Source organism: Calonectris borealis, chromosome 4 (genome assembly GCF_964195595.1).
Source record: "Calonectris borealis chromosome 4, bCalBor7.hap1.2, whole genome shotgun sequence".
Lineage (NCBI taxonomy): Eukaryota > Metazoa > Chordata > Aves > Procellariiformes > Procellariidae > Calonectris > Calonectris borealis.
The window spans coordinates 9397188-9685545 of record NC_134315.1 but is presented as its reverse complement, the minus strand read 5'-3'; the positions used below and the strand labels follow the sequence as shown (position 1 = coordinate 9685545).

General features: G+C 41.3%; 6 protein-coding genes and 2 long non-coding RNA genes across 22 annotated transcripts; 4 read left to right on the top strand and 4 right to left on the bottom strand.

Moving 5' to 3' along the window:
• Positions 1-18990: 18990 nt before the first annotated feature.
• NICOL1 (NELL2 interacting cell ontogeny regulator 1) lies at positions 18991-32398 on the bottom strand. 2 transcript variants are annotated; one of them, XM_075148566.1, is made up of 4 exons: positions 32382-32398; positions 32047-32204; positions 25303-25391; positions 18991-21405 (listed from the first exon to the last, which is right to left on the bottom strand). In XM_075148566.1, the coding sequence occupies exons 2-4, from the start codon at positions 32177-32179 to the stop codon at positions 21340-21342; spliced, it is 288 nt and encodes a 95-aa protein (XP_075004667.1). In that variant the 5' UTR covers positions 32180-32204; positions 32382-32398; the 3' UTR covers positions 18991-21339. The 2 variants fall into 2 exon arrangements, with proteins under 2 accessions (XP_075004667.1, XP_075004665.1); XM_075148564.1 differs by having other exon boundaries at positions 32314-32390.
• A 10438-nt stretch (positions 32399-42836) lies between these two features.
• On the bottom strand, positions 42837-57153 carry LOC142081678 (NELL2-interacting cell ontogeny regulator 1-like). Its single transcript, XM_075148563.1, has 4 exons — positions 57063-57153; positions 54762-54904; positions 52869-52957; positions 42837-47930 (listed from the first exon to the last, which is right to left on the bottom strand). Exons 2-4 carry the CDS (start codon positions 54883-54885, stop codon positions 47859-47861), a joined length of 285 nt encoding a protein of 94 aa, XP_075004664.1. The 5' UTR covers positions 54886-54904; positions 57063-57153; the 3' UTR covers positions 42837-47858.
• Positions 57154-84356: 27203 nt separating this feature from the next.
• Positions 84357-111955, top strand: NELFA (negative elongation factor complex member A). Of its 2 annotated transcripts, XM_075148561.1 has the most exons (12): positions 84500-84807; positions 84922-85186; positions 92704-92875; positions 94066-94227; positions 95167-95256; positions 97220-97350; positions 97536-97605; positions 98490-98578; positions 100930-101041; positions 103379-103635; positions 104715-104814; positions 106371-111955. In XM_075148561.1, exons 2-12 carry the CDS (start codon positions 84935-84937, stop codon positions 106553-106555), a joined length of 1620 nt encoding a protein of 539 aa, XP_075004662.1. In that variant the 5' UTR covers positions 84500-84807; positions 84922-84934; the 3' UTR covers positions 106556-111955. The 2 variants fall into 2 exon arrangements, with proteins under 2 accessions (XP_075004663.1, XP_075004662.1); XM_075148562.1 differs by having other exon boundaries at positions 84357-85186.
• Positions 111956-117484: 5529 nt separating this feature from the next.
• On the top strand, positions 117485-136182 carry LOC142081676 (uncharacterized). Its single transcript, XM_075148560.1, has 10 exons — positions 117485-118186; positions 121942-122379; positions 123632-123767; positions 126057-126145; positions 127920-127983; positions 128994-129082; positions 129885-129997; positions 130460-130616; positions 132778-135407; positions 136093-136182. The coding sequence occupies exons 1-9, from the start codon at positions 118132-118134 to the stop codon at positions 132927-132929; spliced, it is 1293 nt and encodes a 430-aa protein (XP_075004661.1). The 5' UTR covers positions 117485-118131; the 3' UTR covers positions 132930-135407; positions 136093-136182.
• A 1860-nt stretch (positions 136183-138042) lies between these two features.
• On the bottom strand, positions 138043-214177 carry NSD2 (nuclear receptor binding SET domain protein 2). 8 transcript variants are annotated; one of them, XM_075148553.1, is made up of 26 exons: positions 213981-214140; positions 205437-206488; positions 204341-204464; positions 203946-204134; positions 199057-199682; positions 182931-183096; positions 177517-177683; positions 176656-177147; positions 171691-171835; positions 170598-170675; positions 168978-169096; positions 165786-165867; positions 164642-164766; positions 151659-151790; positions 150475-150598; positions 149262-149462; positions 148412-148591; positions 147221-147377; positions 146297-146502; positions 145743-145846; positions 145216-145485; positions 145004-145120; positions 142911-143052; positions 142071-142177; positions 140223-140427; positions 138043-139312 (listed from the first exon to the last, which is right to left on the bottom strand). In XM_075148553.1, the coding sequence occupies exons 5-26, from the start codon at positions 199651-199653 to the stop codon at positions 139044-139046; spliced, it is 4185 nt and encodes a 1394-aa protein (XP_075004654.1). In that variant the 5' UTR covers positions 199654-199682; positions 203946-204134; positions 204341-204464; positions 205437-206488; positions 213981-214140; the 3' UTR covers positions 138043-139043. The 8 variants fall into 8 exon arrangements, with proteins under 8 accessions (XP_075004654.1, XP_075004656.1, XP_075004655.1 ...); XM_075148555.1 differs by having other exon boundaries at positions 199057-199679; XM_075148554.1 differs by having other exon boundaries at positions 205492-206488.
• Positions 214178-214639: 462 nt separating this feature from the next.
• LOC142081673 (uncharacterized) lies at positions 214640-219030 on the top strand. Its single transcript, XR_012673432.1, has 3 exons — positions 214640-215024; positions 217968-218099; positions 218900-219030. It is a non-coding gene; the product is annotated as an uncharacterized LOC142081673 (long non-coding RNA).
• Positions 219031-222238: 3208 nt separating this feature from the next.
• LOC142081672 (uncharacterized) lies at positions 222239-239584 on the bottom strand. Of its 4 annotated transcripts, none has more exons than XR_012673430.1 (3): positions 238552-239584; positions 227875-228039; positions 222239-227767 (listed from the first exon to the last, which is right to left on the bottom strand). It is a non-coding gene; the product is annotated as an uncharacterized LOC142081672 (long non-coding RNA). The 4 variants fall into 4 exon arrangements; XR_012673429.1 differs by lacking the exon at positions 238552-239584 and adding an exon at positions 228608-229131; XR_012673431.1 differs by lacking the exon at positions 238552-239584 and adding an exon at positions 228608-229131 and having other exon boundaries at positions 227875-228024.
• A 122-nt stretch (positions 239585-239706) lies between these two features.
• On the top strand, positions 239707-275879 carry LETM1 (leucine zipper and EF-hand containing transmembrane protein 1). Of its 3 annotated transcripts, none has more exons than XM_075148548.1 (14): positions 239707-239897; positions 244337-244394; positions 247037-247493; positions 252849-252992; positions 254004-254141; positions 257192-257395; positions 257888-258007; positions 258634-258765; positions 259378-259557; positions 260176-260331; positions 266870-267004; positions 268548-268738; positions 270748-270904; positions 271883-275879. In XM_075148548.1, exons 1-14 carry the CDS (start codon positions 239819-239821, stop codon positions 272030-272032), a joined length of 2301 nt encoding a protein of 766 aa, XP_075004649.1. In that variant the 5' UTR covers positions 239707-239818; the 3' UTR covers positions 272033-275879. The 3 variants fall into 3 exon arrangements, with proteins under 3 accessions (XP_075004649.1, XP_075004651.1, XP_075004650.1); XM_075148549.1 differs by having other exon boundaries at positions 239708-239897; positions 270766-270904; XM_075148550.1 differs by lacking the exon at positions 252849-252992.
• The last annotated feature ends 12479 nt before the right edge of the window (positions 275880-288358 follow it).

Genomic DNA, 288358 nt, shown 5'->3' with positions numbered 1-288358 from the left:
GGGCCAGTTGCAACTGGACTGATGATTCTGGTGCCTCATTTATTTTGTAGCTGCCTGTCAGTGCCCTGATAAAGCTCGTGCTGCCACACATGCACCAGACTTCTGTGCTGGACCTGTATATTTGGCCTCAGACCTGAGCAAAGCTGATGCATATAGCCCATCCTTGTGCTCCTACTTGTACTCTCCATAGTGAATGTGTATCCTCTGTCTCTGTTACCTTGGGCCCTGAGATTACAGCCAGCTTGTCCAGCTCCCGCAAGTGCTTACAAGCTCCCCTGTTGGCATTCTGGTTAAGATTTTATGCTTTCAAGTCAGATGGCATGTAAAAACACGTAACATTCAGACTGCTCAAAGATCACTCATTATTGTACGAAGAACAAGGAGCCAAAGGGGCAGACCTAAATATCCTTCCTTGCGATGCTTCCCTGACAGACTGAATTACTCCTTAGGCTGGGGTTGGGTGATTCCAGGTCTTCTCTCTTCCTGCACCTCCACTGCTCCTTTGTCAGCAAACCCACTACAGGCCCATGAGCCAACAAGAACTTAGGACCAGGTGATAATCTGTTTAGTTACGAACCTGCCTGCACTGACTACATTGCTTGGTCTGGCCTCTTTTCTGACCAAAGGGTACTGCCATACAAACAGAAGTTTGCCAAGGTTCGGTGACTATCAAATTCTGGCACTATGTCATCCTCTCTGGACATTATTTGTCCCAAAATAGATGTAAAGAGACAAAGAGTAAGATCAGCCCTACATTCAAAAGAGGGCTTGTAATTCAAGCAAGATACACATACAGCAAGTCCTCGATATCAAACAGAATTTGTAAGTTGTAGAGACAGATTTCCCGGATCACTACCAAGTTGTTTTATTCATGTACCACAGCTGTCAATAATGATTTGCAGTTGCTGCTAAACAGCACATGCAGTGTAGGATAAGTTCCAGAATTGTGGGGCAGGAGGTTGCAAAGTCAACGCTCTGGGTCTTTTGCCCTGGCTTGGACAGTGTGTACAGTGCTGAGGAGAACCTGGCGTAAATGGACTCAGTTTTTCATCTCTTCCTGCCCTTACTTGGGCATGTATCTCCAAACATGACCTCCAGGGGCTCCTTATCTTTGCGGAGGAGCAGCATGCTTTGCCTCTTACAGGGACTCCTGCCTGCTTCTGTGCTTGTACCCTATCATAGCTGGTCACATGGACTCCTAATACCCAGGAGCTTGCCCTAGTCTTGCTTAGGCGTATCTCTGCTGCTGCATACATGTTGGAAAGCATTGCATAGCTTTCAGGTCCTGATCCCAAACTCAACATAAATCCGCCCTCCATCCAGAATCCTGAGACATGCTCCAGACCTACAGCCTGTGGTCACGTTCTCTTAAACATGCTCTCAGTGCTCCTTTAGACACCAGAGTGAACAGCCACATTTCCAGGAGCTCAGACAAAATGTTGCTACAAGAGTTGTCATATCAGGAGCCACAAGATTTCAAGCACTCTGGAAAACCCAGACCTTTTTTGGGGTCTTCCTGATCCAAAGTTGTTTTGAAAAGCTGGGCCTCTCTGGCTGCAGTATCATTCAAGATTATATATTTCAAGCAAATATCTGTTTTGCATTCCAGAATTCAAAAAGGAATGCTAGTGACCCTGAACTCAGGCTCTATAACACTGTGAGCTGGGATGTTTTTCAGAGCTCTCTTTGCAAGTGAGGATCATTTTAAGGCTCACCTGAACATAAAGGCTTGGCAGACATATATGGAAGTGGGCACTGCTTCTAGGTCATCTCATGCGAAATAGCAGGGTGAAGTTTACTGGAACAAATACATCATTGTATGCTGATGATTTGTTTTTTTAAATGTTTGCTTTTATATTACATTATTATTAAGTAACTGCCTCTGCCAATTTTATCTAACTATGATCCCTTATATCACTAAGGCAAATTGATTTTCAGGAATGCATTGATAGGACAAGGGGTAATGGTTTTAAACTAAAAGAAGGTAGATTTAGACTAGATATAAGGAAGAAATTTTTTACGATGAGGGTGGTGAAACCCTGGCACAGGTTGCCCAGAGAGGTGGTAGATGCCCCATCCCTGGAAACATTCAAGGTCAGGTTGGACAGGGCTCTGAGCAACCTGATCTAGTGGAAGATGTCCCTGCCCATTGCAGGGAGGGTTGGACTAGATGACCTTTAAAGGTCCCTTCCAACCCAAACTATTCTATGATTCTGTGAATACATGAAGGAAAGGGAAAAGGTTTTATACAATGTTGTTTGTTTCTTTTTTTCTTTCTTAGTTTTGGGGAATTTCTCCCCATCAAAAGTATAGTGATATTTTGTCTGCTTTCTTGCTTGAAATTATACAGTGTTTAAGCACTGTATGTTCTCTGAAGTTTTAATTTTCAACTTAACGTTTTTTTAAAATGACATGGTTTTATATGTAACTTTGTCCTTACTGTACATCCGATGTTCCAGTCTTGAAAGGATTTTGAATTAATAGGCTCAGCTTCTTATATAATGAAAGCTAGCATAGAAGAAAATAAACACATGTGAAGATGTTTAGCATCTGATATTCTGAATTTCTAAAGCTCTGAGTTTTCTAAACTCCCAGTGAATTCAATAGAAATCAAAAGTGTAAAAAATCAGACCATGAATGGCTAGGGATTAGTTTGTGGCTAATAAATACATTTGCTTGTGGCTGATGATAAAATTAACGTTGTTTGGATGTATTAATGAAGATCTGAAAAATTTACTTGAAAAGATGTGTTTCTCTAACATTTCTAATGTTTTGACATTCCATTTACATCTCCTTCCTAACATGTCTTTGCACCATGAGCACTACAGACAAGTAAATATGGTATAGTTATATTTACATTCCAGATGAATTTTAAAGGCCTACAAGGATGGAATTCATGATGAAGACAGAAAGCTGGGACTGTGATCACTTTTCAGTTCTGCTGGCAACCACCTTTGATGAATATACTCACATAAGTACCAGCACTTCCACCACTGTCCATGTTTTACGAGGAAAAACAGCAGGCGGCTCTGAAACCCAGCACAGCTCAACCGAATCCCAGTTTCACCAGGGTGCTTCATGGCAGCCACGGGAAAAGCCTCCAAATCCAGGTGAGTGCCGCAAGAGTTAAGATACATCCGTGGCATTGGCACACTGGCTGGTTTAGGAGTCATAGTAAATCCCAGCCTTGGCACTCAGCTCTTCCGTGGTCTTGTACATCTGAGTCATCCCACATATCTCTCACCTGGAGCTGGAAGTCACAGTGCACTTCACATACCGTCCCTCAATTCTCTGAGCCAGGCAACACCTATATGATGGCATAGCTGCTCTCCCCTGTCACTCTGGGGTGCTGCAAGTTTTATGCTCAGAGAGCTGCTTAATGGTGGGGATGACAAAGGCCATGTTGGTACTTAGATAAATAGTGAGAATCATCAACTGATCAACTTAATCTTCCTCTGAGAAGTTACTTTGTCCAAGTGGCATGTGAGGGTGGAGGGGGTCACATTTGCTGCTTCTCAGGGAAGCAATGCTGCCCTTCCTTGTCCTGGCTGCCATCTCTTCACCTCTCAAATGCATAAGGACAGTCACTCATTCTGATGACAGTGCAGAGGTGGGACAACCCAGTTCACCCTTGCAAGCTGTACTAGTCCTGCAGGCTGCTGGTTGCATGGGAAAGCTGCTTGACTAGACTCCAATTTGCTTCAGGTAGTTTCACAGCTCCTCTGATCCTTTGCACTTCTCCTGGGGGGCTGAGATGCTGGTCTGAGGAGCCATGCAGAGAGCAGTAATGAATCAATTTGGATGATAATGAACCACTGAGCATATCTGACACTGTTAGGTAGCGAGCAGTTAAAGCCCTGAGGTAGTACTTGGCTCCCCAGATCAGCAGATCTGACATGAGCAGGGAGCAAAGCCACTGAATAAGAAAATGCCATCTTGACAGCCCTTTTTCAGGGTAAAACTGCCCTTTACCTCACCCAAACAACAGCGTGTGTAATGTTTTTCACAGTCCCAGAACGAGCATAATAGTTGCTGGCAGCAGATCTACTTTCATCATTATCAAGGGCCTTGTGATTTGATGTGTGTTATTGGTTCCTGTTGAGATTGTTACAGTGAAAACCATTTGTGGAAAATTAAAATGAATAAAAGCTTAAAAACACGGTATCATGTTTCACTGTTGTCTCTTAAGGAGTGAAATTAAACTATCTATGTAGGGGAGAAAGCTAAGAGCTCTTGTAAACAGGAGCATTTATTTGCATGGAATCTTTACATCTAACGAATGTGCTTTATCCTTGATAATTGGCCCTGTTTGGGTCCAGGAGAGCTCAGTCAGTGTGCAACAAGGTACAAACACTTCTAGCAAAGAAACCCATGCTGGATTGAAGTGTGTCCACATGCCTGTAGAGTTTACTGATCCTTTGGCAGGCTTTGGCACAGATTAGAAAAGCACCAACTGAACTAGAAAAAAAGAATCATGGAAGCATCATTAGATGTGGATCATCTGGACCAACTTTCCTGAATTTGGCCTTAACTGATCAAAGGTAGTGTGAGTTTGTATGGAGATAAATGAAATGAAGGACCAGCCTTGATCAGAGCAGGTCTTCTCCAGGAGAAGATCTAGCAGATTTATCCTGTATCATGGAGCATATGTTCTCAGAAGGTGCAATGCCACCAAAATTCATGTCAGTGATAAAAATCCACAAGGGAGCACTGACATCAAGATCTTTCCATTTACTTCTTGTTCAGGATCAATCAGCAAATGGCCTATAAGATGAAAGGAAATTTTAAGAGGGACTTTCTCCTTCCAAGTTTCAAAGGGATAAAACTGGAGGAGGCCATGAAGTGACAGAGACATTATTTTTATTTCTTCTCATTTTTGTATCTCTGATCTCCCAGAGGATGATGCCAGTCACATGTTATTTTTCCTTAACCCCTTGCATTAGTGGTTCTAACAGTGTTAGAAGTTTCTCACCGTGCTAAGCACAGACCTGAGGCAAACTCATTTGTGAGGAGGCCTTTCTCACAGTGCTCCAACACACGGTTTTATCACTCCATTTTCTCTGGCCTCCCTGCCTTGGCTCATTGGGTTACTCAGGACCACAGAGCCTGATCAGTGAGGGCAAGGTGGCTGAGATGTGATGGTAAGACTGGAGTGATGCTGACTGGTTGGGGAAAGCATCTAGAAGAGGCATTTGGGATGATTTTGAACTCACCAGTTTGTTGATGGAGTTTGCCAACGGAAGGCACAGTTCAGCAGCCCAGATGATGCCAGCAGGAAGTCTGAGCCCCTGCTCTGAGTGAAGGACGTGCAATGGTGAGGGCTACCTAGTCTATGCCTAGCCTCTCCAGAAAGAGTTTAGCTGCCAGCTTGTTCAGTAACATTTGCCAACTTCAGTTATGCATCACAAGGTTTGCAATGCTCATCGTACCTTCTTTTGCTCTATAGCTTCTATTCCTCTCCCCCCATCCTGATACTGGGGAGAATTTCTGGTTTATCTGCATTGTTGGGCAGTTAGCAGTTTGGATATGTGGTGACTGACACATCTGTTTGTTTAGGCATGTGTTGATAAAAGATGCCATAGGCATAACTGTAGTGCAATACAAGGCCAGCAACATGAGACGAGCTGTTTTCTAGGAAATCCAGCCCTCATTTCTACCTATAGTTCACAGGGATCCTGCAGGGAAGTCTCAAGACAGAAGTTATCAGTAGATAAAAGGCTTCTCTACAGATTTCATTGCAGTTAAGCAAGTATGGGTAAATGAGTATTTTATTGTAACACAAAACCCAGTCGATACTAGGAGAGATACCTCCAGCAGGAAATGGCAGAACAATATGAAGAATGGTGCAACATCTGCTTTACTCTACCAGAAGAACTGCCAACAGCTGGCCAAAGGGAAGAAAAAGCAAGAAGAAAAGCAAAAAAAAAAGCATGGCCAAGTCATCAGGTTAAAAAGAGGAGACAACTCTACAGAACTACAAATCACAAGAAGGCAGTATAAATATGCACCATTAACATTCACTTTCTAGAGCAGGCAGAATGGTGCAGGGCTCTGCATGAAATACTGATAGTAGCTGCAAGAGCTGCTGTTAAGCCCTTGTACTCTGTTCCTGGCTGTGTGCTGAATGGTGCTGGAAGCATTTAGACAGGGGGCAACTGGTCTATACTGGGTTTTGCAGGGTGATTTTTGTATTATTATTGAAAAACATGAATCTCGACCACCAGCTGAAATCAGGTGTCCTCCTCCTGCAGACTGCTGCATATGATAGGACAGCTATTAACCCAAATTGATTCCAAGTAAAACAGAGCAGGTGCTAGAAAAAGGGAATGCGAGTTTCATTCAACTGGAAAGTGGGGCACAAAGAGATTACAGGGGTTCCCAAAACTGCTCTGGAAGCTGAGTTGGCTTCTGATGAGCCTTGAAGCTGTATTTATAAGCCTTACCTTAGTGAAGAACATCAGGTGGTATTCCGCAGGGAACTATGATGGTCATTTTAATGCAAAAAGAAAATTTTTGTTCCGTAACAATTGCTACAGAGAGAATGTTTTTTTGGCCTCTTTCTCTCTGTTACTCTTATGCAAGAACTTCACTTCAACTCTAATTTTTCCTCGAATAGATGTTGTGAGGCTGCAGGCTGACCCAAAAGCCCTCAGCAAGCAGAAGAAAAATGCTAGTGCCAACAGCTCTGTGATAGCCTGCGGCAGCTCAGCAGTGCACTGAGCAGCCAGCGTATCTGAGTGCCAGTCTGGGAGCCCATTGCTGCTCATCTCCACTGTCTAATTGGCAGAGAACTCCGTGATTGCTACAAGTCAACAACACCAAGAGTTCAACACAGAAATCAAACAGAGGGGCAAATTAAACGACTGTACATGGCAGGTACGCGCTTCTAGCAAGAGAGCCAAAGGCTATGCATCTCTCGGCAAGTGAATTATAAAGCAAGTTCCTAACACATGCGCATAACCTCCAGTATGCAAATATACTGAGCTCAGTGATGAGCAGGGAGTTCGGCATGTATTTAACTGGAATTAATGGCATGGAAAGGGAGCTTTACATAGTTAGGTCAGGAAGTGAGAAGCATTTGCCTTCTTGTGTGGGTCTTATGAGACCTAGGCCTGTGAGGCCAGGCATAGCTCCTCACTGCTCAAAAGAGGAAAACAGGTTTCCAGCTCTGCTGTATTCCCATTTGCAGGGACCAGAAGGTTTCTAACTAACCTCATCTAAACCTTGAGAAACACCTCTCAGTGAAGTGCACAAGGAACATTCAAGGTTTATTTCTTTTGATTCACGTAACCCACCTAAATAACTTCTGCCTAGGCCCTCACACATTCCTTCTGCTGCATCATCTTGTCTCCACTAATCTGCAGACTCACAGAAGACCAGCCAAAACATGAGAGCAGAGTGATTTCAAAGCAGTAATGCCAGCCTGCCCTATAAATAATGCATAGAGATCTTTTGTAGTGGTGAATTTTGCTTCTGAACCGTCAACGGTGTTATCTTCCCCATTCCTGCCTTCTGCTGCAGCCTTCCTGTAACCCTCCTAGAATTAGTTATATAAACAGCAGATTTGAAGTGCATTTTTTTCTACGGGTTCAGCAACCCACCGAATGGCTCCTGCTACTCACTGACTTCACAAATGAGAAATCTCCTTTTCCAGGGAACAGGCAGCTGTGGAGCTGGTGCTCAAAGACAGCAGTAGAGAACAGGCCTTGAATTATAACAGTGCTGCAGTGCTCAGTGAGAAAGGACATTAAATACAGGTTTTGTAAGTAAACAGGACTGCCTGACCTTGACCATCCATTTTTCCACTTTAGGGGGGAAAAAACCGAAAGGCTTCAAATACTGGCAAGTCAGAAGTAGAAATTCAAAGATCAAATCAGACATTTTCCTATAAGCCAAAATCTAATTACCTCTGATTGCTGACTTAGAGATAGCACGGTACACCAGTACAGTGGGGTGTGAATAATTGGCTGAGATAGATGTTTGTGCAGTTCTCTTCCTTAAAACAAACACAAAAGTGTAAGATTTGTAAATTTAAGAGCTATTGGCCCATTAATTTGTTTGCTTTGCTCATGGAGACAGAGAGCCTGCTGAAAGTGTCATTCCAGCTAGAAAAAAAAGTGATTACTTCAGAGGTTCAAATGTGGGGCTGAATATTGCACTTCCATGTCTGAAAGGTCCCCAGAGTGAAAGAAATAAACAGCTCATCATAAAGTCTGAATTGTGGCTCAGCGCATTTATAATTGTATCAAGTGTGCTAATGGCCCTGAAGCAGAGACTAAGTGCACGAGAAAGCACCCATGCCTTCTGCAGAAAAACATAAACAGATACTAAAAGCAAAGGAGATAATAGGTTTAAAAATAATGCCCTGCAAATCTCCACCAGCTGAGTGATATTTATATAAAGATGCTTGCCAGATCCAAAAGCACCCGGAGGAGTACTTACTGTCACCTCCTCCTATCCACCAGTTTGGTCTTGCTGGCTCTCCGAGGCTGAGCACAGAGGCAGTCCAATGCACTTGGCTTCTCAAAAGTCCACAGAGGTCACCTTGAGAGGCTGAGCCTGATTTTTGGCCACTCTTGCCTCAGAGGCACTGAGATGCCAAGATCTGAACTGAGCCCTGCAGTTGTGCCTTATGGGTCTGTAAGGCCCCATATTTCTGAATGCCAGTGTCATAAAAGTAGTTCAATTCTCAGACAGCAACAGATGAGGCAATTCTTGATTGATGTGCATTTTCTGCAATGGTAATAAACAGTAGGGAAGCACTCTAACAACCCAACCTTTCTGACTAAATAAGCATCGTATTTCCCAATAGCTGAGATGTACTACCACATAAGATGCAGTCCCTCCCCACCATCAGTAGGGACAACTCCCTCTCCTAGAACTGTAGAAGCTGGTCCCTTCTCTTTCTCAGGTACTTGCAAAGCAACAGCTTGGGGTAGAGATGCTCCGGATTGCTGAGCTCTTCCTTTTCCTTTCTTCTGCTTCTGTAGGGACGGTATTGGCCATGGAGGCAGCAGGATGGAGAATCCAAGGTAGCACTGGCTAGCTGCTGTACAGTGGTGGCAGCCCCTCGGCTCTTGGATTGGCCCTCTGCCTCCCCAACCTCCCAGTGCTGGGACCACTGGTAGCATGGGGACAGTGTGCTGGTGGTCTCCGTATCCTTCCTTTTCCACCTCCCTGCCCCTGGATTTTTATGTGCCCCAGGCTGGCACTGTCCCCTGTGCAGTGGGTATCCTACTTTAGCTGAGGCCTCTAAGATACCACAGTTACTTATATAAACGATGTGCTTGATAAATCATGCCTGTTTAATATCTTGAAGGATTGGGCTTCCCTAGCCTCATTGCTGCTGTTTTGTTCCCCAGCAACAGCACATGTTCTAGCGCTTTCACTACCTCCTGGTATTTTGTCCCCTGAACACTGGGTTCTCCCCATCTATCCCAGGAATAGATTGGCACCTGGGTCACTTGGATGTAATTGCTTGCAGCACATTCCTCCACTGACATTTCTATTCCCCCTCAACCACATTGGATCATTAATGAGTCTGTTACTTAGATCATTAATTATTATTTATGCAGAAACTCAATAGAACATTGTCAACTTGAAAAATCGTGTTCCTAGATGAAAACATAAATTGTTGCTAAAGCTGAAAACATTGACCAAGTTTTCTTTTTCAAGTTCTTGATGCACCTGCCAGTAAGCTGAGCAGACCCATGCCACTCCCTTGCTGCACTTCCATTTGTGCTCTCAAGCTCAGTCCTTACCACTACTGTTAGACTCTTCTTAGGAAGAAACGTAAAAACCTAATAAAACCTAATTATTAGAATTGTGGAAAAAACCTGTTTAAGATAAGCTTCCCTTTCTAATGACAAAAACCTTCATTGTCACATATAGCTGTGCGTTCCTCAGGCATTTTCTAGCAGTGACTCTTTCAGTCACAAAAGAATAAAGCTCCAAAGCACTGTGATTGAAAGTGTGCCAAGCTTTATTGACAAGGAAGCACCAAGGCTTTGGAGGACTATGAAACAGAAGCCTACGGAGAGAGAGATACATTATGTATAAGAACATATTCTAGAAAATACCCAACGGGAAAACCTAGCTAGCCTTGAACAACTGTGACAGAGGCTTCCAGCCTCAGTGCTTACATTTCTTTCGAAATCTGGTGTGGAGAACTGATCAAGAAGCTGAAATCAATGAAAGACAACAATTCACAGGTTTCACACAGCGATGAGCCTCTGTAAATCAGTTAGATGGATGGGAAAAGGAAAGACAGGTGAAAGATTTGGTTGCTTATTTTCTGTTAGAAATCAGTAAGAACTGGGTTTTCAAACGCCCTAAGAGAGAGGCTAATTCTAACTTTATTGTTGTAAAAAACTCAGAGGGAAATGTGGAACTGCATAAAGTTAACAGATGCATGGAAACAAAATAATTGTCTGCAAATGTGAAATTTCAGCCTGGATATCTGCACACGTGTGGTAGGCAAAGAGCCAGCAGGTACTGGAAGGACCTGGAGGTCCAAATGTACTCAAGACATTGACAAAACACATCATTGCACACCAAAAATAAACCAGTCTATGACTCACAACATAATTTATACATTCACAGCCTCAAGCCCTCTTCACATAGTTCAAATTCTTGAGTGATCTTACACGTGCTTTAGTTTGGGGCAGTGACATATATTTATGCTTTGGCTAGAAGCACCCAGTTCCACTAAGGAGCTTACTCCCTTACAATTATCTTAAAACTAAGGTGAAGGTATTGACTCACAGTACAATTTAATCCATCCCAGAAGATCACTCCCAGCATCCCAAAATAGAGCCTAAAATGGCCATAGCCTAGCTATGCTTTTCCAGACAATAAAGAAAATAAATTGTTTAAAGTCTAGCAAAGGTACAAATGCCACCATTTTAACTTGCAATAATACAAAGAGCACTTGTTTTCCAAGAAAATTCATCAACTTAACACAGCTTAAATCCCACTGTGATCTGCTTGGACCCTTTTTCCCCATTCACAATCTTTCCAGAGCCCTAGAAGTGGACCCTTTTAAGGAGATCCTAAGGAATGCCCCTTCTATCTATGAAATGTGCAGGCTAGACAGTTGTTGGCTTCCTCACCACAATTTTCCCTGCCTCAGTTTCCAGCACTGCATGCCAAGTTTAACGGGAGTCAGCCTGAAGCCCTTCACACTTCCTCAGACAGTCCTGATGGATAAATCTGGGCTGCTGAGTATAGTAGCATTTGCTTATCTCTCACTTATTAAAATTCATCTTTAAATGCTTCACCCCCAAATTTCTCCAAGTTAGAGCTCCAACCCTGCTTTTCTAAATATTTTTTGAAAGAATTGTCCCTAAGGAATGGGCTGGAGCCTTTCTGTTTCCTTCGAACTTTCCTAGACAAAGCATTACCTTTTTCAATGGGGGCCTGGAGCATAGCTACAGGGGCCTATCAACACAAATCCCTTCCTAAAACAGCCCTGCTGGGGTTCCCAGCTCACCGCACAGGAGGGCTGAGCTAGCCTTTAGGTTTTTCTAGTTCTTGTCCTGTGGGGCACCCCACGAAAGAGGACCTACTGGAGCTGTTCCGAGACTTCAGCTGGTCTAACTCTGCAGCCCAATGAAGTGTCCCATGACACTGTCTTTAAGTGGGAAAAAGCTGCTGGAAGCCACATTCAAATCACCTTTTCTGTTCTTGTTCGTGCCCATATTGTAAAGTCCCAACCAATTGTTCTTGAAATGCTGTTTGCAAAAATAGCATTTGGATAGTTTGCATGCTACATTTCCATCTGGAGCAGATCTTTTTTTCAGCGGTTCCAAACACATGGATCCATAATGGAAAAAACTGTCATGGCTTGAATAATGGCACCATCGAACAGAGAGCAAAACTCACTAAGCGATGAATCCCAAAGAGTACTAAGCCCTCGAGGTCCAATTTTGCAAAGCTGTTAAGCATGGATGTATGTTGTTTTAAGCAAGCTGCTATTGTAGCATCTCGCAAGATTTATTGTTCGTACTCCGAGGGCACATATCGATTCCTGGGATATGCAGAACTGAAACAGTTGTTACAGAAAGTATATCTAGAGTATTAGATCTGGAGCATTGTATCTTGGCTCACTGTTCCATTCAGTTCATCTATCCAGTCTCTCTACCTTTGTTCATCAGTATCCCACACACAGCTATCCTGTCTTGCTTTTCAAGCAAAACTTCTTAAAGCGTCTCAAAATTGAATTGATTCTAAGATCACACCTAGGTCCCTTGAGCTCCACAATCATTTTCTCAGGAAACATTTGAGAAGCCATCTGTGTGTGCAAACCGAATATCTGCTTTTGCTTTATGAGGCACAACAAAAGGCAATTCAACAAACGGCGTCCAAATCTACATCAAAATGTAATGAATGACGTGATGTGGAAGCAACCTTTGCCTGATTCACCAGACTAAATTCATCAGTAGCTCAACTCTGAGAAGGTCGATGGAGTTCTTTGACTACAGGCTGCAGGGGTCTTTGCAGTAGCATAGGACTCTTCATGCTCTATCTACTACAACAACCAAAGGCAACGCATTAAAAATCTCAACTCTCTGGAGTTACCAACTTTTCAGATTTAATACAATTTCTGCTCTATTTCCTGCTGTAATTTCCAGCTAGCATGACTTAAAGTTTGAAAACTGGCACAAAATTAGGAGAATTAAAATGGATGTATTAATTTCATCTTGTGCTTTTTATAAAAATCCCATGATTTCTCCTGCAGCGCTTGTGATTCTGGACTCCTGGATTTGGCAGCGCAAATAACCTGGCAGATTCTGTGACTGACAGTGAGGTTGTAACATGATGGTTCCCATGTAATTTAATCACTAAGTCATGCTATTGAGATAATATAGTAGCAAACTGCATTTTAGGTCTGCTCCTTCCTTGCAAACAAACAATACACCAGCATTACGCTGGAATCATCCCAAATTCTGCAATATGGCTGTCTCAAGATGAAGGGGCGGCTTTGAGCAACGACTGTCAAATGCTACAAGGCTGGGGTTTTATCAAAGGCTGCTGGAAGCCAGCTCAGGCCAGGGAAATGCCCTTCCTAAGGGGCCAAACCCAAGTGCCTCAGGCAAAAAGCAATTGGGGATCTCCATTCCCACAGAATATGAAGCCTGCGTATGCTTTCCTCCCGTTAACACACTGGTGTTGGCTCACAGAGCCAACAGAGATAGGCAGAGTTGTTGGTTTCTTTCTGTATCTTAAGGTATGTACAACTCTCTGCCCTTCTGCTGGGGCTTTGCATTCGCTTTACAAAGGACGGGCCTGAGGGCAGGTGTAGACCCCAGGGACAGCCTGCTGAACACCTGGGGAAGTGACATGTCCAGGAAAATGGCTGGTGACAAACATCCGCCATTTTGCCTCCCTACTCCCAGATGTCCCTCATGGGTCAGTGCTCTAGAGTGAGTGTTTTCATGCCTAGAGGAAGAAATAGGGGTTCTCACCGGTGCCAGCAACTTCATTCTCTGTGGTAAAAGGCCAGTTCCTCAGTGTGGTGACGGCAGGGCTGCCCTCTGCCCTGGGACTCTGCCTCCTGGTGGCCATTTTGTCCACCCCTCTCACAGGTGCCATTCTAAGGGCGTACAAAATGGCGCCTGGTTTAGGGCACGCAAAATGGCGCCGTAAGTTCTGGATGTCCAAATACAGCACCTTGGAAGGCTGGTTCTCTTCACCGGGTATCCCTTTTCATCTTGTGCTTTAGGAAACTTCTGGGGCGTGCCACATCTCGGGCATGTTTACGTCTATCAAAGATGTGCAGAATGCAGTCGGTATCAACCACAAAACTGAGATTTTGGTTTCTGAGTTTTTCTTAACCGATTCATGTATACCTTGACATGCTTCTGTGCACTATAGTGGCTGCAGCATGTCTGGCAGCGTACAGCATTCTGCTCTCCACGCTCAGTGCTCAGCCAAGCCATGCTAGTCAGCCTGCAGAACTTCTCCCTGGCAGGGGTGACAAGTGTCCATGCCATTGGGTTCCTCGAGCGAGGTGCTGGTGGCTCATCCTCCCCGGCTCTGTGTGCAAGAGCACGTCGTCAGTGGGGCTGTTCTCCACAGAGCCAGTCAGTCACTCAGGCAGAACTGGCTGGATGCTTTCTCCAGGTTGGCAGTGACTGGGAGGAGTATATGGGTGTCCAAACAGCCAGCTGTTTGTCCGTCTCAGCCAGAAAACCTCACACTTGCTAATCCCAGACTATGAATTTGATGATAAGGTTCCTGGCCTGATGTACATGAGGCATCTGGTGGCCTTCCATGAAAAAACTGCAGGTCTAAGTGGCAACAAATCTTCAGGAGGCCATACTTGCTCAAATGCCACGTACAATGAAAATTTTAAACGGACATGGTATAAATCAGACCTCATGTCAAACGGAAAGCTGCTAAATGCATTTTTCCCAAGTTTACCGTATTTGTCTTCCCGGCCTTTAGCTACTAGTTTGACTTTTTTTCTCAAATGTTGCATGTTTGCACTTGTTCTTAGAGAGCTGACCAAGGTCCAATACTCATTAAATCCATTGAGGGCCTTCATTTACTTCCCGGTCCAGATCCTCTCAACAAATGTTTGAATGAGACTCACTCAAAATCCATCACAATAAAATTGTTTGTTTCTGTTATATAATTGTATTTATGGGAAACAGCTAATTATTTGCAATGAAGGAGGTTTTAAAGTTTGCAACTTCTCTTTGGTTCTTTTTTTTTTTTCCCACAACAATGAAGCATTCTGGAGTCCCTACAAACCATTTCCAAGTAGGAAAATCAGTGATTTTGTAAAATGACTTAAATGTATAACACTCACCTCTTTATTTCCTGTATAAATTATCCAAATGCTAGCTAAACAGGCAATAGTAGACAGACACTAATTATTTGTATCTTTGACACTAGAAGTCATACAGAGTTATGATGTCTACAGATTTCACCTTAAAACAATTGTAACTCGAGGATTTTGTTATTTTTGTTATGTTTGCTTTTAATACATCCACAAGTGAGACACAGTGGTCTGCATTCTCCTTATGAAAAGAGTATTCCTCCATTGATCTGAAGGCCAGAGATGGCAAAGGAAACATGGCTGGTACTGCAAAGCACCTGAGTGGCCAAGCTTTATCACAGCTCAAGAATTCCTGGTTCCCAAATTCTTCTTTAGGCTTATACTATACTAAACTGCTACTGACGAGCTTTACATGCTTTACAGTCTGCTATACATTCAACTCCCACACACACCCGAGTAGTGAGATACAGACATAGTTTTTTAAACAATTAAAAAGAAAAAGAATTAAACATCAGAGAAGATAGACTTGCTATAATATCATTATTGTGTCTTTGCAAAAAAAAAAAATATAGATCCATAGTTTTACCTCACCTTTTTCATTTATTTATATGGAATGAAATCTGACGTAAAGAGAATCCGTCCTCTTGAGAAGTGTCATTCTGTCCCCATCTATAATGTACAGACCAGTAAAAGCAGGATGGTGTATCAACAGTTAGAAAAAACAGATATATTCGGTAATCGGTGCTGCAGACACCGTCTATCTTTAGTACCTTAATGCTTTTAAGATGGTGAAATACCTTCTGCACCCCTACAAAAAGATGAGGCTTCTGTTTGTTATTTCATATGGACAGTACTTAAACTATGGATAACATTTAATCTTGAAGCCAACTCGTGATCGGCTTGAGAAACACAATTTATAGGATCAAATTTATTTAGCCCTCAGTCTCCTGTTCTGTATTTCTAGGGATAGGGCACAGGGGTTCTCCCCAGGAAAATCTTGTACAATACAGTAAGGGAATGGTAGGAAATCCAAAAGGCCGTTACTTTAGACACACACAGAGTAAACAAAGCACTGTGTTAGTGTGAAACAGCCCTGAGTCACCTCCTGTGGTTTCCAGTGAGTTCATGAAGAATCTCATGTGGGCATATAAGGGTAGAATTTGGGCCACAGTGTTGAGAAAACAGCTCTGATGATAGTGATTTCGGCATGAACAGAAACATATGGAGTTCAAAGAACACATTCAAACAAGCCAGGCTGAACAAAAGGTCCATCATTTACTGGAGACTTTTCTGCAAAGAGCTATTGCATGGAAAACATAATGATGGATGTAGTGAACTGAAGCTTTAATAATGGACATTAATAACATCATCAGTGTTAATTCTTTTTTATCTGCTAGGGACAGGGCTGTGTTTACACACAGACAGAGCAAGCGGATACTTGGGGTTTCTTGCTGTATAAAGCTCCATCATGGATGGCTGCTCTGTGTTGCAACTGGTCCTTTTGTTTTTGCTTTTCCTCTCCATCACCTTTGAGCTCAACGGCCAACTGGAACCACATCTTTTAGGGATCCAGTTGTCTCCCCTTTGCCACCCAACTCAGGGATGGAGCAGGTGAGACAGGTTTGAGGCTCTAGTAAAGTTTACCATGTGCTTCAGTCTCCTCAAGAATGGTAAGAATGATGAATTGGTTTTCTAACAGCCTCCTTGTGTTTCTCATTCCTCCCCTCTGGAGTTCAGGGAAGGAAGTTAATAACTTCAGCTTCTTTTCTAGCCATATACATAGAGAACATAACATGAGCACATACGCTTGTCCACATTGGGTTAGACCAAAGGCCCTTCTAGTATAGGATCCTTCTGTAGCAGTCAACAAATTATCATGAGAGTATGGGGGGAAAATTCTTTCCTTCCTTTGCCCATGTAGAGATGCAGAGATGCTGAGTGCATGTTCTGAACAGAGCCTCCAGGCCTGTTCAAGGCAGAGCCAGAATCAGAAATTGGAAAATCACGGTGTCTTTTCAGAAGTTTAGCAGACAGACAGACCCATCCTGCTTCATCCATCACTGTCAGAAATTATTTATTCAAAATGTTTACTGGAGCAAAAATGAAGCTAAATATTTTATACGTATATACATATTATACATACATATATATATTTGCAATTGATATTAGTTTTCCACCTCTATTTAACTTTTGCTGCCAAGAAGACTCTTTAAGTGAGTGATGCCTTTCTCCTTGGCTAGTAAAAGCACCTGCAAATTAGTTTCCCCTTAATTTTCAAATCGGCAAGTACCAGTTTGCAAAAGATGCTTCCAGCTCTTCCATATTTTCTTTGGGAACAAGCACAGCACAAAGCCTCCCTGAGACTTTCCGTGTTCTGCACAGCTCCAGCAGAGCAACACAGCGATTATTCACAACCACCTCTTCCATCTGCATTTCATTGCACAGTTCTCAAAAGCAGGTTCTGGAAAGCTTGGAAAATTCACATGCCATGCTTGATGAGAGCGGAGAAAATAATCTCTTCTTTTGCATCAGTGCGCACAACATATCTGTGCTCCCCATTTCAAATCCTGTTCCTGATACCGCTGTGCTGGCTTTGTCTGCAGCACTGCCCTCATTCAAAATGCTTGCAGCCTCTGCTTATCATGCACAGCATATAAATCCTTAGGAGGCTGCAGCTCTGGTTTCTCAGTCAGGAGCACTGGTTTGCCAGGAACTCAGCCAGGCTGCCGAAGGCAGGTCTCTCTTTTGCCCTCCACACTTGCTCCCCTTTTCTCTCACTCACTGAGTCCCGGCCAGGGAAGGACTAAGCAGAACATTGGTTTAGGCCAGGGGGTCTTCTTTCCTGTCTGCCAAGAGAGGCAAAGGCAAACTTTCTGCCTTGTGCCAGTTCCAAAGAAAAAACATCCTTTGTGCTTCTCTTTGCCATGGGAAAGGCACAACAGCCTCAGAGCCTTTCTTCTTTTAAATTACCTTTGAACTAAACTGGAATTCCTGTTAGCCTCCTTCAGCACAGCAAGTGCTTTCTCTCAGCAGGGTGACATCTGTCTTCCGGTAGCCAACAAATGGCCAGCATCAGCCCCCTCCACAAGTCCCACCGCTACAGGAGGAGGTCTTGTCTCTGGGTACCAGCCTGGGGCAGGTGAAACAAGGGGTGCAGAAACCCCTTAAGGTTTCTTAAGGGAACCAACTTTATAACTCTAACTATAACACTTTATAACTATTGCTTAGAACTCAGATCACCCAGGAGTTACCTACAGACTAGTTCTGGGTACAAAGATATAACTGATTTCTAAATACAAGATTTTCATCTTGGAAAGGGTATTCCATGGGGCTTTCAGAGTATTCCACACAAAAATATGGGCAAGGAACACCAGCCCATACACTAGCCAAATTCAGCTAGCAATAATACTAGTTAGTTTTGATGTTACCTAACAGGAATCTTCATTACAAGCAAGATAAATTGTGTTCCCATTTTTTAGAATTAAATCCAGAGACATGTCTTCGGAGAGTTGTCCTGAGACCCAGCTGAAAATTACTAACTTAGAATATACACAGAATTGCACCCAAAAAAGGCATTAGGTCAGGTATGAGAAGTTCTGGAGATGTGGAGATGTGGAGATCATTACCAGGATTTATCCATCACCTTGGCTACCCAGAGATAGCACCACGCTAAGATGATTATACCATTTCTCTTATAGGGAGGACTTGGCTGTGCATCTTTACAGCCTACCACTTGCACTCCACCTTGTGTACAAATGCCATTAGGCAAATGTTCCCAGGGCTACCTGCAGCAGCACTGCACCAAAAGAAAAGAAGACACGGCTTGGTTTCAAAAGGTCGTGAAAACTGCCTTGGCTCTGCAAAACAGTGCTGGAAGTGTTGTGTAGGAAAACAGACTTTCTGCTTTAAGGTCTCCTGCAATTTAATCCTTTTGTAAAATATACATTTTCTTCTAGTAAGTGGAGACTCAAGGGGGTTCTGAATTTAAATTAACTTAATGAGCAATAATAAATTAAAACTATCTAGCTCAATTTTTTTTCTTCATGCCATCCAGCAATTATAAGGACCTTTATCACAACCACCAAGTACAGAGTATGGGTCCTTAAAAAAGCTCACAAAAATCATTGCAGTACTTTTAATTTCAAATAAGAGTGAGTTCGATTTTATAGTTCAGCAAATAAGAATACATTCATAAATTTAGCCCAAATACAAGATTTCTTTATTTTCGTATTCAAAGTAGCAGTTTTTCTCTGTGGATTTTCCAGCTAACTAAAGACCAGATATTTATTAATGCATAAGCATTATCATTTTTCAAATCACTAACAAAGCACACCAAATACTATAATGCATCTTGCCCTTTTATTGTGTTGTATTATAGACAAAGGGGAGTACATACAGAATAATCACTATCATCACAGCCGTAAAGTTGCAGTGTCACTCTCATCCCTTGGGGAGTCAGAGAACATCCACTTATCATTCATTCCACCTTTTCATCGTAACAAGCTGCGTATACCAAAACTCAGCTGTGAGCAACCATTGTTCTAAATGAAAACACAGCCAAAAAAACAGTGCTTGCTAACACGACTTTGCAAGATTCTTTAAGGTACCAGCAGAATAAGCATGCACAATAGCAATAAAAAACCATAGACATGTTGCCCCCTGAAAAAGTGAGCTGTGCTGGAAAATTCACAGGTTGAGCGCTGGAACTCCATCTCCTGCAAAAAGCCAACTCAAAATCTGTGCATTACTTTGGTTCAAATCTAAGTGGGAGTAAAGGAACCTAAGGTTGGTATTTTGCAAAGGAGTTGTGTCAAACCTATTCTTTTATCTGCAAAATAAAATATGGTCTATGATAAGAACTTCCCATTAGTCTGTTACCGGTGCTACAGTGGAGTGTAATGCTACTAGAAGCAATGTGTTGCTGTGTCATGCTGCTTCTCTTTTATACAAACTAGGTCCTGATGACCTATAAAGGGTTTTTCTAGAATACTACAAAGGACACAGCAAATTTCCTACTTGACATGCAGGTGCAAGGAAGCTTTTCATTGCTGAGAACCACACGTCTTTCAAACAGCTTTGGCAGAGTATATCGTAATACACTCCTTTGTGTTATTGAGTATGACTGCACACAAAATAATAAGTTGGCAGTGGGTCACAGTTCCCTGTTTCCCCATGCCTAATGTGGTAGATAAAATGGGAGAGAAGTGATTTGGAAACATACAGATAGCTACGATTGTAACTTACTGAGCAGCCTGACAGCAAAATATCAGCCACTTATGGGAAGACAGACATGTTAATAAGAATTGGTAAAATGACTTTGAAAACCACTGTTGTTGATACTGCTCCCATACTCTTGTTTGTATAAAAGTTTCTAGCCTGTACATAGATGCTCTAGCTGATATACAAATCTCTATTAACTATACTTTGGGGATGATATTTTAAGCCCTATGAAAAATCTATTATTATCTAGCAGAACTTTCCACTGGGGTCATTTTCTGCTCTCCTCCCCAAAACAAAGGAAAAGAGGAAAACAATGAGAAAGGATTTGTTATTCTTTTTCAAAGAGTAACAAGGCGCAATCTTGTCTACTACTACACTACTACACTGCCTAGGTTGTTTTGTTCTCTCTTGTCTCACACTGACTGCAGCAGGAATATTAATAGTATCAGCACTGTAACCCATGCAAGAGCTATGGACCATTTTGGTAGAACTTAGATTATTTCTCAAAATACAGTTTGCAAGAGACTCCTGGGCACGCAGGCGTTTCGTAGGCTGGCTGCCAAAACTCTCTGTAGAGGCCAGTTTGAGTGGTTCAATCCAGTATGTGATTTGCTTAATGAAAGACACTGCTCCAGAAGATTTTGGCAGACGCAATCAGTTCAATTGCCAGGCAGTATTCATGTGATTACAAATGTTACTGATCACATTAGATACTTAATAAATCTCTCCAAAAAGATCACAGCTACTGTGTGGCTCTGAAGGAATTAAAATTGTGATACAGATTACTGTGTGTGCTGTGCACTGGACTATTGATACAATCGGGAACAAATACCTTCCTTAGCCTGCCAAGCAGTGGTAACTATTAATTTCTATATAAAGCCATGACTGCTTGTTTGTAAATGTTTAGCTATGCATCACTGCAAAGTAGTTTCCTTTTCATGTTAGGGACACATTCTACCATAAATATATTCAAGAATTCGACTTTACTGACTTTCACAGATTTATGGCAATTCACATGTGCTGAGGGTTGGCCTGAGAGTCCGAGGACAATTTTTGGCTGGAAATACCAGAAAAGAAAGATGCTATCCTTACATAAAACCCATGAGCGAGACTTTGGCACTGTTTCTTCTGTTGACATTTCAGCAGATGCAATATCGCATACAGTAATGGTAAAACACATCAAAGCAAAAATGATCTAACTGAGCTGTACCTGTTCGGATAAAAATTGTTTTCCTTGCCGTGTGGTACAACTTGCACTCCGTATCTTCCTGTAATTTATTGAACAGCATTTTAAAAATTAATAAATGTCCATTGGCCAAATCCCGGTGCTCGTTTCAGTGTATTGCACGAAAGCAATCACACAGGCCTCTCTTTTCCGCTCTCAGGAGGAGGGTTTCTGTCTGCAAAAAAACCATGAAACCAAAGAACTGAATATATCACTTCAGAAGAACATATAATTGATTAGATCTAATCCCTCTGCACAGCTGTAGTCAAGGTGCTTTCCTGAGTGAAAAATCGTAGTTATTAGTGTTGGTTTTCATCCAGAAAAGGTGATGAAATAAGTATATTTGGAACTGAGATGCATGGAGAGTATTTTTATAGTTTAAATGTTTTCATTTTCACAGTTAACTTCTAGGGAGTAGGCTGTCAGAATTATTAAAGTGTCCTTTATAAATGCTGAGAAAAATTCCACTTTCAACTGCACTGCTCTTAATTCCTTCACAGTGATTGATGGCTTCCTGTTGACGATATCTTCAGTACTGTATAATTTAATTGCGCCAGATAGCATGTGCTGAGGAGCCAGTTTTGCTCTCAGTTACGCTGGTGTTCCTCTAGAATAACTCTGAGTTCAATCCAGCTGTCAGTCGAACCTTGTTGTCTGAAACTCACAATCTTTCAGGGCAGATCTAGACTTGAGTTTGTGGCTCTTGTTTTAACCTGAGTTAATTTACTGACAGTTGCCTTATTATCAACTCCATTTGCAGCCATGCCCCCAGAACTCCATGAAAAGCTTAAAACCCATTATCTATATACATAATTTAAAATTACGTGCTCTTGTTTTTGGAGCGTCTTAGTTGGAAAAGCATTTCCAAGCTTTTTTTCTCTGTATCCAGGGAAAAAATTAACTTCAGATCCTCAAAGATATTTAAGTATCATTTATTTAATTGTGATCAAATAACTTAAATCTTTTGTGGGTCCTGGTCTCACTCTTTGAGAAACAAAGGCTTAATTTCTCAAATGGCACCATCATTTCAAAAGCTGAGTCTCTTGCAAGACTCAAAATAGAATTGTTGGTGCAAGCAACTCACATTAGCACGTGCAATCATGACTGAAGAGAAACTTCTTCCTGAGCATATCTTGTGGTTTTCACCCTGTGGTCTGTGGCCCCTTAAGTAGTTTGTAGACTGACTTTGAAGAGTTTCTTGAGGGGAAAAAAAGTTACCAGGCTTAAATTCACCATGAATGGGTTTCCCATCTGCACTGGAAAAAAACATTAAAGGTTGAAAACCACTTGTTAACAAACTATCTAAAAGATCTGTGAAACAACATCTTCATCCTGCTGGTGTTCCTCTGACGTGATGCCTCCTGACAAATTAGAAAGAGCAAAGGGCTAATTAACAAAGACACACAGTTTCCAAAGGAGTAGCTGGGCACTTCTACCTGGGGACCTGCTCCACCAAGCTTTGCCTGGCTTGGCCAGCCGTACCTCTGTCCCCCAGCAGTTCCCAATCTCTGCTACTCATTTCTTCTTCTCAGACTGCAAGCTTTTGCAGGGAGAGGCTCTTTCAGAACTGCTTTTCCCTCCCCTCCGCAGCCCTCTATCCTTTCCAACTCAAAATTTTGACATCCACCTTTGCATTAAAGAGGGCTTGTTCACTTTCCTTGTCTGCTTTCACTTATCAGCTTAGTGCAACGGCAGGCATTATTAAACACTGCTCCTCACTTGTACAATGCAATCCTGGCTGAGTGAATGCTCTCATTGTTGGGAGCCCAGTAGAAATCATAGAATCATCTTAACATCAAACAGGCTTATTGGATTTCACTGTAATGCCAACATGCTGTCACTGTTACCACAAACCCTGCCTAGGCGTCACTCATTGCTATTTACAGGCAGGAAGAGCAGCTTTGGGAGCACTTAATTGTAAACTGAAAGACTATGAAAGAGAAGCAACAATTACAAAAATTAATTGCGGCCCTGTTGGCATTGGCTTAGGAAGTCCCTGATAAGAACAGTCCTGCATGGGGCTTGCACTTGTAACAACAACTTTCACGACGCAGGAGTTGTTGAATGAAGTTATTTGTATGTAAAACTTGAGAAATTATAGTTGGTCAGCATAAGCCAAGCACCAGCGGTTGAGTAAGGATATGGAGGCTGTTACCTTTCAGAGAACAGAAGGCCACAGCCATTTGTAGGGCCCTGGCCACTGCATTTCATTTTAGTATCTCTGCACATTCAATAATTTGCATTTAACTAAAGTATCTCCTCCAGAAAGGCCTTTGGAGTCTCAGTCCAAATGCTGGAAAAGATGGACAGCAATATAGCCTTTCTTTACTAGTAGTATTAAACTCTGACAGTTGTCAAAGGGTGGGTGATGTTCCAGATAACTCGTTACGTTTGTTTTGGTGATGCATTGTTCTGCAATACTGAGAGCTGTCTGAATCAGTGCCTTGGCATCTCAGGCCCGTCCAGGTCCTCGCAGGAACAGAAACTGATCTTGCGGCGCTCTGGGGCCAGCTTCCCCCTTTATGCTCTGCCGCACCTCTTACAAGACAGCATTGCTCTCTGATGGGTTTATTCTCACTCCACCCTCCAAATAGAATAGCCAACACAGATACGTCTGAATATCTCTGTAAGTGGGATTAAGGGATTGTGCTGCCTCTATTGCATTCAAAAACATCTTCCCAGTGCAATTGAGACAGAAATTTAGTACCTCCTTTAATTTCCCATGTTAAGCCTGGTGACAGTGTAAGAACCAGCACAGCTGCGATTGCACGTGGCCTTGCTGTCTCATGCGTAGGTACAAAACATTTCAGGGGAACCTAATCCACACACGTGACACCCCGCTATGCACCAGAACAGCCCTGCACAGTTGTTGGATGTAAAGCCCCTCTCTTCAGAGTCTACCACTTAACAGTTATTTAGTATTACACTAGTGCATGGGAAACTTTTGCAATGTAACCCGTACTGCACTCAGAGTTCTGCCCTAATCAGTTTGCTATTGATAGCTCAAGAAAGCTAAAGTCACTCCAACCTTATTGTGTGGGGCCCTACATGATTGCCCAAGGTCACAAGAAACCAAAGGCAAAGCAACGTAATTGCCCTTCTGTGTTATAGTTTGAGACACATAATTGATTTTCATCTCTCTGGTTGACTCTGCTGTGAATGACAATTTGAGCGGAGGGTGACTTTAAAGGAACAAGGAGCCCTTCTCACCTACCAACAGAGGTGGCACTGGCCAGAGGCACTGAGCGGGCACCCAAAGGAACTGGGAGATGTGGCTGCGATCTGGCTTCACTCCCCACAAGTTGCTTTACTGTCATGTTGCCAGTGTTAATGGAGTTCTTAGGGAAGGAGAGGTAGTACAAGACATACATGAGGGGGGCTTTATTAGAGGTGAGAGACCTCCTGCCCCTTGCAAACTTCAGAGAGCACGGGAACCACTATGGTAAGTCCTACCCCAGTCAGTGTTTGTGCATATTTATGAACCCACGTATGTATGCATTGCTAAAATCAGGACACTTAACACACCCTCATTTATTGTTCATTGGGATCTCTGCAGCACAACACCAGCATGTGAAGTTGCAAAATGCCCTGTGTGCTGTGATAACTACCCGAGGAAATGTGCTTCCCCCTTTTTCACAGAGTATTGATCCATGAGCAAAGAATATATGTGCTTCCCTTTCCTCTCTGCCAGCCCTGCCTGCCACCTTCTTGCTCTCCAGTTCACTTTCTGCTCCTGCCCAGTGAACAGTCAGTCCACAGCTCAGAACCAACGTTATGAGATAAAGAGTAAATCATCTTTCTTGTTCTTTTCGCCCTTCATACATCTTCTTTCCTTCTCTATTTGATGCAGGGACTGTCTGGGGGAATTCTTTAGCCTGTTATGCAAGAAGTCTGACTAGACAATCTCTAATGAACCCCTCCAGCCTGTGAAAAATAATCTGTACTTGGTACAATCCTATTTGCTGAAATGGAAGTGAGTCAGCAGAGATGTCATGTCTGCTGTACACAGACAGGCAGACCTGGCCACTTGGAGATAAAGGCTAAGTAAAAGCATTTCTATAGAAACACATACCCGTGCGTCTAGATTATACGCTGTCTTCTTTAAATCCTGCAACGCCCTCTGCATGAACTCAAACGCATGGCAGTCAACACAGGGACGACCTGGAAAAAGGTATAGAAGAAGACATCACTGTCACAGCATGAAATTTGGAGTGTGGCGGTACAGAGAGGGACTACTCACAGCCCTTGCAATGCCAGGAGAAAACTCATTTTACCAGCCACCCACACCTGCATGTGTACAAAGTTCGGGCTGCCTGTGGACAGGGCTGTATCTATCCTTGTGCAAATGTGTAAGGACCAGCAAAAACACACGAGTGTTTTGCTGCGTGTGCTTTTCTGAACATAGCCCAGGTTTGATTCTGCCCGGTGCTGCGTGCCTCTAGCTCCCAGCCTCTCCCCTTAAAATGGAAAACCTCAAAGCTTCTCAGACGTGGGTTAATTCTCAACTGATACAGTGAAAATAGCAGTTTGCAGTGGTTCAGAAATCACAGGCAGGTCTGTTTTTACAGGAGCTCTTACAGAGCGCCTTGGCAAGGGACAGTGCCAGATCTGTATTTGCTTCCTTTCACCTGCTGCTGTATTTTTTCTCTGCCAGGAACGCAAAGCATCCCACTGGCTCTGCAGCTGGTGCCAGTGTCTGTGCGCAGAGGGGCAGGGCAGGGGAAAGGCAGGGAAGAGGAGGAGGAAGGGACTTGACAACTAAAATGGCTCACTTCTGGACCTGGGCATTTCTGCTCTGCCAGGATTCACGCTGCTCTCATCTCAGGCCCTTTTGTTCAGTCACAGAGTTAATGAAGTGTGGGTTTTCAGAAGAAGAAATTGCAGATACCGAAGGAGATGCAGGAGGAATGGGGAGAGAGGGCGTTTTACATTGATGACAGAGCTCCCATGTTGGGGGGGGTGCTGAAATCCTTGTCCACTGGCAGCCACTTGTGCTGCTCTGACAAAGCAAAGAGGGTGCAAAGCTGCTGCTGAAAGAGCTGGGGAGCTGCCCGGCGCCAGAGAGCTGCCATGCAGCACTGCAGCACCCCACGCCTGGCACCCTGCTGCCATCACGCACTTCTGAGTTGGGACTGATGGAAGGGAGCAGCCGGCGTGCTTCTCGGTCCTCAGCAAGCCTCTTAGGAGCTTTGACCTGTTCAGGAGGTGTTTCTATCCCACCCATCCTCCTCCATCTCCCCTCCACGCAGCTGACATCTCAGGGAGACCCAGGGATTTAATTCCAGGGATGTGAGGAGATGCAAAGTCCCCACCTGTATAAGAACAGCATCACTCACAAAGATTCTCTCCAGGCCTGAGAGGAGTAGCAACAGGATGGTTTTGAGCACATTTTAAAGACGCTCAACCCCCTCCTGTTTTCAGTATTTCAGTAATTTAATTGTTTTCACTTCAGATCATGGATCAGAGCTCTTAGAAAGAACCTGCATCTTCAGTCTGCTGTCAGCAAATCCATCATTCCCTTGGTGCCATGGCCTGCTCCCTCCCCTTGCTGTGGTCTTCTCAGAAAGCACCCTGCCCTGGCTCCACCTTGGTGAAGTGCTGCATACCCTGCAGTGCTTGTCACTAAAATGTTCTCAAAATCAGAACTTGATGGAGAAAAAACAAACTTCAGGTCATAAATGAATGTCTCCTGCTCGGCAGTGTGGAGAAAGCATCTTTGAGGAGAGCCATGAATTCCATAGACAATCCACTGCCTGCCACCCAGGGAGTCTTCCCAGGCTCTCATGAAGGCCATGGCTGTCTGGGATCATTCACTGGTATTTATGGCAGCCAAGTGCTCCTATGTGGACAGGGAGGTACTAGTGGAACAGCACAACCATGCCAAGTGGTTATTTCAGTTCAGCCACCTCTGTGAAAGCAGCCGCCCTCCCATCAAAGCAGCTTCTGCAGGAAAATGGTGGTCGCACAGAGGACACCTGCCCATGAAGGATCAGCACATGCGAAGCTTCTAACACGGCACTGCTCTTCAAAGCCACAGTGCAGATGCAGCCAGTTCCACCACATAAAGGGATATTCACTCTCTAATATGGTTTCCTGGGCTGTCCTCCTTGGTGGAGGGTCCTTCTCCAGGCACAGCTGTCTCCGGGTCAGGTTAGCACCCCTGCCTGTTGGGAGCTAGCAGCCCTGCAGCGCTGGCAGCGGGAGAGCTCGTGTGATTCCTCCAACCAGCTATATCCCGGGACGGGATGCATCGTTTTGACCTGCAGCAGCGCAGAGAGGACTCACTGAAGCAGCACCACTGGCAGACGAGGGGACAGCTGTACCTGGGAGGAGGTGACGAGCAGCTGGGGAGGCGGCTGGCTATAAACTCTTCCACCCATGCAGCCCTGCAGAGCACGCATCTGTTCAGCGCTTTGGGGACTGAACCAGGGCAGTGCTGATCTCTCTATCAAGAATCTTGCACTAGCACAGAGCAACTTGAAGGCAGTTCCCCAAATAAAATAGGGGCGATATCCCACTACCTGGAAAGCCTATAGCTACAGTCAGATTTTTACCAGCAGAGCTGCCCAAGTCCTGACTCTAGCCGGGCTTTTAATCTATTATACTTGCCAGACTCTCACAGTAGCCAATAGCAGATACTTAAGGAAGATATAAGAATAAGCCTCTAGCAATGTTCTTCTAGCCTACCAAGAGGCTGGAGGATATCCTGAGTCTCACTGGTGTTTCTACATCTGATAAGCCCTCCATGAATTTTTCTCACATTAATTTGCCCCGTTGCTTCCTGAATCCATGTAAACTTTTGGCATCTACAGCATCCTGTGGCAACAAGTTCCATAGCTCAGCTATTCACTGTGTGAAGAAAATACCATTCTTGTCTGCTCTGAAGTTAACATCTGCTCGTTTCATTTCCTGCCTCTAATTTTTGCACTGGAAGAGACAGTTATTACATATTCACCACCTTTGTCCCACTTATGACTTTGCTGCTCTCCATCATTCCCTGATTCGGTGGCTCCTTTCCAGACTGAAGAGCTGGGCTGGTAAGCTGGCCATCTAGCTGGACTCATTCTCTCTCCCTGTTCACAATATTTTCAGTAGGATGGCCATGGACATTTCCCCAAAGTCATGATGTCTAAGGGGCTGTTTTCACAAAGGTTTGTCCTTGGCTACGTGTTCCCACACCTTCCCTCGCTCACAGCAGGAGAGATCATGCAGTTGCTTGGATTGCTGATTTTTTTCTCCAGATGAGATCCTGAATGCCCAAGTTCTGTGGCCAGAACAAGAAATAGGGCAAGGACAGGAGGCCAGGTTATGGGGAAGAGAAGGGCAGAGGCAGCATAGGCTTACATCAGCTTAAAGCAATCGTGAAACCAAACCTTAAGTCACATCATAGCAAAGCACAGCAGAGTGCTATTAATTCCTTGCTGACAGCTGGGAACAGACTATCATTCACAGGGAGACTTAACAGGTTTGTGGATTAACATAATGAGAATTATCAAGAGTCAGCTATAATTCTTTAAATGGGTCCTGTCAGCACGAAGACTGTATGTGTCTTTGTGTATTTGGGGAGAAGTGGGGGAAGGGAGCTTAAAATATGCTTCTTGGCTTCTTCTTGGTGAAAAACTGGAACTGAAAGCACTGTGGAAGTCTAATTTACTTTCCCTCGCATGCACATGGCGTTTACTCTTTGTATTTCATGCACCTTGGCTAATGAAAACAGACTGAAGAGCTTCTGTTCTTCGAATTCCACATTGCAGCTTTCACAGTGGGTGATCTGGACTATAAATGCAGTGAGAGGTTGGGGAAATTACTCAGGTTTTTTTAGTGCGTTGCACTGAACTTTAAAGAAAACAATCCGCAAACGTTAGTAACACCACTTCATACCTGAACAGTCTTTTGCATATGCAAAGTGCTGTGTATAAAGTATAGGGACATGATTAATCACTGCTAATTAGCATTATTCATAAAAAGCTGGGCCTGGCTTTCTGACTGGCAGACAGTATGCCAAGTGGAGAGCAGGTGATGATACCCCAAGCCAGATATCGGTGCCACACACAGGGCAGGATCTCTCTGCAACGCTAAGAACTTCGACTCGCTCTCATGCTTCTCTGCTGTGACTCCTGCACCTCCCACACTTGCACCAGAGCATTGCTGCCCCTCTCCTGCTCGTGGTGCTGCAGGAGGGACACATTTCTCCCACCAAGTGGGAGAGAGAGGCTGTAGTGTTGCGTGGTCCATAAGGGATTGTTCCTGCTAAAGGCATATTCCCAGTCCCAATGTCACACACCTGGGAACAGAGAAAAGCATCGAGCACCGCACTGCAGAAGGACACTTAGTATGGTCCATGTACATCATATGCCCCTGTCAAGAATGTGTACAGAGCCCCCTTTTTCTCCCCAGGTCATCCAGGATCACACAGCCACCGTTTTAGCTGGGCTGACAGTACAGACTTAAGTGCCAGCAATAGGGAAGGTGTGCGCACGTGCTGCAGTAGCACTGCCCCCAAAATGGGTCAGTGTCCAGGAGGATCAGCTCCTTGGTGAGAAATAGCCAGTGGAGCTGAGATCAAGCAGGAGAAGATCCAGGAATGTCTGTACGAGATCACATCAAAGGTCTGCTGGCCCAGTGTCCTGTCTGCCATGAGCTACATCTCTTGTAGCACATTAAATGTGTCTAGGAGCATTCCCAGGCTTTAAGAGCAGCTGGCATGGGACAGCTCATCTCTGGAAAAGTAAACTCTGTCTTCCAGATAGGCAAATGCCCTCCCGTCATGGACAAAAGTGTGCCAGGGACCATCCTAGTTATGTCCCCATGCCAGGGAACATCCATGGGCGCTAGTTATAGATGTGACCTTCACAGCCAACAACGGATGCCCCTGAATGAGCACAAGAACAGGGCAAGTGAGGAGGGATGTGTCCCCAAAGACCCCCCCAGGCCTCAGGAATACGCTGAGGCAGCTCCTGAGCCAGAAGAACTGCTGCTGTATCTGACAGCCCTTTCTAAGATTTTTTTCTTTGAATTTACCCAATCAGTTCTGCAATCCCATGCAAACTTTTAGCATCCACAGTGTCCTGGGAGGAGTTAACTATCAGGAAGAGCCCTGATGTGCAAAGGAAAGTACCTGGAGCACTTAGCAGCTATGCAGCACTCTCAACAAGTGCCGATTAGAAGCATCCCGAGTTCCTTGTCACTTTAAAACTCTGTCCCTACAGCAGCACAAAACAATTTACAATTCCTGATCAGCTGAGAGTCTTCCTCCTGGCCTGGCCTCAGACATCAATACCGTTATGCATTCGTAGCAATGCTACCAGCCTCCATTACTCAGGACAGAGCGGCATGCCTCTGCAGAAATACCGGCCGCAGAAACACTCTGACCTGCCCTTCATTCCTCACTCTCACATGCAGGAGTAAGACCAGACAAGGAATCTTTCTCAAGGGCTCTTCAGGGGACTTAGTAGCCTGGCCACAGGTTATCAAAACCATGAGATAACTCCTTGAGATTGGGGTCAGAGATCCTGGCCAAGAGTTTTGTTCTACAGATAAAATGGGAGTTTCCACTACACAAGCAGAACAAGGAATCACCATATACTTTTTCCCAAAAATGTGTTGACTTGCCTCTGCTAACATAGACACACAAAGGCTCATATAATTTATTTTTCAAACATGATTTTCTCCTTGAGGACACAAAATGGACTACTTGCCACAAAACTTATTACAGTTAATTAACGCCTAGAAAACAGACACACAAAATAGAGATGAGGTCTGTTTTAGAACAGACCAAAACTTAGCACTAATAAAAAAAGAAGAGAATGGAAAAAGAAAGGAATTCAGCATTTAAGCCCTGTAGAGACAAATACACATAGATGTATTTGAAAACTAGATATGGAATTATAGGAGAATAAAATGCAGTGACTAAATCAGGTCTTGTATTAAATCTTTTGGTAGTCATGTAAAAAGATAGCTGTGGTACAAAGTAAGCATAACTAAGAAATACAGATTGGTTTGTATGCAATTACCTTCCTTTTTGTTTTTTTCTCCTAGAGGATAATTTAAGTTTCTAATGAGTGGCTACTTCCCACTTGCTGTCACCAAAACACCCTGAGAGCATTGACCCCATCCCCTAATATCTTTGAACTATTGCCCCATTTTGGAGCTGAGAAAGTTTAACTAGGGAGTTGCTCAAAATGACAGAGGAAGCTAATATACAGCTGTGATCCAAATTCAAGAGTTCCCAGCTCCACAGTGTGCTCAAGCCAGTCTGTCATATTTATTTATTTTTTAGGTTTGCAGAATAGCAGCAGGATTTCAGAAATCTATATATGCTTTACAAATACACTGTTTGGGTCAACTTCCCCGGTGTCAATCTATAGTAGTTACAAGAAAGTTGAACTTGAGCTATTGTTCCAACCAAACACTAAAATAAGCAAAATGTAACGCCCTCGCAGAAATAAACACAAATTTCTTTCTAACAATATCCAGACTAGCAAGGACTTTATATGTATTGTGGCAAATCTGGAAACAAAACTCTCAAGCAGCAGATCTAAAAGACTACAACCAAAGAGCTTTAAAACAAGCTCCAATTAAAATTACAGTATTCAGATTTTTTTCCTAAATAACTACTAATCCTTTGCTTGCCTGCTGTTTTTATAAGCGCTGTTTTCATGTGCTTTGCTGACACGTTACAAATTCGTGGTTAGTCCCTCACTAATCAGGCAATGCAACGTTCCCCCTGCAGCCTAAGGGCTGGGTGGCTGCTGCGGGTTAAGTGGAGGAAAGCAAGCAGGACGCGGTGCCGCGGGAGGGCACGGCAGGTACGTACTTTCTGCAGGAATGACACTCCCAGAGTCCTGGCCGGCCCCCACAAGCCTCACGCTTAGCAGGCCAACCGCCGAGATGAACAGGATCGCCACACGCATCGCGCTCCAGACAGACGGCAACGCCATTACTCTCATCAATAATTCAAGCTTTCTTCCCTTCCTGAAACGAGGAGAAATAGTGAAAATCAGCAGTTTGCTCCCAGCGCGCTCCCCACAAAGGAGTGCACGAGACGTGATAAGCACAGACCCACGTGTACACGCAAACCCACACGCACACATCGCTGCGGTGACACGCCACCGGCTTGCGATGCACCCCAAGGACCAGTTTGCCAAGTACCTGATCTTTCTCTTCGCCTGTGCGCCAGACCCTTGGAGCAGCTGTAGCGAGCAGGCGAGGCTCCAGCAGCCCCTCTGAGCATGCGTCCCCCCTGCATCCCCCCTTCCTTGTCTAGGGTCATTGCCATGGAGATTTGCTATAGCAACACTGAAAAATTGGAGCTCCCAAGTGGAGAAGAAGATTTAAAGGGACCACAATGTGGTGGATTGTCGCTGCTGTACTCCTCTGCCTCCGCTCCTTGAAGGCCATGTCCTCTCCTTGGCGAACGCTGGCTGCTGCCACCCACATGAGAGGGTCTTAGGCAATTTTTGTGTTTGTTGCTTTTATTCCCAAAGGGACTGTGCCCAAATATGCAGCTCCCATCCCTTGCTTTAGCTGTAATTCAAAATCAGTGAGATTTTGTTCCAGGAGGCTCAAATGAGATGAAAACTCAAAAGTTTGCTTGGAAAAATAAAGATGCAGGGCCTGGTGATGGTGTCCTGGGCAGACTCCATTATGGGCTTTGTTTAACTACACTGAAAATGAAGCCTTGGGGACAACAGCAACATCGGCACATGAACCAAGCAGGAGCAGGGATCCTGCACAGCATCACACTTGCTAACCGTGATAACAGCCCAGCCAAAGCCTACGCACTGCAAAAGTTTAAGGACGCTCGCTTCAAGCTCAACTGTTGATCTGGGATTTTGCTAATAGGCTGTGTCCCGACAAAGCTCAAGCATGAGCCCTCCTGGACAGGAGATCTACGTAAGGACCTGGCTGAAATCAAGCGTTCAGAAAGTGGAGGTGATACCTGTTGGAAGAGAGAGAGAGAGGCTCTCAGAGTGTGGTTTGCCCCAGAGTGTGGTTAAAGACTCGTCTTGCAACATATCTGTTCAATTCATGGCTTCGTCCTTCTCTCAGGAGAGGATGCTCCTCCTCCTCTCACCGGGGAGCTGGATCCAGCCTTCCTGGTCTGTACAGAATAACTGACCTGCCAGGCTGGGGAGGCATCAGCCTTCCTGGGCTGAGACGCAATTTATCCCTGGCTTTCTTCAGCCCTAGGGACTGCCACCAGCAACATACTCTGCTTCTATTTTACTTGTTCCTGTGGCTTCCTCAGAATGACCTCTCACATCCCTCATTTCAATGCTTATGCTTTTGGACCAGGTTAGTTTAAAAGTCATCTCAAAGGACTCCAGCCTCTTGACCACTTTCTGGCAAAGTGGAATTGCCTTGTGCATGCAAGAGGGGACTTTGCAGGGGGGCAGCCCAGAGTAACGGAAGCAATTCCTACAAGAATGACACGCTGAGCAAATTTTTAGCCCAAAGTGCAACTGAAACTCAACTTCCCTTGTGTGGAAGGTCCAAATGAAGGTCTCAGTCAATGGGGTCTTCATAAGGTGAGTCAGGGCACACGTGTGCACCAAAATGGCTCCGCTGACTTTATGAGAAGCTGAGACTCCTAATCCAAGCTCTGAAGTTGGATGCCTGAGGTGAGGTTGTGTGAGTTTAACACTGTTTGTCTCTTCACAGGCCTCAGATGCCTGTTAAAGGAGCAGCTCCGTAAGAGCCGTAAGAGTGCTCCCTCAGTAAGTTTGCAGACGACACCAAGTTGGGCGGGAGTGTTGATCTGCTGGAGGGTAGGAAGGCTCTGCAGAGGGACCTGGACAGGCTGGATCGATGGGCCGAGGCCAACTGTATGAGATTCAACAAGGCCAAGTGCCGGGTCCTGCACTTCGGCCACAACAACCCCAGGCAACGCTACAGGCTTGGGGAAGAGTGGCTGGAAAGCTGCCCAGAGGAAAAGGACCTGGGGGTACTGGTTGACAGCCGGCTGAACATGAGCCGGCAGTGTGCTCAGGTGGCCAAGAAGGCCAACGGCATCCTGGCCTGTATCAGAAATAGTGTGGCCAGCAGGAATAGGGAGGTGATCGTGCCCCTGTACTCGGCACTGGTGAGGCCGCACCTCGAATACTGTGTTCAGTTTTGGGCCCCTCACTACAAGAAGGACATGGAGGTGCTGGAGCGCGTCCAGAGGAGGGCAACGAAGCTGGTGAAGGGCCTGGAGCACAAGTCTTATGAGGAGCGGCTGAGGGAACTGGGGTTGTTTAGCCTGGAGAAGAGGAGGCTGAGGGGAGACCTCATCGCACTCTACAACTACCTGAAAGGAGGGTGTAGCGAGGTGGGTGTTGGTCTCTTCTCCCAAGTAACTAGCGATAGGACAAGAGGAAATGGCCTCAAGTTGTGCCAAGGGAGGTTTAGATTGAACATTAGGAAAAATTTTTTTACTGAAAGAGTGGTCAGGCCTTGGAACAGGCTGCCCAGGGAAGTGGTGGAGTCACCATCCCTGGAGGTATTTAAAAGACGTTTAGATGAGGCCCTTAGGGACATGGTGTAGTGGGCATGGTGGTGTTGGGTTGACGGTTGGACACGATGATCTTAGAGGTCTTTTCCAACCTGTATGATTCTATGATTCTATGATTCTATATAATGGAACAACATTGTACAGTTTGACTATACACTCGTCTAGGGCTGGTCACATAGTCTAGCCCTGATCCACAGTTTTAAATAACACCAAATGGAAATTCTGGCACAAAATCCAAACCTTACACTTCCATTCACCCTGGCATATGCGTTTCTTGCACATACCCTCATTATGGTCCCATGGCCATATCATACTTTTCACACATCAGCTTCAAGAAAAGGATAGAAAGGAATTGCCTACAGATGCAATAACCTTTGATAAGGTGGAAAGCATGGTTTGTTTTAATATTTTTTCAAGGTATCAATATAGTCTTTTCTAAAATTGTAACTATTTTGTAAAACCATTTCCATAATTGCTTGGTCTTTTCAGTAGGTAGGTAGAACAAGCAGTACAACCCACAATGAGGTAAGGAAAGGAATTTGACATCTCAGGGAGGAAGGGCAACCACAGAAGTGAGCAGAGGTGTTATCCATCTTAAACAACTGCAGAAAGTATAAAAGGGGATCAGAACAGAAAACTTGGGAAAATTTGGAATAAAGAGAAGATGAATGTCCTAAAATATGTCATTCCCAGGATGCCAAGACTCCAAGGATGCCTACACATGGTTTGGTGATATCTTGTTATTAGGGTCTATATATCATAGAATCATAGAATATTAGAATAGTTTGGGTTGGAAGGGACCTTTAAAGGTCATCTGGTCCAACTCCCCTGCAATGAGCAGGGACATCTTCCACTAGATCAGGTTGCTCAGAGCCCCGTCCAACCTGACCTTGAATGTTTCCAGGGATGGGGCATCTACCATCTCTCTGGGTAATATGTTCCAGTGTTTCACCACCCTCATTGTAAAAATTTCTTCCTTATATCTAGTCTGAATCTACCCTCCTTCAGTTTAAAACCATCACCCCTTGTCCTGTCGCAACAGGCCCTACTAAAAAGTCTGTCCCCATCTTTCTTATAGGCCCCCTTTAAGTATTGAAAGATCGCAATAAGGTCTCCCTGAAGCCTCCCCTTCTCCAGGCTGAACAACCCCAACTCTCTCAGCCTGTCCTCATAGGAGAGGTGTCACAGCGAAGTTTTGCATAGTTGTATATGAATCCAACAAAGCTTCTCTGTGAGAGGATGGACTGTCTTTGTCTTCGTTTCTGACTGCTCAACCACCCACTATCCAAACTTAACACTGTGATAGCACCACAGCAGGAGTCCTTGCTGAACTGGACTGCTGCCATCCAGACAGTACAACACCATTGAACCTGCTCCCACTTGTGACAGTGAGGGGGATCTGCAGTAGGGCGTGGAAGGTGTTATTTCTGTGTTACAGCACGCTACTAAGCTTAAAACAATATGTCCTTTTTTTTTAATTGGTTGGTGCCAATGTAAAACAATCAGACATTGCACTTGCAGAGTCAGGCCAGTTTTTGCGTCAAATGCCATGGTCTTTAAGAAGCATGAAAAAAGTTCCCAACTCCTCTTGCTGACAGAACTGTGTGGTCCAAGATGCAGTTCTCAATTCACAGGGAACAGGAGCCAGTCTGCATGGAGAACTTCCAGAAATCTGTGTTGTTCTATCACCTCCAGCAAAGCTGAAGAAGAGAGAAGCATGAAAGCACTTGCATGACTTGCTTTGCTATTACATTCACTATTGCCTACCACTATGACTAAGGGATACCAGTACTAAATTTACTTTGAAGGATGAGAAAATTCCAAGAGATTCATAGGAGTCCATCTGCTGTCTGAAGGATGTCACAGTGAGTCCCAGAGGGCTGTCAGAAATATTTATACTTCGTTTTCTTTTTCTACAGAGAATCCATACCTAATTATCATTTGCTAACAAAAGAAGAGTTTCCTCCAAAATAATCAGAAACATCCAGACATTTATTAGGAAGATGATTAGTGAGCATAGACATCTGGTAGCTCCCTCAGAAAATCTCTTATTAATGCCTAAGTGCTACAGGTATTGAAAGTTACATCTTTGCAGTGGAGGAAGAAAATGTATATGCCTAGTTAGAATCACTTACATTAAAGGCCTGAGTTAAATATGTGTGCATAAAAGGAAGGTGCAGGCAAAGGTTCTAATTTTAGAACTCCATTATTATAGTCATGGGTACACATGGCAAATAGGGTGGTTAATCTCAGTCTAATATGAAGTGCTAAATCATTGCCTGCTAACATGGCCATAAGCCCTTTGTTGAACTGAAACAGAAGAAGAAAGCACAGAGACAGAAGAATCTGTGTCTGGTTACTATTACTTGAATAATAGAGTGGCAAGAGAATACAGGCACAACCCCAGAAAGGCCAAGAAGCAAAACCAGATGCAAATAGTGAGAAACATGAAGAATAGCAAGAAAGGATTCTTTAAACACATGGGGAGTAAGAAAGACAAAAACCAAGTGAAAAGTTTGTTCTCTGTTCAGCAGAAGGGGAAAAGTTAATCAAGTTGATGCCTAGAAAGTGATACAGGGCTTAGCATCTATTTTATCTACCAACCAAAATAAAGTGAACCAGTGAGCAGGAGGCTAACACAACTAATACCAGTGAACATGTTTTAGATAAGAACATTTAGCAGAAATTTGCTTTGGTTACATATGCTTGTAGGTTTGTGCCAGGTCACTTTTCTGGGTTTCAGTCTGCCTAGAGCTCTTTTTTTTACTCGGTGCTATCGCTAGACCTACCTCAGGATATTTAAAGAAGAAACTAAAGCAACCACCATCAGCAATTATTGCTGAGATCTCAGGGAAGACGTGAGTTATACCAGAGTATAACTGAGTATAAAGAGTAAATGCAGTGACTATCTCTAATAGGGGGAAGAGAAATTGGAAAATGACACACAAACCAATTTACTGTCAATCCCTGGGAATGTTTTAGAAGCAAAAATCCCACTGACAGTTTGTAAGCATTTGGAAAACAAGAAGTGGAGTTGCAAATAAGAGGTATTTGTCAAGAATCAAGTCAAACCAGTTTAGTTTCCTTCTGTGACATGGTAACAGGCCTGGCAGGTAGGGAAAAGCCAAATTTAATCAGCTTCAGGAAGATTTCTGATGCTGTGTCACACAGCATTGTCAGAAGCAAATGAAGGCTCTGAGGCCAGCAACGCTGGCTGGGTCACTGCTGAGAGTTAGCAATGAGTCACTGTCACCATGGAAAGACGTATCACATGGGGTCTGCAGAGACTCGCTTAGGTCAAGGGTTATTCAGCATTTCATTAGTCAGCTGGATAATGAATAAGCAAAGTGGTTATTTAAGATGTAACATCAGCCTGGGAGGTTATAAGCAATGCTGGGGGAGAGGACTAGAATTCTAAATCATACAGACAAGTTGAAAAAAAGGGTCTAAAACCAGAATAAATTTGATAAGGATGAGAACAAGGTGCTACACTTCATCAGGAATAATCAACGGCTCATATTTAGAATGGGGAACAGCAGGCTAAGTGGCACTTCTACGATGGAGCTAGGGAATCATGAACTGAAATCAGTCTACAATATTCTGTCATTGCCAAAAAAATGCAATTATACTGGGATATAAAAAAAAAAAGCTTAGACTGCCTTCAGCGGAAGGTCTGAGCTGTAGTACTGCATCTGGTTTGGTCACTGCAATACTAGGAACCAGCAGAGACACCAAGGGCAGTAGAAAAAAACAGAGGTTTAAATTGCATCAAGGAGGCACCACCAAAGCCCCTGGAAAACTTCTTAATAACAGGGATGGCACTGGGATGGATGGCCCGTGAAAGACAGGGGGATATTTAAGCCTGTAGGTATAAATTAGACATCATTTGGGAATAGCATTGGGATAGCTGGCCCTGCATAAGGACAAGGGATGGACTTGGTGATTTCTTATAGATACCCTTCCCTTCTTGTTTTTCGTGATTCTATGATTACGAGAATCATTTTGCTTCCCAGGCAGTCGCTTCCCAGCTCTCTGTGTTGTAATTCCAGCACAAACATAGACACCCCTGGGAGAAATGCATTGCCCTTGTGCAGCATATGAAATTCAGACTAACTATTCCTCCTTCCTCAGTTATCGGGGCAAAGGCAATGTTTTTCTGATCTAAGCAAGTGTGATGGCTAGAGAACGTTCCCATGTTGGGATAGGTCACTGATAAAGGAATTCAGAGACATTTGGCTGCAGGGCAGCTGCCAGGACCCATAGCCTCGTAATCCTCCTTTAAATAATTACTTCACAGTTTTGCAGATGAATTGAGAGGTGAGAGGCTGGTGCACTGTAGAGGTTTCAGCCCATAAACAGAATAAATTGTATTATCTTTTTTTCTGACAGCCATCTCAGGCCCTGAGAAGGACTGAAAATTAAAGCACCTTATACTTATCTTGTCCTTCATGCCATGAGATAATGATTCACCTTTGCTTGATGGCTCAGCATCTTCTTTAAACACGAAGCCAGAGGTTTGGTGGGGGAAAAAAGTCTCCCTCATGAAATGACAAATTTGTCCTTGGCATCATTGCCTGACAAGTTCCCCATCTTAGAGCTTCCTGGAAAACCCTTCAAGAATCCAACCACAAGCTGAACCTTGGTCAGACTATGAGGCTTCGAGACATTGCAGCTATCCCAACAAAGTCCACGCGACGCGGCCAAACAGGGATGTGGCTGCAAATAGGGAGTATGATAGAAACTTAGCACCAAGATCCTTTAATGAAGGAACTAGTCAACTCCAAGAGGCCTCTTCCACCGCAGTGTAAGAGGTGGGAAAGCATCCAGGCTTGATCAGTTCTCTAAAACTCAACCCAAGCCAAGTGCGACAAGCATCTTTAAACACTTTCTAAAGCCTAGAATGCTTTCTGCTAGACAGGAGGGGCTGCTGTCAAGCTATTGTGAAATGAAGGTCAGTTCAGACTTTTGGTTCCAAGGAGAAGTAAGAACCGCTGGCAAAATACCAGTTTTCCTAGTTTATATTTGAGGTTTGCCCAGTTTATATTTGGACTGCTGGAAATCCAGCAGCTGATCACTGTGCTGGACGTGCGGTAAATTTATAGCATAGGCAAGGGCTGCGTACTGTTTGTGGACACTCAGCCTGAACGCCACTGCCAGGGAAGCTGAGCTATTTGCCTGGCTACTGCCAGTCTTCTCCCTCTCTAGGAAGATATAAGCATGTCATTTTTTACTTGCTAGAGAATTGTGTGTAAAAATCCCTTCTGAATTCATGTGTTCTGAGAGCAGTTGATGTTCAGGAAGAACCTGTTGGTTGTTTTTTTAAGTGCTGGGGTTTGGGCACCTTATTCTGTGGCTACCAAAACCAGAGTAACAAAAGGCAGAGGCAGTTCTCCTCTGCCCAGCCTGTATGTGCATACAGAAAGGGGAGGTGGGGAGATCTCATTTTATTTTAGAAAAGTTATTGACTTTTAGGACATGGTTCAAACTTCCATGGGTAAAATACAGTTTGATTTTACATTGTATATAAAACAAACCATACTTTAAATGTGCAATATACCAGCTGTCAAAAGGCATTTAAACATTGTTCAGTTTCCACTTCAATGCAAGACTGAATTGTGCATTAGTTATATTCAGTGCTGTTGGCTGGAACCAGATACTTTTCACAAGCTGGATCCTTTATTACAGTGTAGATATAGTCCAGGAGGAATGCAAGAGCTGCTTAGCCAAGAAACCATGTGTATCAAATTTACTGCATGGATGAATTTCTGCCTTTTAATTGGGGAAGAGAAATAACCCACAATGCCCAGAGCTTTGAAAGTCAACTTACAGCACTAAAGATGGCCTCCCGTGAAAGCCGTGACTATAAGCATTCACAAATGCTGGTAACTTTGATTTTGGTCCAAAAGTTTGTGTCCCTCCCCAGCCCCTATATGAAACTGAAGAGTTTCAGAGTGAATCCGTGGTCATCTTTTTGGGTTGTGGTCGAGAGCTGAATAGATACCACCTCATTAAACCTCCTATCACTGGCAACTTGCTGGGATTTATGCAAAGGAAAATGCCAAGTTTCACCAAGCTCAGTGCAGAAGCCACACAATCTGATAAACTTTGTCAATATTGTTTGCCTAAATGAGCATTGGTTTGCTCCAAAGTTAGTCCAGATTTGACATAAAAATGTAGTTTACGTTAGCAGATCTTTCCATTAATTTGGACTAGACACAATTCTGTTTTACAGACAAGTTCCTACACTTTTTGCTCATTTTGTAGAAGAGCCCCTTAGATAAATAACCTTACGCACATCCAACTGGCATGCATTAAGCATTCTTTGCACTTAAAGCTAAAGAGAAGCCGTGTTTTGTCTCTCATTCTCTAACAATTAACACAAGGCCCCAACTGCTGTAATGCAACAACTGACACTTCACAAAGCAAAAAAACCTGCTGTGTTTACACTTTTTCAGTGATGTGATTCCTTCATTTCTCTGTCTCAGTGGTACCTACTGGCTTTTGCATAGCCAAATATTTTATGGCGTTTAGGAATAAAATAAAGGATTAGGATAAAAATAAAGTTCTAATCTTAAAAAAAAGAAAGAAAAGAGCATCAATGCTTAGAAAACATTTAACAATTATATGTAGCTCAGGGCTGAGGCTACCATTATGTTTGCCTGAGCATGAACATTAAGTGTTAGGTGCAGCTATTAATGCACACTCTCAGAAAATTCAGATCCCCCCCACCCCAAAACAAGGACTTGAATACTGGCCTCCCTTGAAACCTGTGTCCTGTTTTCCCCATGGAACGGTCTAACTTGCATCACCAGTCAGCAGTCTTTCCAGTTGATTTGGACTCCCAAAGAAAAGTGAAGCCATATAAGCTCTGCTTGACCAACCTGATCTCCTTCTATGACCAGGTGACCCACCTAGGGGATGAGGGAAAGGCTGTGGATGTGGTCTACCTGGACTTCAGTAAAGCCTTTGACACTGTCTCCACAGCATTCTCCTAGAGAAGCTGGCGGCTCGCGGCTCACGGCTCAGACAGGTGCACTCTTCGCTGGGTAAAAAACTGGCTGGTTGGCCGAGCCCAGAGAGTTGTGGTCAATGGAGTTAAATCCAGTTGGCGGCCGGTCACGAGCGGTGTTCCCCAGGGCTCAGTACTGGGGCCGGTCCTGTTCAATATCTTTATCAATCAACGATCTGGACGAGGGGATCGAGTGCTCCCTCAGTAAGTTTGCAGATGACACCAAGTTGGGCGGGAGTGTTGATCTGCTGGAGGGTAGGAAGGCTCTGCAGAGGGACCTGGACAGGCTGGATCGATGGGCCGAGGCCAACTGTATGAGGTTCAACAAGGCCAAGTGCCGGGTCCTGCACTTCGGCCACAACAACCCCAGGCAACGCTACAGGCTTGGGGAAGAGTGGCTGGAAAGCTGCCCGGAGGAAAAGGACCTGGGGGTGCTGGCTGACAGCCGGCTGAACATGAGCCGGCAGTGTGCCCAGGTGGCCAAGAAGGCCAATGGCATCCTGGCCTGTATCAGAAATAGTGTGGCCAGCAGGAGCAGGGAGGTGATCGTGCCCCTGTACTCGGCACTGGTGAGGCCGCACCTCGAATCCTGTGTTCAGTTTTGGGCCCCTCACTACAAGAAGGACATGGAGGTGCTGGAGCGTGTCCAGAGAAGGGCAACGAAGCTGGTGAAGGGCCTGGAGCACAAGTCTGATGAGGAGCGGCTGAGGGAACTGGGGTTGTTTAGCCTGGAGAAGAGGAGGCTGAGGGGAGACCTCATCGCGCTCTACAACTACCTGAAAGGAGGTTGTAGCGAGGTGGGGGTTGGTCTCTTCTGCCAAGTAACAAGCGATAGGACGAGAGAAAATGGCCTCAAGTTGCGCCAAGGGAGGTTTAGATTGGACATTAGGAGAAATTTCTTTACTGAAAGAGTGGTCAGGCCTTGGAACAGGCTGCCCAGGGAAGTGGTAGAGTCACCATCCCTGGAAGTATTTAAAAGTCATGTAGATGTGGCGCTTAGGGACATGATTTAGTGGATGGTTGGACTTGATGATCTTAGAGGTCTTTTCCAACCTTAATGATTCTATGATTCTATAAAGAATAATGAGAGAGTTGCCAGTCCGTTCCATTTTCAGACTCTATTGACAAAGAAAACAAGCTATAGTTTTGTCACTTAAATGACCAGAAAAGTGCAGTATCATTTACTTTGATTTAAACAGCAAAAGGTGCTCAAGGTAATGAAGACAACCTGGTATGTGAGTAGGTTCTCAGCAAGTGCATGGTTCAGAGCAGAAATCAAATGATGACAGTCTTGACTATCAGGAAAGAAAAGTATAGGCAAACCAATGTAAGAAATAGAATATATGCAGATATTTGCATTTCTTTTCTCATGACATCCGTGCCTGGAACTCTTTCTTATGTTTTAAGTCACATTTTAAAATTCAAGAGCTTAGAGGCCTTGAAAATACCATTTCTGCCACTCCCCATCTCTGCAAGTTACAGCCAGAACAGCAAGCTGGAATTAGAAGGTCAAGGAATATCTACACGGAGATTAAACCGCAAACTTATGCATAAAAACAAATACTATGCTTGAAACTAAAGCAACAGGCCAGCATATTTTACATTGTGATTTTTATTTAATAAGTTCTCAACACCTGAAGGTGTGATGGCCACCTTCTAGTGCTATTGACATGACAACTTCTTTGCCCCAGACAGCTTTCAGTGCAGCCACAAAGCAAGAGACAACCACATAATGCAGTACAGGGAGTAAAACAGGACAAGGTGTACTGTGAGAAGCACGCGTGCATGTTCTGATGGCCTTATTAAAAACGTATGAAACAACAGTTTGGATTTAACAGAGACCTTTGGATTTTGAGGAGAAAAAATGCACTTCTTGTAGGAGGCACAGTGGCAGTTTTAAGCAAGATGGGAAGAGAAAGCCTGTTTGTACTAACACTTTCCATTTTTCATGTTAAAAATGTCAGACTTTCAGAGGGCAGAGAAAATACCCTATGTGTAGATGAAGAGGGACAAGAGGCAAACCAGTGCCAGAGCCATCAAAGACACAGGACCATATTTCCCAGCTCAGCAGCATGACCACAGCAACATACAATCACTTTCAGACATTTTTCACATGCACAGGTGTTTGCTACTCACGGGCGCATTGCTGCAAGATTTCTTTATGGCACAGGAATGATGATCTGCATATCCAATGGTCAGCACAAAGGGCAGCTGGGACAGTGACTGGAGCAAAAAGCCAAGACAGAAGCAGAGGAAAGGCCATGGGGCAAGGAGTGAATGCTAGACAGGACTGGGCTTGTACACTATGTAGAAGACCCTAATATCTGAGTAATTATATAGCTTCTTCCTGGCAGTAGGCAAATGTTTTGCAGTACCATTTCTTTCCTTTCAAAAAGGAGCCTTTACTCCGCCCTTTGGAGTGGTCTCTGCAATGTACTGGGCTGCAGAAGCAGGGCCACTGGCCTACTCAATGGTGCCCTGTCCTCGGGCAATGGGGAAACCCAGAACTTCAAGCCTTTCTGAAAGTGTTTTTTTCTACGAGATAAAAAGGTGAGGCTCTCTGGAGCACAGGGAGGTTTGCTTTATGAATTTGGGAAGAGGTTCATTTCTACACTGAAGCGCAACTGCACCCGATCACACCAAAGATCCTTCTGAGGCCAGTATCTCGTCTTGGCACTGACCAATAAGAAATTTATAGGGAAAAATATAAAACCAGGTCAACTACAATGCCTTCCTACAACACTGTTAACCTGCAACAACTTGTGGTTCAGGGACCTCCTGAATCAAAGCTGGTGTTTCTATATTTAACAGTTTGCAATAGGATTTTCAGGCATGAGTCTGAACAGCTGCTTTTTAAACCCATGTGAATTTTTAGCATCAGTAACACCCTGCAATGAGGACTTCCACAACTGAAACACACAGTAGGGTCAAGAGTGTCATCCTCCTATTTGCTCTGACCCTGCCTCCAGCTGCTTTCATCCAGTGCACCCCACTTCTCGTTTGGGAAGGGACAGCAAACAGTCATTCTCTGGTCACTCATGGTTTTATAAGCTTCTCTCATCTCCTTCTTCAGTCATCTCTTGTCCAGACTGAAGACTCCTAGTCTGTACATTACTTCAGATTATCCTACCTGCTTTTGTCAGCAGTTTATCTGGCTCTGCTATATTCTTTTGCTCTATAAAAATGGTCTTGACTCTTGCCACTGTGTCATATTAAACCTGAGTTTACGTATTCAAATCCTTCAAAAGTTTCTGTTCGCTGCCCAGAACAGATATTCTGGTTGCTGGGTACAATTCCCAGACCTCCCTGACAATCCTTTTTTAGAACTGGTGGCATATTAGCTGTCTTCTGTTCTCCTGCTATTTTGGTGGTTTTGAACAAGACGTAATACAGAACAGTCACTCAATTAAAGGAAAATAGGTAAGGTGGGCTTAAAAGGATCATACAGTAATTTCCACTAGGAAATTCCTGGTTCTAATGGATCTTCTGCAGACTGAAAGGAATTCTTAATTTTTCAGATTCAGAGGAAGAGAATGAGAAAGTTATTCCCCTTTCCCCCCTCCTGGCTGCTTTCTCTTGGGGCAACAGCTATTATGTCCTGTGTCTCACTACCCTAGTTCTGGTGATGTGAATCAGAAGGTAGAGGTGTAGCAAAAATATTTCCACATGGTCAGATTTTCTTTTGTTCAAGCTGGTGTCTGTGCAGGCACCAAGGGAAAAATTCATCAAGATCTGCAGGTGTTTCCAGTTGTGCCAGAACATCTATTATTCAACACCTGGCAAAAACAGCAGCTGACCATGGCTGGGTTCCTGTCCACAGCTATAACAAGCTGGTGAGCTTACAGCATCCTGGTGGACAGTCCACAGATGATTAACTCAGCTTTGGGAGCAGTTTTCACCACCTGAACTGTTCTGGGACTTTCTCCAAGTTCTGCAACAGGAATGTTGGCTTCCCAGGTAAAAAAAGGCCCTTCCCCACAATGTCTTCACTGGACAGGGAATGAGGTATCAGTGTTGCTTGGCACCATGTTCACCCACTCCGTGGTAAATTGGATTGCCACCCGTTGCTCCTGCAGTGCTGCCAGTTGGATCTAAAGGGACCGCTGACCCACAGCAGCTCCACCACCCACACTGCAGTGACTACACACAGAGTCATCAGGATGGGGGGCCAGGGGTTCACCAAGAAACCCCTGGGCTGAAAGAGAGGGCAGTGCCAGACTGGAAGGGGGAATGGAGGTTGTACTGGAGAGGAGAGCCAGGCAGGTCCAGAGCAAAGCAGAGGAACAAAGCCAAGCTAGAACAAGATGGGGACGGCCCAAGTACAGCAAGAGCCAAGAAGCTCTGAGAAGCCATTCTGCTACAGCCAGGATCAGCTGAAGCCCTCCAAAGGAGGCTTTGCTCCAAGAAGTCCAGAAAATGCTCTGCCACGCATGAGTAAGGACTGCTGCCCCTTCCCACTGTCTGGGAGTGGAGCTGCAGGTGAGGCTTGCAGTTACTCTTATTTTGCCCAGCAGCCAGATATGAGCAGTGCCAGTGCTCCCATGCTGTGTGAACGGGCTTAGTGAAAAACACACAGCACAGGTGCTCCTTGAGGGAATTTGGAAAAATAACATCAGAATCCCCTCTCCACTTCACACTGAGCTGTGCTGGCCTATGTCCTGGTCCACGCGGAAGGGCATGCTGCACTTCTCAGTGTGCAGGAATTGGTTTCCCAAGCCCTGGACAGGTTTGGCAAGCCACTGAGGCCGTCTATTGTGTTCCCCTACTCCCCCAGCTGTTTGTTACCATTCCTACAGCTGCACTGGCAGAGCAGTAGTTGTGTTTCCTCTCTCATCCACCCTCAGCAAAGTCCCATCAGTTTAGTTAGAGAAGTAAGGACACAGGCAGGCACTTTCTTCCAAATTCAGCTGGAGATTTTGGCCTTTAGATGTCCGCCTCCCAACCACTCCCCAAGCCAGGTTAGCACCCCACAGCCCCACTGTTGGAGTGGTTTGGGGTGGCTCTACATCACGTCAAACAAACTCAGAGCATCTACTCAAACAGCTCAGCCTAATTCAGACTTGTGGGTGAACACGTATCTTAGAATAAAGTGGTAGAGTTGAGGATAAAAATCATCTCAGCTTTCAGGTACACAAGTCTCTCTTCATGCCTGAAACAAAAAGAGCACCTTTCAAAGGCAACTACAAGGAAAGACCACAACATTCAGAGTTTAGTCCATCACAAAATGGACCAAATATGCGTGATCTAACCACTGTGTTTCACCTGAAGTAAAATAAGGAGCACTCTCATGAAGCACTGCACGGGGCTCTCCTTCAATGTGATGTTGAGCAGTTGCTGGTGTAGCATTTGGTAGAGCTGGAACTGGCAAGGCTGCCTAGTCATACCCTTATTCTCCTTTTTCTACTCTATCCATTTGACCTGCTAAGATAAAGCTATTTAGAGATACAGTGGGTTAAGAATGGAGCGTCCAGGGAAAGAGGGGAAGAAATTAAAGGTTTTAATTAAAAGAAGACAATACTCTCACGCAGGATACCAGGAAACTCAGCATTAAGATATAAACTGTTTTGGTCCCAGTACAGCACACATATACCTCCTCAGGACACATACCTCATTTCAGCTGAGAGAACTGCAACATGCCTGAATGTGGTCACAGTGCAGACAACAAACAGAAAGGACTTCCATCATCTTTAATACACAGGCAAAGCCTACAGAGACCACAATTCCCTGTCTCAATATAACCGGGTAAGTTGCCACAGAGATATGTTCTTATTAGAGATGAAAAACAGCTGCAAGTGTCTGTAGAGCACCGCTGGCCATGTTCATCTTGTGGGTTACACTTGGCCAACTCTGATTTAAAAATCAAAGCAGGTACATTTTTCCCCCACTCTAATACCAAGTGGCAGATTTACTGAATTGAGCCCTTACTGGCAACCCAGTGGATGTGAAAAGAGGGCACTCTTTTAAAAAAAAACAGAACAGACAAATACATAAGATACAGCCCCCCAACTTCCTCAGTACATTGGGGCATACATGCTTGCAACATGAACTCCATAAAGCTGTATTTTATACAGCTGCATTTTAAAAACCGCTGAACAGGTGATACTCCTTAGTTGGCCTCCAGGATTCAGTTCAGCAGATTTGCAGTTACGCAGTCGCACAGATTTCTCTTTTCCACCTGAAGAAGCAGAGTTTCTGTCTATAAGAGGGGGGGGAAAAAGCAATATCAAAAAACAAGTGTCAGTGCTGTAAAACTAATTAGCTCCCAAAGAAAAGTCCATTTTACTTTTGTTCTAAGATTTGGAATTGGTTGTAAGAGATGAGGCTTGAGGTAAAAATCAGTTATTGCATACTGCTCTGCAAAATAATTTAGCTTTTGCATGATTAATTGACATACCAACATGGCAATACTTCCTGTGACATGGAGAAATTCAGTCCTGTACCCATTCATGTTTTTCACATTAGTACATTCAGTATGTGTCTGGGTGCTGTTATTTTTGTTTAAGTTATTTGTCTTTCTTACAATCTTACTTCAACTGCACAAACTGGAGCATAAGCTCTCAAGTTCATGAGAGGCTTTTAAAAAACCCCAAAACCTGTCAGAAATTTTCTTTTTACTTAAAAACAGACTCAAAAAATTAAATTTAGAGTATTACAGCCTGGACTCACTGTTGAAAGTTATACAGAGAAAGTAAGGCATAATTTAATCATAGAATCACAAAGTATCTTAAGTTGGAAGGGACCCATAAAGATCATCAAGTCCAACTCCCTGCTCCTCGCAGGACTACCTAAACCAAAACCCTACGACTAAGAGCATTGACCAGATGCGCCTTGAACTCTGCCAGGCTTGGTGCCGTGACCACTTCCCTGGGGAGCCTGTTCCAGTGACTGACCACCCTCTCAGTGAAGAAATTTACTTCTGTTTTAACTTCTGCTTCACTGTTGTTATTGTTAATACGCTGTTGGAGCCTAAAATAGACGATAGGTGCTGAGCTGGCATACAGCCATCACAGTTCAAACATGTGATGAGATTACTGGCTTCTTTAAGGAAAAGGGTCCCAAACCGGTGAAAGCAGAGGTCCCCCAGTTGAACTGGGGGGAATCAGTATCAGGAGATCATTGCTGCCCACAGGGATTTTCTGGAGCAATGAGGGTGGATTGGGAACTTCTCAGAGCTGGAGCTGGGTATGATCAGAAAGAGCTGCACCCTCTCAGCCTACCTGTGCAAGAAAGAGCTGAGGACCAGGGAAGGGACAGCAGGGCTGCATAAGGGAAATTTGGGAATCCTTCCTCTCTAGCACACACGCACTTTGGTTTTCCTGACTGTTTGGAGCACTTCTGGCTTCAGGAGATGCTAATGGAGCATAGAGCTGTTTGATAACAACGTCATATCTTCATTTCAGTTTGTCTATCATGAGCTGAAGCTGTATCTGAGAATCCGTCTGATCCAAGAGAGGACTTCCTCCTTATTGTCATGGACGTCGTCCTTATTGTCATGTGGAATTCCCACCACTAGTGGGTGGGAAGTCCACTCACTAAATTAATCCCCACTGGCGTAACCAGCTACACAAAAAAGGGGCATTATGAAGACTACCAGCTCTAAATGCCAGTGAATTCCAGCCTTAATCTGCCTGTCTTGTGATTTTTGTATGAGATGGAATTGCCATGTGATTAAAGGCTGTGTTTTAAAAGCTGTGATGTCCATTGACCCACACCAGCTAAAGGCACCTAGAGCAGAGCTGGGCTGAAGCATCCTGCTTACCACCTGCCTTCTTAGTACAGGAAAAGCGATTTATTGGTCAGGTTTTTTTCCCAGATGATAAATCACTAGACTCAGCCCTCTGGTTCTATATTAAATCAGGTGTCGCTTTTGATTGTTTCAGCTACCCTGCAGAACTGGAAAGATCTGATCAAACTTTGCTAATCACCTAAAAGACTCAATCACCACCTTCTAACCATCTCCTTGACATCATTTGCAATGGTTCGAATAAGGCAGGTTGACAGCATGCCAACAGCTTTGGAGCTACGCCCCAAGGCTGCTTACCACCTTATATATCTTTAATAACATTTTCAAGCCTTTGTTTTTACTTTCATGGGCACATCTAACTTAATGTGCTTTGAACATTCCAAATAACCATTGACAGTTTAGAAAGGAGTAAAGAACAAAATGAATGGCACTAAATACAGCTTTGCTGACTGTTTTGTGAGGATGATCACAAAACCATTTGCACAGAGATTTGTTATTATCTCCTAGTGGGTTAAAGCATCGTTTTTTTTTTTAAAAAAAGCCAACCCAAAAACCAAACAGGGCAGAGTCCAGATTCTGAATCTACAAAAAAGCAGATAAGTTCCAGCTAAAAATGCAGTTCCTGAGCTCTTTAAAGTTGTAATGCAATGTCCACTGGTTAATTCTGAAAAATGTGTTGGAATTTTGAAAATAAGTGTCTATAGTGCAGACTTACAGTGAACTATGTAGCCCAGGGACTGGATTTGTTTTACAGGATTTGTTTTACGGCCTGCTCCCTGCTGGCCTCTGTCTTGAGCAGATTTTAGATGCAGTAGGGAGCTGGCTGAATGGTATTGATGGTAGGAGCTCCCTCCCAGCAGCACAAGAACCCCCTCCCTAGTTCATGATCCCAGCTGCACCTGTCACGTACTGCACTTTGGCTGGGCTGTGAATCACAGATAGCCCCAGGAAAGATTGCCCCGAGTTGGTTACTGCTGTTAAAACAACTAATCCAACCTGCAGCCCGCTCCAAGGGGCCAGCAGCAACGAAAGGGTGGAAAATAGTAGCCAGGGGGGCAAACAGATCTGGTATGTACATGGGTAGTAGCCAGCCTCTCAGAGGTGGTCTGTGACCCTTCTCTTACTGCATGAGTAAAATGCAGCCAGCCTGTCATCATCGCATCAGTGTAGGTTACAAGCATGTCTAGTCTTGTAAAAGGAGGGAGATACAGCCTATGGCCCCCATAAAAGGTTATGTGACCCATGCTAGAGTCAGTTTGCTTTGTGAGACACCATGCAGATCAACACAGGGCCAAATTAAGTGTGAAAACTCTTGAGTTGTATAATAAAACTATATGGTTTCGCCTGTACAGAACTGCAGGGTGAGATTTGCAGGAGGAATTAAATGGGAATTTCCTCTCTAAGCTTTTGGGAATCCCTCCCCCTCCAACACAGTTAGGAGCTGCTTAGTCATCATCTAAAAATCTTGCCTGCAAACAACAGAGAGTTTTTCAAGGAAATGAGTGTCTCCAGTGGGAATATTAACAAAGGGAATTGTATTTTCGGAGACAGAAACATTTGCCCCACTAAGCAGCAAAACACACTAAAATAGTCAAATGTAAAATATATATGTGGCTGAAAGCAATTGTTTTAAAACTCCCAGTTTGCATCAAATTAGGCCACAGCTGAATAATAAAACTAAGAATTGAAACACTGTAGAAGGCAGTTCCAAGAAGTCCTCAACTATTAAATATTTCCATGTCTTTTCCATGTCTTGAAGATGTAGGCAGAATTCCTAGCTTAATGACTGGACTAGGCCTGTCCTAGCCCAGAGGCACGGAAGGATCTCAATATGGATTAAATTATTTAGATTTTAAAGTGATAAGGAAACAATAGGTTTGTTCTGGTGAGAATATATCATGGAGCCACATTTTCAGGCTTGCTGTTAAATCTACAACTGTGAAAGTCAATAACAGGACACTCCTCTCAACTGAACCTTTTTTGTATCCTCATTTCCTCTCCTTGGCTATCTTTTATTTTTATTTTTTTAAAAGTATTAAAATACAGTTGCTATCTTCAGGGCTCTTATTGCTACTCCTGCTTTGGATATCTATATTTCATAAAGCTTCTCTCTTAGTCTGCAAGCTATAGGTGTCATAAAGGTCACTGCCATAGCCGGACAACCAGAGAAGATTTTAGTAGTTGAGATATTTTTTAATCAAGATTTAGAAATTCTGATGAAAATTTCAAAGGTTTGTAAAAGAAGGAAAAGGTGTGCTAGAACTACTTTATAGCACGATCTGAACATTTTGTTTGGGCTGTATACAGTGCTCAGCAGATGTATTCATTAACGAGATTTCTTCATGAAGGAGCCCAAAATACATTTGACCCGTAATTATTGAACAGATTTTGTTTAACTGTAAATGTGCTACATACCAATCTGGTTCTGCAGGAATGTTTGTTTTGTTTTCGTAGTATGTCACAATACAAGGCATCTTCATTCTTTTACCTGCATTTTCACCTAAACTTCATGGACCCTGCTTGGAGTTACCTCAAACCATTCTTCAAAGATGCCAGTTCGCAGGCTTTGAACTGTGAACGACCTTGACCATAGATTAGAATAGCAAAAAAGTTTGAGTGCCTTCTGTTGAACAATCTGTGCGAGAGTGTAGATATAGCACTTCAGCTAAAGGGTACACAGGAGGTGGGGAAAAAGCTACCCTCCTGAGACACCGTTATCTGACAGCAGCTGGGATACAGCTAGTCACAGATTGCAGGTTGCAGCACAAGAGGCAGATTCAACTTACCTCACAGAAGGAAGATACCAACCTTGGCAAATTCTCCACACTGACTGCAAGCCAAACAAGTTTTGTTCCCTACGCTGTTCTACTTTGTGGCACTTTTCATCGTTACAGCATCAGAGTAATGTAAAAAGTATCTACTAGATGATGTTTCCTTCCTTAGTCTCTCCCCAGGGGTAAAGCATGTGCAGGGGAGTATTTTATTTTAGTAGGCTTTTTGTTTGAGCTGGCTCTCTCCTTTTGAGTAATAAATATAAATGATGCTCTCACCTTACTCCCCCTAGCATAAAAACAAAGGTGTGCACTCAGCATTTAGAATGAGAATAGCAGCGCTAATGGCTGTAACTCGGCAAGAGGAGGATAGAGGGCTGAGGACTATCGGTTCACTCTTTCCTAAGCTTCCTAGTGTCCCAGATACCCCAAGGCAGAAGAATTCCACAGATTATTGCATAGAGAGGTGAAATGTAATCACCCAGCCTCACCTTAGAAGACAGGACAGTACAGTTGACTGAGTGTCTTGTGCAAAGTTCACCCACCTTACTTAATTTTATGCACAGCATTTTCTTCCATATTAAAAAAAAAAAAGAAAAGAAATTGAATGTTTCCTTACCCGCGTGTCTAGATTATACGCTGTCTTCTTTAAATCCTGCAGAGCCCTCTGCATGAACTCAAATGCATGGCAATCAACACAGGGACGACCTAGGAGGGCATTTAGTAGAGCATTTAGTAGAGAATCATGACTATACGGCATGAAGTATTAAGTAGAAGGAATAAACAGTGATTTTGAGTATGAGGAAGAGCTACAGAAAAGAGTCCACAGAGTGAGTACTAATGTATGTACTCTTGAACAATCCAGGTTATTGTAAATGGTCCATCATGATGGTCCACCCAGTCTTTCAATGACAAAAGAATTACTTCAACAAATTTGCATTAAAAATTTTCTTCCTCCTTTATTGCTGTTCCCCTCATCCTCCTCTTGTCACAGTTCATAGTGTGGAAACAATAAGCACGTAACTTGAGTCTCTCATTTTGCTCCACCAACCCTGAGTACATTTTCAACATCATCTTCAGATTTTTCAGATTTTTCAGAAATTACCTCTGAAACCCTGCACCTGTTCCCTGGAAAATCTTGTATCCTAATCTCACAAACTTGAGCTCTAAATAGAAAGCTAATGGAATAAAACTGACTACATTATCACAAAGACAGATCACTTAGCCTCTAACTGAATATGATACAGCTTTGTCCAAAGCTGGTGAAGCAAGCAGCAGATAAACACAATGCCCTGTCATTAGTGGGCATTGCTGATAAGCAGAACTGCTGCATTCTGGACTAATTGCAGTGTTTAAGATAGTATTCCCATATCTAGATTTCCAGACTGAAGGTCACGAGGCTTGCTTTGCCTTGATCATCATGCAATACAAAGCTGTGCCCTAACAGATAGCAGTACTGAGACAGAACAAATATAGACACGATGAAATGTCTTCGCATCATCAGGCACTACATATGCTCTTATTTGCTTCTCAGTGCCTGTGCCTCTCTGACAACTTCATAGGAAATATTGGGCAAGTGAGAAATTCTGAGCGCAGGTTTAGTTTGCTCTTTGAGGCCTGGTAAGGAGGAAAGGATGAAATCTAGAGTGATGTTGGAAAATCCTGCAGTGTCTGTCAGCCTATTTTGCAAACATTTGATATTTGAGTGATTACTACATGCCTCTGATAAGCTGGAGTATGAGCTTCCAGCTCATGATCTGTGTGCTAACCAGCAGACAGGAATCCTGCTTGCTGGAGAAAAGGAATCTGTCAAATTTTAACTGGCTAGGAGGAAAAAAAAAAAAAAAAAGAGATAAAAAATAGACATTGAACAGTATTACAGACCTCCTCATTCATTGTTGTACCACCACCCAACCTTAGTGTTATTATATATGCACCAGACATAAGGAGAGGACAGCATTTTCCACATCAACAACTTGATGCAAGGACCTGCCATTATGTTTATGATGTAAATTAAACTCAACACAGATCAGCAAAGGAGAATTAGGAGGTTGAAGGCTGTAAGACTAAGTGTTAACAAAGTGTGCTTTCTTGGCATCTTCATTGTGAATTTTTTTAATAAAAACTACTGACTTCACAAAGAATGAAAGATGTAATGAACAGTCAATGTCAGTTGAAAAAAGCAAGTCTCAAGAATGTCGCTGAAAAGCAAACAGGCATAGAAAGGGCTAACGCAATGAAAGGGCTGTACAAAAGAAGAGGTACAGAACAGTGGCAGATTTCAGGTACAAGCAAGAGAGCAACAGGCAGGAGATAAGGGTAAGAGAGTGGAGAGCCTTGGATGCAGGAGAAAAACAGCACTGGTATGCTATCAAGTAGTGATTTTAAAATATCATAAGCAAGACATGTCCAAAATAGTTTGAATTATTTGGACAAGCTTCAGCGATATGAAGTCCTGCAACATTAAAACTACAGTACAAGCTGTATGAGAGGACTGTAGGGTGGTACGTACTTTCAGCTGGTATGGCTGTTCCCGCTTCTTGATCAGATCTAGCAGGCTCCGCGAGAAGCAGTGCAACCACAAAAACCAAAGGAAATGTAAGGACCACTCTTCTCAGAAGGCAGGGTGCCAGCATCTTGGGAATGGGTGCTTCTCTGTTTATCAAGAGACACAAACAAGTCAGTGAGAAACATTACAGAGACAAGGTTTTGTTACAAAGAACTTAATGTTCCTGACGGCTAAAGCATTCGCAGTCTTCCTTTGAAAGAAAAAAATATCAGAAGATCTAGAGCACGTACAGAAGTTCTCTGTACATTTCCAGCAGTGCACATAAAACCCAACCGGGAGAGAATGTCCCCAGACATGAAGGAGAAGATCAGAAGTCCCTAGACAGTTTTTGGGTTCATTTGCAAGCCAGGATGAAAGCAACTTTGCCTGCTCTGTGACTCCAATCTTTTTTCTAACTACACAGTCCCAAACCAGCACATGAATCTGGACAGCTGGTTCACCGTTAGACTTCGAGATCAAAACTGCAGGGATTATAGAGCTAGCTGAAACAGACCTGAACCTGGAAATGAAGTTTTTACCCTCTCGCTTGCTTTACTGATGCACCACCTTTTCACGAGTATAAAAACTAAAGCTAACCGTTATCATTAACTACGGACCACACTGATCATAAAAACTTACTCCTTTATGAAAGTAGCTGAAGGGACAGACTTTTGTTAAGCCTCTACAAATTCATAGGTAGAATTTCTAATGGTAAATGCATCAAAACTCTTTGACCTTCTGTTTCCCCTCCTTATCTGTGCTTCAGACCTCTATTTGCAGTCATCCATTTGTTCCCGAACATCACAGCCAGGCCACACCATGCCCTGAAGATAAGTACAGTCTGGTCCAGCAACACCTCCCCTTCACACACAGGTAAAATTTTTGATAACTACACAGTATTTTCTTGATCTAACAGGTAAATTGTTCAGATCAAGAGGGAACACGGGAAACTTGGACTGGCTCAAGCTGCAACTGTCTATTACAGATTTCAATCCAAGCCTCAAGGATCCTGGCAAACTGCTAGGGTGGTCCTTAGTTCAGCCAAGTTTACCTTCTGTTTCTGTATGTTCAAATGAAAGAAAGAAAGAATCAAGTAAGGTTAAGTGATAGCAACACAATAAAATCCACATGAAAATTCTCTTTAGCTGAACCCACGAAAGTAGGACAACATTCTGTCTCTTCCTGATTTTTAAGTCGGTGCATACTAAGCAAAAGATGTTGCATAAGAACATCAAATCTGCGTGTGCTGAACGCAAGAGTACAGAACTCCCCAAACCAGCTTGTATTTCACATTTGGAAGGGCAATAGAGGGAAGCAAGAAAGGAAAGGTTTTTCTCCATCTTGCCACAAAGACAGAATGGAACAAGCTTGCTCTTCGATATATGCAATCCACCATTTCAGACACAGCTAAACTGAAGCTGCAAATTCTGCACGAACCACTTGCAGCACGTGCAAACCAGCAATTCATCCAGGAAAGGAGCAGCATTATACACATCCCCTTCCTGTGCACCTCATCCTAAACATAAGAGTAGGGGATGGTTCAGAAGCAAGAGACACACACATACATGTAGAGTGACAGATATATTTGGGCCCACACCAAAAAATAGATCTTGTAATGTAATTCCTATAACTTCAGAACTAGGCTTCCTATCCATCCCACTATTTAGAAGTGATCTGATGTGATCCTTTTTCTTCTTTCTACAATCCTTAAAATAAAGGGATTAAAATCATAACAAGTATCTTGGGTTTTCTGTTTTAATTAATGGTGATCTGCAATGAAAGCAAGTACAGTCAAAGACACCAGGCTTTGCAACAGGATGCAGCAGTGTCCCCAAGTAACAGTAAATTAGGATAATACCAGCCTCCTTTGAAAGTACGGAATGCAGAAGCCTGCTGGTCAGTAGGAGCAGAGGCTATTCTCACAGTTGACTACAAGTGCTAGAAAGATTCAACAAAACAAAGCAGATATGCTGTTAAACTTTTTCAGGATATCCTACACATCACCCACCCCAGCATCAGCTCAGCTTCATATGTGAGCCCCGCTGCAAAATAATTGCTCCCCGCGTGCAGCAGTCATCTCAGGCCACATCTAACCACTGCCTCTTAGTTATTCTGTGGCGATTTGCTATCGGCGAGGAATAATCACGACAGGCTTCAAGGGTGGTCTCTCTCTGCAGTGCAACTGGGAACAGAGACAGATCTGTGCATGGACTTCTGTGAAAGAGAAAAGTAATCCCCTCTAACAAAGGAAAAAAATATCAGTACCTGATCTCTCTCTTGTCTTTGTGACGGTCTCTTTGAAATGGCCGCTGCAAACTGCTAAGAGAACAAGTGCAGCATTTCTGAGCATGTGCACTGTCTCTTTTTAACCTTCTCTGAAAGAGGTTATTACTATGGGGAGATTTCTGCCATGGCAACAATGCAGAGCACTGCAGCACACAGCACAGATTTAAAGAGGAACAGGCTGTGCCTCCCAGGTCTGGGGAAGGATTTTTCTGCTTTGACATGTGAGTCCCAGCAATGACTTACCTGCTGCGGGTAAGGTTTTTAAAGCCGTGCCATTTGATTCATCTCTCTTGAAGTCTGCTGAATGGTTTTCCCAAAGTCTGCTCAGCTGGATGTGGTGCCTGATTCAAGCAACTTGCTTCCCTTGTGCCTGAAAATAACCATGACAAATTACACCTGCTTTATGGGAAACCAGGAAGAACCATGGGCTTGCACTCAGAAACTGCAGGACACATCACAGGTGAGACTTCGGTGAAGGCCAGGAATCGTTCAGTGCACAATCTGCCATCTGAATGGTTCCAAGTTACAGGGGTCATAACCACCCATGCCTGCCTTTCTGGGCGTTTCTGTGATCCCAGTCCCAGGGCTGCCAGGAACGGCTGCAGGAGTGCAGGCACTTAAACTCTGAGTGGGAACTGGAGTCCAAACTCAGAGTAAACTTCATCTCCCTTTTCCAGCCCGCACCTCTGTTCCCTTTCAATGCCCCACAAGCTATACTCCAGAACAAGACTGACGGCGCTTGTGCTGAATGCAATACAATAATGGAGCGCAGATGATAGAAGTGCTTTTGTCAAAGCAAAGCTAAGTTCAGGGGTCACATCTCCCTCCCAAAACACATTTCCCATCACAAATTAGACACCAGCAGTTCTTGTTCCAGAGAGAATGAGCACAGCTGAGGGCAGGCACAGCACTGAGAAGCGTGCACAGAACTTCAAAGGGACCGTGCTCTGTGTTTGCTTTAGCCGGTTCAATAGGGACTAAATCTTAAAACGCTTTCACGGTGAAAGTTGGGGGCACTCAGTGTCCAGGAAGGTCAGGCACACAACCTTTTTTTTTTTTCATGAGCAGAAACTCCTTCTCAGAATGATGACTAAATTGCTGGCTAACATTTTTCTTTTCAACATGCTCTATAACCTGTCTCTCCTGTACAGCCCTAGGGGAATGGTTTGCTCCCATTAATTCAACTTTTTAAGTAAGATGCTAAGATTTCAGGTTGTTCAGTGTGTAACTATGATGCTATATAAAGTTACGAGCAGAGTCAAGAGGGGATTTATTATAGTACTGCCATCCTTATACATCACAAAAACAGAAAGAAGGAGAAAATAATTTTTAGAGACTGTTCCTTTAGGCAAACAAGATTTAGCATTGTTCTTGCAGAGATAACCATACAGGATTTGGTCTGATTAAGTATCTGCCTATACACAAATTACAAATGCAGAACTTTATTTATGATCATTCTCAGCCATCTAATCTCATACCTTAGCCTCTCTTCCTGATAAATAACATAGATATTCACAATATACACACACACATATTTATATATATGTGTTCTTAACCTTGATCATGTGCTCTTGATCATTCCCAGTAAATCTTACCCTGTTCTCCTGAATCCTGTCCTTTCTCTATCACAACAGCAACACCAAGCAGCCAGCCCTGGTAGCTTGGGTGTTATCACTGATTCATTCTTCTAGACCCACGCAATGGACTTCTGACTCCATTAAATACAGTTTTTAAAATCTGTTTCTGCCATTTTCAGCTGCCAAATTCCTTGCCCTAAGCATCTCATACCAGCTAACCTCCCTTCTTTAGCCTTGTCCTAAATCTACTTGTCCTGCAAGGAACAACTTCCTTTTTAGCGTTTTAACCACATTTCTTCTTTATTCACTTCTTCCCACTCTGTACTGTGTTAAGCACCAGCTTTTCTCTTCATTGAAGCTAGTATTTTCTCAACTGGAAAATATCAGTTCACCAAGGAGGAGATTTTCCAGAGAGGAGGTACAGACTCCATTTTAGGATATTTTTATTTGAAAAATGTTTTGAAAAAAATTATTTTGACAATTTTCAAATTGATAATTTCTAGCTTTCTGCTTCAAAATTATTTCCTTTTTAAACCTAAGCTCAACAGAGTAAAAATACATTTCGTGCGCAGTTCATGGAATTACAGAGCAGGTCTTACATTAAGGGTACTGGGGGACATCCCCACCAGAACACTACAACCCAAATAAAATCTTTCCTTCTCTTATTTCCCTCATGCACAGAGCATGGGTGGCACAGATGCTAGCCCAAGGACACCCCAAAACTGGAAGTACAGACCAGAACTGGGACTATACAGCACCTGCACAACAGCCCTCAGTGGCAATTTCACTGGTGTGCCCAAAGTTGCAGCGGTGGTCATACGGCACCTTGGGCTGGGCGTGACAAGTGACATTTAAGTGAAAGCTGGAACATCCTGACTCCCCAGCAGCCCCGGGGGATCATTCATGAGGTAAGCAGAGAGAATTTATAGTTTCTTTTTATAATGAAGTCGGACACAATGGATTTTTTTTCAAGATCCCCGCTAGCTAAAAAGCATCAAAGCACTGTTGCTGAGATTTCAATTTTTCATCTTGATAGCACATGTTTTGATACTATAAATAGTTCTGTGGGATTGGGAGAAAAGCTCAAGCCTTTACCTCTAAGCCTCTTCACTGCTTGGTCTCTCCTTGGCTCTTAAATCTAATACTCTGTCACAGCAGAAAACTTTCTTTCCTCACTAAAGATAACAGATTCTGTCACTTCTCCTGCAGACAATTTTATGCTTTCTCACAGCCTGCCCTCTAAATCATGGTAAAAATCTCCCCACAAGGTACCATCCTTCCATCAAATCCTCTTTGAAGCTTTACCTCTGCCACGAATCCTACAAAGCACAGCTGCCTGGCAGAGCCTGGGGAGGGAGCTGGCTGTGACTGCTGACGGTATGCAAATGTGCTCGTTATACCAGTATCTCGCTGCCTCACACCTCTCGCTGAGTCCCCCCCTTGTCATCCCCCCGTAATCCCGGGCTGCGAATGCTCGAGGGCAGGGTCTGCGTTTGCACTTGTTGGCACAGCACCACCAGGCTGGAGTGTTGATTGAGGCCTTCAAGCAGATGTGATGAATAATAACGTCAAACTACCTAAAGCTGATGGCATTGTCCCACGCTCTGATATACGAGTTATTCATAGAACAAGCCTCTTATTCTTTTCCTTCCAATTTAAAGCTCTTGGGAAGTGTCAGAGTGACCAGATTAAGAAATGAAGCCTTCCTTTGTTCCCTGAACAGGTCTCGCATATCTTGGTAGCAGCAAATAATTGAAATTGTTGCTCCTTCCATTTTCCCCACCAGTAATTTTAGGAATAATTTCCTTGTCAGTAATTCCGATTCCTGCAGTCCCTATCTGTCAGAGTATGGCTCATCTGAAATCATTCTAGGCTCCAAAAGTCTTGAGTTTCAGTGCAACGCTAAGGCTGGGCTCATGTCCAAGTCTGAATTTTCCACACAGCACTCAGGGACACCTGCACTGTCAGAACAACTTATTACTTTTTGGATGAGATGCTAAACTGAGGTCAAATCTTTCAGCATCTCTCTGGGAGTTGAGAAGCATTTAAAAATCCCACGGCAATATTCAGGAAGGGTTACCATTAGCTGAGCTATCCTTGGCTTGCACTGTCCCTATCCACCCTTCTGCACACACATCTTTGGGGAAACAAGCTGTGTTCCAAGCTGTGCTTGAGCTATTTCTAGGTACATAATAGTTGCAACTTTAACTAGTTTGCTAAGTCCACAGGGATGTCTTGAGCACTTTGCAGAAACTATACAAATATGCATGAATGGGCTTTGAACTGGAGGGGAACAAACTGCTACCCTTCCAAGCTTCCTATTCTAGAACCACACTACAGAGTCCAGGGGCCTCTTCTATCATGGGTAGCCTAGAAAGGTAAAGAGAAGACCTCTTAGCTGAGAAGCAGTCACCATTAGCCAGTTTCCTTGTAAAGGTTGCCTTGAAAAACAGCAACTGAGGAAACTAAAGGAAATGAGATTGCTAAAATTTGAAGCTTATCAATGACCCTTTTTTCCCCAAACGATGTTTATTACCCAAAGTCTGCATAAGGACTGTCCAACTTCAGAATCCAGAAGATCCACAGTGAGGAGGCTCCAGATCCGTTCCCTGCTCTAGGAATCAACTCCTTTGCAGCTGGTCACCCGAGATTGATCCAGCATGACTTTTATGACACCAATACTTGGATCTCATTGATAATCAGTAGTTCTGACATTAAGATCTCTGTGATTTAATGGCTTGAAGATGGATGTCCTTTCATACGTTTATGTTTGAAAACATCATCTTTAACCTGATTTCATGTTTACAAGATATTTGCAAGCTGACAGATATGGCTTCTCCTTTTTACAATTTTTTTCTCCTTTCTACAATCACAGTGCTACGAATTGCAAGCTGGCTAGTGCAGTACTATCCTGATGTTGCACTAATTGTGACTGCACAGCTTCCAGCTACGAGCTTACTCATGTCTGCCTTCAAAATGTCTTGTGAATGAATTCCTCATTTGTGATCCAGGGATGTTTTTAGACAGTGGCCAGTGACAAATAAACAATTAATATTCTTTAAGTATCAGTATAGTGGTCACAATCTTGGCTGAGATGCTGGAAAACAGACCAGAACCACCACTGCTAAAAGCATGGCTAGTTTCAGCATAAGCGACTGAGTCAAGAATCAGTGATCAGAGCTGGGACAGACTCCCATCCTCAGGAGGTCTAGAACTAGATCTAGGCAGGGATCAAGTTCTAACGCACACTCATTAACAGATTACATTCCCCAAGTCCTCAAGTTCACCTGGTTATCGTTCTAGAAGGGAGACACAGTGACCACCAGGGGCAGAATGGATTATTTGTTCCTTGGAGAACTCTAACTGTTGGCAAAAAAAGTGTAGTTCTACAATCCTCAAAACAACAGACTAGGTTCTTCTTCTGAAGGAAAAAGCAAAAAGAGTCCTACGTTAGTCTTCTCATTTACTAAGTTACAGTTAGTAGTAGCAACTACTGTCAACCTGTGTTAGCTCCCCCCATGCCAAATGCGCTGTCCAAATGCACTGCGGGGCACTTCCCACACTGTAGGCGACTGCCTTCCTACGCTCTGACATCCATTCTCGGTTTCTAAGCAATGCATTCTTTCATTTCTAGCATCCTGCGAAATATCTTTGCTTTCTTCCGCACTTGTCCTCCTGGTTACGTTACTGGCTTTCGCTGCACACTGTTGTAAATCACATGAACGTATGCAGAAAGACAGCATCGAGGCTCTAGCTAGTACAAGGTCCCCATCCAGTTTCAGGCAGACAAATGCATGGCAGCTCTGCTTTAAGACTGTTCATTCGCTGTCCACTTGCAACACTGTTAGAATACGCAAGGCAGTTAAGTATCTCATGCCCCAGCAATATCAAACTCACCTTACGAAACACAGTGGCAGTTCTGCAGCTCTAAGACTATGCGGAATGCGCTTTAAGAGAGCTGAGAACAAATCAATTTTGTTGAGGGCATTTGCCCGCACAAGTAGCTTCAGAAGAAATATGGTGAATCCAGAGCCTGACCAGAAATAAAAAATACTGCAAAATATTCCCCTCAATGAAAGCCTTTCAATAACCAGCAACCTCCCAGGAGGTTGAAACGCTGAAATGCTCCACTGAAATGGTTCTTCTTCTCCTGAACTCTTTCTAATCTTCACATCTACCCACTTAAAAAGCAACAAAAATCCCTACCATGGGCAAAAAGGTGTATTCTAAAGGGATGAGGATGTAGAAGGGAAACAAATGTGCCATGATGATAGGTATATTAAAAAACTCTAAAACAGATGGATATTTATTATTTTAAGGTCAGGCTGGATCGGGCTTTGAGCACTCTGATCTAGGGAGAGATGTCCCTGCCCATGGCAGGGGGGCTGGACTAGATGATCTTTAAAGGTCCCTTCCAACCCAAACCATCCTATGATTCTATGATTCATAGATGGTAGAAAATCTTAGAAAACTGAAAAGCCAGGAAAAGGAATATTTTCCTCTTACGCACAAAAAATAATAAGCTGCCCATCCATAAAAAGAACACTCTTTGTATTCCCATCCCTCTCCATAGAAGGGCAAACATTCATCTATAACTTATTTACTGATACGAGAAGGAGATAATGATAAATTTAATTTTTTCAAGTAGGCTGAAGGACATGTGGAGAGCAGCCTCACATACAGGTCAGATAGAAGGGAGATTTCCTTTTGTGGAGAAAAGAGCAAGCATGGTCATGCAGGATGCAGACAGAAGTGGGGAGCTGAAGTTAACATAGCCACAAACCAAAAGTGGTATGAGATGAGAAAGTAGGTTGGGTAGGGGAGAGAAAAAGAAGGGCTAGTTTAGCTGAAAAAGTGGAGGAAAGATCCATTTTCTTAAACCTTTCAGATGAGATGGGTATAATTGTGATGGACAAGAATGCTTTGTATTTGGAGGTGAACAACAAATAATTTTTTTCTAGACCCGCTCAAAAATGTCAATAGTGATACACAGCACTCTGAGGAAGAAACAGATATCCTGACTTTGAAGGTCTAGAACTGATCCATGAACTGCAAAGTGTTGCTCCAGCGATGTAGACATCAGGGTGACACATCATAAGGAATGGGATGCCATCATGCAACTTTGTTGTGTGGGGTACTCTCTAGGTATGTCCCAATACCATGACTTCTATGGATTACTGTTTTTAGAGATTTAAACCTCAGCAAATCAAGAAAAACAGGATTTTCACTGTTATGCTGGAACACAGAACTGTCAGAAAGCCGTAAGCGTGTCTGTCTGATAGATGAATCTGCCTGCCAAAACAGCTGAACACTTCTTCCAAAACCCAGCACTGCTTGAGTAGGAGTTGGACAGGTGCTTATACAATTTTAATAGCTTGAAACAGTGCTTATGTTTAAAAGCAGGAGCAGATTATTTACAGTGCAGCCAAATTTTCAAGGTGAGGAGGAAGAGAAATCACAGAAGATATTTTACTGGGTGCTTAGAGATGTGCATAGGACAGTATGGCAGCTGAGAGAAAAGGAAAGAGGCGTCTGTCAACTAAGCTCTTTCCTTTCTTACTTTGCCTCTGCGCCTTTCATATATTCCTCTTGTCTCTTATACAACTTCTGCTGTAATTTTTCATTCTCTCTATCTCTGTCTCTTAGTTCTTTGTCCCCCATTTGACATCCTTTGTTCTCTCAGCCCCTGATATTCTCCTGCAATCCAATGCTCAACTGCAGTGCGTGAACGCTGACTCCTGGTTTGGGCCCTCAGCTGTCTGAGTGCAGTTTAGGGACCCTCCAAAGAAACAGCTGACAGTGTACCTCTCCACCGTCTTATCCCTCTGCCAAAATGCTGTTGTTCTCTAGAAAGATGGCTGGAGCAAACACATTGGCTTCTCATCCTCTTCTAGTTGATAGTCCGGCACACTATGCCAGAACGGATCATAGAGTGCTTGTAAAGGGCAACGTGGAGTGTCACTGAATGACTACACGCTTGTCCCATCTGCCAGAATCAGCATCGGCTCAGCTGGCTTTCTGCTCCTAACAAGGCTGGCTCCAAGCAGTGCAGCCTGTAAACAAAGATGTAGATGAATGTAAAACAAAGGGAGACTCCTGGTTTTAAAAATCGTGTAACCACCTTGAGAACTTCAAACATGAGTGGAAGTCTCTTAAAATACTGCTGAGATAGTCAGTGGTATAGGTTCCCCGAGATCAGTCAATAAATCAATATGGGTACTGTGCTTAATCAGTGTATATTAGCTATTTGGGGACACTGAGACACAAACATACACTTTTTTAAAAAGGAATGTTATAGGCAGGGGAGAGCTGGGAGAAAAATCTACCCAACCCATTTCCCAAAAAATAACAGCTGGCTCCAAGTCAAACCCTCAGCCATTAGCAGGAGGCCCTAAGGTGCTGAAAAGGCCCTCGCTAGAGGTTCTCCACCTATTCCACGCTGAGGCCCATTTTGCCTTTTCTAGGACTTTCTACTTATTTTAGGGATATGGGAAAGGCAAGGCAGTAACCACCTGCTTACTCCTGTTCATCGCTTCTGGATAAGGAGTCTGCAACAGGGAGGACCACCCTGTCCCCAGGAATCTGGGTAGCCCACAGCACCATCCTGCATTATTTAAGTACTATGTTTGAAACTGTGATAATGCACAAACTACTTCTCATCTCCACATCCCAAAGAAGGAAGAAAAGAACAAGCTCTCAGTTGCATAAATACTTCTCTCTTGCCAAGGAATCTTCTCTGGGCAAGCATCCTGCATTTTTGTCCCAGAGAGAAGCATCCTCTTCTCAGAAAACAGGTATAAAGCTTTAACTTAGTTTCTCACTACATTCTGGAAATTGCATCAGGAGGGAGAAAAAAGAGATTGTGTGTGGGTTAAAAGATCCAATTTTTCAAAGCATAAATTCCTGCAATGTCTGTGCTAACGGTGCACTTGCGATACGCTAATTTTGCTAACATGAGCAGCCACCTCTCAAGAGTTACTGTCTAATCTAATATGACCCTGAATCACTATGGGGCAATGGGTTCACATGTAGGGCATGTAGTTGTCATATGGGGAGATTTTTAATAAGCAATTTGAAGTAAATATTTTTCAAGATTTAAAAAAAATACATTCTAGTGGATTTATGTCAACTTTACAATATAGTTGAGGCAAAGAAAGGTTTTCAAGTAACATTAGATGAAGCATCCTTTTGACAAAGAGGTACCAGGGCTCTCTACACTGTTTGAAAAAGCATGCACTATACATAGCAGATAAACGTGGCTACAGTGTACTGGGTCGTTAAAGCTGAATTACAACTTTTATTGTGATCCTCACTTAACCTCTCCAATTGCTATTTTTTTCATACACTATCCCGGAACAGAAGTTAATTTAGGGAAAGCACTTTAAACAGAATCGATGCACTGGTGTGAGAACAAAACAAGCCTACCATTCCTCATTGATTCCAGTGGGTTTTTTGAGCCTGAAACGCTCCCACTTGGCTCAGCTGTTTTTGTATTTAAACTTGAATGGTTTTGAGTCAAAAACAAAGAACATCTGTTTGGCAATTTTAAAGCTAGAAGTATTTAACATTTTTCCCTTGATGTGCACGATTTGATTCGCTGCCCTATTGTATTGATGTTACTGGAGGGGCTTTGCACACGATTTAGAAGACAATCAGCAATGCAGGACACCCAAGATGGCAAGTGGGCAGACAGCATGCTGTTGGGCTGCTGCAGGGCCAGGAGCCACAGCTTCTTTAGAAAGGCATTTGTGAGAGGCAGTAGCTGTCAGCTGCTGCCTTCCAGAGAGGCAAAGTACCTCCCATTAGCCAAGCAGCTGCAGGACCTTGTTTCCTTGAGAGGCAGGATCACCTGGTTCCAGCCAGGTTTCTGCAGGAATACATACCCTCGTTCTGAGGGGAGAAAAATGAAGCACCTCCGGGCCAGCAGTGCAGCCCTCTTTATCCTGAACCTCAGGAGGGCCTCTCCTCATTATTATCACTTAGACCTGCAAAGCTGCTTTTCTGCTCCAGGCTTGCTGAAAAAAAAAAAATAAAAGCATACACATATTCTGAAATTTAAAAACTCTTAAAGAGACGAAAATATTTGCCGGTTTACTATCAATTATTTTATTAGTTGGACTGTTTTTACTCTAGTCTACTATTTTATTTATTGGAGAAAGTGTCAGATACATTTTTTTATAAAAGGCTGTAATTAAGCACAGTCAGGAATCATTAGCTTATTCAACAAGCCTGCTGCTTCCTATTAACAAATAGCAACTACCAAAACAAGGGGGTTTTTTTATGGACTAGGCCTAGCTCTAAGTGTAAGAGTATCTTGGAGGGCAAAGGCGCACACTATACTTAGAGATCCCATCTTCATGCTATAGAATGACCCGGCAACGTGCGCTCACAGCCCAGAAGGCCAACCGTATCCTGGGCTGCATCACCAGCAGCGTGGCCAGCAGGTCAAGGGAGGTGATTCTGCCCCTCTGCTCTGCGCTGGTGAGACCCCACCTGCAGTGCTGCATCCAGCTCTGGAGCCCTCAGCACAGGAAAGACATGGACCTGTTGGAGCGGGTCCAGAGGAGGGCCACGAAGACGATCAGGGGGATGGAACGCCTCTCTTATGAGGAAAGGCTGAGAGAGTTGGGGTTGTTCAGCCTGGAGAAGAGAAGGCTGCAGGGAGACCTCATTGCGGCCTTTTGGTACTTAAAGGGGGCTTATAAGAAAGATAGGGACAGACTTTTTAGCAGGGCCTGTTGCGACAGGACAAGGGGGAATGGTTTTAAACTAAAAGAGGGTAGATTTAGACTAGGTATAAGGAAGAAATTTTTTACGATGAGGGTGATGAAACCCTGGCACAGGTTACCCAGAGAGGTGGTAGATGCCCCATCCCTGGAAACATTCAAGGGATGGACGGGGCTCTGAGCCACCTGATCTAGCTGAAGATGTCCCTGCTCATTGCAGGGGGGTTGGACTAGATGACCTTTAAAGGTCCTTTCCAACCCAAACTATTCTATGATTCTATGAATGCTGTACTTGGCAATTAGTTCCTTCCAAGCTGGAGTTGAAAATTGCCTCTTTCCAAACACCAAAATTAACAGAGGATTAAACTTTCACCTTTTGCATAAAAATCAGCTTTGAAGGTTGATTATGCCATGAGTCACCTTTTGTCTTGAGATCAGCCATTTAAATCTGATGCAGGTTGCACTTTTTTGCTAGCACTTTTTATCTAGGTGAAAAAGAGACTGGATATTGTGGTGTGGAATGTTTCCGAATCAGTGAATTCTAGCTTTTCTGTCTACCAGTGTTAAATTGCAAATGTCATTGGAGAAAAAGAGGAGGGTATAAAGGTCACAGAAATGGTAACTCTCCAGAATAAACAAAATATAGTCTTAAGACCCCATTTTCATCTGAGATGATAGACAAATGTTAAAAAATACCTTTGTTGCACCAGCAAAAAAAAGCCATAAGAAAATGTTTGGGCGCTGTTCATGTCACACCATATTATGTTGGCATTTCCATTTGACACGCAGACTTGTCAGTTTTGAGCGTAGCTGTGAACTACAGATGCTTTTAAAATAAGGGATAGAGGAAAATAGATTCCCATTCAAAATAGAACTTGTGCTGAATGTCTATTCCAGGTCTAAAAAGGTCTGAGATTTACTAGTCATACAGACAATTTTCCAGCTGCACTAACACTGAGGGAGGGAGAGAACATACTGAGGTGCTCTCTGTCCTTTATCTTTCAAGCTGGTTTTGAAATCTCCGAACAGAAATATTTCCTCTGTTTCTAGAGACCAGCTGTTCAACAAGAGGTGGGAAATGGAGGGAGCAACAGACAAGCAGCTTTGAAATCTGCTCATATTGGCATGGCTGAATTGTATTAACTCATCCCTTGGCTGACAGCATTAAAATATAAGACAATTCACAGAGGATTTTCCCATCTGGGCATTTGTAAGTACATAGAAGAAAATTATAGTCCCTTTTTGCTGTGTCTCTGTCCTGGTTTCGGCTGGGATAGAGTTAACGCTAGACATTAAACCAAGTGTGACTGGCAAGGGGCATCCTTCATTCTGAGCAACAGACTTGCAGTGGCTGGGGCTCACCATGTGTGCCCACCTTTTGTTGGTCATCATCTCCTTCAGGAGCCAACACTGACGTTGTAGAAAGGTGACTGAACTGAGGACAGACTAAACAGGAAGGCAAGTTGCAGGCACTGACAGGCCAGAAGCAGCCACTCACACAACAGAGAACCCCAGAAATACTGCACAGCAAACCACCTACCCAGTGCTGTGCTGCTGAGGAGCATCTTGATACAACCATCACATCAAAATCCTCCAGCCTCCCTCAAAGGCATCTCTATTTATGACAGACCCAGACTAAAGCATGGAAATCCTCCTCTATATGTGCTTTTACATGGCCTCATTGCTATATATATTTTAGTACTTTGCATTCATGTGCTGGGCTTAACATCATGTATAATTTTCATATAAGCATTGTTGTTCCTTTACTCTTATGAGGGAGAATGTGATGTGTGTGCTTCTGTGTAAGAGACAGCAGGCCAAAAACTTGCTCTTCCATTTGGAGGAATGAGTAGTAATTTAAGATTATCCTCAATATCTAGAAGAGTTGTGTCTTCAGTCTGTGAGATGCATCTACACTGGCAGTTATGACTAAGACAAAGGATCATATGCTCTCAGCTACCTAAGCAACCTTCCCTGCATCTGCATCTTGCTTGTCAGCACCAGCTTCCACATCTTTTTCCTTAATCCTCCAGCCAGGCTGTCTATGAATTGTCTTTCTCCATTAAGTCTTATCTCTTATTATGGACAGCAAAGACAGGAGGTATAGTGCCATGTGGGACTGCTGCTCACCACTACCCATACTTGCAAGCTGCAGCAGCCAGACGAACTAAGAATATCATATAACTTCAGAAGAGCTTCTGGACTCAGACTGGATGGCTGCTGAGGCTTGTACTTGGGGCATTTCTTTATAGGCACCTACCGAGTTGGGGCTTGAAAGTGACCCTGAAGTTTTCTGTAAGTGTCAGACATATTCTTATCCTTTCTGTGCATCTATTCTCCAGCTGGCAAATGGGGCTACTTAAAGTTCTCAACTCTCTCAAGTTGAGAGGCTTTATCTACCCTTGGGGTAAAAAGCTTCATAGTGTCTCAGGAACAGTACTGTTAACTCCGGCCAACATCCCAGAGCAGTGCCATTTACAGTTCCCAGGCCAGGCCACGGAGCAGCTGGGAAATTGTGACCGAGACCTTAAGTCTGAGTATAGGAAGCCAGTGTAGAGAGCAGGAATCAGTTTGATATGCATGTGGGTGTTTTGAGTTGTTAAGGACACACACTGCAGAGTTCTGTAGCAGTTGTGTTTCCTGAGGACTTGTGGTATCGTGCCAAGTATACAGTACCCCTGCAGATCTGAGAGCAGGTTATGTTTCAGAATGCTTTCCTCCTCCTCCAGATCTCTTTACCAGCCAAAATGGGAAATGGGTGTCTCTGGGCATCTTTCCAGAAGCCTCTGAACTGATGCACTCATGCAGCAAAATTCAACTGGTACATTCACGTCCTTTTCACCTTGGTATTTGCACTGCATAAAGTATTTGCCCTACCTTTGCTGCTCCTTTGGATGCCCACTGGCCTTTTGTCTAGTTAGCAAAGCAGGAAGTACCTAAGTAGGAACAAAACCGAGTTAAAGTCTGACAGATCAATAGTATCTGCCAGATACTATTGGCTCGGGCTTCTTAACAATCATTACTGTTAATAAAAGTGTGAAGCTCTATAGGTAGGTGTCCCTTCTGAAGTTACACCACTGAGCCGGAATTTATCGCTTCTTCACATTTCCAAAAGTCGATCAGACTGTCATTGAAACAACGGAATAAAATCACCAGTCCTTGATCTATTCCTGTTTCTATTTAAAGTTGATTTCACATAAGATCTCATCAGCGTTCCTTAGTCAGCATGATTGTTCTGGACTTCCTGGCATTCCGACAAACTGAGCAAGTAAGGTTATTTAGGAGCTTAGAGCTAGGATGGATGGAAAGGGAAAGTAGACAATATGCTGCCACCTTTCGGTTTTAGAAATGAGAACAGGTATTATCTGGAAAGATCTATCTAGTGGAAATTAAAAGACATCTAACTGTTTTCTGTAATAAAACAACCTGGAAGTCTATATAGTGTGAGATGCACCCCTTCATGTTCTAAACTGTTGCTACGAGCTTAGTTGACATATTTCACATTTGTTCAGTCTTGTTTGGGCTAACTAATAATTATCAATCAATAATTAATAATTTCTCTCATTTAAAACATATAGGGTTGTGTTCACTCACCTAAAACTAATGCTTTGCATCTCTGAACTGATTTGAGGAACATACCTGCAGAAATAGAAGGTACAAGATCTCATGAATTAGTAGCTTGTAAAAGTAAGTTACTGCATGTCGTAATTCCCGTTTGGCTGTTTATATGGACACACATAGTTAAGGCAGCCTGACACCTTCATCACTAGGTTCGTTATCAGTATGATCAGTACGTTACAACTTTTAACCTTAACTGTTCGAGTGAGATTTTCTCTGCTGGGTGACTGCTGAGGACCTGAAGGGTACATTGTTTGCTTGTTTATTACAACGTTGGTTCAGCTGTCCATGAGAATAAAAGATGGAAAAATGCCCACCTTAATAAAAGAAATGCAAGATTGTTCTGTTAAAAAGTTTGCTCACCTTCTAGTTTGATGCACAGTCTTGAAATATAACAGAGGAGCTATCTGTATCAGGGATATGCTTCTCACTGCTCCTATGAGTCACTGCACAGATTTGGGCCAAGCGATGTGTCTTTGAAAATCTCAGTTCAAATATGTTCTGTAAAGACTCGTGGGAGCTTGTGAGCTCCATGAACGTTCTGTTACTCTCAGCTCCATGTGACAGAGGCTCTTTACATTTACTGTGCATACAGATTGATTGAGCGTGCCCCATCCTGGGGCACAAAAATCCATCAAACACTTGATCTTCTGTTTCTCAATGCTCGACTGAGTTCTCTCTCTCTTCTGCTAGCATATGGGTAATCCTGTCTTCCTCTACTGCAGAAGGGACAGGAATTCTCCAAGCACCATCGAAGCAGTGTTGGTAGATCTGTATTGCCCTATACCAGTGACGCGTTAGTCCTTGAGACCTGAAGCCCTTGATAGCCTGCAAGATCTAGCTCTGGGAATACTTGACAGGGTGATGAGGGTCCCTCAGGTGGAACACCGGGACAATACACCCTAAGGGTGTCTGGCCGTGAGATCACCTTACAGGACATTGCTCATGCAACCTGCGCAACGCACTTCGGTGCATCTCCCACCTGGAGTAACCCCCAGTCACTCAACCATGAGCAAAGCTGTGCAGCAGACTTGAACTAGGCCCTTATGCCACATCATGCCGTTGCTACACTTCACGCATGGGTGCTTATGCAAAATGTCCCTGTCTCAGGAAAGATTTGCAGACCTTTAATATACTATCAGTGCCACTCTACACTGTCTGCTGCACTAGACTCCAAAAGCTGGGTTAGAGAGCACCCTTGTACCTTGAGGAGTTCTATGCTCTCCTGCCATTTGGAAGAGTATCCAGAGGACCACAAGCATGAGAAAATCACTAGGAATTATCTTGTTTATGCACTAATCACTCATTGACAGTCCCAGCAGAGGCATTCGGCTTCACAGACACTGTCATATAAAGATCAAGAAGCTGAAGGAGACCTACAAGAAAGCTGTTGGCAGGAATTTTGAGGCAAAACAACCCCCACCTATGTGTTATCACTTCTTCAGGGGGTTTAGCTCCATCACCCATCAGGAAAAGGAAGAGACGAACTGATTTTATCTTGCTATTTTTAAGGAGGGAAGTGGTGCATTGATTTACAGTGCAGTGCAGGGCTTAACCTCTCAGGGTTGAGGGCATCCTGTTGTCTTTCACAGATCAGGATCACGCCATTAGCAATCTGGGTCAGTGGTGCGAAACAGCAAGACACATCCTTCCAGAGGTAAATGAGGTCTCCTTTTCCCACCAGTAAATCCCCCTAAGCCTCTTGGCAACCAGAATTCCTTCCCCCCATCTCAGCACTCATCTTCCACACACCTCATGAACTGGTTTTTACCCATCTTCCAAGGGTAGGTTTTTTATTCATTTCCCCTACATGCTCAGCACCAGCGCAGACACGCAGTTGCCCAAAGCAGTCACTGAAGCCACATCAGGTTGGAGAGCCAGGGAAATACCTGGACCACCAGGCCTGCTAGAAATACTCACAGGGATGGGCTTTTTTTTTTTTCTCTTTTCTCTCCCTCTGCAACTTTTCCGTCATTTTTAGGGAAGCATACCTAGCCTGTGGTATAGAGCTGTATATAGCTACTCAGTGCACAAAATGGACCGTGGTATGGAGATGAGTCAGGATTGTGTAATGAATCAGACCTTATCCAGGGGATCCTGGCTCTTTTACTGCAGAAAGTGAACACAATGACTGCAGGAAGAAAAAAAGTGGTTGCTAGCTAAGGCGTTTGTATGCTGCTCAGAAGGACTGGATTCTATTTCTGTCTTTCGCACAGACTACTAAATTAGCCACTTAAAAACCCATTTTTCATGGGTGGCCATGAACTAGGTGCAGGGTTTTGCTGAAAGCCTAAATTCTAACCTTGTACTTTTACCACTAAAAATGTAGCTGCAATGTAATGTAATTAGCTGTAATGCTATCTTCTCCTTACTTTATGAGGATGTTATCAAAATACATTGAATTCTGTTTGTGAAACTCTCAGCTCCTACACTGTTGTAAACCACTGAAAAGTCCATAACAAAATTACTAACTGTCTTTGGAGCAGGATTTCAACAGTAAGCAGTAAGGCATGGAGTCCCACATCAAGCATCAAAGAGAGAACAAAACAGTTGCTCATTAAGTGACTACCATCCTTTCAGTGCACTGAATGGGCTCATGTCATTAATAACTACCTTGCAATCAAACACAAGGGGAGGCACATCAACGTTCTGCAAACAACATGAATTCTGGCATTTTCTAACTTCAGAATGCTTGACTTTGCAGCCTTAAAAGCTTCCATATGATTTTTGTGTGGAATTTAAACATACATTATGTAAAACAAAGCATTAAGAACCATAAAAGGAATCTCTGTAGATTAAAAGTGCATTAAGACTGACATTTCTGAGAATTTAACACTGATTATTGTGGATTAGTTTAAACCTATACATTTATCAGAGCAAGCTTTATTATAGTATTAGAATTGTAAGAGAGTCCACAGAGTTTTGAACTAGTTGAACTAAGCTACTGCCAAACAGTAATGAGGCAGTGCAACTCTGTGTATAAAGAGACTTAAGATAATAATATGAGAGACATTTAAAGAGATAGGGAAAGTGTAAATTAATATAAAGTACTTCGCTATTTTAGCTAATTATTCCATTTGGAACACTACACTGATGAAATTATGCCTGTAGTTAACATATTTGAGCATCTGTGTCCCATGCTTCAGTGCATAAAGTTGACACACTTGGTCCTGGGTCTGGGCACTGCAGTGGGTTGGTCTTTAAGCTCCTTCCCTGTATTCATCAGGATATGGGTTGTCTGAGCTGTCAGTAACAGATCCTGCCTCTTAAATTCAAGGTGTGGGAGGTAAAACACAATCCCAATACATCAGCCAAGAGGATAAGATCACACTTGTAATCAGCTATTATAACACTAAGGATTTTCATGTTTACGGTTTTACACAGAAGACCTCTCTCTATACCCACCTTCATCTGTCCTCGTACCTCACATAGCTACCAGAAATATGTTTTCCAAAGACCTTTAACTGAATTTACTCAAAGATGCAACAGTCGTGTCATCTCTGCACGTGTGACTGAACTGCTCTCCTCTGAGCTTCCTCCCTGGATTCCTGCAAGCTCTTCTGAAAAGCTGATTCTGGAATCAATTTTGTAAAGGTTTGTATGTGAATCATCAGGACCTTTAGCATTTCATCTGTGAACATTTTAACAGTGAAAAAGCAAATAGCGAATGACAGTAAAACAAAAAAAAGCTTAAATCCACCATTGTTTTCATGTTCATCACCACCACATGCTTGGCTGGGATCAGCTTTCCCTTTGCTTGCTCATTTCCTGTTCTGCATTTTCCTGCCATGTTGTCAAATGTGCAAAGAACTGGTTTATCCCTGCCCCACCAGCATCAGCATTTTGCCACGTTATTCTCCCAATTACTGTGGAAATGTTCGGCGTAGCCAGCAGGTTAGGACTGTGGTATTTCTATTTCAGTTTCAAGGCTTGCATTTTAAGTGCTATGATTAAACGGAGATCTTTATAAGGTATCTGGCAGCTTTGCATTTGGCAGTTTGCAAAGAGGCTGGGTACCTAGTTCAGTGGTGCAGTTACTTTTCTTGTTCTATATCACTTGATATGTAATTAAGATACAATTGCACTACAGCATTTCTGCATGTCAGTGTACAATCTGTTCAATCTAGTCACAATAAATTACACACTCCTCATTATCCTATGAAACAGCATAGTACCAGTGAGTCAATTGACTGACGGTCAGATTGCTCTGTGTTCAGTGTCCTCCTATTATGCCTGATCCTCCTGCCATTAAACTCAATGATGGTCTCCTATTGATTTTAAAAAAGTAAGATTTGAAGAGATTTTAAGAAATAATGTGAAAATTGCTATCATTAACTTTTTCCAAAACATTTACTGAAATAAGAAATATTTTTTGTCATTACTGCGGTTTTTTAATTTCCTCCTTGTTTTTCTCTTCTTTCTTTTGCTTTTCTTACTCCCCTCCTCCATCAGTTTGAAAACCTAAGTCCATAATGTCGCCTTTGAAAAGGGCTTTGAGAGCTGTAGATCAAAAATTCTTCTATGTAAGTGTCAATACAATCCATTTCAAAACATCTTCCTTCAAGCTAATTTACATCATCCAACAGTAAAAAAGGGATTAACAGATTAAGCTGGATTTAAACATCCCCTTCATTAATACAACTGAAAATTGGGAAGAGTACAACATTATTTTTAACTCCAGCTTTCTCCTCCTTGGTTTAGCCCAGTTAAATTTCAGAAAAGGAAAAATGCGGAGTAAAAATCACCCATCAGATGCTGGAGAACTGAGTTAAAGACCTGCCTCATCTAGTTTTCTTACCTGGCCCTAAGCATATAATTTCATCTACCCTAGTCCTTAGCTCCCTCTTTGTTAAATAGGGTAACACGTATGTGAACCTCGTAAAACTGTGAGAATCCTTTTTATCAGGGATTGAGTCAGTAAAATCCAATGGCAATTAGAATCATACCAACAGATACAAATAGTAGATGTAATCCAAACTTATGCCTTCTGAAGCTCCCTCTAAATGTGTCCATCAGGACATCACCTCAGTTAGTTACTAGAATACAACAAAAGTCTTGCTAAAGTGTAATAATTTTTTAAAAAGCAAGAAAATTCTCAGCACATCAGAGTGAAACAAATAATACTAATCCAAAATCCATGGAAAAGTAAAATTGTTTAAAAAGTTGATTTACTGGGTCTGTAATGAACATGCAATATCAGTTTGTACTGAGAGTAGCAATGTCTCAATAATTCATAAACAATCACATACTAAATACTGTAAGTCTGCCTGCAAAAACTGCAACAACATTAACAAACAAATGGAGTATGAAATGACATAATAAAACATGTCCATTTGGAACCCTTCCTTCACCAATAAAGCCTAAGATAACTTATAACTGAAAAAGATTAGAAGATTTATAATAATTTTCACTGTTTTCTGCATAGCTCTAAAACTGTGTAAAGCTAGTAATTTTCCCCTGCTTATTTGGATTTTTCTCATAGCAATGAAAAGAACAAAAACAAAAAACTGTAAAAGAGTCATTGTATAAACATAAAAATGGGTGGAGAAAATTCCCTGGCATGAAAAAGCTTGAAAAGCTTTTAGTCCATTTTATCTTTAAGTGACTATAGTTCAAGTTCACAGTATCCCTTAAACTATGAGAAATGTTTTGATTTCAGCCAGACTCTTCAGTTATGCACATCTTGTCATGCTCTTTGGAGGTCTTTGTACTTTTTTCCACTATAATCTGCATTTTTCAAAAAGACTCCAGTTCTCAAAGCAGAGATCTTCATTGCTAGGCACTAATGAACATTTACTGTTTATTCAGTAATTTGTATAATTTTACAATTAATGATTTGCATCAAATGATTTTTTGGTTTTTTTTGTGAATTCTCTGGCTTTATATGCACTACTATGAGAACTTCTTTGGAAAAAGTATTACTCAAACAACGTCCATTAGCCCAAGCATGTCCTACTGAAGCACTATCTGGAAGCCATCGTTCTGCAATTGCTAAGTGGTTCCACTGATAAAAAACCATGATTTTGCTACCTACCCGGATTGTCCTTTCTATCACACTTACCGATTGTCTCTACAGCCTGAACTATTGGTATTCCAGCTTCTGACACATTCCCGTACCAGCCAAGCCTCAAGCGTCAGCGTGGTCTTGTAGTCAGCTCCTGATTTCATTGTCCTCGGAAAAGGAGTACATGCCGTTCCACTGGAATTTTGCCCAACAAGCTGCACAAATACAGAAGCAAATATCAACAAATGAATGAAACAATCGCAACATAAGCAAATACTGCTATAAGGAATCTCTCTTTTAATTATAAGAGTAAGAAATACATCAGCAGTAACTCTGGAAAGCTCACTGGGTCAGCAGTCACCATTAAAAGCAGGAAATTTTGTCTGTGGGAGTTATCAACTTGTAAATTCAAGTACTTCTGTCTTGTGTCACTACCAATGCTGATACTGACCAGGATCCAGAGCAAGCAGAGATGGACTGTGAAATCCAGGTTCTCCATGGACTCATAAATACGGGAAGACTTTCAAGCCCAGATACCTACATCTCCTAAATCACACCTAGAACATCCAACTGTATCACACATGGAGTCTCTCAAACAGTGGAATAAGGTATGTACAACACCATACAACTTTATGGTAAGTCTTACATAGCATAATTCCTGTCTGGATATTTTAGTGTGTCCTTTCTATGCCTTCTGGGCTTTTAAATCTTCTCCAAGTGCTCAGTGTGGGAACTGTGCCAAAAAATTTACAAATTTTCAGTTCTCTTCTACTTTAATTTATACATTTATACCATACTCACATTGGTATAAAAGACCACAAAAATGGTCTTTTCTGAGAAAGCATGGTCTGGGCCACCAGTCTGTCAGATAGTTTGAAAACTGGCTGGACCGCCAGGCTCAACTGGTAAAGACGAACGGTTGACACGTAGCTGGTGAAGAACAGAGTGTTCAGCATCTTGATCAGAGGCCCAGATGATGACACAGAATGCACCCTGAGCAAATCTATGGTCACCAAATTAAGGAACGGCTGACATGAGGACTGGCAGAACTTAATCCAGAGAGATCTCGATAAATTTGAGGATTAGGCCAACAGATACCTGAAGCTCAATAGAGCAGAATAACCCCAGGCATCAGGACAGGCAGGAAACTCTCTGAGTGTCAGCCTCAGGGACCAGGGGGTCATGGTGATGTCAGGCTGAGCATGAGCGCATTTAAGCCAACAGTGCACTCTCACTGCAAATGAAGCAAACTGCACCCTGCACTCCATCGGCAGAGGTGTGGCAGGGAAGGTATTAGCCCACAGCCATTAAAACAGAGACATCAGGAGGAAAAATTTTCATACAGGCCGACAAATTCTACTTTAAATGCTTATCCAGTATGCATAGAAAGAAAAAGAGCACCTTTTTATGAAAATGGGCATAATCTAGCTGGGAAATTAGAAGGTAGCAATCCTTGCCAGAGCAGTGAGTTTCTGGAATAGCTTCTGCCTTCAGTAGCAGGGTAAAACAATCAAGCTAGTTGGAAAATGGAGTTTAATAAACTTATAAAAAGACCAACATAACAATGTTGCACGTGACAGCCAGTGGTGATGTAGGAGGTCTCATCCAGTCCTACATTCCTGAATTTTGCATGCATAAAGAGTGATAAAAAATGAAAGAAGATAAAGAATAGTTTCTGAAACATAATAAAGAGGGAGAGAAAAGGAGAGAGAAACATATGGGTGTTGGCAAACAAAGTCCTTGGAGATAATGAAGAGGGAAGCGATCTTCCTTGAAAACTTGGTGACTTTCTTGTCAGAGATCATAACGTTGTCTCAACGTGGCCTGATGCCACCTGCCTTTAACACCCCTCATTTTATAGCACAATTTCATTGTGATGGCTGCTAGAAGCATTACTGCTTCTAGCAAAACAGCAACACCATAAAACGCTGTTTTATACAGCGTTTGCCATGGGATGTCAAGTAACAGATGATCCTGAATGATTCCCTTGAATCCCTTACCTACAAAACAAGGCCTTTCTACCATTTGGTCATATCATAAGCACAGATGATCTGAGGCACCACACATACATACACAAATATGTGACTTTGAAAGAACAAGTTTATTTGTGTGCAGCACTTTGCATTTTAGGTCCTAGTGATTTTTTAAAATCCCTAATGGTTTTTAATTTTGCACATTGTTATGCCTGATATTTGTACTGCTCACAGTGATTGTGTTCTTGTTTATTAAAAAGTAGTTGAGCTCTGCATTCATAGTTTTATTTTTTAAATAACTATTTAAATGCTTCCTTTTGTTACAATAATACATTAAAAACTTACTAAAATCAAGAGCGAAAGAAAGGCAGCATAGGAGGTGGCAAAGGCAAGTGAGCGGCCCTGCTATGCCCAGTGCAAGGGCTGTAGGCAGAGATGTCCAGAAAAAGCTGAATACTCTTCAGCCAGGCCCACCAGCCCCGAGAACAAACACCCGTTTGACGACCTCTGAGGTCAAATATGGGAAGCAAATAAGACTCTAGTGAAATCTGGAAGTCCCATTAAGCACCCCATATGCCCTGCTAGCTAGGACGGCAGCACTTTTTCAAAGCAGTGCATACTGACGAAGTCAGGGCAACCCTAAGGATGATGCACTACCACCGCACTGATGAGCTGCTGATGAGTGACACATGGAGATGGGGCAAAAGTAGAAGGGGAGTTTCCAAAGAGATGGCTGTGTTTCCTCAGGGATGGGGCCTGTCACAGAGATATGCCGCTCTGCAGGGACTTCAGGGAAATTGTTTCATTACTGCCGATAACCTTCAATTTTCAGGCCCCATTAGCTACTACTAGACGTCAGAGCTCAAGAGTGGCAGTGTATCAAATGAAACTGCTCTAGAGCAAGATAGAAAGGAATTGACTGTTTTTTCTACCTCTCACTCTTCATGGGCCTTTATCATCTTAGGTCTGAAGTCACTACACCATTTTGAAGTTTATTTGGGGAAAAAAATAGTCACAGAATCGTGTGGCTGAAGTCGTAAGAGGGTGTGACGACAACGTAAGCACAATCTTGGACACAAGTAGCCAGATGGAGCACAACTGCAATAATTACTGCTCATCATGCCATGCCAATTCACAAGAGAAGACGTATCCAGAACATTTTTCATAGCTTTTATCTTTATTTATCTTTATTTCTGCCAGAACAGAGTTGTATCGGTTTCAAGAGACTTTGCCTGCCAAGGAAGGTAGCTGGCTGTGTCACCGCTGACAGAGGGTACCACGAGCAAGCTTCCCTTTTGACCTGAGGAAGTTAGATAATACGGTTTTGTCTGAGTAAATTCTCAGACAATGTTTTCTTTCAGATCCCATCGCTACAGCAAAGTTTTAAGATGGGTCAAATAAACTCCCACACAAAATGATACACCCACACAAAATGAAAATGCATAAACTCATAATAAGCAGCATTTTATGAACTGAATCAGTATAAAAATGTACTGACAGGTATTAAAACTGACAGTAAATACCATATTATAAAATGCATTACTGCTTAATGATAATTTAAGTGTATACATGAAGACAGTGAAATGGATTTTCCTTAAAATTATGTGCACCTTAGACCCACTGACAAACCTCTGTTGCCAGTTAATATAAAGGATAGCAGCCTGTTACTACTACCAGTTACTCCATGAGTGCCCCTGACAGCTCTAAAGGTTTAACCACGCAGACAACTTATGTGTCAACCTGATACCACAGGATAAGATTTGTCCTCTTATTATGCTTCAAAAACCTAGGAAACTGCACTTTAAAAACATAGTGAAATATTGAATGTACTAAAAAGCTGCAGTGTTTACAACTCCAGTTACAAACATGAAGGTAAAAATACAACTGCAGAAAAGCCCAGTTATTCAACTTTAATGGAAATGTTGTGGGGGCGGGAGGCTGTATTCTATGGTAATACACAGTCTTCTGCTCTGTCTACCTTCCTGGGCTGGCCCCTGTCATCATGGCATGAATCACAGCCTAAAGCCTTGCTGGCTCAGAAACTGCCATATTCGCCACTGCAGGATGGGATGCCAGTGGGAACTTAGTGCCACGGCTAATGCTAACGTTGTGTTTACTGCACATGCCTCAGTGCTTCCTAAAACACAGTAAAAGCAGCTTCTTGTTCAGAGACTCAATGCCAGTCGGAAATCTCTGCCTATCAGCGTACCACTCCTCAACTTGGGTGCCCAGCTGCGATGCGCTGCTGCTTACCCTGAACCAGGAAAATGCCAGGCTCTATCCCTGTAACGTCCTTCTGAGTATACACGGTTATTCTGAGTCTGATAGGGAACACAGCACTCTGCTCTCAGTAGTGCAGGACTAATTCACCCCAGCATATATATTTTTCAACATGTAGCAAGACAAACAGCAGGTTAGGAAAATCCTGGAGCACTGGTTTTGGTGTGAGATAAAGTCACATCTCTCTTAAAACAATTACAAAGTGGATTCAAAGAGATGAATCCTTGCCTATGTCTGGTTTTTATTTGAATACTGTCACAACTGGGCAAGTGAATCTAGGGTGTCTCCCTCCAGTCTGTCTTGTAGCATGCTCCAGCTCTTCTCAACAATTCAACATCACCAACTTTGAAAAAGGGACTTGCAACTTAGAGGAGAAAACATCTGTGGGATTTATATCCCATTTCAACATCATGTGGGATATAAAGCACTTCCAGAGAAATCAAGTAGACCCTTTCTAGCTCCAGGAATCCCTGAGGAATAAGCACTTTTATATTTGCCATATCACTCTGAAAATCACTACTCAAACTAAACAAAATTTAATAAAAATTAAATAAAAATGAAATAAAGCTTTATTATATTCAAACAGAAAGTTATGGTACTAGTAACTAGACAGGGCAAAAGCGTGCTCTTACAGCTAGCTGGCACTTCATCTCCACAGCATCTGCATGCCCATTCAGTTAACAGCTGATAGGGACAAATTTGCAGGTGATAGGACTGGAGCCAAATTGACTATGCAAAACCTTATATTCCAGATACATATCACACAATAGGCTCCCTTTTCAAGTCACACTTCAGATAAGAACATAGAAGTGATTACAGTAGCTCAGACTAGACGGCCATTCAGCTCAGTGCTTTAACATTTGACAGTGTCCAAAAATAGATGCCTCGAGGAAAGCATAGGAACAAAGAAAGTATGTAATAATACTCCCTTAGCTTCCATCCGTGTGCAATTTGGCATTGCCTGAGAGAGCCAGTACCTAATCCCACACAGTTTACTGGAACTAAGTTACTCTTTCAAGAAAACGTTCAGTCCATGTGCACTGGTAGAGCGAGGCTGTACAACTGCCACTTTGCACTATGGAGTTGTAGAGCATTTATCAGGTTTGATACTTAAAAACCATTCATGCCATCTCATGGGACCAGGTTAACTCTCTGTGTTAGCTACTGCTTAAGGACAACCAAATGCGCAAACCATTGCATGTTCTCCGATTTACTTCCTCCAACCCACCTGTAAAAGGAGTTGGTTACTTTTCTCCTCACATTCGAAGGTGAGAACACTGCTAGCTTTCCTTGCTTAACCAGGGTTTTTTTGCAATTACACTATCTCATGGGTTATACATTTCCAAAAGCAGCTGACAGTAGAAAGCAGAGTTAACGGTGAGATGTTAAGCTATGCCTCACCAACCAGTTTGGGGAATTTTGTCACAATTGTGCCACTTTGCACTTTTTTATTTTCAGAATGCTTTCTCACAGAGAAAGTCTGGACACAGCAGAGTCCATACCCTTAAGTAAAATCAGACCTAAATCTATGAGGGGCTACATAAGGTACAGGAACACATGCTCTCTACCCCAGGTAACCTGCAATCCAAAGCTCATCTCCTGCCATGAAATAAATAGTTGCAGCGAACTCGATGGGATTTTGCACTCCAGTTAAGCATGTACCTAAGTCTTACCAATATTGGTGCCTACTTTAAACAGATGGGTATAATTAATGGAAGGTAAAGGTTATTAGTGATAGTGACATGTTAACTATATGTCTAAACTAATACTATTCCTCTTTTTCAAACCTTTTGCTTTAATTCATTTCCTGTTCTGTTTTCAATTTAATCATTTATCCCAGTCTCTTAGTTACGATTTTTTTTCTGTCCGAACCAACAGATAAACAGTTACTTGTGGATAAATAATTCTCCCACAACTATGTACTGAACTAACATATTGAGAGAGAGGTCAACTGAAATTCTGGACAGAACGATTTATATGCTAGACAAACTGTCTCAACTTCGATTTTGCTGTTCTAAAATGTCAGTTGACAGTATACAAAAGTTTTGTCTTAAATCACCTTTGTTTTGAGTATACATTGATAGTACCAACAAAATGCATATGTGTGCATTTGCACACATTTTTTAAATGATTAGCTGTGGAAAAAAATTCCCAATGTACTAATACATAATTTATTCACATAGAAAGTCTTTGCTCTAAAACACTTCCACACTGATAAAAGTCAGTGTTTCATAGCACCATAGAGCTGCAGACACTCAGCATTTTGGATATTAGTAAAAGTTGGGAACAAGAATAAAGCAGAACACTCTGCAACGCCATATTCAGAAAATACAAAGCACCTCAGCAACAATTGCTCTGCTCTCCTAGAGAAATGAGGTTGTGTACAACCTCTTTTAAAGGAAGAATGTTGTAAAGAAAACATTTTCATTCAAAAACTTAGAGAAAGAGAAAAGGTGAATTTGCTACACACTCCTACAACTCCTGTGCTTTATTTTCAATTAGAAAGACACTAAAATGAACCCTTTATGCTGCACTTGAAAAACTCTTAGTCTTCTGGGATTTAGGCAATTGATTAATTTTTCATATTTAAGTAACAATGAGCAGAATCACGAGGGAATATGAATGTACGCATACCAACCCCCAATTCCTGAGCGCCTACTGCTAGTGTTACAGACACTGAGGTAACCTCCTACATCTCTGAAGCACCCAGCACAAAAATCTCTGGGGAAAATGATGAAAAAGACACTCAACTCCACTTGTGTCAAACCGTAGCACCCCCGAGGGGGTTCACCACCTAGCACTGCGGCGGCATGCCGCGCTAGCTGGTTTGGGGGAGAAGAAAGCCAATGGCTGACAGGACCCGAGGAAACCACGGAGGTGGGTGCGCTTTCAGCTGCTATTAGCTTTAATAAGCTCCCCGTGGTGCTGGGTGGGGAAAACGGCAGGCCGACTAGAGGGAGAGCAAAAGGGGTGCTGGCAGGGGCCTGGTGTGCCCGAGCGGCCGCCGCTGAGGGACGGGGTTACCCGCCCCCTCGGGGACACCGGGGCTGTGAGGAAAGGAGACGTGGTGCTCTGCCAAACGCTGGGTCGGGAGGCCCGGGGGCCGGCCCAGACGCTGCGAGGAAGGGCGGGCTGGCAGCGGGGCCCTCAGCCCTTCTCCCGCCTTCAGCGGCAGCTGCTCGGCGCGCCGAGCCAGTGAGGCGGCTCCCGGGCAGGAAGGGGAAGGCGGGACCGTCGGCTTGGGGAGGCCAGCGTTCTCGGAGGGGAGGGGCAGGCTCCGGCCTGTCTCCGAGCTGTGCCGCCTGGCCCCGCGGTGGCTCGGCATCCCACTCGTGGTTCTCGGCCCTTTTCTGCCCAGGAGAACCCCGGAGAAGTTAGAGCAGACCGTGAGGAACAATGAGTCGTGGCTGACAGAGAAGCTTCACTGCGGGAAGGCGGCGCCATCTTGCAGTACGGAAGAAAAGCTGTGGCGGGCGCCATTTTGCATCTGAACGAGCAATGAGAAGAGCCTCACTATTTTTCGCCGTCTGGGCGCCGCCATTTTAGGTTACGGCGGAATCTCCACCTTCCCTAGAGCAACCTCATAGGGCGCCGCCATTTTGGCTTACGAACAAGACGGCGACCCGCAGGGGTCCTCACCCCCTCCCTTCCTCCCTTTAGGTGTCTTCATAAAATGCCCGTGGAGAATCCCCTCTTTTTTCGCCCCGCTCCCAAGATGGCGTCGATGCGGGAGAGCGACACTGGCCTGTGGCTGCACAACAAACTGGGCTCCACAGACGAGCTGTGGGCGCCGCCGAGCATTGCCTCGCTGCTCACGGCTTCGGTGATCGATAACATCCGCCTCTGTTTCCACGGCCTCTCCTCGGCCGTCAAGCTCAAGCTACTCCTGGGGATGCTGCACCTGCCCCGCCGGGCGGTGGATGAGGTGAGAGCGGGCTACGAGCTTGCGCGGGAAGCTTAACCGGAGCGGGGTGCGTGTGTGTGAGGGGGAGAGGTCGGTCGGAGATGGCGTGAGGGGAGAAGGGGGGGCAGCGCCAGCACCACCGCCCCCGCCCGCCCTTTGCTTTTCACATGGAGTCTGCGGGGAGGGGAGACCCTGGGGCGCGGCGCGGTTGCCGCCTCACGCGGCCTCGCGCTGCCCCCTCCCGCACGGCGGGCGGTTGGAGCGGGCGGCTGCCCGCGGTAGCCCCGAGGGGGCAAGCGAGCAGCGGCTGCTTCTCAAGGGCAGGTGCCCGCCCGCACTCGGTGCGGGGTCTGTAGTGAGGCCGGTCCCCGCAGACATCCCCGGTTCTCCCTTGCAGCCTTTCTTGGACGGGGAAGGGGGAGGAAGGAGGTCTCGGCTGGCAGGGCGGTCCGTTGAGGCCCAGCTCGGAGGACTCGGTCCTTGGTGTGAGGAAAAGTGCTCAGGTTCCCCGTGATAAGGGAGCGAGTGGAGTGGAAGCTTTGCTGCTGCTCCTCCTGCTCTTTGGGGAATCTCTGGTTGGCACTAGTCTTTAGAAAGCAGTTTCGACCTGTAACCTGTCTTACGCCTCCACACAGACACGTAGTCGTAGGGCTGTGTTTGATACAGTTTGGGTGCCTTTGGGGAAGAGGGCTTTTCTGAGGCAGTGGTGGTTCTAGGATTAGGGCAGAGAGGCAGGAACAGTCCTGTGTCTTAGGCTTCCTTCACTCTCCTTCCTTAATGCTGGCAGCTGTGTAGGTGTCCCAAGCCGAACATCTCAGCTTTGGGAAGGACAGCAGCAAGTGCTGAAACTTTGGGAATAGAAGATCTGGGGTCTGCAACAAACAGTGCTTTTCCCCACCTTCTTGCACAGTCAGGTCTTGCTTGAGGAAAATTGCCATGCTTTTTCTGCTTCTTTTTACCTTTCTGGGAATAGCTGGTGCTTTCCTTTACTGTCCTACCCCAGCTAATAAGCTGGCTGGCTTGAGTCTGAGCTGGCTCTGCAAGCAGTCATCATAGATCCAGAAAAGCTTATTCATTTGGACCATACCTCATCTGCAGTTGGCTTAGTCTTACCAGTAGGCAGCTACTGATGTTTGGGGCAATACTTGGAGAATGATTGGGAAACATTTAAGTTTCTTCAGCCCGGTTCGAGGAATTCCTCTCCTGCTTCCGCTGTGTGTGGTATTGGTTCCTGGTAGCAATCATGGAGGTGGTGTGTAGTTAATCCTCACCTTGAGAGTATCCTCAGCTGTGCTTGCACCAGTCTCTTTCTTGGCTAGGACACAGCTGCTGCTTAGGCTTAATATACATATGTACTAGGCAGGCTGTGGGGAGATGGTATGTAACTGGGATTATTGTATGCTCAGCTTTTGTGTACTTCTAAGCTGAAAATGCACAAGTATCATGTTTAAGCAGTAGTTTAGTGTATGTTGGTGTCTGTCTTGCCACATGTATCCGTATGATTGATCATGTGTTAGATGTAATTGGTGTAACTTAAAAAAAAAAATTCTTGTTCAGCATGTTTATTCTAATTTTTAAAACATGATATTCATGTTTAGTGCCTGTTCAGTGCACAAGCTGTCTTCCTTGTGTGTGACAAATTCAGTTTTATTTTGGACAAACAAAATAACCAAGGCCAGAAAGGGGGGGTGGGGAGCTATGCATGAGCTCACATGAACTCCGAGTATACAAAATTCTTCTGAAATAGTGTGAAAATCCAAGTAGCTTGGAAGAAATGAGTATTGCAGTGTTTAGGAAAAGCTAACAAATTAGTGATGTTTTTAGGCTGAAGAGAAAAGAGCTTAAAGTTTAGGGACCTTCTTAAATAACACTCATGCCAACTCTCGGAGGGAGCAGCATTCAAGCAAACTGAAATAATTTGTTGAAATGCTGCAAGAGTGTTCACTGGGTCGGTAAAATAACTTTTTAAACTGATTCTGAGGAAGATGGTAGCTAGCAACTTTACTTGATCTGTGCTTTTGTTAGCCATGGAGATAAAGTGTATGTGAAGAAGAGCAAGTCAGTTGCTGTGCCTTTCAGTGTGGTGTTAAAGTGATCAGTTGTGTTCCACATATAAAGCTCTTGTTACTGCTGTAACAAAAAATATTGTGGGATTTTTCACTTCTTTGGTAGAGTTTGTGAATTCAATCATAAATTTCATCTTTCATTGTAAACAGCGCACACTTGATTGAGATCTAGGGATTTAGCATATTTTTAGTCCTTTGCAAAGTACCTGTAACAATTTAATTATTTCACAGGTATGTAATTTTTTTTTTAACTGAGAGGAAAGGCTTAAAAAATTGTTAAAAGTGAAAAACTCAGGAGGCAGAAACCCTTAACATTGCTAGTAGGTCTGTTATTCTCATTATAGACTTCCTTCTGTAAATGGTAAAAATAGCTGTTGTAGCCAAATTGCTGACTGAAAGGGATGTTGTCTTGTCAGATACTGATTGTTTGTGGTGAGTACGCTAAAATAGGTTGTATTTCTGAAGATTTGTTACATGACATACTATCAAGATTTGGGATATTTTAACTAGTGTTGGGTATCTTACATATGATACCCAGAACATATATATGTGTTTGTGTTCAGTATATGTGCACTGTGCTGTGTACTTCTCTACAGTATTCTCTGCTCAGTGTATTGTGGAGTGCTGATCATGGTGTATTTTTGCTAGCAGAAAGACACCAGTATAGGATACTTGCAGCTGCCTGGAAGTAAAATTCATTATTTGGAAATCACTCCCATATCTGAAAATTATTAAAAGTAACTGTGAAAGTACTTCATTAGTCTCTTTGGAAGGTCAAAGTACTTCATTAGTCTCTTTGGAAAGTCATATGTATGTTTTTCATGCCATGTGCCAGTTTGTAGTGATCATGTGTGAGAAGCACTGAGCTGGCATTTGGAAACTTAATAGTATTGGAAGTATATTGCATCAGCTTTATAAAGCTTTGGGTATCTTGATAATGGATATGTTATTGGTTTGTTATGTAACATGTTAAATGATACTCTCCTCTCTAGATAACAGATTGGACTTAGTTATTTTCTCTTCAAAATCATCTTTTTTTTTTTTTTTCTGTTTTCTCTATAATAGCATTTTCACTGAGGGATAGAATAACATGGAGACCATTTGGGAGCAGACATCTGAGTAAAGTTATGTGGGAATCAAGAAAAGTGTGGTGGTATCTGGTTTAGAAGGGGTTTAATTGGCTGCTGGCCCTTTCTAAATCTCTGTGAAAGCTTCAGTCTAGACAGGTGAATCTTCAGTGAGCTCTCTTGAAAGTTCAGTCCTTTGCTTAAGTGGTTTTTTCCTCAAAAGTAATGTCCTTGAATGAAAACATTATGAAAATTTAACACTCCAAATATTGTATAGATATAAGTGACTTAATCCTCATAATACTCCTGTGGGATAGGTAATAAACCTAAATTTTTATCATGCTGTGAACCTCATTACTGCTTGTTTGTTCCTGCTGACTAATAAGAATAATTGGCTCCCATTTTCATTTTAAGTTAAGTGTGTTTTGTAGGCAGTTATCAAAAATATCCTTTCCTGCTGTACTCTGGGCAGAATTTGCTAACTTTTGAATCTCCCTGCCCCCCAGCTTTTAATCTGCTACGTTTTTTCCACATAATCATGCTTATTTGAAATGATGCCTAAAGCTCAGTGTAGTGCTGACCAGAGTTTCAGTTGCGAATTTGGCGGAACAGTTACTTTTGTTTATTTTGTATATTATATTCCTGTTAACCTGATTTACAATGGCAAATGCAAGTTTTCTTTTTGTGCCAACATTTCATGTATTTGTTCAGGGTTAGACTGTGATGTTACAACCAAGTCTGGAATGAGGACTGTGTGCTTCTGTGCTCTCTGAATTATCTTGAGAGAAGATGCTGCCTATCCCGACAGTGGCCTGCCCTTTTATTACAGTAGCTACAAGAGAGCAAAAGTCACTACTGTTTCTTCTTGCTTGCTTATGTGAATCAGGAGTCCACTATTCATGCAGGTGGAAATTGTGGAGTACTAGTGCAAAGGAATTAGAGGGTACATGACACTTGCCTTTCCCTCTGTGTTCAGAACAGGCAGGCTGCTATGCATCTTTCTGGCCTGCATTTAGTGTTCTTAATTTTTCTGTGATGTAATGTGGTGTATTTTAATCTAATATTACTCTTGGCCACTTCTGCTCTTTTTCATGATTAAAATACAAACATATACAATAGTGATGTTTGATCCATCCTAGTTTTGTATCATGTAAATATTAATACTGTACTTTCAATCCAATGCTTTTAGCTTAATGAAAATGCTCTATAATAATACAGATACCTATTAAATATCACCTTCTCTATGGCCCTTGAAAGATTAAAACTTGATTGGGTTTATTAGCCAACTGTTGATGCAATCGTCTAAAGGTATAGTCACATACATTAATTTAGGCATAATATAAAGCAAATGAATGGGAATTCTTTGCAAGAAGTCATCTTGGAACTATCACTTCGCATGTTTCTAGTAACATTTCCTTTTTTACCCCTTCCCACAGTGCTGTTTGTGTATTCTTCCTGCACAGCCATTATTAATCTCCCTTTGTCTCTGTTCCCAGACTTTTTCCATCCTGCCTGATCCTTTCTCGTTAGATGTTTCTAGTCGTGCCCTATGCTTTTTTTTTGTGCCAGCAGGCTGAGAAAAATACTTAAGATCCTTAAGTTTTAGATGAGAGAAATGCCAGAACGTATTGCATCAGATCTTGACAGTCATGCTTAACAAGACGCTGGTTGGAGCTGATGGGACTCTTACTGACCCAGTGTTGAAATCTTGTACAATTAAGAGCTTGGGATTATGGCTGTGCTCTGTGTAAAAAACTGTACGTAGGATTCTCTGTTATTTTGAGTTGCATTTCATGCATTCTCAAACCACAAATGAAATTTTTTTCAGCTGCCAGTTCAACAGCGAACTGGGAACATATATTTAAATTGCTGTTTGAATACAAACCTGAGTCAAAACTCAAATCCAGGCTTGTTAAATGCAAACCCGTATTTAGGCAAGGTCTCTGGTTAGCTCACAGTACACCTTAGTGTGCTTTGCTTCCCTGTGTGTGACTGTTCTTTCACCATGTTTTTTCTGCCATGAGGCCTTGTGATAATGTTATTTGCCCAGTGCTAGGCAAACAAGTTGTTTCTGGGCTCATTTCTTGAAGGAACCAAAGTCATGTGAAGCGGTGGGTTGTGGCATAAGTAGGTTGCCTGAACTTTCGCTGCCCTGAGAGCCGTGTGGATGTAATGTGCCCAGACGAGAGCTCCATAGGAACATACATAGTATAGGCATGTAGCCTGAATTTTTGGTACAAATAGGAGTTTTGTGGAGCAGATATGAAGGATAAATTGGGAGGATACAGGAGACATCTTTCCTCCAACTATTGCCTGAGTTTGCTTTGATGGAGGAAATTACATTCTGTACACTTACCTGCATTAGTGGTGTCCAGATAAAAGCTTGTAAAAGAGCTATAAATAAACCATAGCTTCATCAGCTCTCATGGCATGTTTTAAATTTTCAGGTCTTTCATGTAAATCAGTACTGTAATTCCTATAGGATAGATAGGAGAATAAAGGACTTTGTTTCGATAGTATTCACACTCGTCTGCATCCACTATAGTAGAATTGACTTCTGATGAGCAATTTAGGATTAGAATAGAGGGATTGACAAGTCTGTGTGGAATCTAGGTGGGTTTTTTATGTTTACTGGGGAAGAAATGAGCAATGGAGGACAACAAAGACTAGAACCTTAGAAATTGATTCTCCCCATTGGGTAAGTGTTGGTTAAATTTGACAACATGTTAAACGGTGTGTGGTCATGGTTATGTGGTTGGTTTAATCCAAAGCAAATCGGTAGTGCTATTAAAGATGGTAACGGACTGCTGTAGTGTCTCCTTTCTGCTCCACGCTTTCTGTGGTTCTAGTGTTTGTGTGACTGAAGTCAGCCACTCTAAGGGGCTGGTCAAGCTTAAAGCTATAGAGAAATGCTAGTTTTCAGTCAGATGAACTGATCTGGTTCGTTTCACAAGCACATTACTATGAGTGCTAAAACGTGCAAGGGGTAAAGGGCAAACTGCCCCTATAGTGCACCTGTAAACCTTTCTAATGTGAGAGGGCAATAACATTGTGTGGGTGAGAAATGTCATTGTTTGCCTCTGAGCTTTGAAAGTGCTTGGGGGGTAGAATGGAGAGCAGAAACTTAACTTTTATTTCTTAGAGTTGCATGAGTAGTGTAAGCTTATTTTATTAAACTTTTTCATATAAGAAAAGGCTGGTTGGAAAGAAAGGGAAAGAAATACCTCATAAAGGTGAAGATGAATCTCTTGCTTGTCTCCCTGTGTCCAGAAACACGTAGACTGTAACTAAGCTATATGTGCCACAATGGGTTGTGAAAAATCAAAATTCAAGTATTTTCTTATACTTGCTTGTACATTCTTCAATGTTAATACCATACAGATAGAGTATGTCTAAATACTTCATGTAATTTTACTGTTATGTTTTGTGGCTTGATAGACGCACAGTACATCTCAAACATCTTAGTTCTGTGAAGCTAATGCTTTAATGCTTACATGAAAGTTTACTTAGGAAAAAAAAGTAAGTGTTCAGTCTTTATTTGGGGGGTTTAAGCTTACCTGTGAATAAAGTAAAACAACTAACTTAAGAGATTCACTGTGTAAACCCCTGGCTGTAGTCACCTTGATTTTTATTTCATTTCATAGTGCCAACAGACATGTTGATCAGTAATTTAAAAAATTACTGTGACAATTAAATTTTTTTAATTAATCTTATGCATTATTTCCCCTTTTTTCAAGATAGGTGCTTAAAGAAAAATAACTTTTTTTTCTGACTATACAAACTTTGGGTAGACGGAAAATCTTGTTGCTTGCGGCATATTAGGGGGCTGGGTCTACTTCTGTAATATTTGACAAGTTTTTGTCAAACAGTATGGTTTTGATTAGCATGAAACACATTTTTTTGGCCAAAGCTTAAATAAAATTTTGAAGACTTAGTTTATGTTCATATGATGCAGATATGGTCTGCTTGCTATATTATTCTGTAGCCCAGAAAGATGCCTGTTCTAAATAACTTGTATTCTAGTTGCATGTTCTTATCACTGAATATAAGGTGTGGGTATACTGGGAGTATAATGTAGAACATAAGGAGACGGTAATGTAAGGATCTGGCCTATTGCTTTTAGTAAAAATGTTCAGTGCTAAACAAAGCTTTGAGCTGCCAAAAGCTCTAAACAAACTTGGGTTAGATTGACCGAAAGCAATATAAAAAAAATTATCTTGGTTCATTTTTTACTTAGTTCTAGAGTTAATGTATAACTGTGTTGAAGCAGTCTCCCTCTTCCCTTCCCCAGTAGTAAAACATTGTGCATGTTTATGCTAGTGTCTTTTTAAAATAAAAAAAATCCAACTATAACCTGTTTAAAACTGTTTCCAATTGGCTGATTTTCTTTTTCTTTTTTTGTTAGATGAAAGGGGCACTGACTGAAATTATCCAGCTCGCTACCTTGGATTCAGACCCCTGGGTCTTAATGGTAGCTGATATTTTAAAATCCTTTCCAGATACTGGCTCCCTTAACCTTGATCTTGAAGAACAGAATCCCAATGTTCAAGATATTTTAGGAGAGCTTAGAGAAAAAGGTAAGCCTTTTCTGTCCGTGAAAATTACAGACATATGGTGTCTTTTTTTCAGAAATAACCTATTGTTTCACAGGCAAACTTGCTATCTTAACAGTGCTGGTATCAGGACAAGCAGTATGTCTTGTGTCTTAACTGCCACAGTTCATGACCTGGCATGTTACTGGACTGGGAACTGTGATACTTGAGGAGTGGTAACTTCTTAAATTATCTTTTCACACATCATCAGAACTTGCATGTCAGGTATTGCCCTGAGTGATTGTGAAGGGCAACACACAAGTTAATGTGGATTCATTAGTGTTGTAGACAGGCTATATGTGCACTGATAGGTAATAACTGACTTTCTGCAGCTTAGTAAGTTGAGGTTTTTCATGTATTGCTCTGTCTCGTATGTTGTAGTACTAAAGATGACAGTAAGGCTCTGTTTCTGAAGTGCTTTTGTGGACAGCCTCGTGTGTGTGGAAGCACCACTGTTATATTGGGCAGGTGGGGTGTCTCTCTGCTGGAAGTCCTCCTCCAGGCAACAAATGATAGGTGCTGTGGGGGAGACTGATCACAAGAAGAGTTATGCTGCTGATGTCCAACTAGCTACGGATTGCCTAGCAGCTGAAAATATTGGCTGAGGCACTTGTACAGTTGCTGCTTCAAACAATGTAGTAAATGGTGACGCAAAGCTACTCCTACTTCAGTGGGTTTGATTTAGCACGTTGCCTAGAAAAAGCTCTCGGGCATCAACGGGCAGACATGGCCTTGGAGTTAGGATTGCAGCAGACCAATAATGAAATGACTTGGAGGTGGAACCATTTTGTTTTCTTGCTATAAACAAATGTTCATTTGTCTGTTCACGCTTTTGGTTTGGACTTTTGTTTAGTAGTTTTCTTTTTATGTGTAATTTTTAAGGAATCTGAGAACTCAATCAGTTTTATCTCTTACTCTGACAATAGTAGCATATTTAAGATTCCTATAATTTGACTAGGTATAATTAACATGGAAGCTCTTATGAAGTTAATGTAAAAAACAAACATCCTAATAACTGGTTATATACTGTGCAATAATTAGAACTAAATTACTCTTGGTGTTTAAACAAGTAATCTAAAATTTAAAAACACCTGTACAGTCTAGTTGTAAAATGTTTTGTAGTTAGCAATCGGAGGTGCTAATACCCATGTGTACTGTGTTAACTCTTTATGCAGTAAGTGAATGTGAAACTTCAGCTATGTTGCCGTTGGAATGCCAATACTTAAACAAAAATGCCTTGACAACACTAGCTGGGCCACTTACTCCCCCAGTGAAACACTTCCAGCTGAAAAGGAAACCTAAAAGTGCCACTCTCAGAGCTGAACTCTTGCAGAAGTGTAAGTAGTATTACAGCTAGCTGATACAATTGAGTAACAAATTAAATGATGAAAGGAAAATTTATATTCAGTCTTATTCTCCAGTATGGGGATATACATCAAAATTTTCCATTATAAGAGCTTTGCTGGCTGATTTTTTTTTTTCTTTGATAGACTGATGTGTAGAGGAGCAGGTGCAAGTCACTCCAGCCATGATTACATTAAAATGCTAATCTTGACTTAAATGCTGTTCAGATTTCAAGGCATACAAAAAGCTGTAGCTTTTTAAAGCACAGATATATTCTCTCATGGGTATATTTAACAGTCAGTTGTGAAGACTTGCGAGGGACAGCTTTGGTTAAAGCTCCTGAAACAAAACTGAAATGAGAACCTAGTTTTATTTTGCCATGTGTTTTTGCAACAGGGAGCAAGAGCTGCTAATTAATGCTTTCTTTTGCTCAGTATGGCTAGATAGGGTGTGAAAGCCAAGAGGGTTTTCACTAACAAAAGGCAACATGTGTACATATATGTATTGGTAGCTGCTTGAACTAAGTGATCTTAAAATAGTTTACTGTACCTGCTGTTCTGTTGCAGCAGCTTGCTTCTTTCTTGCATGTGAGTTGAGTAGTTGGTCTGGTTAAATACAAGATTTGTAACTTTTATGGTATTATACAGAACTTTCTTTAATTATTTCAATCTCTGTGGAGTAAATTGTCTACTCTGATAATTTCTTTTAGCTTAGACCATCTTGTCAGTTGCATAGTCATATTGATTTTGCATTTTCTCCAAATACTGTGTTTACCTCGCATAAATGACCTGGGTTTTAATTAAAACATAATTCTTTCTTTGTTGCTATTCCCATCGTTTTATGTATTAGTTAATAACATTTTATATAAGAAGCAATGTAATGTATTTTTTCAGCACAGATTCTGTAATAACTAAAGCCCTTTTTCTTTTTAGCAACAGAAACTGCACAACAGCTCAAGAAGACTGCAGGAGTGCCGTTCCATGCCAAAGGCAGGGGACTGGTCAAAAAGATAGATACGACAAGTATGGTTCACTTTCATCGCTTCCCAGAAAGAAAATCTGATAAAGTAGCCTTGATGAAGAATAAAATTACCGTCTAGTTTTTACAAAAACTTAATTCTTTTTGAAGCAAAGGATTTCTCCCTTTCTGGCTACCTCTCTCCTGATATTTAAATGTTTCTGACATGTCTTGTCAGAAAGAACAAGAGTGTGGGGTTTTTCTTAAATGGCAAGTATATCTGCCATGCTTCTAAAATGTACGCAGCTAGATCATGCCTATAGACTTTGGTAAGAATTTAATTTGCATCACTCCAGGAATAACTCCTGACTAAGCCATGTTGCTCCAAAAGGGAGCAGAGTGGATCACAGTAATCTGCTGTGCTCTTTGAAATGTTGTGAAGTAGACTGAAACTGTCTTGTATTAGTATAATTCTGTGTGGAGAAAGAAGAGGGGACAATGTCCTCTCTGCAACCAAGGCTGTGCAGTGGCTTCTGTTTAATGGACATGACAAAGATGTATAATCATTCTTCAACTTTGCATTAATAGATTTCAACTGTTTGCTGAAGTTCCTGAACCACTTGAATTTTTCAAATAAGTTTTTGACTAGGAGCAAGAGGAGGGTTCAAAATTAGTTACATGCTTTAAATCACTGCACAGGTATAACTTTTCTGACCACCAATATGATGCTGAGGTGTAAAACTTGAGTGATTTCTTGGTGTGATGGCTAGAAGTATGAAGTACTTTGTGTTGTTGCTATTTAAGATGTGGTTTTGAGCACCAAAGTTTGGCCACGTGTTCATGCAGGAAATGCAAAAAATGTAGTTGTAATTTGAACTAAAATTGTCCCAGTGCAGAAATCGACCATTAGTTCTTCTTGGTGTTCTCTTCAGCCATTGAACTAAAAAGCTAGTTTTTAGATTTGGCCTTTAGAGCCAGGTGGTCTCTAGAAATATGAGTTTTGGGACCAGCTGGGGTTTACTCTGCTGAAACTTACTCACATTGGTCAGAGAGGATTGTCCTATGGTAAAAAGGTTTTCAGTACAACATATAGAGGGATACAGAGTATCTAACTTCAAACTGAAATTCTGTGTTTATCTTCAAATTGTAGGGTATGATGTGATTGTCAGGAAGCTCCGAGACCTGACAGATATGTAATATGTGTCCCTAATTTTTTAACAGTTGATGAAAGAATGCTGTCTTCAGCGCTTATATTAAGCGTAAGGTAGAAGGGTAACAGCGTAACGTTGGGGGAAAACAGCTTCTTATAGGTGTAGCAGTTTCTACCGAGTATTGAGACAGCAGGTTTTCTGTTCGCAATATAGACCCAAATTGGATCCTCCTTATGCAAACAGCAGCTCCAGAATTTCAGACCCCTGTGTCAAGCAGTAATTTACCTTTCCAGTATATTATGAGCCCTTAGCCCTGCAGAAGCTTGGCTAAGAATCTTTGATTAAATACAGTTTTACCAAGTAACTAAATCTTCCAGTTCAAAGAGCAACTTTGGCGATAATTGGATTCAGAACACTCGTGTCCAATAGCTTTTTATGTGTTCAAAGTTTATTTGTTATTAGTAAGGAAAGCATCGATGTATGTAGGAAAAATATATTTTGATAGCAGTGCACCTGTTTAATTATTTCATGTAGAATGGGGTTGCAAGCATTAGCCTAGAGATTGGCTCTTACTCATTGTTCAAAGGGTAAAACCTAATCTGACCTTTGAGGGACATGTAGTGTATTATAGACATTTCCACATTATAAACATTTGAAGTTAAAGGGGAGGAGGTGCGTGCATTAAGAAGGGGAGAAGCCAAAGAACTCATTATTATTGTTTTTCATAACTAATTAAACATAATTTTAGGGACATGGTTTAGTAGGCATGGTGGTGTTGAGTTGATGGTTGGACTCGATGATCTTAGAGGTCTTTTCCAACCTTAATGATTCTATGATTCTATAATTACAATCGTTGCCTTTTTTGATCTTCCCTAAGCACCACTCAAAGGAATACCAAAACAAGCTCCATTCAGGAGTACTTCAGCACCTAGTGTATTTAGTCCTTCCGGAAACAGAACTCCTATTCCTCCTTCAAGAACACCTTTGCGCAAAGAAAGAGGAGTAAAGGTAGGTGCACTCTATCTTAGTCTCTTGCTTTCCTGCTCAGTTCTCCTCCTTGATCTAAAGTGAATTTCTGATGCTCTCTTGAATCAAGTATCGATATAGTAAAGCAAAAATTACAGACAATGTTTAGAGATCAACCACATAAATTTAACAATGGTTATTAAGTTCTCTGTGGTCTGTCTTTTTAGCTTCTAGATATCTCTGAGCTGGATATGGTAGGTGCTGGCCGTGAAGCAAAGAGAAGAAGAAAGACATTAGGTTGGTATAGCGTGCTGCTTACAAAGGCTATTAATATACCTGCAAATAGGATCTAGATTTGTAGTACCATTTTGTTCTTCATTTGTTAAAAGTTATCTTCAGCTAAACTTTAAAAAAAGGGAAGGGGGGGGAACCCAAACCAAAAACACTTTAAGGGACGATTTTCACCTTTTTTTTTTTCTTTTTCCAATGCTCCTAATCATACTGCCATGTGCCTAGGTAATAACTTGACTCAGTTGCATGAAAGGATTGAACTAGTCAGCTGTGCTTTGGGCAGTACATAGGTGTGTGAGTGGCTTCAGTACTGGAATGGTTCTGAGATATTTTGGAATGCTTATTTCTACTGGCTGTGTGGCCAAGTAAATTAATTGAAAGTAACGTTGAAAAAATTTATAGCGCTCCAAAATTCTGGCTGAGAGATCTTAACAAGTGAATAATATGTGATGTACTGCTCTTAAGTCAAGTGACAGTGTAGTGCTCTACTTAACCATATCAGGAAGATACACTAGGCAGCATATTTGCCCCCAAACAACTTTTTTGTGTTGTCACCCAAAAATGAGTACCATCTCAGAACAAAATCATAATTGCAATTAAATTTTTGCTTGGGTTTTGATGCTTTCTATTATCATGAAATTAGCCAGTTCTGCCTAATTACTCAGTTACTGTATCTTGATGGATATACATTGTGGTTCAGTTCATAATTGGGTTGATTATAAAATTGTGTATGAAGATTACTGTATCTACCAACCTTTCAGCATATACCTCTTTAAGCATGTTTTAGCAGACTTTGAGAAATGCATTTTTATATCTTTTGTTTAAAAAAAAATATTTAATTCATTACTTCAGAAAGCTTCCTTGAACTGACTTCTATTTTTATGCAATAGATACAGAAGTTGTTGAAAAGCAAGCCAAAGAAGAAACCGTAGTAGAAAACGCTACCCCGGATTATGCTGCTGGCCTTGTGTCTACACAGGTAACACCAAACAAAACCAAACCAAACAAAAACCAACCAACCAAAAAAAAAATAAGGAAACCATGATGCATGTTATTCTAAAACACTTAAACGCTGTAATGATATTTTACTAACTTGTTGAAATATGCCTCTTAATGTAAAAATCTTTACAGAATTATTTCCAAATTCCATTATATTTTCAGCAAACTAGATAAAAAATTCAAAGCAGGATGTAAGTAAAGTTTTTGATTGTTTTCTTGTTGCTATTTTAAGTTTGTGATGGGGTATGGCATTTCTGTAACTGAAGATTGTAGTCTTCTGATGAAGGGATAGGAGGGCTTTTTGGCCCTAGAGAGGTAGAATCGCTTTCAGGAGTTCCTGCAGGTTTTACTTTGTGCCTTGTGCATCCTTTGTGACCCTAGTGGAATAGTGTCCACAGAAGCCTCGGTGAGGAGCACTTGTCATTGGCCTGTGCCCAGGAGGGATAGCTGAATGTAAGCAGCCAAGTAAGAAAGAAGTCTTTACAACTGATCTGTCTTCTGGCTTGAGAAAAGAACTTACACGCTAGTACCCTTCTCTGGTTCTTTTCTCCATTTTTTTTAGCTTGTAATCTTTCAGAATTGATGCTTAATCCAGAAGGCAGCTTTTCCTGGGGTCTCCAAACCTGTCTATAACTAGGCTTAGCCAGTCCCATTACTACTGAAAGGGGAGGAGAAATACAGTGGAATTGATCTCTGTCCAAATTACCCATGGCTTATAAATTTGTGCTTCTTAAAACCCATAAAGTTCAGAGGTGGCAGCTCCTTCTCTTAACGGTGTTTTTTAGTTGTTTTGTTTTGTTTTAATCCGGAAGTTGTTTATGATCTACTGAAAAAGCTAACCTGTTGCTAGAGGTAGTTCAGTTGGGGAGTGGGAGGTGGGGGGAGCTGTGTATAGGGTTTTTTTTTCCTATTTTTTCAGATACGGTGCATTGGAAAAACGGTGGTGCAGCTTTATGTTTTCTCAGTCAGGACGTAGCTTTTACAAGAATGTTAGGTCCTCCCCCCACTTCTGAGTTAGAAACTGTCTGTTCTATTCCAGCAAGCCTTGGCCTGGAATTAATTTGGACAACTGGATTCTTTAGATACTAATAGATTATTTGAGGCTGCTGCACCCAGTGTTTGCAAGCCTCTTGGGGTGACAGAAATCCATCTCAAATCTTAAGTGTCTTTTCGTGTTCCAAATTTAAAGTGATCATGATTACCTCTGCCTCTTTAAGTCCATGTGTTGACATGCAACACTTGCTTTTGGAGAGCGCTCTATTTAAAAGACCTGTGGTTTGGTTGGTGAGCCAGGCATTTTTTCCTCTAGAGCCTAATGGTAAGCACATGCAACATTAGTCCCATGGTTATGGGGGTAGCAATCTACAGCACATGTGCCAAAAACCACAGATAGGCAGATATTGGTAGGCCTGGGTCAGGAGTGAAGGTCGCTGCCTATCTTTCTGCAGAGTGCTAAGAGTATCTTTTTTGGCAAGCTCTACATTTTGCAGGATATCCATCTTTCTTTTGTCTAGTAAGGCTACCTTAAATGTTTTGTCTGCTAGACTTACTCCCCCAAAACTTCTTTCCTCTGTCAACTCCTTAAGTTTATAAGGCTGGATTGGACTAAAGTGAAGATCTTCATAGAGATACCATGCTGTTGTCTTTATGCTGTGTGCGCAATATCATGTATAGTTAAATACAAAATGTAGCATTTTCTTTGGCTTAATCTTAGATGACATCCATCATGTTGGTGATGACTGCCTGTGCAGTGGAAACATGGTTTTACCTGTGCTTTTACTGCTGCCTTCTGCTTGCTTATGTTATGTCCCAGAGGCCTTTGCGTTCTCCTGGGTTATATTTTAGTAGGTCTTTTGCCCATGGATGAACAGAGGTTTCTGCTTGCTAATAGTGAAAAGCATGTGTGCTCAGGCAGAAGATCACTTATTTCTGTAATGTAATTCTTCAGTGAGTACCATCCTCACAAATTTCATCATCTGGTCTCCACCCTACCAGCTGAGGAATGGGACAAAGGAACAGCAGCTTGACTTTCTTTGCAGAAGTACATTCTCTGTAATAGTATTTTTTCCTGGCTCAGACTGTGCCTTGGGAAGCAACTTTGATCTGAATTAGGGGAAATAAAAACTGCTTTTTGTCTCCTAGGGTAATTCTAATGTCTGAAGGTTGTATAGGGAGTTAAGGTTGAAAGGGCAAACTTGCCTTAACAGAGGAGTCCATAATTAAGTTCCCAAAAGGAGTATCGTAGCAGAACTATGTTGAAATTGTATTTAAAATGCAGAAACAGCGCATGAATATATGCAGTATGGCTATAATACTTTTTGTGTTTTACAGAAACTTGGCTCATTGAACAATGAGCCTGCACTACCTTCTACAAGTTACTTACCTGCTACCCCCAGTGTGGTGCCGTCTTCCTCGTATATCCCAAGCTCTGAAACACAGCCAGGTAAAAGATGCTTACTTGCTTTTGGGACCCAATACCTCCAACTTTATTATACAGTTTTACTGTCTAGCTCTTCTTTTATTTACAGACCTACTATTCCTCAACTCTAGTGAAACTTAACCTTAGCAGTCTAAAAATCCATTGCAGGAACCCAGCCTTTGGGTTTTGGGTAACCAAACATGTCATTTAACCTAAATAAAGAAAACGCTTGTTGTTTTTAAGTCTTAAAATGACTGCTAGTTAAGTCAAGCAAGCAAAGCAATTTACTGTTTGGGTTTTTTTTCTTTACTCTGTCATAGAAAATCCAGCTTTTTTTTGATCCCTAAAGAGACACCAGTAATACACAAAAGTCCAGAGTATATACTCCATACACACATCCGTATGCATGCACTTACAAAACAGTTGCTTTCAAGAGTCAGATATGTTTCTAGAGGCAAGTACATATTAGTTTTCACACAGGCTGGAATCAAGCCATCCATTTTCCTTTTACCTTTTTATAATAGTCTGATAGATAATAGCTGAGCTTCTGCCTATTTTGAAAAGTGCTATGTTATTTTCAATTCTAGAAAATTACCTATAGTAAAAAATAGTATTCGTACAAATCCTCTATTTCTATACCTTTTATTTTAACACACTTGGTTTTACTTTTCCTTCCTTGCTGCATGTAAAGTCTTAAAGGAATGTATCAGTTTGCACTAACAGATGTGTATGACTGGGATTCATTACAAGACCTTGCAGTTAACAGAGAACCAACATTTCAGTTTAATGCATTATTTTTACTCTTGCTTGTTGCAATTTGGTACTGTAATGTTTGTCTTTATGCATGTGAGCTGTGGCATGTTGGTTGTTATAGAAAAATGCATATGCAAAACCTGATCGGTTCACTTGACCCTGAATCAGTTCAGAATCTCTCTGAAGGTCCATGCAAATCTTTCTCTGGCAGAAAATTGGCATCTCCAGAAGGAATGCAGCCAGGAACACATCAGTGTTGTCAGCAGCTAGTATTATTTTCCAGAGCCTTGGCATTGTATTCAACAGCAGGAAGAGCCTAGTTTAAAATTCTCTATTGTCTTTGTTCTCTATTTTTTTCTAACTTACTTTTTCCTTCTGGAGGATGGGATATCTAGCTTTTCATATGGACAAGGAATATAAAATTGTTTCCTTGATATAAGATGCACACAGAAGATCCATAGATTTGGTTTCATATAATCTGAGGTTGCAAAATTAAGACGTGTTACTTTATGCAAGTCAGTTATTCTGACATGAGAGGGAGCCAGTAACAAAACTTAAGAGATTTGTACAGAATTAAGGGGTAACTAACTGTTACAAATGTTTGTCCTCTCAAGTGTTCACTGTCCTGTTCCACATCTTACTGGATAATAGCCATATTGTTAAAACCAATGCTGTATCTCTGCCTAGATGGAGAGTGGTAGACCTCTCATTCTCTAAAATCTCATCTGAAAGGCATCAGCATAGCTCTGGTCTTTATCTGCCTTTTAGTCTACTGTGAACACAATGTGAATAGTTTAGCTTAAACCTCATGAGATTTGTGAAAGGTGCTTAAGCAGCTGTGCCTGTGTCTAAGAGCTGCAAAAGAATGTAACTGGCTAGAGTGTGCAGTGGGTAATTACTGTTTGCTGGGCAGATGGTAACTTACGAAATCACAGTAACTCGATCATATATGTAACCTCCACCTGCAGCCAGGTTTGGAATAGTAACTCCCTTAAGTGCAGCTGAATGGATCAACTTTGAGAAATAACAGAGTTAGGACTTGTCAATACTGTGGGGATTTAACACTCCTAGCAGTTAGTGTTTAAATAATGCATGATTTGTGAAGACTGCATTTAATTCTGTCATCTGTTTAAGTACTTGTGTATTTTCAGTATTTGTTACTGGCAGAGACTTAATTACCATTTCCTTTGGAAGCTGCTGCTACCTTAGGTAAAATCTGATGAAATATTTTTATGGTTTTGGCTTCTATGTAACAGTACAGCAATAATCCTGGTAGGGTCAGAGTACAGTTGTTATAGCAATAGAAGCTAAAAAATAAATCAGTTCCAATTTAATAAATCTGATATCCATTAAACATCAAATTTGATGCTAAATATAGTGTAATCCATATTGGACAGCTAGTCACTCAGTTGTCTAATTACTGCTAAAGATTATCGAGTGGAAGGAGCATTAGCCCTTCGATTTTTCATATAGGTATTAGATGGCATGTTGAATTGTGGTGCTAAAATGGAACAATCAGAATTCTTAGTTTTCTTTAAAAGCCATTGGTGATGCTAATCCCTGTTTGTGGATTATAATGTTTTTAATTATCCTGATTGGTTTTGGCAGCTGGCTCTGCACGAGAGGCCTTGCAGACTAACAGACAGACTGAAGAGCCTGCAGCTCCAAATGCTACCACAACTCTTCCTGCACAATTCAAACAAAGAACACCCATGTACAATAGTAATTCTAATCCACCTGCAGCTACACCTACCTCACCCCTAACACCAACTACACCTCCTGCCATTTCCCCTGCGGCACAAGCACCACAAGTGGCCCCCCAAACTCAGCAACAGCCGCCACCGAAAAAAAGCCTCTCTCTCACAGTAAGTGAAACCAGGTTCTTTTTGACTGCTGCTTTTGATGTAGATTGGAAAATGCTAATTTTTATTATGGATCTGCTTTACTGTGTTGGCAGTTCCTGGCCTTTGGATCATGGAGTGGTCGAGGCTGCTTTTTTATAACCAAAGATAATTAAAATGTTTCATGGCTTTGCTAACATTGCTGTTGTAAAAATGTTAATCACAACACTTTTAGTTGTGCAGTGTTAGTATTACAGTAAGATGTCTTTATTTACTGCTATTTATTATGTAAAATAATGTTGTGTTACTTGTTATAAAGAATTTTGGGAGAAAGGTATGTTTCCAGCAGAGCTGTTGCTTAGCCAATTGCATATAATGTAAGCTGCTAAAAAGGATCCTATCATTGCAGTTGTAGGAGAAAAGATATCAATAGATTATTCTAAGACGAAAGCTTTTATTTCTTGATCCCCTCACTCCCCCATTACACATCTTTTAAAGCCTGAGAGCAGTGAGGAAACTAAATTCAACAGCAATTACTTATGTCCTGAAGCTTCTTATTGCTGGTATGTTGGTATATATTATGTGTATGCTTGAAGATAAGCAGGTAACTAATTCAAGATGCAACTGATTTGAAGACTTTGCTAAGCACATCTGTAAGCCTGGCTTGAAAGATCTGAACTTTAAGAAACTGGGTGACTTTTTCCGTACCTCTACTACATTTATTAAAGAAAAAAAAATTTCCTCTGAAATTATTGCAAGCCTGGGTTTGGACTGTAGAGGAAGCGTTGGGTCTTTTCTCCTTCTTCCCTAATGTCATAAAGAACACAAAATTGATAATGTAAACATTAAGTCTCTTAGCACCTGTTTCTGTAACTATTTAAAGGTGGGGTTTTTTTCCAGTTTCAGAATTCAATTGTCACTGCTCCAAGTGTTCAGTCTAAGCATTAAAGAGTGAAAGGCTTGAGGTTAAAGCTTTTTTTTTGTTTACTTTTTGTAGGTCTACAAACTTCCACCTTACTCTTATGCTTGTCTGTGAGTATTAATATGGTACCTGTTGGCAGTGTTTTCTCCACTGGAATTCATATTTGTTGTATCTGTTGCAGAGGGAGCAAATGTATGCTGCACAGGAAATGTTCAAGACTGCAAACAAAGTTACAAGGCCAGAAAAGGCTCTTATACTTGGATTCATGGCAGGATCCAGAGGCATGTATTGAGACTCATTTAGCTTGCTTTTGAATACCCACATCTGAAATACAGCCTAGTATTTCTAAATGTGCATATGTGAGTGCAAGACTCTTGCTTTAGCTTTACCCTGTATGTATAGGACTCTTTCCTTTACTCTGCACTGTATGTAGTTTTATGGATTACAGTTCTAACTACTTTAGTTCTACCTGGAAATGGGTCTTTAGGGCCTATTTCCAAAAGTCAAACAGTCTGTCAGAGCAGCTGCTAAAAACAAGATATACATAACTGAACACACGTAATATCATGGCTTAGGGGTTGAGGAGAAACAAGGCAGCCAGTTAGAACAGTGAACAGGCTGGTTAGGTCCTAGTAGTCTGTCTAGAAGACCAATGAATTTAAGTTCTTTCATGGCAAGTTGAGGTACAGGTTGGGTAGTACAGAGCCTCTTTGCCACTTCCTTAGCATTAGAAATGTAGCATTGTTGTCTTGGAGACTTTAAGTAACCACAGGTGCTGTGAGTCACAGGGAAATAAGCTGTCTCGTAGCTAGATCCTGTCATATATTGGCCTTGATAGACCAAGGCTGTTTTACCCAGAAGATTATCAGATGTAAGATGAGAAGGGGCTTAAGAGTCCTTAAGTGAACTCTATCATCTGCACTAGCTCTGGTTTCTAATTTGGTATTTGAGGGCTCTTATCACTGGAGTGCTGGAGCCTAAATGTGGCTCATGCATTTGGATTAATGCAATACATTATTGAAGATGACCAGGGTAGAGTTACTGTGATGATCCCTGGGCTTTAATGCAAGATACACAAAACTTTCTTAATGATGGTGATCTTAGTACTAGATGCTACTTCAATTGCAGTAGGAGGGTGTACTTTAATATCTACATGGACAGTTTTTTGTAATGCAAGGTAAAATACTATTTTGGAAGTGTGCATGTGTGTGGGGGGGTTTATATATATATTCACATATGCGTATATAGATAAGTATATAACTATATGAATTCCTTCAGTAATAATGTCAGCACCTTCTGAGGGTTGGGAAAAGTAACTGCCAACTATGACATTCTTGAGCTTCCTGAGTGTTCAATACTTCTGCTAGAATGGAACTAAGTCTTGGACGAGTGGTTTCAGTGAAGCTGTTTGGGCTTCCAGAACAGCTGAAAATTGTTGAGGCAATGTATCCCAAATAAAGTAACTCTGGTAGTTCAAGTTTACCAACTCCCATTTAAATATAAGCTTCTCTTACAGTTCTTGAGGCAGACAGAAATTACATTGGCATGCTTTAGCCCCCCTTTTGTTGTTCTTCCAGTTACTTTAGCCTTGGGGTTCATCTTTTGGGGTCTGGTTTTGTTATCCTTAAAACTCAGTCTGTGAAGTATGGAGGGAGGAAGATCTTTGTATGGCTATGTTTATTAGTGACATTACTTGCTCAGTTTTGGGTTTGGGGTTTTGTTTGTTGGGTTTTGGGGTTTTTTTTCAGCATAAGGTTTAGAATCTCCATCAAGTCCTCTTTACCTTTTCTAATACAGTACTGAAATGTATAATTTGTTCTTATTCTTGTTTTCACAGAGAATCCTTGCCAAGAGCAAGGTGACATCATCCAAATTAAACTTAGTGAGCATACAGAAGATTTACCAAAGGCAGATGGCACTGGCAGCACCACTATGTTGGTTGATACAGTCTTTGAGATGAACTATGCTACTGGTGAATGGACCAGATTCAAGAAGTACAAACCTATAACTAATGTTTCCTAAGAGATGCAGCAACAGCAGACTGGACCAAATCAAGCTTAGAGTCAACCAGCTCATAGAGTATGTCAACTGTACAAAATGGCATTGATGTGTACATTTCTTATTACCCTCCAGAGTAAAAGTAGTGGCTCTTCAACCTAATTGGGCTCAGTGAACACAGAAGAAGATGGTGTCAAACGCGTGCTTTTTTTTTTTGATCTTGGGAGAGGGAAAGGTGATCTTAAGGGGGAAAGTTTTGGTGTGTTTTTGTTTTCCTACAGTTCAAGATGCTGGAAAAGGAGATCACAACTGAAAGATTACAGATGGGAGCAATTTACTTCTGAGTACCGGAAGAGAAGACTACTGCGTAGTCATTCACGGTTTACCATTAAACGAGGGCACAGATCTTTATTGTAAAAATATTTTCTTTGGCTACATGGGTTCTATTGTAAGAATGGACATTTAAAGCACCACCGGTCAGTGCTTGATTATTTTGTAATTCAGCTGCAGTATAACTAAATACTGCGGGTGGTAGATGTCCAGTGTCTAATGGTACCCACTGTATGTTTAGCTTATTTATGCTTGGGTCATAGGATGGGATTGAGCAGCTTTGTTAACTCGCTATATTGTCAACGTCCATGCCCATCATGAGTTAATCTATATTTGGCATTATTTGAGATTGAGAGAAACCGAGTATCGTAACTTTCTGAAGAAAAAAAAAACATCAAAATTAAGAAAAAAGAAAAGCAGTGGTGGCTTGTCACTGCCTGGAAGTGATAGCTCTTTACCATGTAAGTCTTAGGGTAGAAGTTGATTTATGGCTTTTGCATAGCAAGCCCTTTGAACAGCATAACTTACTTGGGAGGAAGTGATACTATTACATCTCAAGACCAACTGCAGCTTAATTTAAAAATGGCCCTAGAAATGGTTGAGTGACACATATCTGAATATAGGTGGTTAGGAAGATTTGTTGTCTTGAGGCAGTGTTAATTTATGTTTGCTTTAGCAGTCATAAGGCACTTGATTGCCAAACCCCGATCCAAAAAGTTTTGAATGACTGTAGCTGTGGTTTTTACCAGTGTAGTTATATCAGTGTAATCACTAATGTGGCCACAATTATTCTGGCATATAAATGTGCCTTATACTTGTGCCCTTCTAGTAGAAGCACATTTTTATCTTTATAATTGTGTTCACACCACTGGTATAATCTGGCTTCAGTAGTACAAATAAAGCTTGCATTTATTGAGAGGGCTTATGTACATAGTTCAGGATTCATCCTTTGGAGACTTGGCTTCATCATTTGAAGGAGACTTGGATTAAATGTCTGGTTTCTGCCAGTACTTGTATGTGGAGCTGTGCTTGGTTGGGAACGGTGCTTGGAAGGAAGAAATACGAAGATGAGTAGCACAATGGTTTTTTGTTGCTGAGGAGGTACCTTGGGCTGACTAGAGTTCATGTTAAAGTGGAACTCTTAGGACAAAAAGAGGCTTTTTTCTTTTTTTTTTTTGAAAAGAAAGCAGACCAAATCCCATAAGTACACTTACATACTAACAAAGATGTTTAGATGATTGATGAGAGTCTTTTTTTACTGGGGAATTTTTGTTGCGTTCTATTTTTAGTTTTTCAAACAAATTATCCAACAGGAGAGGGCAAGTATAAATAATGAGAAAATCTGTATTCTACAGTGTTTTAAGATGTGACCAAAAGTATAGATTTCTTAACTTTATTTAAGCAAATATACAGAATGTTCTAGCTCCTGTGGTGGGCAAGTTATTTGATGGTACCTGCTGCCATTACGGAGTGTTGTGCATGTATTAGTGTGAAAGTTACTCACGTATAACTGTCACACTGGGGGCTCTCCTCCCCATAATTACCCCATTTCAGAAGCAGTGTAGATTGTGATTCTGATTGCGATTTTTCTTTAAACAGCTAGAAACCAGCCTGACAAGTGAGGATGAGTAGTAGGTTTTAGTTTTTAGAATGAGTTTGGTAGAAATGCGTTTTCATGGTTATAACTTATTTGACTATAGTATGTTACACAGTAAGGGCTAATAATAGAATATGAAAGTATTCATCTTTTAAAAAAAAGGTTTAAAGAAAAGTGACATTCCTTTTCGTGTCTGCATTCAGATTTTTAAAGTTTTCTTGTGATGACCAGTTTTCTGTAAACTTGTATCATACTTCTGTCTTAACTGTTCCTGCTTGCTAGATAAGCTGCAAGTACCAAATACAGTTTTTAAGAAAGAACTTTTAGAAAATTGGCTGACTTGAGGGGCATGTACTGTCATTGTGAATTGTTGATGCAAGACTCTGCAATACAGTAGTGATCAGGAGCTGCTGTGTGATGGCTCTTTTGGCTTACTTGAGATTAATGGGGGTCCCTCGCTAAACTTTCTTAGTCTGCAGAAGTCTGCATTTCAGACCTGTGCTGTTGGGATGGAGACAGCTGTCCCTCTCCTCTTCAAGAAGCCCTTCTAGAATGCAGTGGAGTCATTTCAGTGCAGTTGTGTGTAGGAAGCTTAACCATGCTGCTACCTATTTGTATTTGCTGCATAACAAAGTTGGTCTCCAGGCCTGTTTGTCTGAAGTCAGTCATATGCAATAAATTGAAATTTTAAAGAAGCATAGTATATTTTTAATTCCATTAAGTCATGAGGATAAGACAATTTAACACTGCAAAAATAATTTATTTTTAAAGTGACTTTATGACCCTCAATACCAGAGCATTACTTCAGCTTGATCTGTGAAACTAGAAAGTTTTTTTTAAATGCCTAACGAAAAGGAAGTTTTTGCAACGTTGTTAAAATGATACGGTAAGAAGTAAAACTACATGGAGTTCTTTGGTTCAGAGAATGAAATCATTGAACCAGTGGCCTGAAACTAGGGATAATGCCAGACAATTCAGAAGGGGCAACATCAACATTTAAATTCCAGTATAATGGAATTGTTGCATACAGAACAAAATCTGGCCCTGGAACTTAATATTTTTTGTCTTGAATCTTCAGTCACTTGGATGTTAGCTGGATTCCATTGAGTGAGGCTCAATGTGTGCTGTAAGATTAACAAAAACATTTGTTGACTCTAGAATGACTTGCAGATGTACCGACAAATTGACCAGAGTAGTAGTTTAGAGTTTTCTTAAAGCTTTGTGTCCTTTCCTCTTTCCCTTTATCCAAGCATGAAGTTTTAGGAAATAGCAAGCCCAAACTTCCAAAGTGCATTACTGCACCTCAGCAAGGCAGCTTCTCCTGCCTTTGCTTGTAAAGAAGCACCTGTCTATGCAAGCCTAGGCATGATATGAATTAGCTTATTTGATTTTAGAGGGTGGAATACTGGAGAAGGAAGCAATGAAAGTGGCTTGTGTTTTTTCCCTGTCTTGCCCAAACTTTTTATTCTTGGGGGAGAAAGAACACATACATGCATACCCAGGCTTCTTTAACAACTTGCCCTACGGCAAAGTGCTGTGTTTCTTTAGGCTCCATTTTCTTTCATGAGTGCCGTGAGGACCAGAAAGAGTGAAATGAGTGTAATGAAGAAGGTGAGCCCAAGGAGGATGCTGAGCAAGAGTTCTGATCATAGATTCAATCTTCCTTTTAGACAGAACATCTTTTCCTACTCTAGTGCTCTGTAGTTATCGCCATACAAAACGGTCTAGGCTTAGTATGGTTAACACTCTAGTGTTGGGCCAGTATTTTGTGGGTTAACTTGATTTTCACTGGTAGCTTTGCCATTTAATCTTTGAGTTAAATACCATAGGATGCTGGATGCAAAGGGGAGGAGTCTGTGGTAGTTGCTTGACACCTCTGTGTGAAATCGGTCACTTCTCTCACTAAGTTGTGTCAAAGTGCAGACCACTTGTCTAGATGAAGGAAGCTTGAGACTTGAGATTATACAGTTTAAGAGTGAATCACATTTTCATAGCAAGATCTGACTGGAAAAAAAGACTAAAAAATGTTAAGCCAGAGCCCTCTGGGAATCTGGTGCCTTTAACAAGAACTGTCATTTTGTAAAATGTTACATCTATAGCATAGCCCGTATGTTTTCTATTGTTTTTTTGTACAGTTGTAAATTCAAAATATTCTGTCTTTGGGTACGTATTTTCAGTGTAATACAGTATGTATAATAAAAATTTAGATTTTCTAAGGAAATGGACTGATACTCTTTTTATTATTAAAGTTGCTTATTGTGCGAACAGTTGAATTGGTGACGAATACCACTAGCCTGAGACCAAACAGCCAAATTGCATGATAATGTGTATCCATTTTAGATTTATGTCACATTGCTTCTGTAGATGCACTTCAAAGTTGACATATGCTAGTTTTGCTGGTTAGGATAGTTGTGAGTAGGTGGTGTTACCAAAATACCTGCTCTTGCTTTCTGGGTGGATTCACTGAAAGCTGATTAACCTTGGGTGATGTGTCTCTACAATGTGCGGGTGTGCGTATACTGAAGCACTCGAGCCACAGCCTAGCCCTGATGGTATGAGGAAGGCATACCATGCACAGGTTCTGTGGATGGCCCATGTGGTATGAAAGTGTGGATTTTTTTAACGCCTTCTTTAGATGAGTTACAGCAGTGGTGGCTTCTCTTAATTTTAGAGTGCTGCGGAAGGCGGGTGTTTTTTGCTTGGGGGTTGGTGTTACTGTGTGGTAGCTTTTTTTGGTTTGTTGTTGTTGTGTTTTTTTTTCCAGAAACTATTTTCATGCTCAGAAATACTGAGCATAATTTCTATCATCTAGTTTATCGTGTGATAAACATGAAGTCTTATCTTACAATGTTGAGTTATATGGATGTGTATGGCTGGCCTCATTCCAATTTTCTTATGTACGGCTGTGTGACGTGGCTCTGTTACACTTGCCTGTGCTGGTGCGGTGCCAGACATAGTCTGAGGTTTTTCTTTTCTGTGTCGGATCGACCTTATCAAATGGCCGGGAGGGGAATTCTGTTCCAGGTCAGCTGCTCTGGTAGAATGCTTGGGACAAAGCTTTGAGAATAGGTTGAGATGCACATTTTGTTCGTTATTTCGTAGGGCACTTGCTCTGTCAACGAGACTTCCTGGTGCCCGGATGAGTGACTCACTGATACATGAATAGGTATGTGCCAGTTTGCCTGTCTTCTGAGAATGGCCTGTGCAGAATCAGACCCATCTATTTTTAGCAATATCTATATCACTGGACATTTTGGACAGGCTTAGCTGGTACAAGCATGTAGGTTTTTTAATGTTTAGGATGTTGCTCTAATACTAACTCTCGTGACTGATTGACCAAACATTGACCTCTTTAAGACCCGGACAGACTAGCATCAGATACTGTCCTAAAGCTGTCCTGTATTCCTAATGCCTATAGACAGAACCTAAAACATCTCAGACTTCACGTGCAGGTGTGCACGTACGGGTTCTCCTGAGAGCAGGAAAGGAAAAATAAGGCAAGAACAAAAAAGGGATTGTTCTAAAGTAGATGAGGTAATGTTGTTTTCAGAACCTGCTGTGTTTCAAGACGCTTTGTGTGGTACCAGACCTTCTCCTGAGGAACTTGGGGAGAGTCCTTCATCTGGCTCTCAGAACACGGTTCCTGGTATTAAAATATACTTACTCCTTCCTGGTAGAAATTTCATGAACAATGGAAAACAATCCATTTCTCGTAAGAGTGGTTGATTCAAACCCTCAGTAGCACATAAGTTTGGTCTCGTGTCTGATCCATCATTTGGTGTCACTAAAGTCCATAGTCTCTTTTCATCTTTCAATAAAAATTATTGTTGCCTGTTTCTTCATGTAGAAGAGTTGGAGACACAAGCTCTCATGACTGATCTTGCTTGTGCTAAAATTTTGTGGTCATACTCTGCATTGATGAAGAGCTGTTGGCTAGATGGTACCCAAGTTGTACCTAAATGGAAGATCAACCTTGTTTCCTCCTTCCCTCCCCCAAATGCTACAGACACTGACAGCAGAAGCAACACTACCTGCACTGGGTTTTAAATCTTTCTCCTGTTTTGGGTAGAACATAGCTCTTTTGGAAAACATCTCAGTCTCTTTTCTGCAAAGAGTTGGTGATGTCCGTTAAAAGCTGTCCCGCTGAGTTATAAACAGATTCTGTTTTCTGTGTCTTCTATGATAACAGTGCTTGTGCAAATCCCGCCCCCCCCCAAAGTATTTTGGTTTACTCTGTTGCAGACCACCGGCTACCCTTTCAGCATTCCTAAAGTTTGAGACCAGGGGAGTTAATCGTTGGAGTTGTAGACGTGCTAGGTGGTCCATCGTACCTGAGCTGTCCAGGTAAGAAGCATTGCCAGAAGAGCTCTGCATGCTTTTTTTTTTTTTTTGATGGCTGAAAGCTGCCCACAGAATGAACGTGTGTATATATGAGCAATGACTTGAAGGAAAACGCAAGGCACCTTACCTTGAGGTTCTTTGAGCTATGTATTGACAAATGCATCTCCCCTTCTAGAGAGTCCTTTGTTCTGGATTATGGTTTGAATCCAGTAGAGCAGGGGCACTGTGGGAAGGCCCTATCCTTTTAGACATGCTGGTTTTCATGAAGGAGGCAGGTTGTAGGCATGCCCTGGGAGCTGCTGCTCGAAAACCCAACATCTTCAGTTTGGATGTTCAGGGCTTTAAATCCCCACAGGACCTACAAGAATATGGGCAATGTGTTACGAGAGGCTAACCAAAGCTGATGAGGTTGATGAGTGACCTTCCTGACTTGGTAGTGCTCTTGGTGTCTCAGCTGTGTCTGATACTAGAGAGTCGTGTTTCAGATAACCACACTTACTCCCTTTTACCTTTATTTCATTAAATCATGCTTTTCTTCTGCGTGTTCTGCTCTAAGGCAGCTGACCGATTTGTATCACTTTTCTTTTTTGCCTAGGGCATTAGGTAGGTTTGACCTGCATCCTTAGCACTGATTACACCCCAAGACACACTGGTCCATTTTGGAGTTCTTCACATTTTTAAGACCCTCTTTTTAACTGATGGGGACTAATTAAGAATTAATTAGTTCAGTACTGCTTGGGAGAAAACTTCTGGACTCAGTTGACGTATTATCATGCCTTTGGTTGGATAAACCATCAGATCTCTGCTGCAGTACCACACCTTTCCTTTGGCTACCTCTACTTTTTTATTATTATTATTATTCCTTCTAAATCCAAGCCTAGAAGAAACACATTTTTAAGAGTTTTGAGTTACTTGTTTCAAAGTGACTGTAATAACTCTTTTTATTACTTAAATTCCTTCCCCTTTTGTGGGTTTTGTTATTCCATCTACACAGCACTGATGATGGAGGTTTCTGCCGGTGCAGTTTGAGAAGAGCAACACTACGTTTTTGGTTAAGAGGGTTTTAGTCTTGACTCGGAAGCATACTGATGTGTCCTCGCTCCCCAAAGCTGTGGTGCCATCGTGTGGCCATTTGGTCAGGCACGGGTTTTAATGTCTGTTCGGAGCACAAAAATGTGTGCACTCCTGGCTTTGGCTTGCTTTTTTCTTTCTTCCCTGTGTAGAAGTGTCTTGGTCCTCTTCTTGGGCACAAAGCTGGTTTCAGTATGGTTCATGAGCAGCACACCATGGCAGAACTTCTCTCCTTACCTGAAATGAAGGAAACTCCTGGTGGCTTCCTTCCTAATCAGTTCAAGATCCTACCCTGAACTGTTGAGGAGTCTGGTCATAATTCTGTAGCAAAGGTCCTCCTGATTGGGAGGCCCATCCACTGCATATGCTCATAATGGTTTTGCAGGAAAGCTACTGAAGAGCCTTCAGAGGATAAGCTGAATTTATATTGCTGACTTGCAGACTGTTAACTGGTTGTTGACCTGTGTTCCTGAGCTCCGAGCTCCTGTGGTGTTTTATGAGAATCAATTTATACTCCAGGGACTTGGAATAACCTTGCATCTGAAAGGGGGTTCTGGATTCCCAATTGCTTCCCAACCCAGCCCATGGCGTAGTGCATCCCATGGGTGTCAAGAATGCTTCAGTACTTTTTCATCTGTGAAGAAGGAAGTGGTACCTGCTGGCTGGTACCTCCTCGATACGCAGCCAGGTTGTGGTATGACATGCAAGCTGCATTGCTTGAAGAAAAGTTGTTTTCCAAAAGTCCCAGTCAGAAGCCAGCTTGCAGTTTGAGTATCTTGCGCTTTCCCAGGCAATAGATGCAGCCTAGCTGCAGCCCAGCAGCTCAGCAATGGGGTGCAAATCAGGAACATGCTGCCAAAGGCCTGAGTCTTGTCGAACGGCTGGATGTAGTACGCCAAGGACCATCGCTTCCCCCAGCACAGTGGGGAAAAAGATAGTTTTGCAGTAACTTGCTTAGCTCGGAGCATGACAGTCGTTTGGCACTGGAACAAGTTTCTGGTAAGCCTAGGACCCCAGCAGTGGCAGTGGAGTGGTGGATAATTATGGGAAGAGCCTAAGGATACAAGAATAAAGTGATCTTTCCGCTCTCCCTATCTGCTGGCAGTTAATAAGGACTTTTTGACCTTCGAGGTTCACCCAGTGACTGTTACCATTTTCAGGCCGATGTCCACCCACTCTCAGCTCATGCATTCCTCTCCTTTTCACCATCCTCACTGTAGGTGGGACCTCACCTGGAGATTTTCACCCCCACAGCACTTACTGTCACATCCCAATTAACCAAAAGCTGGGGTGGTGGCAGCTCATGCTTGACATTGCAGAGAGGGCTGGTGTTTGAGAGACTCTTCCTGCTCAGAGTTTATTAAAGAAGCTCTTCCTGTAAACAGGCAGGTCACTTGGATATCTAACACGCAGGTGACTCGAAGCCAATTGATGCACGGTCCTGGGCTGGCCCTCAGGTTCGTAAGGCCTGGGTAGCTCAGAAATCCAAGTCTGCCCTCAGCAGATGAAATCTCTAATGGCACCTCCTTTACTTGCCCAGCTTGCACGGAGGGGTGGTTCCAGGCAGCCGTGAACAGCAGCTGTCCCCTCCAGGCTAGGCAACATGCGAGAGTCGACGCAAACTGCTGGCGTGTTTGAGCAGGGTGCCATGTTCTTGGGAGAAACGTCACCACTGCTGCCTCTGCCCTGTTAGGAGCCAGCCAAGGTTTGAGAGCCCCCAGGGTCTGGTTTGTTTGGGGACATAAGGTTCACCACCCATGGAAAAGCAACCAAACTGACAAGAGTGCCCTGTGCCAGCCTAGGACATTGCTTTTGATCAGCCATGACACTGTTTTTTATTCTCTGTGAACCAACTAGCAAAAGCATTTAATCTCAACAGAGACGAGCCAGGGCAGGTCAGGAGTTTATAAATTAACCTATTTGTACTTCCCTGCCCTGAAATGGCATCAGACTTTTCCTGTCAGAAGAGTATTTCCAACTTGCCCAGTTGCTAAAGTAATTGAGATGAAAGCAGCCTGCCTCGCCTCCCAGCTGGGCTCTGGTAGCTCATCCAAGAAGGGGGCTTTGAGGGCAGGGGAAGGGGTTTAAGATGCAGTTTCCCGTTCTCTTCCATGTGTCAGGCTGAAACTCGCAAGTGAAAGTACTGTCGCAGCGGTGAGCGTCAACCTCCAGTTCTGAAGTGCTTTTCCAGCGTGTGTTGTAGCCGCCCAGGAAACGTGTGACTTGCTCCTGGGACTTGGGGGGGGGGGTAGGGAAGGCTCTCCACAAACGAGGGGTGCAGTTTGTGGTATGGAGGGGACTGATCTGCCATCAGCTCCTCTAACAGAATAAATCTCACTGGGTAGTTGCTGGCAGTGTTTTATCTGTGCACAGGGCTGCTTCATCCTGCAACGATGCTCATGCAGAAGTTGTCCACCACCGCAGATCCTCAGTCCACTGGCTGGGCTGCCGAACGAACGGCCCCACACGGGTCTGCGTGAAGCAGGTCGTTGCATTATTTACACAGACTGAGATCAAACGTCCCGTGCAGAGACTTGTAAAACCTATAAAGCCAAGGTGAGAAATGTCATGTCGAGAGCTTGCCCGCCTGCAGGGAAAGGGCAGACCTCCATCGCTGCCTTGCCCTAAGCAGTTGGGCAGCGTCTGCGAGGGGCTGCCAGGGCTGAGTGCTGGGCCTGGGGCTGTGTCCTTAAGTCTGATATTTTGGTAAGCAATTCAGATTAAGGTTATATTTGGCAGTGGGAAGCCAGCTGGCCACTGATTGACCTATACCCACCCAAAGTGGTGATACCGGAGTTGAAGAGTCTGCCCCGTCTCCCTGCAGCTACCATGAGGCATGTTAGCATCAACAGACTCTTGCTGCTGGAGACAGGAGGACGAGAGAGTGTCCCCGGCAGAGCTGTGGGTACCAGAGAAGGTCCTTGGGCAGGGACTGGTGGGTGCTTGCATCTCCTGTAGTAGGGGCTGTGCCTCTCTGTGCAGCTCGTGCAGGAAGCGCTGCTGGGCTGCAGAAACTTCCCTTGCGCAACCTCTCGGCCCATGCGGCGGCTGTGCAATGTCGGGGAGCAACCACACAACGTGGGGGAGCAACCACGCGTGCAGCACGGTGCCACCAGGGCACTACGTGTGACGCCAAACTGAGCCTACCTGGGCCACTGTGAGGAAAGCTTGAGGGCTTGGGTTAGAGCGTGCCGACTGTTGGCTCACCGTGTCGAGCCCTGTGGAGGATCTTGGAGCACAAAAGACATGGGCAGGGCATGACAGTGCCTGATCTGCTCACTGAACACGCGGCTGGGGGGCTCTGCATGTGGAGCATCCACAATCCTACGTGAGTAGCCAGCTGTTCCCTGAATTTGGGGGAGATGTGACACACGTGAGATGTGGCCTTCAGCTGTATGCAAAAGGAACTTCTCTGTCCCAGTGGAGGCTCAGCAATGCTGATTAATAACCAATGGGGGCAGAAGGAAACGGGGGGGATCTTTCAAAGCAGGGCTGCAAGGTGAGGAAACCACAGGGACATCTGTGTCCTTGGGCAGCTTGGGCACAGGCAGGAGGACCCAGCCTCAGGGCGTGAACAGCAAGCAGGACACCACCGGATAATGTGGAAAATGGGGCCTCGCTAAACTTAATGCGCTCACTTCAAAATCATCATCATCAGGGTCGCTGAGTTTGATTCCGATCACAACAACTCGATGCATCAAGTTTGACACCTTGGGGGCAACGAGAGGGGAGTTAAGTGCTGTTTGGGGAAGCTCTGCACTCACCAGAGGGTTATGGCATGGTTGGTCTCAGTTAAAATGGGAGCTGCTTTGAACTGTGGACTCTTCTGGGGTTGTTTTTCTTCTTGCAGGAAATCCTGGGTGTCTAAAAAATGAAATCCTTTCCCTTGACGAGGTCACGGGGGGCTGGCCAGCAGCCAGGCACAGGGCTCCTGCGCGGCTCTGCCCGTTCCTCTCTACGAGCCCATCGCTTCCTCCAGGACGCTTCTCTCGCGTGTATTTCTGCATGCCCGAGAAGAGGCTTAGATTTGCTCTTCTGCTCAGTATTTAGTTTGTACTAGGCTTTGAGAAGGCCAATAACATCTTAAGACTTGTTGCAGTCTCCGAATATAAACCCCCCCTTTGTTGGGGGGCGGTTGACTTGACTGAGCCGCATGATCAGAGTCAGGTGACAATATTGGGCACAAAACCGGAGGAGTTGGGTGTAGGAGATCAGCTGCTGCTCTTGCCTTTTGACAAGCTGTGTTACCCCTCAGGGAAAAATGAATGCCTGGCCCCCTCCTCTGCTTTGGAGCTTCACGGCGGCGTGTTTAACAGGTAAGTCCTCCTGAAGCGGCGTTTCTCTTTGCTGGCTGAGCACGGAGGTGCGTAAAGCCGTAACGGGCTTGTGAAAGGACTGGGCTTCACTGTCCCCGGGTGCTGCAGAAGGGCAGAGCAAGGCGGGGGGAAGGCAGGAAAGGAAGTAAGTGTTGAAAGATAGGCAGTGTTGGAAGCGGGCTGGATATAGTAAATATAAAAACTTGCTTTTACAAGGAAAAAAAAAAAAAAGGAAAAATAGAGCCTTATTACTCTGCATATTGAGGATTTGCAGTGGCCTCTTCGTGGCTTTATATTAAACCCCAAGGAACAGGATGCCCCAGTATGTTCACTTTCTTGGGGTGTTTTGGTAACTGGGTCTTTATAAGAGAAAAAACATATATAAAAATGCCAGAATATTTTTGTAATCATGGCTCTATCTGTTCTTCTCCTTGTTCTTTTCATCCTTTTTTACTGCTTACCTATAAAAAATAAATCCTCATTCTTAATAGTTAATATTTTTGCTATGTGGAATCTGCAACACTAGTTGCACTTCAGATCATGTACCTGCCAGGGCAAGCCTGGCCACGCGCAACTGGAAGCTGCTCGGGGTGAGGGGCTGCCCTGCTCCCTTCTCACTGCAGGCCACCTGCATCTGGGGGGTCGGAGGCTGCCAGGGGCCCTGTGGAGCTCCCTTTTTGGAGCATGAACCCATCATTTTAGAGAGTTCCTTGGCGAGGGGCAAAACCGCTCAGAGCAATTACCCGGCGAGCCTCGTCTTAGCTGCGTGCACCCAGGGCAGCCGCAGCACGTAGCCAGGTACGAGCTGTAGCCTGGCACTCTCCTGGAATTAAGCGGTCTGGGGAAGCTCCCCGTTTCAGGAGCCGATTATTCACCTGCTGATTCAGGAGCCAATTATTCACCTGTTTAATTCACCAGAGATGATGATTATCTTCACCGAGATCTGTAACTGTTGACTTGGTTGTGTTTTGTTTGGCTGGAAGGATTGGTTTGTCCGAATGGCAGCCTGTACGGTTGTGCAAGACGGAGGGAAGAAAAAAATTAGGGAATGTCCATCCTATTTCTGCGTTTTGTGAGTTCCCGGCCAGCGTCCGTGCGCCTCGCGAGTGGGCAGGGCTGCCTGCCTTGTGAGTCGGGAAGGGTTAGCTCTGTCGTTACGAGTTCAGGGACCTTCCCTGACGTCCTCAAGGCTCTCGGGGTGAAACATCGTGCCAAGGCGGCTCAAAAAATGACCCATCCTTGAAGCGTCCCTGGAGATACTTTTGTCGATTCACAGTGCCCCTGGGGGGAAAAAAAAAGTCTCTAGAAAGCAAAATCACTGCTCCCTGGCATGGACAGTGTAAGCGCAGGAGAGAAAATGGTCTGATGAAGCTAAGGTTGTTTGAGTATTGTTTTTTCACACCTGGGATACTATAACTGTAAAACAAAACATCACCCATTTTTACTAGACGCTCAAAACTATTTTTTCCAGCCTGCCTACTTCTTTTTTTCTCCAGAAGTTGTTTAAATGAATCTATGAAGTACTGGCTACTGAAGGCTATTGATGGCTACCAAAGTTTTGCAAGCAACTCTTTAATGACTATTTTAGTAACATGTTATGAGAAGATATTTCCCATTAAAAAAATCCATCTTAACAGTACCACCATTTAACACCAGAACCAACCAACCAATGAAAGCTTACAAAGAGGCAACATTCAACTAAAAAAATATTGTTTAAAAGAAAAAAAACAACAAAATTCATCCAGCTGCGCGCAGTCCAAGGTGTTTAAATCCCCTGCAGTGTCTCTGGCTGGCAGAGCTGAGCAAATGTTGGGGACAGGCTGCTCTGAGGAAGATCAGACTTTGGTCCTTCCGAGAGCTTTTCCCAGGAGAACTTGACGGTGCCCTTGACTTACTGCTAGTCTTTACTTTGAGATCAGCTTAATAAAACTCGGGACCGACTCGGCTCATTGCCAGACGCGAGGAAAGAGCGGCAGACCGGCTTCAGCCCTTAAGGCAGGTGAGTCGGACGGGGGGAATTGCGCATCTCGGTGCTGGCTGGAGGCACGGCCGAGGCAGCAGTGTCCTCTGTGGGTACTGCGGAGCTGCCCTCCCTGCCCAGGGACCAACGCTGGCATCTCCAGGTCACTTGGATTTGGGCCTGGGGCAAACAAATATGCCACAGAACGATCACTGTTAAATTCAGCATCTCTGTTTTGGGGGCTACGGCAAGAAAACGTGGGCAGTGGCCCAGACGGCTGGGTACTCATCTGCTGCTTTACGCGATAGTTACAGAAAGACGTGTTTTTCGCGCTCGGTGGAGTACAAAGCAGGCAGTATGCGATGGGAGGGAGCGCTCCCAACGAGCTCTCTCCATGTGATCGCAACTTTGTAAGGACTCTTTTATTCTGTCTCCTGATCTTGCTGTAGAAATTTAACTGGAGTTACTAGTCAGCTTGGTCTGCATGTCGTTGTTGTTCGTACCACGGCGGTGCTAAGCGCTGGTACCCACGGTGCCTGGCCTCGCGTGGTGTCGCCCAAATTGAGAGAGAAATCAAAGGCTTGGGACAAAGCCTGCAGGGACCCGAGGGTCTGCAGCCACCTGGTGCCTGTGCTGTCACCGCTCAAAGCTGTGGCCCCTCCGAGTCTCCAGCTTCTCATCCTGCTTGTGTCCTTCCTTGTCCACATCTTGTTGGCTGTGCTCTTTGGGCTCCGTGAAACCCGTAACGCAATTTCTTAAAACAGTCTTTTTATTTTCCCTGCCAACGGCCACTTGATTTCAGCAGGCCCTCTTGCTGTGGTGGCTTAGCAGATGCGTGCTGGTTGTGAGCGTGTAAACACCACGTTACCAGCCACAGTTGCAGGCTGATGCGGTGTGAAGTTGCATGTGTTCTGAAGCTGCAGTTATTTTAGAGTAAATCCCTGCCCTGAGTTTCTGACCCAAGCTGATGTGACATTTGCTGTGGCTGGAGCTGGCTATTTTAGTTTTGCTTTGCTTTGTTTGCTTAGTACCAGACTGCTAAATTAAAAGCCATTTGCTGCTTTTCACGTTTAGTTTTACGGGTCTCTCCTCCGTTCAGAGACTGGAAGACATCCCCCGTGGTTGTGCGCCGAGAGATGGCTTTCACCAGCAGACAGCACTTCAGTCCGCTACGTATCACAGCAAAACAACTTGGACTGCAGTAATACCCCTTTTCTCTGAAGCTTACAGCTCTCCCGCTCTGACCGGGGGGATTTCAGAATCAAAGCAAGTCTTGGCCTGCGGGTTCCCTTCTGGTTACTGGATGTATCTCCAGAAGAGCTTTAAAAAAAAAAAAAAATCCCAAACCCATGACTTTTCTTTGCTGATCCCTTTAACGGAGATGGGATAAAACAGCCAGCTACTTGACAAGCATCTTAAATCAGATTGTCGTGGGATCTCAGGGTAAACTCTCTTGAGCTGCCGCTAACAAAATCAAGTGCTTCAGGCAATTCTCACACCCGTTTATCTAGGAGAGTCAGACCTCCTGGATATTGGCATCTACTGAGTTGTGGCATCGTGGACCCTCTAATTTATTTCCTTGATAAGCCTCTCATGTGCCAGGGATGCTCAGATGCTGCCAATGCTGTTTGCCTCCTTGCTTCTGTATTGCTCTGTAGTGGACCGTAGTGGAAGGGAGTTTCTGGACATCGAGCAAGGATACATGGGTTTAAGCAGCTGGTAAAGACCTAATGGGAAGCCTCCATTAAAGGGAGAACAATAATTTGGCCACTAATTATGTTTTTTCTTCTCTTAGGTATTGCTTTAGGCCAGACAACCACCACCCAGGCCCCTATTGCATCAACCCCGGCACCTCCCAGTGCAACCACTACCGTAGCCTCTGCACCCCCAACTGCCTCTGCAATGCTCTCGGCCGGAGTGGCATCAACCGCTGCAAACCTTGTCACGTCCACGGCAGCGCCGTCTGCTGAACCAAGCACAAAAAAGCCTGCTCAGACTCTGCCTGCCACCACAGATGTGACCATCCTCACCTCTGGCAGCACGGCCACCTCTCAAGCATCTACAGGACTGATGGCCGCATCCACCAGCACCCCAGTGTCCCCTCCAGCCATGACCACGTCTCCTGGGGTCCCATCAGCAGCTCTGTTAGTCACTGCCACCAAGCCCTCGAACTGCAGCAGAGTGAACGTGACAGCCTGTGCCCACTGCTCCCCAGGGACATTTCCCAGCGAAGGTAAGAGCCCATCTCGCCCCGGCTCTTGTGTTAGGTGGAAAAGTGACTTTTCAAGGGAGGTGAAACGGGCACACGTCCTCATATTGGAGGCTTGGACAGGCAGCAGGGGTGGGAGTTAACTCGTTGCACCTTTCTGAAATTAAAAATTCAGCCTTTGCTGGCCTCGTGCTCTTCCTTGGTCTTCCTGAAGCTTCCCCAGTAGGATGAAGAAGCAGTAGGTTGTGGCTGCAAAGTGTAACATAAGCGCAACCTGATTTATTGGCAGAAAGATGTTGTTTTGAGGTACAGTGCCAAATATAAGGACAGCTTCTAACTATCCGTCTTGAATGTTTGAAAGAGAACCTCTGCTAAGAAAAGGCCTTTTCACTTGGGCTTAAGAAACCACCCCGTCAACCTCTGTTGTGGTGAGGAGTGCATAATACTATCTTTTTTAGAAGTTATTTATGTTGCAACGTGGTTGTATTTTTTTTTTTAAACACCACCACCCCAAAAAAAATCCCAAATAAAAAAATCCCTAAAATATAAGCCATGTACTTTTTGCTTACTTCCCCCGCTGCAGGGCACTGTTAAAGAGAGCAATAAGCAGCTCTGCTTTAGGGTAAATCTGCAGAGGACAGGAGGTAATTCCTACCACCCTGGTGTGCAGGATGTTCATCCATGGGATCTTCTCCTCTTGCCCGAGCTTGACTGGTTCCTGCAAGCAGTGGGATGGCAGGTCTGATGTGTGCAGCTACAGCAAATCCCACACGAATAGCTCGGATTTGTTTTGTGGAGCAGAGAGGGCTTGTGTCTGGTGGGAATGCCGTGGTACCTGTGCTCAAAGAAAAGCTGTTCCTGCTTCAGGTGGATTCTCTGCTCTGGGGTTTTACTCTTTAGTTCTCAATTATCAGAAAACCAAGGGAGTATTTTTGGGGGTGGTTGTTTTTTTTTTGTTTATATGTTGGTGGGGAAACAAGGAAAACCCTCCTGGCTGCTCAAATTAAAAGAGGAAAAAGCAGTCATCTTAATTACCAGAAACACATGTTGATAGACTTGAGACCTTAGATCATCTTATGGCTGTTCTTCAGCTTGCTAACAATGCACAGCAGCATCGTTAGCATTAATACTACAGTTTTATACCCCCTAGGACTGCCTCGCTGGAGGGGTTGCATCCCAGCACCTCTCCATTCATTGCAGTGACCTGTCCTGACAAGCAAAGCGGTTTAAGTCAAGTCTCCCAGTCCTGATCCTGACCTTTTTTGTTCCGATTTAGGCACCTTGAGCTGCTTGTGCTGTGCGGGGGGCTCGTGCACGGACCCCGGTGCCTGCACCTCCTGCCCACTGGGCCACTACCAGCCCGAGAGTGGGCAACTGTCATGTCTGCCTTGTCCGCGGGGACATTACGTCAAGTAAGTGGCTGAGCCCTTGGGCATGGGGTGGTGGATGCTCTCCCTCAAAATACTTCCCAGCTGGCGACATCTCCTCCTTTGGGCTACGGGAAAAGTGCTGCCAGGTGGTTTCGCAGTGGGAAGCACAGGGTTTTGCATCCCCCAGAGAAAGAGGAGGTCGGGGCTTGCTGTCCCAGCACCCACCCACGCACCCACGGCGCAGGACACTCAGCGGCAGCAGCGAGAGGCCGTGTGCTGCCCAGCTTCTTGCAGGGCTCTGTGGCAAACTGGGTCAGGGAGCTCATTCCCTGCAAAGCCAAAATACCTACGTGCCTGTTGAGCTAACCCACAAACGGTCCAAACCCTGGGGAAAGCCCCAGGCTGCCTTTGGGCTGGGCTTCAAACAAGCTCCCCGGGGGCAGGTGGAGGGGTGAAGGGCTGCGCCTCTTCAGCGCTGCCAAACTCCTCTCACCAGGAAAGCCCGGTGCGGGGCAGCTTGTGCCGAGGGCTTCCCAGCAGCCGGCTCCAGCTCTCTGCAGGCTGCCCTTTTCTTTTTTTCCGTGGTCTTTGTATGTATGAAGAGAAAATACTTTTTTTTTGTGACGGAGGGACACGTGGGAGTGAAGTGTGGGTTCATCTCCTCGGCTTTCCTTTGGGATACCTCTGGCCAACTGGCTTCATCTCTGTCCTTTGCCCAATTACTTTCTCAATCTCAATTTTGTCACCTCCAAGGCATCTCATTACATTTAAGTCACTGGCAACTAAAGCACGTCCTTAGCTGATACAGTGTGGAAAAGCTAACGAGCCATCCCGGCCTTGCCGTTGCAGCGGGCTGCCTCGTCCCGGGGACGCTGTGCAAGTGTCCCCCGGCTGCGGGGACACGCGCACGTGCTGCTCACGCCGTTTCCCATCGTGTTTTCCCTTGGTGTATCCGATGTCTTCTGCAAGCAACCGGTGGGTTTTGTCCCTCGGGTGGCTGCAAGGACAGGAGGGGTGGCGAGAGCTTCCCGGGGCCGTGTCCCCTGCGGAGCGGCTCCGTTCGGGTCAGCCCTGGGGAGAGGGAACGAAACCCGGCCACGGGGAAGGGCGACCTGACCATGCAGTTTGTTTGCAGCCCCCAGCTCGCCCCTCCGTGCTCCCCCTTTGCTGTTTGTGCTGTCAGGACCTGCCTTACCTTATTTCCCCCTCCAAGTGCTTTAAAAAACCCATCAGGATGGGTCCCCAGGGCACGGCACAACCGCTCCTGTTGGGATGTCGGAGAGGGCAGCGCAGAGCAGGGACCAGAAAGGAAGGGTCGGCGAGCAGCGGCTGGGTTTACGCGTGCCGGAGGGGGGGACCAGAAGAAGGGGGATGCGGGGAAGCGGAGGGGAGGGGGCCCGGCGGGCGCAGCGTGTGCATGGCCATCTCCATGGCAGCTGCCCGGGCCTCAGGGCTCCGATGGGATCATTTAACATTTTTGTGGTATTTGGAGAATCCAGGCTCCTCTGAGCTTTGAGCAGCTCTGGCGGGCGCGGGCCCTGTATTGGTTTGTTTTAAGCAAAGCATTTGCTATGTTTCCAATTGATCTTTATTTTTTTTTTTCCACAAATCTCGCTCAGCCCTGGGGTTTCTGAAGGAATTGAAGAGCGTGTCTCTGTTTTCCTCCAAAGCATCCCTCAGTATGTTAACAAATTCTTATACCCACATGCTTGTTGTTGGGGATTTGGCTCTGTTGGCGATGAATGCAATAGCTTTCCTCTTTCTCTGCCTTTCCCTCTTTTCCTCCCCCTCCTCCCGGAGGTCTAACATATTACATCCCCTTTCCCACAGTCCCTGTTATTTAAGGTCAGGACTCTCACACATCAGTGCCTGTGGTTTAGCTCCTTTTTTCGACTCCTGAGTGACCTGACTTTCAACAACGGAGCAGCTCCTTTTAAAATGGCTGATGGATGCTGAACACCGAGCACCTTTCCAATTCAATTCAGTTTCCAAGTGTGGATTTAAGAGCCTGACTTTAAACCAAGGTTTTTAAGCCGGGCTACAACATATTTTTCAAGGCGTAGAATTCAGACCCAGAAACCCATCCCTTTCCATATAGCCCACAGGGCATCTCTAATGTTAATAATACAGAAAACTTTTATTTTTTCAGTGGACCTTTCACATTCAGGCGAGTTCAAATTGCTGTTTTTCTGCCTGAATTCCTTCATTATAATCACCCTATTTCTAGACTTGCTAGTGAAACAAAGGGTTGTGCTCTGCTCTCTCCCCGTAAAGTGGACAGAGGCTCGGCTGACCTGAAATAGCACTCACCTCTGCTCCCTTCTCTCCTAGCTTCACCAGGAGCACCGCATGTCTTCCCTGCCCGCCCGGCCATTACGCTAATGAGTCTGGGGCTGCAGCCTGCAGAGCATGTGAGAAAGGTAGGCTTTGATTTGTATTCAACCCAAATGCATTTTCATCAGGCTATGTGATGCTTTTTTCCCATGGCCAGATGCAATTACCAGGTAACTTAAAAGCACCGGAGAGTAAACAGGTTATTTTGTTCAGGCTAAAAATAGAATAGCAGATCTCTTCCCATTCTGTTATTGGCATTTTTATTAAAATGAAAAGAACAGATCTCAAAGTCATGCTTCTGTTTGCAACAAGCTAATACTAACACTGCCATGAAAGTCGTCTCCAGAAAGCCAGGAAAGGAGGTTTATGAAATGCAGTTATAGCATGAGGGGGAGGAGGCTGTCAGGAAAATAAAGTATTCCCCTATTTTTAATGGCCAAAATGAGTCTAAAGCATCTTTGTTTTCACTTAGGCAATCTTCTGCAGTCTGAATATTAAGTGTAATACCCTCCTTATTCCCCAGACATTAAAAACTGGGGTTTCAGCGAGCTACTTTGCACCTGGCTAATGCAATATGAGCCTGGTACAATGTGTTCGCAGACAGTGTAACAACATGTTCAAAACAGACTAGCATTTACTTATGCAAAAACCTAATTAACACATGCAATGCAGCAGCTATTCTGTACACAAATTAAGTGCTCCTCATACATGCACAACTGTTCTTTTGAAAATCCGCCCACCGAAGTGTTTGGCTGGTACCTAAATCTTGGCTATCACTTGCTAAGTTTGGGAGGAAAAAAAGTCTAACTGGTGAGAGCGCTGCGGTATGTCACTGCCTTTAGTCAGCAGATTTGAACACCGTGTTAGACCGCAGAGGAGTCCATGGGGGTGGCCCCTAAATCATGCAATTATAAATTTTAAAAGTTCCTTTTTCCTTGCAGGGAGAGGGAGGTTGTTTTGTTCTCATCCTGCTCTGCCGCAACATATGCTGCTTGTTGCAAATCTGGGCCGGTTTGAAGGGCGTAAGGCAGATCTTACCCACGCCACTTCCAGCTCCTCTCCGAACACAGGCACCTTAATTCTGCCCCATGGCAGTGACCAGTGCATCATCAGGCACCTTCCCAAAACCACCTGAACTCCCAAGTCTTGTTCTTCTGCCTGTAGAGGTTCCCGTTGGCGTGGCAGGGACTCACAGGCCGGGTCCTGCCTGCCCCCCTGCCCACGGCGTGGGCATTTCAGGGCATTTCACTCCTTGTTGTGCTTTGGGGAAGGGTGTGTACGTGTCCTCCTGCCCTTCGTGGTCCTGGTGGTGCAGGGAGGGAGAGCGAACAGCAGATTGCTGCGCTGAGCGGAGCCGTCCCGGTTGGTGGGTCTCATGTCCTTCCCTTTGGGGGGAAGGAGATGCACCCCAGACTTCTGGGGTGGGGGAACCCCTGGAGGGGCTGGGGTGACCGGAGGGCTTTCCCCTGGCCAGAGATCCGCTCCAGCTGAATAACCCAGGAGTCGGCACTGGGATCACCTATTTCAGCTTCATTCCAGTTCAACCCATCATGCTGGGAAGGCTGACAGGTCTCTGTCTCCCTGGCGGGGTTTGGGATGTGAGTGACACCAGGGGAACGTGCCTGAGCCCCCCACGCTTCCCTCAGCATGGCGGCGGTCGTTAGGAAACTTCTGTTGTTCTTTCAGGGCTTTTGACAAATAGAGCCCCAAACATCCCGGATTAGCCCATGGAATGCCACCTGAAGCGTGTTGCGGGGAGTTCGTTTGGCTGCTTGTAAAATGGAGCTGAGCAAATATACGACGCCGTGGGGCAGTGACGGTGGAGGAAAGATCCTGAAGCCTTATTCTTCTCTTTTTCAGGCTATTTTAGCTCCAAGCAAAATGCAGCTTTTTGTCTGCCTTGCCTGCCTGGATCATTTTGCAAGTAAGAAGTCTACTTGTGACGCTGGCTGTCAGGCGGACAGGGAGGGGTGGTTTTCTTGTAGCCACTGAGCTGGAAGACCCAATGTAGTGGCCAAAGGCAAGTCACCTGCCATTTCAGCTGTAGGGACATTGGTGCTGAGCCCTGGTGAGAGAGGAGGGATGGTACGATGGAGGGGAGGACCCTGGCTGGATGCGGAGGTACCCTGGGATGAGGTGGTAGAGCATCAGCTTGCAGCCCACCTCTGCCATCCCCTCTTGCCGACATCGCTGCGTTGCATGGATAAACAACTGATAAACAAACAGATGCTGGCTCAGGGAGTGAGCTGAGCGTCCGTCTGGGTTTTGTAGATTTAAGCTGAGCTCATGGTTGGCTTATCCTGAGTCGAGATGTGCAGGAGGCAGTAGCTCAACGACCCCGGCTGCGCTGTCACCTTCGGGGTGGGAGCAGGGGCCCGGGAGCGGTGCTGGCGGGGCACCTCGCGATGGGCTCCACGGCCTGCCGCGTAGGGACGCCTGCAGGGCGGTTGCAGAGTTTGTATTCAAAGCGGGTGAATCGGCACGTGAACACGTGCCTTCCTTCTGACCGCGCTTGTCCGTGTTACGCAGCAGATCTCTGCGGAAATTTGATTAAATTGCCACAAGACCAGATGCAGGGCTTGCCCGGCTCTATCTCCAGTCTCTCTCCCAACTCCCTTCAGTAACCCTTGACCGGTTCCAGCCAAGTTTGCTAAGGAATAGTGACTTCTGGGCTAGCGAGTTCCTACAAGTTTCATGCAAGTAAGCAACCAAAGAGAGGACAGAAATGCCATCACGTACCCAGCCCTAATTAGACATGGGAGAAACCACACTGGAGAGAGACACTGTGAATGCCCACAAAATGGCAAAAGCTTAGATCCTGGTAGACCCTGGAGACTTCAGTCTGTGCGTACGTAAGAGAGCTGATTTGGTGGGCTGGGCTGGTCTTGGAAGTGCTTGTCCTGCAGCGTTGTCTGTCTCCTCTCCCCTCCCCAGCACCACCAGCTGCACGGCGTGTCTGCCTTGTCCCGGGGGGCAAGAGGCTCTTCAGGAGGCATCGGAGGAGTGCACGCCTTGCCCCCCAGGTAACTTCTGCAGCGGAGGGTGGGGGGACTGCGATAGCCCCGCTGGGAACGCACAGCTTCGGCATCAGAAGCAATGATTTCTTCCCGAGACTCGTCTCCCTTGCCCCAGCGGACCCTGGGGACAGGGGCTTGCCCGAGGCTGGGAAGCAGCAGTGGCGAAGGGGATGGTCAATGAGGGGAACCGAGGGAACGACTCCGCTCCTTGCATCGCTGTCTAAAATAACATCAAGTCGCAGCGGGTGAGTCAGCGGGAGGGCAGAGCGCTCCAGCCGCCCCTCCGGAGACAGCACCGGCGACTTCTTGTAGTCAAGTTGCGTTTCAAACGTGCAGAAAAGCATTTACCACTTTGAGACCTGGACTTCTGTGACCCATCGTTCCCACAAAGCTTAGGAAACTCAGCCGTGCTTTAAACTTTGCTCAGCAAGTTTCAAAGAGCTGGAAAAGGTGTTTGAAACCAGAATTAGAGAGGATGAAATACTGCTGACCTCCAGCTCCGACCTTCCCTCTGCTTTAAAGCCACAGCTCACTCCTAAACCCCTCTCCCACCGTACTCCTACTCACACTTCATCTGTTTGCCAAGATCTAACCCCAGATATCCTTCAGTCCTGCTGTCCCTGTTTGTTCTCTTTCCTGCCCCTTTGCCACCGCGAGGACCAAAGTCCAGGCTCAGCTTTTGTTATGCACATGAAGTATTTAATGGTCTTTCTCCTTGTAGCTTTGAAAGCTGAATCATCCATATGCAATTGCAAAGACCCCGGGGTCTAGTCCCAGATCTTAATTTTGTGCTTATTTGCTATTTTAGGTATGTTCAAAAGTCCCAGTGACAACAAATGCAAGCTCTGCAGGACAGGAGAATACCAGTTACAGCGGGGCAAGGAGAGCTGTGACCTGTGCCCAGAAAATCACTTCTGCCCTGTGAGTCTCCATCAGCTGGTTTGACAGCCTGGATTAACAAATATAGCTGTCCCGTGACAAGCTAAATAACTTCAATTAACACCATTTTTAGCTGAGCCTATTTCCTTTTCTTAAACATAGACAGAGCCCTGATGGAGGGAGATGGTTAAAATAATGGCACCAGGAGTCTAGATTTGGGCCACCCTCGGAGCTGCCTGGTCTCACTGGGCCGTCAGGGGATGGTGTATCCATTAACGAGGGGGTTTGATGTATGGACATGCTGTACGATGACACCTTCTGCTCTTCACCCTACTCTTGAGTAACACCACAGGGGCAGACAGGCTGAATTTAATGATGGCAGGTTCATTTCTTGGTTATTTTGCTTCTGTTTTTAAAATGCTGGAGTGTCACCTCCCTTCACACTAGTTACCTCCCGCAGTCTTCCCCGTTTGCTGGTGCTGAGTTACTTCTTCTCTTGGGCAGAGCCCAGATGTGCACCCGGTCAAGTGCCCTCCCGACGCCTTCTGCCCCGCGGGCAGCGCTGAGACGGCGTTCTGCATGGAGGTCTTTCTGTACAAGGCAGGGGACTCCTGCCAGCTGACTCCCCTGACGGTCATTCTCCTGGCCAGCTTCTCAGCAGGTAAGCGTCAGTCTTCTCTGTCCTCTGGTAAAATCAGACACCCCTCTGCAGCTGGGTGTCTTCGTGTTATGCCAACAGTGTTCTCTGGATGGTGTATTTTATGTTTCTGGAAACCTGGGTTTCTAATGAAGGTCTTTCTGGCTGCTTTCGATGCAAATGATAATCCTTTCCCCCTTTGTAAGTAGGGATATTGCTGTACGTGCTCTGAAGGAAGGCAGGCATAACGCTGTGTGTTTGTTGTTTGTCCTTGGGAAGCAGGTGTGTGCATGCACCCCAAAACAGGAATTTCTTTGCTACCCCAAAAGTAGGAAAAAGAACAATTTCCTTTTGGTATGAGACTTGAAGTTTCCTAAAAGCATTCCCCCCCCCTGTAATTCTTGCCACAGCATCCAGCAGGATGGTGTTGGTTGTATCGATGCTGTAGTGCACCTTGTAACCAACCGAATGAAAGACAACCAGCACCTACTGAGTATGTGGAGCATCCCTCATCCCAGATGCCACCTGCTATAATTAGCTCATTAGAGCAAGCCAGCGGGTAGATGAGCTTTTCCACCGGGAAGCTACACCATGAATACTCATTCCAAAACAACGTTAATGCATTTGTAGTCTTAGCAAAGGGAAAAAAATAAGAGTTCTGTAGTTTTTAATCAAAGTTTGGGGGAGGTTTAATCAGAGCTAACAGTTATGATGCAAATGAGCAGCTGGTACTGCAAAAAGGGCAGAAGAGCAAGCTGGGAAGAGGGACTCGTCTCCTGCGCGCAGGCAGATGAACAGAAACCCCACTGTACGTGCCACTTATGCTACCCGCTCTCTTGACACAAGATTTTAATCTCTAAGTCATAGAGATGACTAAGCCATCAGAGGATAAGGAATTATAGCCTCATATCCATGGGTTTCTGTGTTTTAAGCACGCTTATGTGCCTCCCGAAGACCCATTCTCCAGCCCAGCTCACTGTTGTTAAAAGGCAGGGGGGAGATAAAATAGATGTGTGATGAACAAGAGAGCAAAGCTGCTTCTCCCACAGCAAAGCAGGGCTGGTTCTTCTCCTCAAAATCCTCTCTCGGCACCTGCGGAGAGGACTCTGTGGATACACAGGAGGAGAAGAGGACAGCAGGGGCTGGAGGGGCTATGGCTCTAGCAGCACTGCTTGACTGCTCTTCTCCAGAGGGCTGAAATGTCCTGGTGGAGCGGACGAGGGTTGTTCTCACAAGCTGTGGCTTGGAACCGCGTGAAAGCTCCTCCACTGGCCCATATCCCCTTGTGCCAGGCTGTAGTCCAAAAATCTGCCAAAACAGACGCCATCTGAAGCGAATATTAATTAGAAAAAGTAGATTAAAATGGAGCGTACGAAAAGCCTGTCCACACAGGGACAACGGCCCATTAACCGGCATTTCTGATAAACAAGTCCGAGGGTCACAGAACAGCATTCCTCAGTGAGGTCCTGCCTGTCAAAGGGCTTGCTCAGAAGAGGGGTGAAAGAAACAGCCCACGCAGGAACCTGCGAGCGTTTCACGGCTGGGCTAACGGATCGGTTGTTTACCATGAGACTGTCTGCTCAACGCAACCTAAATTTGGACGTATTTGTCTGGCCATATTGCATCACAGCAACAGATTTGTGCTCTTCTGTTAAGATAAATTTTCCCCTCATCAGGCTTCTGCCAGAAACAAACAGAATGTCTCGGTACTTGATATTTGCCAATTATTTCCATGTCTATGCCTAATCTAAAAGTAATTTTTTTTGACAGTCCTGATCTCATTCTAGACTCAAAGTTTATCTAGGTCAGTTACTTCTTGTGCTTCAGTGTAAGCACTGCACAGAGCAAACTCACTTCCCAACAAGATCCTTGGGTGGGATCAGCAATGGATAAGATGCCAAGTGGAAAATAAAAATTCCACAGAGCAAGAATAAATGGGAGTAGGAAAGCAAGTTACTAAATTATTTCATTAAAACCTGCTGTTCAGCTTCCAGAATAAAGCTGAAATGTCAAAGATGAGCATTTGTTATTATAGCTAGCCAACCCCTTTTTTGTGCAGAATATGTAGGAGAAAAAAAAACCCTTAATTTATCAGAAGAGAATACTTGAGTTGGGAAGTTGTTAGAGCAAACATCTGACACTTTACATTCCTGTCTGAAAACAACTACCATTCCTTGCCTTCCAGGTGGAATCCTTGCTGTCTTTCTAATAATTCTGAGAAGGCGGCAAGAATATAGCAAGAAATCGTTGAAGTCTCTACTGCTACCCCGCGGCTCGGGACGACACACGACTTACGGGGGGACCGAGCACACAGAACCAGTCTATGCTGGCTGGTAGCGTAGGACATGCTCTCAGCAAGCACCCTCTTCTTTTTTTCCATGGGGCAATACAGATGCGTGTGTATGGGGAAAATGTTTAACCATGAGCAACCTATTTCTGTATAGTTAAAATAAGTGCAGAGAAATAAAACTCAAGTTTTCGAGTTCTGCTAACCAACCCAGCTGCCGGCTGTACTGAGATGGATTGATGGGAAAAGTCCTCCCCCTTCAATTCCTGGCTTCATTCATTAGTAAATACTTTTCTCCTTTCCTCAGGAAAAAAAACCAGCAAACAATTATGTCTCTCCCTCCATTTCAGCAGTCAGCTGAACAAACTCGGTGAGGATTGACTGTTCCAGTTATTAAGGTTCCTGTGATACAACGATCATTTCCACCCCAGCAGGAACTAACGCAAATATGCTTCCTTTTAAGAATATGCAATTATTTTCTTTTTGCCTTTCTGAAAACTTCACCATTACTTTAAACAAGGGTAAGTCAAGGAAAGGGAGCCCAAAGCTTTCCCCTTCCTCTCAGCTGTGGGAAAACACGTGCAACTAAAATAATGGTTGATTCCTGGACAAATACGTCCCTTTTATTTTCTGCTGTGAGATGGTGCTTCATACTAGAGCTACAAAAGCAACTCAAAACTTTCATCAAATCTTGCAGGAATTTTTTCTTTCTTTCTCCATCAAGCTACACCAGTAAGACATGAAACTGTGTGCAGTCCTTTGGGGCCAAACAGAGCAGCACTCTGCAGCCATGGAAGATGCCTTGCACATTTTTGCTCGCCTAGATGTGCCTGTACTAAACCCATCGCTTAAATTCTTGCCCTGATCCCTGACGCTTGATTCCTTCCCCACCCCGGAGGGCAGCATGTGTGATTTGTACCTGTTTTCCCTCCATGGAGCTGTGGCACCCCAAGCCTCCTCCTGTGCAGCCAGCCTAGTTCAACCACCTCCTTAAACTGACATCATTCGTCTTTTACAGGGATGATTTCAAATAGTGCAGGTGTTTGTGGCTGGTTAACTCTTCTCTTTTTAAAACTGTTGTTTGCTATATTTTCGCTATCGTGTTCTTTCTCATGGTGATGTTCAGCTTTCTGCACCTTACCCTCACGGCCATTTGAGGTCTCGCCAGCATACCAGACACTGGGAGATGCCCATCAACTGTAACGCAGCCAGCTTCAACTGCTCCATGAAATCCGTACCTGGGGTCTCTTAACCTTCCCGCCTGGTTGCCTCCGGTCTCCTGCAGCAAAACTCACACACGTAGTAGGTGTGCTGCGTGACCCCAGACAGGCCGGCCTGCCCTGGCCCTTCGTCACAGCGCTGTGCTGCACCAGCTCTACGAGCACTAGTAAAAATAGTATCTACTATTAAAAGGTCTACACTGCTAAATGAATGTGCACTGAGGTGGAAAGCAGGTGTTACGTCTCAAGTTTGTCTCTTCACGGGGCTAGCGCAGCTGCAGAGTCAGCGAAGTGACCCAGCTGGTGGGGGGTTAAATGGTTGCTGCCCTCAGCTGCTCATTCTCCTCTGCCCTGGGGAGTGTTACTGTGTTTAAAAAAAAAAAATAATAACATGGATTAGTTCTCTGATCCCTCTCAGCTGTGTCAGATGAAGAAATGGCTGGGAAGAGAGGTTCATCATCCTTTGTGGTCAGACAGATTGCCCAAAGGAGTTGTGGATGCCCAATCCCTGGAGGTGTTCAAGGTTAGGCTGGATGAGGCTCTGAGCAACCTGATCTAGTGGAAGGTGTCCCTGCCCATGGCGGGGGGTTGGACTAGATGATCTTCCCAAACTATTCTGTGATTCTAATCTGGATCATCAGCAACATGGATGGTACCTCTAACCGTACCCAAACTCCACGGCACGGGCAGAGCTCCCCACGTCCTCCCCCACAGCCCCTCTCACACTGTCCATTTAGTAGACAGGCGCTAAGTTTCTCATCTGGCAAAAAATTGTGGCTTTTCACAGGAGCAGCAAAAGGACACAATCCTGATGCACAGCACCACAGGATCTCAGCAGAACAGTAATCCCTTCGTATCAAAGCAATTTTCTGAAACGCTCTTAGAAAAAATGTAGCTGTTGTCAGTCATGGGAGATTCCACCTATGAAGTCAAACCAGACCCAAACTAAACCTGTCTGAAAAAGCCAAACACAGTCAAATTCAGACCTGACCAAGCAGGAACAGCACCAGTGACTGCTAAACAAACCCAAGGAAACAGAACTGGTGGGACTGCATGACTCCAGCTCAAAGTCGTTACAGCCTGTAAAGTTATGAGCAACAGAAAACAGCACTGTAAGAGGAAAAACTGGGCTGCAAAAAAAGGTCAATATTCAATGCTGTGAAAACAAGCCAAAGCACAATCGTTATCGTCTCCATATAAGCTTAAAACATTATTTCCATGGAGTCTCTTAGGAAGTCTTGGAGCGTTAAGTTTTCACTATGAAAGAACAACATCCAAGTTCCCTCACTGCCCAACCACACTTGCCTAGTATGTATCATTTCACTTTTTCTTCTTTAAATAAAAAAAAAACGGTGCAAAAATAACTATATAGAGCTGTTTTACAAAAAAAGAATTAACAACTTCTTAAATAACTAGGAATAAATTTTAATATTTAATAAGACACTGAAGTTTCTCAAGCAGTCAGACATGGAATAATGTGACTCAACAATGTGGAAAAATCCCATTAATACGTCTTTCAAGACATTTTGCTTTTCCAAAGTAATTAAAATAAAGAAAACCTAAAAACTGACCATGAACACAAAGCTATTGAACAAAACAGACATTTAATTTGATTATTCTGCCTAGATTGTATGAAAATACATCTAACACATTCAACTGAAAATTGTTTCCACGCTTGCTCATGTGATAAAAGAACAACAATCCTGCATTTGGCTATCGTGTACCAGCTTTGAAGAGTTTGCTGGAAAAGGAAAGACATCTTTCTACTTTGATGAGCAAGACACTAAGTACAGAATTTAATGCCACATAGTATGTCGTACTTAGATGTTATTTAGGTGAATTTGTAACAGAAAATCTTTAAGTTGCTGAATGCTAAAAAGCATTGAGTTCCATCATGAGAAAGATTAATTTTTCAAGATTGTTTTCCCTTATATTTGAACAGTGGGAGAAGGAAAATAATGAAACAACTTTTCTTCTGTCTTCTTTTTTTAAGGAAACTTCAGCCTATTTTCCCAGTGCTGCAGAGTAAGGTACGGAAGCCTTCACTTAAAAGACACCTAAAACCTCCTTTCCTGAATCAGAAACTAAAATTCTACCAGACAACCACCTGAGCTCATGGGGTTACACGGTCAGCACATATTAAGGGAGAACATGATCCACATTTCGTTTAAAGATCGATCTCCAAAGTATGCGATCAGCAGAAGGAATGAATTCCTAGCAACTCAAGAGCAAACTCCGGGTCTGCAGTCTCAGCGATGCAAGCCTTCACTGGCCCGGAGAGTCGAGTAGTAAAGAGCAGAGAAGAGGTAGAAGGAAGCAGAAAGTCAACCAGCCGCTTGCTAAGATCCGTTTGTGTAAATTTAACGTTATGAAAAGAGCACTGAGAGGGATTGCTTTGCACGCCAAAGTCTTTATTTACCCACAGACAGATACAAAATGGGTGGCTGTCCTGCTCCTGCCATACTAAACGTGCTGGTGAGCCCACCTGAGAGGCAGGCAGGCAGTTGTGGGCTCCGCGACCGATCTTAAAAGGGATGGTGTTACTGCAGCAGTGCCAGTCAGTGACTATGTGAGATGGTGGCTTCTGGAAGTGGGTATCTGCCTCTTAGGACCTGGGGCGTAACTGTTCCAGGGTGCCAGAGCTGATACACCTATACATGAAGAGGAAAACAACGGAACAACTAAAAAAATAACAAATTATAAAAGCAATGGAATGTCAAGGTAAAATTTTATAATAACTTACTTAAAGGTATTCTTATAAAGCCTTCCTTACATGGTATAGTATTCAAAGAATGGTCCCAATGACATCAAATTCCTTCATTTTGTTTAAAAGCGATGAGGATAAATCTTTCTGCTTTACTACCTGATCTCACTTTCCTCCCCTCAAAAACCAATATTAGAGAAACATACATAATACCATTTTTTGGTTTTGATTTTAGGCACAGGCCTATGCTTCAGTCCTGGTATAACACATATCTATAGCAGAGGGAAAGTTTCCCTCAAAATCAGTTAAGAAATCTTGATTTTTCCCTTGAGCGCAAGGCTTGGCATACCACTTTAAAAATTGCAAACATGCAACACTTCCCCCCTATTTTGAACTGTGCTATTTTTTCAAAATTATTTGGAAAAAATTAACCTTCCAACAATGTTTATAAAAATTGATTAAAAGAACAAAGCAGTTTGCTCACAAAATAGAAACCAAAGAGTTCAGGATAGGGCAATGCTACATTTAAAACCTCTTTCAATTAATATCTCCTAATAAAACCAAAGTTTTTACGAGTTGGGAACAAATGGGGATTTTGATAATTCCAAAAACTAAATCTGCAATCAAATCCTGAAGAAATACTTTGGAAAAAAACATACACTTTCATGATATAGCAAGGCTTCATTTTCAAAAGGGCTACACAGAGTTTCTGCACTATTAAAGGCAAACTAAGCTAGAACATACACAAATTACTCAATGGACATGAAGGCACACATTGTGGTTACATAGGCTAGATAACAATGGCACAAGTCAAAACTTACTTGTAACACTGCCTAATCACACACCAATGACATGCACTGGGAAGAAAACAGGTAAAGACATTTTTCTTTACCGTTTTTTCCTAGTTCTAATATTATTTCCATCAATACTAAATCTTGTTTGTTTATCTCACTGCAAGTGCGAGAACCTAATGGGAGCAAAGAATTCGAAACAGCTTTGCTGACATAACACAGTGGCGACAAGAGAGTCGAGAGCAGAGCTCCTAAAAAAAGTAGAGAATGATTTCAAACAGTCTGCCAAGTCAAGTAGCCAGTTTTACACAAACTTTATCAAAAGGAACAGAGTCAGGCTAAATTTCACATTAAAATTGTTCCTTATGTGCTTCTTCAAAAAATCCGTTTCACTTTTAATTAGTTGTTTTGAATTTAGTTTTTGCACTTCAGTCAAGTTTCGCCTTCTGTTTCATTCACAGGGTTTTTTTTGTTCCCTCTTGGGCATTTTTTGCATTATCACAAACTTGTAATGCTTGGACTCCAAGCATTCCAAAGAAATGTTTGCTTCTGCGTTTTACTTGACATTAAAGAAAAAAAAATCAAGTAATTTTTTCAAATATAGGTTTTGTAAGATTTATTTTTATTAAGACACAAAAATCCTAGAGTATTGGGCCTAGATTGCAAGACAATATCCCTTTAAATCCAGACTTGTACAGCTCTGCAAGATCAAGTCACTTCTATTTCGCTGGAATGAAATACAGGAAAAAACAGTATAGAAAAAAATCTCTTGTAAGATTTCCCCTCTCTGGTACAGGGTGTGCCTTTCCCACCACGCACTATATTTCTCGGTGGAAGGATATTTAAAAACATGTTTGTTTAAGAATCATTGGAGAGCTATTTTATAAGAGCACAAACAAATTGTTATGGGTGTGGTTATAGCGAGATACGCACCTGGATCATGAATGGCATTCAAGCACTTGCTCAAAAACACACAAGGCAAGCAAATCTCATTGGGACCACAGACCAAGCCATTTCTTACTTAAAAGGACTTGAGAGCTAATAACTTCTTTCAAGGATATACTATTTTTAACATCTGTTGGTTGACAAATACTATCTCAAAAATCTATGTTTACGTCTACCTGGTTTGATTTTAACCTACCTCCAATCTGAAAGTATTTTGGAGGGAACCTTTTACATTCGTAACAATTCAAGTGTAACTGTAATGCTGAGTAATAAGTTTGGTTTGTCCTGAAATTTTCTGAACTATGCAGTTCGTTATCAGTGCAGAAGCAGCAGAAGACTGCTGTGGTTGGCTCAGTGGATTTATAAAAACAAAACAAAACAAAACAAAACAAAAAATCCCCCCCATGTAACCTTTACAGAATATATGTAAAATTGTGTCCTTCCCTGGTCATATTCACAACTTATCTACAAGATAGTGTTGGCAGTAGAAACTGCAGTCCATGACTATTTGCATTCAGCTCTCATCCATCTGTTCCTCTGCTTTCTCTTAGGCTTCAACTTGTTCAGTTTTTTGCGGGGTTTCTCAGTCTTCTGAGTTTCAACAGAATCCACCCCAAGAACATGTTCAGAGCAGCATAACTGTCCATTCAACATAGAATTTAGTACTGTCCCGTCTTGGTGTTCCTTGCAGAAAGAATTTGGGCAGAAGTGGCAGAAAGAAACAGAAGGTTTGCCACAAACATCACAGTGGTGCCAAGGACACTCCCACTTTCCTGCGATCAAAACCAAAGAGCGCATTAGTAGGGAGTAAAACGTTTCATTGTCTTTTAAAATTTTGTGGTTTAGCAGCTGAACAACGCACGACTCCTGACAAACCTAGATGAGACTGCAACTACTAAGGCTAATCTCAAAAAATCAAAATGCTACATCATACTTCTAAAGCTCAACTGACATAAGTGGCAGACTTGACATCCTATCATTTAAATACAGCAGGGAACTCCAGCTGGAAGAAATTATTCACGCTTTACTCAATAGCATTTTACAGAACTTGCAGGCTGGTAGAGTATCCAAACATCCAGTCAACTGCTGCCTACCGTTACAACGCTCACCTGTTTTTTGCAAGTTTTGCTCAGGCGTGGCTGATGGCCTTTACCTACAGACGCTCTTTTGCCCCAGCATATTTTACCAGTCATTGTTTTACTTGTTTCTGGGATAACAGGCTTTACCTGCTTCACTTCTTCATATCCCACCTGACATGGCTGACTGCGGAACCAGGTAACTCCTGTGGTATCTGGAACAGCAACCTGATGTCTGCTGCCTTTAACATTTTCCTACTCGCCTTGTTCCAGATGGTGCTGCTATTCTTTTGGCTTGAACTCAACTGGCTTCATGCATTTCTTAGATACAATCAACTTTCCTGTGGTAGGAGCACTGTGGCCCTGTCAAGTGATCTACTCAATTACCTACATTTGTAAAACAAAAGGCTCATTTTGCCAGAGGCAGGAGGAAGGCCATCATTTTGTCTCCATACTCAAGAAGAGCTCCTACATGATGCACGAACGAAGCTCTTACCAGATGAAAAGAATGTTTTCGAGAAGACATTCTTGACAAGGTTTCAGTGCAATAAACGAGATACCTGCACAAGTTATTTATTTACACAAGTTCAGAGGCAAGCCGACTCACCAAAAGGACGTTTCACCAAACCAAGACAGGAGAGATGATAAGCTTTAGTACAGGATTTCCTGTCGCACAATACCAGCTGGCCTCCGTCACCACAACGGAAACAATCGTCTTCAGATTCTTTCTTCCCTTCATTTTTCGTTCTGCGTCTCCGTGTTCTCTTTTTGGTCTTTTTGCCTTTTTCTTCTGAGGCATTAGTGGAAGAATTCTAAAAGAATAAGATGCAAATCTGTAAAAGCCAGTTTTGCAAAAGAAGAGTATTACACAACCTAGCAAAACTGTTGCCATGCCTGGCAGGCTGTGCACACAGGCAAAAATTTGACTTGGTACAGACCTGTCCAGAGCCTCACGGTGCCTATCTGTGTTGATGAAAAACCCACGCTGACCCTTGTAAAAAGTCATTTTGAAACCAGATCTTGTCCCTGCAATCCCTTCCTATTGGAAAGCTCCTCCACTTTCTTATGACTGAAAAAAGGTCTTCCAATTTCCAGTCTAATCTATTTGCAGCTAATTTATCTCCATTTTGTTCTTGCACCACCAATCACTTCAATTCAATATCCATTTTTCTCTTCCAGTTGTGTACACTCATGCTGGAATTATTAAAAACAGCCTCCACTTCCCTTCTTTGAGGAACAGACAGCAGAATTTCAGGAACTGTAACTGTGCCCATAATGCTAAAAAGAATATACCAAGCCTTATCCCTATTTCAATCTGACAGTCTGCTGCTTGCACTTCAACTCTCCTTCACCAAATCATATAAAATTCATTCTGGATGTTTTTTCAACATCCCTAGCATCATTCCCTCCCCCTCACCCCGGTAATCATTAACTACTTTCTTTAAAATTAGCCCATTCTATCTACCAATGCAGACAGCCCTGCAAAAATGAAGTGTAACATTTCTTCATGGCTGTCTGGATAAATTGATCACAAGCTTATGTGAAACCTCATTTAAGCCTCTCCCTTAACAAAAAACAGCTATGCGAATTCTGGAGATTTTAAGTCCATCCTCTGGAGCGCCTGATACTGAGCAGTGTAAAGGACCACATGAAGGTGCAGCCTTTCTACATCCACAGGAGATATTTTTTTTCTCTTGGGAATGTACTTGTGCCTTCCCTCGCAATCCTATGCCAGTCCTTCAGGAAGCCCCATCAACTTCTCCAGGATTACAGGTTTTAAATTAACCTGACATGAATCATACAGGCCATTTCTTGACATAATTTGGTATCATTTTTTCTTTATGTTTACATTTCAAAACTTTATTTAAATTCTTCAGTTCAACTGAAAGATTTTTAATGAATCTTAATAAAATAATCATATTTTAAGGTTTAGATGGGGGAAATATAAACTGCAATGTCAGAATAATCTCACTGGCTATAGTTAGGCTAATTCTTAGTCAGTTCCTAGCTCCTACAACCCTTCCCCTCCTTCATACTTCAAACAGGACTGAGAAGGTTATTCCCTCTACAACCCCTTCTTTTATATGCTTTTGATTCCAAAAGCTAGTGCCAGTAGCTAGCAATATTTCTTATTCAGGACCTAAAGTAATTTATTTCTCATAGGAGAAAGTGGGAGAAAATATTTTAGGGTGTTCCCAAAAGCAGCATCGCCTGCTGTACTATTATAGCATAAAAATATATTCTTTAGCACCGAGGTTATGTCTGGCAAAAGAATGTTTCCATCTTCCCTGCAAGGGAAACAGTAAGCTTTTCTCTCAGAGGACAGCTAGCATCTGTTTAAGCAGCATTAACCCTTATCATAACATAGAACTGGTCCACCAACACATACCCCAAAAGAAAAACAAGGCTAGTAGTTTGACAAGACACTGTCAAATTCTCTTGACATATTACTTGCCTTTGGTCTGTCCCCAAGAAATCCACTGCAGTTTGGGGCACCACATTTGCAGACTGTTTTTTCATTGCCCAGACAGTCAAGGTTGTAATTAAAAGTCAGCTCCGTCCCTGAGTGAGATAAGACATACCCTTTCATTATGAAGGACGACGTAACAAAGTCTATTAAAATTATTACAAACAAATAAAGTTTTCGTTATCTGTCTTCTGGTTTTGTACTTGCTTGCTGATCTATTATCATAGGATTTTCCCCCCCTTTACTGCTCAGAGGCACTGACAATGATTAACTAGATGTCAGTACAGCACGATGTCTTATGCAATTACATTTTAAAATAAATTGGTTTGACTTCACAAAACTGTCTGGTCTACACACACACACACGTCATATATATCCATATATCTAGACAGGTAGCTATAGCTATAGATATATAGAGATATATATGTGTGTGCCTGCGCGTGTGTGCACACAAACCAAAACATACACATTTTTAAACATCCTTCTTGCCCCACTCCTTAAGTTTATTATCGTCACTTGAACAAAAGATACAGAAATACTGTTTGAGATCTCTAGAACAAAAACTATGCTCTACAACACAAAGTGAATGCATGGATACTGACTAGGGGTTCTTCGGTGTTCGCTTAGAAGCAAGCAACAAAAAGCAGCCCTGGGACTCACTATTAAGAAACATTAAATAAAAGGCAGATCACAAAGCACCTCTTCCACATGCTGAGTTCTCTACAAAAATGTTTGCACTGAATCAGTTAAACCATGACTGTCCCATTCATAACTGTGCAAAAGGTTTAACTTAGGGAATGAAACCAAAACCAGCACAAGCTGATATACCTGCAGGAATATCGCACACAGCAAACAGGCCAACACGAGTGTCTCCATTTACTGTCCATTTTAGAGTCTCACAATTTGGTTGGCAGCTGTGATTCATAAAACGAGAATAGTTTCCTTTGGGGCCAGCATCAATAATACGGTCCTGGAGATCAAACCAGCAACAGAATGAATGTTTTTTCTCCCCCCCTCAAAAAAAAAAAAAAAATCCATAAATTATTTCAGTAGTTGCATTCAAAACAGACATGGTGTTGCTACCAAGAAGCACACAAGCAAACCGATGGTACATGTTGTATTGAAAACTGTAGTGTCTCATGTGGCCTGGAATGTGACACTCCCAAAGCAATACTCGTGCTCTAGCTCACATTTTCCCAGACCTCATCTCAGCCACGTGGCAGGATAAGTGTTCTTGTGAGCGTTGTGGTGGTCATCTTAAGAGCCCCCACCCTCCCAAAAGCCTCAAAACTCAAACTCAGTCCCTTTACCTTTTACTTTGCATTCACAAAGCTGTGACGCATTTACAAATACTGTGCTTTATGGTATTTACCAAGTCACTGCATGATTACTTGCAGAGATTACCAGTTTCTCACCAGCTTTCTTTCCCCAAATCAGCCTAGTTTAAACAAAAACAAGCTCTTGGTAAACTAAAAAAATCCCATCCCTACACACAATTGCCTTTTAATTTCTATCTCCACCAAATATAACAGACGTTAACAAAATAACATGAAGTCTTGAAATAGCCAGAAGAATTTTGAAACTGTGATTCTTTGCAGGGCTGCTTAAGATAGCTTTGCTTATTTATGAACAATTATTAGTTTCCTTCTAACTCGTCTTTATAATGCCCATATATGATTGTCATGACTATGTGCACATAAATCCAGCCACTCTAACTGCATGTGCAGCTCAGCCTCATAATGGCACGGGCATTTTTGAAAGACAAAACCACAATGATCATTTATTAACTACAGCAAGAGTCAAATACATGTTCAGTTCAGATATTTAACACACTGACATTGTGTGTCAGTTTAGTAGAGGGGTGAGAAACCGAAGTGTTTAGAGAAACATGGTTTCATCCTTCTTAGGTGATAACTCCTGTGCAGGAACTCCTCAGTTACAGGACTAATGAAAACAGTAGCTGTGGAAATACAGAGCAGGACCGTTTCGGGCAAAAGAAGGGTGATTAGGACTGAAAAAATATGCAGGACTGACAGCCAACTCTTGTTTTTCTCCTCAGTAGCTGTTTGGGCACTGAAGCAATATAATGTATATAATCAATACCCCCTACTGTCCGGGTTCTCCACTTTCTTCTGCTTCTCAGGAACAAAATACTCAGAGGTACGCACAGAGAACCACAGATGCTGGATTAATTTCCTGCGTTAATTAATCTGCTGAATTAATTTGCTGCAGAATCAGTTTGTGAAGTGCTGGCTAGGTACTAATGCAGACAGTGCTTTCAGAAAAGAGTTTCTACAAAAGCAGAAGCCTAGTTTTGCTATAAACAAAGAAAGGACAGGTAGTTGCAAAAAAGATTAAATGCCCATTACGGGACACAGCCTCACAACTATATTCCACACTACTCTCAAGTGAGAAATTTTTTTTGTTGCTGAAATTTTAGTAAAAGATTGCTAACTAATTCTTTCAACTGTAATCATTATCATTTCAAGGTCAGGCTGGACGGGGCTCTGAGCAACCTGATCTGGTTGAAGATGTCCCTGCTCGTTGCAGGGGGGTTGGACTAGATGACCTTTAAAGGTCCCTTCCAACCCAAACTATTCTATTTCCTGAAACTTCATACTTCCTTTTAAAACTAGGCAGATAAATACTTTTTCTGTACTTGATTTCAAGCAGAAAAACACAATTTATAGACCTTAATATATACTTTATTACATTACATAGTTAGAACTAAAGATCATTTTTTATATATGTATATATATATATATATATATGTAGAATGGAGCAAGCAGGCACAGAAGATACAACATTGTAAATATATGAAACTGTGGAACATCACAGGTAGCAGAGTGCCCTACCAAGGTGATCAACAGAAGGAAATCATGTTACAATTAAATAACAGAAGAAAATGTGAAATACTCTACCTTATCAATAGTAAGCATATAGAAGTGGGTAATGTCATTTTCATGTGCATATTTGATTCTTGCCATACATTCCTCTTCATCAATCAGCTCACCGACATACTCATTCACAAACTCTCCCTGAAAGATACCACGTATCACTAGTAAAGTATATACCAGACCCACAAACAGCATCACAAGTCACCAATTCTTTGCTAGGCAAGAATGATTCATACCTTTTTAATGTCCCTCTTAGCGACCAAACCCCACCCTTTCCCATCAGTTTTGATGATCTTTGTCTCAGGGTATTGACGCTTTGTAAAGCACTGGTTTTGGCACCGTTCTCCCGCTGGACAAACTTGTGGATGGCATTCGTACATCAGCATCCGATTTAGGCACTCAGAGTCAAAGCCACAAGGGTTTTCATCTGTGGGTTTGCAGTTGCACTTGGGAATCTCAGAAATGTCAGCAGTGTATATCTGCACTTTACCACAAGGTTTATTCACCTGAATAACACATGAAAATAGTTCAAACATCACTTTAAAACATTTGAATTTATTGTAAGAGTTATTACAGTGGTTATTAATTTGGTTTTGCAACACTAGATGTTCCAATGGAAGCAAAATTTCATCATCTCATGACTCTAAAAGCACAATTACCAGCACATCATTACAACCTCTCCTCCCCATCTCCCCATTCAGCTCTTCCTCTCCAGGGTAGGCTTAGACCTTTGAGTATCCAGTCTAATTTCCTCAAACTTTACCTTAATATGCTTGTATGGTGGAGGTTTACGTTCACTTTCTTGGGTTTCTTTGGCTTCTCGCTGTAGCTTTATTTCTCGAAATCGAGCTTCAGCTTCTTGCAAAGCTAAAAAAGATTGTTGTATCAACAAATGCTAGAAAGAGGATTACTTCCCCACCGGGTCGACTTGCTCATCCCCATGTGTGTTAAACGAAGAATCATTTTCTACTTCCTAGTCCCATCATTCAGTTTTCTTGCAAACAATGCTTCTGGAGTGTTAATACTCTTAACAGATGTATCAATTCTACTCTTTCTGTCTTCCAGTTACACTCATAATTTCCTTTCCAGAAAGTAAAAATCATCAGAAATAATTCCAATTAGATGCTACTCTCTTACAAGCCATGAAAATAATGGTTTCATTCAAAGAAAATAATCATGACTGCTGCCCCAAACACCAAAACAATTTTTTTAATTCAATATTGGAAAACAAATGTACAAAACCAGTCCCAAGGCTATGTGTGAAGAAAGTAAAGCATGCATATCACAAGATTATTTTGTTTACTTTTAGTTATGTACCATTTTTGAAGACTTTTCCAATTCCTTTGATCCCCTGGTATCTACTCCCTCTGTCTCCCTCCATATAAGGGAACACCCGTGCTTGGTGCGTCCAATAGTAATCCTTAGAACCAAAGAAAAACACAGGAAATTCTCCGATTTCATGCTTCATTTTCTGGATATTTGGGGGGACGTTTTTCGGATGGCAGACTTCTGCAGGCCACCATCTAGCACAGAAGTACAAATAAAAACACGCAGCATTTTAGTCAAGCTCTTTCTGCAAGAGACAGTTTAACAAAATCACCCTAAGCAGCAGTAACTGATTATTATTTCCAAGATCCAAGTGGATTTAAAATCCTTTCCTCCCCCCACTCACTAGGCAACGAGAGAAGACAGGGCTAGAAAAGGAAAGCCCAACACTCAAATCTGTGGGACTTTTGCCTGCCTGCAAGATAAGCATACACATAAAGCTCCTTGCATCTGGTTAGCAAAAACATCGTCTTTACTAAGGTCTGCAATCACTGCAATTGTCAAAGATCAAGAGACAGCTGATAATAGTTATTAATGCTCTCTAGGACAAACTCCACCCACCTCTATCTCACTCAAATCTCAATGAAGTGTAAAACACTGACAACCTGAGTGCCTGCAAGGTAGTAATTTAGCCAATTACAAGTTATACCAGCTTCATTATTTGAAGAGATCTCTGAAACAAAAGGAGTTGAAGGCTCATACACTGGAAGCAGATGTCAGAAGACTACAAGGAGTCCTGTATGGGTAACGCCTTGGCAGAGAGCAACAACTCTCTTGCAAGGAGATGGGGTCCCTAGTTCACAGAGGAATGAGAAATCTTGTGTGCAGCAAGGCTGGCCTACAGAAGCAACCAACTGTATGATCCTTAATTAAACATGCCAGTACTGTAAAACAAAAGAAATCCGTTCATCAGACCTGTAATTTCCCAGTTTAACCCAAATAATATCCTGGAAATGGAGTTTCTTCCCCGCCCTGCAGTCATTGCAGTACCAGCTCCCATCTGGCATTTCAATGTTTAAACAGTCTGGGTGAAACGCTGCAGGACACGACTCGCAGCACAACAAGCTTCCTCCTTCAGAGAGAAAAAAGAAAGTTGAAAAACATCAAGACAAAAATAAAAGTTTTGCATTCCAACCAGGTTCAAAGCAGTGCGATAACACGTGTGGTAGGTTCAGTTAGAAAACAAATGGTTAAAACATGCTGGCCTGCAACAAATACATATAATTTAGTTGTGTACAAAACCCAAAAGGTCCGTACTGATTTGAATGCCTGGCAGACTTGGATTAGTAATACATACAAAATAACAGGCAAGCTAGTGATAAAAACGCCAGAATAATGCACTGCCAATTAGAATTAATTTGTTTTACTTCAATGACTATATTTAACATAGTTTAATATATATTAATATTTCACTGTATGCAAAATTTTAACAACAGATTTCTCTTATGTTTTTTTTCCTGGGGGGAGAGGGAATGAGGTCGTTAGTTTGTTCCATGAATTATCAAGTGGAAAGTTAGCTGCAGCTTAACAAGCTGCTATGCTGCATGTTAATTTGTTAACAAATCAGGTTAACTTTCACTGCTATAGTTTAATCAGCATGATGCATTTTGTGGTTCTCAATAAGAAATAAATTTATTATACAACATAAACCAAAACACCCTTAATTAGTGGCACTCCCAGCAACAACTAATACTGATTCAATTGGCTGTCTGCTGCTAAACTAAAAGCAACTCTTAAAATATTTATGTTTTAATATTACGTATTAGCAATAAAGAAACACAAAAAGCTTCAGTACATTGCACACAGGGGAAAGAACAGAGAAATACTTCTCATTACACGTCTCTGGCAAAGAATTAAATCAGGCTTCTGGTTGCTGGACAAAGTCCAAGTAAAATCATTCTTCAATAAATTATATCTGCAAAATAAGGATACTCAAAACTTGAAGCAGCACCAGCCAGCCTGAAGTTATTTCAATACCTAACGGAGCCTAACTTAATATGCCACATTGCTAATAATTTTCTATAAACAGATTAGTAAAATGAAATCTAAATTGAAGAATAAAATGTTTTGATGCTGCATTTATGAAAGAGTTTTACATCAGTTTACCTTTTGAACACACAAAGCACCAGCTCACATTGACATGCGCATGATGACTTTTTCCTTTCATGGCAGTGAAATGATTCGTACAAACAATGCTGTTGGAAGCGATGACTGCACATCCCGCAGCAATGCAAACGTCTCCAGCATGGTATGCAACAGGACAGCGAACACAACGCATCATCTTTCCTAGCAAAGCAGAATACTGCCATATTATTTTTGAACAAAACTGATTTATTATTTGAGCTAAAAACCAGTCTTACTGCCTGAGGTAGCCTACATACACAAAAAAATACACCAATTATGTTTTCAAAGCCTATGTATTTGCATTTAGCAACAATACTGAATTAACAAAGGTTTTTAAAGAACCTTACACTGAGTTTAAAGCACTATAATATTTAAATGTGAAGGCTTTAACTATGCACACCAGGGTAGACAAGCTGTCCTCCGTCATGCAATTTTGTCTACAGATGTTGCCCGAAGCAAAAGATATGCACAGAATCAAATGTCTCCACGTTCGGCGAGCCTTGCTGCAGTATCTGTACATTCACAGGTCTTGTCCTCACTCTGCTCAGCCTGTCCCTCATCATCATATATGCATTATAGATTTCATTCTCTTGAGAAGAAAACATTGTTAACTATAGACAATTGAAAGCTAGTTAAAAAAAGAAAACAAGGTAAATACTAACGTTGACTAAAAATTACGCAATTATTATTTAAAAAAAAATTCTGACTCAAACAATAGTACATGCATGCCTGAAAAATTGCAGCTAGCAGCTATTAAATGGACAGATTCCTTACCTTAACATACCATAAACAGACTTAATTCATCAGTCATAAAAACGTAAAATGAAACTACCTTTTGAAATTCGTGGATGTGAGGGGTTACTAACATGACAACTTAGGCAGCTGTGGAGAGGACATCGAAACCCCCTGTTCTCAAACACAGTAAGATGAAATTTTTTCACACAAGCTTCATGGTAGAATTTTCCGCAGTGGGATACGACACAGCGTTTCACATCTGCTTTTCTTTCTTTACACACAAAACAGGTATGCACACCTAGTGGCAAAAGTAATACAAATAATGTAACTAATTTTTCATCCAAACCTGTGTATTTAAAATGCTTCTGTGGTGAGTTTTTGTTACGCATGGGGGAGTGGCTTTTGTTCTTTTTTTTTTTTTTTTAAACAAGCTCAAATCAAATTCTATCATTTGATGCAGCAATCTATTTACTTTAAGTCTTCAGTGTTAAATATTAATCTGTTCAGATACAGATAAAATAAAGTTACAATGCAAACCCATTGCAGTTAAAGTGTACACAACACCACCCAAAGCCTCACCAATCTGCTTTTACGTTCTTATTTATAAGCCTCAGTATGCCAGGACAACTGTGAATTTTTTATTATTTTTTTTAAAGCAATGAAATAGTATGATGGGTTGTCTGTGATCCTGTGAAATTTGAAGTAAGTCCACAAACCAAGGACAAGTATCCTCTAATCTTCTCTCTGGACCGCTTGGAAAAGCTTTATTTTGAAGCAGCCTTGTTCCAACAAGGTTTACCATGTGTACTGAACTGAGCTTATAAGCAAGAACGCAAATCTTTTACGTAAAGTTTTAAGATAAGAACTTCCAAGCAGTTATTATAGGATTAAAAGCAAATGAAATTAATAGCAATAAGTCTTTTAATAGGAAGAGCAAAAGATTGATATAGACACACAAAGGACTGAAAAAGGACTTAAAACGTTTCACTTGCTGCTTTTTTCCTAGGATTTCTTAAGTCTTTGTGACAGACTTTAAATCTAATCTGTAATTGTACTCAGAGAGCAAATATTCTGCAATTATTAAGGCAATGGAATTCAGACTAAATCGGCCAAGTTGCAAGAGAGTTCTCACTGAAAACAGTGCGAGCTTTCTAAAACACGGCACACTGGATGGTACTATATGAGCTCCCACCCTGTCAGGCACCAAAGGATAAATCCAGAGATACATACTCTGTCCAGGATGATTTCCTAGAACAACGTATGGGAAAACTACAACTTTTTTTTTTATTAATAGAAAGGGACAAACTTGCCTGATGTACATTCACTACAAATGAATTTTCCTGCTGGTCTTCCAGAGAGCCCAAGGCAGCTTACATGAAAAGCTCGATAGCAAAGTCCTTCACACAGTAGGAGATCACCTGTTTTTTCACACAGCTTTTACAACACAAAGGCATTGAATGTTAAAGAAAAGTTCATATGTGGAAAAAACTGTTTTCTTTATTCCTTTCCATATATTGCTCCTCAAAATCTCTTTTCCCGTTGTTGAAATAAAATTTAACAAGTGAAAGATAATTTTACAAGTATCATCACATGCCCTGGCTTCCAGTCGAAACAGCTAATAGAGTCAGTAAACCACTAGAAATATCACTCATAGAACCACGGTTCATGAGTAAATACAATCTGACAGAAAAAAGGAAAAGAAAAAAAGCTTTAAGAAATTTTCCCTGAGCGCACTGATGCATCTGAGTGGGGTTAAAAAGCATCCTTATTTTCCTTTTCCTTGGCAAAAGGAAATTAATCTAGGTGGCACAATGATACTTCTATATCCGAGTGGTTAGCAATGACACATGCATAACTAAAAATGAACTGAACAATAATGCTGGCAGAATTTAAGGGATTAGCCAACATTTAAAGATAGATATAACCTCATCATCACTATGTACAAGAAATGGAAATATAACTGCTTGCCCAGTCTCACGGAAACAAATTTGATCTGTCCATTTGTGTTGCGTTACCATTTCATAATCTAAGAACTCTTCTAGAATAGTTTGAGAGCGCTTTTTGCTTTCAATTAGCATGCCACACGCACGCTGCTACCGATGCATCACTGCAATCTCTGCTGCAGGCAGAAGCACAAAACCCACTGGGTTTTACTTCCTCCTCTTTATTAACAGAGAAGCGAGCAGCTCTCCTCAATCATTTAACTAGTTACCTGGCAACACTCACGCACTTATTCTGAGGTACAAATTATGCTTATCTTGCAGATCTGGAAACTCAAGCAGAAAGGCTAAGTCATTTATTGGAGGTCAAGAAAAAAAAAAAATTAAGAATGAAGAATTCCATTTACCAGCATGGCACCCTCATCACTAACAGACATCTCAGACACACACGATAAACCTGTTTCTGGCCTAATATTGTCATTTTCATATTTAAAAAGACCTTTTCTAGGAACCCTCAGAAAACATGGCTCGCTGCCCCAGCTAACATCTCTCACCTGACACACATATTCTTTTTTTGTTCCTGCTCCTCGCTCAGATTTTTTGGATGATATAGACACTTCAGTCTGAGTTTCATCAGCACTTTCATAGGGAGACTCTGACCGCTCATCTCCTTGGCCATCGGAGATCTGAAGATTAAACACACACGTTAGAGAAAGCAGTCATGTACGGTCAGTTTTGTACAGAATATCAGCTGAAGGAGATTGCAATTCAGACTAGCAGATTTAGGCACACTCTTTCGGTTTTGTTTCCCCCACCTTTAAAAAAAGCTTGTTTAAAACCAGAGTATGCATTTGTGGAAGTCTCATCAAAAGGACTATATAACGATCATCCGCACCAACTCAACAGCAGTCAAAAGAAAACACCAAAACTTTGTAATACGGCATTTTATTTATACTCAGTTCTGTAATACAGTTGGCTAGAAGTGCCTAGCCAGTAACACAGGGATATCTTCAAACCCCTTGATTAAAGTTTGAATACGTGTTTTATGAGAGAGTAACAGTTAATTTTGGAAAGAAACTTGGTTAAGGTTCAAGCTGCAAATGAAAGTCTCTGACTCAAATCTTCTCCAAGAAAGTGGGAACAGTATATAGAAGAGAGGAAGAAAGAAAAAAGCGGCGCTCTGAATATGTTTAAAGAACGTTCTACCTAACAATGAATTCAAAATACTACAAAAGATAACCCTGTTATGGACAAATCTTATACAACAGATCTAGATGTATTAAAGATGAAGGATTTTAAAAAAATATTTGTAATTTACTTAAAAAAAACCCCCAAAACAACCACATAACATATTTAAAAGAAAATATAGGGCTGTTTTCAGTTCAATAGAATTTAGGGAGGGAGCGGACAACCGAGTCATATGTCTTATCTCACATTACAGCAGAAGATGCAGAATTTCATCTTCTTGCCCCCACATGGTACTCAATGAGTTGTGTTTGGCTAAGTACATTCTCCAGGAGAGCATCACCACTTGCGATTAAAAAAGAAACCTGTCACTTCTCTTTGAGCTTGTTCGAATGGTTATTCACACATACCATCAAAAATACTGCCTCATGTCCCTTTTGAGTTGTCTTAACTGCAACTCACAGTTGATGATGCTTTCTCCAGGTATTTCAGCTATATTAGAAGTCCTTTGGAACCAGACATTTTCCTCCTGTGGAAGCATGCTGCAATTAAGCCCGTTTCAATCCTTTTTGGTAAGCCAGAACACCCTCTAATTTTCTCCTTAAGGAATTTGTTCCAGCATCAGGAGAATTTTGGTGGGTTTTCTCTAAACCTTATCTGTACTTTAAAAAAAGATTGTTGAAAAATCAGGCATGAGAACTGGAGGCAATAGCCCATTACAAGTCTCGTAAGTACAATATCCAAAGCAAACCAACATGCTACTCTTCTTCATCGCTTCTGTTCCGCTTAGGATCTCCCTAAGCCTTTTCAATACAGCACTGAAAGTCACTGTAAATTGCCGCAGTACTCAAGAGATCATTTTGCCAATAGCCGTTTGTCAGGATACAGACACCCCGCTTTATATGAAGAATTTGCTTTCTGTTTTCAGGCATACGATCTCGTATTTATCTAGAGTAAAAGACATTTTATTAAAAATGGCCCAGCTTACTTAGTAATGGAGACAGCTATGTGCAACCTCCCATGTCAGCCAATCTCCATGTAATGCACAAATTTATTAGAAGTGATTTATTTTGAAATCAGAGAGAAAAATGTAAAGCTGAACCAGGCCTAGCATTAGTCTTTAGAAAACCCCTTTAGAAACACTGGTTTTGAGCAATTACTTTGCACCGTTGTTGCCAGCTAACTTGCATTCCTCCATTTAACATTTGCTTTCCTTGATCTCGTCTAAAAATATTTTGTAATTTGGATCAGATTGATGGTTGTTGGTTGTTTTGTGATTTTTTTCTTCCAGATTACTTGCAAGGGTTTAAATGCATTTCCTCTGTGCAAATGCATGCTATCAAAGTGATTCGTACCTACACTTCACCTATGAATATTTCTACAGCTGGAGCGATTTGGAGATTCTGCCCGACCCTTTTAGAAGTGGTTAACAGAAACTGCGTGTAAAATCATTGCTTTGTTCAGGCACCAGGAAATCTCTGTCCCCTGGAAGGAGCTGTGAAACAGTAAACTGCAAATGCACCCTGAGTGCACGGCCAGGAGCAGCCAGTTCTTGCTGGGAAGGGGCAGATAAAGAAAGGTGGCGTGGGAGTTCGGCAAAAACACAAAAACATTTTCCCTTATGGTTTAAGTAAACTTACACACGTGCTTATTTCTGTTTAAACTATTTCCACAGAAACATTAATTAGTATAAGCAGTGCTCTAACATTTTTAGTACCTCATTATGTTCCTGTTTCAACTAGCCCAAATTAGTCATGCTTAGAAAAGAAAAAAAGAAAAAATAAGTTGGAAGGTCTTAGATCTGCATTTCTTTTCTACGTAAAAAAAAAAAATGCTCTTTATGTTGTAACCAAAACAAGCAGTCTTACGTTAACTTGACACTACATTTGTCCCCCATCTTTTCCCCACAGCACAAAGCACACCTAAAACCCTGAGAAAAATCATTTGTGCAGCACACCTTAAGAGTTAAGATAGTCGTCTTTCCAGCAGCAAAAGCTACGCAGCCTTGCCCTTGAGGAAAGCACTCCTCTTGCCCCAGCTCTCTACTTTTGAAGGCAGAGCAGAGAAACAGAACATACCCAGTGACAAACGTATCCAGTCACGAGAGAATAAGGTTTGTTGCAAAGCAATGGTTTCCTAGCTTTTCTTTGGTTTAGATACTTGTAAAACGTTCAAATGAAGGATGCAGACCTCTATATGGAAAGTTAACTCTATTGGCAGATGACAGGTCTTCAGAAACCCCCTAGATATAGGTCACAAAATCCCAGCCATTTGTGAACCATAGGCTGACAGCCATTTTCCTACAGAACTGAGATTACACTGCCTCAGAATTAATGCACCAGCCCTTCATTTAAATTAAACGGTTACTGAGCCAAAAAGGAGCAGCGCTGGCAAGAATCAAACTCGACATCACAAATGCAACCACAAAACCCAAATTCTATCAGCCCATTCAAGACAAAACTTGGCAATTTACACCCGCCTATAGATTAATGCCGGATTTCAAGAATGAATACCAACACACATAGCGTGAACAAAATACCTTTAGTTCATCAACCATATGGCTACCAGACTGAGAGTATCTTTCAAGATCTCTCCTTTACGGCTGTCAGGAGCTTCACACACTTCACAAATCAAATGCTCTATTAACCACCAGTTTTGCACTACACAGACAAGCCTGGATACCTGCTCATGGCTGTTGCAACTCTTAAGAATCAATACATTCATAAGAAGCTCAGCAATATACTGCAAGCGCCCGATGCAGGCTGCTGCTGCAGAACGCATCTCTTGACCCCTGCTAACATGACCAAAGGTTCAGCCATCGCTGAACCAACAGCCACGTTACGTGTAACACATGCACAGCTCGCATCCACTCCACCATCATCTGAGAGTTTTCACATGGGCTAATTTTAGGGGGCTAATAATGGGGTAGGCTAGCAGATTCCCTGTTATAAGAGAGGGAAGCATTTCTTCAGGATAGTTCAGATTTTGACCCTAATCTCATCTCATTTGTAACTTGCAGAAGGCGGAACACTCTCTACCAGCCATCTCCCTTTGCAAATAACCCCTGTTCTATACGGCCATCTTCGGGAAAGCTCCCTCTATGAAGAGAGCCAGAATTCAACACCTCTGCTCCTGAAGTTATCCCAGAATATCAGGGAAGTAAAATGAGCGTCTGTCCCTTCAGCCCTGTGTAGAAGAGGCTGAGACAACCTTCATCTAACGTTTCTCAGAGAGGACTTACAACCTAATGAGATGGCTGGGGAAACTCTATTTGCACGCCAAGCAAGCTGCAGCGGCACTAACAGGTTCTGATTCACCAAGGGGACAGTTGAGTTTCGCAATAAAAATACCTTTAGATTGAAACAGTCACGAACTAAAGATGATTTACGAGACGATTGCTGGAAATCAGTTCATGCTGATGTGAAACACAGCCTCCTCTAAAATTAAACGTAACACTTTTGTGGTTTGTTAACACAACTTTCCACAATGGAAGGTCTAATCGTTCACATACAAGTGCCCAAATCACAGCATTCAATAAAAATCAGCACAGGTTTTTGGGGGCTTTTTTCTTTGATTGTGAAGTTACAAACATAAATCTTTCCCTTGTGATCATGCCAGAGCTTGTCTTGTCCTTACTTTTGTAATATAATCTCATTAGCAAAGTAAATTGCATGTAATTAACTCTTCTGATATTCAGGCCAAGGTTCAAAGTAATCAACATTTCGATCAGTGGCAACACCTGTCAATTAACAATTCGTAGTGATTGCCGGTTTGCCATTTTATTCTGGTTTACATTTTGAATAATTTCTTATTTCTCATAAAGGCAAAGTACTATTTTTAAGAGTGCAAATTTAGGGGAAAAAAGGCAAGGCTGTTCACTTCAGGTTTATAGCAAATGACAAGTTTCTGCAATGAAATCGCACCTGAACTTTGTAATCCCCTCCACTTTTCATTAGCAATTACTGATGCTGCAACACGGAAAATACCCTTCTTCTTCTGAAGTTAGTATCACCGCAAGCACCATCAAACTTTAGGCTTTCCCTCTCATTTTCTTCAATTATTGCACATCAACATTATTTTGCAAGTACTTGCCTGTAGAGGCTTTCACACCGCACTGCCTGAACACCGAGCAACCGGGTGGTATTTCAGAAATCAAATGCAGCTCTTTCTACTGGCAACTGCGCATCTGCGTACACAAGTGAGAGAAAGGGAAAAAACTGGCCTAAAAACCACATCGTGAGCCTTGCTCTTCATTTGGGCTGGGCCAGAACTTACTTCAGGGATCACTGAGGTTCACAATACGGTTGCTCACAGAAGCGACAAATTAACCGTCAGGCTCCCAAGGCAATCTTTCCTCTCCCATGTGTATCAGTTATTATTCACTACTCACACACGTCAGACTCAAAGGGAACATGTAAGGACACATTACTGCATTTCTCCAAGTTCTCTATGGTTTTGTTATTGGAAAAATACTTGTTACTGAGTCAAACGGGGACAAAATTTTGGCATGTCTGTAAATTCTTTGGGTTTAGTGTTGTATTTTTACCCATGAAAAGACACAAATTGTGGCAATGTGTCATTAGTTTAAGAACTGGGTCTAGTCATGTCAAGGTATTTTGATCATACATCTTATACTACAACTTTTTTTTGGCAATAGTTATGCAGACCCACAACGGTACAGGAATCAGCATATCAGGACTTTGTATCCCCAAAGCATTTTTAAATTCTTTTGAACTATATGCTAAAATTCCCTGTTCACAATAACCAAAAGAAGTGTTTAATGGATTCTTTCGGACAAATATCGACCTATTTTTACAAAGACTATATAAGAATGCTTACAAAAGCAATCTTCAGCATTAATTCTTAACTGAATGAATTGCATACTGCAATATTCGACATATAAAGCCTGATCACACCAGCAACCGCCACCAAATACTGGGCAATTGTTTAATTGCTAAATATAAGGATGAGATTTACTTTTTTTTACTGCTTCCTGAACTACTTCTCCCCGTTTTGTGCAGAAGGGATATACAATGTGCATACAGATGCAAGGACTGTTTGTGGAATAATGGAGTTTCCTTCTCATGATTACGTGGAATAAATAAGAATTTGTTTTTGGTGGAGGCTGCTGGGCAGGCTAAGAAAAGAGGAGGAAACGCGTGCAACTCCAAACATTTAAAATAAGACTTTAGACACTAGAGTATTAAAAGGAATTAAATTGAGTCAGCTATGTGCATTTTGTGAGTTTGTATGTTTATATTCTTAATTTTGCCTTCTGATGGAAGCCCTCTAAAAAGGCGGGGCGGGGGAGCAGGAAGATGATTTGACAGAAGCATTGTGTACAAAATCACTTCTCAAATGTTTTTCCTACTGCAAGACTTTCCTCAGCTGAGTTTTAGTTAACTGTATAGTCCACTGCACCACCAATTAAAGTGTTCAAAGGTGAAAGCATAAGCACTAACATAGGGAAACATTTCTCACACCATTCAGTACATCTAAATGTTGAGTTCAAGTGTACAACAACTTTTTAAGCATTTTTTGCAACCAGGTACCTGATTCCAGTCTCAGCCACACACCTCAGCAGAAATGGGAGCCAATTCTTCATTCCCGCTGGCTTTTTTTTTTTTTTAAAAAAAAAAAAAAAAGTTGGATGCAAGCTGGTATGTACACTCAGCTTGCATATTTCTAGAATCACGTGGGTGCACTTTGCAAATGGTATCTTTAGTTCCACATCTGGATAGTTGAAATTGCACTCATTTTTTTTTTTTTTAAAAAAAAAAAAAAAGATACGCACTGACATATTCTCACTTGGCATCCAATCATACTGATACATGATACAAGAAAGGATAGCCTGGAATTCAAAAATTCAAATGATACTGTGTTTCAAAGAAGTAGGTGAGAATGAAATGAAATACTTATGTGGACATTTGCTCCATCCACTCACCCACTTGAGGAAAAAATTTTTTTTCCATTTAAAATTTTCTATTTCCTTTCAGACAGCTCCAAAATCAAATAGTAAATACCAGTGCCAGCAAAACCGTTACACTCTAATTCCAAAGAAAAAGAGGTTCAGAGATTCTAGGTCCGAAAATAAATGGCTGTATTCATCCAATCTGCAGCCCGAGAATTTAAGAAGTTACTAGTAAGAACACAAAATGCAACTTTCTGCTTGTCAAGACTGGCCCTCAATCAGCTGTTGACCTGGCTATTAAACGTGCTTTTTGTTTTAGGCTTAGGATTAAGTCTTCATTTTTAAAAGATGATCTATAAAAACATCTTTGCTGGCTCAATGTTATCCTGGGGGCGGGGAGGGGGTGGTGGTGGTGGTTTTGTTCTTCACTGTAAGTACCTCCTGGCTAAAGGATGTCCTAAAGGACTAGAGCATCAGTATTAAGGCAAAAACTCATGCCTCATGGAGCAGAAGCAAGTTTCAAATACTACTCACTGTGTGTTAGCAATTGCAAAGTGAACAACATTCACACTTCTGTGCTTATCAGCTTCACTAGGACTTCTCCTCTCCTAGATCCAATTCAGACAAGCTTTCCCTTTCTTCTAGCTACCAAAGTGCAATTTTCATTAAAAAAATTCTTCCTCAGAAAACTCACTTTATTTCAGTCTTATAAAAACACTTCTTATATTACTCATATATGCTTGCTTAACAGCACTTCTTAAGCATTAAGAATACAAACTTTCATCTTAGTCATATTCAAGACAACGGTGGTGTTCTGTCACGTTGTGCTTAAGCAGTTATAAAAGCAACTAAAGGGCAAATTTTTCCCGAACCAAAAAAGTTAATCCTCCCGCTTCCCCTTGTTTCACTCGAGCATCTCTTGTTTTATAATCCCAGCTGTAGAACATCAGATGGAAACAAAATCCACTATGTATACTTATTTTAAAGCTAAGGGTATATAAAATGAAACCAAAGCATGACAGAAAATTACTTCCATTTGCTTTTTCGTTCGGTAGGCAAGTCATCTCCACAGCAGGATCGGCAGGATCCATAAAAGAAAGGGCCCACAAAGAGTGGCCTACCACTCTTTCAGAGTTGTCCTAAGACACTCACTGGCTTAAGCGGCATGCTCTCTCAGGTCATCTGCTATCTTTAACAGATACATTGCAGCTTTTTATAAGCATTTTAGAAGCATGTTTCCACGACTTCTGAATGCTATTGGCTATTAAGTTCCACTTTGCTTAAAACTAAGGACACTGTGACAAGCTCAGGCTTCCTGATGTGACTTTACAGTCAGCGATTGCTATAGCACAGTCATCCAGGAGGAAGTGGTCTGGTCTGGCTAAGAGCTTTCTCTAGAAAGCTTGGATTATGAATGTTCTGATAAGCAAACTCTTTAGTCTTTCCACAGAGAAACACCAACTGCATTTTTTTTCTTAACAAAATCTCAATGGCTAGAGGGTTGGGGTTTTTTTTAATCTAGGCACAACTTATATAAGTCAATAAGCAACATACAAACAACAGATCAGACTGTATTCAAAAGACAATCTATCGTGCACCCACACGGAGACAGAAAAACTGACAGAGCCAATTGAGTTACAGTTAACATTTCCTTTATTTCAGTATAAGAATTCCTGAACTGAATGAAGAATGATATTTTGGCCCATACTGCTAGACTAGATAAATTCTTTAAGTATGCGGTACCACAAGTGTACACAGTACTATAATAGCAAAAAAGACGGCCTGGGACAAGTTTCATTTTTATTATTAGCAGGAGTTAGACGTTTCAGATAAGGATATTATGCATTTCTGAATTTGCCTGGAAAGTTAATTAAAACTCTGAGAACATTTTAAAACATTATAAAATTGCCTACAGATACTCATGATACTTTGGTAGGGGATGTGGAATAAAAACCTATATTATGTAAACATTCAGTAAACAGATTCTCTGCATCTGAAGCCTAAGTAATACACAAGATGAGAATAATTACACATAAGAAACTTAATTTTCTACACAGAATGTGCTGCCAAAGAACAAGAGTCAAGCCTATAACTTTTTTCCATGTGAAAGTGGAAGCATCGTAACAAAACTGTATGATCTGGTGGGCGATGCAGGTCATTTCAATTATTAGAGGCTTTAGCAGAGGTTTAGCAAGAAACAAGTCCAATTACTTGCAGCGTTCCACAAAAACATACCCCTGACTGCTTTCTGGTGCTTTGAAACAGGAAAAAAATAAATCTATAGGCATACAGAAACAAATACAGGAAACAACTGTCTGCTAAGTCAGAGGATTTAAAGTGTCACTATATATTAAATTATCCTTAAATATTGTTTTGAAGAGAAAATTATCTTCGAAGGAAGCTAGAATGAAACGCTAGAAGCACACTGATTTTGTTTAACAACCTGCAAGGTTAGCTTCAACTATTTTTTCTTTAGGGCAGTAGTTTCTTTAAAATAACATGAATTCCTTTCTTCCTTCCTGTTCTTAAGATCTCACAGACAGTTATTTTTACCTTCAGTAAGTGTGCCTAGAATATTTTAGTTGTATACTGTAGGACAACTAGACTTCAGGGTCAATAAATGGAGCTGACATACTTTTTTAGTTGCAAATTGTATGTGCCTTCTCAACCAAATGCCTTACCTTTTAAGAATTGTACGTGTTTTCTCCAATGTGTACACATGCTAATACCCATTAAGAAATGCAGATAAACCAAATCTGCCTCAAATCAGTAATGAAAAAAAAAAAAAATACTGTTTAATATGCAGAAAAAGAGCAAAACTTAAGGCTTGCATTATTATAACTTGCATTATTAGGCCTTGGAAATGCAAGAAGTTGTAGCTATAACCAGCCACTGAGCTTGTTTTGACACTGGATGTTACAGAAAGAAGAAAGAATTCCCTCTAGGGAAGACAGAAGGAACTTACGATAAAAGCAACACCTTCAAAATCTTTCACAGGCTTCTTTAAACTGCCATCTGCTGGTCAGCTCATACTTCACGAGGATATGATGAATGACAGGCTAGCTAAGAATTTAGAGTGTTATATGTTCTTTATTTTGTCCTCTCTTAGAAAAAAATTACAATTTCTTTGACAAAGTTCAGAAGTAGTATCTAGACCCTGCAGGATACTTGACACTTATCTGCTGTCAACAAATCCATCCAATTTAATGAAGCATGCCAATAACCACAAAAATTGATTGAAAAGCTAAAGCAGATATGTTTCATGCCAACACACAAAGTGTGCCAATAATCCAGCAGTAATGGTAACATAAAGCCTTTTTTATTTATTAAAAAAATACTCTACTGGCACCTACTACATTATTGGGGGGTGGAGGGCCAAGGTAAAAAAAGAAACGAGAATACACTACCTGTATCTCTTCTCACAAATATCACGAGCTTTTGGATGGTTACACCAAGTCTTACATAGGCAGTAAAAAACTACTCCGAGCTTTTGCAGACTCCAAAGTGTTGAGTATCTTTCTCACATCTGGCCCTACCAATTGCTCATTGAGAATTAGATTTTAAACAAAATCATATTTCACATGAAGTACTGGAAGAAATGACTATTGATGTCAAGTGCCTAGAAGTAAAATTAAGTATTTTGTTTCAAGATTAAATGTAGGTATGACATTTATTCATTCATGTATAAACACCTTACTGCTTCTGTCCATCCACCTTAAAACAAATTCAAAGCCTGATTTTTTGAAGGGAGTGAAAGCCTACCTTTTAATCTCTGATATGTCAGGTCTATAAATGTTTGTTTGTTCTTAAGGCAGAAGTCCACACCCCCACCCCTGTCTCTCTCCCCTGTAAATTAGATACCCAAAGTAACTTATCAATTGAAAATTTGGCCTCAATTAATTTTATAGTATGTCAAGTAAACCCCATTAAAAAATATCCCCAATAACAACAAAAACCATCCAAAATCTTTTTAAAAAAAAGTCAAATAAGATGCATTTTCCAACAAGAAAAAACGGAGCACACCCTTCCTATTGAACACACCTTTCCTAGAACTCAGTTGCAATGGACTGACATTTAAGAGGTGTGCAGCTAGCAACAGTCCTTCACAAATAACAGCTATATCCAGCTATCCACAAATAGTGTGGGGGGGAAAAGAAAGAAAAAAAAAAGGCCAGAATCCACTTAGTATTGCTTGTGGAGGCATATGTACTTGTGGAATATGCAGAATTTTTTCTATCTTTGTTAAGAGAGCATCTAAGCCAACCATTAGAAGTATTATAGTGAACACAGAAATATAAAAGTTAATCAGTAAATGTATTTAATGTTGAGAAGAATTACATCCTATTCAATTAGCTGAGCAAGGCTTTCATCATTGCATGATTGTGTTTATTTTTTAAACTCTTTCCCTTAACACTCTGGAGAAGGTTTCTCTCTGGATGAACGCTCTCAGGACACACACATATTTAGCCATTTAGACAAGTGCTAAATAACAATACAAAAGGGAAAAAAGTTTTTAAAGCCACCCACACAATCCAAAATTTATATCTTTCCTTGTTTTGTAGAATAGATCAATAGTAAGTTCAGAAACACATGCCTGACATTTTTGTTTTATTTAAAGGCAAAATATATCTAATATCATAGGAAACAAACTGGATCCAATCCTTAGTTGGTACAAGTTTAGGTCAGTGTAGCTTTAAACCATCCAAGGATCCAGCCCACTAATCTACTCCCCCCTGCACCCAGCCCCGCAAAGTCTCCGTTATTTGACAGGGTGTATTTTCTGTTATGTTGATTGGGATTGTTTTGATATTTTAAAACCTTTTAAACCCTTGAAAACAATTAATTCACTTTCTAGTTTGTGTATCTGTGTTTTGTGAGCAGTGTCTGATGTTAATTTTTCTCACACCTTTTGCTGTTTAGCAGTAGCTGAATAGATTAAGAGCTAAGTTTTAAAATTTCCATCTCAGCCCATATAATCATATCCTTTTTACATGTGAACTGTTAAGTCACAACCCAAAATCCTACAAAAATGAGCCTTTTGTCAAGAAAGATTTCTGGAGATTTCATTTTATAAACACAATATCTAGAAACAGAAGAACCTTTCTCCTGAGATTACAATATTTGGAGATGCGTATTTAGAGCCAAAAAGACAATATGTTCCTTAAACTGGTCTGGCTGAATAGATGGTCCCAAACACAAACAGCCATTACACAGCAAGTCCCAGCCGTAAAGCCAAAACAGCAGAAGCTGGTAAGCCGATAGATGGGAGTCTCTCAATTGAGAGAACAAAATGAGAACAAGTATTACTTTACTTGACTGCTGCCATGAACATTATTTCCAGTAGGACTTCCTTTGCTTGTTTTATTGGGGTACAGGAGGGAGAATTTGTTGGGTATTTTTGTTAAAATATTTTTCCAGTTACAGTAAGATATACAGCCATTAACATGCAATCTTTTTTCCCCACCCAAAGGTAAACCGTTTACTGAACATTGTCTAAATATTTTAACTGCATTCATTACAGTGTCTAAGCACCTCATGCGTTTGTTAGGGGAGATGAAAAAGTCTCTAGGATAGCTGGAAGCCCTACTCGCTTGTTAGCAGGCGAGTATTTTCTCTACAGCTTCTGTAATACAAACCGCTTGAAGCTGTTTGTCTATGGATATTTTACTAAATCCTACCAACTACATTTCTGAATCCACCTGCAAAACAGCATGCATACTTCACCCTCATGCTGCCACTCTTTGGCCGATTGGTTTTAATAGTGTAGATGACTTGGGGAATGGTTTAATGGATTGTATGAATACATTTCTGGTACATACATTTCATTTATTGTATGTCAACTGAGAAGAATTACAGTTCCAAATATGCAGAGCTAAGACTATGATTAGTAAGTATCAAAAAGATACATCCTTCACTGCCTGTTTAACTCTACTGGGATGAAGCTATTTGCATCACAGAGAAATAGCACTTAAACAGCCTGAAAACTAATTTGAGCTTAAAGAGGCTCTGCTCAGAAAACTGTCCAGTTCTAGATCAAACAGAGGATTAGGAAACTTGCTTCAATATAAAAGCTATGGCAACATGACAATATTGAGTTACATAATGTAACTAATGTAGTACACTTACATAAAGTCTGTAGAAGAAAATACAGAACACACTGGCATTTTACTTCGCCTCTAATAGAAGGTTACAATTCTAAAACTTTGTTGGTAAATACATTAAAAACCACAATAATATCTCGACGTCCCCAAATCAGACGTTCGTATTACAATAAATGAATTTGCAATGCACACATTAACAGGTTTCACAGAGGCCAAAACTGTAACTTGTCTAGAGCACCAACGTTAGAGAATTCGCCTTTGATTTTTCTTTTTAAACAAGATTCACACCTGAAAATTTCTGTAATTAAATGGCTGTGTGCAAACACCACTTTTTTTTTACCTCATTCTCAGTTAAGGAAGCTGAAGGAGATGAACTCTTGCTAAAAGCAAGAGTTGAAGATTCTGCTGCTGAAGCCCGATTTCGCTTCTTCAGAGGTTTACATGCATCAGACAGATTTTTCGTTGCTGTAAAATAATTTTGGTTTACAAAGTGAAGTTTGGAACTTTAAAACGTTATCTCCCTGAAGCCATTTAAAATATTCCTTCAGATAAAGGAAGGAATGATTTAGGTAGGTCTTCTGGGCACCTACATAGGGCTGAGAGAACACGAAGTAAGTTTCTGAAACCATGTGTTTTGGCTTGATTTTAAAAATAAAGAGGTTTCTATTAATCAAATATATATTATAAATGGCTAAGAAATGTTTTCCCAATTTTTTTCGGCTCATTTCTATTAAAATCAAAATATCGTGTGACTTATGACCTCTTTAAAGCAGAGGTAACAGTTATCTCCTCAGATAAACATTAGAAGGCCTATGTGATCTCATCACAATCTGAGTACCACTAACACTTTGTTAAGAGAAAGGTTATACACAGGAGCCAGGTACCAGACATTATCTATGGCACGTCACCACTTCTACATTGCGCAGAACTTGCTGAAGCTTACTCGTCTTTGGCATGTCATTATAATACCTAAAGAGACATGCTCTTACCGAAGTTACCTTAAACTTGAGCATCATTAACAAGTCTGACTTTTGGATTTGGTCCAAGGTTATTTAGAATTCCCTCTCGTGCTCCACACTGCCTCCCATCAAGCATCATTTAAAAGGACTAAAATCGCATAGTAACTGATGACATTGATGGCCACTGCACTTGTTTTATTGGGCTAATGCACAATGACAAATTGGAGCAGTAGGATTTTTATCACTGCTCACCAAGATCACAGGGCAATAGCTTTAATTTGGTGCCATCAAATGGTGAACTTGTGAACTGCTGCTCTAAATCAGCAATACACAATTTCAGTCAAGTATAATGTTGCAAAATGGTGGTAGTGAAGGAAGAGGGCACGCTCCCCCCCCCATCTCTGGCATAGTGGCTGTAAGTGGTTATTGCGTCAGCAAAATTTAGCCGGCTGCCTCAGACAACCTGTTTATTTTAAAATTATTTAATTGAAAAAGTTACATTAAAACTTATTCTGACCACATTACCTGACTGGTTCTTTTGTGAAGAGGAGGTTTCTGTGACCTTAGAAGAGTTTGTTTTTGCTGTTTTGTCATTGCTTGTCTCCCTCTGTCACAAAAAAAAATATGAAAAAATAAAAAAACTCCTAATTTATGAGTGGTTGGATAAAACTGGCAATTACTTCTGGATTTATGTTATTAAAAAGAAAGTGTCTTTACAAATATCTGAATGGTAATGTAGTTAAGCTAGCCCCATTTAAGTGATTTTTAAAACTCATTTACAGCACAGGGTACAAACCCGTAAACAAATGAGAAAAATTAAAGAACACAGTATTCCAGCATCCCACTTATCCATCCCAAACTCAGCATATCAAAAAGGGGAGCTCTAAATGAACATGGAACATGTAAATTATCCTTACTATTCTTTGTCTAAACTGGTAAAATTAAAACCTTTAATTATTAAAGGTAAACTGCAGAACTAGTATATAAATTTGAGAATAAACCCTGTGCAGAATTTTAAGTCTGAGAGAGGCTTGCTTTCAACTCCACAACTTATAGCAGTGCCATTTTTTAAATTACTATGGTTAAGATTGTTTCAGCATTTCCAAAATAAAACCACTATTTTCAAGGGAGCATAAACAACACATAAATTTGCTCCAGATTGAGAATTTATCATTAAAAGTTTAGGCCGAAAACCGGGGAAGTTTTTGTCAAAGCTTTGTCAAAATTAGATACTGTTCCTTACACATGCCACTATTTTTTTTTCTTTTTGTATCTTACAAACTCATTCAAGTAATGTCACTAAAATTGTAGCCAAGAATGCTTAAACCTGACAAATGCTCCCCTGATCAATAAGAGGAATTCTACCAAACAGAAGGTTTTACACACTTTTTCATATTCTCCATCTGACATTCAGTTTTACAAAAGATGTGCAGGTGAACACCTCAAAGGCCAGAGAACTGGCTTCCTTTGTAAAAATAAATATGAATGGCTACTGTACTACAGATGTGCTACACTGTGCTTTTACTGACTTCTAAAGAGACTTAAGACGCCCTACCACTAATGTCACTCGAGGCTCCCAATATCAGTTTTGTAAGATTACTGTTACACTTCTGTGTAAAAACGAAAGAAAATGTACAGTACAGTTCACTCTTAAATTTAAAGCATGCTTTACAGAACCCCCATTTTGTTAATGTGCATTTTATATACATCATGAAAGCACTGATGAACGAATTAGTTTTTCAAAACTTCCATATGGGTACTTATGACTTGGTTACTTTGTGCAGAAACATTCAAATTTCGTAAATAAGAATTAAGGACAAAAAGGAGAGGATAATGCACAACTCTCATGCAAGAAGTAAAATGTCATGAAAAAAAGTCATTAAAGCTCCTCCTATCCAAAATGATTGTAACAAAAGCCTGCAGGTAAACTGGGAATAGCAGAAGGAAGGTGTATGGTTAGTGTTTGCTCTTTTGAATCATTACATAGATGTTTTCACTCATTCACTGAAAGTTTTACTAAGCAGCAGCACATACAGCTAGAAGTACCCTGGGCTGGTGATGGCAGGAAAAAGACTAAGAGATAATTCATAGAAGGAACCGCAAAGCAACCGTTCTACAATATCTGACCCTTCTGTGGACAGAAGCAAAACCACTGCTATATGCATTTAGAGTTTCCAAGTTACCTAATATTTACACACACCAGATTCCTTGTACCTAGTTCTGATAAACGGATCAGATAGAGGACAACACTTTTTAAATGCACATTGCTAAGTCAGCATTATTAGTGGTATGTATCTTATGGGAATCATTCATCTCATTTATTTATTTATTTGCCTGTTAATATTCACATCTGCATCACAGCATCAAAGATACCAGAACCTCCTCTGCATGAACTATACTGCAGCCACCTTTCATTCTACTTGTGATAATGTAGGCTAATTGTAGTGTACGAATGCTGCTGGGACAATGAAGAAGTAACTTTAGGGACAGTCAAAACAAGGACTTCATAGCAGGAATTACAATAAGTAAACGTAATTATTCCATTATAATTGTATTATAATGAACTCAAATCAATTAGACAAGTTTAAAAAGGGTCAAAAAACTTCTAGAATATAAGACGAATATTCAACGCCTAATCTGTTAGGGCAAGAAGTGCAAAAACCAGTTTTGGCCCTTCTTTCTGCAAAGGTAACAACATTTCTCTAAGAATTATCTTTGTCCCTTGCTAATAAGCTCATTAAGCCTGGCTATCTGAATTTCTATTAATTTTTTATATTAAACTCTAAACAAGTTGTCTGAATATCCACAATATCAACAGAGGTACTAAAATAACCAGCCTACCAAACAAACTGACATCTACAAATGTGACCTCCGTAATTAATTTAAAAAATAAATCCCCTACCTTTCCCTATATTAGGTTGTTTCATTTAATTGCTGTACCACTAAAGTCCTGAGATGAGGTCTGCAATACTCACATTACAGTATGATACTGTAATAACATATCTGAAAACACTTGTGAGCTAAGCTTTCCACACAAGTAAAACCCATGACTAAATAAACCTATGCTTAAGTCTCTGAAAGATTTGGGCTGTATCCATATACATAGTTTTAGTGACCTATGTAAGGAAAATTCTCATTCTCACAAGCAAGCTAAACTGAAAAGCAGCCTGTGATTTCTACGATAAATATACTGCAATATTTACTGCCGTTTCCTAACTTAAGAAATGGGTCAGCATGCCACTCTAAAATGTTCTATAGGCTTCCAGTTCTTGAACAGTAGTTTTTTTGTTTTGCTTTACTTGCTTTCCTCTATCCCCCCACTTTTGTCTAAATTAAGTATTGACTAAAGATTTTTTTTTACATTCTTGTATACATCTCTGAACTCCAATTCAGGAGGAAAGAAAAAGAACTACAAAGCATGACAACACGGAAAGGTCATGCCTCGGCACATTCCTTCAGGAAACAGATTTTCTCAGCATACATTTTCACCACAGTTTAAGTAGCAAGTGCAACTTGTCATAGCTCCATCCTCAAAACCAAAGAAAAAAAAGCCCACAGCGATAAGCTCACATGTATCTCTGAATATTTACAACACTTTGGTTTGATATACAGACATTACTTTTTTAATCCTGAAAACGGAAATGCTGACAAACTTAACTACAGCAATGTGATTGGTGCTGCTATAAATCAACCCAAACAAACCAACGACATAATTACCTTCCGATTATTCTGTTTATCCATCCTGAGTCTTTTCCTAGGTGCTTCCTGAACTTCAAAATCTTCTGTAGGTTCCTTTGTCCTCTTTTTTTGGTTTCTTTTATTTCCATGTAAGTTACCTTGGGATGGGGGATGGGGGAAACTTACATGAAAAATAATCTAAAACCCACTTTCAAATTATTTTGAACTGATCTAGTTATTTAAGTTACTTTTCTTTCAGTCATTATTTTTAAAACATGGTTAAACATTAACACAGTTTGATGACCTCTTAATGCTTAAGGTCTGGTTTCTGGTGCTGAAGACTAACTCTAGAACACATCCAAATCAACTGCTTCACACTCAAGTTATTTTACAAAGATGAGTCTACCTGTAGAAGCACTAGTTTAAGATCCGAATATTACTGCCCAACATTTGTTTCATATCGTGAGACTGCACATGATTGATCCATACAGCTTTTAACTCTCCTGCCACTTTGTCACAATGTCTTATCACTAAAATGAATTTTTAAGTCTCCGCCTTAAGTCTCCTTTAAGTTCTCCAAATGATACATATGAAGATACTGGCGACATCTATTAAGGGGCCTCTGGAAAACACAAGATATCACCAACCACACACATTAATTCTCTCTTTCTGGTATGGCAGTTCCAGACTCTCTCTAACAAGCTTACCTATATTTTACGGGAGACCGTAAGATCTCCTTCCTTTGTGAACCAAAATCCTAAGAACAGAATCACGTTGGTCATTTTAAACCAATGGACTTATTCACATATTTAGATGATCGTTCACTGTAAAATTCAAGCAGCTGCTAAATTACAAAGATCAGTGACTAACCTACATACCCCTTCCACAGATTCAGCTATTGTTTGCACTTGCTGTACCTCAAAAAGGTAGATGAAGGTTTAGGAAGTGGTCTGTTTCATCAGGATGAAAGGACAACATTATTACACTCTCCAGTACTCTCTAGTTTATGAAGCTATAGAGTATTATTAGTATGAAGATTGCAAGCTCCAGGGGCACAAATACGTTAACTTGCGAAAATTACTTACTTAACGAAAATTGCCCTACAGCTACAACCATTCCATTTCAGTGGGAACAAATAGCTGTAAATATTAAAAATATAGCAACTTGAAAATATCGATAATTTTCAAATTAATGTTCTCATCTAAACAATCTAGGACATATTCTATCATCAGACTCTGAATCCACAAAGCAGACTGAAATGGCTCCAGGAGAACCTGCTACTTACAAAAAGCCAGCAAAAGAAATCCCACAATGTTCTTCCAAGTTTAAGATAAGAGGATTTGGGTAGGGGAACGATTGAACTGACATGTTTTCATCTGCAGATAACTATAAATGTACACAATATATGTACTAGAAACACCTGGTACAGGTACAATTTCAATTACATTTCTTGCAATATGACACTGAGGAAGGTGAACAAAATTCAGCACTACAGTGTTTAGATATTTAATTTGGGATCCATTAAAATTCTAACGTCAAGGAAGACAACATCTGAGATAAAATAAAGAGATTATGATACGTGGGCGATTACATAAAAAAATACACTCAATAGCTACTTATAACGATGAACTATTTGCACACAACACAAATTTCAATTACTTCTGGATCTTGATCTCCTTTTAGGTGAGTCTTGAAACACTTTACGTTTGGCCTCTCCAATATTCTTCAATGATGAACCTTGAGAGATACAGAATGTGTTTTTTTTTTAAACTGATATCCAAATATTTGACACTTAAATTTTAAAGTTAAAAACTTTTCAATTTTCCACAAAATGATGTTATTTCACACACACACAGATAGTTAACAAAACTGACTGCCATTTTTATACAAGTTTTTCCAAGTCTCACAAACTTTCAAACACTCCCTCTCATTCTTGTCATTGCCCAAAGCAGCACCTGTTGGCTTCTAATACTTCCATAGTAAGTCTTCTTACAGTGCTGTAAAGCTATTTAAATTTGAAAAATGATAGCTAGTTAAATTTGATAAAGTTCATGCAAATGCCAAACTGTCTTCCTCCTTCTTTCTCAAATAAGTGACTCCAAACCCCCTCAAATATTTTGCAAAATAATTGAGACTGTTTATCAAAACCAAACGCTAGACAACAGCAACAAAAAAATAAAAGGAGAAAAAAATAAGTATTCGCAATCTTGTACAATGTCCTAAAAACTTTGAGTAGCACAATAAAATCCCAAACGATGAAAGTTTCAGAATAAAGTTTGGAATACTTCCTGAGTTGATGATGATATGAGGTAATATACTTTAGGTACATATGAAGAAAACGTGTAGCACTGATTAAACTTTTTAAACCATTTCCTAACTATTCTACAAAAAAAAACCCCTCAAATTTTACTAGTAGTAACACTTCGTCTTCCCTTCCCACCATCCACTCCATCAGGCAGTGGATGCAATGGCAGCTGCTTATGGGCAGAAGAAGAATGAGAAATCAGCAATCTCTAAACAGTAGAAGGTTTACATATAACAACTTTTCAGAACAATGAGCAAGAAATGTAGACTTCATGGGTTGCGTTTATTGTAACCATTGGCATTCCTTTGCTATTGGCACAAACACCAAGAATTAAAACTGGAAAACAGTGAAAGCTGTTTTCCCTACAGGTCTCAAATATGTGCTTAGTTTAACACCACTATGTATATCAAATTTAGTTAGAGTACACTAGCACAGTTTTACGTTTACCAGAGTCTTCTTCAGATTTGGGAGAGGTCACTATGGCAAACTTTGTGTTATAGCGAGCTTTCTGTTTTTCACTAAGCATGTTCCACTGCGATTCGAGCAATTCTTCAATCTCCTCACTTGAAGCATCTGGATGTTCAGCAACCACCTATACATGCAGAAATAGGGTTGTATTAAAAAAAGGTGACCATTGAAAAGAATGGCGTACATACTTCTATTGCTTTGGAAAACTGGATACAAACAAGTTATCTAGCATTTCTGATGCAGACAGAACTAGATTAAAACCTTCTGTATCCAGTTTTTCTTTGAATAACCACTTCTCTCTCTCTGTCTCTCTAAAAAAAAACCCAAACCACTACTAGCATATTCAGTATTAAGAATAATTTTGGAAGTATGTATTTGCCTTTTAACATTAAAAAAATGGAGTAAGTGTAAATCTTGTCTTGCGGTCATTAAAAAAAAATTGTATTATTTCTTGATGAAGTTTAAATCTACACCACAAAAGACAGACAAGCAATATTGGAATATATGCTTGCCTACAAAGACATCCATCAATTCATAGGAGAACTCATTAAACATAGAATTCATTACACCTATCTTAGCAGAGAGATTTACACGAGCTAGCATCTGATGCAACATTTTCCTGTATTAATTCATCATTTTATACTATGTATATGAATATTAGGCACTCAAAAAGCTGTGCATCTTTTCTTAATAAGATGAGCATGACACATAATAGCCATCAACATGGAATTTAAGAGAGTTTCTAGAAGTTTATTCAACACAACAGAAAATCCAGTATTAAAAACAAAGAAAAAATCCTCCCAAACTCCTTCAGTATTCCCATACTTCTACTTAAGGAAAACCAGATTTGATTAATCATAGAAGTCAGAAAACTCTAAGATTGTACGATCTACAGAAATGAAACAGTAGCTTTAAAAACACCCCCCATCTCATTACGCAGCATTCCCCAAAATCCTATTCCTGGAGTGATGCAACCAATACCCTAAAATCACAGAGCAAAATAAAAACTAGGCCAACAAAGCCAAGCGTTCAAACAGTAACACCATTCAACACAACAGAAATACAAATTTTCGGTAATAAGTGGAAATGATTAAACCTAATTTCTTAGAACTTAAGTGTCTTAAAATTGCATTTCCTGTTGTCAAACAAGATACAAGCGTGACTGAAGTTTTTCCAGGGGTTAGAAGAGTTGTATTACCTTCCTTCCACTGGGATTATTCAGTGTCTAGTAGGGAAACTCATGCTGTAATTTCCCCCCTAGTAGAGTACTAAGAATTCTCTTGCTTCTATCTGGCATAGCACAAAGCTTGGAAAATACAACTACCTTTGGAGGTCTCTACTCAATAATTTGATTAAAATCCAACAATGTCAAAAAAGTTATTGAGAGGAGAGAATGTAGACAGACCCACAAGATACCTCTCCCACAAATCTCACTTCTTTGTGAAAGTGAATTAGCATCAATTTTGACCATTGCCATTAAGTGTATAGTTCATTGTGCTCAACTAGGGCACAGAGTTATTTAATTCTCTAAGAAATAAGTAGCTTTGTTTGCACAAATGAGATACAGTTTAACATCACCTCCAGTCCCATCAAAATAGGAATAAAAACAACTTTCAACTGACTAGGAGCGCTGTGAAATCACAAGCAAAAGACACTCATGGTTCTTAATGGTTAAGGGATCCTTGCAAAGAAGGCCTCCAAGGAAAACGCCCAGCAGTCTTCTCCAAAGTCTTCATACTGTAATACTCAATCCTGGCATACATACTGGAAATGATGTATCGGGTATCTTGATGTACATGAAAATTATGCACTTCTCCCAGGTACTTATTCTAAGTCTGACTATGCTACAGAACACATGGAAGATCTTTTCTTGGATCTGGGAATTAATATCACTATAGGTGTGGAAGACATGGTAATTAGGTAATTTAACCCTATCCCAGCCGAAACCAGGACAACCAGGCACGTCTTAGCTCATCCAAGCAAAGTGTATTACCGTTGCTCTTATTTGTCTTGGTGTTCAAAAACTCCTTATGCATGCAGAAATCTTCAATTGTAAACCCTGCTAGTGAAATTATTTCTTAATTTACCTCAAAACAGACTCAAGGCCCAAATCAATGAATTAATATAAACAGCATAGCTGTCCGCCTCTCACTGAACGATACCTTTATCTCAAGTCAGACATTCCCTTCTAATGATTACTATGGTTATATTTCACCGGGGAAGCACATAAGAATGCCAATAGTACAAAACATATCTACTCCTTTGGTAACAGCACAAAATACTTAATGCGTCACTACAACCATGAAAGTGCTCCAAGCTTTCAACGCTTCCCTCAGGGAAGCATGCCTCTTAAATCATTAAAAATGTTTTCCAGCAGTTCATCTAGTCTTCCAGCAGCCATCATTCATTTCTAAAAATTTCAACTATGCCTCACCCTCCTATCCCCAGAAAAGTAACACAAAAAGTAGTAATCAATAAAACCAAACCAATATATGAATCCTACTACCGTACAAAGCCTGACTCCAAGCAAGACAAAGCAGAAATGGCTCTATTTTTAAGAGAGCTCATGATTATTAGAGGCTCCAAAAGAGAAGTCTTCAGTCACTCCCTTCCATTCACTTCTATCCCTTCCCAAGTCTGGGGGCCAGAAAGCCTCTTCTGGATCCATAGTTTTCCTTTCTTCTAAGTTTCTACATGCAAATACTAAAGCAGCTATACACTAAACTCTCAGATGCCACCCATATAAATAGCTCAAAAACAGGTCTGTTTTTTAGCCAATGTTATCACTCCTTTTAAAGCATCAGAACATCTTCAACAGCAACAAAACAAACTCTTGGATGAAAAGCAAACCATGCAAGTTTGAACCAGATAAGCCTAACGCAAGGGGAAACTCCAAATCCTAGTTTGGATATAATCTCCACCTTCCACTGAAGGCACAAAACTGCCATTTTAAAAGCAAGATGACAGGCTGGAAGTGTTAACTAAACTCAGGTAACTTAGGTTCTGTGCAACAAGCATGAATATCTAAAATGGCATTTCCCCACTTTGCCAGTTAACTTCGAATCAAGAGAAAGGAAACTCAGGTTCTACTGCCCTGGTCGGTGAGAGGGACTGTGATCTGCAGTTACCTGATATCTGCAGTTTTCCTAACCTAGTTCTGTTCTACGCACAGAAGTGCTTCTGTACCTATTAGAATGGATCCCACAATCAGGTGGATTTGGGTTTTCATGACTGATCTTATTAAAAGGTATTCTAGGCAGAAATGGTAGGATGTCCTCTCTCTAAATATATGTAATATTTTGAAACTCTCTTCCTTCTACTTACAACTCTGTGCAATATTAGCCACTATCATCAGTGTGATTTTCAAGCTCATGCAAGTTTTTCAGTTTCCTGAAATGACACTGAAGACAAAGCAATTCCTCAATGTCAAATATTGTAATAGTCTTCATATTTTCCATCTTTTAATTTGAGAATTACAGTATAATCATAGTAGGGAATGAAGTTTGATAACTGGCACAGAAAATAGAAATATAACATCAGAGACTCAGCATGTCTCTTCTGTGGTAAGATACATTTGGCTAAGAGTCCATAAAACCAGTCATAATAATCTCATTTCTTCCAGAGAAGTAATTTCATGTCCCTCAATATTGCACAAGACTTCTCACTACCTACCTTAAAGGCCAAGGAAATTCCCCCTTGCCATTATACAAGACACACAGTTACTTATAGAAGGACTGGAAACAGAACTCAGGTCTCTCAAACATGAGACAGATGATTTACCCATACAGCTTTTCATAATGAATATGTTAAAATCTATATTTAATAGTCTGGCTACAAAACCCTTTCCTTTCTGGAGCCAGCAAACTGAACTGCCAACGCTCTTGTCAATTTAACCAAAGCCACTAAAAGGTATATTTAACGCTGTGTTCATTTTCATTCTCAATGTTAGCTTAAGTTGCAATGATCTAAAAAGATCCTAAGTTGAACCACAACTAACTGACTTCCATACAACAGAATCTGTTTTTCAGTTTTGCTTTATAAGTTCGTATCTATTAATGTTTTCTAATACAAACATCCTATAATGAAGTCAACCACTCAGTAGCTAAGCAGTGTGACAAAGTCACGACTAACTTTCTGGTCCTTCTGTGGGTATTATGGAATAGTACAACTACAAGAAAATATGAGAACTCATGCTTCTTTCAGTGCATGGAATTGCACTGCAAATGGAGCAGAGAGTTGTAAGGAAGAAAAACAATGGTCATGATTTTGAAGTAATGAGCTAGAACAGCAGTACTGCTTTTATACCTCTAACAGTCTTCCTAAGAAATGTTGATATTAAGGTATTTATTTATTCTACCTTGTCCTGGAGTGTAATCCTCTCAAGAGGACATAGTTTCTGTCCCAGCAGATTGCACACTGACAAGTGATTTTTACAAGCTTTGTTAACTAGCTTCTTTTGAAGCTCAGCAAAAGATTATAGGCGGGTAAATCGAGTTTTTGAGTAGTTCAAAGACAAGGGAACAAACCAAAGGAATTGAGCCACATCTTCAGAAACAATGTACAAGCTAACTACAAAGTAAGATTGCCATAAACAGCATAACCTTTGTTATATTTGCCTGAGCATATGTATGCATATCTACAATATTTTACATCCATTAAAAAAAATTATGGCTAATACAAAGGACTATTAGGTTATGTAGGAAGATACTAACATGACTTATGCTTAAAGTACAATGGCATTATCACTACCTTGTTTATATTGCTCATCTACATTCCCTTCTTTCTCTGTTCCTGTCTAGACTAAGATTTGATGCAGGCATACCTTGTCAAGCCCAGAGAATTCTACAGTAATAACTAGTTTTTGTCAACTGAAGTAAAGAAGTTTCTTTAGGTACAGAAATCAGAAGAGGCAATCAACAACAATAACAGCTAAAAGAGACTAACCTCATCTCTGTGCTTCTGACAAAAGACCAAAAACTGAGATACTGCATCGCCCTTTCTGCTTCGTGGAGTAGATGCTGGAGTTTTCTTTCTATTGAGAGGGGAGCCTATCCCTCTTTTGGATTCTGCCTGTTCGGATGACTTTTGAGGAGTAGTATTCTTAGTCCCCGACTGACTGCTTTCTTGTGTATCATCAGTGGCAGACAATTTTGATGTCCTTCTCCTCCTCTTGTTAGGAATGCCAGATTCCTTCATCGATTTCAGATTTTGAGTGGTTTCTTCGTTTGAGTAAGATGACTCATCTATCTCCTCTAATGGTTCCACAGCAATGCCAACTTCCTTTGCCACTCGAGGATTAAGATGAGGTCTGTCCCTAACATAGATGAAGGTGTATTTGGCCTTCCGTTCTTCCACTGTCATGCCTACTGCTTCACTTGCTTGCTTAACACCCATCTCCCACTGTGGCCGCAGCTTTCCTGAAACAGGCTTTAACATCTGCAAGATAAGACGACAGTGTGAGAAATTTGCCCACTTTTGATTTCAAAATGCCAACATTAACACAAAACAATTCCAAGAGACTAAGTGTAATGCATAAGTATAATTCAAACATTCAAATGGAATTGTATTTGATAGTACTGATACCACCGATGAATCAATGACTAAACAGAAGAGTACTGATTTTTAAAAAGTAACCAACAGTGGTAAACCATCCCATTCTTCGAATCTATAAGTAACATATAACACTACAAGCCTCTGTAAAACAAGCTGTCTTTAAAGCTTTCCAGAATATCTATTTATATCTGTACACAGCTGTAACAGTAAAATAAAAAGCTGCAAATCTTGTCTGACATGGTAGCCTCTTACCTTTATTTTCTCTGCTTTAGTGAGGGCTTGTTTTGCACTTTCCTGGCATAATTGTTCAAACTGGTCTTTTTCTTTGAAGGGCACAAGGCTCTTCTCAAATATCCAGGCTCGCTCTGGGGCATCTCCAAAAAACTGAACATGATATTGACGAAAACTCTTTTTCTGTCCTGAAAATTAAAAACGAATGTATTTAAGATACAACTTAGGTTGTTCTCTGCAGACAGTCTCTTTCAGACTTGAAGTCTTTTGTAAGCTACTATAATTATCATGACAAAAGCACAGTACAACCGGTTAACATTTCAAAAAACCACTTAACCATCTTGAAAGTCTCTGAGCTATAATCTATGAAGTTTGACACAAAAGCCCAATAGTTTAATTCCAAACAAGAATATGCTTTACTAAATTAACTTAAGGTTACAATCATCTGTCAGTGCTTTCCATGTATATTAACTTACATTTAGGCCTGGTTATTTCTGAAAATGCTACATTTGAAAAAGTTTCCAAAGTTTGGATAGCCTGTGCACTCAGCCTTATCTCTGATTAGCCTAAACTTTATCTTTTAATATTCTTGAATAGCTAGTTTTAACACTTGCAATCACAACTTCATCTTAAGAAAGCTTTTAAGGAATCAAAGCAAGAAATGAAAAGGATTTGGGTGGTCGAAGGGAGAGCAGGAAGATAACAGGACAATTCTGAAACCTAGACAAGAAACATTCATTCTTCTAACACTGTAAAGAGGAATACTGGCTCACTGTAGTAAGATATAGGCATACAACCTTCCCCTGCTAAAGATCTCAGCTATTCTACAGTGAAGGGGGAAGACAAGACCTTCAAAATTCACCGAAGAGTTCACAGTTAACAACAAACTTCTTAAAGGCAGAGGTAAGAGAATCAGACTTAAGACTCTAGCACCTCCTTCATTAAAACTCGCAGATTTGTTGTCTAAGTGTTCAAATTAGGGTCTCATTTTAAAATAGTGAAGGTTTTAACTGTGATGACTTACACCTTTGTGTTTGTAAATTCAGTCCTGCTAGAAAAGGATCAGTTACCTGCCCCGCCCCCAGTACCTATGGTTCTTCAAGGTGTCACCACATCAGTATGTCTAACATCTAGTCTGGGAAGAAGAGGAAATCAGGTAAGGATGTCTACCCAGTAAGAACAAATAACAGTCACAGTTCTCCATTACAGACGTCTTCAAACTAGGTCTAGATTTTGCTAGGTTATTCATACACTGCATGTCTTCTACCTTAATCAGCAAATACTTCTAGTTGGTTGCTTCACACACTATTATTATTGGCTTTTCTAGACTTACAAGGACTCATTTGAGATCAGATATGAGAATCTAGAGGAATGACATAGGGAAAGATCTTGGGACTGTATGCATCCAATCTAGTAGTCTAATACATGTTTCAGTAATGCATAGTCAGGAGCAATTCTCTTGCACAGTAATTATTTTGTCCTCATCAAGAAAATGTTGCTTAACTAGGGACTACGGAGCTCCGATGACTTAATCTATGATGAAATAAAGGATAATTTTCATATTTTACCAGGATGTTCTAGCTGCAGACAGAGAGATGGCACAGACTACATTTACAACCGTCTGTAAAGATCTGCCTCTGAACAGCCATCAGCCCAGTTCCAAGCAGACACAGACACTCTATTGCTTTTACAATATAATGCTGGACAGCTGTAACTGCCTAATTAACGAGTCTAAATAATAGTGCCTACCACTAGAATCATTGAACCTATTTGTGAATCCTCAGGTATCTTCTGTGGGCTGAATTCATATCAATGCTCCTGGATAAAATAACAGAATTCATTAAAGATTGTTACATACAAGGACATCATTTTGGGCTCACAGAATCCTGGAACCACTAATTATTGAAGGTTTGGGAGAGTGTTCTGGGGACCCACCACTATTGTCTTTTTCTGCACCCTAGCATCTGTGGTTGACCACAGTCAGAGACAGGATATTGAATGCGATGGCATTTTAGTCTGACTCAGTATGGACCTTCTTACATGAAAGTGTGTATCCTGCAAGTTGAAAGTTACAAACTTTTCTCAAGTCTAACCAGCTGGAATGATGAAATCAAGTATTAGCATCCAGAAATTCAGATTGTTGATCCTAATCCTACAAATGAGAAATACAGAGACCTAGCTGAGTATTTCTACAACTCCCAGATAAAAGAATTCTTCTGTTTGGAACAGGAGACTTTTGATAATGCCTCAAGAGTAAATGGTAGGTGGAAGATAATACAAGACTGGAAATAAGTATTGATGGAAATATGCACATCAGTGTGCATTTATCAGTTATGATGGCTGCCCAGACCTACTCAAACCTCCTGAAGGAAAAGGCAGGCTCCAAGCCAACTCCAGAGCAAATGTCAGAAATTACCATCATCCATATTACTTCAAAGAGATGGAAGTTAACATCTCTAAGTACGTGGGCCCTTCTTTCTGTTAGTACTCCACAGGTTGCATTCAGACATATGACATTGATTTTTGCTAGATCTATTTCTATAGTTTCTTATAAAAAGCTACCACAGAGATTCTTGATAATGAAGCAAAAACCTTGCTCCTTTTAAGGAGCAGAGTAATTCAGTTACGAACAAATAAACAGCTTTATTTCTCTCAAAATCCAGCTCTTTATTTCATAATAGACCTAATAATCCAAAAACTAAAATCACAGAGACTGCCTGATCAAAACTTGGAAGGACTGCTACAAGAAAAATTTGTCTGAGGAGTCTATAATAACCATTCTAGCAATTGTATGAATGCTTGAAAGGGTTCTCAATTAGCCATTTAGTTTACTACCAACACTGAATCTAGCTATAATCCTAGAGATCCTCATTCAATTTGTTCTTTAAAACCTCCTATGAATGAGATCACACCATTTCTCCAGGCAATCCACCCCAATGCTTCACTATCTTTATCCCTTCCAAGTTCTTCTTACTATGTAGTCTAAATATTCATTGCTACTAAGCTCTCTTCTTCGCAGAACAAGAAGAGTTTATGCTTTTTCTTCTTGGCATGTAACTTAAGGCCAATTACTGGGTTCTCCTTTAGCTCCTCCTTGTCAGATTAAACAGCCCCAGTTCCTTCAGACTGCTTGTGCAGATAGACTCCTAGATTTCTGTTCATGCTGTCCTCAGAACCTTCTCTGTTTGGTCCACGTTTCTGGAAATGAGATGGCCCAAACAGGACAAAATGAACAAAGTACTCCCGCTGAGGCCATGCTACCACTGGCAAAGCAAAGGATCTACTTCATGCTTTTTATAAGCAGCACTATTAATTTATGTCAGTGTGACTTTGGTCTTTCTGCAGAGAAAACTACAATGGGTTATTATGACTCTCAGATTCCTTTCTGCGAAAATGCAGCTTTCCACTCATTTCCGAGCTTGATCACCTACCACTGTAAAAATCCAACACTTACTCCTACTGAACTGCATTTTTTTTCAGACCACACCTCCAAACTGTCAAGATTGTTCTGATTTCTAATCCTACATGTTTATAGTCCCTCCACATTGGAAATTTGTAATTCCAATGCAAATTTTAGATGTATATTCTAGTCCATTTTCCAAGTTCTCAATGCAACCCTTGAAAACTACATAAAAACAAAACCACAAAAACACTCCCCAGACTTGGAAATACATAGTTAAAAGTTACTGAAATCTGTAGTGACAAGTAAATGCCCTACTCTGTTCATAACAATGGAAGCTGATACTTTTGCTTGATCTAATAAAATACATGAAAGTATTCAGAAGCATAAATATCAAAACAAAGTTATGTGCTCCTACTTTGGTTTGATATTCCTATTAACTTCTTGCTTTTCTCCTTAATCTGCAAGTTTTCTGGATTCCGTTTTCAGGTTTTCCAAACTTTCAGTACAGTTTGGCATAAACGTAGTAAAAAATAGTTTACAGTGCTCAGCTGGAGTTAAAACTAGTGAGGGATGTAATGTGCAGCAAGAAGATTTTCTGTAAATACAACAGTAGCAAAAGGCAGGCTAAGGAATGCTCACTGGGGCAGGAGACTGGGTGACAAAGGACACAGAAAAGGCTGGGGTACTCTATGCCTTCTCTGTCTCTGGGTTTCGTCTGTTTGTTTGTTTTTTAAACTGTAACGTCTGCCCCCAAGCCTTCAGGTCCCTTAGTCTAGCGATAAAGGCTGCAAGACTGAGGCGCTACCCACAGCATATTAAGAAAAAGTCAGGGAGCACTTAATCAAATCGGACATCTATGAGATTATGGGACCAGATGGGATGCCTCAGAAGGAGCTGAAGGTGTCGGCCAATGTGATGCATGGGTGATCTCTATAATTTTTGAAAGGTCCCAACCACCAGGGGAGATACCCAATGACTGGAAAAAGGCAAACAGGCAAACATCACACCTTCAAGAAGAACAAAAACAATCTGGGGAACTACAAGCTAGGCTGACTAGCTTACTCTCAATGCCTACAAGATTATGGGGCAAATTCTCCTAAAAGACATGTCCAAGCACATGAAAGACAAGAAGGTGTCTAGAAATAGCCAGCACAGACTCACCAAGGGCAAATTGTGCCTAATCAATCTGATTCACACAGACTAATACAAAAGGCAATGGACACAGGTCGAAACAAAAGAAATTTCTACTAGATAAAGGGAAAAGTCTTCTTGCCATAATGGCTGCCACTCACTTGAACAAGTTGCCCAAGAAAGGCTGTAAAGTCTCCATCCTTGAAGACATTAAATACTTGACTGGACAAGGCCCTGAGTAACCTGCTCTAATTTGGAGACCATATGACTTGTAGAGGTCGTTTCCAACCTATATTTATCATTCTACAACCAGCACAGGTAAGCCTCAAAAGTTTCAGGTATCAGAACAGAGAACAAAGCTGCAAACAAGATCAAGAAATTGTACAGATTCCTACTTAAAAATTCCATTAACACGTGGTAGTCCCTGCATTTAGAATCAACTAATTTTGTCTGTAGATAACAGTATTGGTTCCATGAATCACAGAAAATTTAGCTGCCTGAATTACTGATTGCTTTTAGTAAAGCATAATCATCAGGAGTATTTAATTCCCATTAGCCTTCAATAAAATTTTAACCCGTATCACTTCTCCAAGCATCTCCATAAAGACAACGGAAAGCACCATCAGATAATTTTTTTAGTAAGACTCCACACAGTTTCATAGATCACAATTTTGATACCTTTCAGAGAATGGTCAGAGTTAAAAAGACACACTGGAAAAAAAGCTCCGTCTGCTATACACTCAAGAATAGTGTTTACATGATTTTAACATTCCTCTTGACAACAAGGAGCTGATTCAGTTACTGATACAACCGAATAGATAAAATGAAGAACAGAATTTTCACAAAATAATGGTTATGTATACCTGAAGAAATCTGGATGTTTGTAGCATCACTGACATACCTTTTAGTTTAGTGTAGGAATGGAGAACAGGATCAGCAGAAACCATACATGGCCACCATGGAAAACCAGACACTTTTGACCACACTAGATCTCCTATATTGTACTTCAACAGATGGACTTTATCTTCTTTGATGGTACTTTGAGTTGGATCTCTCTTAGCAGGAACCTTAAAAGATTAAAAAAAGAAAAAAAAAAAAAAACCAAAATCTATCACCATATTTCTTCAGATATGCACTAGGATTACTAAATAGCACACAAAAATAAACAACAAACTACAGTTCGTATTCTGTTTAAACATTCTTATTATATGTAAAAACACAAGAGTGGTAATGGAAGGAGGGAAATAAGAAATAGTTCACCAGAATAAAGAGCTATCATGTTTGCTCACAAACAATAATTATATTTCATGTGTAATAAAAACTTTAAGTCATAATTTTTGTTCTCTCACAGCAAAAAAATTCCAAGTTCCATTTATGTTTTTGTTTTTAATTAGAAATATTGGCAAGTAAGCTGTGGTTTGCCTTTATCTTTTCGAATAACTGCTGAGAGACCATCAGGAAGGCTCAGTTTAATTTCAAACATATTAACTGAGCACTGGATGTAGATGTGGAAGAACCAACCTCCCTCTGTATTGAATATTATTAATCAAGTTAAGCGCTATACACACACAAAGGTGTTTTAGATTTAAAAAAATAAAAATAAAGAAATTCCCAAACTAGAATAGACCGAAATACTGTCTTTATGTCTGAATAGAAACTACATAATAACCAGTTAAAAAACCCCAAACTCTGCATCTTTCAGCTGTCTTTTTACATACTGAGAATTTGTGACATGAACCCTTCCCCACACCCTTTTGCAAGATTTTTTTTTCTGTTCCAGTTCTAGCAGTAAAAGTTTGTGAATGCTCAGCTGGTGCTCTAAAGCTATTTTAGCTATTGGAAAACAATTACAGAACTATTTCCACTTCAAGGGACAGATTTAACTACAAGGAAGTTTTGTATTCTCCTGCGATAGACACACATTTTTACTGCATCATAACGAAGTTCAGCAACACCGACACTTATTCACCAACTAAAATAATTTCATGAAGTTAGTTACATTTTGTCTTTTTGGCTTCATCTGTTCATATTTGATATAAATAATGAACACCTTTACCTAGGTAAGCACTAATTCTGGATTTAAGAAAGCACAGAACGTGTATTTTTAACTTGCTTTTTCATTTTTCTAGTACTAAATTTATGTGCAACATGTTATATAGTTCATCTTGTGTAGTACCAGCTCAACATACAGAAGGCGGACCGGAGCTTCAGGCTTTCAGTGGATTTAATGTTAGAGCTAGAGCAAAATTCTGTTTTAATTAATTAAAAGTGGCAAGAGGAAAGAAAGAACACTGTTAAGAAACCGGAAATCTAGAATGCAGAAAGAAGTATTTGCAGCATTATGTTAAATCAGAGTAGATCAGGTTACCTTGTACAGATTTTTAAATCCAGAGAATACTACCATAACTAATTACATATTGTTTTCCAAAAACAAACAACAAAAATCTTTGACGTACTGCAACAGCATAGAGATTTTTTTGCAACTCAAACATAGAGGTACATCCAATCAAAAAACCTAAAGCTTAATGTACTCAGAAACTCTTTTCCTCAAAGCTTTTAAAGCTATGCCTGGTAAACACACATGATGCTATGTCATCTGATTGTTAGGGACAGTTACTCATCCAGTGATTCAGCTTTTCTGATGAATTCAGACTTGGTTCATGTGCCTCCAGCTAGAGCCATGTTCCCATGTCTCAAGGTTTTTGGCTCTCTAAGGATTCTGTAAGACTGTCAGAAAACCCCTCCCGCTGAGCTTGCCTCAAGTCCTGCAGTCTCAATAGACCTAAAAGATTCCAAGCAGATGTGAAAAATCAAATGCTCCTTCTAGCAGTTAAACATCACACGAAAAGTTATGCTTAAAAGCTAAAAATTAAGACATATATATGCCGAGAACAGATCTGGAGAAACATTAATCCTAACACACACAAACTGACTTAATTTAAATTAAATAGGTGGGATGAAAATATTTTTCAATGAGTTAGCTTTTCAGAAATGTAAAAGTTACTCAGGATTCTGAATCTTATTTTTAATTTATGAGTCCCTGAATTTTTCAGAAAGTGCAACTAAGCTGCAAAGATTTATGACTACAATCTGAGAGGGAGCTGGCTGGAATAATGAAAAGGCTCTAGCAGTGCTTCTTATTGCGTAATCTAAAAGGAGTGGCAGTACAGGGGTGCATGTCGCATTTCAATGTATCTACAAGCACTTCACAAATTTTAAATATGCCCTGGATCATGATAAAAAACTTGAAAATGACAGGCTCTGATAAAACCTGCACGGTTTATCTATACAACGCTTGTTGTATTAATGTTTTCTTTTATTGATAAAACGCACATACTTTAAAAGAATGGCAAAATACAGCACGGAATTCTATACACATTTTTTTTTAAGAGCTCTCATATGAGGTTATTTAAAAACCTGTAGAAAATATCACAATGAACTCGCTCATTTCCATCTTACTTTCCCACATCATTCTGATTTAGTTTTAACTTTCTTATTCTGGGAATTACTCTGATCTATTTAATAGGTATCTCAACAGTAAACAGTGAGGTGAAATTCCTGGCACGTACTTCTGAGACAAGCAGCTGTCAAGCTGGACATCAACAGTCTTCAATACTTCTCTTCAATACTTCCTCTCAAAAACATCTTTGCAAACCGCCAGCATAGTATTAAATGTTTAAGTATTTAAATTGTTTAAAAACAACAAAAAATGCTAGATACTGGAAGGCAGTCATATGAATAGGTTTTACTTCAGTATCCAGGTTGGGTTTTTTTAATTATTGATGGGATGGGATGGGAGCAAGAGAGCATTTCCAAACAAATTTGCCACCCGGTCCCCTGATGGCATCTATGTTCTCATATGACGAGAGCTTCTTTACGAGACACTTGTACTCTCTGCAATTTTTAAGAATAGGAAATCACCATTCAAGTTACAAAGTGGTATAGAAAAAAGTAATTTGGCTTGCAGGTTTTCTTCCTCCAGAAGAAAACAGGAATTGTTGTTTAGGCAAATTTTGATTCCTAACAATATGCAGTCAGACAGAACAGGGCATCTGACTGTGCACCCGAGGAAGATGGAGAGGCAGGACTGGAAGCGCACTTTTGGTGGTCTGTGTGAATGCACCAGAAGACAGCGAATAACTCCTCCTGCAATAGCTGATCAATTCTTTCTGTGACGATACTTAAGCAAGCAAATTAAGATGGGAGACTCCTGGTTTAGAGCACAACTGTAAAGCAAGGGAAGATGACACAAAATCAAACTATTGTAAAATACCTTCCCCTCAATTTTTGGCTCTTTGTGTCTTTTTGACGACTTTTTATTTATTGAAATTGTTCTTATTTCTAATTAGATCTCCTACCCATAAATGTCAACAAAGTAAAGCCTGTCGGGCTTTCTGTGCTGCAGAGGAGCACAGGACAGTCTTTGCTTGCCGTCATTGCTAAATAAGCCTGGACTGCTCTGCATATGCCCCATCCCGTTACCGTTTACTGCAGTTTTGTCAGAAGTAAACACATACACATTTAGTTGCAGAATTTCCTCCCCCCCTTCCCTAATTATAGGCAAGCTCTGCAGCCTCTGAGATAACTACCACCTCAATCACCTTTAGCCCCAAACTTTAAGCCAGTTATGCTAAACAGAAGAAGAAAACAGCTTGTGATCGTGTTTCTTTTCTACTTTGGGAAGGAATTCCAGGGTTTTTTTTCCCCGTTCAAACACTAGAAGTTACGTAAACGGGCAATCAAAGCCTGGGTGAGCAGCTGATGACTCCCACACAGACCAGTCCTAACACTGAAGACACAGGCCATTTGAGAGGCTCTTCACTGCTCAGTATGGCAGACATCGAAATTCCTGACTTTCTGGATTAGTATCCTGATGAAACACTTGCTCTGAAAGGCAGCTAGATTTTAAGTTTATTTTGTCCAGGGGGGCATGGAGCACAGAATGGAATAATTCCCTTATTGCAACTGAGTTTTTCTGTGAGAAATTACGCCTTGAAGAGTACCAGCATCCTTAAAAAATCATCTGGGCCAGCGGCTGCAATAGGCTGAGAAGGACCAAAAAAGAAAAGAAAATTTAACATGCCTTTCCTCTTCCCTTAACATTTCACAGATTTGTTTGTCACTTCTCTCAGCACTTTCATAAGCAATGAGTGACAGGCAGATTGACAAGAATTTATGACACTGCTGTCAGCATTCTATCAGCCCAAAGAAGTGGCTTGGCCATAGAAAACACTGGTATTTAATTAACTTTGCCTGCATCTGATCAAAAGAATCCAATCAGTTTCCATTTAGTTCTGGTCTGACTAATGAATATGATGAGACAAGAACACACTGTGAGTGATGGGAAATTTCAAAGCTTAAAACTATCTTAAAATGACCAAAGAAAAATGCATTTAAGGGCAGCATCTTTACTGTACTGAGAGCTTTAGGTTTGTTTGTAGACTTTGTTATGAAAACACCATGATAAGTGTTTAGTAAACAAGGGACAAAGGTAATTTTTTTTAAAAAACACCTAGAAGGCTTACTAGGAGGTGTCAGACTGAGATAACTTTATGCTTTTTAAAGTGATTAGTGGTAGAGATACTAATATTATCATTATCTATTTTGTGGATACATGCATGTGTGCATACATGTGCAAGGAATTATAACCCCTCAAAATTATTGTAAATTATCTTAAGCATCAAAAAGCTACTATTTCACTATACAAATTTGGAAAGCTATAGAAATCATTAAAAAAACCTTCATCTACCAGTAAATTGTCAAAAAGGGATTATTAATATTGGACACAAAAAAAAGAGAACAGTTAAGACAAGTGAAGACAGTAAATGTTCTCCTCTGTGTAACATAATGGGGAAGTACATGTTGAACAACTTGCAGATATCTGATATCTCCCATTCTGTTTTCATTTTCAATTTAGGTCCATCCTGTATCAAAGAACTTCCAGCGGACTGCGCTATAATAGAAGGCCATGCCACAAGCACAGACTGCTGGAGGTCCGCTTGCACTTCAGAATAAAAAACGATCTACTAGCATTACAAAGAAACGAAAACAAAATAATCAAGGTCCCTAAACAGAATATATGCAATTAAAAACTCTGAATCAAAGTTAGAGCACACAAACTGTGACAGTCAAACGTGTTTCTTTACTATGGAAAAGATAACACTGCTTGCTGACCAAAACGACATATTTTTCGGGTCCTGCTATCTACTTGTGCTGTGTTTCATCCACTAATACTCTTATTTTCTATCGTGGACTTGTGTAATAAAAAATAAAAGTAAAAATGTTTTGTCTTCTCTTGCCTCTCTATCAGGAAAGATAGTGAACTAAGGAAGTGGTTGTAGAACAAACTTCATTCCTTTCAGAGGTTCAGGAGAGGTGGTAGGTTTGTCTGGAGAAAAAGAGATCAACAGAACAAAAAAGATTATTTTTGTAATGTTGTTCTGCCACTTGAATTCACCAATGATTAAGGGCACTATAAACAAGCAAACAAACAAAGGACATAACAGGACAACGTTTCCAAAAGCTTCCTTCTTGAAAAACCACCATCACAATTATGTTCTTAGGAAAGCTCTGGCTTCCTGAAAAATTCAGGAATTTCATTTGACAAAAGACAAATCACCATTCAGTCTTCAGGCAACGGAATGGAGGGATGCAGCTACTTTCCCAATGAGTGATGTCCTGTCATTCAGGACAGAGAAACGGCTTCGTCTCACTCTGTGATTGAGGACAAAAATCTCATGAAGTCAAATCACTTCAAAACCAAAAATCACAACTACAGCTGATTAAAATCTATGCAAAACCATCAATATACACTATTGCTTTAAATGAAAAAGGTGGCAACTTAAGTCTGTTAAGAAATGGCTAGTCTCATTCTAAATGATTCTGTCTATAAAAATACAGTATCCTCACAAACATAACTGCCTTAGTGCTTTGTTCTTTTTTTTTTTCAAGATTATAATTCACATGTTATAGTAAATCTGTTTATCCCAGAAGGACAAGTCCTTAGAGGCCCTGTGTTTATCCAAATAGCTCCCACCTTCTGGGATGTGGGGGAGTGTATTTAGATAGCAAACCACAAGTAACTCAATGTATTAAGAAAAAGTAAGTTTTTTTACTTTGTCTTGTTATATTGTTTATTATCTAACAGAAGAATGCGGTGTAATTACATATTCAGCAAAACACTGAGAGAATGTTTCAGGTAGAAGACTAAAAAGTAAACCAGACCCTTACAAGAAGATTAAGAGAAAATGCTGAACTATTACTACAAAATGGATAAGGATGAGGAAACACGAAGAAAGAATCAGTGAGTTAGCAAAATGTTGAGTTCCATCTTCAGTGAAACAGGAAGGGACACTTCAGTAGAGCATCCAAAGACTGCAGCCCTCAAAAGGCCATTGCATCAACCTCTGCACAATTAAATCTGCAACAACCTTGTAAAACATACATTATATTGTGCAGTGAGGTAAAGACTGAAGGGGAAGAGGACATGAAAAGTCCAAATCAAAACAAAAAAAAAGAACAAACTATACTGGGGGGTGATTTGTTAGTTTTTCAGATTTCTAACTGTTTTATACCAAGCCAGAGATTTAACTAAAACCTTCCAAATTCAATTTTGAGAGCTATTACATTAAATGTATTTCTTCGAGTTATCTTTTCTTTTCTTGTATTCCTAACCCCTTACTTCTTTTCTTCTATTACTAAAAGGGGATCAAATCTGGCAGTGTGAAGAATTACATTTGCAGAAGACACTAAGTTTGAATTTTCCTGCCACAACGAGGATTTATTTATTTTTCTTCAATGTGTTTAGATGGTAAAGCTATAAAATAAGAGGACAAAAAAGGTTGAAGAAAATCACTGCTCTACTTGCAGATCCCCTGAAAACTTTTCTGTGCTGGCTGAGGCTCTTTGAAACCAAATATAAGTTTCATGACAATGGGTTTGTTCCCTCCATTTCTTTCCACAAACTCCTCTAACGCAGTTTATGGACAGCATGTTGAATATCACCACGCAGGACCCTCCCCTCCAAGAGGGAAAGCAAGCAGAAGACAATAAAAATCCGTTTAAGTTTAGACAGCGATTCATAACATAGATTATGGATTTTGAAACAAGATAAAAGCTCAAATTTATATTTCAAACCAACCATGAAACTCCTGGTTACATTTCAGTTCTTTTTTCTGGCTTTGGTTCCCTCATTAACAAGTTTCCAGCATAATAAGTCTCCAGCAGATGAGAAATTTTTTTAAGATGCTTTTACATTTAAAACCAAATCTGCCTATCCAAATCAGCAATCTTCCTTTACACAAATACTATATGAGCAAGCATTTTGGAAATTAACTTAACACGGTATTTTAGTAACTAGGATACAAAACCCTTTTTTCACAGTAAAGAGTTGAAGAGAAACAGATTCAATCATTCACAGAAAGATCCAGTAAGATGCAAGTTCTGGAACACTTCCCAACCCTCAATCTTTCCTAAAAAATGTGGAGAGCAGTTTCTTTCAGCCGCTTTACTGAATTTCCGCATTTGCATTTAGATGACCTCTTAAATTGTAAGTTACTGGCTTATTATTGAAAGGTTCCCTGTTTCAGAAACTTGAATTAGATAAGGCTTGATCAGAATGAATGAAACGTTCTTTTATATCGAGTATTAGAAAAAGATTTCTGCCTATATCCAACTTCTTTAACCTTCACCCACCCTCAAAAGTTTAAACTTTTGATGCGGTATCTGAGATAGCGTGGATATGAGATGCTACAGAAGTCTGGAAAAGCGTAACTGTAGAGCCATGAGGAAGTCTGGCAAGGCAAACAGTTATTTCTGAATAATTTCCATATGAATTTCACATAGGGTAACAAAATGAAAGCTAAATCATCTCAGCGTACCTACAGATTTTTCAGAGTGCCATATCCATATGTATTTTGTTATCTGCATGTACAATGGTTTCATATCTTTCAAGATCAGAATCTGTATCAGGGCCTTACCCTTAGCACTCTCCTATGCCCTTATAGAGCTCAGTACGAAAGAGTTTTCCCAAACCACTTTCTTAAGAGATATCCTCCTCTTGCTAGCTCATAGACATGCAAGGTAGCATGGGTAGATGTTTTGAATCCTAATACTCTTGGTAGAAAACAGAATAACCCAAGCCCAGATAATACTGTCAACAGGCAACTAGATTTACAGAACATTGTTTTCTGGTGAAGGCAGATACTTATCTCTACACTTTTTTGCAACAAGAACACTTCTGAAAGAAGCTGTCTGGGCTTAAGTAGAACAAATGCTGATTTGGCATAAAGGGGCTCTGTTAACTAATAATTTGACATAGTCCAAATACTACCTTGCCTTTGAGATTAGACCTTTAAAACAAATCCCCATACCTAAAAGCAGGCACAAGAGATTGCCATCCAGGTTGTGTTGTTACCTATACCTAGTAGGTCCTCTTCTAGAGACGAAATGCAAGAAACAGTATCAGTGGTTCACCAGCCTAGGGGCAAGTGGTGGTGGTGGGGGAACCAAAAAAACCTAAACAGACAGACATTACCTTGATTTGACAATGCTGAAGCATATTCCTTAAACATTCCTTACTTTCAGCAATAAAGATGTACAGAAAACCTGGGAAACCACAACCAGAAATGCCCCAACCTCATACGAATATTAAAATAGGGCAGTTGTTGCAGTAAAACATCATGAAGATCAAAGTGCTATCAATTCCACAAGAACTAAGATCCCAAATTATTTTACTTCATCACAAGCATCCTCAACATACACTCGAGTTGACATTCATTTACCAAAACAAACAAAACAACAACAACAAACAAACAAAACCAAGCTTAGCATTAGTTGCTGCTATGAGGCCACAGATTCACTTCCCTTCTTCATACAAGTGCAGCAGGGCTTCTTTAACAACTGTCTATGCAAGATCCAGTCTTCACTCTTGCACCGGCCTTTCAAAGTAAAGCATTTTTATGAAGTGTCTTTCCGAGACGGGAATTAATTCCTTATTATTGACAACTTACACTTTTCGCTACTGCCCATTTTATGATGCACAAGAGAAAAACTCCTGTAGGTACTTCGGGTATTCGCAAAAAGCAGAAATATAAATGTTATCCTGCTTGGACCTATTTATTTATAATAGGAGGATAACAAAACATGGTAATAGACAAACGTAAAATTAGTGTCTGTGAACAAAGACCTCTTCTGGAGGTCCTAAAGTTCATGTGCCCTACATGAAATCCACTCCAGAACAAGGAAACTTGTAAAGGAGGCTGATATCACTGTTCCAAGACAGATCAAAATATTTTGCTTTCACTACTTTGCCTAAGGGTTACTACAAAGCATCTTTCTTTCTTGACAAAAGGGGGCTTTAAGGGCCAGAAATGACATCTGGTACAGATCGCTAAAGTTTCCCAAAAATCTGCCTGTAAATCCATCCAAGTAACATAACCCTGAACTGTAGATCTAACTCTCAGCTAAATATGAAAGTTAGACATGCATTATTTTGGTTAAGCAGAACATTAAGCAGAGCAACAGAAAGACTTCACCATATCTTGGACAGAAAAGCAGTGTGTCCTGGTTTCGGCTGGGATAGGGTTAAATTTCTTCCTAGTGCTGTGTTTTGGATTTAGTATGAGGAGAATGTTGATAACACACTGATGTTTTCAGTTGTTGCTAAGTGCCCTCCTAGTCCAAGGACAGCTCCCGTGCCTACTGACTGAGCTAGGTACACCAGATGGGAGGGAACATAATCAGGACAGCCAGCCCAGCTGGCTAATGGGGTATTCCATACCATGTGACGTCATGCTCAGTATATGAAGGGTAGGTGTGATCCAAGAAGTTCCGATCGCTACTTGGTTATCAGTCAGCGCAGGTGGTGAGCAATTGCATTGTGCATCACTCATTTTGTATATTTTATCATTATCATTATTATTTTCCCTTTTTCTGTTCTATTAAACTTTTATCTCAACCCACGAGTTTTTCTCACTCTTACCCTTCCGATTCTCTCCCCGTCCCACTGGGGGTGGGGGGAGTGAGTGAGCGGCTGCGTGGTATTTGGCTGCCTGCCAGGTTAAACCACAACACAGTGAAAACAAGCAAATTCTTTGCCACACCAACTGGTAATGGTCAATACAATGTGAAGAGGAGATGCTGAGATGACAGTATTCATTTAAGTCATGACACTACCAGTGCAACGACTGAGAATAAGTCATAAAAAACAATTAAACCAAAAAAGCGTCATTAAACCTCTCAACCCTGTTATGGCACACAATCTGCTGTTGAGATGTAAAGGGAAGTTAGTTCTTCCAGAAGATGAAGCTCACCACTTTATTTGATCTGTCATGTCCACCATAGTGCCCAAAGGACCAAAATAAAATTAAAAGGAATGCACAAATGAAAGAGGAGTATGAAACAATGCAACAGTTGCTGACATTCTTCCAATTTGAGATTACATCTGGTCAGCTCTTTTCCACAGAAAACTGGCTCAATGTTCAGGAGCAGTCAAGAATCAATCAAATGCTAAGTATTATTTATAATGAAAAATAATGAAATTGAGAACAATATAGAAAATCATTAACATGCCACTGTATGCATCCACAAGACATCTGTATCTTGAACGTCCTGTACTGTTCCGGTCCCTCATTCTCAAAAAAAGAGACAGGAGAACCCAAAGGGCATCACAGTTCAGAAAAAGGATGATAACAAGAAGTAACATTCCAGAATGGCTCCTATATGCAAACAACGCACTAGGACTCTTCAAGCTGAAATTAAAACCTGAGCAAGTTTGTGAGAAATCTATAAAACTATCAGTAATGGAGAAGTTTGTCCATGATCCCTATTTCTAGTACTATGAGAAAATCAAGTGAAACAAGTAGGTGGCAAACTGAAAAGGAGAAAGAGCTGCTCTATTGCTCTATTATATGTTACTATGGATGCAAAAAATTCACACTGTCTCAAAAAGAAACTAAGGTCTTCTTCCACGAATTTAGCCATCTACAGCTATTAAATACAAAGTCACCAGCTCTAGAAACTCTGAGTCACAAAATGCCGGAGGCTGAATATATTCAAAGAGAGCATCATTCCATGATTTGCCATGTCTATACTCTCCATTATGCATCCCCCGCTGAACCTCACCCCTGAGCCGAGGTGCTGAATTAAACGGCTCCTTCATCCAACTTGGTAGAGCTATTCCTATATAGCATTTTTGTCATCACTTCAAGATATTATTTTATATTTGATTTGGATTCTTCCACCAATGTGTTTAGGGAGAGAAAAAAAATATATTTACGTATTACATATTGAGATGACAGTTTTACGCAGAAAGTATACTTAATCCAGCTCCTTTTCCATACAATAACAGGAAGTCTGGTATGGAGAGCCTTGAACAAATACTAAGGCTTTCTGTAATTAATTTTGTGGCCACTCTGAGAATACTCAGCTTCTAATCTCCCCCCAAACCAGTATACTCTTGATGCTGTATGCTTCTTAACCTACAAGTAGTTCTTTAAGATACTTTTCCAATGAGGCGTTAAGAACAAACAATTTAAAGTTCCAAAGTAACAATTACTGCTGCACATTGTGAGCTGCTTAGCACAAACAAGTTTTCAAGGGATAGCTAAACACAATCCTTTACTAACGCTAAGGCGAAACAGTAGCTCAGGAACCCTTCCAAAAAGGATAAGAAGTTATCTCCCTTGTTCCTGAAGGTATCACCCAGAAGAGATTTTTAGGGTTACTCCTACTACTTTGGGATTCTGATGACATCAGCCAGACAGCCTGTGTTATCACTCGCCTGAAGACAGGATCTGATACCTCAAGAACAGCCTATTAAAAAAGAAAAAGTAATTGAGTTCATTTTACCCTACAGCTACAGATCCTGCCTCCTGTGGCAGTTTAGCTGCACATTTTATGACAAGTTCAGTAATCGTACTAGACCAGAAATTCCTAATAACTGATGATGAAAAACAATCAAGTAAGTCCTCCTTCTGAAAAAGACACATTTATTTGACTTTATTGTTTCTTTTTACTTTTTTTGAAATTAGAACAAAACAAGTCACCTCAGGATCTGGTTGTAACAGCTATAACAGGATAATCAAACATTTGTTGAGCACAGCTCTCCAATCTCACAGAGGGAACTTGTTGATTTCTGCTCATCTCTACTGATTAGATGCCAGCATCAGAGCAACATCACCACCTTCAGTGGTCCCCACCTTCCTGTATTTAGTTAGCACAGAAGCATAAAAAGCAGCAGATAATCCTCAGACTGCTTCTTTCTACCCTTACTGCGTTTCTAAATCGTTGCTATTCACTGGGAAAAGCATTATAACATTACGTAGATCTCAGATATAATGGAGTTGGCCGCAACAGTTTTTCTCTGTGAAGATGAAATGGCAACATAAATACATGACAAGGACTAGTGGAATTTCTCCAGTAACTTGCAATTGCCCCCCATGTACCTGCTGCAAAGTCATTACAGACTGTACTGAGCAGAAAGAGTAACGAACTGCGAAGTTTCTGGTATAATACTAAAAGAGGGCTACAAGAAAACTGGATAGGAAGCTATGTGGAAGGTACAGCTTTTGGGTCATGTACATCTTATACAGCTGGAATCCCTAAACTAGCAAGTATAGCCGTGTGTGGACTTCCAGGTTTGTTCTGGATGCAGTGTTGCTGCTTTTCTGAGCTACTGCACCCGTGCTAGGAAGTCATGCCAGGAAGCCATGCCAAAAGGGCAAACTGCCACTTGTAGGCCCAAACCGGCTTATGCAAAAGAAGCTCAAATGTGCCAGTATCACATACCGAGCTGTTCTTAGGGTTAGAGAGCACAGACCTACTTTGGGACCACCAGCATGAAAGCTGCAGATATATGTGCTTTCTCTATTTTCCTGTACAGAAACTCTGGATTGCTCTAGGGATCAGACTTGGATTACTTCATATTAGTATATGAAGTAAACCTCTGCCATTCTCCTCCAAACAGGATTCTTTCACTTCTAAGAAAAGCATTGAGTGAGAAAAATCTAGGAAAGTCCTCATTCCTAACTGGTAGCGTTGCAAGAAAACAATGACTGAAAAAGCAGCCACCACAAAATCTAGTACTGAAGCATACTGCCACTCTCATGAGCAGCACTATCAAGTGGGCAACTACTGCAGTCCATGGGTTTGGCGTCAATTCAAACATCTAACATGTGGTACCTACCACTAATAACACAGAACATTTGGAGGTGGTGTCAGACCACTATCAGTGTAGTGCCTTGGCATAAAAGTTGCTAAACCAGGCCTTATCAGGAGAGGCCTGGATTTTAAAGTAAACTCCTCAGGTGGAGAGATACCAGAGATGGGGGAAAGAAGGGTGAAAGGCAGGAGGTGAGGGAGGAAAGAGCCACGGCCTGTTCCGCTTCCTCTCCTTTACCTTGGGAAAGTGAAAGCAGTACAGCTGTTTCTCGGAAGCCTGGAAAAGGTGGTGGTTATCAACAGAAATCTAACTCACATCAGAGCTGGGCAGATCACGTTTATTCCCAATTGAAAACTGACGTGCAGATAAAGTTTGAAACAGCCTCCCTTTATGTTAACAAAAAATGCCCAAACAACAAGAAAACCCAACAACAGAGCACTGGAACATTTGTTAAATGATATGCCTCTCACCTCAGCAAGATAGTAATCTGCTATGTCCATCAAACAGAGATATAATTACCTTACACAAAAGGCAGTATTTGAACCATGGCGATTTTTGCTAAATCAAAAGAGTAAGAGCTTGGACAACAAGAAATGGAGAGAGAAACCAGCCCAGAAATAAAACCAGACAAACAGGTTCTACATTATCTTGTAACCTACAATAAACAGGCATCTAAGCGCAAAATTAATCAGCTTTTACTCCAAGGATATTTCTCCAACTTCCACATTGCAGCCACAATCAGCTACATAAAACCACAGTATGATGAACTAACATTAAGGCTTTTGATGTCAGCGATGAAATAACAGCTAGAGCAGGGGCCTGAAACCAAAGAACACTGATATTACGATATTACAGTTATGATCGCAGAGAACACATGTATATCACTAGTCTACATGTGGACAAACATTTGAAAAATCTCCTTCAGCATGTTCCCTACTATTATTTTTTCTTCCTTTATTTTAAACCTGCACAGTTGCAAACCCTCCCTGTGAGAAAAAGAAAAGCGCCAGAGTTTTTACAATCAAGGAGTTATATCATAAACCAACATCTTGTGACCTTCAAATGCTTTTCCTTTTGCCCTTTTAAAGTGCACTATGCAAGAAGCATGACTCGCTGTTTCAAGTGCTCTGAAAAGAACAGGGTTAGAATATTGCAAAGTCTGAGATCAAGCAGGTGGTTGTCCTTATCTGGTAGTTTGGTAGCTCACTGGTTTGGCACAGGAGCAAATAACCCTATCACTCTCCAGCCATCAAGTCTCAAGCACTCTGGGAAATAGTGTTGACATGGTTTTCTCCTGACCATTTCTGGCCAAAAGACAAATCAGAGAAGCCAGACCAACCTTTCTTTTAATCTTAAATGAACCGCTCACCAGGAAAAATTAAAGGCCACCCTTAATCAACAACTGATGTTGAAAGGCCTCTGAATAAACTGTGTAGTTGGGCATATGAAATATTGCCTCCTCTTTCTTAAAAAAAAAAAAAAAAAGGCGCTAGAGTTGTTGATGCTAATAAATATACCACCTTTTAGTCCAATTTATCTCTCCTCAGAGAAGTCTGAATCAGTTAGTGTTAAAACATTCTCCTTAACAAAATTAAAGCAAACAAACTTTTTAGTAAAATTCCTGAAAATAACAATATTGATCATTCTAGGATGAATAATATATTCAAATAATAAATAAATGATAAATATTTCTGATACTTAGAAGAACGTTTACACAGTTCTGTAAACTCATTAATTAATTTTAATGAAAATAAGGGTAAATAAAATCAGTAATACAGCAGCTATGTGTGTGGTTCTTCTCTGCACGTGCAACCTTGGGAGAAAGTAAGAATCAACATTAACTAGTAAACCTGCAGTTGACAGAAAACTCTGTCAAAATGCCAATGCACATTTTTCATTTAAGGTGTGTAAAAGCAGGACCTGTTCACTAGCCAAAGCATTCATTAACGTTTACCATTGTTATACAACACTATTCTGAATTACTCATTGAGATACTTAATATACATAGAAGTATCCCTGCTATGTAGGTTTCTTCCTCTTGAGATAAAATGATTGCGAACCACATTCCTTTAAACAGAGTCTAGCAACAAAAACTAAATAAAGGGGGAAAGGTCTCCCAGCAGCATTCTTATTCGCAACTTGGTAAAGCAAATTAAAAAAAGTGAAATTTCTATTTCTGCCCATGTTTAAAAGAAGCAAAAAAACAGATGAGCTTGATCACAAAAAAGTTAATGACACTTAATACAAGTATCTAGACCTTTTCAATGAATACAATTCACTAGGTTATAGCAAGCAAAACCAGCTCTTTTCAGATGACAAATAAATGAAAAGTCATCTTTTCAGATGACTACATTCCAACTGCCAAAATTTGAAGGTAAAGAGCCTAGCTTATCAACCAACTGACAGCTGAGTACAGAAATATAGAAATAGTTATTTTGTTCTGAAACATCTGGTTATTAGGAAGCCAGAATACCTCATGCTCCAACAATTAAAGGCCATCTCTAAATTTAGAGGCCTCCCTACCTCCCTTGCCCAGGTGCACATCCTGGCTTGGTTTTGGCTGCATGTCTGGATGAAGCTTCTGTTTCATACATCCCATACTACCACATGCCCTGGTTTGCTCTGGAGACTTATTTTACTTATATGGAAACAGAATTTTTGGGGTACTCCTAGCCTAGGCAAGAAACACAGACCAGAACTAGAGTGCATCTGTCCTTTGTTAAGACAAAGAGAGAGTATCATAGAAAGTGACCTGTTTGTGGGAAGCACCTATTGAAATACCTGAAATGAAGATTAGCATATGAACAAATGAAATCTCAGTATTAACAAACCTAACAAAAAAAAGAATGTAAAAAAACCGTACTACCTTCTTTTCAGTGGGGCTTGAAGTCTTTGATACTAACGCTGCTTCAACAAGACCCTGCTCAAGTAAGGAGTCATATTTTATGCTTCTTTTTCTGTTTCTCCTCTCCTTGTTTGCTGGCTTTTGTTCATTTTCCTCTGACTGAGACACATCTGCACCATTGTCTCCACAAATGGAAGATTCAAAAAGAGGCTTTCCATTCATGTAGGTTTTAGTGATTTTCAGCTTAATTTCTGGAGAGCCATTCTTGATAGGAGTAGTGTTGGGTGGCGTTCCAACTCCCTTTATTTCCTGGGGTTCAAAGCGCAGCTTGGCATCTTGGGCCCCAGACTCGCCATTAAACACACGAGAGGTTAGATCTTTCAATTTATCAGCTGGAATAAATGGAAGAGCCTCATGGCCATTGTATTTTTGCATGACACCTTCTTGTAGAGTGGCAGAAAGTTGTGCTTTGCCCAAGTAGACAGAACACTCACGATTCACTTCACAATTCTGAGTTTTCCCATTGGTATTTCCAAGGATCTCTGGTACCTGCTTCATTTTGATGTAGTTAATTTTTCGAGTTAACAGTTGAGAACTTCTTTTGATGCTAAAGTCCATTCAGCCCAGATGTTTCCAGTCTTACACTGCTATATTAAGACAAAAAGACAGAGAATATTTTTAATAATACAGAAATGTTAAAAGATACCAAGTATTCAGATAGATATGTCCCCACTAATCTAACACTCAATGTACTTCATTCAAGTTTTACTAAAAGTGTTGCTTACAATCTTCATAACCAAAATATTTCAACATCTGTTAATATGCGTTATGAAAAAGTCCACGAAAAATAGATTGATGAATCATCAGTTTTTTTAAAACAAAAGCAGAGAGCAAAATCACAATTTTCATTTTAATAATCTGTTAACAATCTACAGCATGAGTCTTACGCACACTAATTACTCAAAGGTATTGCACTGTTTAAAACAAGTAAGAGTTAGACCTAAGATAATATCATTAATAACAACTTAAAACAGATGAGTTTATTTCTAAGAGGTCGTGCCAGCATAAAAACCCCCACAGGCTGTGTTACTGTAGCACCTACACCATGGACAGCAGCATCACAAGCACACTTCCTGAGGAAACAACACAGCTCAGTCTTCAGACGTATCCCAAAGCGTTCTGGCTATGAGAAGGAATAAAAGGTGAGCGTTACGTGTCATGAACACCAGCCCACCGGGAAACAGCTGATCCTTCAGGCCAGTGGCCACACTGTGCAAAATTTAAATGGTCAAAGCAACTGCTGCTTTTTAATAACAGCATCATCATCATCTAACACCCATTTTTCATACAGAAATTTGAAAACATCCAACAAGCTAAAACTGCACTATTATCTGCTCTAGACAGGTTTTCCAAGGGTTCTAAAAGCTAACCCTTCCTATTTCAACATTACACTATCGTAGCAAACCAATGAATCTGGCAGAATGACTCCTTTGTGCTCCTAGACCAGGCAAGATGATAAATTTCATTTTTAAAATTCATATGCGTAGACTCTTCATATTACCAGGTCCAGTGTATACGTGATATAGAGAAATACACCACAATAAATATTATGAAAGCTCAGCACAATAATCATCATATCCATGCTCAAGCTAACCAATTTCATATGATTAAGTCCAAGAACTGTTACATCAAATCCAAAATTCATCAAATGTAGTCTCACATGCTTCCAAAAAAGTGCAGTAAAAACCCATGATGAATAATTATTGAATTGTCAGTTGCTATGGAAGAAATCCCTTCTGAATCTCACCACCTTGTTTATTAACATACACAGTTATAATGCTTACAACTGGCATATTCCTGAAACTTGCATATTTGCTACCTCCACATCAAGAGCAGCAATGTACAAATGCTTATAACTGAGCACTACCCTAGCCTGGCAAAGCTTCTTAAGGGTGTCAAGCCTGAACTCAAAGCAATTGGCCAACATGAAACCTTTTCATGCACAATATGCAGAAAAAAAAAACCCTAAAAATCATAACTCCATCACTCCTTAGCAACTGCTCCCATCTCCCTAACGTGCTGCTCTCAGGTACCTATACGATAAAAGGGCATCTTTCCACACAAACTATATAGACTTATTTGAGAGATGAAACCATTCTCCAGGGACAAACAGCAGCCTGAAAAGCTGGCATTAAACAAGGTAAGAAGTATACCTGAACTCCAAGTGAATTTGCAACAAGAAAGGTTCTAATCTTTCTTTAGCCAGACGAAGTCTGAATTACCAGTAAAATCTCTGATAAAATGGGTGGAAGCCAGCCAACTGTATTAACCCTTCTGAAGAGGAGTCAGAGGTAAAAGGATACTCAAAACTCCACCAGAACAGAACAAAGAACTCACTAAACCGAAAGAGAAGTCATGTACTTTCACAAGATCTTCTCTGAAAACATGGACAAGAGACAGACTCTCAACCCAATTAATAATATGACAATGTTTCAAGCTGTGATTCAGCAGATTTAACTGAAATCATATTTATTTTAAGAAACAACTGATGACAAATTCTATAAATCTGTAGGCAAAAGGCAAACCCGTTACAGAACATGTGACGCTTCTGGTTACGGAGATGACAGCAAAATTCCTTAAAAAACCCCAAAACACTGAATGGTTGCAAAATCTGTACTTCCTTCCCACAGATTCTTAACAGAGTAAACCAGAATGCAAAACAGAGATTTGATTTGGGCATCTAAATTCCCCTCTATCTAAAAAATAAGCCTACAAGTGAGCAGCTTTGCTGTGGCTGCAGACGCCCTCCAGTGGTTGCCTGAACCAGCCAGAGCAGCCAACACTGCCGCTCCCCACTTCCCTGCCTGACAGACTGCTACTAATCACAGCTTCTCACGTGAGGACCAGCACCAAAAATGCCTTCTGTGACCTCCTCCTGTCCATCAACTACACAGTTAAGTTGAAAACCATTTTTTAATATGGCTCCATTAGCTGCTTACCAGGGTCTGGATTTCTGGATCCAGACATCTGCATTTTGTAACTCTGTCTGTTTTAATCCATAATTCTACTAGTATTTTTTTGTCCTGCTTAATAATAACTCTTACTCTCATCACTTACTACTTTAAGCTAGAAAGCCATCAAGCTTGAGGCAGACCAGGACAACTCAAAAAAAGCAACAAATAATCAAATTAGACTACATTACTGGTGTACTCAATCTCAAAACACTGGATACTTTACAAAAAAGCGATAGCTTAAGAGTTTCAGAACATAAAAATCATCATAGAGTCACAGAATAACTTAGGCTGGAAGGGACTTCCTGAGATCATCTATTCCAACCCCCTGCTTAAATCAGGGCCAACACAGATCAAGCTGCTCAGGGCCTCGTCTGGACAATGACCAGTAAATAACTAAGTGAAAAGACACGGCTTAAAGAAATCAAGTTACTCTCTTTCTAGCTAATAAACCTACGGGTAGTAATTCCATATCACAAAAACATGAAGACCAATAAGACCATGCAGTGAAAGACCCTGAATTTTTTGGGGTTACCTTGATTTGCCTAATACGTCTGAAGATACGCAGCATGCAGATTTTAGAACTTCAGTGAGCGAAGGTTCAGTTTATGATTCTCACCAATACAGGCCACTAAAACCAGCTGAAAACACTGAAAAAGGCCCCTGAAATCACTAGAGCCTAGTGAGACAACCAATCCAGGAGTATAACTGGTAAAAGGAATGTACCCAGGCCAATAGTAAATGGCAAGTTGAAGACAAAGGCAGTAATTTGAGACAGTAAGATTATCAGAACCAGTAGATACCATTACAGAATATGGGAAATAGACCATGTTTGTACAAAGATTAATGGAGCCAAATGAGAAGAGGCTTAAAGTAAGAGGCAGAATAATGAGCAAAGGTAATAGATGTGAGTACCTATAAGCAAAGAGTCCCACTGGGGAGATGAGACTTGTAGAGAGCACCTTGCGGCTTAGTCACCATCTCTAGGACAACCAATGGAGGGAAACTGTCTATACACATCTCAGTTCTCCTCGTAAAAAATAAGCTATGTTGTGGGTCCGGTTAAATGGAAGAAGCTAGCAAATCCACACACTGGAATAACAAGGGGTTTCAAGAAAGAAGGGCAAAATTGAAGCTAGTTAAATTTTGCACAACCTTTGCTATCTAAAATTCATGGTAGCACAATACCATAAGCAAGAAAAAGGACTAGGCTCTTTGTGAGAAGAGGACAATAGAGCAGAAAAGAAGAAAAGGGGCGAGAAAAGAAAACGATCAGCAACAGATAATACTGTGAGCTTAGAAGTAATGCAAGGAGATCTAGAAGACAGGACATGAAAGAATGAAGTGAGGTAGATCACAGACAAGATCTGGTTGATCAGAATTGTAAGAGTAAGGTCCTGAAGCAGCTGAGCATGTGATTAGATTTGGTAGTTAAATTAAGTGCACTCATGCCAGACCACCATATCACATAGAAGCAAAGGCAATCCCTTATCTTTTTCTAGATGACTCTGTACCTATAGAAAAGGAAACTGGGGGGAGGGTAGGGAAAGGAAGGGAACAAAAGCACCACATACTAGTAGCAGCTAATGAGCTTAAGCTAGTATCGTCTCATATTGACTGACTGGTGACCCAACAAGTACCATTTTCACTAACAAAGAGGAAAAAACACGATAGCCAAGGAGTCTGCTGAATAAACATGATATTTTGGCTTGTGAACAAATAGCTTTCAGTAAGCAAAAGAAGATTTGACTTATCAGAGAAAGGTCTCTAGATATTTTAATCGGACAATGGCAATTGGACAATCCTTGCAATGGCTTTGTACACATTTTCAGACTAAAAAAACAGGTTCTACATAAGGCAAAGTATTTTGCAGACATTTTAAATAATGTTATTAATTACTTGAAGGTCCATCATCTGACAGGAGTCATGAGCCAAATACAGTTAGTTTGCATGTCAGATTCCTCCTTCACTGTCCAGGCCACTACCATTTTTGTGATATTTATTATTCATTTCTTCCACATCTGCTGCAATTTCAGAGATGCATTTCTTGTGTGTCAGAAATAATGGAGTAGTCCATTCCTTCCAATTCTGCCAAAGGGAGTGAACAGAGTAAGCAATCAACAACAAGCGTCATTATTAAATACCACTTTTGTTTTGTCTAAGGGTTTTCTTAAAGCCATTTCTCAGGCGAATTACTCAGGGCGGGGGGGGGAGAGGGGGGGTAGGGGAAGATGACACACCTAAATACAAATTCACAGTAAGAGAACTTTATCCACGAAAGCTATTTTTATTACCTACAAATCAGGCTTTCAGCTGGCACTGAAAAAGCTAATAGATGGCTGCTGCTTTTTTCTGTAAAGATAGCTTTCTGATAAGTCTTCTCCATTCTCTCATCAATTTTAAGACCAAAGGTTATTCCTATTTTCAGATCAGAATGAGACAAAATACTTAAAGAGATTAGTAAAGTAACAACACATTCTTGCTAATACATTTGAAAACTTGAGTACGCTTATTCACATTATCTTGTATAAAAAACCTAAGATATCGAATAGGAGTAGAGACATATTTACTATCATGCAGTACATTGTGACTGTTCTTCACTATATTAAAATAGTGAAAAATTACTACAGGTTCTAAACAGAATTTCCTTTTAGAAGCAAATGCATAACTGAAAATTGCATTGTGGGTTTGCAAAAAATTGTTACAAACCAGCTCTATCCAGCAAGTTCAAAAGCATTACCTCTCATGAAGAAAACCATTACTGTAGTAGCTGACAGAGAACTGAAAAGAATTATACCAAAACTTCCTAACAATTTACCGTTAGTCTTACAAAAGACTTAAGAAAGAAAAAAAAAAGAAACTTTAGTCCAAAGGAGCCAACTTTAAGTTTAAAGGCTCCTGAAGTAAAGATTCCATTAGTCTTGCAGTAGATATACAATGATTTCAGTTAACCAATCAGCTGGAAAGGCTGACCTAAAGTATTTTTAAATGAGTACATGAAAATTTCCTTACACTTACAGTACATAATGATGTTTATATAGAAAGGTAATAAAACATTTGCACAAAAAGATCAAGCATATTTTGAAAATTGTGTGAAAAAGATTAGTATACTTACAGTTGCACTTACACTTACTTGCCACCAAATATTTTTGAAAAAAAATTAGTATTGATCTTTTCTAATTTGTTTTGGGTTTGCCTTTTTTTTTCTCTAATGCATAAGATTTCAGAACTTAATTGTTACAGTCTTTTTTCATCAACTGAAACAAGTATTTATTGCCTTCTCGTGAAGGCAATAGGCAATACCAGCTTGTACAGTTAAGAACTGTAGAATGGCAAGTGAAGAATTTCTTCGCTTTAAATGCTACTTGCTACTGCAGAAAGCAAGCTTACAAAACTGATGGACTTGACTTTTTGTTCCTCCACAGGAAAAACTTTTGCAACCAACCCTTGCTGCTGAGGATAAGGCTGGAAGATTCTGCAACAGGACTCCTCCCCATTAATTGGTTTCTTCAAAATCAGAAGAAATATTCTTTTTCCACTGCTGCAGAAATTGAATATTGTCAGTTCCACTCCTGCTGCTGAAGGTGCATGGTGAAGGAAGGAGATAGATTTGAGTAAATTCAAATTCTTGTAAAACATTGTATTTCTGTCTGAAGAGAAAATACAGATACTACTGTGGTGGGACCACAAATCAAATAGAAAAAAATTGCTTCTCCTCTGCAGATAAGCAGAGAGGAACACTGGTGCCTAAAATAGTAGGAACTACTGGATTTATCGCCAGCATTTAATAAACACTAAAAGGTAGTCCTCAACAGTTGCTTAACAAATGGTTAAAAGTAAAAAAAAAAAAGTTATGTTTTCAAATGCAAACTTGAGACTTTTCTGTCTCCTGGAGAGTTCCAAATGACTGAAGGGAATGGCCCTTCTCTAGCAAAACAGGACTCGACAATTCAATACAGCCAGAATACTCATTCAGTCTAGGTCTTTACTCACCAACGAAATTATGTCTCTCTCTGTCTCTCAGATGGGCCAGAGTTGTGCATCTGGCTTCTACTTAGCTTGGGAATGAAGAACCAAATCCAATCTCAAATAGCTCAGCACTTAGGTGCAGAGTTCCTTCCTTATTTACACTGCTTTTTCACCTGGTCCAAGCCTACTTTAACTTCCCACCCCTTCTTTAATCCCACTGCTTTTTCTTTTCAGCATCCTACCTCTGCTCAGCTCCTTGCACCATACCTTCAGGACCTGGATCCTCTGGTTCTACATAATACTCACTGCAGTAGATAAACGCGCTATAATCTGTTTGTTTCCTCTTCACTGTGGCCAATGATTCTGCCCTTATTCCCATATGTAGTCATGACAGCACAGCAATTGCCTGAAGCTTCACTGCGAGTATCACGAAAAATTCTGATCGTGCAAATTCTGAGAAGGGAAGATCGAATCTGGGATGACACCACAAAATAAGTTATCAATATAAGTAATGAGTCAAATTGTACTATTAACAAAACATTATCCGCTACACCTCTACAGAAATAAACAATGTTGCACCGATCAGACCAGACAGCAACTAATTTTAATACAGAGGATACAATCATTTTGCCTAGACCCTTAAAACTCTGCTATCTTTGTCTATCACGGCACTAAAACCTGTTTACCCAAGTGGATGGATTTAGATGTCAGAAGCACACTTGGTGCATTGGAATAATTCTAAAAAGCAGCATTGTGACACTGGGGATATACGAGGCCTTCTCAATAGAACGAAAGCCTAGCTATATGTATACGTAGGAGAGTATCACAATCTTTACCACAGAGCAGTATTTGGCCATGTCTTCTGTTGCTTATAAAAACAGCAACACATTGCACTGATAATGCACCTTTCAAATGTGGACAGGAAACATGTAAAAATATATATGATTTCTTTCATCTAGTACATTCAACTTCACATTCCAAAAAACTGGAAAGTAAAGTTTAGAGGTAGTTAATACTGACTCAATGGCAGTATGGAATTTGACTTCTAGACTTGCACCTTTCATCAAGAACTGTATATCTCCCTACCTGATCAATGTAACTATGTCTATAATGTAATCCTGGCCATACTGTGCTAATTCTGGTCTACTTTACACATAGTCTGTATATACATGTGATTATGTTAATTATTCTATTACCTTGGGGAAAAAACACACACACAACTGGCAGCCATATGCCAGGAACACCCAAACTAGGCCCAAGCTCACAAGAGACTTGGAACACTAGATCCTCTCCAAACAAATCCAAATACTTGTGACTAAGTGGCCTTTCTGGTTCAGACATTATTTGAAGTATCTCCCTGTACTGCGGCTTTAACATGCTCTTGCCAAAATGCATTACTACCATTCACAGCGTTCTTAATTCCCTTTCTATTTCTTCTGCTACATCTATATCAAGAATCTCTCCAGAACAGAGAGTAGAATGACTGTTACAAGTAAAAAATCCGGAATTTGAGGCAAGTTTTATGGTTCTGCAGATATAGTGTAGCTTACCCATTTAACTTGGAGACAGAAAGATAAAACACTTTCCTGTCCAACAAACCAAATCATTCTTGTCCACTTTCCAAAACTTTTGTGTTGAGAAGTTTGCAATGGTTATCTCTTGTCATTTTTGCTGTCTTTTTTCTCAGCATAGCATTAGTTCAGTGGATTACATCACTGCCTTATCAAATTTAGTTCTTTAGACAAATTCTGTTGTACCTACTTCTAACGGGAAAATCTAAAAAGTTTTGACTGTAGAAATAAGTCGTGTTAAGCAACTGTGGTTACTATCCCTGCTTGCAGAGTTTCTGAAGACTCAACTATCACTACCACTTTTGAGCCAAGTGTTCACCTGATGAATAGATATTGTACATGCACTTTCTACTACACATTTGAAGCCTACTACTTGTTTTTTGCACTATTGCTGAATTTCAGTCATGTTCCACATTTAATCACAGCATTTGTTTCCGGGTTGTTCAGGAGTGCTACTACAAAACAGCTTCTGATGGTCTGCATTTTGCATCAACTGAAAAATCACAACATTAATTTCATTCTGAAGTATCTGATTAGAAGTTCTTGGCAACTACCCCATATAGCGAAATGATCCATATTCATATCTTTCATCCTACACTGCTCTCCAAGGTTCATACTTTGGCTTAAATCCCTCTGGCTTTATTATCAGACTAGAATCTGGGCATTCTTTACTACAGAGATAACCCCCCAACGTAGATGTTTCTGAGTGCCAGTGCAGTCAGGTTCTTTGCTCTGATGGCATCCCACCAAGGCTGGCAAGTTCCACAATTGATTTATCTGATACATGATCTTGGGAATCTCAGCTCCACAGACTAACCCATGCCACAGCAGGAACATTTACACTTCAACTTATTATAATGAATAATTAAATGAAATGGGTCTCAAACATTATGATAGAAGGCTGCATTACTGCATCTCCTTCCTATTGCTTCTTCTATTCTTTTATCAGTAGCTTTTAAAAATATTTCAAATGGTGTTTAGATCACATTTATAATAAAGTCTTCCCTAACCTTCTTTCTTGAAAATATTTTTGTCACAAAATATTTCATCTTCTGCTCCTTGGTATCTCTTATTTAGAAAGACAGAATTCAGAGAATAGGACAACATTCAGTCTCTATTACGTTTTTGACCATGGCAAAGAAAACGTGGAATTCTGATGTTAGCCCTCAAGGCCAAATATTTTTAAAGAGGATTAGTATTTTAAAACACAAATTTTCTAATTTGTTATGTGTGTTTTAGCACAGATGTGAGATGTCAGTATTTTAGTATTTTGATATGAGGCACAGGCCAGAAGAGGTTTCACAAAGACAGTTAGATGGCCATCTCCATCAGCCAACAGAACAAGACCACTCTGTGCTTCTCTGAAAAGCCACACAGAAAACTGACAGTATCCTTCACAGACAGCAGAAAATGAAAAATGTTAAAGCTTCTATGAAAGTCTATTTCAATAGCACATCATGCCATAGTTTCCCAGTCATTTGCCACATATGTATCCTTACCCCAAATATAGATGAATGTAAAATAGCTCCAACTTGTGCTTGGGGAGCTCAATACCAAAGTTCAAACCAAAATCAAATAGCTATCTTGCACGAAGATAAAAATAGGACAAGTTAAAAAGATAGGGACAAAACTAGAAACTGAGCCATCACCTGTTGAGTAGCCCTTTAACAGATGCTTTAAGTCACTTACATATTTTATTAGTTTCAGATTATGTCAAATATGAGAACCTACATCAGTGGTGCCCCAGGGCAAAGTAATTTTGCCCAACTTAAGAATACTCTGAAGTACGTATGGGCTAGCGCTTCACTTTTTCACACTTAGTCAATTTAATTTGACTGCTATGAAACATTCAGAAAGATTTTCAAACATCTACTTTCCACATGTAGCTCACCACACCACTGTAGTATCAGAACATTTTCCATGTAATGGTATTATTTCTTAACATTAGCAAGAAGGATAGTAGAAACCTTGCTTTTGGTTCAATCATGATTAACACACAAAATGCATTTTAAAAAATTCAGTTTATGGTATAATCTATCATATGCTTTGGACAGAAGCAGCTTTTCAAAGGTACCAGAGAGTCAATAGATTATCTGGTGCTAAAGTTTAGAGTTGCTTGCGAGCAAAGTAATGCATGATGGACTATGCATTAACCTATCATCACCATACACAAGGTATTAGTATATATGATCATTTCTCCAGGAATCTTGCATATTTTTGTAGCTTGCTATTCACCAGAAGGGCAGCAGAATAGAGTGTGGTCTAAGTTTCTCTTACAACACATTCCAAAAACTTCCCTTCCTGCTGATGCTAGAAAATATAAAATAACTATGCTGAGTGCCATCAACTTGATAAAAACATTAAAAATAGCACTTGATATATTGCTTTTGTAATTTCTGTCAATGTAAACTGAAAGGAAAATGTAAATACATTTATACAGCTGTTTTATTACCTCCAATGACTGCAGGTCATAGAGAAGCTAATTTGAAGGTGCAGTGAAGGGTGAATTTAGGTAGTTTCTCTCTTTTCCTTCAAAATGTTCTCAGAACCAAAGCCTTCCAAGTAGCCTTTAATTTTATAAAATAGCTGACCCATTCAACCGGCTACACGAATTTACAAGCTGTAGGGTGACTACTGGCACATCAACAAGGCTCTCCTCACCCACCCCCTTTCTCCCAAGTCCTCCACAATTATGCACGAAAGGAAATTTGGACTCCCATGCCAAGCTTTGATGGGAAATTATTTTCTCTCTCCACTTTACCACCTGACCGCTTATACTGGTGCATATTCCATCTCCGCCTTCTCATTTACACCACCAAGATTCCAGCACATCCTCGGTGAAGACATTTCTCAAAGCTACATCTTAACTGGAAAGCAATGTTTCCTAGAAACATGGATTTACTTATCCACTTAGATCCACTTCAGTATCTCCACTCTTCCTTCATCCAAAAGCTAGATTTGAGAATTATACCAGATCTATCATATTTACTCAACCGTAAGGCCATTTCATTTGTCTTTGTGGAAAAGTAGTTGAAGAGCTCGAATAGTATAGCCACATACATAGTATTAAAATATGCAGTCGCCATCATCTACTGCATTATTATTAGTCCCACCAAGCATTTCTTTATTGATGTTTGATTACTGAATGTTAGGGTATCTGTTGTTTTCAGCAATACCACTTAGTGGATGCTTCCCATTGTGCAGCACAGTGCTCTCGAGGAGAGGTGAAATTTTTTTTCCCAGAAAAGGCTAGGTGCTTTACCTTGTTCTACACAGAAAATACTTGCAATTTTCATGCACTTAACCATCTTCTACACTTAAAACCTAAGAGATGGCTTGTAGTTATATAAGCAGGAGTGACCAGAGGTGACCGAAATGTTGCAAGAACTGTGCTTCTATCTTCTCTTCATCATAAACTACATCCTTGATCCAGTAATCTGACCAGAGCAGATGAACCTTTATATACGCATGGAGTCCCAATGCAGTCAATAGGCTTTGATCGACCACAAGGAAAGACATGCATTTATCAGTCTGCAGAAATAAGGCCTCGCTTGGGAAACACACTGACACCGGTGGAACAAAAAGCAGGCTCAGTGCAAAAGTGAGAGGTGAATGGGCCACAAACAATAGGACACTGAAAAACAATCCCTTCTTTCCATTCCTTTGCCATTTTGTTAGCACAATGTTTTGGACACAAACTCATATATAAAAAAATATATATACACACATATACATATATATGTATCTATACCTGTACGCATCAATTTCACCACCCAAATATTAGAAAGTAACCCCCTCAACAACCATTTTTGTTTCCAGTCTAAAACAAAGTGGGGTTGTTTTTGTTATAATATCCAGTCTACTGCATGCAGGCAGTAATTTAAATGCAATAGTCTCACGTGCAGAACAGCCACTGGATTCAGAAAAAGCACGTAGCCCTACAGATATTAAAACACAAATTTTTTTATTCTTGCTAGCCATTTGTTGGATTCGTATTGAACTGAAAGGAAATATATTTCACATTTCATTTCCATTTTCTAAGCTACTTTAAATCTACACCCTTAAACTATAATGACCTAGTTTCTTCTGACATTTTCAAATAATATTTGATAAATTAGTAGGTTTTGCAGTACTTTTAATACCTGCATTTTTCCAAGTATGTATGAGGGTGGACACTCCTATAACCGTCACAAGAACTAGCCATATAATCTCCAGGAATATCCTGAGCTTTTATATTCAAATACTGAAAAAACCTGTCGTATTTTCTGATGGCTGCATACTAGATGAAAATCTCAGCATGCTTTAATATATAGGATATAGATGCTTACTGAAACAACCAAAAATTTCTTATACTAAGTACTAAGCCCTGAGTAGTCCTGCAAAACAGTGGTTTTATTCAATGATTACATCCAACAGTCAAATAATACCACACTGTGAAATTGAGGAGTTTATTAAGGTTGATATGCTGCATTTCCTGAGCAAAATTCCCACAGCAAAACACGCAAATAATAGCTTCAGCAATGAATTTATAGAGATTCTACTAACATATGAACATTTTGGTGAAGAATCAATTTATTCTTGCAGCTGAAGCCACACATTCCACGTTTAAGGAATTTTAGTATGCATATATGTCAGCATAAACCACCAGCAAGGACTCTTTGCAAAATCTATTACAAACTTCATTGCCACCCTACAGTGTTTACAGTTACCTTCCTTAGATGTCTGAAAAGAGTAAACGCCAAACGTTATCTTCCTTGTTTTGGTGGGGTTTTTTTGTGTTTTTTTTGTTTGTTTTTTTTTTTTTAAAGCAGACCTCGTTTAGCTTACTTAGGGCGGGCAGCTCCTAAATTTAAGAATCATTATAAACCAATTTTAATGCAAATGCCAATAAGGAAACTATTCACGCACACAAAATACATGGGCAATGACTGATACCAGCCTCTTGCCTGTTTAATGCCTGTTAGCAAGAGGCCCATTTTCTCTGAAATCTGTTTAAATACGGTGTTTACTGTCTCTGCACTTCTAATAGTATTTACTCCTCCTTTCAGCCGACATATTTAAAAAAAACAAAACCAAAAAGCAAGTATAAATATGTTGAAGAAGTGTGGCAAATTCCCTTCTCCACCCCCAGAGCGGTAAAGCCACAGCGGATGAGCTGTAACTATGGCCTTGGGAATACAAGTTCCCCAGGCTCTTTTACCACACAAATATCAATTCAAGTTACAAGAGCCCTATCCTCTTATACTTAATGAAGATTGAGCCAACGAGCCCGTACGCCTTCCCAGGAATGTTTTCTTTCCGTTTTCCTAACAAGGCTCTCCTCCCATACAGGTCCAGGATGGACTGCAGAAGGGTGTAAGTAGAAGGATCATCACACCAGTGTTTAGTGGAGGAATAAATCAAACATGGCTTCCCCCTCCATACATTTCCAGAGTTACATTCACTCCTGCTGCCGTACAATCCCAGTCCTACCCGGAGGGAAGGGGCAGGAGCAGCCTCCACCTCCCCACACCCTCACCGCCACGGGGGGGACATTTGCAGCCACCCCACCCCAGAAGGAGGCGGTTAAAACCCTGGGGGAGGCTTTTTTTTTCCCTTCCCATCGGTTCTCCCCCCCCCTCCGGTTTTCTTTCTGATTTGCACTGATTGATCCCCCCCTCCCCGGGGGAGGGAGCTGGGACGGGTGGGCACCTCTCCCTTACCCCTTTATGCTGCCCCCGACCTCCCGCAGCGCCGAGGAGGAGGAGGAGGGCAGGGGGGGAAAGGATGAAGCTGCAACAGCCGGGACTCCGGCTCGGCATCGCTCCTTTCCGCTCCTCCGCCACCCAAGAGTCAGGCCCAGCCAGCGGCAGAAATCCTGCGGCAGCCTCCGGGGGGGCGGGGGGCGGGCGGGGGCGGCGGGGGGACCCGCGGCCCCTCAGCGAGGGCCAGGTAGCGGGGGGGGAGGGAGGGAAGGAGAGAGGGGGGGAGCGAACAAAAAAACTCTCCTCCGGGAAAGGGGGAAACGGGAGCTGCGGGCTGCCCCGGCAGGGGCGGGCGATGGAGACGGCGGGGCGCCGGCGGTAAGTTTGAGGGGAGCGGAGCCCCGGCGGAGGGGGAGTCCCCGGGTGAAGGGCCGGGGCGGGGGGCGCGGATGCCCCGCGACGGGACCCTCGGCCCCCACACCGCCTCCACAGCGCTTTGCCGGGCAGGGCCCGCGGTCCCAGCCCGGGAGGGGGCTCCCGGTGACCGCGGCGGGGCCGGGCGGCATCATCCCCCCGGGCGAGGGAGCCTCGCCGCCGCCGCTCCCGCCTCCCGCCCGGGGCCTGCGGGAACGTGCCCCGGGTGCCTCCTCCCTTCCCCGGGGAGGCGGGGGGGGGGGGGGGAGAGCCAGCCGCGCTCCCGGCCTACTGACCTGTGCCCTAGCGCATCCTTCTTCCCCGAGAGCCGGGCGGAGGCGGCGGCGGTAGCGGTAGCTCGGTGCCGGGGAGCGGCGGCAGCGGCGGGAGCTGAAGCGACACGGCAACAGCGGCGGCGGCAACGGCGGCGGCTCCGGCGATCCTGCGCGGCGGCCCCGCCCCCTCCTCCGGCCAGAACCAGCGCGAAAAATCCGGGCCGCTGATTGGGCGCCGCCGCTGCGCTGCCCCTGGAGCGGCTGTTTCAAATCCCCCCGCACGGAGCCGCCCGCACGCGCGGCCCAGCGGCCCGGCGGCGGCCGGGAGCAGCGCCAGCCACAGCGCCGGCCGCGCCGCCGGCGAGCGCGCGGGGACGGCGGGAGCGGGGCCGCCAGCGCAGCCGGCCGCGGGCCCGGCGCGCGCCGAGGGCCGCCCGCCCGCCCTGACAGGGCCGCCGCTGCCGGCGGGGAGGAAGAGGAGGGCGGGCCGGGTGCCAGGGGAGGGAAGGCCACGGGGCGAGGTGGGGCCGAAGGCGGGAGCTGTGTGGGGCCCGGCCCGCTCAGGGGGGGCCTGGCTCGGCGCGGCGGCGTCCCCAGGTGGGCGAGAGCGCGTCGAGGGCCCGCAGAGGTCGGTGGAAAACACTTACTTTTAAAATATTTTTTTATATATGATTATTTATCTCCCCCTTGGGCACAGGGCCGCACTGCCTGGTGAACGTGCCCTCCTCGCCCGCTGGCCTCAGCGACTGTACACGTGCGCTCTCTGAAAATCCTGATTTAAGCCAAATGTTTTGACTTTCCCTACAACTGCACACAATTTTGAGGCTGTCGGGTAGTTGTAAGAACCCAAGCGCGCCTGGCTGCGAATTACCCGGGCTGTCTCTTCTGGAAGTATGGCCTGGTTTATTTTTTTTTTTTTAAAGCTTGCATCAAAATAAGTACATGTGCTTGCAATTTGCCAATTGAAAGCACAGCTATTTTTTTAGGCCAAATCGTTAAATATCTGTCATGTTACGATAGGAACAAATATTCTCATGAACCATCGCACCAGATAAAGTAAAGCAGGTAATGGCCAACTTTTTCAAGCTTTTGGTGGTTTTATAAAGGATTTGCGGAGCACTGAGAACCTGTGCTTTCTGTACAAGGCCAAGACTATAGTTCCTCGGTGCTATGGATACTGTATTAACCTGGTAGCTAAGGGCCTAACGCAACTCCTGTGAAAGGTAAACAGATGATAATGGAGGAGGGGAACACACTGCATCTTACTTTCTTGGATAATGGTGAAATTATGCCATCTGTTACAGAAAGGCTTAGTTTGTTTTTTTTTTTTTTACATAATCCTTAATTTACTTTTGTATGTTAAGGTTTGTCGATGTTTTTACGTGTGTGTTTAATGGTGGGTGCACCTTAGCATGGCAGTTAACAGTTGAACAGTTCAAACTTTGTGTTCATTACTTAGTAATGAAAAACTTGATCATCGGCTGATTAAAACTGTAATCTCAAGGTGGCTGAAGGAAATCTGTCTGTAGTGATAAAGGTACCTTAACTTGTTTTACAGCCTTTCTGTAAAAAAAATACACTACCTTTAAGGTGTTAGACAGACAAGATTTAGCTTCCGAATGTTAGTATTTACAGCATTAAAGAGAGATGAAGTGCCTTCACATTTTAAAATAGCTAATTTGAATCAAGAGTCACGACAGTTTTGTCTTCCAGCTTGCTTTCTAAAGCTCAGTTATATGCATTTACAGAAAAAAAAATGTTTTCTCATTAAAAATAGAGACACCATTATCAATACAAATAAATAGAAGTATAAATATGTGAATCCTGTTGTTTTGCTATATAAAGGCGTGTACAGGTGGGCTTTTCTTGCATAGTTGAACAATAATGCTGATGTATTAAAAGTACAAAGCATGACACGTTTGCAGGGGTGCTTGCTGTTTTCCCCCTCCAAAAAAACTTACGTAAGAAACCAGGTTAGTTAACACATTTGTAACATGCCAATTATTGTTATCTACTTTCTCTTGAGAATAAATTCTGTGTTCAGGCTCAATGATATAAATTCATCTCTATGTATGACTTATAAAAGAAAAACAGATTTTTATTCTGTACTTACTACTAACGCATAAGATCCTCCAGATAATGCAGTTCTCATGTTTGCCTTCTGTGTCAGTTGTTTAAGTGGAAGGATTTTGCTATCATGGTCAAAGTGACAACAAATCTTCCACAGTCCTTTCAACTCCTATAGATCACTGGCCTTGTCTATGCTACTAAGATTTGCAGCCGTGTAATTACCTCCCGATAGAGACACCATGCAAATTTCCAGGAAAGCTTATCCTGGGAGTTAACACCTTTAACTGGAATAACACCAGTTTATACTGTACGTAGACACTGGTGCAAACTTCTCCAATGTCATGACCCTTTTAAACAGAAACTGCGCATGCAGTTTTTTAATTTCAAAAACAATCATCTGTTTTCTTGAGCTCATACTGTGATAATAAAAATCTCTCAATTTTTCCACTGCACTACACAAAGGGGCTGATTCTTTGAAAGTGGATGTAGTTATATTACACTTCTGAAAACTGAATTCAGAGAAGTTTTAAGTTCCGATGGTGTAAAAGCACATGCAGTGCAGAATGAGCTTGTGCTGACAAATAACAGGCACACTGCATTATACTTGAGTGACGGCTTCGAAGGAGTTGAAGTACATATCCTCTAATCTGTTGCAAAGTACTTGCAAAGTTCCAGAGTGAACCTCTTGGAGGTTGTATTCTCTTTCATTGCATTTTCTTGTGATTCTGAATTAGCCAATTTTTTTTTAACAGTTTGATGTTTCTTGGATAGCCAAACAGGTCATTGAAACGAAAAGATGTATAACTAGAACAGATAACAGTATTCATTTATTAATGACTCCTATTTCATTTGGCATCTAAAATTTTATTGCTCCTTACTTTCAACTTTTATGGCTATGTTGTGTTAAGAATAAGTATCAAGATCAATATTCCTCTGTTCAACTCAGTAAAAGAATTTAAATAAATGTAGCAGTTGCATATTGTTCTAGAAATATTTATGTATTTTAGAGATTATCAATTAGTTACTAGGCCAAAAGATAATTTACAATTTAAACACTTTTTCAAAATCATTTATTTGGCAATAATGGTAGTCAGTGCCCCTGACCTTAGGCGTGTGTTAGGATTTGCTGAAATTCTGAAGCTGAAGGAAGATTTTTTTTGTTGTTGTTGCCACTGCAGGGACAGTGCCAGAAAAGCTAAGGCCTACATTGCAGTTGCTGTAGTTTCACTGCATTAGGCAGAGCTCAGAAACAAATTCTACGTGTGTGGCACTACTCCATACAACAGTGCAGAACCCTCTCCCCTGAGAGTTTGGCCAGCCCTGTTAACAAGGGGATGGGGCACATTTTAGGGTACTTCTTGCTATTAGAAATAATGGAGATTAGCAGTCCCTGTGCTAAAGCTTTGCCTTTCTCCTGGCAAAGGCCAATTATAATGATGGTGCAGTTAGCAAGCACGTTTAATCTCATTGTAGATCTTTGTGGCAGAAGCTTTATGTTTATATTTCCCTCCTGTATGGATCCTAAGGTTTGATTGCTTTCTGAATTCCCTCTTGTATCCTTTTTTATTTTTGTTTCAGGGTTTTATACCATCATCTGTGTAGTAAATATTTTCCTGAATGCAGATCATCTTGGTGGCAATGTAAACATAACAACAAGTAGAGTTAAACTGAAGTTACGTGAACGCAGTCGATGAGTTCATCAGATATTCCCAAGTTAGTTAGTACAGCAGCACAGCATGTCCACAGTGTCTATTGTACTACAGGTGTTTAATGAGATAAGGACTATACTAGGCCATATAGAATCTACAAATGTAGGTTTTTCTTGTTTCACAAACTTTTCCACCTATTAGGGCTAAACACCGAAGACATTGTAGTTCTACTTCAAAATGTGAATACACTGGAAAACGTAATGCCATCCATTGTCCTGTTTTGTTGTAGCACTGATGCAGAGATACCTTCCCAGCGTTGTCCTCGTATCACCATTACTTTCTCTTTCACGCTGTCAGCTGGCAACCCATCACCTGAGCGCTGACTTTGGCCAGTAGTCCATGTTTTTCCTTCGGATTAACAGTGAGTAATCATTGTTTCCAACCTGCCTGAACCCTGTCTGAACTTATCCTTAGCTATGTTAGGTATAGCTAGACAGAGCCACTGATACTTCAGCATGTCAGTCCATGTGTCATCACGACTGTTGAGAAATACCTTTATCGACATGTATGCATTTATGTTTTTGGCCATGCAACATATTGCATGCTGTTAATATGGAGACAGCAAGCTACCGATGTAGAATTAAGAAAGAATAAAGTATAAAACTTAAATCAGCATTTCAAAATATTTAATATTAAATGTAGCATAGTCATCCTAAAATTATAATACTAAATGCGTTCTTGAGAACCTACACATACATTTGCTAATTAATTTGAATGAAAGTTCATTGAAAATGGTCATTTGAAAAATTCAGCATTGTGTATTAGAATTGTTTTTACTTTTAAATTAACTCAAAAATGAGAAGGTACATGCTTTTCAGACTTTTTGTATGTTTCGTGTAATCTCATATAAAAATGTATTTTTTAATTGAAAGTTGATTCTTTGGGAAAAAGAAAATAATCTGCTTAGAGCATTTCAAACAGAATTAGTCTCTGTCCAAATGAGAGACATCTTAAGTGTAACTATAGCTTATAGCTTAAATACTGTTCAGAGTAAGAAATTATAACCTTGATGAAAATATACAGTTAAATGTGAATCTTCTTCATACTATGAGTTATACACCAGTCTGTTTACCAGATACATTTTCAGTTAGGAAAAGAATGGAGTAAACGTCACTTTTCTCGCAAATACTTATTTCTGTTTGCATCATTTGTGCTGAGCAGAAGGAAGGGAAGTGTCATTGAGGGAGCAAAAGGAAGAAGAAAGTTGAAGACATGAGGGAGTGGGATACATCTTCAGGGGAAGGCAGAGGCCATGAGAAAAGAAAACTGATGAGCATGTCCCTGCTGTTTTCCAGTGCTGGGGTGATAAAAAACAGCTGTATACCAATTCTAAGCAGCTAACATGCTCCAGCCTGGTGTAAGTAACTTCAGTGCACTAATAAATTTATCTATAGAAGTTATATGTCTCTAATTATCTTCAACATCAGTATGACTTAATTTAAACATTGCTGACATTCAGAATAAAATAAACCTAATATATGTAGAAACACACAGCTTGAGGATTCAAAACACATTAACTCTTCGATCTATTGATAGCATAGTATGTTACTGTGTTTATAAACATAAATTTAATCTCATTTAGAAGTATAAATACTGAAATACATTCATATAAGAATTAATGGTTAGCACTACAGAGCAAAACTACAGTTTTTTTGCAGTATGTTTGGTATACATTTCTAGATCTTAGCTTGTTAAGGCTAAAGCTTAACTGTATAACTCAGCTTTTGAGGAGCCATAATGTAGGTTTGAATGTTAATTCTACTGCATTTCAAATTACTGACTTATGCTTAATCTTCATGTAATTATTGTTCAGCGATAAACACAATGTGGTAAGTTATATAGCAATGGAAGTCTTGAAGCTTTGGTTTGTTTTTTTTTTTCTTTTTTTTTTTCCATTTTGGCAGAGAAGTGACTATTGATATTTCCACTCTATGCCAGTGCCAAAGAATAAAGTGTGTTAAGGGTTGAATAGGCCAGATAGATAATGCTACTTCTGTTTTCAGCAGACGCTAATGCAGTGTTTTATTTTGCACATATATTAATCTTTGCTGCCTCAGTACAGAATGGTGAGGGTAACTATGTCGGTCCTAAAGGTTAATTTCATTCTTTTTTAAGGCATGCCATTATTCTGTTAACAGTAATTGCTCTTTTTTGAATGATTAATTTGATCATATGAACTGTTTCTAATTATGTTGGTGGCTGGCAATTTCCTGTACTGAGAAATTGTAGCTGTGATCATATCCCATTTACTCAGTATATATGCCTTGAGAGAAATGCTCATTGACAGACATTTTGAGAAATATCCACTAATTTTGAGAACTGTTTGGAAACTTTATGTAAGATTCCTAGCACTTGTTTTATATTGGTGAGTACATGCAAATGTACTTGACAAATGAGGGCTCAAACAACTGGATTTGAGGCATAGGACGAACAGGTTTGCAAATGCAGGCCTAACTGCTAAATCATCACCTGTGCTGTTTTTGCTGTGAAAACTGAAAGGAGTAGGACGTGTTTCTTGCACATTTTGCCATGTTCTTACACTCTTCTTGAGCTTGATATCCTTCCTCCTCTAAGCTATATTTGTTCGCTTCAGTTATTGTTAATGAGCCAGAGCTTACACTTTGCAAATCAGTGCAGGCATTTTATGAGACACCCTTGCTTGGTGAACAAGCCCTAGCAGGGAGTGAAGGGTGGCTGCTGAGCTGCCTGCAGGAGTTCTGCTGCGGTTCACTGTCAGCACTTCAACCCTGTATGCAAGAGTGATCCCACTGTGGCGGTTCTGGCTCCAGCGCCGAATCTGCATCCAGCTTACGTACAGTAGAAAAACATTGGACTGTCTCAGCTGCATTTACAGCAGCTGAACTAAACTGTGATTCAAATGAAGAATGTAGTCAGCAGAGAAGAGGTGCTGGGCTCGGCCAGCATGTAGGAGACAGCCTACATGAAGATTCACCCACTCTGCGTTGTCTCACACTGAAGCTGGGCATGGTTGTAGTACCATTGTGCTAATAATAGCATCATTCCCATGGACACAAGCCACCATGTGTTGGACACTCCTCCTTTTGCAATTGCTACAGCAACTGGGCATGTGGTATTTGCTGAAGGGCTCAGGTTATGTGCATCTTCTGGGTTTGAGCTGGTTCTTCAAGGCGGGAATAAACTGCACTGGTCCAAAGAAGGAGATAGGCCCTTAAATTCAGAATCTAAGCTGTGATTCAAAGCCCCAACTTCTGTCTCACCCCAGAAGTTCTTTATAGGGGCTAGAAGAGGTACTTTTGCACCTGACTAAAAGCACACCGCTCCCAGCATGCAGCTCACCTAAAATACCAGAATCCCAAAACCCAGCATTCCCTCGGTGATCTGACATAGAGGCCTTCAAAGTGTGACTAAATGCTTTGCCACAGCATACCATCTTAAATGCACATTCTACATGTGTTCCTTATTTCATGTACACTTGTAAAACTGTTATATTTGACTTCCATTTGGAGTCACTCTGGCAAATATATGTACTTAGCGTTATGTATGTGAGTTGTCTCTTTGCAGCCCCAATCCTATATGTTTTAATACAGCTTTACTCCCCAGTGCCTGCAGGGAGTCTGGTCTAGTCCACTCTAGACCTGCAGGAGGGAATACTGCATGCCTTTTTATGTGTTCCCTGATTTGCCTGTCCCCAGGGATTTGTACAGGCAGGCAGCAGCCAGCCCGTAGGCCTGCTATGGACACGTCCCTCACAATACATTAAAGAACTTCATCAGACTTTCGCTGATCAGTTAAAATTGGACCTGTGATTCCCGCCCTCCATACACACACGCTGCCTCTCCAGCCATATATTGCCCTCCCTGATTGCTGTTGTCACCTCTGAGGCTGGGACATATGATCTGTTTGTGAATCAGCTCGGGCACTGCTGCAGTTCTCAGCCTGCATGCAAAGGTAAACGAACTCCCTTCGGGAATGGATCACAAGTTCCTGCTTCAAAGTCTTGGGCTAGGGAGCTTCTGCTGCCCAGCTGCAATCCACTGCTGTGTGGCTGTCTGCCTTCGTCTGCCTGATGCCATCCTAAAAGTATAATAAATTAGGAGGCAAGTGCTCAGAATTTACCAGTTTGCTGACTGTATGAACAGCAAATAGAAATCTGAAGGACGCTTTGGAGATACTTTTTACAATGCAATATAAACATAGTGACTAGGCCTCTTGAAAGGTCTGTGGATATGCCCACACTGGGACAGTTGCTGGGCCTAGTGATTCAGGAAAGAACATAAAGAAGTCATGGATACAGTGGGAAACATTTACCCAAGAGTAGTGTTTGAACAGCTCAGGTCTTGGAACAGAATTCCACTTTGATAGCAGTCAATATTCATTTAAAAATGTACTGTGGCCTGTGAGAATTAATTTTTAGGTCAGCTTATATAATCAGTTCTTCCGTTTCTCTTTCATGGCATTGTAGGCAAATTAATTGTATGTTAAGTCTTAAATAATTTTAAAGATTTGATTTATGACCCAACTATACTTGCCTTTTAAAAACTCTGAAGGGCAGAGACTTAAAAGTCTTACATGTTTGTATGGCACCAGTACAGGAGCCCTCGGCATGTAGGTGTCCTGTAAGCAATATTGAAATATAAACATTAAATAACGGTGTCTTCTGAAGGTAAGAACCATGTTTTTTGCAAGCTTCTTGCACACTCATGAGTATGTGCCAGGTAGACAAGCACTCTGGAGTTTGAAAAATGAATGCCTTTTGAACTATAAGCATCCCGTCTCAGTATGATTCCTAGGGAGAAAATCTTCTCTTGTCCAAGCTTTTTGGATTTATATAGGCTCTGTGGAGTTCACTGGTGGGTTTATTTGGCAGGTGGGCCTTATTAACCTGCCAGCAAGGGACTATTTGACCTGCTTAGGTTTGTACAGCTTGTAAATAAAGATTCTGTCAGGGAAGAGAGATTCTCTTGTGCTTCGGACTATTTATATCTCTTATAACTGTGGCTGTTAAAGCTTATAAAGAAACAGAAGGTCTGGGATATGAGACAGAAAGCCCTGAGGGAGTCTTACGTGTTGTATTTGGATTGCTGTGTTAATATCCTAAAATAAACACAGCATGCCAGAAAGTGGGGAATACTTTTATTGTAATTATTATTAACTCAAAGACCTAAATTGTTGGTTATTGAATGGAGTATGGCTGAGCTTGGCTGCAGAGGACAATAAAATAACCTCTTAATTTAACACTAGCAGCTATTGGCAATCAATGGGAGCCAGCCATTTAATCAGCTTCATTTTCCTCTTTTTTTCTTTATCTGCTTTTGCATTGTTCTCAAGTTTAACAATTACTAGTATTAATATTTTTACAGCTTAGGTTAGTAATGAATACAATAAGTTTACAATAAACTGTAATCGTAATCAAACTATGACTGATAGACTCTCCATCAATGGAATTACTTTAATCGGGCAGAAATAGTATGTTGAAAGGTATGTTGTATTTCAGATTAAAAAAAAAAAATCCCTTCAAGAAGTTTTTCAGTCTGTCTAGTGCAGGTCTGACAATAGGGTCCTCTCTAACTCTGTAACATGTAATTTTTAATAGGTGTATCTGAATCAGTGAAAAGACTTTACATTATTTTATTTATATTACTTATAATGTAAGAGAATGTTTTTCTCTTATTCAGAAGCCACCAGTTTGGACTGGTTGAACAAGAGCAGTAATTTTTGAGAAGGATTTCCTTCTGCTTCAGCTGACCTACTCAGACACCTAAGTGCTACTGAAGATCAAATGACACTAGGTTCAGCGTCTGCCAGAGTTGAGATTTTGAGTCTGTATTCCTTGTTCCTTCATTTGAAAGTCAGTTTTGCAGTATTTCTGCCTTCTGTCCTGAAAGGGCTCAATAAATGTTCTTTGACCTTCCTCAGGTTAGACTGATCTGCTATTTGTGCATTCTAGTGAAATTTTTAAATATTAACTGTCACCAGTTTATAGAGAACCTGTTGAATTTACAATTACAAACATACTGGCTGCAAAGGTACTTCACCCAAGAGTTGCTGCTGTGGCCCCGGAGAACTTGATATCGGGGAAGAACGGGTAGGGTATTACCACTGATGTGCACTGAGGGGAGAAAGGCTTCCAAATTGTGCTAGGCACCAAAACTTTACCAGTGGAAGCCACTCAGGAGAGATGCCAAGACAGGCGGTGCCCTTTCTCGTTTTGTTCCACCTCTTTTCCAAATGGGCATCTCTTTTATGAGCTGGATCCGCTGGCTCCCAGCCCTGCTACGATGTGGGACTGGCAAACTGCTGTGCACCTGTTCCAGAGGGATTAGCCACTGGTGACAGCCCATACCCAGAATTTCCTCCACAGATGCTAGTACCCTTCAACAAGTGAGTCAGAACCATTTGACTTAGAGCTTTTTATAGTTGTTGTTGAGGGTAATGGTAATCATCCTAATAAAGTCTAGTTCATAATCTCTCATACTTAATGGTTTGCCATTGGTCAAAGAAGAAGACACCATGCTGCTCTTCACTCCCATCCCTATCTGCTTTACCAGCATAGCAAAACACCGTTAAGCTTTTACGATCATCTGTCATTATGTTGGAAAGCAAGTGTTGTCTGGTGGGTACGATGCCAGGCTGAGTCCAGAATTGACTCCGCTAATGAATTCACCATTGGGAAATCTAAGACTATGTCACTTCCTCTGCTGTTTTGATTTTCCTACTGATAAATACATTCATTTGAGAATTCAATAAATGGCTCATGCTGAAAATCAAGCATGCCAGGATTGGTTTGCAGAACTGGGCTTTACATTAAGTTTTCTAGTCCAAAGAATCAAATATTGTCTGTATTGTATTCATATATGCACCATATACGATTACAGTGCTAATTGATTATAAAAATAATATGCACTGTTTTTTTCTCTTTGTCCACTGCTTACAGGCCTTTATGTCATTCTAGTAGAAAACAGTTTTTGATATAAATAATTTATTTTCTTACTCTTGAACTGTGTCCATATAGCTGAGGGAATAAATGTCCTAAATTTGATTCCACCCAAGTTCTTTTTGATTTGGTTGTTTTTTTTTTTTCTTTCTCCTTTCTACAAATACATAAAAAGAATCAGGCACTTCCTGCTATGCCCTAAGCACAAATTTGTTTCCTGGTATATCCACTCTAATGTATTCAGGAAGGAAGGAATAATCTCTCTGAGGCTGTAGAGCTTTTACAGTGGCTGCAGTAGCTGTAGCTCAGACTGTCTGTAAGCGAAAAATACTGGAGGAATTGTGTGATGTTTGATCTTTGGGAGTAATAAGGAACGGGCCGATTCATAGGTGAGAATAATATGCTTGGACGAGCATTGTGCAATACAGTGAAGCAGACAAATGTTTCTGCATAGAGGAGACTACCATCTGCTAGAATTAAACAAAGTATTCATACCAGCCACAAAATGCACTGAATAAAAAGAATTTTTTCTAAAATAGAACCCTCTGTTTTCCAGCTAGGATAAAGTGAGATTGATTAGGTACCACTTGTAAAAGGTGGATTTTGTGAAAGAGGAGGATGTTAAGTGCTCTAGAGAAGAAGGATTTACAAGAGAAGGATGATAAGATAAAGATTTGTCCAAAACATGACTGGGAAGTGGCTAAGTGGGAACTGTGAGCTGAGTGTGTGGGAGGGCACTAAGAACAGAAAAAAGGTGCGGGTGGGGGCTGATTTCTGTTTCTTAGTCCGCTTAAAATTAAATGACCTGTTGACTTCAATCCTGGAAGGTATTAAAACTGTGTTCATTGGGCTTTTAATGTACATTTATCCACCAGTTTGTTGCGAATAGTTTGTATCTGTCCTTTCTTCTAATTGCTCTCTTTACCGCACCAAAAAAATCCAAGAAGTAACACAGCCAACCTGATTCACCTTTCAATTCAGTAAGATTCTACTTGATCTAGATCCAGCTACATTGCTTTAAAGATATCAGCTACGATTTTTAAGCAACACACTGTAGGGCTGCTCTAGCTTTCACCTGCTAGCAGAGATAGGTCCAAGATACCCTCACACCATAGATAAGCCTTCCCCAGGCCCCCGTGACAAGCGGATGTTAGGACAGAATAGCATAGAATAGATTATACTGCTGGTGCGGGAGGAAAACAGAGTTGCCGGGTAAAGCAGCCTTTTGTGTAGTGTATCGGGAATCAAGCTCTGGCCCTGTTTTGCCATAAATTAGCTGTTTTAATAAACATTTCCTGCAACTTCTAATAAACAGATTGGTTCGTGCTTTAACTTACTAACATGCTCTTATCTTTGCTATAAAAATGTATATAATTAAGAAAGATTTCTGAGTGACGGAGTGGGTTTGTGAAAACATCCGCATAATGTTTTTCCACTTGCTTTTAGCCCTGTTCTTGGATTTGCTGGCTGAGACAATGTTTGGAGTAAAGTCACATGATCAATCTGCATTTTCTTGCAGTCTTCCTGAGCTGTTGCACCACTCTTTCATGCTAGGTATTCTGTTGATCTATAGATCTAAGCTCCTTCTTTTGAGGGTAATAAATCAAAATTACACAGTATTTAGGATTTCAGTCAGAGAGATTATGTCAGAATTAGAACATTCCTGAGTGAAGGTCATATAAATCAATCCTTCAGTTATTCCATTTTCGGTTTCATTGTAATGAACAGTACCCTGCTCGCAGTGAGAAAGCTTATGGTGCTAGAATACTGATAAGATGATATTGCATTCAGAGTACATTTTCTGCTATTGGATGAAATCTGCAATGCGATATATGACATACATGCAAGGGTCTGTGTTGAAAAGCCTTGAAATTGTCAAACTGTAACATTCTAGGGATGAGGCTGGTTTGCAAAATCATTGAATCATCTTTATTGCAGGAAGAATTTTAATGAACAAAGTAGTAACAAAGGTCTTGTAGTAGAAATGTAAAAGAAAACTATATCATTTTCAAAGCTATCGTATTAAACAAGTTAATGGTATATTGTTGTGCATTCTTAACACTGGGGTGTAATTTTTACCTGGGTAGTAATGCCTAACAATTAACATCACTTTTCATACTTAAAATACTTGACAAGTGATATTGCTCATAACAACATAACGTAGCTAAGTAGCCATTTTAATTGCTTGTGAAATTGTAACACCGAGAAGTAAGGAATTTGGGATTGGGATCAAACTGATGGGATTTGGTGTATGCTGCTGATTATTCAGGGTGTTGTCTAAATTCCTTGATCATTCACACATACAACCTATAAATACTTCCTAATGTACACACTGAACCTGCGCTTGCAGAACAGTATAAAGCAAATACTACTCACTTTACCCTGAGGAAATAGCTAAAGCATGTGTACCTGTATTAATTTATTTACTATACACAGCCCTCACTGACATGCCAATATACCAGGGCCTGTATATTCCAGCCTGTTTGTTCTCTTACTTCCCTTTCACCGACTCTGCTCTTCCCACCAGCTTCCCCCGGGTTAGACATATTTGGTTACCACTCAACCCTGATTTGCATCTGGCTTACTCCAGTTTCTGTGCACCCCTGCCCTGCGCAGAGGCACAGCTGGAGGCTGCAGGGAGGAGGAGCTCTCCAGGGTTCTGCTCAACCTGAGGTGCAAGGATTTGGGGAGAAATACCTTAAATCCGCCCTTCGATCCAGCCAGCTTGAATCAGCTTGCAGAAATGAGGACATGCCCAATAGCTGTGGAGAGCAAGTAATGCATCAAACTGGTAAAGGCTCTCCATTGCAAAGTTAAAGATGGAAACAGGAATTCTGGCAACTCCCCATCTACCTGCCTGCATCTTGATATTCCGAGTAGTGCCCCGAGTGTGAAGCTTGTAGTCCTCCTCTTTGTGTTTCTGGAAGGATAGTAGACCAATGGAGGTGGGAACAATGGTTGCACTGGAGGAGATGGTTGAGGAGGAGGTGGCAGAGTTTGAGGAGCAACGGTGAAGTTGTGAGCTCACCACAAGTGGGCCTGCAGCTGATGGATTCATGTTCTGAGGGTCCATTCAAGAGTGATCTCATGGTGCTGGGAATTGCAGGGTTGTCCTGAAGCAAAGTGGAGCACAGTTTTTAAACAAATTTTTTAACAGGAATTTTTAAGGAGGTGATTTAAACATTATCTTTCTGGTTGTACTGCAAATCTAATACCTCACCTTTTTATCAGCAGCTTCAGCTGGGACATTTGAAAGAGTCAGCCTCTCCATGCTACCTGATTGATTGACCTTGACTTGGGGTACGCAGTCGGGGAAAACATTTGCAGAGTTTTTACACTGCACTGAGCCTGCTGTTCTGGAGTGTAAGAACTGAGGAATGACAAGCTTAAGACAAAGCACAAGGACCACAAAGACCCAGTTATGATAACCACGTGAAAAACAGAGGAACCAGAAGGAGTGGGGGAGAGATAAAGGGGCACAATAAGAAGTGCACCGCAGCATACTATGTAGCTCTTCAGGAAACATTCACAGATGTTAAGCAGCTCATTAGCGAGGAACAAATCTCTCTGAACCATAATACCAGACCTGGCCAACTACAGCGTGGATGCGAGCGTGGGTACATAAGCGTGGGTTGCATGTGCCTCTGCAGTGCGGAGGCTTGAAGACAGGTTTGCCACAAGCACACATGCACATGAGCTGGGACACAGCAATATACAAGTAACCTTGGTGACAGAGGCAGGACTGAAACACGCAGATTCATAGCTCCCAGCTCTGTGCTCAGACCACTAGACTACCTTCTGTGTTTCTTTATCAGCAGTGATGAAATACAACAGTCACTGCTGCAGGCAGAGTAGGCTAATGGCAGCAACACTCTATGCTTGCCCTATTTCTCATACTCTTTCCCTAAGCACTCGTTTCTGACTATGACCAGAGATTGGATAAAGGAACTCACAGGCCTTTGGTTTAGCCCAGTGCAGTTGTTCTAGTTTCCGTAAGGCCAAATGAAGCCGTCATCCAACCTAAATAAAAAACAGGATGTGGCACTGTTAAGTTTCTTTGTTTACAGCATCTTAATAAATTCTAGAACAAATGTACTCAATTTGGAAGCAAAAGAACATTTTCTTACTGTCAGCTGTACAAGCTGGTCTTGAAAGCTGATAGTCGCTGGATTCTTTTTTGCCTGTACATCAATGCAAGTAAAGCTCTGGAGACAAAACCCGTAAATTTCTTCTGCAGTACCTTCTCCCTGCCTTCACATCCTGTCTCAGTGCCGTCTGCAATTCTTACCTTCAGCAGGTTTATGAAATGTCTCAGCTGAATAAAAATATGTTGTTACCGATATAGGAGAAGGATTGGAATTCATTTCATCTTTATTACAGTGTAATGAAATTAGTTATGTTGACATCTCCATTATAAAGGGAGCAAAAGCTACAATATTTTTTTACCCAAGTAAAATGACTCTGTTGATAATTCTGATAAGCTATATAGCAAAATTATTTTTGTATGATGCTGTTTCACAAAATACTGTAAATATATGGACTGCATAGGTGTTAGTAGGAGCAGAATTTTCTCAGAACAAATAATGCGTGATCTTACTTTGTTTTGGTTAAATTCCAGTTTATCTTAATTTCGTTCATTCTCCTTGTGATGCTTAAGTTTGCCATACTAAAGACTCTTTCGGGATTCTAATTAGTGACTTTTGAGGAACACCATTACCACAGTGAATTGAGAAAAAGGTCAGTGCCTCAAGGAATCTGGAAAATACTTGGACTGGAGCAAAATGTCTTTCCTGTTGGTTTATTTAGATAATTCAAAGTTTTAAACAGAAAGATAACAGATAATGATTAATACAAAGCCTACTATCACTTGAGAAATGTATTCTTATCAAAGCCTGACCTAAAAATTTCTTTCAACCAGATCTGTCATTTTTCATTTGGAAAATATTGGCTTGTTCATCTTGTTTTTTGAAATGTGCTTAACCAGACAAAAAAATCAGAGTAGTGAGAGAAAGGAAACACCTTTGAGATTCATCCCTAATATATTTCCATTAATCTCAATGGAGTAACAGCAATAGTATCTAGCCTATATGCTCTGCAAAGGAGAGAAATGCAGTTCCATAGACAAAAGGCATGGTCTGGTTAAATCAATTTCTATAGCATCTTGTCTCGACATATTTGAGAGCACTATCTTTCTCAATTAATGTCAGCTCTGCTCTGGGAATACTCTTTGGTAGTTAACTGTTGCTGTTAAAGAGCTAACTTTAGATATAACACAGCTGGCTTATGTATTTTGCTGTTCATATTTTTGGTAATGGAACAACAAATTGCAAAGCGAACAAACTACTAAGCAGAATGCAGAAGATTTTCCACCAAAATAAATCAACTTTAAGGATAAGAAAACCCAACTGCAAATTTCTTCTGACTGAATCCAGTTAGAAAAAATCAATTACAAACCTCAGGAACCTCTTTAAGGTAGGTCTTAGGATTTTCTTTTTCCCAGATTTCTAAGTCTCCAGCATACTTAGGGTTGCACACGTGCCTCTGTGCAAACACCACGAATCTCTAGAATGTTTCATTTTAAATCATTCTTGGGCAGCTTCTTTACTTTCATTTCCACTTCATCAAAGTCAAACAGAAAACCCTCAAACAGCCCAACTCCTCACATAGCACAAGAATGGAGGAAGAGCAGACATGATGTTTAGAGGATATCAAGAAAACACTGATTGTATTTGTGAGAAAGATCATGGAGCAAAGAAGAAGAAAGCAAACTGAAGAAAGAAGATAATGGAAAGTAAGCGCAAGGCAAATTTTTAATGCATGTCTCCTTGTGGCTTTCATGGGTAATTACCCACTAGAGGGAGATAGACTGTAACTTGTTGCCAGGTGGATTATGGCAGAAATTGGACTTTATAAAGTCTTCTTGTGGTAAAGACTTCTTACCAAACACTGTGGTAAGAAAGCCAGAGAAGATGCAAGTTCCCTACCCTGGTAGAGTTCCGTGCTGCAAAGCTCTGTGTAAGTTACCAACTGGACTGAAATCCTTTCCCTTTCTGACCCGGCTTTCATTACATTTTTCTTCAAAAAATCCCCACCTCTATTAACCTGTTTGTTCTTTTGTTGGTGACAGCCACACCTGGAGTTGTAAGGATGGCAGAAACAATGTTGTGCTTGTCTAGGACTAACTGAACTGCCACAGCCCCCCAGCATGGGGTGAGCCACGCATGCTTCAAGTCAAGTGGCTTGAGACCCACCGATAGTGACCCTTCAATCCACCTCAGACACCTCCTTGGTTCCAGCTGAAGACTCGCATCCTATGGTTTTCATTAGCTGCCCATGGGTAATCATTTATGGTCTCTTATTCTCACCTCTATTTGTGCAGAATGGAGAAGGCTTTTAAAATTCAAAGCAGGCTCAGGCATGGCCTTTCCTCTAGGGAAACCAAGAAGGGAAGTAGAAATGGGTGCTTAGAATTGGAAACAGGGCATAGGAAAAGTAGCTCTTACCCGCTTGTGTGATTCCTGGTTCTAAAAATCAGTAGTTTAGGGACTTCCTAACTTCCAAACTAGGCATTGCATTTAGATTAGTATTTGTCAGAGACTTTGTTAAGCCTACTTCCCTTGAATTTGTCTAATTTCTTTTTAAACCTATTTATTTGTATTTTTGGGGTTTAGAACATCCTATGGCAATGACTTCATATGAAAATGTATTTCCTTCTCTTCTTTTTTAAACCCTGCTCCCTGATAAACTGATTGAATTAATATGGTATTATGAGCAGTGATAATAACCATTTTCTATTCACTTTCCTCCCACCTTCATTATTTTCCAGACCTCTATGTATCCCCTTCCTGTTGCAGTACGAATGCAAGCCCCAGTCTGGCTCCTGTTTATACTAGGATCTTTGAATGATATGAGGGCTTTTCAGAGTCAAGCTATTAGCAGAGACAACAGTCTTCTCTTAACTCTAACCTTGCCTCTCTGCATAAGAACTGTTGGATAAATAAGTACATCATGCAAACTCAGAAAAGATGCATAATTGTTTCCACACAGGAAGTTTGCAGTTGATAGTTTGGTGTCACAGATAGAAATGACTAGTCTAACGTGCTATGAACTAAGTCAGAGCCAAAGCCATTATCTAATGCCTGTGAATGTTCAGGGTCAACTATACTCTCTGCTACCACACTTAATGCCAGAAAAGTTCACTGACAAACACCAGCCATCAAAAACACGTCTTCCTCCCAAACTCCATGTCACTAGTTTCCAAAGTGGCCTGCAGTTATATCCTGCTCACCTTCAAATTCCCTCAAAAATAGTACAGGGGTTCTGGCGCTACTGTTCAACAATCCTGGTTTAAGGATTACCGAAAACATGGCATGGCTCTGTTTGTCAGTACCCTGATATGATTCTTAACACAAACCAGGTTAAGGTAAATGTAAAACAGTGTATTTGCAAAAATCCAAATATAAGCAACACATTTGCATTGATTATCCAAAGCAATACACAGAAATGAAAAGAAATAGTGTGTACAGGACATTTGCAGACCTGGAAGAGCAGCTGGCCGTGCTCTGTAAGAAAACTAGGCACAGGTGCTGGGATTGAGCCCAGGGCCCTGATTCCCAGCTGGCACGCTGAAAGAAGCTTCCCGCTCAGGGAGAGTTAGATGTCTGTTCCTTGGGAGGAGAGGCCTCGGAAAGGGGAGGAGGTTGTTTGCTTGGCACAACAGGAAAGCACTGCTGGCTGAGCCAAAGGGGAATGGAGTCTTTTTGTTGATATCTGTTGGGTGTATTTCCTCTTTTAGCTGTTGGATTAGTGATTAAAAAAGAAAATGATTGATATATGTTGTATTGGAATGAGCGTGGGGCTTGTCACCCTGACTGATGAGCAGTCTGGATGGCTTACTTTTACCTGTTGCTTAGATTAGTCCCAAAGAGTTCCTCTCGCTCTGTTCAGCTGATGAACTGCAATCCCCAGCTAAGGCTTCAGTTCGTACACAAAGTTCCCTCCTGAAGTTACTTTCAGAGGAGAGCGCCTGGTTTGAGGGACTTCCCTGGATACTGATCAAATCCAACAGTAAAGCTCTATAATGGCAACTTTGTATTTTCTTATATACACATATAACTTGCTAGCCACACTTTATACAATGACATAACCAGGATTAAAGCATGTAATGCCTTCCTGAGAAACTAACTTACCGCTTTAAGGTAACAGGACGTTTGGGGGTGAATGCCTCCTAAGTCTGTCTCTAGGGAATACTATAATAGTAATAAAGTGAATAGAGGCCTAAGACAGGCAGGAGAGAGGTTGCTGATTACACGGGAAAGCCCAGACAAAGCGTCTTCTGTTTCTGATGCCTGAAATTCAGCCGCGTAAGAAAAAGGCAGGATACTGGCAAAGCACCACTGTGATGTACTTGTGCTGATGGCTCTTTGTTATTTTTCTACAGCTTCACATCACATTTTACCAGGTATTTCCCCTCAAGATCCTCATATACCTACAAATCAGTCCAAACCAAGTGTTGCCAACAGAGCTGCCGCTTCACTTGCCTTGGAGGTTGCCGTTCTTTCTGTGTCACAAGAACAAAGATAAAAATGTTAAGTTTTAGCCCTTTCCAACACTTTTATGATATTATCTGGCAAGCACCAGGATTTTATTTTACAAATACATAACTGCGCTTGCTCCTTTACCGCTCTGTGTCTGTGAATGTTACTGATAGCAAAGGGACATGGCATGCATATGCATGTGTAGGATTGGGGCCCAACAGCTTGGGTCCTGCTGAGGTCAAGGCACAGACATCCAGACAAACATTGATTTAGAAAATTTACAGTATAGAGGACGGTTGTAGAAAGGGAAAGCGCACTGACCATTCCAAAGGAACCAACTCCTTTTTTAAATCTCTTAATCTGCTTTTCATTATCTCTGTGGGGAGGCCTCTTGAGAAAAGCAGCTCTTTGACTTGAATAAAGGAGGGGCTGCGAGCCTGCATGCTGGAATGGGGAGGTCATTGTACGGCAGCACGGAAGATGGGAGTGTTAGTCAGGTCAAGGAAACAGGATAAAAAAGTGTGAGATCTGTGTTAGAGGCTTGGTCTGGATTATGTAAGGTAGAAAGTTTAAATCTGAAAGGTAAACAAGGGAGAGCGATTCAAAGGTTGGAAAGACATATTCAGGCTGACTGATAGGGAAAAATATGGGCCAGGACTGATAAGATCATCAGCAAAACCAGCAAGAAAGAGGTAACAACAGCTGAGGCCCAAGAGGGCTAAATTCTGCACAGGGATTTTAAGCATCAGGCTTCAGCAAATCAACCTATCCATCTTCAATATCTTTCTTATTTGTTCTTTTAACAGAAATGCTTAGTTCTGCTTCCCTCCTTAGAGGCAGACAAAGCCCAAATATGCCTGGAGGACAATGGGACTACGTAGCATTTTGCCTGCTACCAAGTCATACAGCTGTGTGCATGTGCTGGCTGTAATCCCCTCCCCTCTAAACCAGTGCTTATCACAAGCAGCCTCAGCCTTGCCAAATTGCTAAAGAAAGTTACATTATTGCCAGCCCACTTTTCTCCTTTTTAGAATACAAAGGCAAAAATTCTCCCACAATGGTGTGCTGACCTGCTGCTGTTTCTTTAATGGACACAAACTGAAAGGTATCTCTGGTTTGCAGGGACCTATTTTTCCAGCGCTCCTATAATATAGGCTGACTTCACCAGGAATTTGGAGATATATAAGGAGTGCAGGATCAGGTCTACAAAATCCGGGATGGGGTGGGGGGAGGGCTTCCCTGGTTGCTTGCGCTTCTTGTCTTGCTTCTCGATGGGTTTATGAGAGCAGAGATGGCAGATTTAGGGCTTTTATTGACAGTAACACAACGTTTGGTGTTTTCTTAAAGACCTATCTCTGAGAGGCAGATGATGGCATAAGATTGTCGGCTTTCTGTGTTTCTAATTGCAGACAGGAACTTGCAAACCTTACAGACTTGAAAAAACCTGGAGGCAAAGAATAACTCTAAATACATATTTTTAAAGCCTGTCATTCATAAAATCAAATTGATGCATTTGGAGGCATAGCAGGTTATCTTAAATACAGGATTGGTAATTTTGCAGCAAAATCTCAGACCTTCTCATATCAGCTGGAACTAACAGGTGCATTTTTCACACTAGAGACTCCTTTTGTCCTTTTTTTCCTCTGTATTTCTCAAGGACTAAATGAGTTTACTCATTATAGTTACATTTTCCCCTTTTTGCTATGCGTATAGCCTGAACACTGCTTGCTCTCCTTCCTCTGCTTGATCCTGCTTTGGCCAGAACCTTCTAGCTTTTTTGCCATGTCCTCCTCCAGCCCTGTAGACAGCAGCGCCCCAAAACACTGCTTTATGCGATGATCATGCATCTTTTCCGCTTGTTTGTTTCACTTAAGCTCCATCTGCTGGTTAAAACTAGAATCTGTGTGACTTTCACTATGAATTGCAGATGCTACTTTTTCCTCAATTTGAAAAGATTTTCAAAATTATCTGTTTGTACTCTCCCAGCTGTGTTCTCCTTGTCTGCCTGCATGTCAGATTTAATTAATGACAACCTAATACGTTATTTTGTATTGCTAATTTGGGTCAAGCCTATGCAATCTTTTAAAATACCACTTTTTGACTAGAATTTGAGCAGGTAATTATCCTTGGATCTGGAATGACTGTTTACAGCACATTATTACTGTCATGGAAATCTCTGAGTATCTTGTTGCTGCATTGTTTGGAAAAGCACCCAAGGCAGATTGTTTCTGTGCTGTTGCTAATGTGTAGCCACTGCTGCTTGGTTTTGGCACCAAGACAGGAGTGAACTTGTGACCTGGACATACATACAGAGCAAGTCCGCAATCCAGCGACCACTTGAACTTTTACCTTTGCGCTCTAACATTTACAGACCAACAGGCTTCAGTATCCTGGGAAACCTCTCCTAAAAATCTGTGATGATGAATGGGAGTATTTTTTAAAGAACTACTAATATTCTGTTGGTTTTCTCCCTCGAGTGGAAACAATGCAACTTACTACACAGTAATGTCTTTTTTTTTTCCTCTCTTCAGATTTACACTGAACAGTGGTGAATAAAGATGAGGTTAATCCCATATTGTTAAATCTATTCAAGGAGACAACCTGGGGATTGCCATGGAAACAGATTCTACAGACGAAAAGCGTAATCCTACTTTTAAATAGTGTATATAGACCTGTACCACTACGTAGCTTGTAGAATCACACTGTGTACACAAACATGGTGTTGCAGTAGAGAAATGGCAAACCGGCCTCCCATCTCATCAGATGCTAATTATGCATTAACCTCCTCCCGCTTACAGCCCAAAGCATCAAGCATTGCACCTCCTTCCCCTCCACCCACTGAATCTTATCTCCCCAGTCCCGTGCTGCCTCTGCTGCCAGCTCGGCTTGTCATCTGGGTGTAACGAGGAACCGAGGCCGTGCCTGTGTAATGAACGTGGTGCTTCTGGCAGGAGCGTCATAGACTTGGTATTGCTACGCAATAGGGCAACTGACCATGTGTCTGAAGTTGGGAGTGGGGGTCCTGTTATCCATCCTGCAAAAAAATCAACAGGATCTAGGAAGTGCTTCCTGGGACATGTCCTAAAGGAAGGGGTGACAACCGTGGTTAGCATGGAGGGGTGCCCCCTCCAACTGTGCAGGTATTTTTGGCAGGCCAGAAAGGAATCCTGTTCCCCATATGCATCTGCCTACGATGCTCCTTAGATGGTGAAGAGGGAAGGAGCAAGGGACAATAGCAGATAAGAATTTCATATAACTATTTACTATGGAAAATCTGTTGTGCTGTGAAGTAGAGATTTTCTGAAAGAGAATACTGTATATATAGCTAGTTACTTTACAGTTTTGCTTCCTGTTCATATTGACATTTGCTCCCCAATTTCAAGACAGATCTCTAAACTTCCTGAACGAGAATTATAGATTCATCTGCTCCTTCTTCATGTCTATGCAAGTAATGCCCAGACGTAGGCATATTCTGTGCTTTTATAGGTCTTATGCACATACCTCTTTTAGACAAGTAAAACATTCTTGCTTTTTTCATTTCAGTGGGCTGTGCTCCTAGATCAGTAAAATGCATGTTTCGATATTCCCACAGCCTATAACAGGCATCACAATTTCCTGTTATTTGGAGTTTGTTTTGTAATTGTTTAGACAACTCTCACCTTGCTTTTGCTTCTATTTAACATTCAGGGGAAAAAAATGATGTTTAATACTAAATAATAATCTTAATTTTGTTTAAATATTACATTTATTTTAATCATTCTCAGATCCTTATTAAATTCATCTAGAAAGCAGGGTTTTATTTCTTCCTTTTAGTCTCTCACTCTGTTCCCGCTAGAAAACACATTTTTCAACAAGATGGCTCACAACTTTCCCAAACACCATGGCTGCTTTAAGAACCAGGTCTAAAATGGCTGTAGCAGCTTAAGTTTTTCAAAATAAAACCCTAGTAACTATGTGTATCGTGTTTTATTCTGGGGGTAAGTATTTTCTTTGTGAACTCATAGGCTGTTGGTCTGGATGGAGTGAAAGGTGTTTTTCGTTAAAACCAAAACTAATCACCTACAGTCACTAGGCCTTTTCATGTGGCAGCAATTCGTACAACTACTTGAAAATTATTAATACTTTGTCTTTTCTTAAGCGTTATTTCACAGTGCTTGGTAAATGCACAAAACAAATTAGTATTTTGAAACTGTATCCATTTAGGAAATTTTCAGTGTGTATTATCATTCCTTTTCATATATGGTAGAAAACGATGTAACTTCCAGGTATAAACAAATCTGGAACAAAAGACTGTACAAAAACATAACGGATTCAGCTCTGAAAAGAACTCATGCATCTACATTGTCTGCCACCCTGAATACTAATGAATTTAATGAAACTATTGAAAGACTGGTTACTTGTCTGCATAAATGTATTGAGACCTCTGTAATCATCTGTTTGCTGTCTGAAATCTCTTGTCAATAGTTTAATGACTTCAGAGCATATTATTCTTCTTGTACAGGCTTCATATAATGTTTCTACATAATTAAGCAGCTTTGTTAGAGGAACTGCCATTAGTTGCCCCATTTCATTTGGTTTTGTTATCAACCAACCAGAAAGAAAAAGAATAACAAGAGAAGGCTACAAACCCAGTCTAGTGAAAGAAATGTGTAGATTGGGAAGATTTTGTTGTTGTTGTTTGTTTTTTTTTTAACATTGCCATATTAAGATAAAGCACTATTGTTAAGTTGCACATTTTAAATAATTTTAACCATTTAAAGGCACTACATATTTAAATACTTGTAAAGCAAACACAGCTGGCTAAAAATCTTGCAATGCATTTGGGAGCCTAACATTTTAAAAGTAGTTCTACTAATAAGTGCATAGATAATAATACCAATTAATTTTTTAATAATCACTAAATTTGAACACCACTAGTGTTTCTGTAGCCAACACAGTCAAAAGATGTGAGAAAAGGGTCTTGATTATTTTTTAAGATCCAGTCAAGTGAATATCCCATCTTCACATATTCTTTGGAATTAAAAATACAAGTAGTATAAATTTAATCTAAATTTGTCATATGTAAGAGAAACCCTGAGGATTTTCTTTAAATACATAAAAGAACTTTAAAATATTACTAATTAATTTCCTGCATTTGCCAAGTCTCAAGCATGAAAGGATGACTGCAGACACATTTGCTTTTTCCTGCTATGAGATGCTGTTTCAGTCACATTTTGGGTCAAACCTGAAGCTTCAGCTACCCTTTACATATAAAGTTAAACAGCACCTATTTTCTTTGGGGCTTAGGTGGCTGTATAGGTGAACAAATGCCTGGCATTATAAATAACCTGTGAGATACAGGAGGTCTGAAACCATGGTACCTTTGTCACTTTTGAGCCCTGTCCTTGAGGCAGCCATCTTGTTGACAGGGGGTGTCAGCCATCTTGTTGAAAAACAGTTCCGGCAGCTTTTCCCTCATTTTTTAGAACAAGGATGGTATTAATGCCCAAACCTCATATACATAGTTTTTAAAATTTCACTAGTCTCAGATTAAATTATAATTTCTGCAGTTTGATTCTGGTTATTCCCTGCGTCTGTCTATACAGTTAAAAACTAAGCAAAATTAATGGTACTATTTTAATACTGTATTAACTGACTACTGAAATACTTGATAAAAGATCTTAATGCTGGTCAGTAGACTGATATTTGAAAAATAACGTGCTACCTGTAGCCAAACTATTAACCAGCACTAGCGAAGCACATCTGTTGATTGACTAACTGATGTACTGTCTTACACCAAAAATGTCTTGGCTCCACAAGAAAGGTCTTTTTTCTGTCACATCCTGAGATCCACAAGCCATACATGTGCACGCCCTGGCACAGCCGCTGCTGACAGTGCTTAACACCAGCATAAACGCCAGATTTCGGCCCCAAACCGAGGGAACGCCATTGCACACACGGCCTGGTGTCGGTGTACTGCCCTTAGGGCTACGGTTACGTGCTGGTTGGCCACACTGGCCTAAACCGCTCAGGACGGCTTCGTAGGTACCAGCGCCCTCCCCCCCGGCAGCGATCCCTCGTCGCACACGGCCAGCGTGACCTTCCCGCCGCGGCGGGGGATTAGCGGGCTGCGAGCCACGGCCCCGCCGCACGTCGTTTCCACGGGCCCCTCGGGTAAACAAGCCCCGCGCTGCCTCCGGGGCAGCTCCTGCAGCCCCGATCCCCGGGAACCTGCCCGCCCACTACTCCCCTCCGCCGGCTGCCGGAGAAGAGAAACGCTTGTGCGGCTGGCGTGCCGGGGGGGGGGGTAGGACTACATCTCCCAGCATGCACCGCGCCCTGCCGCCCCGCCCCTGAGTCCCTCCTCCGAGCGCCTCGACTAATGTCATGCTACACCATCTAGGACTACAGGTCCCGGCATGCTGCGCGCCCCGCGCCCGCAGGCGGCTTACCGTGCGCCCCCGAGGACTACACTTCCCGGCGTGCCCAGTTCTGCGGGGCGGCGCTATGCAAATGCCCCCGGCGGTCGCCGATCGGCGCTGCTGGGCGTGTGGGGATCGCAGCGCGGGGCCCGGGCGGCGGGACATGAGCAGGCTCGGAGCCCGCCGCCGCTGCTAGCCCGCCGCCCAGCCGCACGCGAGCGCCAAGATGGCGTCCATGCTGCTACAGACCTGCGGCCGGCGGGCCTGCCGCCTGCCCCGAGCGCTGCGCCGCCAGCCCCAGCTGGGTGAGGCTCCCCGCGGGCCGTCAGGCGGCTCTGGCGGCGGGGAGGGAAGCGCAACCGCAACCGCCCCGCGGCCCGGCCCGGCACTGGGGTGCGGTGCTGCCGCCCGGCCCGCGAGGCCTGTGCTGCCGGCGGCGCTGCAGGCCCGGAGCGGGGGGGGGAAGGGAGGGCGGGCGGAGGCGGCGACGACGCCTGGGGGCTCCCGGTGTGGGCGGAGAGGTCATTGCGGGAGGGAAGGGCAGCAGCGGGGCCTCGCCGTGCCGTCCTCCAGAGCCGGCGTCAGCAGTGCCGGGGCTGGGCACGGCGCTTCTCCCCTACCGCCCTCGGCCACCTCCCGCTGCTCCTCCCGCGGGGAGCTGCCGTGGGCTCGGCAGCGGGGCCCTCGCTCCCTGGCTGCCGTGGCCGGGGATGGGCAGCTCGTCTCCTCGCCTTTGCTTCGCTGCCAGGGTGGTCTGAGGGGATGCTTTCCCCTGATGGCCGTTAGGACACATGCATCTCTTAAATGCCAGCTGGCCGAGGAAGAAAAAACCGTGTGTTTTTTGTTAAGGTACAGGAGGACGTTACTATGTTTCAGTCCTGCCTGCCTTGTTCTCGGTATAGCTTGGCTGTGAAGTGTTGTCGCTAGTTACACGCTTCTTAATACCCTTTAAGAAAGTACGTGAGGTTATTTTCTTAGTCAATATTGGGAAGGAAATGTGAATTTGCCTTTTCCCAAGTGGCTTTGAAAACTTGGGAGAATAAAAACGAAATGCAGTGCGTGATACTGTTTCCATTAATAGTGAAGATAATTTGGGTGGTGGAGTTTAATGACATGAAACAGCTGATAACTTGTGACGTACGTGAGGCCTGTGGTTGCTTTTTACATCCATGAGTTGGAATGGCAGGGGTTTAACGAGGAATGAGTGAAAGCTGAACAGGCAGCGGTTTGTCACTGACACTGAGCCCTGACCTGCCGCTTAAGTGCTGTCAGTGAGAACTGGGTATCTGCACATTCAGATTCTGGCAAACCTGATCAACCATATGGATGCTTGTTCATTTTGATAAACAACCTAACTTCTTGGTTACCAGTAATCACTTAAGTATGGTAGCTTGTTCTAGTTGATGTTTTTCTGGCTACTGTTGTAAAGACATTTATTTAGGCTGAGCTTGTACAGTGACCTGAACAAAAAGCTGGGGTATCTTAGCCATCCAGTTTATTTAAAACAGGGAAGAAACAATCCATATACAACAAATTAGATGGGAGCTTTGATTCTTCTTGTGGCATAGCATAAGAAGAAATGCTAATGATTGCTACATTTTTGCGTGTTATAAATCTTACACATGAAAATTCTCATTTGCTGAAATACTGTGATAGAATCGAATCATTTGTGTGCTGTGATTGACTATGCTTATGATACAATCAATGCTTTTAATTGGAGCGTTAATCTGTTATTAACACATTATTCTATAGTGTAATGTTTTGTATAGTATTTCACTTTACTTAGCTCATCTTCTTTGCTTTACATGTAAGTAGTCTAAGATTAATGTAAAGCTAAGTGCTTCTAAGAATCCTAAATGTTCTTCCCGTAAAGATCAAGCTGTTAAGTACTGCAAGCTTATACTTCTGTAGGGACTTACTCCATGTTAGCCTTTCCTTTTAAAAAAACTCTAAACATAGTAACAGTACACAGCTATTCTACATTTAAAACTTTGTTTTTGAAGTTTCATTAAATTTAAAAATAAAGTTTCTCATGACTTCTTTTCCATGAGGAATATGTTAACATATAGCTTTTCTGGCACTACTGCCTTTCTTACTTCCGAACCAAGTAATCCTAATGCAGATTTCTTAAATGAACAGTGTTGATTATGGTAAGCTACATTAACCTTGTTCAGACACTTCTGGATATCTGTATTATCCTAGAAGCAAGGAGTATGGACTTTGCTCCTTTCTGAAGAAAGTATATACTTTACTTCAGGGCTGGGTTGCTCTTGGGTACATGATTAGAACAGACACTGCAAAACACTGCAAGAGCTCTTGTTGTCAGAACGGACAAAGTTGAAATTAACAGTTATTTGCAGAGTTTTTGGTGAAATGATGTTTCTCTGTGCCTGTTCACACTCTGAATGGTTGTATGACAAGAAGTGTTTGAGTCAGCGTGTTTTCTTATTGTAACCTTGGAATTTTGGCCCCTTCCTTAGCATTAATGAGTCTGGTTGGGAAAAAAAAAATAAAGATAAGCAAAGTGAAAAGTGTCCTGCTGTTACGGAGTTTTAGCTAAGAAACTCCAAGCCAGTTTTGATCTCCAGATCATCCCTTTTTGTCCTAGGGGGACCTGTCCATAGCAGGTGATGTCCTCTACTAGTAGGTCTCTCATTTTTGGCACGTAGTCTTTGTGTGCTTCTGGCACTCAAGTGAGAGAAACAGATTAACGTGCTGCGACTTATCCATCAAGACTTTGAGTACTTGCCTGCTTTGCTCAGCTGTTCCTTAAAGTCAGGGACATCCTTCTGAGATGGGTCGACTCTTGGGTCAAGAAATTCAGCTACTGATCTCTCTGTAAATATTGGAGAGTATCAGAATGCCTTCACAGATTCTCAAGGCTTTGATTTTTCAGCCGGAAAGAGACAGTTTTTCCCCTCGCTCTCCTTTCAGTGGCAGTGAGTAACTGTTAAGAGTTTGATATAGCTTGGGATGGGTAAATCCTTTTCCTTTGACTTCATAATGCCATCAAAGCCCGCTTAGCATGGGACGTCCCTTGATTATTGAGATTTTTCTTTGATAAGTTAACTTACCTTTTTTTTCCTCTCCTCCCCCTTTCCATACCTTCTGATTGCCCTACCTGATTTTTTAAGTATCTGTTTTCCTCTAATAATTAGGGTATTTTGAAGAAGGCTTTTGATGATCAGCTTTGGGTGCTGCATTTTCTCAGATGTCTCAGAACTGTCTACTTCAGCTTCTGTCATCTTAGCTTAGGCTATGTCTTAGCTTTGATGATGGAAAAGTTGATCACTAACCTCTAAAATGACCTTTATACCCTGCTGTCTCTTAGGATTGACCATAAATAGTAGATTCCAGATGGATGAAACAAGCTATGGCATGCCTACTCCAGCCTTTAATTTTTGTTGTGGTTACAGTGAATTCTGAAAAGATTGGCCAAAAAGAGTAGAGGCATTTGCACTCTTGCTCATGTGTTCTTCCTTTGTTCTGTCCAGGAGTCTTTTTGTACTTGGTATTGGCTAGCTATTTAGTTGTTGCAGCTAGGTTACAAGATTTTTTAAAAAATTTTTGTAGGGAGATTGTTTATTTTCTAGTGGGCTTGGAGATGATTTTCCATGATCGTAGATTGCGTACAGCCACTAGGTAGCATTTCACGTATTTCATGGTGCTTCCATGGTATTGGATGGTCAGAAGGCTTTCAAACATGGCCCTTTACTGAAGCATGTGAACTGAGTTATATAATTTATCATTTGATAAATTTGATAAAAGTGTCCTCAGTTTATTGCTAGAATGGATGCTGCTTGTCTCTGTACCTGGATAGAGGATGCCTGTATAGGTGTCAGTCCTCCTTGTGGACTTTATTAGTTATTATTAGGACTGATTCTGAGTTAACGTTTCAAATAAAATTCATTTTGAGGAACACGCCGATTGCTGGAAAGCTAACCTTTCATATTTCTTGGATCAGCCTCTTGCCCTTCGGGACAATTTGTATCCTTTGCAGTGAGGTCCAGGGATAGAGTTATTTTTATGTCGTGCTAATCAAAATGGACAGCAATGTATTGAAATGGTGTTGTGGTTCCGCCTCTCTAGTGAAGTGTGTTTAGGTTCATACTCACACTTTTTTTGTTGTTCTGCTTAAAAAAAAAAAATCATCCTAGACACTTGCCAAGTGCTCCATTTGGCTCATCTAATACTGTGTTGTCATGGAGCCATTAAAAAATTACATTTGCTTTCAGTGATGTTTTTCTGCAGTATAGTTGCTTGTCTGAGGGACTTGGAAACCTGTCTTCAGGCAATTGAACAAGTGCAAGCAGTACCTCACACGTCCACAGAGTTCGACTGTATGCACGAACGGTTTGCTTGAACGCTTACGGAGATGTCATCCACGTTATAGAATTGCTTCCTACCTGTTTTCTCTTTCTTATCCTATAAATATGCATTATAGATTGAGAGAATTAAGAAGAACAAGGCATGTGCTTTGACTTGTGTTGGAATAGGATGAGGTATTTGGGCTTCAGTCTTGGCTGTTTGTGATGCACAATCATCCAAAGTGTGAACGTGCTTACAAACAGTGCACCATAAAGAAGTCCAGTTGCTGTTAAGCAGCATCTTTTTTGTGCTTTCAGTAGTAGCCATTCCTAAGTAAAGGTCGGTCCTTTAAATCACATATTTGTGTACAATTTACTATATGGATAGATGTCTTCCTGAATTTCAGAATTAATGCTAATTATTGGTATTTTTCTAGGTAACTTGGGAGATCGGGCATGTCTTAGCTGTACATCCCTGAGGCTGGCAAACAAAATGTGAGTAAATATGAACTTTTTTCCTAAACTCAGAACTGTACAAAACCATCAGTTAGTATACTACCATAGAATGTAGGTTTAAATCTTCTAGACAAAGTGTGAAAATATTAACTTCGGCTTATGTTACTGATAGATTAAAGGAAGTCTGAGTGTTGCTCTCTTCACCTGCTTGGTTGTGTGTGGAGAAGCAAAGTGAGATCTTTTTTTTTTCCGCCCACTTCCTCCCTTTTTGTTGCACTTACGATGTGAAAGCAATACAATATTAATCTTGTTCTTGAGTGATTCCAGGTGACATCACGGGATGTCATGGGCTTCTTGCATGCTTTCTCTGTGGAGTTCCATAGAGTAAACATGTTGAAAAACATAGTTGACAGTTAGGAATGTAGATCATTTGAGTTGTATCTTTATTAAACCAAAGTAGTTTACTGTATATTACAGCCTTGGGTGAGGCTCTCCTGGGAGATGGTGTCCTCTTCTGAAAACAAATCTGGCTGCTGTGTGCTCTTACAGAACTTAAGGAATTGGATGTTGGCAGAAACCATTCTCTGTTCCTGACTTGGCTCGCAAGGCGTACTTGTGGATATGAATTTCCTAACGCCTTTCCTTGGAATGTTAAAATATGTATTCTCTAGTTTATTTACAGTCTAACTGCTCAGGAAACAGTGACTATTTTTCAGTTTCCTAAGTTTCCATTTTAACATAAGGATGTGTCTCTAGACATAGCCCTCTGATAAGAAACAAAGTAATTCCTTTCTTTTTTAGTCATGTTAGTTCTATATCACTTACTGTATAATTAATTATGAGAGGTTTTTTTTAATACATAAAATAATAAAACATTTTAAAATCTCCATTTGCTTTTTAGTAGATTATTATATGGGGCCTCTCTCTTGAAAAAATGGAAACTTACAGTTTTAAGTCTGTTATATGAGCAGCAGAATATTGGACAGAAATTCTTGTTATTCTTTTGAGAAGTTGTTTTTTTTACCAAAAGCTGCTGTTAATGTAATGTTGCTGCATAAAATAAAACAAACTAGTGCCCGTGGCCCACGTGACCCAGATCCAAAAGCAAGGGACTCTAATGATACAAGTACTGAGGACAGCTTGGGATAGAAGTTCTATGTCTGACATCCTCCTAGTGAAAGTGTGTACAAAGAGGCACGTTTCTTGTGAAACTTTTTTCCCCTGCAGATTCAGAACCAGTTCTGCTGGCAGAGCTCCCTTCCTCTCTGCATGCAGAAGAATGTAGATGTATGTAGGTGGAACTTGGTTTGTAGGCCTGGAACTCTGCTTTTGAGAAATGACTTAGAGTTAGGATGAATTGATTTATGCAAGTGTTTTAATGTGGTTTTGAATATGTACTTTATTTTCTTAAAGGAACCATAATTCTCATTAGTTAATATCTGTGCAAGTGTGTAGTTTTCTACATCAAGAAAATGTTTTGTGTAGCAGTCATCTGACCAGTGAATGGTCAGATGCTTAAAACTTTAGTTTAAACTAGAAAATAATCATGTGTCTTTAAAAGTAATACTTCAGTAAATTTTGTTGTATAAAGCTCTATTTGAATAACATTAAATGGATAAAACCATTGAAGTAATTTAAAATTCATTGGATGCATGTGATAATTAAGTTTATAAAGTACTTCTGGCTGAAAATTGAGTGAGTGAGGCTAATACTTATACGTGTTCAATAAACCTTTTTTTTCCTTAAAGTGTTACTCAGAGCTGTAGACCCACTTGCACCTATTTTCTGCTCATTGACTGAAGACAAATACACATTCTGATTTTGTTTTGGTAGTACAAGGGCTCAGTGAAGAAACACCCCAGTCATTTCTCTCCTGTAGATGACTTAATGCATTTCAGTTTGAGGGACACCTAATGGAACTCGTTTATATAAAATATTCTATCTACTATTTTAAGTTTGTCATATCCTTTTATAAAAGTATGTACAATCCTACTATAATGAGTAGTGCTTCTGTGTGCATAATGAGTGTTTGGGATGTTTGAGCAATGCTTTCCTTCTAACTTCAGTTTACATTTAATTAAAGAACAAAATTCTGAATAAGATAGAAGAGTGTTGGTTCTGTGTGCCCCAGCTCAGTACCATGCTGGAAGTTTGTGCATAAAGTTTCTGCTGAAAAAGGAAAACTAGATGCATGGAGTTAGTAAAAGAGGAACTCTAATGAAATCGGATTTCTCTGATACTAATTCTCTTCCTCTAACTCAGCACCTGTCCCAAGTCTACAGCTTGTGTTTTTTCCTCGACTGTTTTGTTCAAACAGGAGAAGTAATAGAAGGGGCTTTATGTTACTTGTGGATTTACAGATTTATTTTCAAATGTAGCTTTCTAAATGGAAAGCACTTCTCGTTGCTTCTCTTTAGTAGTAAAATAAGCTACCTTTTCAAAGTTGTTTAATGGAAAATTCCCTGCAGGTTATTTTTTGTCATGATGTACAGCCAAGCGTTCTTTTCAGGTATAGACATCCTGATCTTGAGAGTCACAGGTTTGGGTTTTTTTCTTAAATACGCAGTAGATATTTCTCAAATGATGCATTTTGTAAAAACATATATTTATATAACTATACAGATATACATAAATAGCTTATGATCTATTGCTAATTCTTGAATGCTTTTTTTCTTCTGAAGGACTGTACACTTTAAATATTGCACTAGTGTCCCTCCTGTTTACGCATACTCCAAAAAAGATCGCTACTGTTGTTGGACTAAAGGATCTGAACAGATATACTTTACTCTTACGAGCTCTTCTGGCTCATGGACGCCACTAGCAACCATGGGTGTTTTAGGTCCCCACTATCTTCCAGTTAGATGGTGGCATTCTTCACGTCCCCTTCAAGATGACTCCATAGTTGAAAAGTCACTGAAGTCCTTAAAGGACAAAAACAAGAAGTTGGAAGAAGGAGGTCCTGTATATAGTCCAACAGAAGTGGAAGTTGTGAAAAAATCTATCGGACAGAGGATTGTGGACGAACTGAAGCACTATTACCATGGTTTTCGATTACTGTGGATTGACACAAAAATAGCTGCAAGGATGCTCTGGCGCATACTTCATGGAAACACTTTGTCTCGTCGAGAACGGAGACAGGTACTGAGTAAATACCAATTTCGTTTGAGTATCCTTAGCGATTGCTCCATTTTATTTGAACCGAGTTGGTTCTTTCTGTTGTCTTCTGTTCCTAGAATTAAAATTGCTAGGTGTATTTCCCTCCTCGTCCCTATGTGGACACTAAAAATTTTGGATTTGACTCCAAAACATTTTAGTCTTGTTCCCCATTATTGAAGATAAATTTGGTATTTTCTAGCTGGAACAGCAGAGGATTCTTCTGTTCTGTCATGTGGACAGCAGTTGTGGTTTGTTCCTAAGTTCCCATCCATGTGTTACATGTGTGTACATAGTCACTTTCTCTGCTTTTTCACTACAGCTGGAAAAATAGAGGGAGAACACTTCCAGTAAAGGTTGGATTTGTGCCAATTCTGTTTTTTGGGTTTTTTTAAACAGGAAAAGAAGCATGATTGATAACCAGATATTAGTACTATCTCAGTTACAAATATATTTGTGAGATAAGTTTAGTCCAAAGAAGGTAGTTTGAGGAAAGTTTTTGGTTTATACTTTTGTTTTTCTTCATGGCATGTGGCTTACATTTATGAAACTGTGAAAACTGATAATTTTAAAGAAAGCAGGGGATGGAGTTGAAATCTGGAGTGCAAAATGAGAGTGCTTTCAAATTAGGATAATGTACATGCATTTCAATAGTAATTTCAGTTTGTGGATGAAGTAAATATGCTTATTCAACTAGAATTAAAAGATATATGGATATTTAAAAACATTTGATGTGAGCTCATATATGGAAAGACTGCAAAATAATAAGCTGTTTTAAAACTGGTATAGTTTAAAAAAATTTTTTTTAAAGAATCTGTTGGTATTAAACTTCATCAGTTCATTAGCAATATATCAAACATGCTGATTTAGTAGTTCTCATTTAACTGTTTTTAAAGACAAAATGTTTAAGCAGTTTATACAGATATAATATTCAAATCTGTCGTCCTGCCTTTTAAAAAAAAGAAAAGCGTTTCAGCTGTTGCTGAAAAAAAATGTGCTGGAAGAAACGTTGGAGAGTGAAAAATGTATGTACTCTGGCAGCAGGGGTGAATAGTGCTGCTTGCAATCATGGTCTGGTTCTCTGCAGTTTGTGCACTGTACACGCAATGTGTTAGGTTCACATGTCTGCCTTCAAAAATTCTGTTAAATGATCAAAAATACGAATATTTGCTCATTGTTTTAATCATTTCCTGATAAAATTTGGTACATAGTTGAACATTGTTGTGGTTTAAGCCGGCAGGCAGCCAAACACCACACAGCTGCTTGCTCACTACCCCCCCATCCCAGAGCGATGGGGAAGAGAATTGGGGAATAAAAGTAAAATTTGTGTATTGAGATAAAGACAGTTTAATAGAACAGAAAAGGAAGGGAAAATAATAATAATAATAGTAATAATGGTAGAATATACAAAATGAGTGACACACAATGCAGTTGCTTACCACCTGCCGACCGATGCCCAGCCCATCCCCAAGCAGTGATCGCCCCTCCCCGACCAACCCCCAGTTTATATACTGAGCATGTCGTCATATGGTATGGAATACCCCATTGGCCAGTTGGGTCAGCTGTCCTGGCTGTGCTCCCTCCCAGCTTCTTGTGCACCTGGCAGAGCATGGGAAGCTGAAAAGTCCTTAAGTAGCGTAAGTGTGACTTAGCAACAACTAAAACATCAGTGTGTTATCAACATTCTTCTCATACTAAATCCAAAACACAGCACTGCACCAGCTACTAGGAAGAAAATTAACTCTATCCCAGCCAAAACCAGGGAAACATTTTCATGTGTAATTAAAAACCGTCACATCTTAATGCAGTATGCAAAAGTTGTTTTCCTAAACTCGCAAGATTAGCCAAATAACAAAAATTGTTAAATGTACATGTAGTAGTTTTCATCTGTGATTACATTTGGTCTCTGTCTACAATAGTATGGGTTGATGGTATGTGGTCTCAGCATCTTCGTGCTACTTATTTTTGCCCTCTTCCTTATGCTGGTACAAGAGTATGTTTGGCAGCTGATCCAGCTGAAACATTGCTCAGCAATAAATATAAGTCTGTGCTGATGTAAGAAAGGGGATTATGTAGTGCCAAGAAAGAGTAACTGAGGATACGAGGGGAATGAGGACCACAGGACTTCTTGAAGTGGCAGTTCTGGCTTGTGCTGGCTTATTGAGAGCTTTGGAAAACTTGGAAAACCAAGTGAGACAAATTAATTTGTGGTTTAAAACAGAATCAGAAATCCTCCGGAGGGCAAGACTGGAACCATTGGTTTTCCTGCCTGTTTCATGTTCACTGAGCCATACTTCTGAGAAATTATACAAACACAGTAAAATACGGGTATCATGGAAATATTTCTGCTGAAAGATCAGGACTGTATTCTAGAAGCCATGAACCTTTAGAAGTAATATGTTATCTTCGGACACGTGTGCATTATTCCATCAATAGATGGATTTATTCATTTGATTGCCATTTAGTTTTGTCATCTGGTGATGATAGAGCTGTCTTTCTTATATTTACGTAGCAGTCTGGCATTTGGCCTTCCTGAATTCTTTTTTTTGTGCAGATGTGCAATTTCAGAATCAAATCCCTTATTTTAAATAAAACAGAAATTTATTGTGCAGGTATAAATTAGTGTTTACGTTGATGTAGCCTGTCTCTTATCTCATGATGTATGTGCGTGTCTGTATGCGTGTAATCCAGGTAGAAGATGTAGAGAAAATAGTTTTAAGAACTACAGTAATGTTATTTTCTCAATCTAGGTTTTGTGTTTTCTTTATATGGAGGTAGAGGACATCCTGTCTCTTGAACGGAGTTACAGTAGGCTTAGAACCCAGGGTCAGTGAAAAGCAAACCAGCCCACAGCTGAACAAAACCCTTTAGATGTGCTTTTTTTAAACTTTATTTTAAGTTTGTTTCAACACAGTTCATTTTTTATCAGTTCAGCCTTAAATTGTAGTATTGACTGATTTAAAGAAGTCTTAAAACTTTGATGCCAGATTAGCTACAACTTTGCAAAAGTTGCTCCTGAACTTTAAAAAAAAAAAATTTGAAGTACATGCTGCTTTAAATGTATTAAACTGCATATGAACTGACAGTCCTAGAGAAATCTTATCTTCACTCAGACTGACAAATGAGTTATTTCTGCCTGCCCTTTCCTTCCTCTTTGGAGGCAATAATGGAAAGATATCCAAGTAATCTAACCACATTAACAAGCAATTGCAGCATGGCTAATGCAAGAGAGCTATTGCTTATGTAAACCAAAAGTCAGTTCCAAAATTCTGCTTGTACAATTGCTGGTGGGGTTTGGATTCAACCGGATTACTTATCTACACTTAGGAGAGAAGGCAGGAAGAAGTAAAACATGCAAAATGTGATACTGGCTGTTAAAAACTAATTGCTCTAGTGCTGCTTCCTACATCAGGACGGTTCAGGACACAGAAGTGAGGTGGCAAACACTATGGAGTTTGTGGCAAGTATATCAGCTTTACAAACTCTTCAGCCCTGCAGAGGAGGGAAAAGTGGAATAGATTAATTGTAGCAGCAGATACAGAGTAGTCACATGCTGTGCTGCTAAATAATGTGTATGTAATCATGCACTATTGTATTAGGTTCCTGTGCAAGGTTGTTTTCCTTGAGTTAGTGGAGGGTGCAGTTTCATGATTTATGTAAGCTGATCCAGGACGGAGCTGCTGTGAAAAAGCCCAGTGCTGCTCGGTGCTCAAATCACGTTTTCCGACACCTCCCCCCACCCTCTTGGTTTGTGCTGATCCTTTTTCGCTTGTCTGTGTATGTATTTATGGGTTAGTTTTAGCTGGGTCAATGGTGTACCTTCACATTGTGACTGCTAGTGTGCATTCATGACTCTTTATACATTATCTCAGGTTAGCATTAGCTTAATCCAGTTGTAAAACTGCTTCGTTAGATATGGATTTTGCCTTGTACAAATACTTGCACACGCCATCTAAAAATAGATACTGGGCAGAAATAAGAACTCTGTATTGCACTCTGTAGAATTTTTTGAGGTTTTTTTTTTTAGGGAAAATGTACTTGTTTTTCTGACTTAAAATTTTCTTCCAAACTTTCTTACATCTTTTTGAACTCTCTGGTAGTCATTTATCTTCTATTGTTGTAACGAATGAAAACATCTTTGAGTCTGTAAACAATGGACCAAAGCATCCCTTCTGGGAAACTGAATTTTTTATACACAAAGAAAAATGTCGAACTTTGGATCTGTGGAGTTTGTGCGTTCCTCAAACTGTATTTAAAATTTTAGCTGGTTTTAGGCTAAGAAAATTATGATTAAAGTTTTACTGGTTCTGTATTCTAGCAAAGCAGTCTTAGCGACGTGCAATCTATACTGGTTGTTGCTGCCGTTCCCCTGGGTTGGCATGAGCTGTGGGGAGGGGATGGAGGGGGAAGCATGCGTTTACTTGTGTAAAAACATTTATGTTGCTAGTTTTTGCCAATCATAGCTGTGTTTATCAAATCATGATGTTGCATGGCAGTGCTGTGGCAGTAGTGTACTGTAGTGTACGTCTGACCTTCAGTCTCTGATTTAGGAATTGGCATTAATTCCAATAACTGGTTATTTGCTGTGTAAAATGAGGTAGAGTCAAGCAAGATCTGCACTCCCTGATATAAACCAAGTTATGAAGCTTCCAACACATACTGAAAGATTTGGTTGTAGACTGTACAGCCTAATATATACATTTTTGGGTGTACAGAAATCAGAAGGACAATATTTATTTTATGCAGTTCAAGATTCAGTAACTAATGCATCAGCTTGCTTCAGAGGATTACTGCTCTAGAAAAGCAGTGATTTAAAAAAAAAAAAAAGAATCTACCAAGCTGGGCTCATTACCCTGGATTTAAATGTGCATTACAATTGTGATGAGGCAGAGGGGGAGGGATCTTTCATTTTATTCTTGATTACTTAGTCCATAGTAGCTCATGCATGCGAGAAGTGGTGGAGCGCAAATAAAGATGAATAAAAGAAGTTAAGCAGCTTTAAGGACAACAAATGACCACCTCCTGTTTTCAGGTGCTTTTAAGAGGTTTAAATGAGATACTTGTTCAATAATCCTATTGAGACACAGTGAGGCTTTTGAAATACTTTCCATAGTGTTGAAAACTGGTGAAACTCAGCACTCTGTAGTATATAGCAACTTGAAGAAAAAGATACTAAAAACTGACTTTGTCACATCCTTTTTCTGTGTTATTTTAAACTTCCTTTATAGCAAATATATGTATGTGTGCTTGAATGATAATGTGGATGATCATGTCAAGTATTTTTTAAATTTATAAAATCTTGCTTCTCAATACATTTTTTCTTTTTTTCCCCCCTTCCAGTTTCTTCGAATATGTGCCGATCTTTTCCGCTTGGTCCCTTTCCTAGTTTTTCTTGTTGTCCCATTTATGGAATTTTTGCTTCCAGTAGCTCTTAAGTTGTTCCCTAATATGCTTCCCTCTACATTTGAGACAAAGTCTAAAAAGGTAAGCAGGTCTGAATTTATAATCCAGTAATATGTTTTGAAAAAAATAGAACTTTCTTTGGTAAAGAAAGAAATCAGAAATTAGAAGAAGAAATTTGGTATTTGGGGAATGCGTTTGTCTTTCTGTATGTTGTTTGATGATCTGGCTGTTAACATCTAATAGTGAAACAGTGCCACCCTGATTTACCTTTTTATATGCGCAGGTGCTTAGCTGTCAGGGCTGTAAGCTTCTCTTTTTCCGCTATCCTTATCTCCATTTTCTATGACCCTTACAAAGCAGAAATGAAAGCTCTGAAACTCTTTTTCTAGCTTGTATTAAAATGGGCAGACTTTGTTTTAACATTTGTAGTCCTTATTCTTGATGCAAGTTTTTTTGTAGGTATACTAAATATTTAAAAAGCTTCTGATACATTGTTTTGTTTAAACTTTATTTCTTTTAGTTAACGTTTCTGGGAATTGTTTAGAGCTTTGTAAAAACAAACCAAAAAGCCCGAAAAGTTTTCACTTTCAGAGCACAAAATACTTAACATGAGGTTCGTACATAGTAAGCTCCCAGTCAGTCACAGATATGATCAATCATGATTGCATACTTGGATCTAAGTAACCATTAATTTCTAGTTCTGTGATAAATTCCTCTTTGTTTGGATGAGATGTAGTGTAGGATTTCTGTGCTGGGTACAAGAGTTGGGAATTACCCAAACCAAAGTTGGTTAGTTTATATTTATTTGTTTCTAATTCAGAGGGTGCATGTTAGTTTTAGCAGGTGAGGCCACTCATGCTGCACTTCACTCTGTTGGCATTGCATCTCATGCTTCATGGAGCTTTGAGCTGATCAACCTATTTTTCAGTTCAGGTTTGGGGATCTTTGGTAATAGTGAATGTCTTCTTGTGATGTGTGTGTTACAGCAGAAGTTCAGAAGTACTCCACATAACTTGTCTGGGGGCAGCAGAAGTGGCATTTAGTGTGCATATTTCTGGAAAGAACTTTTAAACCCAAATATTTCTTTAACAGGAGGAAAGATTGAAGAAAGAATTGAGAGTAAAGCTTGAATTGGCTAAATTCCTTCAAGACACGATTGAGGAGATGGCCTTAAAAAATAAAGCAGCCAAAGGAAATGTTACAAAAGATTTTTCAACGTTTTTTCAAAAGGTAAAAATTTAAAAAAAATACATTTTCTCTTCCTACCAAAAAAATAGCTTGGTGTTTTGTTTGGTCTATGGTAATTGTCAGATACCTTTATTCTGTTAGATTTGAAGTAGCAGGATGTAATTTTTTTTTTAGGATAGATTTCTTTTTTGCAAGTAATACTTAAGTGTGCTGAATTTTTACTTTTCTTAGCTTTGGTAGTCTACCTGGTACTTTCACTCTGTGTTTGATTCTAGAAGCAGTATATTTCTGCTCATTCGCTTCTCGTTCTCTTATTTTGTTAATGAGTTAATTCTAACATCAAGAAGATTACGCGCTCAGTGATTACTTATGTAGTTTTTGACCTCTTTTTTTGAAAATTGGGTGTAAAAAGTGGGAAAAAGAAGTTCTTCCCTAATTAACTGATTAAAACTTAGTGGGGGAAAAGTAAAATTTTTTTGTCAAGTGTAATTCCGCTTATAAAAACAGTTTTTAAATGCATGGCTGCTCTTCTGCTGAAATCCTTTTGGGTACTGACTAGAGTGTGGTATAATCTGGGGTTTTGCTAGAATGTGAGTGCTGTGTTTGGTACGAAATTTCTCTATTCACAAGCAGTTGCTGACACAGACTAAATGTCAGATATCTGCCTCCTACGTTGATGGCCTTTAGGTTTGACAGTGTTTCCTTTCACCAAGTTGTAGGTAAGGGTAAGGTATTCCCTGGAGAGATGAAAAATACCTTCTTAAATCTTCTCAGAATAGCATTTATTTCAGTCAGAAGCTCACACTTCTGATTTCTCTTAATTGTGGGGCTGTTGGGTAAGAGATGGAGCCAACAACAGTCACCAGGTGCTTTGTTGAAAGGAAGAGTGTAGTCCCCTCCTTTGGGGAGAGTATGTATTTGTACAGAAAAAGGCACATAAGCCTGGGGATTTCAGACCTGAACTTTACAAGTCCTGGCAGCTAGCTTGAGCTTTTCCTGCTTGTCAGTGCTGAGAATAAAGTTTTAAAGGGTGGGGTAATAAGATTATGTTGATAGTGCCGCGTAGGTTACCTCAGAAAATGATATTGGCAAGCTGTGCCATTTGGTATCTGCTTGCAGTCCATGTACTTTGAAGCTTCTATGCAATCATCTGTTTCAGTTCTTTTTCATCTGCAGAAAATTTTAAATGGTTAGTTACAGCAGTTAGTAGCTGAAGCACTGACACTGCAGACTCTGGGAGCATGCCACTGCCATGCTTCACGTTTGGAACATTTCATTTTCTTCTGAAAGAACTGCTACTGAGAATTTACATTTGGCGGTTAATTTCTGTGGAAATAAATGACGTATCCTCCACATTTGCTGGAGGAAGTCCCAAGTTCCTCTGATGACTAAAAAGAAGTTTCGAGCCCTGCATTTCTTACATGTGGGTGTGCTTTTTACAGCTATATATTTCTCATTTGTGCCATGGAGACAAACTTTATTGATCTCCTTTCACTGTACTAGATAATAAATGTCAGAGCAAGAAGAAACTTAAATGTTTCCCACCTTTTTGCTGTTCTTTTATAGCTGCTTCTGCAGTGATATTATTTGATGCTGCAAGAACCATTGATTACAGGCTTAACATGCTTGCTGCAGAATTCCAGAATTTGTCTGTGTTGCTTTGTAGCTAGTGATGTACTAGAAAGTTTCAGTTTGTACTCTCAGGAAACATATGCTTGGCTCTGCCAAAATTCAGCTTTAAATAAGGAAGAAGATACTTTCTGTATTTTTAAGGTTCCATTTTTGGCTCCTGTAGTGAAGGAGCTGGTGAAGTAGAACAACAAGCCTTTGACCTTTCTTTCTCTGAGTTGGTTTCTCTGCTACACAAGTATCCTGGAGGTTAATGGACTCAAGCCCATCTTGTCTTCCAAATTTTTACCTTTTCCTGTACTCGGTAGCTGTTCACTAAAAGATTTGAGTTGGCAAGTAAAACAGGTAGACATAATAAATCAGGCTGTATAGGTAATGTTAGGTTTTCAGACTGTACATGATGTCACTTAGCTTATGTTTTCTTTACGGGACTTCAAAAAAGGTAGAGGGATTGGGAAAATTGTTTTTTGGATATCTACGTACTTACTGTTGAGACTGAAGGTATTAAGTGACTGGGAGTACTTCATTGTTAAGTTCTATAGATTTTGCATTCAGTAATATTACTAATAAGCACTTGATGGTATACTTAAAATAGAAAAATCAACATTTATACAGGTGATAATGTTTTACTATGACCTGATGAGACTAGGGAATGGGGTTTTTTTTCTGCTTCTTTGAACTGTTATTTCTGCTTCCAGTATTTGGATTTAATTACTGTGAAGTGCCATTTGACAACAAATAACTTAAAAGCTTAACTTTGCATTTGTACAAGCAGTTACATAGAACCTTCCATCAAGAAGGATGCAGAGTCCTTTCCCAAATAGTGGCTTATACTTTGGAATAACTTCAAGTATAAGTGCATTTGCACTGAGATGCTGCAGAACAGCTAGGAACTGGAAGCAGAATAGTATTGTAACAAATGTGGTTGTGGAGAGAATGTAGGTAGGTAAGTGTCCAAATCCGTCTTTCATAGGGACACCAACGTTGCAAAATTTTTGTCATTGGACATATTTCTCAATTTATGTTCACAGGGCGATGCTTTTAATGTGCTTTTATGTTTAGTAAATATGGTACCAGAAAGTATACTTGCCAGTGTGACCTCTGTAGCAATTGTTTGCTCAGATACACTTTTTTTTTTTTGAGGTATCTCATGACAGTGCCAACTCAGATGGACCTGCTGATTAGTACACAGATGCATCTAATTTTTGTTGTTGTTAATTTTATCTTAAGTATATTATGCAATGTTGTTGGAAACTATCAACACCATCAATTCTTTTGCCTTTTATAGTAAATAAGCTGTTGTTCTTTTAAATTCCTTTCATGTCTTCCTCGTGTCCTATTTCCGATCCCCAAACTGATGCAAAGTACTTGACAAATGAGGAGAATATTTTTATTGTTCAAAATAATGCCCAACTGTAACATTTGCTTTGAAAAGCTTTATGTGTGTGTGTTTTTTCTTACAGATCAGGGAAACTGGTGAAAGACCCAGTAATGAGGAGATCTTAAGGTTCTCTAAACTGTTTGAAGATGAGTTGACTCTGGACAATCTAACCAGGCCTCAGTTAGTGGCACTTTGTAAATTGTTGGAACTTCAGTCAATTGGGACAAATAACTTTCTCCGCTTCCAGCTGACTATGAGGTTGAGAAGCATAAAAGCAGATGACAAAGTGAGTCATTCTAAACAGGCACTGGTTAATAATTTTGACATATAAGACTAATGAGAGTGTGTGGATATATGTATCTTTCTAGGCATTTTCCTTTTTTGTCTTAATTGTCTTATTTTTAAGCTAACTTAGAATGAAAACACTTGAAGAGCTTAAAAACAGAAGTGTCCTTATTTGTAAAGAAAAAGCTGACCTTTTTTTAATCTACCATTAATTACGATGAAAGTAATTATGTTACAAAGAAAAGCATTTCTATGGAACTATAATTTGTAAGAGAGCTGATAGAAATATTAGCTTAGAAAGAGATTGACATTACCATTATGGAGCTGTTAAGACTACAGTATAATATTCACTGTTTAAAAAGTGGAGGTTATTTTGTGTTATCACAGCAGCCTCTAGTGGCCGTTGTAAAAATATGGGCTTCTGGGTGTGCATTGATGGTTCATCAGTTCTGAGCTGTTAAAGATGTTAAAGTTTATTTTACGCTTTTTGCAGCTGATTGCTGAAGAAGGAGTTGATAGCCTGACTGTTAAAGAACTGCAGGCAGCTTGTCGTGCCCGAGGTATGAGAGCTCTTGGCGTGACAGAGGAGCGTCTCAAGGAACAGCTTAAACAGGTATGTTTTTGCAAGACGATAGACAGACGTAACTTCAGTTGCTAGCTCTGATTTTTGTTATGATTCTGAGAAATCATTTTGCTTCTGTTCTCATAAAAGGCTTGGCTAAAACAGCCTTTCTCCTTAATAAGCTTTTGTCATGTGTACTGTGTAAGTATGTAGTAGCAGTGGGTTTCTGGCTTTTGACTGGGCCATGATGTTTTGATGATGCAAATAGATACTTAGACTTAAACATATTCTGAAATATGTTTGCAATTTTGGCAGTTTGTCTTGTTAATTATTTGTATTACTCTGTAAAGAACTTTTCTCCAAGTAGATCGGTTCTTTGTCTTTTGGTGTTGCCTGGTTTAGAGGAAGATGCATGTGAAACAAAACACTTTTTCAAATATTCATTCAATACTTCTTGAAATACTTCTTCGAACAAAATACTTCTTCATATATTTCAATGCAATTGCTCTAATTCTTAGCTGCTTATAGCCTGTAGTTCCTGTGCTAGGATATTGACTGATAAGTAGTGGTAAAAAAAATAAGTATTTACTTTTTTGTGTATGCTTGACTTGATCTGTAAAAAAAAAAAAGAAAAAAATCCAGAAGTTGAAGATTTGTTTTATGTATTGCATTTATAGTGGTTAGATCTGCACCTGAACCAGGAAATCCCTACTTCGTTGCTTATTTTATCCAGAGCCATGTATCTTCCAGATACCCTTTCTCCAGCTGATCAGCTTAAAACAACACTTCAGACACTACCAGAGAGTGTTGTAAGTATTGATGTACATAGTCTGTAACCAGCTTTCAGTATCATCACTGCAAATCCATTCTGAGAAGTAGATGTTCTTCTTGGTTCCTTTCTTTTCTCGAAAAGCTGAACCATGGAGAGGTTTATTTGAGTGACCTTCAAACACGGAAGAAGTTGGCTTATATGTGGCGGTGTCTAAGAGTAAAGCAAATATAAGGCAATATTTCATTGCATGATGGTAGACAGTAATAGCATAAGAAGAATAGAATTAGAATACACTGTTTACTTATGTAAAAAACAATCTATGCTCCGGGCAATATAAAGACATATACATAAAAATGTTAATGTTGTTGTGTAGAAAGAGAAATGATCTGAGTAGGTTATTGGTAGTCTTGAGAGAAAGAGAATGAAGAATATGTACGATTTCAGGGTGGAAAGTTCTCGTTTTCGAAGAAGGAGAATCACCTTTTTCTGAGAAATGCAAAAATAGGGTAATTTTGGGGGGGTTTAACTATATCCATTAGCATACCTGTACTGCCTATCTCAATAAGGATGTATAAAATTTTTACATTATGTAGACATACATGTATATACACATATATAGACTTTTATAGACTTCTTACATTATTTTTAGGCCAAAGAGGCTCAAGTCAAAGTGGCAGAAGTTGAAGGTGAAAAAATAGATAACAAAGCACGGCTGGAAGCAACACTTCAGGAAGAGGAAGCCATCAGAAAAGAAAACGAAGAAAAAGAGATGGAAAGATTGTCTGAAGCTGCAGAGAAAGCCAAAGAAACCCTTCAAGTTGCAGCCATGGTAAGTTCTGCTCTCAACTATTGAGAAATGGATGTCAGTGATGTGAAAACTAGCATGTTATGAGTTGTTGCCTCTGCTCTGGGTATTGCCTGCAAGAAACTGGACTTCAAATCCACATGTGGAAGATGTGGGATAATGTTAAAACAGACTGCAACACAGAAGGGTTCAATGAAAGTTTGTTTCAGTCTTACATATCTTTGATTTCTCTTTCCTCTTAATTAGAGCAATAAGAGAAGCCTTTTATTCTTCTAGCAAAGGTGGTGGTTTTGCTTGTTTTTCGATTTCCCCAGCCTTGTACTTTAAATGTTCTTATCTTTGGCTCTTTCTATTTGTCATTAACCTGATAATGTCATTGTATAATACTTGACTATAAAAGCTGCTGGCCTGCTTTACTGGTGAATTAAGCCTCAGGAGCTCACAGGCATAGTTCATTAAGTGCAAGTGGGTATTTTAATGTGAAACCACTCAATATGTTGCAGGTTTTTAACGTCTTCTCATAAAAATGTCTGCGTCTACTTTGGCAACTATTTCTATTTTGAGAAGTCATTCTTTACTGATGCTAATACAGATAATGTTATCTTTGTTTTAATTAAAACTTCGTGGGTCTTTCAAATTTAGAAAGAGGTGGAATCGGCAGTAGATCTTGAAGCAGCTGCTCTGCAAGTTAAAAAAAGTCCGATGGCTATGGATACTGAACAAGAACTGGCAAGGGCAGATATGGCGATGCACTCGGAGACACTGAAAGATACAGCACCAGTATTGGAAGGCATTAAGGTAATCTGGATAACTGTAAGTTTTTATTCTTTTTAATGTAAAGACTCAAAACATCCATGTAAGAGCCATGGTAAACTGTCTGGCTGCCCTTCAGTTTTAACCCTCTCACCACACTCTGTCAGTTAAAAACAGCTAATTAGTTGATTGCAAACTCTTAACCACCAATGCAGAAATTGAAGTCAGCACAGTATCTCCTTTTAACTCTCTGTGTTATTAAAGCTAATATACCTGTTTTGGGGGGCATTTGCACTGGCTGTAGACGTAATGGATGTGTGTATGTTTAATCTGTGTATAGTTAACACATGAGGAGGGAGAGGGCAAGAGTTGGTAAAGGTGAGTGTTCCCTTCTTTTGAAGGGTGTAGCTAAGACCAAAGGATTAAGTAAGGAACTAGGTTTGAAGTAGGCTGTAGATTTTTATCTACTTCCTCTTCTAAACTGATATGGGCAGTGTATGAAAACTTTTTAGTGTACTCTTTCACTATTTCTTTAGCATGATGTTGAACATAACTTATACCACCGTTAAAGTAACAGGTTAATTTCTAGGATTAGCATGCTTTGTTGTGATCAGAGCATGCTTTGTTACAGTCAGAGCATGCTATCTTTAATCATTTGCTACCTGGCCGGCCTGTAGCTCCACAGATTCTCCTCCTTGCCCTTACTGAAGATAGGAGTGACATCTGCTTTCTTCCAGTCCTCAGGAATCTTCCCTGGTGACCATGTCCTTTCAAAGATAATGGAGAGTGGCCTCTCAATGACATCAAACAACTCCCTCAGCACTTGTGGTTGTATCTCATTAAGTCTCATGGACTTGTGTGTGTTCAGTTTGTTTAAATGTTCTCTAACCTGATCTTCCTCCACTGATGGTAGATCTTCCTTGCTCCAGACTTTCCCATTGGTCTCAAAGACCTGGATTCCTGAAGGCCAGTCTTATCAGTAAAGACTAAAGAAGGCATTGACTACCTCTGCCTTTTACATGGCCTTTTGCATCAGGTTCCTTGTCCCATTCAGCAGCAGGCCCACATTTTCTCTTGTCTTCCTTTTGCTCGCGATGTACTTGTAGCCCTGTATGTTAGGGAGTGTTTTGACTGTCTAGAGCTTGACGATGGTGATGATAGGGTTGAATGTTTATGGGTAAGGATCAAGGGGAAGCTCAACAAGGCGGATATCATGGTGGGAGGCTGTTACAGACCACCCAACCAGGATGAAGAGGCAGAAAAAATATTCTATAAGCAGCTGGGAGAAATCTCACAATCGCTAGCCCTTGTTCTCGTGGGGGACTTCAACTTACCAAATGTCTGCTGGAAATACAATACAGCAGAGAGGAAACAGTCTAGGAGATTCCTGGAGTGTGTGGAAGATAAATTCCTGACACAGCTGGTGAGTGAGCCAACTAGGGAAGGTTGTCGCGAATTACTGATTTAGGATCCTGCCAACTATGCCAATTCGTCGCGAATGAGTGGTTTTGAAGCCGCTTAAAGAATCACTGGCAAAGGTATCAGCAAAAATGATTTTAATAGAAATTTATAAAAGTGTGACTTAATAGAATTTGATGGCAAGGTTCACTCTATTACTTATTACATGGATTAAGTATACACAGGGAAAATCGTGTCAGAATTATATTGGAATGATTTGTGCAGAGATTGAGGATAAAAGGGTAAGGGAGACCTTCCCGTTGAGTCACGAGGTTCAGAGTAGACCCCCTTGCTTTCTAAACTCCTTCTCAGAGAGGAGTCTAGGTGCGGCTGGATCTACCCCTAGTCTCAGGACCTGGTCAATGGTTTATGCGTAAGGGATTATATGTGTTTAGCAGCAATGAAAAGTTCATTTACAGTTTTAAGGTAGATCATAAGATTTTGACAGCACTTAATCATAAACTAATTCAACAGTTACTAAGCAAGTTAATCAAGTTTACTACAATTACTAAATTACAGATTATGCTTATTGTTAGCTATCTAAATCAGTACACACACATGCACAATATAGATCTATTCACACACAAGTGCCCATAGCTAGGTAAATTCATGAAAGACAAAGGCCTATAGCTCAATAAAGATACCAGTTAAAAATTCCCCTCGAGTCTGTGAAATACTCATGTTAAATGTCTTGGTATTTCTCAATGGGCGAAGGGTTGAGCCCCAGGGAGTGTCTCGACTGAGGAGTGTTTCAGCCCAGATTCCAACGGTCCTCCAAATATCACAACCTTGAGAGTCTGTGAACTCTGAGAGGCATCCCGCTCAGAGGGAGACTCTAGGCGCAGCACGCTGCGGTCCCGGAGAACGCAAAGGGTCTTGCTTGGGACCACTGTTTATAGTTTTGCAAGATGATTGGCTTTAGTCATCAGTAAATTTCCATCTTGGCCACTATCCGTGGTGGTCCGGAGTAGTAATTATGGTATTGTTCCACGATAACCATGGTATTGTTCCACTTGAGTTATGACCCAGGTAGGGAGCGCTTCAGGGCTGTCAGAGGTGACGAATTATCTCCTATTTGTGAGTGATGTGATGATTGGAGGCCATCTTGGGCATAGTGATGACAAAATGACACGAGTTTTTGATTCTTGGAGAAGTAAGGAGGAGGGTCAGCAGAACTGCTCCCTTGGACTTCCGGAGGGCAGACTTTGACCTGTTTAGGAGCCTGCTTGACAGAGTCCCTGGGGAGGCAGTCCTGAAGGGCAGAGGAGTCCAGGAAGGCTGGACATTCTTCAGGAAGGAAATGTTAAAGGCGCAGGAGCAGGCTGTCCCCGTGTGCCGAAAGATGAGCCGGCGGGGAAGAAGACCATCTTGACTGAACAGAGAGCTTTGGCTGGAACTCAGGGGAAAAAAGAGAGTTTATGACCTTTGGAAGAAGGGGCAGGCAACTGAGGAGGACTACAAGGATGTCATGAGGTTATGCAGGGAGAAAATTAGAAGGGCCAAAGCCCAACTAGAACTTAATCTGGCTGCTGCCGTAAAAGACAATAAAAATGTTTCTATAAATACGTTAGCAACCAAAGGAGGGCTAAGGAGAATCTCCATCCTTTATTGGATGCGGGGGACAACACAGTGGCAAAGGATGAGGAAAAGGCTGAGGTCCTTAATGCCGTCTTTGCCTCAGTCTTTAAGAGTAAGACCGGTTGTTCTCCGGGTACCCAGCCCCCTGAGCTGGAAGACAGGGATGGGGAGCAGAATGAAGCCCCCAGAATCCAAGGGGAAATGATTAGCGACTTGCTACACACTTAGACACACACAAGTCTATGGGGCCAGATGGGATCCACCCAAGGGTACTGAGGGAGCTGGCAGAAGTGCTCACCAAGCCACTTTCAATGATTTATCAGCAGTCCTGGCTAACCGGGGAGGTCCTGGTTTACTGGAGGTTGGCAAACGTGACGCCCATCTACAAGAAGGGCCGGAAGGAGGATCTGGGGAACTACGGGCCTGTCAGTCTGACCTTGGTGCTGGGGAAGGTTATGGAACAGATCATCTTGAGTGCCATCACGTGGCACATACAGGCCAAGCAGGTGATCAGGCCCAGTTAGCAGGGTTTACGAAAGGCAGGTCCTGCTTGACTAACGTGATCTTCTTCTGTGACAAGGTGACCTGCTCAGTGGATGAGGGAAAGGCTGTGGATGTTGTCTACCTAGACTTTAGTAAAGTCTTTGACACCATTTCCCACAGCACTCTCCTGGAGAAACTGGCTGCTCATGGCTTGGACGGGTGTACTCTTTGCTGGGTGAAAAACTGGCTGGATGGCTGGGCCCAAGGAGTTGTGGTGAATGGGGTTAAATCCAGTTGGCGGCCGGTCACGAGTGGTGTTCCCCAGGGCTCAGTACTGGGGCCGGTCCTGTTCAATATCTTTATCAACGATCTGGACGAGGGGATCGAGTGCTCCCTCAGTAAGTTTGCAGACGACACCAAGTTGGGTGGAATGTTGATCTGCTGGAGGGTAAGAAGGCTCTGCAGAGGGACCTGGACAGGCTGGATTGATGGGCCGAGGCCAACTGTATGAGGTTCAACAAGGCCAAGTGCCGGGTCCTGCACTTGGGTCACAACAACCCCATGCAACGCTACAGGCTTGGGGAAGAGTGGCTGGAAAGCTGCCCAGAGGAAAAGGTCCTGGGGGTGTTGGTCGACAGCCGGCTGAACATGAGCCAGCAGTGTGCCCAGGTGGCCAAGAAGGCCAACGGCATCCTGGCCTGTATCAGAAATAGTGTGGCCAGCAGGAGCAGGGAGGTGATTGTGCCCCTGTACTCGGCACTGGTGAGGCCGCACCTCGAATCCTGTGTTCAGTTTTGGGCCCCTCACTACAAGAAGAACATTGAGGTGCTGGAGCGTGTCCAGAGAAGGGCAACGAAGCTGGTGAAGGGCCTGGAGCACAAGTCTGATGAGGAGCGGCTGAGGGAACTGGGACTGTTTGGTCTGGAGAAGAGGAGGCTGAAGGGAGACATCACTCTCTACAACTACCTGAAGGGGGGTTGTAGCGAGGTGGGTGTTGGTCTCTTCTCCCAAGTAACAAGCGATAGGACGAGAGGAAATGGCCTCAAGTTGCACCAGGGCAGGTTTAGATTGGATATGAGGAAACATTTCTTCACCGAAAGGGTTGTCAAGCATTGGAACAGGCTGCCCAGGGAAGTGGTTCACCATCCCTGGAGGTATTTAAAAGATGTGTAGATGTGGTGCTTAGGGACATGGTTTAGTGGGACTTGGCAGTGTTAGGTTTACAGTATGGACTTGATGATCTTAAAGATCTTTTCCGACCTAAACAATTCTGTGATTCTATGTAGAAGCTCTTTTTGTTGCCCTTCACGTCCTTCACCAGATTTAACTCTAGGTGGGCTTTGGCTTTCCTGAACCCATCCATGCATGCTGGGACAGCATCTCTGTATTCCTCCTGGGTCACCTGTCCCTGCTTCCACCTCTTGTATGCTTCCTTTTCATGTTTCAGTTGTACCTTGAGTTTTATTTGTAGCTGAGTAGTTTATTTTTGTCCATGAGGTTTGATGTCAGGATTTTTCTCAGTCCCAGTGTTACTTTGCAGAATAACAACATTAATTTAAAATGGATGTTTTAAGTAGAAAAAAATTTTCAATTTTCCTGGACAGCATCATTACCTACCTGCTATTATTATAACATTGTTTACTTTAGAATGCTGCCAGGAAGTTTTTAATGGTGACAACAAAATGGAACTAATCCACATTGAAATCATGCATTGTTGTGTGATGAGTTAGCTGACTCGTCTGACTGCGTAGCTGGGTGTGTGATAGTGCAGCCATGACGAGTGCCGTGGGAGGGAGGCGGGCAGGCAAGACTGGGATGATCTTGTTTGGAAACAGCAAGGATGTGTGGTGTCGCAGCTAGCTTACCCTGCTGCATCTGGCATGGTGTTTGCATTGCCCCTGCCGTGCCACCAATGCCGTGAGAATGTATGACACCGGGCCACAAAGAGGACTTCTTCAACAGCCCTAACTGATAAGAGAAAACAAGAAGTAAAGTTAGCGTGGCATTTCTTAACCGAGGTTACAGTGTGACCTGTCCCCTAAAGATGCTTCCAAAGATTTTAAACACCGTGGAATACATTCTTGCCTCTTAGAGGAAAAATGTAAGACTGCCAGCTTCTTGAAGATGACTGATTTTATTTGAGGCTGAATAATTTGTTTTCAAACTGAGTTGCTTTCTTTTTTTTTTTGGCTAAAGTGAACTGTAAATACTGTATTAAAATCAGAAGTGAGGTTGATGCCTAGATATTAACAGCACACTGAAACTCTTTCTGAGTTGACGAAGGGCTGGATGCCTAGTTTGTGAACTGTTCTGTAGTTGTTTCTTGGAAGCATATCATCCTTCTGCTCTGTGTTTCTGCCATCCTTGTTTGCACATGTCTTTCTCTACTCTACTTATGTGGCTGTTCAGAGTTTAGCCATTCAGAACAAAAGCTGGTGTCTGGGTGAGGTTAATATGCTAACTGTAGCTAGTATGATGGGATTTTAGCATTTTTAATGAAACATCTTGTCTTATTTTTTAAGTATTCAGTTGGGGGTTAGATTTTTATCCTCAGCTTTTCAAGAGACAGATATACTTCACAAAGTATGGATGTTCATCCTCGTTCTCACAAAGGTTGTTGAAGATAACTTTGCTCCAGCTCAACTTCCTGAACTTTTCTCTGCAAATTTTTTTGTGTAATTTATCTTTCCTGTATACAGTGAATCGTTTCTCAGTGGTTTGGATTTTTCACCCAGCAAAAAAGGAAGTAAAACATTCTTAAATGAGACAGTTAGGTACAGCATTTCAAATAGCCAAAACCCAAATAGTGAATCACATTAGCTGAACTTACTACTGGTGCACTTAAAAAATACATACCGTAGCAAACTACTTGCCTTAGCATTTAAGATCTTTGCATTAGCCTCAAAATGCAGATCTCTGCGTTAGCCTCAAAACGGCTATGACAATGTTGACTCCAAACATGGAAAAAGAACCTTGAGTCTGTCTTTTCGGGTAAAAGACCCGAAATCTTTGAGGAAAATAACAAATGTCTCTTTCACTAATTTGTATATATTTGCTGTTACAGGGTGAGGAAATCACTAAGGAGGAGATTGACATGCTGAGTGATGCTTGCACCAAGCTGCAGGAACAGAAAAAATCACTAACAAAGGAAAAGGAGGAGCTTGAGGAATTGAAGGGTGATATCCAGGAGTATAATGAGGTGAAGAACGAGGCGTGGAAGTTCTTTTTTTATTTCTGTTCAGGTTTAGTTTTAGCGTAAAACAGGGGTCTGTACAGGGACCAGTACTGTTTAATATCTTCATCAATGACATAGAGGGATCGAGTGCACTCTCAGCAAGTTTGCAGATGACACCAAGCTGAGTGGTGCGATTGACACGCCTGAGGGACGGGATGCCATCCAGAGGGACCTGGACAAGCTCGAGAAGTGGGCCCTTGTGAACCTCATGAGGTTCAACAAGGCCAAGTGCAAGGTCCTGCACCTGGGTCAGGGCAACCCCTGGTATCAATACAGGCTGGGGGATGAAGGGATTGAGAGCAGCCCTGCCGAGAAGGACTTGGGGGTATTGGTGGATGAAAAGCTGGACATGAGCCATATGCACTCGCAACCCAGAAAGCCAACTGTATCCTGGGCTGCATCACAAGAAGCAGGTCGAGGGAGATGATTCTGCCCCTCTGTGCTCTGGTAAGACCCCACCTGCAGTGCTGCGTCCAGCTCTGGAGCCCTCAGCACAGGAAAGACATGGACCTGTTGGAGCGGGTCCAGAGGAGGGCCACGAAGACGATCAGGATCAGGGGGATGGAACGCCTCTCTTATGAGGAAAGGCTGAGAGAGTTGGGATTGTTCAGCCTGGAGAAGGGAAGGCTCCTAGGAGACCTCATTGCGGCCTTTTGGTACTTAAAGGGGGCTTATAAGAAAGATGGGGACAGACTTTTTAGCAGGGCCTGTTGTGACAGTACGAGGGGGAATGGTTTTAAACTAAAAGAGGGTAGATTTAGACTAGATATAAGGAAGAAATTTTTCACAATGAGGGTGGTGAAACACTGGCACAGGTTACCCAGAGAGGTGGTAGATGCCCCATCCCTGGAAACATTCAAGGTCAGGCTGGACGGGGCTCTGAGCAACCTGATCTAGTTGAAGATGTCCCTGCTCATTGCAGGAGGGTTGGACTAGATGACCTTCAAAGGTCCCTTCCAACCCAAACTATTGTATGATTCTATGATTCTATAAATGATCCACAAATTCAAAAATTATCTTGCTTGGATGTCTGTTAGCCTGTAGTTGGTAGCTGAGTGAATGAACTTTGTATGGGACAGTGCAGAGCCTCATTTGTATAACGTGTTTAAAGCCTAGTTAAAGTCATTGGAGTAGTTCCCACCAGATGAGAATCCTGTTCCTGCTCTTATTCCCAGGGTGACTAGACTAACAGGTGCTGACTTACTGCTGCATGCTGCAGTTCTTTCTTATCAAGCATAGATGTCAGTATTACAGATAACTTCAAGTTAAGTAAAATGAATCTCACCAATCTTATGAAAGATGTGGAAAATAACATTTAAGGGATGCACGACAAAGGCAGCAGTGTTAGAATTTATTGTTCTAATTCCAGTTTGGCTTTATATGTCTATATATTTGCATTTCATTTACAGATGGCTTCTGTCTTGAAATGCTAGTCAAAGTCAGTAGTGTCTGTTGTTGAGAATTCACACCAACAAAAGCTTTTCTTTCTCTTGACCACTTCTTTTAGGATTTGCAAGAGATAAAAGAGCTCTCTAAGACTGGCCAGGAAGAGGTAGTTGAAGAGTCAAAGGCAAGCAAGCGATTGACCAAGAGGGTGAACCGAATGATTGGTCAGATAGACAAAATTATTAATGAATTAGAGACAAGTCAAAAGACAGTGGATGTAAAGCTGGACGGTGGTGATAGTCCTCCTGCTGGGTAAGTGACTTGAGAGCACTGAATGTGTCTCTGACTGTTCATCTTCAGTCTTGCTTTTGTCTGATGTGTTATTAGAAAAGAATTAGCAAAGAAGTTGTTTAGAACGTTAAGATAATTTAATTTAAAAATAAAATTAACAAAATTGCTGTAGATTTTTCTCTCTTCTAAGGTATGTTAAATATGGTTGAAACGGGAAAGGAAAAAAGCAGGTATAATTTCCCAGATGCTCGTCCTGAGGGGGTTCTGAAAGTCAGTGTCTATTAGTATCTTACCCTCTTATTCACACCTGTAGCACTAACGGTCATGCAGGTGAAATCATGCCTTTAGTCATGCTCCTCACGCAGTAGGTTTGCCCTGTGTCATTGATTGAAAAGGTGCACAACAGTATGGTAAGCACATTCATGTTTGTTGTTCTTTGGTAGTGAAGGTGTCAGTGAGGAAAAAAATTGCAATAAAGTCTATTCTGTCTCTGGAGAGAAATGGCGGAACAGGTCTAATGGAAGTAAGGAGATAATTTTACATGGTCCCTTTCTGAAAATTTGCTTCATTTCAACTTCGACACACTTGCACATTTTCAAAGAAAGATCTTTCTTGATAGTTCCATTGCAAAATTCATTTATCAACACTCCTCCAGGTCTTAAACTTACTGGATAGTCTTTCAGGCAACCATATGTTGAATGGTCATATGTTGCATATTACAGGCACTGAAATGCCTAAAAACTCTGACTGTAATTCTCACAGTTTGTGATTATGAATGCTGTATTAATCTAGTTTATGCTAGCACCATTTTGTGTGATTCATTAAGAGAACTTCCCGGCTCCCATAGAGCATAACCTAAACAGAAATAAGGATACTGCTTTTGTTGCTTCCAAACTTTGTTTTTTCCAGTCCCCAGGGCAAACAGTCATTTGTTTCAGATTTTGTGTAATAAGATTAAGGCAGCCATATGAATGGTGCTATAGAGTTGTTGTTGATCAAAACCATCCGAATTTGTAAATTAAAAATACAATATAGAATCTGCTTGTAACTGAATGTAATTATATGTTATGTAATGGATGGTTTTGTGGATAATTTCGTAGGTGATTGTAGATGACTGAAAATTATTAGTTTAAATATTGCTTAATTGTCAAAGGCTTGTTTTTTAACCTTCCAGTTCGTGCAGTCATTACCAAGCCATCAAGAGTCATAGAAATAACACGAGTCCAGGACGTTTAGTGGCAGCTTGAGAAATGCTCCTTGAATAAAAGTCAGTCTGTGCCCAGAGGTTAGGGACAGGTATGGAGCTGGGACTATACTGATAAAGCCCTTCTGCTTAATATTTATTGGGTTCACTGTCTCCTGCATTTCAGCTTGACCTGTGCTGGAAGATGGTTCTTCAAACTAACAAAACTACACAGGCAAGCAGAGGCTTTAGGTTGCAGAAGACAGACCACTTTAGCTTCATGAGATCACTGAGCAGATAGTGGAAACATCTGAAACCTGCTAGTCAGGATGTCAAGTTTAGTCCTTTCTTCTACAAATCTATTCCTTGATATGAACAAATGAAGCCTATTTTAAGGAACCAGCTAAATTGCTAAAGCAGTTAGTTCTCAGCTTTTGTTTTCCTGTGACTTTCATTAATTTTGTGTAGGCCAGCCTCTTTAAATCTAAAAGGATGACAGGTGCATGGCACTGCATCTTTGGTAAGTGGGGGGGGGGGGGGGGCGAAGGGCATTAGATACACAGTCTGGGAAGCACAGAAACTGTGCTAAACTTTATTTCAAATGCTACTGGATACTTGTATTTGTTCAATAAAGCACATGGAAACCAAAAGCATGAGATTTGATGGTAAGATAAAGATTCATTTGAAATCTGCTTGCTGATCAGTAACTCATTTTTGCTTTTTTTGCATTCTGTTCAGGATTATAAATAAATAATTAATGTTTTTACAAATTACCTGCAGTGTAGTGACTTTCAGTACTGCCTTTTGTCAACTTTACTCCTTTGGAGTAACTGCTTGCCATGTACAGATTGTGCTTCCTCTTCAGGGAGAATCTCATCAGTATTGCTGAGCTAATTAATGTGATGAAACAAATTCAGAAGATTCCAGAGGAGAAGCTAACTAGGATTGCAGAGGCACTAGATGAAAACAAGGATGGCAAGATTGATATAGATAATGTTGTTAAGGTAAGTCTGTGGACTATTTAAAGAAAATAAGGCTAGCCATCCTTCAAACATTGTACCTGTTTTGACTTAAATTCATATTGCTGTCTTTTACAAGAGTCTTTACTTGATGCCGGTGAGGTTTTTGGTAATGTATTGTAAATAGATCTTATAATACGTATTGGTATCTTCAGAATTTATATGGCTATTTTGGGGGGGGGAAATCTTTATCTTCTGTCTGTTATCCATGTTACCTTTAAAGCTGTAGGTTTGCCTGTATGCCTGTGTCAAGTTCTGTAAAATATGGTAATTTTATTGTGCTACTTATGAATGGGAGGGAGGATGGGAAGCAGCTTTAGAAGAACTACTTTAGGAATATCACTATTAGCCAAAGTTTTGACATAATACGTATAGATATACCTTATGTCAACACAAGATAATAGCTTTATATTCTGCATATAATGCAGAATAATTCTACGAATTTGAGGAGCTATGCCAAGAATACATTTGTACAAAAAGCTATATAAAGGAATTTGGAATCACCTGCTAAATTATTTTTTCATTTTGCTTTCTGAAAGGCCTATCCCCCTCTACTTTAAGTTTTTGTAAGTTTGTGCCTATTTAGTACAGTAGGTCTTTTTGATAAAATTAAGCCTACAAAATAAGTATTGTCTTAAATACTGTTTCAGCAGGTACTGAATCTGAGCTTTCCATTGGAACAGATACAATAAATGGGTCTGGTTTACTAATGCTTTAAAATGTGAGTCTTTGTGTGCTGAGGTCAAAAGTTTTAGATGATTTGCTTTAAGTTTTAGCTTTTTTTTTAATACTCTGGATATGTTTGAGGCACTGGTTGTGGTTTGAATTTGTGTTTTCTGTGAGAAATTCTTGAACATGAGAGAACTGATTACTTTTTTTTGTCTTAACACAGTTTATGATATGAAAATTCCTCAATCATGTAAAAACTAAATGCTCTCTCAATTTCATTTTATGTTCATGTAGGTAGTAGAACTGATTGACAAAGAAGATATTGATATTGGCACCAGTCAGGTTGCTGAGATTATGGCACTGCTTCAAAAAGAAGAAAAACTGGAAGAAAAAGAGAAAGCAAAGGAAAAACATGATAAAGAAGCTGTGGAAGCAAAGAATTAAGCTTCAGAATCTGAAGCTAATCCCAATTGTAACCAAAACCTTGTATATCTTTCTGTGTCTAATGGCTACATATTACTTGAGCTTCGTGATTATGGGAAGTGTTTTGAGCTGATTCTAGTAATAAATTGTAGATATGTTTTCTGACATATGGAATGAAATTTCCGTTCATCAAAGAAGTGATTTACTGTCATTCCATACAGATGAAAACAAAATATGCTTCTTTAGCAATGCTCCTGCCCACAAAATCATGTATTTGCACTCATTGTTGTGGTACAGTGATCCATTAAACTTGCAAGTTTGCTGTATAAATTAAGTGTATCTATAACGGAAAAACGTTTCTCATTTATTTTCTTTCATCATTACATGGGGCCCAACCTTGCTCTGCTTCTACCTTTTAGCTTTTTCAGAATTTAATACAAACTTTCCCTTCCGTCACAATATTACATATTTTGTAACCTGTTAGTGAGGATTCTGTGGCTTCAGTAGTAGCTCTTTAGACTGAGTTTTATTTAAACTAAATATCACTAAGCTGTTGCCTCACTGACAGAGAATGTGGCATTCTAATCACTTTTATGAATTCATGATTTTTTTTTTTTTCTGTTGAAGGGAAAATCAGATTTATTTTTCCCTAGACTGGAAACTTCCCATGAAGTTTGCTTCTTATGGGTGCCTTAAATTTCTTATGACTAGGCAGTAGAGGGTGTCGCTTCTACTCAAAATTCCATGAATTACTAAAGCATTGGAATCACAGAAGCCTTTAAAATAGTTTCAGAACACAATCTGTCACACAGTAAAGCGAGTTAAAGTGTTTGTCTAAATAGCAAAATGAAAGTAATCATAAGGGGAAAATGTCAGTTGTGATCTTTTTGCATATATTTTTTAAAAAATGCAGTTATCTTCACATGTTTGTTGTTTTTCATCTGATAATTATTTACACCATAACTAGTTCTCTTACCTCTCAATTTTCATCTCAGGTATAAAGTCACTAACCAGGTATAATCAAAGTACATAAATACTTTCATCTCATGGCCTTGCTTACTGTGCAGTCAGCAAGTCATGTCTGGTATTGCCAGTGCTTTGATTACATCACTGGCTTTTTAATGAATTGCTTATAGTTACTGTCTTTAACTGTGTGATTAAATATTGACAGTAGGTCAAGGTTTAGTCATTAATGTCTGTCCTTAGTAGTAAATTTTTAAGTTTGAAAACTAAAATACCAACTCTGGGATGTTCCATAATTCTTGGTAGCCTAAATTTTCCACTCTTTCTTAAAGTCTGTTGTGAAATACACATAGTGTGACTTGAACCAGCAGGGTTGTGGTTTGGTTTTTTAATTTTATTTTTATTTTGCACCCAGTATTATAAAATATACGAACATTCTTGATTTTGTGTACGCTATAGAGAGCACATCTTACAATGGCGCTGTACACAGTGATATTGAAGTGGGCAGTTAGTACTTAATGCTTTTAGTCATGGTTGCGTATTTTTGTAGAAAATGTTGACTCCCGAGAGTATTTCAGTGTAATTCCATGTTCAGTATTTATCTAGATTGGCTAAATTGTTTTTAAAAACTTATTTGAAGTTAGTGGAACAAAAAAAGTTTTGACAGTCTCATGGCTTGCATGATGGACCATTGTATTTAGTTATTTCCAAAGCAAGATGTACAGTGAGGTGTACAGTACAATTAATTCTAGAAAAAGGGTCGGTGTTTAGTTCAAGTATTGAGTTCATGTTCTGTACAGTTTGCAAAGAAAGCTGCTTAAAGTAAGAAAGATCCTCCTGAGAATTACTGTAATTGTATCTGAAGTGTAAAATTGCTGTGAACAAAGCTGAAATTTCAGATCAGTACGATCTTTGTAGTTAATGTATCCCTAAAATAGGGACTGTTCTCATCCTTGTAAATTGAGATTAACTTGGAGATTTCAGCATGAAAGTCCGTTTGTAGATTTTGAAGATAGGACTTCACTAGGTGCTTTTTTAGGCCAAAACTTATCTTAGATGAAAATGCAAGAGTAAAACTCATTTCACAATTTAAAAACTAATTTTACATTGTATAATTTACAATTAGAATTAATGGGCTTTGAAGTACGCTAAATTTTGCAGTTGCATATCTTCAATTTGAAAACAATGTGTAACAATGTTACTTGACATTCCTGAAACATCATAAAGATACTCTAAAATTGTTTGCTACCTTTCATGGAATATCAAAAACCTAAGGATTGTATGCACTTGAATGCATGCAAGTTTAAAACAGGGAAGTAGCAGAAGACGCTGTTTTCAAAGATTTATTGATTAAAGTTTTACAGAGCTTTAACTGTCCTTCAGTAAATTATCTGATTGTAGTATTTGGGAGTTTAAGACACTTTGCTGCTGTTCTTTTTCTGTGTTACTGTTCACTTAAATTTTCTGTGGATTAAAGAAGAAGGGAGCCAAAAAAAGCTGATTTTTTTTTTTTATGAAGAGTGTCCTGATTAAAATAATTGTGATATATTTATTGAACAATTTTAGCTTTTGGACTTGTTTGAAATTTGGCATATTTTGAAATTTTAACAGGTTACATAAAATACATTTAAATGTCAATCACAAATGTCAGTTTTCCCCTGTTACCTAAAGCATTTAAAGGACGTACACATCAACCATAGCGAAGCATTTTCACGGGGAATATTTTCCTTCTGATGCTGAAAGTAGGCAAACCCATGACAGCTGGACTTGGACAACAGATGTTCTGCAAGCTTAAAAAGATTAGGAAGCCCTCGGTGATTCCCGTTTACCCGGTTTTGAACCTTCCCGAGCAGCTCTGTCCAGGCGATCCAGACAACTCCAGCAAATCGGTGGCTTGAGGACTAGCTTCAGATAACGTGCTTTGTTCTCTTTCGTGTTGACCAAAAAAACCAGAAGCTGCAGTACTTTCAGAGAAAGGATGACTTCCGAGTGTACAGTAACTGGTCAGAACTTATTCCTGAATGAATATTTAATCAGGAGATGTAAATATTTGTTTAAATAATTAAAGGATGTGTGAGATTTCGGTGACCTTGTGACTTACACAGGCAAAGCCTCTAAGCTCAGAGTTAGGTAATGGGTAAGACCATTGTTGGGGTTGTTTCAGATTCAAATAAGATTAGATTTTGATTTTAAACTATTCAGGGGAAAAAATGTAAAATAAATAAAAAGCTTTTAAAAAGATCAATTTAGCAAGAAGGCCAAGAAGTTAAAGGAGGATGTCATTTCTTTTTCCCCTTCAAAACAAGCAGGTTATAGGACCTATTTTATTGAAAAATTGGTTTCCTTTTCATGTTAGCTCAAAAGATGGTTTTTACTGAGATTTTCATCATTGACTGCATGCTGTGCAAGTAAACCTGCCTGCAAGTTAAGTACCAGAAAGCTATTTTAATAGGTAGTTTGTCAGCAGGATTGCATGCAGGTAGAGAATATTCCCTTCACAGGGTAGTAACTTACACTTACGTAGGCTTTGTCTGGGGGAAAAAGTTACATCTTTTATACAACTCCAAAATACTTCTTGTAACTTTGTATCTACATACCTTGCTAATCATTTAAACTGTAGCTACTTCAGCATGTATATTTAAATACTTTTAAATTGTTTATATCAAATTATTGGGTGTATTTAATTAAAAGAATAATCCCATATTGTGTCTTTTCTATGTATTCCAAGTTTTGCTTTTCACTTGAAGAATTTCAGCCCGTGTTATAAATTTAAGTTGAAAATCATTTGACTGTGCTCTGAGCATACTGATCCTGTGTTCGCCATAATGCAGTATAAAATTTGTTAAGTTAATTGGAGCTTGTGTCCTTTGTTTAGTTATAATAAATGTATCATTTTGAAACCTAATATCTCCATTATATTTCTGTTGCTTTTGATTATTTAGTGTTAATTTATTGCTGTTCAGATGAGATCCCAGTCACAGAGCTGGACAGTGATGAGTTGAGTATTATACTTGAAATGTTTGGGGTAGAAGAGGGCAAGTGAAGGATAAATCTTTAAACCAGGGTGGTTGTGTGGCATTTGGGGGGGTGTTAATTCTTGCAGAAATTCTCTTGACAAATGTGGGATTGCTTGCCTGGTGTAGTGAATTGGGCTGAACCATTCTTTCTAACTATTATATTTTAGGTATGAAAGTGGGGAGCAGTGTACTCTTTACTATAAGGAACTAATGGAAGGGTTGAGATCTATTCCAAATAGAAATAAGTCTCCTTAGGAGGGGTCTGTGTTTGTCTTTGTCCAAGTTAGGGGAGAAAACACATGTGAAATGGTTCCAGAGATTGATTATTTTATGCCATGCTGTGCCGCTTGCCCCTGATTTTGCAAAATTATATGTATTCCTCTGTAATCCTAATATTCTTCACAAAGTTCATCTCAGTGTACAGCAGACTTTTAAGTCTTGGCCATATCCAACAAAATGCTTTTTCAGTTCAAGGCTGTTACCTCTCCTCCTGAAGCCTTGGCAGCCTGGGTGGGAAGGCAGAGAGCCCGAGCCAGCAAGGTGTCCCGTGCACGTCTGGTCCCTTGGAAATAACCGAGCTACCTCAAATGAATTTGTATTGCTGCTGCTTCGGGAGCTTCAGCGCTCTCTTGGGCCAGCTGTGGTTGGTGCTTACAGAAATGCACAGCAAAGGTGACCCAGACCCAAAAGATGTGGAGGTCCTGTTGCAAAAGTAGTCTCCTTCCTGCTTTCCTATAGGATTTGGGAACATGAAAACATTGAATCTACTTTCTAGTGTCAAAGTATTTCAACAGGTGTCTGAAAACAACCTCCTGCTTTGCAATGCTTTTAAAATAACTTAATAGATAAGCTAGGTTGTGTTGCAGCTTTTTCCTTTTTTTGCTTAAAGCCAAATATCAAATAAATGGCTTAAAAAGTGGCAGAACTTGTTCCTTTTAAGCTTTTGCTTTAAATATTTCCCTTAATGACAGACTTATTTAGGTTGAATAGGACTGTTGTGCAGCAGTGTGGTAAAACAGACTAGCCTGATCGTAGTTACCCTGAATGCCCAAGAGAGAGACTGACTTCTGGGTCCAGTGTTGTCTTTGCTGAGATACATTGGTTATATCAAAGAAATAATACTCTTTTCTAAACCTTTTTTACACACTTATAACAATTATGTCTAGCTATTGTTACAATTGAAAGAAAAAAATGTTTTTTTTTTTATTTTACCTCTTTTGCTTTGATGTAGGGGAGAAACAAAACAGCAGTACCCATGACCAAGCAGAGTGCCTGGCCAGTCCGGTTGGTGTGTAGGGGGTAAGCAAAAGCCAAATTCAAGTCTCAGAAAAGCTGAGGTTGGAAGGGACCTCCGGAGGCCGTGTAGTCCAGCCCCCAGCTCAGCTGGTTTCCCAGGGCCGTGTCCCATCGGGGTTTGAGTGTCTCCAAGGATGGAGACTCCGCCACCTCTCCCCATCCTCTCTGGATGGACCTCTCCACTCTCAGGAATAAAAGAGGTTTTTTCTTATGTTTCCCTTGTGACAGATGAGGATAATCTATTATTACAGACGTAAATTTGTGCGTTGTCTGCAAATATACACAGAGGGAATGGTAACTGACTTCACTAATTAGAAATAACAGATAATGGAGATACTGCTGTAACCTCGCTGTATGGAATCTTCTTTTACATCAGGCTGGTAATGCAGGTGTGCAGAAAGCTGGTTGGAAAAACCTCTGAGTTCATGAAATCACGGTCTTAAAAGTATTAATACAGAAGGACTTCTGTTGCAAACTATTTTGGTGAAATGTCATTTAAAGGGTGAATACATATGCATAGCGGAGGGGAGAGATGGATAGTCTTGTGGCTGTTTCATCAAGCTGAGGCTTTGGAAATCTGTGTCCGGTTAAAGCCTATTCCTTCAATAATGCATTGCTTGGCTCATGTGCCACTGTAACATAAAACCTCGACAGTGACTGGGCAGACGACAAGTTCTGCAGAGCAGAATATCTTCGTGCAAGGACCTAGTACAGTATTTTGTAGTGACAAGGCTTTTAAATACTGAACGCGGACGGCAACAGACCATACCAAACAGTTCCTCTGGCTAAGGAATCTTACTGTTCTCACCGCTTATATATTGAAAAGTGTTTCTGGTATTTTCTTGAATTATTTCTCAACTCTAATGTGAACAGGAGGATGTTTGTAGCATGTTTCTAATTCCCTGTACTCTGTGCTCACTTCCATTTTTGTGTATTATTGGATATAAATCTTTCTCAGTAGTTAAATATCCTTCACAGGTCAAAATTCTTTGGGGGCTCATTAGCATGTAAAATTTTACCCTTGCCAAACCTTCTGTGGTTTTCAAACATCGGTTTCTCTCATCTAACTGGCGTAAAGGATTTCTGCTATGCAAGAGATGGATCTAATTCAGATTTGCCTCTTTCCGTCTAGTATTTCTCTTTATGTATATTGGCAGAGCAGACCACTTCATGAATGGCCTGATTTATGTCTCAGTGAATGCTGCAGCCAGCAGTTCAAGATGTCAGGTCTCCCGTGCGTGTTGGGAGCGGCTGCGGATTCTCCCTCCCCCTCCTTTTGTCTTAGCTCCAGCCCGAGAGCCATCCAAGTTCCTTCCTAATATTTTCTAACCGCGTTTTCAGATCCTCGGTTAAGCGAGATCTTCAGACTCCATCCTAAGGAGAGCTTCTGCAAGGAGCTGAAGGGCAACTGGGAGATGAGCAACAACAAAAACAACGACGACAAAAAAGAAGTCTTAAGAGTCTTACTAAGTTAAGATGGGAATTAACAACCTGTTATGCAGAAAACCTGGGGATCTCTGCAGCCTACCCCAGACTTGTAAGATTTTTTTTTTTCCCCAGATTTAATCAGGTAATATATCCCGACGTAATAAGCAAATCGGCAGGTTTTTCTTGTCCATCCTTCCTACCCCCCGACCTTTCCCTTTTCTCTATCCCTTACTTAATATGCAGGACTAAGTATGAAAGATTTATGGGGTCCTTGTTGCACTTTAGTTTCCCAGTACCTTGCTTTGCACTGGTGGAAGTGGAGTTGAAATATAGCGACCATTAATCTTTCCAATGAACATCTCCTCACTAGATGGTTTTCAGTGCCTGGTCTGTGTGAACTCAGTCATTAGTAGCCTTCATCAAGCTCCGCTCTCACCTTCCTCTATCATAATTACACCAGCTCCACCACGGTCCCTGTGCAGTCTCTGCATGCAATGCTCATAAGAGCAGCGGGCTTTTATCCTTCCCATTGAATCCTTGTGCTCTTAGCGCAGGGAACTGCGTACGCCCTTCCATAAGCCACAGCTTTTCAGTGGAAAATATGCTCTTAGGGCAAGTCTTCAAAATCAAGAGTGACATTGAGAGAAGGCACACGCATCCCTATTTTTAGACCTGCATTCTGCAACCAGAGTTACCCATCCAAATTCTGTTATTAAACCAACACTGTGGTCCCTTAGTGACTCAGTGTGATTTAATTTGAGGTGTACCTAAACCACTCGGGTCATCTATTTCCCCAGAAAATCCTTTGTACCCACTCTGAAAATGAGATCCTTTTGAATATCTAGATTTTGGACTTGCAAACTCAAGAATTGACTGATGTCAACCCAAAAAGACTCTTCAAGTAAATGACAGGGGAGGAAGCATTAACAGAAAAACCTTATTTGTATCTCCTAATACCTTAGTGATCAAGAGAAATCTGGCGTGGAAAATAGTTCAACTACCCAGGCTCATGCAGGACCTGTAGCAGTGAATGGAAATAGATGTGGGGGAGATCTGGTGGTGTTAACATTCTGGTTGTGCTTTCTTCCCTGCAGTTTGCCCTTGAGTGAGCAGGGTACTATAGTACCTACTTATTTTGTACATATGAAGATATCCTCAGTCAAGAGAAATATATTGTACCACCATGCTTGATGCTCTTACTGAAGTCCTTGGTGAAACTCGGGGACTTCAAGGAAATGGGATAAAGTCTTTAAAAACTTTTTCTATATCTATTAAGCAGTAACACAGTGGCTGATAAAGCAGATATGTGTCACCTAGACTAGAGGGTGAGGGAATTTGCCTGTCCGAGCACAGGAACCAGCATCACCCCGGGGTGTTTCCACCCCACGAACTACACCCACGCTGCAAAACAAGACACTCCCCCCGCCCCCAAAAAAAAAAACCCCAACCCCAAACATCTGCACCCAGCTGATCTAAAACCGCAGCTGCAGCTCCAGCCCGGGCAGGGCTTCTGCCGGGGCTGCCCGGCGAGCGGTGGCACCTCACTAGATGGCGTGCCCTGCCCGCCGCCGCGCCCGCCCCGGCCCCGGGGAGCTTTCTTCCCTCATTTCATCCTGTTCCTGATTTTCCCCAGCTTGTCTTTATGTCCAGTTTCTTGTTCTACAGCAAGCTTCCCAGCTTGCTGTTTCTCAAAATTTTCTTTCCTTCCACTGAGGATGCTGTTAATGCAAGGTCGTGTTTCTGCACCCCCGGCTCGGTGCTCGGTCCCCCCATGTTTCATCTCCTCTCTGCTTGTCAACATGATAACCGGAATAAACCTTTGCTATCCGGTCAAATGACCTGGTATAATCAGCCACTGGACTTCCCCAAATTAATCCCTGTTTAAAATAACAGCATCATTTTTAAGAAGTTCTCCGATCTCAGTTTAAAATTTGTCACTGAAAGAGAATCCACCACAATCCTTTGGTGAGCTCTCGTGCTCGTTTATTGCTGTCACTCTGTGGTTTGTGGGGTTTTCTTGCAGAGGAAGGGAGAGGGGGAAAAAGTCTTTAAAAATAGAAAAATAAATTAACTCCCCACCCTTGGAATATCAAGCAACAAAAAGCCAAACTGTCTCTAGTGAATTTGTGTAACGCCAGTTTCTATTAATTTAACTTCTGTTGGCTCGGTGGTAAAGCCCCCGACAATGTTTTCTTTGTGGGGCTGCTTACGGGCTGCGTTAACGCAGGTAACTCTGGAGCCGCACAGCTCCTCCAAAAGTTTCCTGACTCTCTGGTTAGTGACCTGTGTCCTGCCCTACCCAGAGCCCTTCCCTCCGGGCTGGTGACGTGTCCCGTTTGCTCGTTAACTCTTCGGTATTGACACTGCGATCGAGGTGTTCAAACGCGCCTTGTGGGGTTTTTTGCCTACCTTGGCTGCAGAGCGTTCAGTTGGACTCCGCATCTAGGGGTGACATCCAAACACCCCTGGAGATACGGCCCTTTCGTGATGGTTTATGTTGCTAATCTGGGTTTGCATCTTCCCACAGAGCCCAGCACTTTCCCGTTGCTATAAAAGCAGCGGTGCCGGTGTGCTCTCCTCTGCAAACAAAGGCAGATTCGGCTCTTGTCTCAAGGGCTTAACAAATGTATTACTCAGTGCTATAAACACTTAGTTAACAAAAACTGAAAATCCGCTCTCATTTCTTTGGTATGAGGCATTTTTAGGATCAAATGCTAGGTCAGTTTGGAGTGGGTTACGCACATGTGATTCAGCGGTTTGGATGCGATGCTTCAAATGACTCAGGCATGTTTTAAAAAAATGTAGCTTGGTGCAAAGGTATGAATCAGAGAATCAGAATAATTCAGACTGGAAGGGACCCCCAGGGTCATCCAATCTTCTGCTCAGAGCAGGGCCAAATTTAGATCAGGTTGCTCCCAGCCTTGTCCAGTCGTGTTTTGCTTGCCTCTAGGGATGGAGATTACCCAAATCCCTGGGCCCTGTGTCTGACCACCTTCATGATGGTAATTTTTTCCTAAAGTCTGGTGGGTAAGTCCTATGTCGCAGCTGGTGTCTGCTGCCTCTTGCCCTATTGCTGAGCACCCCCAGGAAGAGCTTGGCTCCATCTTCTCTACACCTTCTCATTAGGTAGTGACAGATTGCAATAAGGTCCCCCTGAAGCCTTCCCTTCTCCAGGCCCAGCAGGCCCAGCTGGCTCAGCCTCTCCTCACACGCTATGTGGTCCAGCCCCCGGCCATTCTGGTGGCCTCTGCTGGGTCCACTCCAGTATGTTCATGCCTGTCTTGTGCTGAGGAGCCCAGAACTGGACCCAGGACTCAAGGTGTGTCTCACCAGTGCTGAGCAGAGTGAAAGGACCGTCTCCCTTGACTTGCAGGCAATGTCCTTCCTAATGCAGCTCCGGTCACTGTTGGTCTTCCTTGCTCAAGGGCTCATTGCTGGCTCATGTCAACTTCTCCACCAGGACCTTTTCTGCAAAGATGCTGTCCGTTGATGCTGGTCAATGACCATTCTGTACTGGTGCATGGGGTTATTCCTCCCGGGAGCAGGGCTTTGCATTTGCCTTTGTACCACATCATGACGTTCCCATCAGCCAGTTTCTCCAGCCTGTTGAGCTCCTCTGCATGCAGCTCTCCCCTCCAGCATGAGGACCACTATGAACATGACGCTGAACATACTGCTGAACAAGAAGGGTTGAAATGGAAACAAGGAGATCACACGGTTAATGCACAATGTGGAATAGTTGAGTCTCACTTGTCAAATCCAAGAGGTTATTCAGGGTAAAACCAGTTTAATGCCAAGCATGGAATTGATGACAATTTACGCAATTATTATTAAGTGAGCAAACTACCATGTGGTGTTATAGAAGGTCTGAAAAAAAAATATTAATAACCTAATGGTTCAAATGTGAAAGTGCTAAACTCGTCGAATATGATGTGCTCTAAAAATAGACTGGAGCCTCTGTATCAAAAAAAATAATGTTTCCCTTAGGAAGACTTAACCAGGTCTAAACAGAAAGCTTTCTGGCTGATGTCCAACTACTATTTTTTTTTAAAGTCCTGTAATTAACTTTCTTTTCATTACTTTCTGGTGGGAAGTTTTCTTTTTTCTCTTCCCCATTTCTGTTAAGCAGTGGTGTGTGTTCAGTTGCTACGATGATGAGAATAATGGCATTCCTATCACTGTGAAACGTTACAAGTTGAAAAGTTTGTGTGATTTTTATATGTGCTGGTCTTACAAGTTGTAAATGACCCCTTCATTATTTACGCTACATGGGGTAAAACTTTAAACAAAAAGTTGTTCTGCAATTCACCTTCGAATCGCATGTTTTCTGCCCGACATGTTTTCTAGATGTGAACTGTAGCAGTATAGATTTTTTCCAACTTATTTAACAGTGTTGGTGGCTGCAGTTTAGAAGCTGCTGTGCAGCAGAGCTGGAACTCACTAGACCTTTGTCCAAAGTCAATGGGTTACGGGGTTTTTGTTCGATCTATAGATATCTACGCTGTTTGCCCCAGGTCTCCCTGCCCTACCATAGTGATTAAAATGCTGCCTCGATAGTTCAGCGCTACTGTTTGCTAAAAAGTGCTCCACAGCTACAGGGACTGTTCAGTTGTTTGTTTCTCTACGGTATCTAAGGGTTATAAAAAAACAGATTAAAACCCCGAACCATCCGTTTCTAAGTCCAGGCAGAGCCTGAATCCAGGTGAGGATTCCTTCGGGATCAGCATCACAAGGCAATCAGGTGACTGCAGGTCACCGTGAGAGCAGTGGGTTAAAAAGTATTTTCAGATTGTAATGAAACAGAATACGAAATATAATGATATCAACAAAAAATACAGTGATATCTTCCATATTGAGTTCCACACTCCCTGGCTCCCAGCCCCAGAAGACTTGGTTTACGCAATGACTTTGCCTGTAGCTGCTGTCTAGCTATCAAGTTGCTGTGGTTTAACCCGGCAGGCAGCTGAACACCACACAGCCGCTCGCTCACTCCCCCCAGTGGGATGGGGGAGAGGATCGGAAAAAAGGTAAAACTCATGGGCAGAGATAAAGACAATTTAATAGGACAGAAAAGGAAGGGAGAATAATAATAATAATACTGATAAAAGAATATACAAAACAGGTGATGTACAATGCAGTTGGTCCCCACCCGCTGACCGATGCCCAGCCGGTTCCCGAGCAGTGGCTGCGCCCTCCCGGCCAACTCCCTCCAGGTTTTTTGTTCAGCGTGACGTCATATGGTATGGAATATCCCTTTGGCCAGTTTGGGTCAGCTGTCCTGGCTGTGTCCCCTCCCAGCTTCTTGTGCACCTCCAGCCTCCTGGCTGGCAGGGCAGTATGAGAAGCTGAAAAGTCCTTCACTTAGTGTAAGCACTGCTCAGCAACAACTAAAACATCAGTGTGTTATCAACATTATTCACATCCTAAATCCAAAACACAGCACTATACCAGCTACTAGGAAGAAAACTAACTCTATCCCAGCCGAAACCGGAACACAAGTCTTTACATCGTACTGTAGCCTTGCCCATATAGAAACCTCCTAAGTATCTAGTGGGAGCTGAAAAGTGGTTAGCTGGAAGCTAGCTATTGAAATAAACCCCCAGGCAGTGGTGGAGTCTCGCTACCAAGGTCTAGTTGTCATTCCTTGCATAGGACGCACAACTCCTTGGGGGGGAAAAATTACTTCTCAGAAGGCGTTAACCACAAACCTGCCGTCAGCAAGACAAATTTCAGCAAAGACGTAAGCAAGAAGGTGTGACCCAGTTCACAAATTCCTAAAGAGGAGGCAACAGCTGGTGAGGCTGTAGCGCGACAGAGAAACATCTGGAAGCTATGGGAGACTCTAATCCAAGTGGGACAGCGTGACGCCGTTTGTCTGCCTCGTAAGAGCTTTCTGGGCCAGCTTCATAGGAAAGCTGTGTATGAGATAAGGGAGGTGGCTATACCGGGTGTTGATGAGGTCTGAAGTACAGTATATTGAAGCCAGGTTTGGGTATTGCTCTTCACCACTAATACTGATGAACTGGAGCAGGTCCAGATTAATGAGAATAACGAGCGGTTGGTTGCTGTGAGGAACAGTTAACGGCATTGCATGGCTTTAATCTAGAAAATACGGGACTGAAGGCAGGGAACACCCAAGTTCGGAAACGTTTGCTGCACAGGGCCCGGTGCTCTGTTCTCTTCCGCAGCTGCCAGCGTGAGATGAGAGCAATCAACTTAATTTTCAGTGAAATTACCGGAACAGTGGGGTTTCTGCAGACTCTCACTAGTACAACTTGAGGCATTGCAGTTCCTGGTGTCGGCTGGAGGTTGCTAGGCCTGTAGCTAACAGCTGTGACAGCTGCTGCAACTCAGCAGTTGATGTGTTAATTTAAACCAACACCACTCATGCTTTAAGTTATTGCGCCAGACTACGGCGTAGAAGAATTTGGGATGGGACTGCAGGACGTCTTTCTTCCAACGCCCTGCACAAAGCAGGTCCCAACCAGACCAGGTTGCTCAGGGCTTTGTCCAGCTGAATTCAAGGACTCAGTCCCAGGTTGGAGATGCCACGCCTCTGGACATCGTATTTGTGATATTTGACCATCTTTAGAGTGAATTTTTTTTTCCTTATATTTAATTATAATTTCCTGTGTTGCAACTTGTGTCCATTACCTCTCCCCTATCATGGTGCAATCAATAATGTTAGTTATTACTGAATAAATCCCTCAATTAATAACATGTTTCTTCATAACTGCCTGCTGGGCTCTCATTTCATGATGCTGCAGAAGAAGAGGACATGCACCATTCCTGCTTTGGCCAGGTTTGAGCATTGTAACAGGACGGCTGCACTGGCCGAGCTGCAGAGGTGCTGTTCTCCCCTCGCAGCGGTGCCTCTCCCGCACCGCCCTGCTCGGCGCCGGCAGCTGCGGCCCCAGGAGCCGCTGCCTCTTCGCAGGGCGATGAATTCATCCCTGTCTGTAGTTGGTGCACTTTGGGATCCTTGGGGATGAAAAGCTCTGTAAAGACTAGAGTTGTTTATTATGATGATTACTAAAATAAAACTTTAAAATACCTTAGTGTAAGGAGTTCATCGGAAGGTTTACCGTTCGGGGTGTTTTATGAGGGGAGAAATTCTTTCCAAGAATCAAGTTAGAGTAAGTCCCCCTTAGGACGATGCAAAAGGAGAGTTCCAGTGCATTACAAAATTACAAGCTTTCTAAGCTTTTAAGATCCCTTAGTATCAGGGGGAAAGGGGAAAGGAGAGTCACGCAGCCAGAACAGGAATCTGTCTCTATTGGGAAACCATTAGAAAGCTGCAATGTGGTGGCTGGGACCCAGGCAGAATTTGAATGTCATCCCTTTTCTATAAATAATGCATAAGTATCATCATATTTTTGAATGCAGAGCCCAGAGGGAAATAACCTCTCTTGATTGAACTGGGATGTAATATTTTGGACTGGAATTCAGAGGTCCCAAGTTGAGGGGTCCCAGGTGGTGTGTCCCAGCTGCTGGGTGCTCTCCTCTCCCACTTGAGCATCTCGGGAGCAAAGGGATGAGGATGCTGCGCCAGAAGCAGACCAGAGGGCTGCAGCCTCTTGCTTCGAGGGTTGTCCCAGATGCACTGCAATCCGCGCAAGGAAAATGGGATGTTTACCGTGAATAATTTTTCATCTCTGGACCATGAGTGGAGTATTTACCACTTGGATCCAAAGTCATAGGGTTGTATCTGTGGCAGCTCAGAGAGATGCAACTCGAACAGAAAGCTTTTGGGGCTAAAGTTGGAGTTTCCTGTGGGAATTCAGGGTGGATAAAGAACAGAGAGCATGTCCCATCCAGCTTTCAGGAGTAATGTTGCTCTGTGTCTGGGACACTTATGTGGTGCTCAGTCACTGTGCTGTCCAAGTCACTCATGGATTACTGTCATGATACCCTACGCACTGTCCCATAAGTGACAGGATGGTGGAGTAAGGCCTCGGTGGTCTATGCTTTTAAAGTTTTGCGAACCTGACTCCAAGGAGATGTGCAATTCTGGTTTTCGTGATAAAATGATGCTAACCAAAGTCCTGGTGTTTTATGCAACGTCAGCTTAGCCCGCCTGTCCATGTGGCTTAGAGCACAAGGTCTGGCTTTGCCCTCGTTCCCTTTCAAAGCCCATTCACGTTGTCTTTGTATGAGTTTGTGCTGGGCATGGGAATTTGGCTGTGACTTGACATTGCTCAGCTCTGCTCCGTTGCAAGCAAGCAAGGAGAATCTGCTATAACATTTTGCCTTGTTACAGTCTCCCAGGATGGTAGGAAATATCACAGCCCCTTTCTGCTAAGCACTGAAATCGGAGAAATTCCCTGTGTTTAGTGTTTATGATGTGAACAGACAAGGCATGAGCAAGGGTTTGAGATCAAAATACAGGAGGGTTAAGCAACTTGGCAAGTCAACAGATGTGCAAAGTGGCAAATGAAGTGTCCCATATTTCTGCCAAGTGTCCCATCTGGTAAGAGGCACTGTCTTGCTCACCTCCTACCTTGCTGCCTTTGAATTGCTCTATGTGCAATACATTTCTATGGGGACCGGCTTCTTTACACAGCCTGCCCTCTCTGTGCCTGAACTGGAGAAGAAAACTGATGGAAGAGAAATGAAGTGGTTGCTAACTAGCAGTTAGTTCATTAATAGAAGACATTTGCTTCATGTTAGGCAGGGAGAGATGAAGAAAGCTGAATCTCACGTCCCCAGCAACTGGTTGTTTATGGAGTCTGCATTAAACTAGAAATCAAGCCTTTTCTAAGGTTGATTTTTCCACCCTGGAGATGTCCGTGTATTGAGGACTGAGCGATGGCGAATACCAGCGATGAGACAGGGCATCGCGCAGCACAGAGACTCGCCTGCGAAGGATCCCCACTCCGCTGCGTGCAGGGGTGACCCACCCTGCCCTGCATCCCGCTTCGTTGCTGGCTCTGCCTCGTCCAAATTCCAAACCTTGGTACGGGCAGAAATGGGAAGGAGGCTTCTGGATTTGGAAGGAGAAACTGGAATCGCCCCTGCAGCGAATTCAATCAGGCTTGAGCTCGGGCTTTGAGGTATGGACGAGAGCAGTCTCCTGTTCCAGGTGCCCAAAACCCCTCCCAGGACACGCAGCCCGCTCCGGGGCGGTGATGGAGCTGAGAGTCAGTTTGCCATTGTGAGCTCTGGGTGCAAAATCCGAATTACTGGAAGAACACCAACAGCAGAATGACCAAACCAGTATTTAAAGCACTTTATACAATCAGCTTCCCCAGCCACCCGGGTGCTTCGGGAAATGCCCATCACTGCACTGGGTGAATATTTCAAAGCAGGAGCAGGAAAAGGTACCAGCTCCTCCAGAGCAGCAGTGGTTTTCTCCTAGAAGACAGGGAGGAGGAGGATGAGGACTTTCACATGGGATGCTGTAAAACCGAAATACCGCAAAGTCCAAAGGTGAGCTCCTTGTACACGGCCTGGAGAGCGCTGGGCAGGAGATGCCAGGGAAGTTCTTGTAGTTTTATTTTCTGCTGGAGAATTTGGAAACCATGCATGTGAAGAAGCAGGGCTGTCAAAGAAAACAGTATTAGGGAAAATGCAAGCTATCTTTCCCTGGCCATACTTCTTTAAATGTGTCCTCCTCCCCTAAATTTTCCCAAACTCTTCTCAA

Excerpts from the sequence above, each read along its gene's own strand:
- NELFA (XM_075148562.1), top strand. The coding sequence starts at position 84,935 with ATGCCCGTGGAGAATCCCCTCTTTTTTCGCCCCGCTCCCAAGATGGCG. Across the intron at positions 95,257-97,219 it reads CAAAAAGATAGATACGACAA|CACCACTCAAAGGAATACCA; the intron begins GTATGGTTCACT and ends ATCTTCCCTAAG. Across the intron at positions 103,636-104,714 it reads AAAAAAGCCTCTCTCTCACA|AGGGAGCAAATGTATGCTGC; the intron begins GTAAGTGAAACC and ends TATCTGTTGCAG.
- LETM1 (XM_075148548.1), top strand. The coding sequence starts at position 239,819 with ATGGCGTCCATGCTGCTACAGACCTGCGGCCGGCGGGCCTGCCGCCTG. Across the intron at positions 239,898-244,336 it reads GCGCCGCCAGCCCCAGCTGG|GTAACTTGGGAGATCGGGCA; the intron begins GTGAGGCTCCCC and ends GTATTTTTCTAG. Across the intron at positions 270,905-271,882 it reads ATATAGATAATGTTGTTAAG|GTAGTAGAACTGATTGACAA; the intron begins GTAAGTCTGTGG and ends ATGTTCATGTAG.
- NSD2 (XM_075148552.1), bottom strand. The coding sequence starts at position 199,653 with ATGGACTTTAGCATCAAAAGAAGTTCTCAACTGTTAACTCGAAAAATT. Across the intron at positions 148,592-149,261 it reads ACATCCACGAATTTCAAAAG|GAAAGATGATGCGTTGTGTT; the intron begins GTAGTTTCATTT and ends CTGCTTTGCTAG. Across the intron at positions 139,313-140,222 it reads TTTGGTGAAACGTCCTTTTG|GAAAGTGGGAGTGTCCTTGG; the intron begins GTGAGTCGGCTT and ends TTTTGATCGCAG.
- NICOL1 (XM_075148566.1), bottom strand. The coding sequence starts at position 32,179 with ATGAGAGTAATGGCGTTGCCGTCTGTCTGGAGCGCGATGCGTGTGGCG. Across the intron at positions 25,392-32,046 it reads GAGTGTCATTCCTGCAGAAA|GTCGTCCCTGTGTTGACTGC; the intron begins GTACGTACCTGC and ends ACCTTTTTCCAG. Across the intron at positions 21,406-25,302 it reads CGTATAATCTAGACGCACGG|ACAGAAACCCTCCTCCTGAG; the intron begins GTATGTGTTTCT and ends GTTTTTTTGCAG.
- LOC142081678 (XM_075148563.1), bottom strand. The coding sequence starts at position 54,885 with ATGCTGGCACCCTGCCTTCTGAGAAGAGTGGTCCTTACATTTCCTTTG. Across the intron at positions 52,958-54,761 it reads AACAGCCATACCAGCTGAAA|GTCGTCCCTGTGTTGATTGC; the intron begins GTACGTACCACC and ends ATGCCCTCCTAG. Across the intron at positions 47,931-52,868 it reads CGTATAATCTAGACACGCGG|ACAGAAACTCTGCTTCTTCA; the intron begins GTAAGGAAACAT and ends CCCCTCTTATAG.
- LOC142081676 (XM_075148560.1), top strand. The coding sequence starts at position 118,132 with ATGAATGCCTGGCCCCCTCCTCTGCTTTGGAGCTTCACGGCGGCGTGT. Across the intron at positions 122,380-123,631 it reads AGGGACATTTCCCAGCGAAG|GCACCTTGAGCTGCTTGTGC; the intron begins GTAAGAGCCCAT and ends GTTCCGATTTAG. Across the intron at positions 127,984-128,993 it reads CTGCCTGGATCATTTTGCAA|CACCACCAGCTGCACGGCGT; the intron begins GTAAGAAGTCTA and ends TCCCCTCCCCAG.